Source organism: Alligator mississippiensis, chromosome 3 (genome assembly GCF_030867095.1).
Source record: "Alligator mississippiensis isolate rAllMis1 chromosome 3, rAllMis1, whole genome shotgun sequence".
NCBI lineage: Eukaryota > Metazoa > Chordata > Crocodylia > Alligatoridae > Alligator > Alligator mississippiensis.
The window spans coordinates 153594183-153838130 of record NC_081826.1 but is presented as its reverse complement, the minus strand read 5'-3'; the positions used below and the strand labels follow the sequence as shown (position 1 = coordinate 153838130).

The window sequence follows — 243948 nt, the reverse complement described above, 5'->3', positions numbered from 1 at the left end:
GGAGGCATGTCAGGGGAGCACCTTTTCCTGTAGAAAAAGCTGAGGCCAAAATCCTCTTCATTCTGGGAGAAAATGACAGGAACTACACCACCAAAGCATTCACCAAAGACACAATGGACAGGACGTGGAGGCATAGGAAGAACTACAGCATGCTTTGCTATCCAAGTACTGGAAACCCCCCAGAGTTGCCATTCTGCCACCACTGATGGACCCCCTTTTTTGCCTGAGCTGTGGTATAGATAAGCCCAGTCCCATATAGTAGTACAGGAGCATTCTTGGAAGGAGATTCAGAAACTCTTCTGGCAGCTATAAGAAGCAAGCTCTGAAAACAGGGAGGGAAGAGCTGTGGCAGAAGGCCACCTCTGTTTCTCTCCATAAACTCTGCTCTGTGATAATATGGTTAGGATGGGCCCAGCCGAGGAATCACACCTTACCCTATCTCTTTAGGTAACCTGAGCTGGATACATTCCTGAGGGAGTGGGGAAACCTGCTCCCTCTGCCTACGTGACTGCTGTCACATACCTGGGTGAGGGGCTTGCTCCCTGAGGAGCTAGGAACTGCCAGTCTGCCCAGCAACTAGTGATGCATTTCAAATTGGTTGGCTGACAGCCAACAGGTGCTGGCCTCCATTGGACCAGATAAATGAGGTTACAAGGGCTATATAAGTTAAGGACTGCACAGGAGGAGGGGCAGCAGCCATGAGGAAGACTCAGGGAGAGAGAAGAGCTGAACCATCTGAAACTTTCTCTCTCTCTCAAAACTCATGATCAGGGAACTGCCTGCCTTCAGAGGAAATCTTCACCTGCATCTGGATGATACTTGTGAGTATTCTACCCAAGATCTAGCTAGATATATAGCTTGCAGTAACTCAGATGCGTGATCAAAGGCTACCCAGCCAGGGGAGTTTGCTCTATGGGATTTCTCTGATATTGCTCTACCCTGTACCCTATTCTAACCCTACCCTTGTAACCAACAAAGTTCTCCTTTCTACCTAGTATGGGAGACTTATTGGGAGTGGGTCTAGATTATGCCTTGGGGTCCCCTTGGTTTGGCCGACTAAGGGAGACCACTATTTATGCTTCTGACTGAGGGAAGCATCTTAAGTTCTTGAAGTGAATCAAGTACCTTTGAGGGCTACTAGGCCTGTGTTTCCCAGGGTGCACAGAGCCAGAATCAAGCCCAGCCCTGGGTGGTGGTAGTGGAACTCCCAGGCTAGTGGGTGTGCTCCAGGAAGGGGGTCAGCCAGACGTGGAGTGGCCCCAGGGAGGCACTCGGAGCCTGGAAGGTGGTCGGGCACAGTGAGGTGGGTGGCTCAATGCAGGAGTGCCCCCTACTGGCCCGCCACAAGGGCCAAAGAATGTTTGGGCCCCTGCCTCCCACTCACCTAATCAATAAATAGGAGCAATGAGCTGCCACCGGGGCACTCTAGGTCTTCATTGAAACAGAGATTTATTACACCATGAAGAAGGTATTTCCAGCCACTTTACACTTGTACCTTGTTTTGCAGGGTGGTAGCTAATAGTAGATGGGAGCTGCAAATGCCATGACCAGGCTGACAGAGGCAGAAATGTGTATGGCTCCATGGGTGGATCCAGGATTCAGTGAAGTTGGGTGCCGCAACTGGTGCTGAAAGGATGACTCCCAGCTTCCCTCTGCAACCAGAGGCAGGTAGACATGTTACAGGAACAGCAGTCAGGGACTTCTTTACATCCCACAACCAGGTAACAACCCCTTCCCCGACCCTGATCCTGTCCTTTTCCTTTCATGCTCAGAAGCACGTCCCTCCCATTTCCTCACTCAAACACCTACCACTGTTGCTGCTCCACTGGATATAGGTGGAGCTCCAGAACTGCTCATTCCCACTCTAACCAGTCTGCATGAAAAGCTGGACTCAGCAGGGGGCAGCAAGCAGCAGGCAGGCCTCCTTGGCTAAGTACAGAGTCAAAAAGTCTGAGGCTGAATCGATTCAGTCTTTGAAGGTTATTTTAAGATGCAAAGATTAAACTGAGAAGCAAGTGAACAGACATTCACTTTTGATTCAGGAAATGCAGCCACAGGCCTGCAGTGGCTCAGGCCAGAAGCTGTGTGTGTGTGTGTGTGTGTGGGGGGGGGGGGGGGGGGGGGGGGGGAGGTGCGGTGCTAAAACACATCTTCCAGCCACTGCCAAAGGGAAGGGATTGAAGCTCCAAGGCTTTCCATACCCCCTCTCACCCCCACCCTGCTCAAATGGGGGAAGGGGTGGCCAGGCCCTAGCCCAGGGGGAGGGACACTTTAAACCCCCCCACCATGGCCCACATGAGATCCAACCCAGGTCCTTCCTGGGCAGGGGTCCAGCACCTCCCAGGCTTCTGCCCACCCCCAACTCTGTTCCAGTGGCAAGTGGAAAATAGCCAGCAAGAGCTGCAGCACCTCTGCTAAGCAGACCCCAGCTAGGGTCCCATGCCTGTGGGAGAGGGGTTTTAAACACCCCTCCCTCCCCTCTGCCAGCCCATGCCCCCTCTGCTCCAGTGGGGAAGTCTGGCAGGGGCTGCCTACCCCTCCCTCCCCAAGCAGACCCAGATGTAGTCCCCAGCTGGGTTTCCCACCCACATAGGTGGCTGAAGGCCAGGGCCAATGGGGCTTAGCACCCACAAATGTGGGGCAGCGCTGCAACACAGCCTGGCCACTAGATCCGGGCAGCTGCAGTAGGGATTGGGAGGGGTGTGCATGCAGCGGTGAGGAAAGGAGTGGGGATGTGGTTGAGGTTGGGATTGGGGCTGGGACCGCACAGCTGGGCCATAGTACAGAATGGAGCCATGGAGTGGCTTGTCTAGAGGGCATGGCTCCCACCACTACATGCACCCTGGGAAGCATTGGGGGGGGGGCGGCATGTGCCCCCAGATCTGTGTACACAGCAAGGGCGGGATGCTGCTGTAGGCTGGGGCCAGAGGCAGTGCTGGACCCTTTCTGACAGAGGACTTGGCCAGGCCAGGCTGTGCTCAGGACGCACAGTGGCACTGGGAGAGAGAATGGGGGGGGGCTGCTGCCACCCCAAAATTCACCATAGCCCCCCTCACAATGCTACCACTGCCCACCCCAAGTGCAGCCTGGCCCAGCTCCCCACTGGAAAGAGCCTGGCGCTGCCCCCAGTGGCAGCCTGCCCTCACCCTCTCCCTGTGCACAGATCCGGGACACGCACCCCCCACTCCCTCCTGGGGTACACGCATCAGGAGCTTCTACCCTCTCCCCATGCCAGGCACCCCCCGAATAAGCTGCTCACAGCTCTGTCCTGTGCCACACCCCAGCTGTGCAGTGCCTGCCCCAGCCCCTCCATCCTTCACTGCCGTGGGGGCAGATTGAGGCCCTAGCAGCAAGGAAGGAAGCAGGCCACAGGGAGGAGCAGGGGCTGGGGTGAGTGGGGCCCCAGCTAGGCCAGGTGGTGGGACAAGCAGTGGCTCCGGGGCATGTGCCCCACTCAATCTGTGCACAGGGTGGACGTGGCTGCCACTTTGTGCTGTGCTTTGCTCCCTGTTGCAGCTGCCCCAGGGGTGGCCAACACCATGTGTCTGCCACTATTGGGCTGCATCGTGGCCCCTGCCCACCCAGTGGTGGGATGCATGTGGTGTCATGCTGCTCTCTGGGCAGCAGCACTCATATCCCAGTGCAGCAGCCGCCTCTGCCCCCCACGCATATTGGGAAGGCATGTGCTCCCTGGACCTCCACTTGTCCCACCACCCAGCCTGACCAGGGCTCCACTCACCTCAGCCCCTGCTCCTGCCTGTGCCTCGTTCCCTACCTCACCTCTGAGGCCTCGATCTGCTTCCCCCCTTCAGCCCTTTCCCCTCCCCCACAAACTTACCTGCTGGTGGGGGGGGCGTGCACACATGTGCTCAGCCCCCCCCCCCACCCCACCAAGTAGTTTTTTTCTTCCTCTATGCCCATTCCCTGCTCCGTTGTCAACCAGCCCTCGCTACTTTGGCTAGGGAGCAGAAGGGTGGGACCAGCCCTGCTCTCTGAAGCAGATATTACACAGCCCAGCCCAGGGCTGCAAAGCATGCTTGGATGTTGGGGGACTGCAATTTAACTTGAACCAGGAAGGGGTCTGGAACAGAAGTTTCATAAACTGGTTTGACCTAAATCAGTTAAATCTGATGATACATTCAACTAGGTTAGTCTTAAACCAGTTTTAGTTATTTTGAAACTGGTTTATGTGTACTAAGCTTCTGTTCTGTTGCAGGTTTAAACCAGTTTCTGATCACTTAAACCAGTTTGTGTGTAACTTTTTTGTTCCTTGCCCTTGAGGCTGCTCCTGGACTGACAGGGAACAGAGCAGAGAGGAAGAACCTGCCCCCTGCTTTTGTCTGAAGTGGAGCCAAAGCACCTCTGCTGGATCTGCCCCTGTATATGTCCTGTTCCAGCTCCCACCCAGATCAACAGAAGTTGGAGCAAGTCCATGCATACCACGAATAATTTCAGTAACCGTCACAGATCTGTGTAACATCAGTCTGATGTATTCTGTTTGTAGAGTTCCATGCAATATTTACCAGGATTGTTGCATATGATGAAAAAACCCAAGTTGTTTTCCTACAGGAAACTCACATTTTTAGAAGGGGAAGGGCTAGAGTTGTACAAGACCAAAGCGTAGACCAGTTTTGCCACACACCGAAAGTTTTGCATGGCCCTAGTCCCATCAGAGAAAGGGTGTTACGTATACCAAACATTGCTATTAGTGATATTCAGTTTTTGTATGTCCTACTTTTCCATGAATAAAAATCCTTAGTATTGATCTTATTTCTCTGCTCTGGAACTTTAACAACTGTAGTAAAAACACCATATATCTATTATAATTAAATACCTGCAGGTTCTCTCCCCATTGTCACATTAACTGGACCTGCATTCAAGAGCAGTTTGTTGCCTTCTTACATCAGTCAAACACTTTGGGAATGAATGCTATACAAGCTGAAAGCCAAAATCTAAAAAATCTTGCTAGAAAGGTGCTAGATGAGAAGGCAGAGATGACCTTATAAGTACTCGGCAGATGAATCCTCTCAGCTGTCACTGGGAAGAGTGCCATGAAAGTTAACGGATGTGCTCCCATTTACATTAGCAGTGAATGAGACCCAAGTGCTGTAGAAGAATGGCATGATGACTGGTGTTTGTAAAGTTCTTTGCAAATGAAGAGAGCTCCATGGCACTACGTACCAAACAAATGAAACAGTCCTTGGTAACCAACCCAACTGTATTTTTGAGTAATATTACTGCATCTATGATGGTCCAGGAAATGTGTGAGAAGCAAGGGTTCTGTGGTGGTATCTTTGACGGGACCAGTTTGCATCACTGTTGCAGTCAGCACTGGAAGTGTATTTGTCTTTAAAAATACACTGTTCCACTGAAGTGCCTAAAACTGAGAAGCCCCATTTTTCATGTGATGCAGATCCCTTTTTTAAACTACCCCAGCTTCCACTCCTTAGGCCTGGCCTAAACTACAAAGGTTTGCTAATCACTGTATGCTTTCATTCATACACAAAGGGCCCCTAACCTGACAACCCCAGGTTTGTGTCAGCTGAATGATACCGTAAGTCAGGGGTGGCCAGCCTGCAGCATGAGTGCTTCAAGTGGCTTGGGCAGCCTTGGCTTGTGGCATGCAGCACTGTCACAGAAAGCAGAACAGCAGATCAGGCAAAGGAAAGGGATTGGAGTGGCACTCAGAGAAGGTGCAGAGCCAATTTGTGGAAAACCTGCCAAAAAAGCTTGGCCCTCCATGCCCTAATTTACAAAACCACTGCATGGCAACTGATAAATAAAACAAGTGTAGATGCTTTTTTTTTTTTTTTTTTTAAACACATTTTGACCATAGCAGTTCTCCAGCAGTAGTTTCACAGTTCCTTGTCCTTGGCCAGTTTTGTACTCTGTTGGTCAAAGTGATGAGATGCCCACACCCCACTTTAAATCCCCCTTTGCTTTGTACCCCTCCCAGCCTCACCCTGTTCTTGCCAGTCCACCTGTGCAAGCAGGCAGATGAGGCTTGCTGATGCTTCAGAGTCCTGCCAGGAATACAAAGGGAGGCTCTCCCAGCCTGTGGCAAAAAAGTGCTGTGCAGCACCAGCTCCATGAGTACCTCAGGTACAGATGTTCACAAAGGGATAATGGAGGGTGTGGAAACTGAGGGGTACAAGCAGGATGAGAAGCAGCACCACTCTGATCAAGGGCAAAACTTCAAAAGTCACCTGTTAAGAGAAATTTTCCAGATGGCTGGTATCTGGAAATCATGGACCACTCCCTATCAACCCCAAGGGGACCCTCAGCCAGAGAGGTTTAACCGGACTCTCCTTAATATGTTGGGTACACTAAGGAACGAACAGAAGGATTGTTGGAGCCAACACCTAGCTTTTTTGGTGCCTGCATACAACACTACCAGAAATGATGCCACCGGAGCCAGCCCCTACTCACTCATGTTTGGAAGGGAACTTTGACTACCGATAGATTTCTGCTTTGGGGTTGCCAAGGACCAGGATGAGTCTGAATCATATGGGCAGTATGCTCAAAAGCTGAGAAACTGCAGCGAGCATACCGGCTGGCAATGGAGGCTGCCCATCAAAACACAGGCCAGCACAAGCAGAGGTATGACCTTTGAGTGCGTCCGCAAGGCCTACAGGTCAGAGATAGGGTGCTGCTGAGGAACCTTGGGGTGATAGGAAAACACAAAATTGCTGATCAGTGGTGGCCCTCTCCTTACGTTATTGAAAGACAATTTGGGAGTCTACCAGTCTACAAAATACACCCTAAAAGTGGAAGGAGCCCAGAAGAGACTGTGCATAGGAACTTGCTCCTTCCCGTAGGGGAGTTTATGGGACCCCCGTTGACAAGAGAAGGGGTTCATGAATCCCCACGGAAAAGTACCACACGGCGGCAGATCCGTTGTGCAAAGCAGGAAGGGCGTGAGCTCACTGGACGCTGGCACAAGTCCCATAGTGAGTCTGAAGAGGACTATTCTGAAGGGTTAGACCTAGGTACTGGGGTTGCCTGGCATCATTTGGAGCCTGAGGACCCTGTGGACCCCAGTGTGGGGCCCATCCCAGGGGGTTCCCCTCAGCCCAGGGAAAGTAGCAGCCTGGTTCAGAATACGACAGGAGTCTCATCAAATCCTGCTGCAGGCAGCCCCGGTGCGGAACAGGAGGGCGATATTAACTGGGACCAGGAGTTGGAGTCCCCACACAACCAGGGTTGGAGTCCTGATGGCACTGAAGAAGTTAGCTCCAAGGAGATAGTGCTCGATACACCCCGGCCCATTCGAATAAGGAAAGGAGTATCCCCGCTAACATATAATGCCCCGGGAGTCAGCAGCGAGGTCTCCATCTCTTTGCCGTGGAAGTACAAAGGGACAGACTGCATCCAGCCCGGTTCCCTGGGACAGCAAACCTTGACACAGGGGAGGATGTAGCAGCATTTAAAAAAATGGACCCACCTGAAAAGAATGGGAAGGGCTGCCTGGCACAGACAGTTTGTCCCCGAGGGGACACTGTAGGCTCTGAGGGCAAGTGAAACTGTTTTGGGAGCAGCCCTGTTGGAAGTGGGAAGGGTGACCTAACCCCAGCACAGTTTTGAAATAGAGCCCTTAGGAAAAGCCTGGGAAGGGCCCTGAGCTGGGACTGGCTGAGAGGCTTGGATAAAAGAGGGGAGCAGTTTTCCCACAGGAGAGAACGAGAGAGATGGGCTGAAGGACAGGCTAGAGACCCGATCCAAAGTCTCAACACAGTGGTCCCTCGCAGAGTCCCTGGGAGCCCCCTACTGAAGCTGCAGTAGAGACTGTAATGGGAGTGATACAGTATCCAGTTCCTCTCTCCAGCCTGGGAGGTTGCAGGGGCAGGATCAGGCAGGGACTGCTTGTGTGGAGACTGCAAGCCTGCGAAGACCTGACTGCAGCAGGGTGTGGCTGGGTGAGCACAGCAGAGCCAGGGATGGAGGGGGGAGGGGGGAACTGCAGAAGTCTGCCCTAGTTTCCCTGATGGGTGAGGGGCCCCAGGGGCAGTCCAAGCCCAGGGACGGGCTGCGAGACTGTGCGGGACAGGAGGGTTGCTACAGCCTGTAGCCCAGACACTGCTCCCAGCAGAGCCAGGAAAAGGGGTCGAAGGCAGGGGAAGGCTATCTTGCAGGGATTGCAGAGGAGTTGCTGCTTGCTGCCCAGAGACCCCAGGAGCACGGAGATAGACACCAGCGCCAGGGAGCGGGACTGTCTGTGTCCCTGCACGTGGTCTGTGGATGCTCCCTGGCACTGGTGTCCATCTGCGTGCTCCTGGGGTCAAAGCCTCTCATCCTCCCACTGAAGGTGGTATCTGGGTGAGGGGGCTCATGTCCATAGGGGGCCCTAGCCAGCTTCAGCTTCCTTGCCCCTCTGGTGCAGCAGGATTGTGTGGAGCTTGTGGATGCCACCCCTGGGCTGCCCACAGGTATCCTTGGCTGGGTGTTGGGGAAGTCCTAGTGGAAGGAGACAAGAGGAGAGTCCATTCACATCCTACTTTGTCTCAGCCCAGGCTCTCCTGGCACTGACATAGTCACATCTCCCTCCTCTCAGCCCCTGTAAGAGCACTAAGACCCTCTGCCTACAAGGGAGGTGGGAACCAAGGCTCTAGGGCAGGGGTTCGCGAAGTTTTTATGCCGTGGCCTGGCAAACCGCGGCCAGAATTTCTACTGGAAGACAGGTAAGGATACTCCCACCGCCTAGGCAAGAGGGTGGGCCAAACCCTGTACTGCCATGGGCCCTGCGAAAGGAGCCACGGCCTCTCTGCCTGGCTCTGGGGGGCCATGGTTTGCCAGTGCATGGCCACTTCTGGTCCAGCAGCTGACCCGGGGATTGAGAACCCCTGCTCTAGGGCAAGACCTGCATAAGGACTCACTGCACTTACTGCTGTAGTATGAGAAGAGGGTCCCTAAGTCTAGGTGTGAAACACTGGAGTTGTGAATGAAGCACAGGACCCTACACACCTGGGGACTCCATTCAGCCAAGACCAGAGGTCTGTAACTCAAAGATGAGAGCAACAGGGGGATACGTTGCAACCACTGGGCAACTCCCTCCTATCCTAGAGCCCCCATATCTGCAGGCCCCACAGCCTGTTGGAACCAGCCCTAACTCCTCCTGAGGTCAGGAGCCTGGGGGTGTTGGGTCACCTACCTCAAACTGTGGGAGGAGCTGGCTGGCACAGCGGAGAAGGGGAGTGCTGCTCCTCATGGCCCTTGCTCTCTCTGTGATGTTGTCCAGATTAATACAAATCTTAAAGTGCTGCGGGAGGCACAGGACATTGTCAGGAGGCACCAGAGCCCCATCATCCTCACGCTTCCCCTTCTCCTGAGCCAAGACATTTTCTCAGGCTGGAGCCTCTGCTTCTCTGGTCAGAGTCAAGAGTTATTACAACCTGTCCTTGCCTCTGTGGGCTGAGACCATCTGCCCCAAGACCAGGCTCATCCTCTTCTCAGGTCTATCACGAACAACATATCCAGAAAGCAACAGATATCTGCCCCTTCCCACCCCTGACGGGGTGGAGGGTCCTGAGCCATGAGGCCAGTCTCTCAGGAATCAGTTTTGACCAGGGAAAAAGGCCGATTCCTCTTCCCTGTGAACTCTCTCCTGTATAACACAAGGGTTTAAGGCGGTCTTTCCCAAACCCAGCCCATCCATACTATGCTCACCTCCAACAGGTACTGGAGCCTCCCTAAGCTAGGGGCCAACTCCAGCAGGCACTGCAAGCTCCTGTCCAGGTACAACATGTGTCACTGGCAGGCTTCCTGCATGGGCACAGTGCCCAGGGTCCCTGTCATGGAGCCATCCTGGGGCTTTACCCATGGCAAGGTGACTGGAGTGCTCTACAGGGAATCCTGGTGAGACCCTAGACACTTCCTGGCCTCTCCCATTTATACCCCCTGCAGCTATCCTTGCTTTGCATTTCTCCTTGGAGGGCCTGGGGCACAGCAGGCCACAGGAGGGCCACACTGTAGTAGACAGCAGCTAAGCCTCAGGACAGAGTTCAGGCACAGGAATGCAAAGGATACAAGAAAGGGGAAAAGCTCCCTGCACCTTTATTCTCCCTGGGCAGCTCCCACCTCCAGCTGTCCCACCTCTCTCTCTGCTCCTTCAGCTCCTCAAGGGAGCAGGGCTAGAGTCACTCCTGCTCCTGTGACTGAAGTTGGGAGGGGGGAAAAGGAGAGGGAGGAAGAGGATTTACATCCATCTGGCAGCTCCTGTGGGGCTCAGTGTCACCCTAAGGTGCTCTGGAGGGTGGTTTTCAGGAGACAAGACTCCAATTCAGGCTCCACCTCCAGTTTGCTGTCAGGAGAGAAGAGGCTCGATTGGCACCAATGTGGGCAGGAAAGCTAGAAACTTAGCACTAAGCATAAGAAATGGAAAGGGAGGCCCCCAGGATGGGAAGGAACCAGCTGAGGTCACCAGGCTGGTTGGTATTAGGGCTAAAATAGGAACTTATCTCCATGGGGCCCTGCTCCTCGTCTCGCTTCCCTCCAACACCAACATCAAGTCCCTGGAAACAGACACCCATGCACTGGGAAAAGTGGCATGTGCAGCCCCTGAACAGCACCGAGATTGAGGGAGCCAGGCAGGGGTCGCAGTACCTGAAGTTGCAGACAGCAGTCAAGCTGCAGGCAAAGATGTTGCTGGGCTTCAAGGTGAATCTCCATGAGCAGCTGAGAGGCCCAGCCAGCAAGATCTCTTACATGGCTGGGTTTCCCCTCACAATTCCCCCTTGCTCACTCAGCTTGCCCTCCCTCTCCCTGCTTTCTCTCCTCCTTCCTAATTTCCTCTCAGACACCATTAGGACAATCTATTCCTTCCTGCCCCCACCCTCACTTGCTCTCTAGCCCCATTTTCACTGTCCTGGAGTGATTCAACCCAGGATTTCTCCCTGCTCTGCACCCCTTCCTTAGACCCAGGCAGGCACCTTCTTCTGCCCCTCCTGCCTCACCATCCCTTCCCAACTGGCTCATCTTCCTTTCATTCCCTCCATGCCCACAGTGGCTAACACCAGCTCTCACTCTCTGTGATCCTCTCCACCAAGGCTGCTTTGACATACTTAAGCTACAGGGCTTCCTCTCCCCTCTCCTGCACAGCCCAGCACAGCATGGGGTTGGCACACAGGAAGTACGTATGATTGATCAGTCTCTGTCTGCACCCACCAGGAGGAAGGTTGTGGGGAAAGATGGTGAATTATTACAGGACTTCCCCTCTTCCCACAAACTGACAAGGGACTCAAGCTGTCCTGAACTCCCCCTTTTCCAGTCTATTTCTCCTCCTACACAAGTGTGAACATCAGGGCCAGTGGGACATTTGGACCAGTCTTGGAGGTCCCAGGAGTCAACGATGCCAACCAAAGGGTTGTGGGTCACTCAGTATAACCTGCTCCTCTCTCATAGGCTGGGTTGCAAGGGAAGGGGGGGGGAGGGGCAGGACAGTCTGGGTGTTGCTCAGCTTGCGGGTACTTGCATCTTATCGCGTCTTGTGGGTGCCCTATGATGGCCCCAAGGACAGGTTCTTGCAGGACCATCTTGTTCAACTCCTTGTCTTTGCCCACCCTTGTGGGCTAGTTTGTTGGGAGTCACTGCAACAGAAAAGGGGCTACTGGGAGGAAGGAGGAGGTACAGAGGGTTTTCATGTAGTGTTCTCCCATGACAGGGTTCCTGGGATGGAGCCCTGCACTATCCCTTCCCACCACATCCCACTCTCATCCATCTCAGGGCCCCTGAGGCTGACAGCAGAAAGGACTGTCCCAGCCTCCCTAAGAGGTGCCTACTCACCAGGAGGGTGCACAGCTCAAATGACCATGGCGTCTCCTTCCACAAGACCCTGGCTGTCGGGTGCTGCTGTGCCATAACATGGGGATCACAGAGATCATGTCTCAGGCTGATTGCCTTAGCAGGGATCCCCTTCCCAATAATACTGAGAGTGACTGGATTCAGTGGATTCACAGCCCCTGCTTGTTCCCAGCAGCCTGGGTGTCTCCTTCCATGTGCTAGGGGTTGCTATCAGCCTAGGAGTCCACAGGCTCCAGAGTTATCAGTGTGCTCGCTGGAGGAGCTGCAGCTGCTTGGTTTGAAGAAAAAAGCCCAGAACTGAATCTTCTTAGCATTGCTCAACTCCAGAACTAGCTGAACCAGAATTTCCAACTTGTGGAACTGCTTTGCTTCAAAATTTAAGTTTGTCCTGAAGCAGAATCAGAGACATTTGAATTTTCATGTGGAATTGGGAAATTAAAATCCCCCCAAAATTCTTTAAAACTGGTAAAGGAGAGGAAGAAGGAAAATCTCTCTCCACGTTCTTCTTTTCCCTTTTCTATTTTCATTACTTTATGACATGGGAGCCATTATAGCACAAGCCATGGGATTCTTATGACCTAAATATTTTACTGTTTTTGCAAAACAAAACATCTCCCTTTGTGTTGTAATACATAATTTGTCTGTCTGCAAGGTTGGCCAGGGTAAGTATTGTGCACAGAAACTGGAAGAAACAGTTTTGGACAATCTTCTCCCTAGTCGGGAATTAATTTCTGGATTGGAGAAAACTCTCCTCTCAAAGTTTCCTGCATTCTCATCCAACTTCCTTGTGGAGAGGGATTAAGAGTCAAATTAGTTCATTAACACCCAAACAGGAGACGGTTGGATCTAGAAAAGAGGATCAACTGTTTTTATCTCTCTAAACTACCAGCTTCTCTTCCTAGCTTTAAGAAGAAAAAGTACAAGACATACAACAAACCCATAACACAGTCAGAATATCCTATGTCATTGCCCACAAATAGCTTCATTTCCTTTCTCCAGGAGAGAAGGAAGCAGGTAGAAGTCAGAACAGTTGGAATGGTGGAATAGAAAGGAGAGGAAAGAGGGAAACGTGACCTTAGAATCACCGCTCACATCTAATCCCGCTGTCACAGTGCTCCTTAGAAGGATGGTGGGAAGCATATCCCTGTCTTCCTGCTCCCACTCTGCAAATGCCAAACCCAAAATGTGAAGCAGTGATGCTGCCGTGAGGGCTCCCCACCATGACTTGAGACCTGCATGTTCACTTGATTACCACAGATGATCAGACTGAGCAAATTCCTAATCTGCAGTGAAGCTCTTATCTTCCAGACAAGGGTACCTGTTGGTAACCAAACTGCTGTGCTCTTAAAGAGCAACCAGATCTTGATGCAGCACTTGTCGACCTCTAGTTATCCTGAAACACGGAGATCACATGACTCAAGTGTTTTGGAACATGGCATTTTGGCCCGATACATAACACACCCTTTCTTTGCCATTTACAGCTATTTTCCCTTCACCCATCCTCTCTGCCATTTTGGCACTGCCTGCCTTTTTCTAGTTGGCCCTTTTAGGAAGAAACAGGGAAATGCCTGCAGCTTTCACACGGACATATGGCCCCTCTTTGCTATTATCTCTCTGCTGTCTCAGGTCTTCATTTCTGTTATTTCCTCTTTGCTTGTCATCAAAACATTCTGTGTTAATACTCAAGAAGATAAATAAATATCTCCCATAAGTATTCAAGTTTCTACCTGCTTGAGTGCTGGCATACCCCATTCCATCCAGTCGGGCTGGCAAGGGGAACCTGAAATCAGGAAGCAAGTTGGCAGCTAGGATTCACCCAATGGGAAGGGTCATTTCAAGGCCAGGTGATCTAAATTAAAAATAGAAGAAGAAACAAGGTTAGACCAGAAGTATTTCTTAGTCTCCTAATCAGCATGCTTCCCCTGGCACATGCCCAGCTTGTGTCCTGCAGACACTGCTAGAAGGAACCTGTTTCCTCCTAGCTCAAGATTTCTACAGGGCCAAAATTGCTCCTTTGAATGTTGGGAATCATCAGCCAGAAGGTTAAAATAAGGCGGCCTTCCCCAGCTTGATGAAGCACCCTGCCCGCCTCCGCAACAATCCTGCCCACCTGACCCTAGTGTGCTTCTCCTAATTACCCTGTTAGGTAGAGACTTCCACTGATGTTGATGGCAGCTCCTTGTCCTTGGGAGACAAGTCAGTCACACCTGGGAAAAAGGTGCCTCTTTCCTTCCTTAACTTTGAGGCAAGCAAAGTCCATCGAGAAGAGGTTCATTACCGGAGCTGATGTTTCAAGTCAGACTTCAGAGAGAGACTGGGCACAGAGGCCCCTGCTTCAGGGTTACACAAAGGATGCAATCTGTTCTAAAAACAGCCTTGTAGTTTTGCCTCCTTTTCCTTTCACAGCTTCACATGTAAGTGTCAATCAAGAGTATTTCTAACATCTTGCTCCTCAGATCTGATCCTGCCTCTCAGATTAAGATGAAGCAGGGGTGCTCAACCTGCTTTATGCAGGGAGTACTGCAGGCCATGGTCTGCGTGCTAGGGCAGCGCAGGACCCAATCTGGCCCATGGACTGGATCTGTGCCATTCATCTGGCCTGCAGGGCCAAAACCTCAAGCATCAGGGGTAAAAGTTTTACTTCCTTCAGAGGTATAACTGGTGAGAGTCCTAGGCAATAGCAGACCATGGTGCATGAGCCTTACCCATCTACAGAACACTAAGTAGATGGCCATTTGCAAATGCATAATGAGCCATACATCAAAGTGCCTGTGGGAATAAGGTTTTAATGTTCAGTTGGTTTAATTCATTGCTCCTTTATTAAAGAAAGAAACAGACAGAAATTGTTTGATTTGTTTTAATTGATCACTGATTAAACTGATACATTTCAAAGCAAAATCTTGTTTGTTTGAGGACACTGTGCCAAATATTAATCTATTAATTTGTTTACAAGGTTTAAAATTTTAAACTATGCTTCCTTTATATACATACATGTAAAGATTTTCATTTCACTAGTAGCAAAATTCTTCAGTACATTGCATTTCCTGATGAACTATGCCAAAAATAAGGCTCAAATTTCCCTTCTGTCCTTCCACTCTCTGAAGGAAGTCACAAATATAGAAAGTACAACAGAGCAACTACATGAAATTACAGGAAGTATCTCATTGTGCTAGATCTTCACCACTTAGACATTCACTTCCAGAACACTAAATTGCAAATATACAGTACATACAACTAACAAAGTTTCTAGAAGTGCTTACAATGCCTCTCGATCCTGCTTTTGTAATACTATCAAAAAGCTGTTCTCAAAATGCATCCTTCATAAAACAGTTTCTTTTTTATTTCTGGAGTGTTGGTTTTAACATCCAGAGCAGTATAACCACCGGCCTGGCAATAAGCTTAGCCACAGCAAGGGATAAGCAAATTTAACAAGATCCACAAAGATGAGAACCATAGCTCACTTACGTTCTGCTGATTTCAGTATACTATTTTCAGTACCTTATGACCATAAACTAAACATCCTCCAAATACTGTATCTCTGGTAATTAAAAGAATTCTGCACTGGAGAAGGCTGAAACTGTGGAAACTTGTCTGCTCTTGTATTCTGGCAGATTACTACTTGCACAATGTTGACAGAAAAGGATTGGTCAACCCTTTAAAAAGATGCAGGGCAGAATTTTATGGATTCAACTATTTACAATATTAAAGTATTCATGATGCAGCTATATCTGGAAAATTAAGTACGGTGCTAAAAAGATGAATAAGTAACCACTCATAAGAACCCTGAAATACTTTTCAGGAGCAGCAAATGAAGTGATGGTTACTGATAACATAGACCTATATTGCCATAGGCTGGGGAGGGTGGGGGGAGAAAGCAAAAGCTTGATCTTGAGACACTGAGCATTCAGTCATCCCAACAACTTTAAATGGAGTGGGGATTTCAGCATCTCAGTGAGTCAGGCCCTACTTATTTGTGCAAAACATTAATCCTTAGCACAGAGCAGTAAGCAAGCACATTCTGCATTTGGAAAAGAACTCACATTCTGCTTGTGGTAAGAATTTTAAAACACACACTACCTAGACAGGGAATGACTGAGGTAACCAAGACATCTAGCTAGTAAGCATTAAAACAATGGCAGTTCATTCTTTTTTCTTAAATAAGGTGCAAAGGAAAATCTGCCAGTCCTGCAGATGAATAAAACAGGCTTGAAAGTGTTCCTGGCTACTCCTCAGGCTGATCAGTTTGAATTACGATGAGTCTAGGTCTTGCCTACCTCCTTTTTGCTGGAAGAATCTATCTCTGAGGTGTCAATTTAACTTGTTGTCAACGTGGGAAAACAGATGGAACTTTTTTATGCAACTGTTCCTTGGTTCACCTACTTAAGTCTGTATCTAAATACCTGCTTGGAAGAAGAGATTTGTTAACAATTTAATATGGTTACCAGGGGGTGAAAATGTAAATATACTGTATTCTACAAAAACCATGCAAGGTCAAACTTGACATATCTGACATACTTGAAAGTTAAAGAAAGGCAGATTACTTCTTCCCTCCCTTCACCACACAAGCAGCCTGTCAAGTGGTACTACTTCATTTTTCCTTTTGCAGATGATGCTCAACATGCACTGAATCATTTTGAACTCCACACCCTTGGGGACACACCTGTGTGTGCATAGGTTCAATATTTTACTCTTGACCCCTGTTTTCTTATGGTAGCATAAGGCAAGTTTAATTCCGACTTTTCTCCTATGGATCTCTCACTTCCAAGGCAACAGTTATTTGTTTCAAATCCCAAAAGCCATTGCTCCCTTCAAATTTGCTGGGGGGGGGGGGGGGGGGGGGAGGGAGGGGGTTTGTGTGTGGGTTCGTTTTTTTTGTTGTTTTTGTTGTTGTTTTTAAGTCTGCAGATTTTGATAGCAGTGCACTACAGACACTTCTATGAACAGAGAACTTAAAATCTATGGATTTTTGATTGACAACCATTTTATTTACCTGAAAGACTAAAAGGCATTAGCATGAAATGCTAAGAGGGGAAAAAAGGGAGAGAAACAGTGGAATCAATAAGGGAAGGTCTAGCTACTCCAGCAACCTATGCTGGAGGTCACTTTAAATAGGCAGTTAGTTAACAGGCAAAAAGATAAAATGCACTTGTTCAGTGTGCTTCAAAACCCACACAGCCGATGTGATGAGTTGGTTAATCAAGCAGCACTGCATCTCCCAATCAATTTAACTACAGCCCTTGCAATTAATACTTCCCAGATTTGGAACCTGCTCTTATGCAAACCAAGAATTAAAAAGAAAAAGGGGATGGAGTGCACTAAGGTACAACACAGCTAAGACCTGGGAATGACATCTTGCATTTACTCCTCCCCAAGCTGTGCAGAGAACAAGATGTTCCTTCTGCCGCTTGATCTCATTAGTAGTCAGAAGCTCATAGATCTGCCGTGGGCTACATCTTCTCACTTACTTGCTTTTTTCCATTTGGCACAGTCCATCCACTCCATTTAAACTTTCAAGCCTTTGCAGAAGAGCTGTTTTCCTTTTATTTGTAAAGATGCTCAACTCTCACATGATATTAATTCATCTCAATTCAAGAGGCTGTGGATCAGGGTTCAAAGGCTGAAGGGAACAGGTTTACATAGTGCTATCCTAAGGGTAAACACTGCTTCTCGTACAAGTCTGAGTGTCCATATTTTACTTGAAAATAAATAGTCCATAAAACATGTGGCCATGGATAAATGATAAAACCTAGTAAATGCTGCTCCCAGGTTCCCTACTGCCACTGCCCATGGGCCATTTTTTCATCATTTAAATCTCACACTCCTGAATTTAGTAAGAGTTGAATCCCTGACCACTTTATTCTGCTACAGCCACTCTGCATATGACAGAGGACTCAGCAGGCCCTCCAGTACAGTCAGAAGAAGCCACTTGCAGTATGAATGGAGAGCATAGCTGAGGAGGATGACACGACATTGCTGGAGGGTGGGTATGTTGCATTCTTAATGCCTGAATGGACCACAGCATTCAGTGAGCTTGCCTACCAAGATGGGAAAACTGCAGATCTAATTATTTCCCTGTTGCCTCTCTCTGTTGGGTTATTTAAGTGAACATAGCCTGATATTAAAGACATCACCTAACCAAACCCTGCTAGCCTCCTTCAGAACCACAGGCCTCCATTCCTTTGAAGATGAAGGCCACTTACTGAATTGCTTCACTTTAAAAGTGTATAGGCCAAGAGCACAGCTGGACCACACTAATGTAAGGTTACTCTATGAACCTGTATCCACCAGATGCTCTTCCTGACCCTGCTGCCATGGATCTCCTGGGCAACTGCATTTCCATGTGGATTATAGATGGGTAAAGTTTATTTAAAAATATAAAATCAGACTAAAGTGCAAAACTTGACCCCCTACCCCACTTCTTCCTCCCCCTCACACTTCACATCCAGTAAATCTTAGCTCATGAACCAATTTGCACCCTGCCCTATACTAAACTTCTTTCAGCTTCTTGTTATGGATAGGGAGGTGCTGAGACAAGGGTGATGGTTTGGATGACATGAAAAACCAGTCAGACAGGCATTGCTACATATCATGCTCAACAGCCAACTGCCTTTCATTACATCTTAAGAAACTCTCACTGGATTTGCTAGGCCATGCTGGTCCTTTTCATTAAAAGTAGCTGAAATGTTCCCCTTCTATTAAGATGTCTACCTGTAATTTGCTAATGAGTTTCATATAAGCATTTAACCTTTCCAGATAAGTAACTGCACATGAAATCTGAGCCTTTACCATTATGTAGGCATCACTGCACTCTTCCTTACGTGGTTTTAATCACCGTGTTCTCTTCTGAAGCAAACAACTTCAATAAGTGTTTCAGGTCAGTGGTCAGAGCAATTGTCATCTGAAATGTTCTTCCTTGAGACCCTAAGAGATACAGCTTAGAAGGTTTTTAAGGCGGTTTTAAGTGAAATTTAAAAACTTCTGTACATATCTTGTATCCAATAATAATTAAAAAGCAAGTTTCCCTGGTAAGAATCACTAATTCATTTTTATCTGTTCTGTACCTTATTTTGCTAGATCATTCCCTACCCCAGAATCATTTCATCCAATGCTTGTGGTGATTAATTCTCTGCAATACAATATAACAATTGAAGGTGGAAAAACTAATACGATTTATTTCCCACCTCTGCCTCAACACTCCCTTGCTTTACCAGATCTTCAGTTTCAGAATTGCTCATTCATAAAAATCCACAACTATACTCCCTAATTCTCTGTAACTTTACGGGAACACTAGACTTGAAATCTAGGTACATTTTAAAATGATGTGTGCTTCTGTTCCTGTATGTGTTCAAGTTACTGTATCAATTCTTCTGAAAGGGAAGAAAACCTGACGGCTAACTCTCAATGCCATAAACACCTATCCAAAATGCTGTGTGAGCAAAGCAGGTGAAACCAACTGCACATAAAGTGCTATCAAACACTCAAAGATAATTTAAAACAAACAAAAAGATTAGTGAAATTAGTGAAAGTTTGTTTTCCAGTTGTCACAATTTGAGTTTTCACTTCTATCAACATCTTTAAATACCCCACATTTTATTGTGTCCCTTTAAAAAGATACATAGGTCCTCAAATGCCCTGGAATGCATGCTGAGCATAAGGATTCCTTCCTTCTCTTAAGAAAGCAGCACTGTTTGGTACTGCATTGTTTATTTCATATCAATCCTATGATCGATGTCTCCTTATTTCATATCAAAGTGCAACCCAGATATCAATCATCGCAGAGCCTTGCATCTGCCTACCTTTTGTCCTGCACTTTACAAACCTGCAATTAGGTGGTGTAAGAGTCCTTCTATTGTTAACATTTCTGCCCTATGTAGAGGCCCGTCATGAAAGCAGGCCTCCCATTTAAAACTATGATGTACCCAAATGCTAGCTTGTATCAGACCACAGGGGAGGCAGATATACTTTCATAAGCTAGCAATTCAATTAAATGAAGTCTGCTTTCGAGTTGTGCTACAGGTAAGAATCCAATAACCTCGGACCTTTCCTCTAGTTAAAAACTTAACAGTAGTTGAGTATACACATACACAAAGGTGACAACTAACTGAGCTATATCTGAGTTGAAAAAAGTGTCCATAAATCATCTCTATCCCCTTGCTGCGATGTGGATTTGGCAGTGGAAAAGCTCATTTTATGTAATGTCATTCACTTTGGGGGGTTTGACTAGCTTTTTTTGTTTGGACACTACTCAGTGAAAGAGTACAACTTTTGACTTTGCCACAGCTTCTCTCAGTTAACCACCAAAAAGGAAGACCATGGCAAAGTGATAAAAAATACCTTTATAGTTACTTTGATGGTAAAAGCAACAGTGTTAGTTTCAAGAACTGCCACCAAACCTAAATATTACATTCAGAAAACCTTTTGCAAACGTGTCAGAGGTGAGATTTGCTGTCTGGAGTTGTACAATGCTGTATAATAGGTGTTAATAATTTGTAATCGATTATCCCAACATTACTGAAGAATTAACATTTAACTGAGTTTCATAAAAGGGATGATAAATAATGCAGCAAGTTTTGTTCCCAAGCTAGGTTCTCTACAAGTCTTGTACTAGCCAGTGTACAGTGTACATCAGGCATGAGATACACTATACACCAGGGGTGTTTGTTTTTTTGTACACACAGATATCCATGCACTTAAAAAAAAAAAAAAAAAAGAAATCAATGAACTACTCAACATGCCACAAAAGGAATCTGGAAGCACAGTAAATGCTTTCCAAGGACAGCTAATGATGTAACATTTACTCAGTTAAAACAGACAAAATCAGAGTAAACTGTTTTGTGCTCACAATTCAAGTTTCAGAATAAATGACACTATTTTTCTATTACAGTATTTATAAAACCAATGGAAGGCACATTCCACTGAAAAAAAAAAAAAAAGACAAGCAAACCATACAATTCATAGGATTAGGAAAATAAGCACTAAATCACACAGTATTACCTTCCAAAAATTCATAATAAATAACAAAAAAACAGAACATGCAGTCCTTATATTAAAGCCAAGATATATTTCCAAATTCATGATATGAAAAAAAAAAGTCAAGAACCACCCTGGCAGGCTTTCCCACAACTGGGAACTTTTTGGCTAAGTAACTGTCAATTCATTGTAAGGAACACAGGTATTATCAGAAAATATTTTAATTATTTACAGAATGATCATCAGATTGAGTACACAAAATACAGATGAAAATGTACACCTCACATAGATTCAAGAAAAGATATGCTGAGCAAATTCACTGTGATAGAGCTAAAGCACTTGGAGTAAGGCGACAGGCAAGCATCAAACTCAAATCACAAGAACTACTGAAAGTAACAGAACCATAAATTGAGGTCGTCTCTTATTTTCTAAGAAAACAAAAAAATCACTGGGTTTGGAATGTCTTATTCTTGGATACCAACATCAAATCTCAGTGGGCATCATTAAAATTTGTTTTACCATATTTAAAACTGAATGAAAATCTCGACTTCCAGGCTATGATTTTGAAGAACTGAACAGCTGGGGTTTTTTAGTGCATATATGTAATGCTTTAAACTCTACATTTTATAAAATGCATCTTCATATTTAAAGTGTATGATTTCACACACTGCTGACATCATACAGAACAAAATCTTTCCTAAATCCCAGAGACGGTAAGGTCAGACTACCAGCGCTGGACTCCATTCTGTAGCAAATACGTTTTGAAAATCACAGCAAGGTGAACTTTTAGAAAAGGGATTTTGATCCTTGGTTTTCAAACTCTGACCATGCATCACTCAACTCCATGAAGATCATTTTGGCATACTGTTCATAAGGCTGTCCTGTGGCCTGTGAACAAGAAAATGTATGAGAGGCTGACTGAAAACAAAGGCACTAAGAACTAAAGTAGGGCTTGAAAGAAAGTTGTTGCTGTACCAATTAAAAAAAAAAAAAAAACTCACCCTCCTGTCTGGTTTAGGACCAGTGCATTGGATACACACTTTATATAACAGAAACGTTATGTTTACCTTTGTTAGTGTGCTATAAATGTGTAGCTTTTTGCAACCAAACAGAAAAGCGTCTCCCTTCCTCCCCCTCCCATGAAAGTCTTCGTATGTTCAAAAGTCATATTCTAAACATTATCAACAGTTTATGAGTTTGCTTGTATCGTTTCAAATCTTTAATCTAATCTACTCACTGTAATTGATGTTGTACTTAAACAAGTCTCTCATTTTAGAGGAACTGCCAGACAACATAATTTTCATTTTCAGTTGGGAGCTCCTAAAAATTCAAAATTTAATCTCCGTAGAACAGGGGCGTCAAACAATGGCCTTCAGCTCTGCACTACTGCATACTCCCGACACTGCCACTGGCTCTGTACCACTGCACATCCATGGCTCCATGCCACTGTCTGGCTAGAGCTCTGTGCCTCCCCACGCCCCAACTCCTTTTTTTACACATGCCTATGGCTCTACACTGCACAAGCACAACTCCATGCAGCAGCATACCCCTGGACTCAGTTGCCACCAGGGCCAGACAACAGGGCCCTACAAATCTGGCCTGGGAGAAGCCCCTACAGTCTGGATTCAGTCTGGATTGAGTTTGAAACACCTGCTCTAGAAGCTACTGTATGGCAGCTCTTGCATTAGCACAACAGGAAAAAAGAGTTAAGGGTTATTTCCAAGAATGGCATTAAATCCTTCTGCACTAGAGCCAAGTTTTTCTGATGGAACATCCATTTGCAACTAAGAAAGCCCCTAAACTTCAGTATTAATTGCACAAAAATAGACAGCTCTGTCTCAATAAGGAGTTCAGTCTAAAATAGGTCTGAGGAATCTTCTGCACAATAATGATACAATGCAGACAGAGCACCCTCCCAATTAACTCATTTGCCTCAGATGTGCCTAAAAAAAAAATAGGGCCCTATATATCCAACAGCAAAACGTGCTACAGGATTGTGCCAACATCTGAAGTTTCATTTAAAAGGAACCTCCTTAATCCTAACCTCTGTGGATGTTAAAAAAATGCCTGAAAATCTGAGTGAACAATGAGAGCTGCATTCACCCTTCTGTATATGTATACAGCCTAGAACCGAGGCCCTGAGAGGTGCAAACTGCCTAGTGTCATCAGTACATACTCTTGCCGACAGCTGAAATGAGATACTTCGCCTGTCTTGAAGGTGCAAACTGAAAGTAAATTTGAGAGACTGTGTACTGTCCAAGGATAGCAGTGTGCCAAATTCAGAAGACAAGACCCAGAATATGGAGAAAAGAGTGAAAGCAGTTCATCAGGATAACAGTCCAACAACAAATAACGTGAAGCAATGGTCAAAGTAGTTCTTAGTCCTCCTTTGTGAAGGGAAGAGGCTATTCCAATCCTGATTGGCCACAGAAAGGGTGGTATGTAGATACTGCAGCCACCACTGTTCAGATCACCTACTGGGGACCTTTTCCTTTCATCTAACCTCCATGGTTGGATGCTGTCATCTGAAAGATCCCCAGAATTCAGCACAAATAATTGTTTAGTGGAAAAGTACTTCTCCAAAACAAAGTGACATGAAGTTAAAACTTGGTTTTACTACACGTAGCCTATTGGTCTCAGACCATATAAAAACCTTCCCCCATTAAGAGTTTGCAGTGTTTGAATGGGTTTGTCAGTGATCAGTATGCTTTGCTGATTTTCCTTTTAACACCGTAGATTTCCAATTGTCAATAACTATTTCAGAAATAGCCTTGAACATAACCAATATTACTTACCTTATCTGGATGAACTACAAGTACTGCTCTCCTGTAGTACTTCTTTACTTGTTCAGGGGTAACTAGATCAGCTATGCTCACTGGCTTCCACCTATTCTCACCTTCCCAAAGAACTGTGTGAAGAGTGGATATCAGAGCCCTTATATTTCTCTCCTTTCCCTCAATCCATTCTAGAATCTAGAAAGAAATTAGAAAAAAAAATGTTAACTGAATACCACTTGGGGGTAAAGGGCACTTTAAATCTGCTTGTAGATAATATTCCTCTCCCATTACTTTGTGCAAGGATATAAAGTTTGGCCTAACTGCATTGGTTTGAAAAAAATTTCCAGAGAACTTTTCAAATGTGCTCTTAAATCAGCTGACCATGTAGCTAGCAATCCTTGTTGTTGGGTTGTCATCTCTGGCTTTCATAACTGCCACTGGAAAGCTAGCTGGCTTGTAAGTAGTTCTTAATTTAGATATTACAGGAATTGCAAACCATTCAAAAACTGAAGTTCCTAAAAATTATGTGCAAAAGATCTCTCATTTTGCACTAGATTTGAATCAATTTGAGTAATTCACTGACTTGATTTCAGTCAGTATACCATCTTGAGCTATAGCCAAGTAGTGTGGTAATCTTCATGTTACAAAATTATCATCCATTTTTTCTACTAATACTAGTGCTGGTAACTTAAAATTAGTAGCTGGCATTTGTAAAGAAATAAAAACAAACCCCTCCAAGTTTGCAGAGAGGGAAGAATCACTGACAGCTGGAACCCATGATGGGGAGCAAGAGGGGACCAGCCCAGTTCATGAGCAGCTGCTGGATCAAGTGCTGCCTTGCCCAAGGCAGCATGGGGGTTTGCTGGCCCGCTGCCAGTGCTGAGGGAGAGAGAGACAAATGCTTGCTGGACAGCTCCAGAGGGAGTGGGGCTGAGAAAGTTAAGTCCCAGGAGCCCAGAGGGGCTCCAACAGTTTAAAGGAAGCTGGGGCAACGGGAAGGCAGTAAACACCAACAGGAAGATGGGCCAGAGGAATTGGCCATCAGAACTGCCAGCACCACACTGCACAATTGTTTACTTTTGGTTTTTTTCTTTTATTGCTTTAAAGCCCCAGAAACCAGAGGGAAGGGGGAGCTGAGGGCTCGCTACCAGCAACAGATAACTGGCAAGAGAGTCAGGCTTCAGGATCGCTAGAAGCATGGTAGTGGAGGGTGGGAGGACTACCCTGATGCACCAGGGAAGGTGGCAGGTGCTGCTAAGATCGTTCCTGAACAGACATAGAAGTGCCCAGCTGCAGGTGGTAGCAGGCCTGGAGGGCCTGCCTGTTTTCTTCTTTATTCCAACTAACTTCTTCACGGAGGCTTGGGCAGTGAAGTAAGACCCACAAGCCCAGTACTGAGCCACTTCCTGACTGGCAGGCTCAATGTGTAGGAGCAAGGATTCTACTTGACAAGACTTGCCTGGGTCCTGCTCCATCTTTAAGTTAGACACCATTTTTCTTTGCAAATTGGACTGAAGACTACCACCCATAGAGAACAAGGGTGGCAATGACATGTTACCAACAGAGTGGTGCTAGGATGGGGTGTAAGGAAGGTTGGAGCCCCAAAGAAGATCCGGACCCACTTCTTAAGAGTTTACTTCGGCTATATATATGTCAACAATAACTAGTTTGACATCAAGATGTGGCAGGCAAGAATTGAGGAACTACAGCTGTGTGTAAAGACTGGGTAAGCTCATGTCCGTATGATACAGTCCTGTGGGCCCCATCACCCTATCCTATACTGTGCCAACAACATTCATGCTCATAGGGAACTGGAGAGATACTTTTTGGCTTGTGAATTTTTATTCAGAAGCCAAAAGATCTTTTCCTACTACTTAGTGAAGAAAAAAAACAACAAAACAAGTTTACATCTAATGTAAGTCTAAGTAAGAGTCTAGCATGTTGGAACTGGTTATTGCTTCTATTTAGTTGGTTTTTGGTTGTTACATTGGTAATTCTGTTCCTCAGAACCTTTTTATCCTCAGTCTTCTTGCTCTATATTCCATGTTTGACTCTGTTCATGCATTTCTGCTCACTGCTTTCTTTTTTTCATCCATCTATCAATTGGACTTTTTGGAATCCTTTTACAGCCATTTCTTATGAATCCTTTCTAGGAGTGCTGACCACCTCTTTTGGTGGAGATGGCCTGTGCAGTAACATCCACTGCACAACATTCTTCTTTGTTCCTTTAAAATTTTCACCCACACTTGATGATTTTACCAGCCCTGGCATCTGAAACCCTCTGTCCTCAACAAGTTTCTCTCCCCTACATAGGATTTCACTCAAGCATACTTGCTCAGGCTAATCAAATCAGCATATACAATGATGTGATGAAAAGTTAAATTCCTTTTAAGTTCTTTCCCACCACTGAAAGATATATATGTAAATTTTCCTTAGTTTTTCCCACTATTCTGCTACTCAAGGTTTCATCCTTCAGTGTATTCCTCCTTGCTCCACTATCAACATTGCTAAGAGACAACAGGGTAGAAGTACATTTGAAAAATCACAGTTACTCTATTAAATATCAAACCTTTAATTTTAGGGGATCCATATCTTTGGACATTTCTTGCTTTCTCATTTCAGCAATGGTCTTTGGTCCTTTTCTATCTGATTTAGATGAAAATCCTTGATTGGACAACAGATCCTCAAAATCATTTTCTGAAACTTTTGGCTTTTGTCCTATACAACAGAAGGGGAAAAAAGTGATAAAGACATTTACTGGGCATCCTGCTGTGGCAAAGGTGGTAAGCATACTGCCCTGAGATGGAAGTCATGGCTGAAAATGAAGTGCATCTGAAAGTAAAGTTTCAAACATGATCATAATCCTCAGCTACAATTTGAGGAATGCAGTAGTACAGCAGTGTTCATGGGTAGGGAAAACTCTGACCAATTTGGGAGGCGGGGGTGAAGAGATTAGGTGATGGAATTAGATTTCCCTAAATTTTGTTCCTTTTTTACAGGACATCCAAGACCCTCACAGGCTTTCTAGAAGGGCAAATCAGCGTGCTGTAAGCTTCACACATTAGCTCCATACAGCCACAGCTAGACCCCAAACTAGGAGGGTAATCTAGGATATATCACTATACCATAAAATTTGTTACCAAAGGGAAGACATCCTTCTGAAAGAGCCATTGAACCTAGCAATTAATACTACACAAAAAAATAGGACAAAAGGTGTATTGCAGGCTGCCTTCAGGACAAGTGAGCTAAAAATCACCTCATTGCCTCTCTCCCCCCCAAAGAGATATTTTGGATTTACAGATTCAGTCTAAACCAGGGGTGGGCAATTATTTTGGGTGGAGAGCCGCTTACCAAATTCTGGCAAGCCATCAAGGGCCACAAGGGTAACCCCACCCCTTAACAGGTGCCCCACCCCCTGGTCACCATCTTGGGACTGGAAGTCCTGTCCCACCCCCCAGCCCCTGACCTTTGTCACTAAAAGTCCCTCCCTTTGCACTCAGAAGTACTCCTTTCAGCAAGGGGGTTTGCCATCTCAGAACCAGAAAGATACCAAATTATATTCTAAAAACCAATCGTGTACTACAACATTAATTTCATTTCAAAAAATATTTTGTCCTGATTTAGGTGTTTGTGTAGTGTACACAGAAGCAATTGTATAATAGCTTAAAAGTATGTCTTACTCTTGTATTGGGGGGGGGAATATAGGGTGTAGGTAGGTATGGGGTGGGGGGGGGGGGGGAAGTGTGGCTGGGGGGGTTGTGGCATGTGTGGAGGGGAAGGGTTTGCCTACAGATCTCCCCCTGTGGCAGGCAGAGGCCCTGCCAGCGCTCCTCTAAGCCTGGGCTCTGTGCTCCCGCCACTCCTGGCACTGGCACAGGCCCTGTGCTCCCGCTTGCTACCACTTCCCCCTCCCGTCTGCCATCATTGCCCTTCTCCTGCCGCTTCCCCTTCCCCATCTCCCCCAGCTTGCCACTCCAGCACCACGTCCCAGCAGTATGCCTGAGACAGCAGGATGCAGCAGGAGCTAGCCCAGGCCAGCCAGTGCAGCAAAACCAGCCAAGAATCACAGGGGCCAGGCTAGCGCCTTCCAAGTCCTGTGGCCAGTGTTGCAGCCAGGAATCACATGGTGCCAGAACAGTGGGCAGAGGGTAGGGAGAATGGTGGCAGGCTGGGAAGTAGGGAAATGGCAGCAGCAGGTGGGGGACTGGCAGCGAGCAGGTGCACAGGCAGGAGAACAAGGTCCATGCCAGTGGCCTGGGGCCAGCACCGGCAGGGCCTAGAGTGGAGTGGCAGAAGCGTGAAGCCCAAGTCCACAGGGGCTCTAGAGCCAGGCCAGCTCCCCCCTTTCCCTGCTGGCACAACCTGGCCCAGCTCCAGAGCTCCTGCCAGTGCAAGCCCTGTGCTCCTGCCGCCCCACTCTGGGCCCCTGCTGGCACTGGCCCCAGGATACTGGCACGGATCCCACACGCCTGCTTGTTGCCACTTGTCTGCCGCCTGCTATTGCCATTCCCCTCTTCCCTGCCTGCCGCCATTCTCCTCACCCCCTCCATGTGCTCTGGCACCATGTGGCTCCCCAGCTGCAGTGCCAGGACCAAGGGAGCTGGCCCAGCCATGAGGACTGGGTTGATTGCCTGTGGTACTCCCCTCCCTCTGTTCTTCTCCAAGTTTCCCTCTCCAGTGGAGTGAAGCAGGAACAGCCCCAGGGTTTCAGGCCAGAAACCTGTGCTAAGCAGAAGCTTCTAGCTGGGGGTGGGGGGCAGGGCTGGCCTTGCTATGGCTGCTGGATCCTGCCACCAGCTTTCCCTGGATCCTACTGCCCCTGGTGCCTTGTCATCTTTGATAGGCAGCCCGGGCAGATGGATATTAATTTTGTAAAATTTGTAGGGGCCCCACAGACTGTATAGAATGGCCTGGCAGGCTAGATGCAGCCTTCAGGCCATATTTTTCCCGCCCCTGGTCTAAACATTTAGGACAGCACTTTCAAGCCATCCAAACCACAATGATGTGAAGAAACATCTAATAAATCCAAGTACAAGGATTCAGGTCGCTTGAGAGCAAGCAATGTTGTCAGTGGTTTAAGAATAAAGCTGCCTCACTAGGTGAGCCAGAGTATTTCCCACTCTTACTTACTGAACACATTCTGACAAGCTGGCTTCCTTGTTGTGTTAATGTCTGCTAGCAAGTTTGGAGAGACTACAAGGAACAATCGAAAAATGGATTTTAAACTACTGCTTATTTAATTCATGTTACTATTAGAGGTAATTCAATACATACAACTATAAAGTCTTTAACAGCACTAAAAGTAATCTTTCAGAGATTTTCTTTTCAGTTTTCATAAAAACATAAGGGCAAGCTGGTAGGTAGGAGATAGCCCAAGAATTTCATACATAATGAATGATAGCTATAATTTCAGGAAACAGCACTTACCAAAACAAGGAGTTCTAATACCTCTTTCTTCACGCCCTCCAATAACACTGAAGTTCACTGTATAGTTGGGCTTAGCCTGGGCACTGGGTTTAGCCTGGGGCTGCCATGAAGTACCAGTAGTTTGTGGCTTGTTCTTTTGCCACTGACCACTGCCTGGTTTCTGAGAAGGAGCAGACTTCTGAGCAAATCCACCAGGTGAGAAACTGCCACTGGAAGAACCTAAAAACGGTTGACATGAATCTTATATACATCCCTAATAGAAATGTTTTATACATTTTAAAAATTACCCATTTAACTTCTTCTATCAGTTAAATAGTTCCACAGCAGAAGGGCAGGATGACACAGGGAGCCAGGACTGAGGGTGATTTGCAGGAGAGCTGCCACCAGCTGGGACTGAAGCCCCTGGCCACAGCAGGCTTCACACTGAGTGTGCAGGAGTGGGCAGGCAGTGATGCCAGCAGCAGGAGAAACACAGGATATAGGGTCTGGCAGGATCACCAGCTTGGTGCTGCCCAGTGTCAGGGCAGTGGCAATGCAGTCCCTTCCCTTCCTTGCCCAGATGCAGGCAGGTTGTGCCCCTTCCACTCAGCTGAGGCCTTGCCTTGGTGCCACAGCTCCTAGCAGAGGGTGCTCAGCCCACAGGTGGATGTCTTGGGTGCAATCTTGTACAGCATGTCCATCCACTAAGTGCCCCCAGGCTCAGAGAGTCGCCACAGGTGCTTTCCGAATGTTAGCTGCCAGAGTCCTGGGGACAGGTGAGCAGGAGCGAGGTACTACCTTGGGCTCCAGGTACTCGCAGGCTAGAGGCATCACCTGGGTGCAGCATAGCTGTCCAGGCAGGCAGAGGCCCCTGTGAAGCCCCTGCTATGGAGTGGGGAAGAGGAGGGCCTGGCTGCATGCAGCCCACCCCTATGGCACCTGATGGCAGCCTGCCACTGCACTTGCTCCTATTTAAGTCCTGCCAGTTCTGCTGCACAACTCTACCTGGGGGGAGCGGAGCCAGGCAACCTCTAGTTACCTCCCTGTCACAGCAGCTGTGCAATGCTATAGCCCAGATCTATGCTGCCACCTGGTCAACCCATGCCAGAGCTGTTCCCCAGACAGCAGGCTGGGAGGTAAACAGTAAACATTAAATAGTATAAATTACCATGTCACACCTCTTACATCCCTAATTTCTACTAACAGATTCAACTCATTTCTATTCTAGATATCCTCCCCACTTGTTTTAGGCTAGTAGGGCAGGGTGGCACCTTAAAGATTAACTGGTTCCACCCTGCCCTACCTTCTGTGTGTTCTCAGACTAATAAGGGTAACCACATCTGCCCTCTTGGGTTTAGTGAGCAGCTCTGCAATCTGAAGAATGTGTAAAACAAGTCTGAAAATAAATCTCTTGACAAGAGTTTCAAAGAACCACAGATAACTTGGATGTGGAAGTCTAGAAATTAATTACTGTTTCAAAAATTCTTCAGCTTCCCTAACCTTGCCACTCATTCAGTTCTATGACCAATGCTAAATCCTTGTCTGATCCACTGAATGCACATGCTGTCTAGAAAACCTATTCAGAGATGCAATAGATTTCACTACCAACTTATTACACTAATAATTATAAGATGGGTGCTGAGAAACCACTCATGTTGAAGAAAAGGTGTGCTTTGAAGTCAGTCACATTAAAAAGTATTCTCTCCAGCCTTCTTTCATTTCTCAGTTTTTATATTAAAAAAAGTTTTCAGAGAAGAATAAATGGCTTTGAAGACTAATATTAGTAAGGGTCAATCAGAGGTTCTCACCCACACTAGACTGAAGGCATCCCTTGGAAAATACCAGCTCTTAGTTTTCACTTGATTTTTGACTGGAAAAGTAACAGAGCAATTCTTCTGTTGCAAAGAAATCAAAAAGATCATAATGGGAAAGATTGTTTTGACACTACTGACTTCTATCTGAAATCTCTGGGATTATCTTATCAATTAAGTTTGCACACGTAACAGTACTAATATTGTGTGGCACCCCCACAGCACCCTTAAAAGCATCTCAAAGCAGCCCAGGGTACCCAGGCACCCTGGTTAAGAAATACTGGTCTACATAGGAGGAAAAATATATTGAACCAGGCCTGGGAGAGAAATTGTGGTAAAAACAGCTAGCTCTTAGCACAGGTGACTGGTTGGGGGGGGGGGGGGGATGTGATACCCCCCCCCTCCCCCTGAGATTGACCCCCAACACAGCACCACTCAGGTCAGTGCAGTTTTTTTGTTGTGCGGGCTAGCAGTGTGTTGAGGTGGGGAAGAGCACTAAGCCATGGCACAGAAGTATAGGAGCAGATATGGGGCTTTTGGCCCACCCCTGGGCCTGCCCACAAGTTGTGCCCCCCTAGACTCAGGAGATACCAGTCACCCATGGCCCTTAGATTCATCTATTTTTTACTCCCTTGTAGAGAAAGGGAAAGCCCTCTTCCCTGCTCTTTTGTCAGTGCAAACCATGCATATTGGTGAGAGGCTGAACCTGCACATTAAGCACCTGGTCCTTTGTTTCAGTCAGGATGACAAGCAAGGGATTTATACTTGAAGCCAATCCTCCCCTGCACTGCCTCCATGGACTCAATCTTCAAGAAGATTTCTAGAAAGCAAGTTGCTTCAGCAACTGGCATATTACCAGTGTAACAGGCACTGGAGCAGTGATTTCCAAAGGGTGTGCACCACAGCATATTAATATGCCGCAAAAAAACCAGGCTGGATTGGCACTCCTGCTGCGCCGGCCCTGTGCACAGGTATGGGGGTCCAGCCAGGCCAGTGCCATGCATAGTGACTGAGCACCATACAGCAAGATCAGGCCCTTGATCCAGCCTCTGGACCAGTGAGTCTATTTTAATCCAGGAGGGAGAGGGGGAAAAAGTGTGCTCCAATGTGCTCGTGCCCATTTTGTTGAAAAGCAGTTTCCTATCTGAATTTAAATGCAGCATGATACTTTAATATTTTGAAAGGAGGAGACAACATCCCTATGAGAAGGAAATTACCAGTAACTGGAGTTCTTCAGAAGGTGTTGTCCACATGAGCACTCACTTGGGCTTTTGATCACAACTAATCAGCGAAAGGCCCTAGGGCTAAGCTCATCTACAAATAAGAATGTGTACGGGGCCATCTACTCTGAGGAGAACCCCATTTACACATATGCAAAAAAGAAAAACTACTTCCTCCTGAAAGTTTTGAGCCAACTGTAGGTAAAAACATGGGCTTGCCCCATTTTCCTCCACATTTGCCTTGCATATTGCCTCTACAGAAAAGTTAAAAATTTGGACATTCAAGTACAAGAGGAGGGAGAAAGAAAATCAGATGAAAGAGGGCTCTGCATTTATTCATGGCCAATTTATACTCATTTGTTCTTGTGCCAACCTTTTCCTTTAGTTTAAATACTTATTCCTCCTCCCCGGTGCTAAGCCCTTTACAAGTATTTATAGTCAACAATCCTGTCTCAGCCTTCTTTTACTAGGGTGAACAAGCCAAGGTCTTCTAGCCTCTCCTCATTTAATAGGCTCTGTTATGCTTCCTAGCAACTTTCCTCTGTACCTGTTTTAGTTGTGTAAGAGTGATGGTATAGCCATAGCGGTCCAGAAATTATGAGACATCACACTGGACCAACTATGTAGTTGGGCTAAAGTTAGACAAGCTTTCACATTTAAGGCATTCTTCCTCAGATTTTATATTCAAAAGCTTATCTAACTTTAGCCCAACTCACAGATGGTTCAGTAAAAAAGTTATCACCCTAAGAAATCCTTGCCCCTCACTTGTTTTAGTTTGAATTCATCTTTCTTGAACACAGATGACCAAAAGAGAATACAGTATTTCAGTTGAGGTCTCACCAGTGCTTCATACATGGCATTAATGCTTCTTCACATCAACTGGAAATACCTTTCCTGATACACCCAAGGGTTGCATTTACTCTTTTTATGACCCAGTGCATGGGTGACAGTCATCCTGCAATCAACTAAAATCTCACCTCCTCAGTTTTCCCCCCAACTGATGAGTTCTTAATTTATAGTAAAAAAATAATAATAATTAAAAAAAAAAAGTATAAATTTCACTCTATTTCTATTCCTCCAAACCTCAAGATCAGATAACTGGATGCTCCTCTGTATTTATGGCCTCCCCCATGTGTAGTCTGCACTCTCCTATTTTTTATGCCAAGACAAAATATGAAATAAGATCACTGTTAAGATTGAACCTTAAGGGACTCCACTAATAACTTCTTCCTATATTTCCCCTTTTCAACCAAAACTGTCATTTCTTTGTCACTAGTACTAAATGCTACCATTATGCTAGTGTTAGTCCATTAGTTACAAAATTAAGGAAAGTTTTCAGTCTAATAAAAACCAAACAAATTACTACTATATATTTCTGGACATTTATTACTGTGAACAAAGGGTATCAAGTGTCTGAAACAGTGAGATAAGACTTGAAGCCCTGTACTTTCTTTCCTATCATCAATTCTAAGCCTGAAAATGCCAAGAAGTTTAAACATTATGGTGACAACTGGCCATTGCCTAATGAATCACAGAGTTTAAGACTGTCCAAAGGAGACACTAAGGACTACATCCAAATCCCAATGAAGTCAGTGAAAGACCTCTAGTGGATGGGTTCAACTGGTGTTGGATCAGGACTTGAGGGTACAAAGAATCATTATCCTAACACCAAACCCTAACTGCATTGGGTCCTTTTATTAGGAGTGTGAAACCTCAGATTCATGTTGCATCTACACCATCCAGATAAAGAGTTAGTGAGCAAATATTTTGCTGGACAGGTGAACTGTAGAGTTTTCTAAGGATGCCCTGCATTAAGCAATTCATCTGAAATACCTTAGTGCTTGACATGTGCATACACCAAGAGGTTTTCAAAATTAAAGATTTAAGACATTACAAAAGGAAGAGAAGGCACTGTTTTTTATTATTGGTTTAAACAAGGCTAATTTTTCTCACAGTGTATTCAATCACTTGACAAATATTCATAGTGAAGGCAACAAAGGGAGAAAAAAGAGGCAAATAGTCTAATGAGACACAAACATCCAGAGACCTTCTAGTGACAACCATGCAAATCAGTTGTAGATGCCAAACTAGTCTGTATCAATTTTTTTTCTATACAACTAATTAGTAGGGCTGTGCGAAATTTTGCCAGCTGTTTCGTTTCTACACTGCGTCAACTCATTTCAAGCTTGAAACAGCGAAATCAAAACAAAATGAAGGGCTTCGAAACAGTCTCAAAACAAACCGAGGGCAGTTGAAATGTTTCAAGAGTTTCAAAGCAGCCCAGCTGAGTTGCCCTCACCAGAACTAGGATCAGGCTGGGGAAGGGAACTCAGCCCAATCACTCCATTCCCCTCCCTGGTGCTGTGATCCATTGGGCTGATAGATGATATTGGGGCAAAGAATCTGTTTGGGGTGCTCTATTGTAACAAGGCAGCCATAAACCTGAGCTGTGAATTTCCCCAACATATTGATAATTCTCAGGTGAGAGAACTTTGTGTTGCCACCTCTTCAGGCTCCATGGTACAAAGTATGCCCAAAGCACGTGTGCGCTCAAGCAATCCCCAGGTGTTTCAGCTTCTTCTTTGAACTTCTGGCAATTGACAAAATTGAAACAGCTCTGAAGCAGCTGACAGTTGTGCACCTACCAAAAAGGCAAAGCACAACCAGTTCTCCTGCCTTTAAGTCTTGTACTGAGTGCAAAGTAACCCAATCTCAGAATTGGGTGCATATATAGATTAGCATCTCACACACCAGTGCAAAACAGAAGCATCCGTATTAAAACTGCTAAAATTATACTGGTGCAGAAGCGGGGGGGGGGGGGGGGGGGGGGGGGCAGGCATAATCTGAACCACTAAAACCGATTAAGTGACAAAGCAACTAAAAGAGAAGGTGTGTAAGAATCTAATTCAGTCAGTTTTTTGGCACACGGGTAGTTTAATGAGAATGGTTTAAGGGAATAAAACAAAAAAGTGTTAACTGAATGATATTAACCTGGCAAGGTAATGAAGCAAGGTAAAGGTTAAAATAGTGTAAACCCAATTCCAAATTAGTCTGTTCCCCCACTCCAGGTATTTTCTGCCTCATCTGCATTATCTAGTGGTTAATCAGCAATATTTTCTCAACTTTCCAGCGCACACGTGCATCCAATCCTTTTGCTCCAGTGAACATAGGAGCTGTCTAAAGCAAAGCTGATGAAGTACCAGACATGGTAGATTTGTACAACAGCTTGTTTCCCCAATAGAAACAAAATAAGAGCAGAAGCATCTCCAGTTTACAGAGGTAAGGGGCTCTGGGCACATCAGCTGCAACACAGACTGACTTTCAAACTCCTCCAGGGGAGAGGAAAACTTGCAGTTCCTGACATTGTGCCTCTGCATATCGCCTCTTAGCAATTAGTCCTGCATTTGCAGTAGAACAGGATGAACTGAACCCTACTCTGACTGCTACAACTACAGATTATATTCAAGTTATAGCTGCACAAATAAGTTGCTGCAAGTTCATAGCCTAGCTTACTTACCTTGTAGTTAAGTCATCCGTTCTGCAGTAACTGCCTATATGCATAGTTTTATCTCGCAGCAAATGCAGTACAATGTGTTCTACTTTCACTGAGGGGCAAAACTTCTTCATACTTACTGTGGGATAAGAGCGTACCTGGGTAGTTACTATAGAGTAGCTGACACAGCAAGTTCACAACCAAATTGCCCTAGAGTATTCTGATCTTGTAACCAAACCTTTATTTTCACTCTATGGCAGGAATACTATTATGCAACAGAAGAGGGGGGGGGGAGGGGTGTCACATCTTCAGTGAAAGCTGAGGACAAACAAAATACCAGAACAAGCTATACTTCAAGCTCCATCAATTTCTGAGACAAATAAAGCTTGCTTGCATCTCTTCTTGAAAAGACAGCGTTCTGAAAATAAGCTGTGCTGCCAGCAGACAAGTCTCTGTTTTCTTACAGGAGTTTGAGTTGGCTCCCTAATCTTGTTGGGAAGATTTGAAGGGAACTGCACATGAGAGTAATCTAGAGCTACTGAGACTTCAGCAAAAAAACAAATCAGCAAAAACAAAAAAAAACAAAAAAACCACCAAGAGTCCACACTGGAGGCTGAGATAACCCAGCAGGATGGAAACCCTTGATAACTGGATGCTGATTCAGTACAAGATGGGAAAGGAACACTGGAGTTTTCTTTAGAGGAAAGTGAGTTAGCAAACATTTTACCAAGGGATAAGGGTTATGGAACATACAGACAATACAGGAGAAAAAAAGGAGGAGGAGGTCACCCCATGAATTAAAGTACTGATCCTAACACAGATTTCTTACCTCTCAACTTCCAGCCTTGCACCCTTCAGTTGTTCTCCTCTCTCCAGCAGCACATAAGGCTGCAGTATGATTCTCAGGTCTCAAAGATCAACCCTTTAACTCGCCCACTACCATCTATCTTACTTTTTCACTACACCTCTTGAAACAGAAGAATGCATTTACTGGCTTGACCTTTCCTCCTGTTTTTAGCCTGCACCCTTCGTCTTCCACCAGCTCTCACTTGCCCTCCATTGATTCCACTTAATTGAGTTGGAGAACAGTCTTGGTCCTGCCTGACCCTCCTGATCAGAATCATTCTCCCCATCCTGAGTTCTTACAGCTCTCAACTTCCTCCTTTTCTTACACATACATGACGATTCAGGAATATGAAGGCTTTCTTCCATGCATTCTTCCAAAACAGCTGGTATTTCATATGGCCAGATCCAATTGATTTCTCCCTGAACAACAGACACCTCTATTTCTAAGACACCTCTATTCTCCCTGCGCCACTTAGACTTAAGCTCTAGACCATTAAATTTTAAACCCCTTCAGAGACTGAAGCATTACAAACTTACATTACTTTCAAACTGTTTTAAAACCATACTTCTTTATAAAAGTAATTGTGGAAGTTCATGTTATCCATGCAAATATTTCCTCCAATCCTGTTATTTAAAGTCATGGTGGGGCATGAAGAGTGTGGGGGGGAAAAATATGAGTTACATTCTTATTATACCTTTGAAAAAAAAAATTTGAAAGTTACCTGGAAGACCAGATCTAAGGTTAGCCAGGTCAGCAAAAGGGTCAAAATTTTGAGATTGTGCTTGGGTGAGAGATAGACCTGAAGACACACTTGACTGGCTTCCTGTAGTAAGAGCTTGGCCTGTGTAATAAAAACAGAGAGGAAGTTTTATACAGGGTAGAGATGACAGGTTTAAAAGGATGACAGAAAAGTACTATTTCCATGACCAAGCACATCAACCCAAAAATCATCTTCAAAATCTCTGATGTTGCATTGTTTCTTATTTATCATATCTATGGCTAATCAAGTGTTGTAAAAAAATCTGCATTACCTTATTCTTTTGTTTTTCATTAAGTTAAAAAAATGTAGCACACCTTCCAAAGTAGTTGAAGTTGTGAGTCCCTGAATATCATTATTTAATAAGCAAGAGGCTTACAGTGACCCCACAGTTTCAAGAGGCTAGAATGATAGGCAAGCAAGTAAACATTCAGTCTCCAGGGTACTAAAAATGCACTGTATGTTTTATTTCAGAATACCTTCAAATGCAGACTTCTTTGGTTGTTGTGAAGCCACACTGGCAGCAGCTGAGGAATCAGCCCAGGAGTCCCATCCACCCAAAAGGTCTGGGTGACTTGCAGAGGAAGTTATCTTAGCTGGCTCTGGTGTCAGATTTCCTAGAAAATAATTCATAATGGAAAATTAAACAACACAGTGATGATTATATTTTATGGTAAGAGCACTAACAGGACTGCTATTTGGATTTTCAGTTGGGGAATTCTTAATCTACTTAAGAATCGCTGCATAGTTTCGATTACTGACAATTACTTCCCGGAAGGGTTTTGCTCAATGAAGACATTAAACTGCAACTCTGAGTTTAATTTAAAACACTTTGCTGGAGGTGGTTACTTTCCTGAAGTATTGCTGTTTTGGAGCCACATGCTATACTATAAAACTCAGCGGAGCGCATGGAAGCAATTACCTCATGTCCTTTTGTCTGGAAGAGATGTATTTATTTTCATAGTCTGCAGTCTAGCACATTGGAGTGCAAACACTTCAAAACATGATTTTCTTCTATCTTTTATAAAGATAGGCCCAAGACAAAACCCCAGCTATAAACACCCTGCATCCACTCTCTGCTGCTGAATTTCAGGACAGTTTGAATTGTACGACCATGGCCCATTACAGCATCCTTGCATCTTTTGACCCTGAAAGTAATCACTCAATACAAGTCAGTGCCTCATACCCATTGTTACACATGAGCTTGGAGGTCAGATTACAAATTGGCAGCAAACAGATTATACCATGCAACTGCCTAAAATGAGACTAATTTATTAAGGCCTAGGCACAATGTCTCACAATATAGGTTTACTTAAAATTGTGTCATCCACTTAAGAAGTCTTTAACCACAGAGGACAACAACATTTTCCTGTGAATCAAGAGATTTGTTTAGGATGATGCGAGAAGTTGTCTGGGACCTTCCTCATCGCTGTATGAAGTTGTTCTCTCTCACTCAGGTTCTCCTGGCTCACCATTTCTGCTGATGTCCCATGGCCACTCCAATGGTGGAATTCATTCATCTCAAAACTGTGGGTAATTTTAATGAATACCGACCCTGCTATCAACTCAATAAGCTTAAAATTGCTTCTCAGTTCAGAAACACTTACTAGACTTGCATCATGCCCTGCACGGTGACAGTACCTTGACCATGATTTCCCCATGCCCTTTGCTAAGAAAGATTCTCTTCCCTTACACTTCCGTCTTAGATCACTTGTATGCCACTCTATGTTTTCTTAGCACAGTGGGCTTTGCTTGTTACATTAATCACACCTCTCACTTCACCTAGAAGAACAGCACTATAATAATTTTAGTATTCCTATATTTTTTATTAACATTAATGCATAACTAGGACCAGAAATGCATGCTTCAGGTAATGCTGGCTTCACTTCAGATAAATGTTTTAAAAAATCTTTTTCTTAGAAGACAAATCTAAAGAAGGACAAGCTACAACCCTTCATCCTACTAGTGCTGGATATTCAATGCTTGCATAGTACTGATTTGCTGCCAAAAACAGCAGGAGTCCCAAAGAATAATTTCATTATTTTAATCATTGAAGAGGAGAATATAAGTTAACAAAAAGGGAAAACCCTCTTTTTTTGGCTTGCAAGGGTGATAAAGAAACCAAACATGTCTAAAATTATACTGAATCAGTAGTGCTTTATATGCATGCTAAATAGGATTTTTCCCCCTCACATGGATAGAAACCTTTTAAAATGATGTTAAAATAACAGGTTAAAACATTTACCAGGATTCAAGTAATTCTCAAGCTGACAACTTGAAGCTAACGTCAAAGCTACTGTTTTTCAATTCAGTTCGACAGTGTTTGCAAAACACAACTCCTTAACACATGTATTACATGACTTTCAAAACCATGACTCAGCTGTGTTTAAACATGGCTAGCTTCACAGCACAAGCTAAAATCTGTAGTTTTCGATACTAAACTGAATGTCATCTCTTAGTTCTAGAAAAAAATCTGAAATGTTTTCTTTTTAATAAGTAAAAAAGTGAAGGAAGACAGTTGATATAGGATAGAAACTTGAAAATACTTTCAAGTATTTTAAGTAAAATCGTAACAGTTGTAATTGTTTGGATAGGTAACATGCCAAGTGATCCAATGCAGACCTTGTTATGGGGTCAGTGACTGCAACTAGTAAAGACAGGTGCAGTAGTCCCACAAGATAGTTTAATCACCACACAGCTTTGTGTTATCCAGCAATAAATAGCTCAGCTGGGCATTTACTACTGGGCATTATATTTTTGTGAAGAAATACGCTGTTGTGCAACTTCCTATTAAACAGAAAAAATAATCTTCATTGCTCAGTACTGACCAAGCTGTGTGTGTCTGTACTAATTCATGAACTCTACTTTCAGATGTGATTATTGTATTTACTTGCATACTATTCACCTTTTCCCCAAATTTAGCCACCCAAAAATCAGGGTGCATGTTTAAGTAAGGAGGCTGATTTCCACACCAGAAGAGGCATGGGGTGCTGGAATGGCTGCCAGGGCTGGACTGCTTTCTCAGCACAGGCAGGGAACTTGGTAACACTCACCTCTTTCCAGCTCAAGCTTTACTTTGACATCAGCTTTTGGCTGCTCTGTAGCAGCTGTGACAATTTAGCAGTGGCTGTGACAGGGTTAAATCCCCAGCTTTGGAGCTGGAAGGAGAGGATGAATGATGCATGCAGTCATGAGCATTCAGCCCTGGAGAGCCCATGGTATGGCAGGGAAGACAGAGGGGAAAAAAGTTGTTTCTTCAGTCTATTTCCTGATACAAGTTACATGTCGGGGGGGGGGGGGGGGGGGGATGAAAGAAAAACATAAAAATTACATCCCATTTTAGGTCCTCAAATACAGACTCTCAAAATTACTTGGTTCACCCTGAGCCAGTTCGATTCCCCAATGCCCAGATCAATTCAGCTGGGAGCTGGGGCGGCTCCATGAATCAACGCAGGCCCGGTTCACTCTGGGCGGCAGCAGGGCATAGTTCCCACTCCCAGCGCTGCCATGCCCACATCAGCGCTAGGAACAGCCCTACTGCCAGTTGCCCCCTTCCACCCGGAGCGAGCCGTGCCCACATCCCACCCCGCTCAGGCAAGCGGCAGCAGGCCAGAGCCCCACTCCTAGCTCCTGCACCCCCTCCCCAAGTAACGTGCCCCCCTGCCCTGGCGGGCAGCTTGTCCCAGCCCCAATCCCTCCCTCCCCCATGCCCCTTCCCCCCCCCCCACTCCTAACCCCAGACTTACCAGCTAGAGGCAGCTGTAGCAGCTGCCTGTTTAGTCTATGGCTGAATCTGTGAATCAGCTGAATTTCTCTCTGAAGTTTTTCCAAATTGATTCAGAGCTTTTACTTGGTCTTCCAATTCGATTTGCATTCAGACATTCTGTCCCCAAAATAGGCCAAATCTACTCCGAATCAAATCAGCTACCAAAGCTTTGCACAGCCCTACTGTCTAGTATGATCTTTGAGGAAGTAAAAGCTACTGAGTGCAAGAAAACTGATAACTGCATGTTTGCAACACCTTTGCACACAAACATTTTCTGATGTGTATTTATTAAGCTCCTGTTTAATCAACATGATAAAATTGAGAGCCAAGAAGGACTTAAAAAGATTCTAGGTATCTCTATTATTGACAGTGACCCAATTTAGGAGTAGGACCCTGCTATGCTGAGCACTGTACAAACATTCATAGCTATAAGTTGGTTCCTATCCCAAATGACTTATACATTTATTTGGAAAGAAGATGCATTAAGTGAAAAAGAAAAAAAAGAGGTACAAAGTAAAAACAATAGGTGGGGGAAGGGGGTAGAAATCAATTTGGTTACAAAGACTAATCTCCTGTCCAACTTGATGAACCTGAGGCACTGCCATTTCCTACCTTTCCCAGGAGAGAATGACCCCTGGTAAACTATCCATCTATTGTTTTATTCATTATCCCCACCCTCTACAGATACCACTAGTTACTATACTTAGCTCCTGTTCTGAAAAATGCAAGCTGTCCCCACAAATCCCTAAAACAAAGTGACACTTTCAGAAAGTAGCATCTTTGAAAACTCCATTAAGGGTAAAGACGGATGTAAATTTCACCATGGCATCTTAATGGTGTTTGTGTACAGATGCAAGTTATACCAGAATAAAGGAATGGATAGGTGTCAGCTATCTCTACCTAGGAGGCACACTTAAAAGAAGGGAATACCTAAGCTGTTAGGAACTGCTGCCTAGGAATAGAAGCAGATGGATGAAACAACTTGGGAAAAACTCCACCCAGGTTTCTTTTGGAGGTAATTTACCTCTAAACTGGGCCAAGTTACTTAAGATTACAGCTTTACACAGTGCCTTTTTCTTCCTACTGATTGATTACACCAATGTGACCATTACATGTGTAAATATAAATAAATCAACAGGCAAAACGTTGGGGTAATCAACATACCCTTAAATGAAACTTTAAGGGAAAAAACAAAACTGTGTGTGGCCTTTCTTTGTATTTGATATTGCCCAAGGGATGTGGCATAATATTGGTTTTATGTCAGAGCAGATTCAAGTTGCTTCAGTCTTGTCAATTATAAAATTTAAAACAGGAGTAGCCAAGTTCTTTATACAGCTCATCATGCACAAGAATCAAACTACTTTACAAAAGGTGGCCAAGTACATTAGCCTCATGGCTACAGAAACTGGGACAGAGCTTGAAGTCATTAAATCAAATCAGCCCTAGACCCAGAAACAAAAAACTGAGGTCTTCTGAATTCTGCTCCTTGGACTGGCACCACCTTTAACAGAGATGTTCACATATTTAAAATAGAGTTCACAGTATTTTATATAGGTTTGAACATGATACAGGTATTTACATATTTCAATAACACAGTTTAGTTCAGGATATTGTGCCCAGAGGGGGAGCAAAAGGTTCCTGAGTGGGAGCAGATCAGTGGCAAATCAACAACACTGCCCTATTTCACCCACTCTTGCACCACATCCTATATCAGTCATCACCACTGCTTCCCTCACTACGAATTATCATCATGCGGGCCCCCTACTTCAGCCAGTACCATCACTTCTCCTGACACCAATTCCCCTTGCCAAGGAAAATCTGTGGCAATCATCAACAAGGGAAGTGGGGTGGGGGAGAAGGACCATGAAACTGACCAACTTCCCTATAATAGGGCAGAAACCTACAAGATTTGGGAAACACTGATTTAGTTTATCTGAAGGTGTAACTGCCAGAACATTTTGCAGGGTGGTTAACACAGAATATCATTCAAAAGACTTATTCCCCTCAACCTTCCACACCCCCCCCCTTTTTTTTTTTAAGCAAAAAATATTTCTATACTATGGGTAAATATTTCTCATCCTATTCTCTGAAATTATATCTGCATCAAGATTCCAAGAATGTGGGTGCCATCCGTAACAACCAGACCAAAGATTCTTTTTAGCTTTATTTAGCCCATGGGTATTGCGTTCACCTTGTGCCGCAGGCCAGATCTGATCTGGGGGGCTCCCTGTGGGGTACAAAGAAGTGGCAGCAGCAGTGGCAGCAGCTCCAGCTCAGGCCAGAAGCATGTAGCAGTGGCTCTGGCCTCCACCTCATGCCCCATGCTGGAGCTATTGCTGCATGTCCCATGCCACAGCAGCAGCTCCAGTTCCAGAACAGGGTATGCAACAGAGACCAGAGGCCAGGGAAATAGGGCTATGAAAACAGGAAAAGTAAATGGAAGCGACTGGGGCTGTGTCAGTTCTTGCTCACCTTGCTGCTGATCACTCTCTCTACCAAGGGCCCAAAGGTCCCAGATTCTGCAACCCGTTACTCCCCGCCCAGTCATGTCCCCTCATTACCAGTGGCCTGCCAGTAATTCAGCAAGCTGGATAGAGAGGCTATGCAGGCCATGTTTGACACCCAGCGAATTTCAAGGGTATGGTGGTCTTATTTCTGCAGTCTGAGTTGATTCAGATCTTAAAAATTTAAAAAATGACTTTTTGCATTAAGTAAAGAACCTAAATTCACTAGAGAGAAAAATCTAAATTTGTTACCAAATGTAAGGATCTAAAATTGAGAAATGCTATTAAATTAGTTTCCGGAAGACAAATTACTTTTAACACTAGTTGAAGAGCCATTAATAGTTAGTATTATAATTCCCCCTTTCCCCCTTACTTGCAATTAATATTATTATGTATTTGTCTTTTGACTATAATTTCAGAAGACAAGGATTTCTTGGGGTGTTATCTTTTATTATTCCAACTACACAGTTGGTTCAGAGCTAGACAAAATTTTGACTCTTATAATTTCATAGCAACTCTAAATCTTACAGGTCTTGTTTGTCGTATTTACCTACAGCACTTAGATTAAAAAAAATCAGATGGACAAGATGATCTCTAAAGTATTATATAATACATTCTATAACTATTCTTTTGGGACAAAAGCATTGACTCTGAAAGGTTTAAGTATACATTCAGCAAATCAATTGTTTCCTAAATCACTCCTACTTCTTCTCTTATGGTCTTTCAAAGATGCCAAGAACCTCATTAAAATATAAATATAAAATCACATTTACCTTTAGCAATCTAAGCAATTTAATGAAATAGAAAAACACAAAGCTTTGTTTATTCTCTGTCCCATCTCCCACAGAAAAATTAAAATCACAGGATTAGCAGAAGGTTACCAGCGCAAGCAAAACTCCGATACCAAGGCTTAATGAAGTGACATTATATAGGAATCCTCACTACTTGGACATGTGTATTTATACACCAGGAACATGCATCTTATTAAAATTAGCAACCAGATAAGAAGATCTGTTAGTGTCTAATCCACCTCGACTGAGCTGGGAAACAAATACCCCAAACACAGTGAAGTCACAGAAACAGTTACAGAAAATGTCAAGAGTGCACTTACCTAAATTTAAGAAGTCTGAACTAGAAGAAGGAGGTGGTGCGCTGTGTGTGGAGGGAAATGTACGGGATGAGGATGCTGCATTTGGATTAAGGAAGTCGCCAAAGAGATCGGGGCCAGTCAGGGTTGGATTTTCAGAACCTGATGACATTTTGAATGGGTCAAACGGATCAGCTAAAGGAAAAAGGCAGAAAACAAATTATCCTGACGTCCAATGCTATTACAAATAACTCGCACAGGATAAAAATTAACACCCTTTTAGACAAAGGCAATAAGGTGAGGCCATGGGTGTCAGTTGAAGCTGCCTTTGAGTATTTATTTTCTGGCAACGTTTCAAGTCTGTCCCTGAACCCACGCGCTGGTACTTACATGCTACGGTACTTACATGCTATTACACAGGCAGCTGATTGTATCCAATCACAACCCAAAGAAACTATTATCCCTTTAAATATAAATCCTTACTGACACTGAATGAAGTCAAACACACTGCTACTTCTCTCCACATAAACCAGTCCCTCAAATTTATATCACTTATTTCAGAACAGCATTATTTAAGACTAAAACTTCACATTAGGAGGACATTCTAAAAAGAAATCAGTGACAAGACAGCAGCTCCTGATCCTTGAAGACAGAAAATTTGATAGATTGATGCAAAAACTGGAGCAAAAAAAACCCAGTTTCTAGTAGGAAGCTCTTTTACTGGTCACTATCAAGAACTAATCGGAACAATATTTATACTCAACACAGGGTTACATGTGGCGGTCTGCAGAAACCGTGGCTCAGGCTTTGCCCCATTACTCCTGCCCTCATGGGTCAAAGCCTCAAGAGCTAAGAGACGCAGGTAGAGCGATAATCCTGCCCTGATGTCTCTTTATGTAACATGATTATAAACCACACAGGATACTAAAACACTTTACAACACCATAAACCTGGAATCAATGTGCCCATGCATGTGTGTCTACATGTGCATGCATACCAGCCTCCCAGCTACCATTTACTTCAGCACAGACATAGAATTCCCTATATTAAAACAGGTTTAAGAGGACAACATGCAAGTTAGTCAATAGAAGCGTTCCTGGAACTGATCAGAGACACCACGCTACTCTTTCCTTCTTTTTCTGAAGCTATAAACTCAAGTCCATCAGCATAAGAATTTATTAGCATTTTTCACTTTTATCCTTAGCAGACACAATCAAAGGGTGAGTTGCACTGATTATATTTTTATAGATGCACAGCAATGCAAGAAAATGCTAAAGCTAAATTTGATTTTTTTTTTCCAGTGACCACAGTAAAATAAACGAACGATAAAGAAAAAGAAGTTACACACATTTCAGCAATTGCTTAAGTTACCCTGACTGTAGCATATACTTAAATAGATCAGCATCAAAGGATTCAGCTTTTCATCTACATTTTCTGGCTTTTGGGTATTTAAACCAAATGCTTTAATTAATGTCCCATCATCAACATACAACAACACTGACTAACTGACTACTGAAACTGAAAGAATACAGAAATGATGACTTAACATTACAATAAGGTTGGAGAAATTCTACTCTTCACATCAGGAACTTTTCAGTACAGAGGTGCTCAAACCCCAGCCTGCAGGCCAGAACCAGCTTGTGAAGGCATGCCAGATCTGGCCCACAGGGGTCCCCATGGATCTGAAAAGTAGGTGACAGGGGAACAGTAGCAGCAATTGCCACTCCCCTGCTGCTAAACTGTGGCAGGAGCTGTGGGGATCCCTACAGGCTAGATACCATGCTAGATCAGCCCATAGAGGAAACCCAGGATCTGACCCAGGCACACAAGGGCTGGCTGGAGGCAACACAGGGCCCAGATCCAGTGGTAGAGGGCTGAGAGAGAGAGTGCAAGGTCCCAATCCAGCAGCACAGGGACAATCCTGGTGTGTGGCATCCCCCAATCTGGCCCATGGCACTAAAAGGTCACTACTGATCTAGTAAATCCTAGTCCTCTTGCTCCTCTTGAAAAAGATGAATGGAACATCTACTACAATAAAGCTGGTTACGAAACTCACCAGCTGGCAACGTTTAGCACAGTCTGATAGTATAGTGTCTGTTCAGCTTGATTTTAATAGATGCTGAATGGCAAAGATCAAGATGTGACAACTAGCCAAAGTCGCATCCAGATACACAGTCAACGCATTTCAGATGAATAACATCTAGCATCTTTTTAATGCTGTGTTCGTCCTGTGCTAGCGACACTTCCAGGGGATCTTGGTCAGAAGGGAGAATGACTAAGCAAGTGCAAGACGCACAGTAAGAAGTCAGCTGTTTTTAACCAAAACTCCTCCATACTCTGGAAGAAAGCATCTCTTCTGGCAACATACAAGTTTTAGATGCATAGATCAAGAGAAGAGTAATATTTTTTTAAAAACTTTTGATTCTTGTATACGAGACAGCAAGATTTCATTTTTGGTATTAATATTTTAAGCACAGTAAATTTTGCGAACTAAAGCTGTATTTCCAAATTCTAACTGTGTGGAAAAAAAGCATTGCCAGTGTCATATTTTTAATAGCTTAAAAAAATAAATAAAGCTCCCTTCCCTGTAAAACTTGAACCGTGTTATAAAGCTATTAAATGGTACAAAGCAACTAATCCAGTCACAGGAAACAGACAACATGTAGTAAAATGTTTTTTACACTGGTAAAAAAAAAAAAAACCAATGCAAGGAAGGGGGGGGTACCAAGGGCACCCATTGGGGGGCTTAGGTGTCTCCATACTAATGCTAGGAGCATGGGGAACAAGCAGGAGGAACTCACTCCTGCTTGCAAACAGACTTCAACCTGGTTGGGTTAACAGAAACCTTGTGGGTAGGGTCCCACCGTAGGGTTATAGGCTGTGCAGATGAGACAGAGTGGGGAAAAAGTGCCAAGGGGCATCGCTCTCCATGTTAAGGAGCAATACGCATCTTCAATAATCAAGATGGAATCGGAAGAGGGGCAAACTGAGATACTGTGGGTCAGAATACAAAGGGGGTCAGGGGGGAAAGGGACTTGGTAGTAGGGGTATTAGACAACCACACCAGGAGGATGAGTTAGACCCGGAATTCTCAAGGCAGCTCTCAGAGGCTGTACACTCAAGAGACATGGTTGTCATGGGTGACCTAAACTACCCTGACATCTCCTGGGAGGAGCAATCAGCTAGATCTGCCTGTTCACATAGGTGAAGGTCCTGTATGCTGGGTAGGAACCTAATGGAGGAGGTATACGGTCCCACTAGGGGAAATGCCCTACTGGACTTAGTGCTTACTACAGGGGATGACCTGGTGGGTGATCTGCAGATACAGGGTAACCTAGGGGATAGCGACCACTAATTGTTAGAATTCACCATATGGTGAAAGGTGAGAAATAACTAGTAGGACAGAAGTGCTAGACTTCAGAAAGACTAACTGCAATGAGCTCAGGAGATTAGTAAGCGAGGCACTGCAGGGCAAGGGTATTGGCGAAATGAGAGTCCAGGCAAGGTGGACATACTTCAAAGGAACGATACTTTAGGCACAAAAGGGGACCATCCCTGTGCGCAAAAAGGCAGGCAAGAGCCAATAAACCCTCTTGGCTGACCAGGGAAATCCCAAAGAGCTGGGGAGGAAGAGAGGCATACAGGCTGTGAAAACAGGGGGTAGCCACCAAGGAAGAGTATACCTGCTTGGCTTACACTTGCAGAGGATCAGGAAGACCAAAGCAGAAATGGAACTCAGGCTGGCAACAAAAATTAAAGACAACAAAAAGTCCTTCTTTAGGTATATAGGGAGCAAAAACAAGGTGCATGGCAACATAAGACCCCTACAGAACAGACTAGGGCAATTAGTAACAGACAGGAGGGACAAATCTGAGCTCCTAAATGAGTTCTTTGCATCTGTATTCCTGAACACAGATAAAGATCTCTCTCCTATAGGGGCTACAGACAGGTACAGGAGGGACTCCAACCCACCAATAGTTAGCACTGACCTAGTGAAGGGGCATTTGGAGGGGCTGGACATGTTTAAGTCAGCAGGCCCAGATGATCTTCATCCAAAGGGTGCTGAAGGAATTAGCCAGTGTCATAGCAGAACCACTGGCGAGTCCAGAGGACTGGAAAAGGGCCAGTGTGGTCCCTATTTTCAAGGGGAGAAAGGATGATCCAGGCAACTATAGGCCAGTTAACCTCACTTCTATCCTTGGGAAACCCTTTGAAAAAATTAAGGATCACATCTGTGGGAGTCCAGTAGGAAAAACAATGCTGAAGGGCAACCTGCATGGCTTCAGATCAGGTAGATCCTGCCTGACTAACCTTTTTTCTTCTTATGACCAGGTCACAAAATGCTTAGATGCAGGAGTTGAGGTAGATGTCATCTACTTTTATTTATTACTTAGATTTTAAAAAGGCCTTTGATACAGTGTTGCATCCCATTCTTATAAATAAATTAAGTGGTTGTGACGCAGATTACTACACGGTCAGGTGGTTGGAGCACGCACAGAGGGTGGTGGTGGACAAGTCGTTTTTGACCTGGAACAACGTTGGCAGTGGAGATCCCCAGGGTTCAGTCCTTGGACCAGTGCTGTTCAATCTCTTAATCAGTGACTTGGATGAAGGCGTGGAAAGCACTCTGTCCAAATTTGCAGATGACGCCAAATTATGGGGCAAAGTAAATGCACTGGAGGGCAGGGAGCAGATTCAGGCAGATTTGGACAGGTTGGGAATGTGAGCAGAACAGAATAGGTTGCAGTTTAACAAAGGTAAGTGCAGAGTGCTACATCCAGGGACAAAGAATCACCAAGACACCTAACAGGCTGGGAGGTGACTTTTTAAGCAGCTCAGCAGCAGAAAGGGATCTCGGTGTCATAGTAGACTCCAAAATGAACATGAGTCAATGTGACGAGTGAGAAGCCAACTGCACTCTTATGCATTAGAAGGTGTGTCATGAACAAGTCTAAGGAGGTACTTCCCCTCTGCGGTATTGGTAAGACCACAGCTGGAATAGTGTGTCCAGTTCTGGGCACCGCACTTCAAGAAGGATGTGGATAACCTTGAGAGGGTCCAAAAGAGGGCTACTCATATGGTTATGGGCCTACAGGTAAGATCCTACAAGGAGAGACTGAGGGACCTGAATCACTTCAGCCTCCACAAAAAGGTGGAGGGGATCTTGTGGCCTTCTACAAATTCTTGGGTGGGGACGGGGTGGGGGCAGCAGCAAGGAATAGGGGATACTCTGTCTACCAGGGCACCCCTTGGGGTTACTAGAACCAAATCACCATAAACTGACGGACACCAGATTTAGATTAGACATGAGGAAAAATTTCTTTACAGTGAGGGTTGCCAAAGTCTGAAATCGGCTTCCAACAGAAGAGGTGCTCTCCCCTACCTAGGAGATCTTTAAAAGGAGACTAGACAAGCACCTAGCTTGGGTCATCTGACCCCAGTGCTCTTTTCTGCCCAGGACAGGGGCTCGGACTCGATCTACTGAGGTCTCTTCTGATATCTATGAACAGGCTAAACAAATTCCACTTATAGATTCTGGTGCCAGACTGCCATACATCTATGAGGTAATAAAAAAAAAAAGTGTGTTACATTACATACCTGCAGAAGACACCACTGCTGTTGAAGATGTACTCTGGGCACTGACAGAGGGATGAGACTGACTGCTGAAAAAGAAGTCTTCCCCTTGTCCCAGAAGGTCCCCAGTAGGTTCTTCTGAAGCCTGAGGTGTGCCATCCACCAACAAATTGTTCAGTAGGTCTGCATTGCTAGATGAAGAGCTCATCTCTGAGGCAGGAGGATTCTGTTCTTGGGGAACATCAGAGTCTAGCCCCAGTAAATCCACTTTCTCTTCTGGAAGAGATTCTTGAGGTTGGGTAGCGGGAGATTCAAAACTGGCTTCAAAAAGTAAATCTTCTGTCGAAGTGGGTTTTTCTTCAGTTAACACCACCATCCCTTCATTAGGAACTGTAGCAAACTCATCATCCGAAGGCTCACTCTCAACCCTGTCATCAGTTAGTTCCAGATGACTGTCTTTGGATAAGTGGTCCATGATTCCAGTCTCTGGACCTTTTCCTTCTGATGAAGAAAAAAAAAAAAAAAAAAAAGATGATATTTTTAAAAATCATTTTAAGTGAGCAGAACTCTCCTGCTTGGCCAAGAAATAACTAGGCTCAAATGTGAGAGTTAGGGCTTCAAACAAAATTCCTTGCACAAAAGACCAGAAGAGACATAGATAGAAAGGGAACAAACACTAGATAGCCTTGCCTACAAGACACTGGGGGAGAAGGGGAAGGACAGACGGGACACCAGCTTTTCAATTTTGCCCTATGACTGCTGTTCCTCGACACCTGCCACAAATGCCACCTGAACCATCCACCTCCTTCAGCTGTCAGAGGCATAGACTCCTTTTGCCATAAGCAAACCTAAGGTAGCAGCAAAACTGACTGCCAAGAACAGATGGATCAGAAGCATGGCTATAAAGGATAGTCCCCCATCATCTACAACATGTATAACCAATAGCACCACAAAAAAGTTAAACTTTTCTGTTGGATAAAAGAATGGAGGTGAGATGCTGCAGCCTTGTCTACACTACTGCCAGGTGGCAAACAAGACAGGGCTGCCCAGAAGCTGTCCCTACATGGCTTTCTGACAGATCCCAACTGGGTAGGCTGTCAGGTAGCCAGCTGCCAGGGAGGAAGTCTGGCAGGCAAACCAAGAACTCTGGGATAGTGGGGGGGGTCTCTACACCTGATCACATGCTATTTATCCCAGAAAGAAAATGAAGTTGCTGTTCAAAATAGCAATTTGTCATGCATCCAACATGCATGTCAAAACAGTCAGTTAAGCACAAAAAAGCAAAGCATGAACATATGACCAGTTCCTTTTTATGGCATTAGAACAGCTGGTATGGTGGGACAAATATAACACCTGCCAGGGCCCTATGAATGCAACATTTCAGTCCCAGAGTTTTAGACATTGTCTGCTTGCTCCACTCTTAAGACAGCTCCAAAAAAGACTGACGAAGAATGACAGACAGACTCTTAGAATCAACATCCATACAGGAAAGAGGAGAGTGCCTTGAATGTCTTATCTGTCACACAGCAGACCACCATTGCTTTATTTAGTGATCTCAAATGAAGCTGAGCAATCGATTTTTACAGACCTGGAAAGCTCACTTATTTTAAAATGATTATTTTATGATCAAATCTTAAGTAATTAAGATCTATCCTTCGTAAGGGACCTGGGAACAATCTTTGGACAGCAGTTGATGTGTTGTACAGGGAATAAAGAGGTAGCTTTAACTACCTTGCCAGTCCAAAGTGTGGAAGAAGTTATTTGTCTCAGTGCTGCTGCTGTGTGAAGAGTCTGGCTCCGTAGATATGTTTTCTGAAGATTGTTCCAATTTGGATACTTCTGCTTCATACTGTGCTGTTGAACCTGGTTGTCTAGGTAGCTCAGGTTTACCTATTAGGTGGAATTTCAAGCCAAGAATCTCAGACAGACCGCCAACATCAAATTAGCTTAGACTGTGACAAACTTTGCATGCAATATTTGGCAATGGACTCAAGCATCTATGAAGTAACTGTTTGCCTCTAAAGAACAATTCCTCACAGGAATAGCCTCCATAGCAATCAAGAAATAAAATTTAAGTAAGAGATCAAACTTATTCCCATAGAGTTGTGTCTCGGTTTATATTTAAAATTGACTTTAAACTGGCTTGAATCAATTTCCTTTTCGTTTTAAGTTATTAGTTAGTTATTAAAGGCATACTGGTACTATGCTGAATAGATTAAAAACAGTAAGGAAATTTAACTTACTCAGGGTACAGAGCACAATTCATTCACTCAGTGTTCCTCCTTCCATAATACAACAGCCAAAAAAAATACATCGCAGAATAAAGATTTGTTAGTTGCCTGTTAGTTTGTTAGAGCATAAAGAAGGTACTACTGAGAATCACCATCCATGAAGGAGGTAAGCAACAACACTGTACTAAGACAGCTGGAGATACTGTCTTTCAAGTGTCTCACTGACTAATGGCAAACACTGAACTAAAGGGTATTTTATAAAAGTAGTTGGAATGGGCTTAACAGCAGGTACACAGCCTTACATAAAAACAAAGACTCTACACCAACTGGAGGAGTAGGAATAGAACTAAGTTTAAAGTATAGCCATTTCTTCCCTAAATCAGTAAAAAAACTGGGTTCATCCTGGGGATTAAATTAAATATTTTATGCTCCAACTGACATATATTGGGAAACAAATCTGCAAAACTCGGTTTGACCCTAAATTACATTAGTAAAAACTTAAGGCCATAACTAGAGTTCAATATAAAATGTAGGACGTAGCAACAAGGATTAAAATCTCACACAAGCATAGCAAAAATATGCCCATCTAAGAAGAGAAATGAAAAGGGCAGAAGTGACCTTCTTGATTCAGCATGAACGTGAAAAAAGAGGCAGATGTAGAATTCTTTAAAAAGAAAAAAAAAAAAAGCTTCAAAAAATGCCTACACTACAAATAAAGCCATGTTAGAGGATTTGGCTTTGTTATAACTGCAATACTGGCAAGGCTCTAGTTACAAATCATAGAAATTAAGGGCTGCAAGGGACCTCAAAAGATCATCTGATGAAAGTATGAAATAAATTAAGAAACAAAAAAAACAGCACACAAAGGAAGTATAGATAGACCATACTGGACAGAGCTCCTGCAAACGTCAGGAACAAGAAAATTAGGGAACAAAGCAAAGAATAAAAAATTAGAGAGATACCTTGGACAGCAATGGAAATTAACTGAATTAGAAGAAAGAAAAATTAAGCATGACACTCCTAAACTAAAGAAGGTCTTGATAAATATAACATAAGTAAAAAGGGGCCATTTATGTAAAATGCTAGAATCCATTAAAGTGAAGCAATAAAAAAGGAAAAAGCTCAGCCAATTAGTAGAGGGAAAGGAAGTTTTTCCTATGATTAGCAAGGGATAGCTTAGAGGTACACTTTACCAAATTTCGATAAAATTTCTTGTTGTTCCTCCCGGCTGGAGAAAAGGATCTTTGGATTGAGTCCCCTTATGTTCAAGTTATCCCATGGTGCTCGTTCACTACTAGGTCTGTCCTTAGGCTCCACCTCCACTTCCAGATTTACTTGAAATAAGTCAGGGTACTTCTCTTGAATGTCACAAGCATCCAAATCATACCTGTAAAACAAATGTAGGTTAACTGGGTTTCCTAACCCACTTTTAGCTCCTCTTTCCTTGGAGTCTCAGACCAGCAGAGACTCCTTATGCCTGAAGAAGGGCAACTGTGTCCAAAAGCTTGCCAAGAACTTTTTTTCAACTACTCAGTTGGTCTAATAAAAGATATCACATCTACCCAAAGTACCTTGCCTGCAAATGTAAGTTAAAGAACTTTCAAAGCAATTAATCAATCAGTCTGTTTAATCCCATTGCCTTCAAAAAAACATTTCAAGTAACTAGCAGTTCTGTGAGATTGATTGGTAAAGCTAAAGTCCAATTGCACTCATGTTTTTCTTCCTCCTAATTTTAAAGGGGTATTTTGTTCGAAGACATTTCACAGGTTATTAAAAAGGGAAAAACACAACATGATCAAGAAGTGTTAATTCAAACAAAGCACAAAGGTTGAACTCATTTTGTTAAAATGAATGCTATTCATTTGCTACTTTAATCAAACGTGTCCCTTCACTATCTAAATCTGGTGTTTGGCACATTAAGTAAATCTGAAAGCAAAACTTTTGCTAGTTTTGTTCAACAGAGCATCAACATACTTGGCAAATTTCACTGTGGTGGCATTTCGGGGCACAAAACCTGTATGGAACTGAATCTGGAACATCTTCATTGAAGCCATCTATAGCAGAAAAAAATACAGGAAAGTAAGTGGCTTAAAGCACAGTAAAGTATTTTACATTATTTTTAGTAGACCTTCTACATATTGAACAATGCCCATTTTACTTTCATTTTAACTTTTTCCTGGGTTGACAGGTGCAGCTGGGGGAGAATTGGACCATTTTTATATTTCAAATAAAGTATCATTGAGGATATAACAGATATGTACAAGACTTGATTCTGATCTCATTTGTGGCAGTATAAATAGGGAACAACTTGATCAAGAGCTGTTGGAGCTCTCAGACCCAATTTTAAAGGGTACAATCCCAAGATGTGTCAAAGCATTTACCAGAATATTAAACACTTGAGAAAATTGTTTCTAGTGCTGAGGAAGAACGGACTAAACAGAGCTAGACAGCTTGTTTTATCCTCATAAAAAGGTAAGACTGCCACAGCTCTAGCATTCAACAAGGATGACTGGGAAAGAAAAAACTCTCCCACATTCCAGTTTATGTGCCATGCATGTAGCACGCAAGGGGTTCTATCTGCTTCCTCTGCAATCTTTTTCTTGGTCATGTCACACTGGCCAACATAATAGTGGTTTTAAACCAATCCATCTCTGTCCAATTTTTCCAACTCTTTCTTCTGCCTTACTTTTCCATGCCCAGTTGGCATAGCATAGACTTCAGAAGTTGCTACCACAGAAATGCAGAAAAGATGTCAGTACAGCTTCTTGTAGTGTATGCTGCCAACAGCAGTGATTTGACAAGTCTGATGCACAGAGGCTTAAACTGCAGTGCATCTATGGGGAGCAGACAACTCAACCTCTGTAATGAAGAGTGATATAACAATCAGGTATGGACAAATGTACTTTTCAGCTGCTTAAAAAAAAAAAGAGGAGGGAGAACTGCTGGTTGGGAGAACAGAGAACATTACAATCTGTTACGTCTGCATGATCCTGTAGCAGCACCAGTTAGCTAAATCACCCTAAAAACCCCTGAATGAATCGGGGTTCAAGTGGGAACATTTTTACTATAGAATCATGCAGACAAGAGTGGTCAGATAGCTTATATTAGTATCCATCAATATATTTACAATCATTAAGGTCTGTCTATATCGAGGTGGGCAAAATACAATCCCACCAGGCCATTCTATCCAGCCCACAGGACCTATAAAAAGTTTAGAAAAATATTTATTTGCTCCTGGCTGCCTGTCAGAGATGACAGGAGCCAAGAGCAGTAGGACCTAGCAACAGCAAGCAGGAGCCCAGCCCTGTCGCCAGCTATTTCCCTGCCCCCACAATGCTCCAGCACCGTGTGGCTCCTGGCTGCATCCCTGGAACAGGAGCACGGGACTGCGGAGAGAGGTGTTCCCACACACACACACACACACACACACACACACACACACACACACACACACACCACCTCCCCACCTTGCACAGCCATACATGCAGACCCCCATACCCCCACATATACACCAGCCACACGCCACCCACACACGTTCCCCCCACAAACCCCATACCCACCTATACCCCACATAGCCACACACCCCCATATATTCTCTCCCCCTACACCTCTAGCACCTATCCACCCCCCCCCCCAACAGACACACCCACACCCAACATACCCACAGGCTCCCCAGAACATGCAAGAGTAAGACTTCATTGTAAGGTATTATATACAATCACTTCTATGTATGCTACAGAAACATATGTAAACTAGTACAAAAATATTTTTTTAAATCAAATTAATGAATGTTTTAAATGTTTGCTTTTTAGAGTATCTTTTGGTATTTTCTGGTTCCGAGAAGGCAAAACCCCTTGCTGAAAGGAGTACTTTTGAGGGCAAGGGGAGGGACTTCTGGTGGCAAAAGGTTGGGGTTAGGGGGCAGGACTTCCAGTCCCAAGATGGCCACCAGGGGGCAGGGCACCTGTCAAGGGGCAGAGCTACCCATGCAGCCCTGACAGCTTGCCAAAACTTGTTAAGAGGCCCTCTGCCCAAAATAAATTGCCCGCCCCTAGTCTATACCCTTAGTGCTTAGAATGGCACACTCTAGCAGCACTAAGATCTACTCCATCAAGGTGTCTAGGATCAGTCAGCAAGCTTGCTCTGTTACTATATGGAATTACACCAAAATAACTCCCTAGGCTTCAAATAGGACTAACTTGGACATTTGGACCAAGTGATAGCAATATTTACTCTGCATATAACCAGAATAGTGCCTGGGAAATGAAACAGCAATTTACCCCTTTGGATAAGAGATAAAAAAAATCATAATTTAAAAACAGGAGTACTTAACATTAACTGACAAACTTGTATTTTTTTTTCCCCTCAAAAGTATATTTTTACTACAACAGCATTTACACCCATGTTGGAGGCCTGAATAAGGGGACCTATACATATGCTTCAGGGGGGAGAAGAGGGGGAGCATTTTAATTAGAGCAGCTATCAGGAGCTGCTCTAATTAAAATGCCTGCAGCCTCTGGTGTATTCAGTGTTCTGTGTTTCAGTGGCAGTAGGGATGCTTTAACTAAAGCTTGTTCAATGAGCTTTAAAATGCCCCCACTGCCATTTTGAAATGTGGGGATGCTGAATACATGAGATGCTGCAGCATGCTGGAGCATTCCAAGTAGATTAATTGAGTCTGTTCCAATGCATACTAATCAGAATATGTAGCAGCTAGGGGTGCACCGATAGAGATTTTGGGGGGGCCAATAACAATAGCTGATTTTTAAGGAGGCATATCAGCTGATACCGATCTGATTTCTGACAGCTGCATGCAGCTGGTAAGTCAGTTGTGGTGGAAGGGGAGGGGAACGGGGTGCAGATCAATGCCACCTGCAGTGAGGGAGGGCAAAGGGACAGGCATGGGACAGAACCATGATTCCTGGGGGAACGGTTCCCACCACTGCTTGCACTCTGGAAGGGCATGGAGGGGCATGTGCCCCCAAATCTGTGCTGGGTGGGGCAGACAGCCTGCAGCTGAGGGCTGGAGCCAGGGCTGCAGCCACTCCAAAATTTTGCTGTAGCCCTGTTCCCAGGGCCAACACCACCCACCTGGCACAGTCCCGGCTCTTCTTGGTGCACGGGTGGAAGCGGGGTGTTGAGCTCGGGCTGTGCCAGGTGGGCAGCATCAACACTGGAAGCAGAGATGCAACAAGATTTGGGGTGGCTGCAGCCCCCTTGGTAGCCCCCACCCCAGCCCTCACTAAGAAGAGCTTGGCGCAGCCCTGGTTCCAGCCTGCCTGCCCAGATCTGGTGGCACATGTTCCCCCATGCCTTCCCAGGGTGCAAGCAGTGACAGAAGCCCCCCTCCCCCCCCACAAGCCATAGCTGTCCTGCACCCTGCCCCACTCCAGCTGGGCAGCACCTGCCCCTGCCCCCTCCCTCACCGTAGGGGGCATTGATCTGCTCCTCCCCACATCTTTTCTCTCCCCCCTCCCCTTCCACCACAATGGACTTACTAGCTGCATGCAGCTCTCCACACTACTGGGCTCTGTGCCTTGCTGCCTGAGCACTGCACTGCAGCAGCACATGCATGAGCATTTAATCGGCCAAATTATCAGCCGCATCAGGCTGATTTCCGATGCAGCCAATTTTCTTTATATCAGTACCGATCTGATAACGAACCAATGTATCGGTGCACCTCTAGTAGGAGTATATGTAGAAGTGCCCTAAAATTCTATATTGACATACCAACTGGATTTTTTTGGTTCATTTGGAGGTGGGGATTAGTTGCCATAATTTTTCCACTAACCAAATACAATGCAGGATTAAAAATTCAAGGAAATATATGCTGTTTTAAAGTTGTAGAAAAACTTAATAGGATTGCCAACAACTAGATGAAAAACAAAAAAGTTAGCCAAAGCTCAGTATTTCTAATTATGCAGTTTCCTCCCTAATGAGCTGAATTAAAACGCTATAGCTGTGATTTCTAGTAGTTACCAGAGAAGATCGTTAAAACAATCCACTGTCCAGGTTAACGATACTTTATTACGCATGCTAGAAAAATTAGCCTGAATTAGCCTGTACTTTAAGGAGGTCATGTTACAGGTGCAGGAAGAAGTTACTAAAGTGTAATGGAAGAATGAGAAATGCAGCAGACCAGGCTGGTCTTCAGAAAAAGAAATCCTACCAAAAAAAAAAAGAAAAAGAAAAAGAAACTCAGTAATATTATTAAGAGAGAGTAATAAAAAAAAAAAAATAATAAAAAAAATAATCACACTGGCATAGAGGGAAAAGTTAGGATGGCCAAGGCATGATTTGAGTTCTTGTGTTCTAACTTGCCAGGGACATTAAAAGGCAATAAAAAGGGATTCTGCAAGTACGTAAAGAGTAAGAGTAATACCAAACAAGCCAAGCCATAGGTTCCTTATGGAATGGAGAAGGCAATCTATTATGGATGATGCAGAAAGTGCTGAACCATTTAATGCCTTTTTTTTTTACTTCCATTTTCACGAATAAAAGTAGCTACTAAAAGATGAGTACAGTTGGCAGCAAAGACAAGGAAGGAGTCAAACAGTCTAGAATAGAGGCAGAACAGGTTAAGGACTACTTAGAGGAACTAGATATGTTCAAATTGGCAGGGCCATATGGGATGTAGCCAAGGGGACTGAAGGAATTGGCTAATGTAACTGCTGAGCCATTGGCTATCCTCTTTGAGAACTCATGGAAGTTGGGTGAAGTCCTGGATTATTGGAAAAGGCCAAATATAGTACCTATGTTTAAGAAAGGGAAGGAGGAGGGATCCTTCATGCTAGTCAGCCTGACTTCAATACCTAGAAAGATCATGAAGCAGATTCTCACCAAAAAATAATACATTTTAAAAAATTGGGAAAAGCTTAGAGGGGAACACAGTAATCAGGAACAGTCAGTATGAATTCACTGAGACCAAGTTATGCCTGACCAACCTGATATCTTTCTGTGACGGAAAGCTGATGGGATCTGTGGATGGGGCAGAGAAGTAGATGTAATACTTTGACTTTAGCAAGGCTTTTGACACCTTTTCCACAACAAATCTTATGAATAAGATAAGAAAATACAGACTAAAATACTGTAAAGTGCATACGTAATTGGTTGGAGCATTATGTTCAACAAGTAGTCATCAATGGCATCAAGGGAGAGTCCCCACGGGTCTGCCCTGAGTCCAGTATTATTCATCACCTTCATCAATTATATGGATAATGGGATTAAATGTACACTTCACTGAACTTGCTGTCTGCAAATTTTGTGGAGTTGCAGACACTGGAGGGTAGGGCTAGGATCCAAAATTACATGGATAGCCTGGAGAAGTGGTCCTCAAATCAACCAGATGAAAAGCAACAAGGACAAGTGCAAAGTCCTGCCCTTGGGACATAACTGCATACACAAATGCAGATTGAAGAATGACTGGCCAAGCTGCAGAACTGCAGAGGACCTGGGAGTTATAGTAGTCCATAAGCTGAATGAGACAACATTCCATGCTTGTTACAATAAAAGCCAATAGCATGCTGAGCTGTATTAACAGGAACATCACCTGCAAATCAAGGGAAGTGATTCTTCCACTTCATTTGTCACTGGTGAGGCCTCAGCTGGAGTAGTATGTCCAGTTCTGGTGACCACACTTCAGGAAGGAGGTGGACAGATTGGAAAGAGTCTAGCAGTGACAAAAATGAGTAGAGGCCTGAAAAACTTGACTTATGATGGGCTGAAAGAACATGAGTTTTTCAGTAGTCTGTAGAAGAGAAGACTAGGGGTGGGAGGGGGGATTTGATAGTTTTCAAATACCTGAAGGGAGGTTACAAATAAGATTTAGAGAGACTTCTCTTTGGCCATAGGTGATAGAACCAGGAGCAGTGGTCTCAAGCTGCAGCAGAGGAAATTAAGATTGGAGATTAGAAGGAACTTTCTGACTATAAAAGGGTGGTCAAGCACAAACACACTACCTAAAGAAGCTGTGAAACCTTCTACCCCTGAACATTTTCAAGAGCAGGCTAGGCAGACACTAAGCTGGGGACAATTATGCTTTGAGCAAAGGGCTGGGACTAGATGAACCTTCCAGCCCTACTTTCCTATGACTCTAAATTTTCTTGCAAAGTACATTAGGTGTTATGTAGAGGTGTCTGATTAAGTTACTGAAATAAATCTAGGTCTGTTATTTAAGACAAGGGAATCAGATTTGACATCCAAACATGCCTTGGCTTGGGGATGGATTAGGTTGGAAAAACACTTATGTTCCATGAACACATGGAAAATGTTTTGTGTAAACACAGGGAAAGGTATCAGTCATTAACCTAATATCTGATTCTCATCCCTTCCCCAGAAGGTTAACTTTTTAGTTTTCTAATGCTCAGAGACAATTTCTTGCCAATTACCAAAGTGAGGCATATAAAACCAAGCTTGGCTTATATATTTTCTCTTTCTGAAACTATCATCTAAGCAAGAATTCTATTCCACACCTAAGAAACCAGAAAGAGAAACTTCACAGGTACTGAATTAAGCATACACTAGAGTAAAACAGTAATAAAAAACTTTGGAAAGTTAACCTCTCCCAGGCTTTTATCCTCTATTCGCCTGCCAAAATAGTGGTTCAAAGCTCTTCATCATTAATTCTTGCTATCTCGTAAATAAGCATTCCAAAAGTTACACTTCATGTTAATACACTTCATTATATTTTAGAGATCTCCCTCACTCTCTGTTGTCCAGACCTTACTCTGGTTATGCAGCAGCAAAGAAAGATCTTATGAACCCGTGACAAAGTCCTAACAAACTTGGCTTTCATAGCTCACAAAAGTGTTTCTCCCTTTCAACCAAAAAAAAGAGCAAAGTACCACAGTGAGAGTCTTGGAAAAATAAATTGAGTTTCTGAAGGCATGACAATACTTTATAGACCTGTGATCTTTCTCTTAGTTAGCCAGTGTTAGACAGGCATTGTTAAAGATACTATTTTAGGGATTTATTCCTGATAATTTGATGCACTAAGAGTAGTCTAATGTATTGCAGTTTGCCTCTTAGACATGAAAAAAAATAGTGAAAAGTTGGTGAATTTATTTTGTGGGAAGGGGAGGAGGAATAAGATAAAGACCTCTGTTAAACATGTACTTCTAAAATAAAAAGTTATGATAAAACTGCATGGAAAAACTAGGTGGAAGGGCTCCCAGCAACAATATCAGGGATAATGATCTGCTGTTGAAATGCCAACTTAATGAAATTCCTTCTAAACTGTACACCCCTTGACAGGCCCCTGTCCAGGAGTTGCCTTGATGAATTGCCTTGCACAAAACCCGTGTGTGTGTGTGCGCGCGCGCTTGGGGGAGAGGGGGAAGGGAGATGAGGTCACAAGAAGGAAGGATCAAATTAATTAAACAATTTAAACTTGAAGTTTAATAATCATTAAGTGTTTAACAGTTAGGACAGACGGAGACCATAGCAACAACCTATCTGTAACATGAAAAGCTAGCACATGACATGATTAAGTTTATCATTACCTTTGCTTGGAGTCTGCCTCCTAAGGTTGACCTGGCATGATAGATCACAATGAGAACATCTCCTTGCACTGTTATCCCCAGGGGGATTACTGCTTTGCCATCTTCAGTTTTAAACTCTCTAAAGAAAAATGACAATTTATATTATTTTTGGAAACTTTTGGTTCCTTTATTTTGTTTAGTTTGGTTTCTTTAAGTGATTCTGTCTCACAAATATCACTACGTATTTTCCCACAAAAAACTGTCTTCTGAGACTACTGTTCAGTGACAAGACAGAGTTGCTTCTTCTCTTGGCCTCTTTGGAAAGCTCTCCCCATACACTGCAGCTAGGTGAGCCCCAATTTTTGTCATTATTTTTAAACTACTGGAAGCAGGCTAAAAACCCCAAAATGTCATTGGAGTCTCTCTGAATATCAGTTTGGGACTTCAGGTTATTACAGCACTTTGCTAGTGGTGGTAACTCTTCCTGCCAACATCCCAGACTCCTCCCATAAGTACATCAATGACATTTTAGCACTAAAACTGCCAAGACAAGAAATTCTAGTCAATTCAGCATGATCAAGCAATAAAGGAGTGCTCCCTAATAAGGCTGCGCAAAGCTTCGGTCCCCGATTCAATTTGGCGGAGATTCGGCCCGATTTAGTGGCTGAATCTCCAAATCTGAATAGAATCAGAACCCTCCGAATCGATTCAGAGAGATTAAGCGATTTTGATATAGACACAGCTGTAAATGTTTTTTCTACATACCTCAGGTGGCTCATGAATGCTGTGATGCTGGGATGGAGCATCCCACAGGAGTGCGGGGGGCTCCCCAGCTCGCTCAGCAACACTTTTGGTCCACTTCTGGGTCCACTGGGAAGCACGCTGGGGGCACCCCCCTGCACTCCCATGGCACAGCGACTGGTGCGTCTTAGGTCGGGGGGGGGGGGGGGGGAGGGGGTACCTGGGGTCCCCCCACAGCCAAATCGCCGAGCTGGGAGGGCATGGGGGTACCTCCACATGCTCGGCGGTAGTCCTGGAAGTGGACCGGAAGTACTTCCAGTCCACTTCTGGGTGTGCTGCCAAGCATGGGGGGGCCCCCCCTGTAGTCTGTGGGACACTCCATGCACCCCAGCATCGCACTGTTCACAAGCTGCGCTGCTACTTCTAGGTAAATAGAAAAAACACTTAAAGCTGTGTCTATGGCTGAACTGCTAGTTCTCCAAGTTCGTATCAAATCTTCAGGTTGGGATTTGGCTTCATCCAAAAATCTGGGACAGTGATCTGAATCAACTAATTGAATCACTGTCCCCGATTCAGGCCAAATCTGAATCCAATACAGCCCGTTTTGCACACTCCTACTGCCTAGTTTGTCTACAGTTGGAGCTAAGAAAAAAATTGCAGATATCCTTACACTTCCAGGAGGGTTTGGGGATAACACAGGCATTTTAAACCACGTCAGTATAACCTACTTCAAAACTTGAGATTATGCTTTTTTTGTTGAGTGGAAGCTAGAAAAGACAACTGCTATACTCCTGTGAACCAGTATTCATTTTAAAATGGCCATTTTCCAGAAGGTGTAATTTTGATTTTACATATTTGAATTTCCTTAAGCACAACCTTAAAACTCATACGATACTCCATAGGATGCAAAACATTCTGGATTTAAATAAAAAAGTCTGAATACTAACTTCCAAATACTCCACGGGTGTGCTTAGGGTTACAGCTTGCAAGCAGGATGTTGACCACCACTATGGTGATACTGTACAAGGACCACAACTTGATTTTTCCATCAACAAACTTTGAATTCAAAGACCTATGGCTACATTAGTGTAGTGAAGCAGCACAGGCAAGTAAGTCACAGACATAAAAATACTAAAAACAGCACAAAGAAAAGCTGGCTTACAGTTTAGGGAGCAAGCTGCAACCTGCACTTACTTCATTTTGTCATATTCCTGTGAGGTAGTAGTCACTCTTTCATCCCCAACGTAAACTTCACAAAAAGGCCGACAGCCATTGCGTTGCTTGCTGAATAGAGGTACTGGAGTCATGACGATTGATTTGATGAGGATCGGCTTACTGTGAGGAATAATGGGTTCTTCTGCCATCATGTCACACATGTACTCTATATATCTGCCAAAACAAGAATCATTTGTTCAGCAGAAAGCTAGAACCTAAAAATGCAGAATGCAAAAAGCTTTTGTAACCATCAGCTCAATAGCAGGCTGGATGCTGGCATGATCTTATCACAGGGGCGGGCAATTATTTTGGGCAGAGGGCCGCTTACTGAGTTTCGGCAAGCCATCGAGGGCCACAAGTATCTGCAAGAGTTGCATGTATGGCTGAGCTACTCGCAATCTTCAGTGTATTTATCCCGGTGAGGCTGGAAAGTGCCATTACTTCCTTTTTCCAGATTGGAAATGGAGGCACACAAAGAAGGGATATAGAACTTGTAAGTTATAAAGTAATTGAGCCTAGGTCTCTAAAGCTGCAGGGGACAACTCAGATTCCTGGACTATTCTTACATTCATCCTGGTCAGGATCCACTGAACATAAGCAGTGGTGGGCTGTTAGGGAGTTAAGTTAACCAAACCACATCTAAATACATTTGTAAAAACAGTAGTATATAATTTTGTTCCTCTGCTATTTGCTAATCTGTACTCCCCTCCTCCCCCTTTTTTTTTTTTTTTCTTCCTTTTCAAGATCTAGTGTCTGGACTGAGCCAAAGAAAAATAGGGCTAAAAGGAACTCTGGATGTCAACTAATCCAATTGGGGGGGAGCAGCAACTCTTTTTACAGGCATGCCACAAAATACCATCCTCCCACCCAGTCTGTTTTCTTTCTGTTTACTGTCCTATCTGCTGCTGTGCTGTTTTTTCCCATTCCCCCATCTGCCATGTGCCACACAAAGGTTGCCCATGCCACCTGTGGCACATGTGCTGCAGGTTGGCCACCCCCATCTAGTTTAGGCAGGATCATCCCTATCCAAACAAGAAACTATTGCAGTCACACAACTACAAGAGATATTGCCCAAAAATACCAAAAAGCGCACTAACTCATGACAGGTAAAGCACAGGGACAAGGGTGGTCACTGTGCTGCTCAGTGGCAATGCACAGGGGGTGCACAGAGGTGCACGTGCACCCCCCGAGAACACCGGTGCACCCCCTAACAGGCTGCACTCCCCGCTCAGGCAGCGGGCAGGGGAGCAGGTGGGAGCACCAGTACTCTACTGCAAGCACCGGCCAAGGAGTGGGAGTGCCATAGCCAGTTATCAGCCGGCACAGGGACCTCCCTGCCTTCAGCTGATTGGCCATAGGGGGAACCCCACCCAGTTGCTGACTGGTTGCTTGGGGGGGGAGGGGGAGGCGCACATGCCCCTGATTAAGACAGCATCCGTTGCAAGTATTATTAAAATGTGTTCAAGAGATCCACAGAAGAGGGCAATGCCCCCTGCTACAGAGCAAGGCAAACCCCTACCTCCACAGTCCATACCAATCTGTGGGGTAAAATTGTCTTCTGATCCCAAGTGTGGCAATCAGGCTAACCCTAAGCAGAGGCATGATCCTCTGATTAAGAACCTCAGGGATTTATTCCCAACAGGAGCACTGGCAAACCCCAGTCAAAATCTGCAGCATTGGCTGCAGCCAACACCCAACGCTTCAGAGAAGGTGGGGAAAAAAAAAACCCCTCACACGTAGCAGCTGGGAGGAGGGAAAACAAATTCCTTCTCTGCCCATGCAGCAATGAGCAAAAAACTATTAGTAGATGCTATACTGGGATCTCATTACTGAAACGTTTTTACCGTTACAAAAACTAGTACAGTGCACCAAATTTACTCTGTTACCAAACTAAATAAGGCTCATTTTAATGTACTAAGTTTGCTCTTTTCAAAGAAGTAGGACATACCTTACTACATAAGCTGAAGTTGTAGGTAAATTGTTGCATCTTACACTTTTTTCTGAGACTTTAATGAAGATGGGGGTAGGTGAAGGGTTAAAAAACTAGAACTAAAATTGTAATCTAGCCATCAAATGTGTTTACACAACACTGATTACATTTGATTTGCCTGGTAAATAAAAAAACAAGTGCAACAATTAAAACATTACACAATTCAAAGCTATGCAGCCCTACAGGTGATGCTGTTTGGTTTTGTAAGTGTTATGCAGTCCTACCAGGTCAATTCTTAAATCTACCTCCCTACAAGTACCCTGCAAAAATAGGGTTAAGCATATTCATTTCTGAAAGATTTGCTTTAACAGTGCTTTGAAAACCAATTCATACAGTACCTTTTGTGAGAAGGCCAAATGCCAGGTGGACAGCGTTTCATACTGAACATATAAACTGCAGCCTCAGCAGTAGTGAAGAGATGACAGAAGCACAGGAAAGAACAAACTACGACAGCAGAAGCTGCTCTTCCATCCTACAAAAAAAGGACAGCTTAATGTTATTAAACCTGGTTTAAATAAACAAAAAGGCAGGAGTTACTCTACGTTACTGTTTGCACAACCAAAAAAAAAAGAAGGCACGTGTGGTTATTAGATGACTACTACACTTGTTAGAATTAAAGCTGCTCACAAAAGCACAGAACAGACAGGGAAAAGAAAATTAGCTTCCTGCTTGGATGTTAGAAATTAATAGTAATTACTTTAGCTTTACACAGTATTTCATGGACAGAATTCTTAGCATTATGACCCTTGTGCTTTAATCACATTTTCTAGTTATGTGGAAGATACATTTGAGACAGTCCTTAGGCTGGCAAGTTACTATGAGTAAGCCGTAAGATGCCCAGAAGCAACTGGAAGAGCCGTAGGAGTAGACATCAGCTGCAATCCCTTCTAACAAGAACATGCTTCCTTCCTTGATACTTTTTATTCAAAAAAATCAGTGTATGAACACAACATCATATACAGGCATTTGAAAAGCACTTTGAAATTTTTATTAGTACTGTTCCAACTTTACTTCATACTTCAGTGAGGGTGTAGTAAAGTAGTACTAAAGAGACAGAGACAAGAAGTAATGTGGCACTTTCTGAATTTCAGTGCTACCTATGGGGTCCCACATGTAGCAGCTCAAGTTCATCTCATTATATGAGCATATGCTTATATGAGCATATGCATCACTTGTTAGGACTGCATCTATAACCTGTGCCTCCTTATACTTCCATGTGAAGGCAGAAGGGTACAGCAGTTGCGATTGTCCTTTGGTTCCTTTGCAATGCAGAACAGGGACTAGTAAAAACACCACAAAAATGTGACTGGAGAATAGATTATGTAATTCAGTGACTCCAATATCTCCCCAGTTCCTGTTGGGGAAGAGCAATCATACTCTCCGCCAAATACATCAGAGTACAGATCACAGGAGGTAAATGGCATGCAATAGCTTCTTTGGACAGTGGGACTGAGGAGTTTTAACTGTTTCAAGTGAGTACCACTTGAAGTACTGCTCTCTTAGGCTTGCCATCTGACCTAAATGCTAGGTCAATCTGCAACATTTAACCAAAGTCTGTGACTGGTCTGCTCCATGCTGGTTTAAAGAGTAAGAGACTGGAACGTTCCTGAGCCAGCCAGAAGACACCACCTGTACTATGACAGAATGTGCCTGGACAACTGGAGGAAGAGACTTGCAGTGATATGATGGCAGGTAGAATTTTATGTAGTTTTCCATTTGAAGCGTCTCATATGAGGTGGCTTGGCCTGTTGAAGAAGCAGATATAGAACACTCAGGATAAATCCAAAGCAGGCTGCATTTCACACTGAGAAATACAACCTTGGAAAGAAGGCTGGCAAGGCAACACCAGCATAGGGTAGAATTCTGAGATTCCTAGGGATGAGCTTTGAGTGCGTTTATAATACTGCCTAGGAAAAGGAGGGATATGACAACCCCAGCCACATAAGTTTGAGGCTCAGTGAGAGTTGCAATAATGGCTGCAGTAAGTACTGCTTTGATAGTAAGGTTAGATATTGAGAGCATCAAGTGAGTGATTCAACAAAAAAATTGAGAAAGTCAATATAGAGGTCCCACATGGCAGACCATTCTGATCACAGCATGGGTTTGAAAGAGATCCCTGTGAAATGTGTTACTGATACTGTTAGGTAAGATTTAAAAAATTAGAAGCATTGTACGCCAATAATATTTCACGATGGATCTTGAGAGAGTTAAAAACACTAGCCCAACATGTTCCAGGAGCAGCACGTTGTTGCGATTCTTTGGTACCTTGGACTCTGCTGGGTGTCTATTGTTTTGAACTGCTGGCGCAATTGTATCCATGCTGAAGAATAATGTTTTCCTGGTAGAAACATTTAATAGCATTATCTATTAAGATTGTATCTACAGCTTGTGCCTCCATATACTCCATTATGTGAACATAAGGGTAGAGCAACTGTAATTGTCCTTCAGTTCCTTTGCAATACAAGACAAGGTTGCTAAAACACTGAACAGTAAGGTCCAGGAATGCTCAGGTCTCTCAGTTTATAAGGGAATGTCTTACACTCATTAGGGAGAATCTTAGTCACTAGCCAACATCCATGTCAGCTGAAGGGGTAAATAAAATGACTTTCATTTCCAGATATACCTGAATGGATAAGGAAGTATACGATAGCACGTAGTCAATTTCAATAGGTCTAAGTGAAAAATGTGTCATCTAATAAGAGGTGACTGTGCGGGCCGGGAGCGATCCAGGGCCCTTTTTCCGCGCCGTGGGCTGTGGCCAGCAGCCCGGACATGCTGGGTCAGAGAAAGCAGGCGACACGCTAGAATTAGGCACGGACGCATAATGGTCGATTCAAGATTGTTTACTTACACCGTAGATGGTCACGGTGTAGGCTGGACAGTTTCCCAGGCAAAGCTCTGCTTAAATCCCCGTTTGAGGACTCGGACAAAACTCTCACTCACACGGAGTTGTCGAGGCTCCGTGGATCCGTTCTTTGCGCGCAGGGAAGAGGGATACGGTCAAGGATTGCACTCGGCGATGGGGAGAGGCTAGAGGCTGATCAGACCACTGTTGCCTTCTTGAAATACGCTGGGTCCAATAGGCTCCACAGCACTTAGAGATCTTCACAAGACATGAAGTCTCCTCCTCCTGGTGTTTGTGGAGTTCTCCGACTTGGGCGGAAACTACTCAAGCCTCTTATACGGCTAGCAAGCCAATCGCTAGCCGCCACATGGGACTAATTTAGAAACAGCCAATAGCGGGGCACAAATTTGAATACAAGTGGCGGGAACTCCTTGCAACGTGCATTTCTATGCTGCAAAGAAGAAATGCACCCTGCAAAGAAAGCTTCAAAACGGCAGGAAAATAATTCAGTGGTGCCAAAGCACACACAAAACAAAAATCACACCCTTGGGTTGTGACAATGACCAGAGTCATTGCTACGTTGCCCTACCCTATCATTGATGTCCTCCCTATGATCAAGGGACTCTGAACTCGGATTATCTTGGTATTGCATACCTTCCTGAAATCTACAGAAGGTTCAGATAAGCATCTCAGTCTAAAGCATCTGTAGAAAATGTCATAATTGGAAAAGGGACAAAAACTATCCCCACACACCCACTTCCCTCATACATTTAGTGGGTCTGACCACCAAGTTAGCTCTTGCAGGTCTTGAGGTCCCTTGATTATGTGATGTCTGGACAAGGAGCACAAAGACTTCAGACACATTTTTAAGAGCTCCAGGTGAGGCTGGCAATGTTGACATATGGCCTAAAAATTCCAGATACATTTGTACAGTCATGAATAATTTGATCTTAAGCAGTTTATCAGTGACTAAGAGAGACTGGAAACCACCTTCTGGCAGATGTTCTTGGCAACAGAAGGCAATCATGGCTCCTTTGTACTCTGATGCCGAGAGAATTTTCACTGCATTCTCTCAACTAGGTTGCCTTATGAATAAAGAGGTAGATGGACTGTTTCAGTCTCTGGATGGAACCCTGCCTCTGATCAGCCAGTCACCAAAATACAGGTAGGCAGAGATTTCAGTCACTTTGGCTCTGGAGTGAGATGCACAGGTGGAAGCCCACTGTGCCCCCGTGAGCCCCAGGACCCCTAACAGCAGACCCCTGACAATCCCCAGCCTAGCAGGGCTCATGGTGGCAGGGACCTAGCACAACTGCGGGGAGGCAGTTGAGAGGGGTCACCCCCCCCCCCCGGCTCCTACTTTGCCCAGCCCCCCAGGGAGCCACGTGACCTGAGCCTCATGAACAGAACATGCAAACTGGTGTGCTTCTAGGCCCAGTGCACAAGTTAGCGTGGGAGTTTGCATGAGAGTGAGAGCAGGAGAGGCACAAGGCCCTAGGCAGCGAGCCTCAAGGGAGTAGTTGGCACAATAGTAGCCAAACTACTGCTGGTGCAATGGTGGGTGGGACACGTCGCACCCGGAGTTTCCCCCCTGCAGCTGGATCCCTCCTCTCTGGTACTTCTGGGGCCTTCACCCAGATGGAACCCATGGTTCTGGCCTTCATGCAGACAGAGCCCCTGGCAAGAGTCCAGGAAGAGAACATAGTATCCTGGAAGTGAACACGTGACCTAGATGGTGGTGTCTAGGTGAAGGCTTCAGCTTCTTTGACAACAGGCGGGTGTTCTTAGGATGAGGACTGCCATCAAGAGATGGGATCCATTTGATGAGATGAGGGAAGAGCATCTTTAGGCATCATCTGGTCAACCTAGTAAGGGGGGCTTTAAACTAGATTCTGTGGGGGACAGCAATCAAAACTCTCCAGCAACAGAGTATGCAGTCCAGAGGGTAAAGGACTCAAAGAAGCAACTCAACTCTGGGAAAGGGCAAGAGAGCTACAGGACTGCACCATGTCACACAAAAGGGATGCAAGCTCAAAACACTTCCAATGTATGCATATAGATGTGAAAAGTTTGGGAAATAAACAAGAGGTGCTGGAAGCTGCAGTCTGTGAAAAGAATTATGATCTGGCTGGTACTGCCAAGACCTGGTGGAATAGTTCATGCGACTAGAATATCAACATGGAGGGCCACACTGTTTCAGAAGGACAGCGTTCAGAGAACAAGGTGGTAGTGTTGCTGCTTTGTTTATCAAAACACACACACATTTGTTCCCTAGTTCAGGATCAAGATGACATCAGAGTAGAAAGATGCACTTGGGTAAAGATGAAAGGTGAAAGATGCAACGCTAGAGGTGCACTGATATAAAAAAAAATTGGTCCATATCAAATCAGCACTGATAAAAGGAAAATTGACGCCATCAGCAATCAGCTTTTTTTGGCCAGTGTAGCCAACTATGTCACCAATAAATGCCATGTGTATGAGTGCAGCCACAGCATGCAAGCAACCAGGAATGCAGCCTGGCACCTTGGAAAGTCTGTGGGGGAAGGAAGGGGTGGGCTCAGAGCCAGGGGCTGCACCAGCCTCTTCCTGGTAGGACGGCTGGGCTGGGGCTGCACTCGAAGGTGGTGGGGGGGGCATGGCAATGCTGGGAGGGAGGGGCCATGGGATGGATACAGCCACCCCAAAATTTGCTGTAGCCCCTCTCCCAGTGCTACTGCCACCTGCCCCACCCCGAATGCAGCACCAACCCAGTCGTCCCCGTCCTGTCCCCCATTCCCACCCCCCCCCCCCCCCATGAGTGCAGTCAGTGCAGCCCCTGGCCCCAAGTCTGCACCAGGCAGCCTGCCCTCACCCTGCTCACAAATCCCAGTTGGGCAGCATCTGCCCTAATTCCCTCCCTCACTGTGGAGGCCTCAATCTGCCCCCCCCCGCAACAGACTTACCGGCCAGACGCTGGTCTCCACACTGCTGGGCTGCATATCAGCTATTGGATCAGTATTGGCTGATATAGCTGGTGGATGTCACCAACTTTTTTTTTTCTTCCCCCTTCAAATCAGTGCACCCCTACACTCAGCACTAATATAAAATGGTGGGTATTTATTATTACTATACACTACCAAATCAGGAAGAGGAGGTGGATGAAGCGCTCTTTGAGCAGGTAACAAATCTACCCAAAAGCTATGGAATAGCACTGCCAGTTTTCTGGACATCTGCTGGAAAAACAATGCGGCCAAACAAAACATCAAGCCATTTCCTAACCAGTATGGAGGACAACTTTTTGTTTCAGAAAGTGGAGGATACAACTAGGGAACTATCTATCTTGGCTCTTGTCCAGACCAACAGGGAAGAACTGGTGGAGGATATGAAGATGATGGGTAACTATGGTGGAAGCAACTGCAATGATAGAATACCAGATCCTGAGACAGAGAAAGTATGAGGTCAGCAAAATTGCGAGTCTTCAAAAAGTCAGATTTGATCGAACTCAAGTAGTTCATAGGCATGGTGTCATGAGAGGATACACTGAAAGATAAAAAGGTGTCCATGACAGCTGGGAGCTTCTGAAGGGCACAGTATTGGAAGCCCAACAAGAAATTGTTCTGACACAATGGAAGCACAAGAAGAATGGCAAGAGACCACTGTAGCTGCATTAGGAGCATCTAAAATGCCTCAAATGGAAAAAGCATACAGGCAATGGAAGAAAGGGCAGGTCATCAAGGAAGCATACCAGGAAATAGCAAGAGTTTGTGGGGACAAAAATCAGGAAGGCAAAGATAAACAACAAGCTACACCCAAGCAAAGGAAGTCACAGACAAGAAGAGGTTCTAGAAGTATGCTGGCCAAAAAAGAAGAACCAATGAAGCTGCTGTTCTCTGTTAACAAGCCACAGGGAACTCCTAAGTGAAGGCGGATCTACTCAACAGCTACTTTGTCTCAGTCTTCACAAAAAAATTAAATTTCAGTCAAACACTTAATACAGATTATCTGGCTATAGAAAGGGGGAAGCTGAGGGAGGAGATAACAAAAGAGATAATCAGAGTTTTTGCTGGGTCTGAATGAATTTAAGTCAGCAGGGCCAGGTGAACTTCATTCCAGGGTCCTGAAGGAACTGGCAGAGGAGATCTTGGAGCCTGTGGCAGTCACCTTCATGAAGTTGTAGGAAACAGGCCAGACAGATATCAGAGGACTGGAAAAGGGCCAATGTAGTGCTCCGCTGTAAAAAGAAAAGGCAAAAAGGAGGACGCAGGGATCTACAGACCAGTAAACTTCACATGAATACCTAGGATATGTTTCAGTAACTTCCTAAAGAAGGCCATTTGCAAGCATCTGGAGGAGGAAAGGTTGATCACAAACAATGAGTATGAATTTACTAGGAACAAATGTCAAACTTGATTTCTTTGACAAAGAAACTACTTGGGTGGTTGAAAGGAATGCCGTGGATATAATGCATCTGAATTTTAGTAAAGCTTTTGACAAGGTCCCACACAACCTTCTCACAAGCCAACTGCAGAAATATGGACTAGACTAAAACGACAAGGTTTTAATGAAGAGACAACTGGCTCAAGAACCACAAGCAAAGGGTAATTATTAATGGGTTCATGTTAGAAAGGAAGGTGGCTTGAAGGGAAGTCCCACAAGAGTCCATCTTGGGCCTGGTGCTGTTCAACATGTTTATTAATGATTTGGATACCGGTATAAAAAGCTTCTTGAGTAAGTTTTCAGATGACAAAACTGGAAAGGATTGCAAACATGTTGGAGGATGCAAGCACAAATTCAGAAGGATCTCAACATATTGAAAATTGGGCTAGAGCTAACCGGATGAAGTTCAATGTAGACAAGTGCAAGGTGCTACACCCCAGGAGGAATAATCAAAAACAAATAAAAATAAATGACACCTGGCTGAATGGCAGCACTATGAAAAAAGAACTTGGGAGTCTTGGTAGGCCAAAGACTTAATATACAAGTTTACAGTGTGATGTAGCTACACAAAAAGGTGAATGTCATTTTGGGATGCACCAACAAAAGCATTAGGTACAAGACATGGGAGATGATGGTACCTCTACTTGGCACTGGATAGATTCTATTTGGAGTAGTGTGTGCAGTTCTGGGATCCACATTTAAAAAAGGACATGGAGAAGTTAGAGAGGGTCCAGAGGCAGGTAACAAAGATGATAAAGGGCTTGGAGGCAAGCTATATGAGGAGAGGCTAAAGGAGCTAGCCATGTTCAGCTTGTGAAAAAGTCACTTAAGAGGAGACATGATAGCTGTCTTCAACTACTTAAAGGGCTGCCATAAAAAGAGGGAAAGCACTTTCTCTCTTGCTCCAAAGAGAAGGATGAGGACCAATGGCTTGAAGTTGCAGTAAAATAAGTTTAGACTGGATATCTGGAAAAACTTCTTCACTGTTAGAACAGAGAGGCAGTGGAATAGACTGCCTAAAGAAGCTGTGGACTAGAGTCACTTGGGGTTTTCAAGAAGAGGCTGGACAGGCATTAGTTGGGGATGATCCAGGCATAGCCTATGCCTATATTCTACTATGGGTATGCTTCTGGACTTGGCTAGTTGGGCCCCCTTCACCCCTTATCTGGTATATGCATCAGGGTGTTTTCAAGCCTTTCTTAGGAGGCATCTGGTGTTGGCTACAGCCAAGGCTGGGAACTTTGACATGGGTGTGCCAATGCTCCTGCTGGGACCAAACTGGGAAGTTCTTGACTAGAGGGTCTTGCCTTTCCACTCAAGGTCAGACCAAATCACTGTATTTGGGGTAAGGAAGGAATTTTACCTGCTGGTCAGATTGGTATGGCCTGTAGCGGTTTTTGCCTTCCTCTGTAGTGAGGGTCATGACCCTCTACCTGGGACCTCTTGAGCACATATTGACAACATTTCACAGAAGTAGGATATTGACTGCCGTGGTTCCCCTTCTTTGCCTGTGGCAGGTTATGTTAGGTCTGTGTTACGTTAGGATTGATGGTAGCCTTATGTAGAGGTTGGATTACATTTTGTATAGGAAGGTTTAGATAACAGTGATCTTGCCTCAGGCAGAGGGTTGGACTATATGACCTCTGGAGATCCCTTCCAGCCCAACTTCACTATGATTCTATGACTGAAAATTGAGCTTGCCAATATGTCTACAGGAATTTCTTATCAGGTAGATTATAATATAGTGCTGCTATCTAACACCATAAGGAAAGAAATGAATAAGCTATGTATGTTTATAGGAGTGAGTTATGTATATTTCTGGAATCATCCTCAAGCCTGATCTTGTTACCTTAAATCAAATATTTAGACACAATGATACTCAGATGTGTCGCACTGAGATAGATTTGAACATTTTATTCTCTAGTGAAGGCCTGCCAACAGTAAACAGAATAGCTGAGTTTTGGCAGGGCTTTAGGGAGACATTTACTTTTTAAGCAACTCACTGAACATTAAATGTTGGCATTACCTGACCAGCTAGGAGCTATGCAAATCAAGCCCCTTATATGCCTATAATTTGGAGCTAGATGTGTAGCAAGCGAAGAAATTAACAGAAGTGCAAGAAAGCAGTGCCTATCACACAAGTGCCAAACTACCTTGATTCCTCCTGTTACTGTTTCATCTGCTATCTGCAGAGGGAGTTAAAAGGGTTTCTAAGTTATCTTTGTGACTGACTTCATAGCAAATTGGTGCATGTTAACACCATTTGAACACGTAGTACTTTCTCTAAAGAATTTATACTACCACCAAAACTTAAATATAGAGAAGTTTGTTACTTGTATACATGTGAGCTGAACTGATATGGCTGGGCTCAGACAGATAAACTAGGTCAGGTGTAGTAGTTACTTACAAGGCAGTGCACAATGCAAACATTTTTCTGATCTTGCTTCAGCCATAAATGCATGTTCTTGCAAATGCTATAAAGGTTTTGAAGATTTGGAGCACGTCTCGCTGGCCAACCGCATTCAGAAACCTGGAGGATGGGGTAAGAGGTGAGTAGAGCGACTACAGCCACACCACATAAACAGACATGTTTATACTTTAATACTAAATTTAAGAACAAATTAAGAGAAGGAAGCTTAATAAGCAGGGTATCAAACAAGATCTCTATTTAAATATATCCTCCACAGCATCCAGCAAAATGAGTCTTCCATGCTAAGCATGGTCTCTGGACACTACTGAAATAAAAATAGCTACAACATGCAAAGCTAACAGAGTATTTATTACTACTGAAGCAGTCAACATTAGTTAATGATGCAAAATTGCTTCCCCTGATAGGCTGAAAAAAGATTGGTTTAAACAAAATTAAAAATTCCTCAGCAATTTTCACATTAACAAAGGAGAAAACCATCCACGGGTAAAAAAAAAAAAAAAAAAAAAAAAATAATAATAATTTTACACAATGCTTTTAAACAGGGTTCGAAATATGACACAAAACAGTTGGCACTGACAAATGCTTTTATAGGAATGGATGCCTTGTCAGCTTCAGGGAACAATTTAAATCAGTGACCATGCTTAGTGCCTCCTCACAGGACTTGCGCAAAGTAGGTTGAGGGTATGGACAGATGAATAAATTGCACTGAGTTAAGAGGATAACTTAAAAGGTATTAGCTATTCCACAGTATCTATTCCATGGGTCTGCTCCTATCCCAAGACAAGTGAAAGCTGGGCAGCTTTCCCAGATTAGTTTCCACTAACTGCAGAATAGGAGTAAAAATACAAAGCAGTTAGGGTGGTATAGCTGACGAAGGTAAAATAACCCCCTGTCCCCTGCTGGTATAAATCAGTATAATCTGTTCATCTAACCTCAATTTTTTCCCCAGGCTGAAATGTAAAAAAGATTGCTTCTGGGAAAAGCTAAGGTTTTTAACATCAAATTAGCTCTTCCTCAAGAAACTGTCAGAGTCAGAAAAAAAAGTGGCAGATGTAAGAGAGAATTAATAGTATTGAATCTCCTCCCCCCCCCCACGTTTTTGTTGCATTATATAGTATTCTGTCATTTCCATGCTTTCATTTTGAAAAAGTAAAATTTTCCCATTGGAAAAATGAAACCAGCAAAACTGATCAATACACTCCTAATCATGTTCCATAAGCCTAAAATAATGTTCCATATTAACCAAATGTAGCAAAGAAATGCCACCCCTTCTTTCCACTAGATTAAATAGAGCAGTGCTTCTCAGCTGGGATGCCACAGCACCCCAGCATGCCACAACATGTGCATTACCACCACAACCAGGTTAAATTGCCCCCCCCACATGCCTACTGCACAGCCACAACAGGAAGGACTGTGGCAACCATGTGCTCTTCTGCCTCATTAGGGATCTGATAAGCCTGAAGTAGGGAAGAGGGCCAGCTTGTAAAGTAGCCCTTCCCTGTCCAGACTCTCCACACTCCTGAAATATGCAGGACAGTTCCACTTATCCCACTGGCCTCTGTTTCCAGGAGATGCTGTGCAAAGTTGGACCAGGAAAAGCTACAGAATGGGCTGGCTTTCCTGCCTGCTTCAACCTTAAAGAATACTAATGAGGCAGAACAGCATTGTGTGCTGCAGCCCTTCCCAGGTTGTTTGTGCAGGAGCAGTACAAACAGTTTTACCAGGTAACAGTGGCAATGGCACCTGGTTGAGAACCACTGTGGCAAACTGAGGTACCACAACAGTGCTTCTCAACCAGGGATGCCACCAAATTCAAACAAGTTGAGGAGGGGTGCCCCAACTCTAACAACATTGAGAACCACTGAAAGATTGTAGGCAAGATATAAAAAAAAGATTGAACCATTTGAGTCTTAATGTTAAAACAGCAAAAAATTCCTAATGCTACTTCATGGACACAAACTGAAAAGCAAAAAAAAGGTCTTAGCTCCTGAACTAATGCTGACTTAACCATATAGCATCTCTCTGGTTATTTTATTCTAGCTTTCTTAAAGTAGAATGAATTTTGCCACAAAAACAAATGCTATACAAGACACGCTTTTGTTCTCTATCAGTGCATTCATTTTCTTGAAATGTACTTAACTACTAGTGAGGGATTGTTACTGGAGGAATCCACAAAACTGCTCAACAGAAGCAGCTCTGCTGCCTTAGGGAGGTTTTGGGCACCCAAAAGCTATGTAGGAGTGGAATCAAGAAAAGCCGAGAGAGAATTCCAAAAACTTTACATTTTTACCTACTATGACCAAACAAAGTTCATAGAAAATTCTATATTGGTGAAAGGAATATACAGAAAAAAAATTTAGAGCAAGTTAGAGAAAGGATAACCTGCAAGATCTAAAATATTCACAATGATGCATCCATTTAGCAAGGACTAGAAAGCAGATCAAAGTTGTAAATATTCACCTCAGATGTTGAGGGTGTCTGACCACTTTACAGGGGCTTAGATTAGCATACATTTTATGGCACAAGAGATGATGGAGAAGTCTTGAATTTTCTTCACTTGCACTCAGTAGGATACCCTACATTTACAAGTTACCCTTTTCTTGTGTCTACTATTCTAAATTAAATATGGAGTCCAAGCTGTAGAATGACTTCTATGGAGACAAACATTTTGTCTTCTTTATACCCACAGGATTAAGAAACAGCTTTTGAGCACCTGGGTTTTACAGGTGGAAAAAGGGGAAGTTTCCTAGAAAAACAAGATGAAAATAAATTCTATTTCAGTTTAACTGGGGACTCAAAAAAGCTCTAGTCCTTAAAGGCAACCTAAACAAAAAAAAAAAAAAAAAATGAAGTTGCGCAATGTTTTTTTGACAAGTTGAGATCCATTGATCCCTTCTGGCTACACAGGAAAAAAGACTTGGGCCAGGATTAAATGAATGATGCTAATTGACAAGCTAAATAAACAATAAGGCCTGAAAAACTTGAGCCTGTTGGAGGATTGGCAGTTACTCCAGTAATTTTCCCTTGTCAAGTAAGTTAGAGACATCACTGCAGGAGTGCTATATACAAGGGAAATATAGTCAATAAACTGGACATCTTCAGAGTACAGTTGAGTTTTCTGTCCAAGGAATAAGGTTTCTTAATGCGAGACAAATTTGGAGAACATGGATACAAGAGTAAATTATTTTAGAAAAAGAGCAATGCATTGGGAAAACTTCTTTAAAAATTCAGTGCATTTTTTTCTGTTCCAAATGATCTGTGGGTCTCCACTAAAATTTAGGTAAGCCTAGGGTCTTAGTTTAACTGTTTCTGGGGTCCACAGTCTCAAGGGCTGATAATCTTTAAAAGTTTAAATCAGATTTAGGCAAGTAAAACAACAGTTTATCCTACCTGAATTCCATTCCATTAGTTTGCACTTGGAGGAGGAAGAAATTTTTAGGTCCAATGTTTTCCCCACTCCTCCTGCTTGAAGGAGACTTATGAAAAGAAAGGGTAAGACTACACTGTAAACTGAACTGTGCCAAAACACAGGAATATTATTTTTAAAATTTGGTTTTGAACGGATGATAATGGAGAGCTTACACCACACAGGTTAAGAGACAAAAAAGGGACACACTGAGTCCTGGCTTTATAAAGATCTAACTGAGGTCCAATGGGGATGGTGCAAGTACATCTTCAGACACCACCAGGATGTTTCCATTAGAAAGCTGAGATTTGAAAGCCTGAGACTCCAGTGTGCTCCAGTGTCAGTCATGATTTCTGGTTGTAAGACTGCACCGAAGGAAAGGAGTCAAAGAGATATTTGTACTTAAGGACCTGCCAGATAGCCATCTTTGCTTACCTACAACAAGGATGTGTGCCATGTCCCTGCTTTTATACACTGCTCATTTCAGGCAGCAGTAAGGAGTGGACATGCCTAGGCAACTCACTAAGTGCAGCTGGCTCAGACAGGAGACAGAAAAAAAAAGTGAGATAAAAAGGGAGCAAAGAAGGCCAGTAAGTGAAGCCCTCCCAAATAATGCAAAGCAGGGAAAGACCTCTGGACACACAGAAAACATAGCTGTTCCAGTAACATGTTTCCTAGGTAGGGAGGTGCTGAATGCCTGGGTCTTTCTTCAGCAAAGCTACCACTCCAGAAAGCAATGCCATCTTTCCCTTTCATCCAAATCGGTGGCAAATTATGCTAGAATTAATATTGGTAATGGACCTTACTTTTGAAATGGCCCATTTGTGATTTGAGCTGTACATCTTAACTGAATAAAAATGTTGGCATCTAACAAAAGATGCGCTAGGTCTACTCAGTCCTACTACAGGAAAATAAATCAATAAAAAAGACAAATACATACACACCCTATTATGAAATCTTGAAGACCTGTATGTTCTTGGAGATACATTGTAAACAGCATAGTGTCCAGGGTGTTTAGAGTCTAAAAATAATCGCACATCTTCTATGTTATTTTTGATGGCAGATTCTACACCTTCTGCTGGAAAGGACATCACTGAAAACAGAACATTGCCATTTGAGGTATTAACTTTTATGAAAGTATAATTAAAATCATGATTTTAAAAAGATGCAACTAACCATACCAGCAATTCTGGAAGTGATAAACGATATATCCAAATCTCCCTTTGCATAACTGAAATAAAACACATGTCTGAGTTAATATATAAAAATGATTTTATTCAAAGGTAAATAGAAATATGTAAATAAATAGTTTATTCAAGTAACAGGCTACTATGGAGATCTTTTTCCTGCTAGGAAATCATAAGAAATACTCAGCTTATCAGAGTGGTAGCAAAATAGTTCAAGACCCTATATATTTAACTAAGAGAACGACAGATGTTGTGGAATGAGATTAGACTTTCAAAATAGCAATTCATTGCAAAAAGATCTTCCTTGTGTGCAAGTGCAAGGGCTCTGAAAAACATTAACCAAAGGAGTTAGGACATACAGCTGAACTTTCTCATCCACCTTTACTAGAATTTCCAGCTATTCAGACCTTTGAATAGCAACCTATATGAGCTGAGCTATGTCTATAGCTTTGATTACAAGCATACCATATTTATCTTCACACTTTGAGAAAGGGAAATATTTCTGTGCCTATTTTTGCAATGGGGAACTGACCCACAAAGACCAATGGCCAGATTTACTTAGGCATTGCCATGTAGGCATTTCATTCCTAAGCTTTCAGCCCACTGCCTCAGGAGGGTAACCTAAAGAGACAGGTTTACATGTCTATACTGTGAATATATACGTCCTGGTCAAGCCATAGTACATGTGTACTAAACATGGACACACCTACAGGTAGTTATCTGGAAATGCAAGGTACAAGGGTGTGTCTAAGCTTCCTGTTCCTCATCCTCAGAGCTAAAGCATCTGACAAGGCTGCATGTTAGATGAGTCAGCAGCCAGCTGGAGTCTTCTACTTGAATCAAGATGCTCAAGTGACAGCAACACTGAGTTCAGTGTGAAGCACAGGACACATCATTCACTTTGAATGACAAATGTTGCCAACCACTTTTGCCAAGTAGCCTAGGTTAGAGCTTGGACCCAGGATGCAGAAGAGCTGCATTCTGGACTTTCCTGAAGCCAGAAGGAACCCGTGCTCACATCTCCTATTTCCCAGGAAAGTGTCCTGACCATGCTGGGCTCTCCCAACTCCTGGATGGGAATTAAACACACCAAGGCTGGTAACCAACTAAACAAAAAGGTGGGCACCACCATGGGTGGCTGTAATGAACTGTTTTCATGCAATCTGAAAGGCACTGGATGCACTATGCAGTGGCCTAAGACTGTATGAATCCTTGGTTCCTTTCAGGTCTCCCAGAGCCAAATCTGGATCATAACAGAGTTCAGGCAGAAGTTTGGCTCCAAGGGGAAAGCATAAGCTGAAATGCCAATGCCTCTTTGTTGACTGAAGCTGAGGCATCTAACAAATCCAGGCATCTAATCAGTTTTCCAGCTGCTCAAGTGGCACCATCTAGGGTGCACCTAAATTCCATTTAGATCCTGTTTAGGTGTGTACAAAGCTGATTTAAATTTAAAAGCTTAAAGTCAACACTGTCCTTCCTTCTCCTGGCCTTTCCAGAGCCCCCAAATCCAGCTGCACTCAGGTCCTCTCTGCTGTTCACTCCTTTCTTGTAGGCTCTACAATGGTTCAGTCAAAGCTACTTCATTTCCTTCCACTCTTGCTCTCCTTTGGGTCACTGTAACTCCTAACATCACAAACTTGGGTTCCTCTCTCCAAACAGCTCCCTTTCTGTTCCTGCACCACTGAATGCCTCTAGACCAAATCTGAAGACTACAAACTAGCTTGGACAACTGTAACACCCACCCCTCCTATTCTGCCACTGTCCTTTCTAAACAACATTTAGTACCTTTTGGTGGGACGTCAACAAGCAACAAGCCATTACTCCACAAAAGAACCCCCCCTACTACAAAAGAGGGAGATACTTCATCATGACTTCCTCCACCTGCCCTTTGCTCACCACTTTCTCCTTTAGTATTGATTGATCAAACTTTCTACCTATCCTCCTCCTCAATCCCACTCCTTCCCAGCTGCTACCTTTTTACTACCCTCACTTTAGCAGTTTCTGATACAGTCTTCCACAACATTCTTGCAAGCAAACTACAGTAGTACAGGTTGGATGAATAGATTATAAGGTGGATAGAAAACTGGCTGGATCATCAACTCTCACCTGGAAGATAGTAAAGCACTGGAACAGGTTACCCAGAAAAGCTGTGGAATCTCTATTCTTTTAAGTTTAAGACCCAGCTAGACAAAGCTGGTGGGATGATCTAGTTGGGGATGGTCCTGCTTTGAGCAGGGGGATGGGCTAGCTGGCCTTCTGAGTTCTCTTCCAACTCTAAAATTTCTATGATTCTCACTTCTCTCCCCCTCACTCAAGCCCTTTCAGCTCCCTGTCCCTTCCCTTGCAAATGAAAGCCTGTTGTTTGGCCCTACCATCAATTTCCCAGAAATTACCAAAACCAAAACTGTTTTCTTCTTGCACCTTTTCCTTTACAGTTGTTTTGACTCCAACCCAGACTGGCAAAACCACAGTCAAGATCATAGTCACAGAACTGGGTTCAGATCTCTAACCTAATGAGATGAATCCTATAAAAACTGAGAGAATACCAAAGGAAAAGAGCTGGGATATGACATTCAAGCTCTAAAGACCATGTAAACAGAAAATATTGGCAAACTGCAAGGAGTTCAAAAAGAGTAGCATGAACGTTCAGAGGCTGAAGGAATTGATTAGGCAATACTCAAAGTCATTTTTATCTAAGCAGTCACTGAAAGAGCAACTGACACCAACCCAGAAACAAATGAAGACAATGTATATAAATACAGTTAAAAGAAGTATAATTGGAAGTAATGGCAGGCATGCACCTAAGGAAAACAAGCTGAGTATCAGGAAAGGCTTCCTAAATATCTTGTGTGAATTTGGGACATTCTCTCTCAAGGGAAAGAGAAAGGAAGCTCTATCAACATGGGTGGCTGAAAATTAGACCAGAAAAGGAACCATAAATGTAGAGTTGAGGTTGTACTAAGTTCGTGTTGTACTAAGTGCTGGCTAACTGCTGTGGTAAAAATTTGGGTGAGAAAAAGGGAAATTTTTATCTAGAACAAGCACAGTGAAAATTTAATGGTACTGATCAATCCACAGTGCTTGCTATACCTTTAAAATTTCAGCTATTGAACAATACGTACTACTTCTATATAATTGAACTTTTATTCATAAGGCAAAACTGATGAAACAGATTTTTTAGCTCCTCTGATCAAAGGAACTTATTAGGCAAGTCAGCAACCTCAAATAAATACACAAATCAGAATAGTAAAAAGGAAGGCCAAGGATTTCCTGGAGTTGGTATTTCTTGTTTCCTTCTCCAAGGAATTCGAACCCGTTCCTCACCAATAGTTTTCTAAGGCTCATACCTCGTTTAGACATATCCACTTAACTGTTATACTCAAAACTTCACTTTTGCATGCATCTGAATTAAATACCAAAATCTTTGAAGCAGAGATTCCAAATCTCAGGCATTTATAAAAGCTCCATGCATACTTGGAATTGTTTATATAATAAAATTTGCCAAGTCTCGTATACTAAAGTCAGCTGATGGGTAACAGAAGCAGGAAGGGTAGTTTTGCAGAAAAAAAAAATCTCTGAATACTCCTCGGCAAGCTACTTTACTTACCCAACCCCAAAATTGTACATGATACTCTATCAATGCGTGTGGCTGCTACAAGCTATTCCATTTTAATACACCTTCCTTAAAAAAAGATTAGAGGTTAACTTTATAATCTCTCTCCATAATTTTCCCTGAACTCCAATGTTGAAATGACAATGAAATCATCACAATAATGTAAAGCACTATTTCATTACTTGACCATACTGTGAGATTTTCATGAGCTTCCCTTTGGCACAGCTACTTAAAAAAAAAAAGAAAAAAAAAAGTCATAAATAGTATGCATGCACATTCCTCGCAATTAGCTACAATCCATTAAAAAAAAAAAAAAAGGAAGTCACACAGGCCCCAATCCTGTAATTAAGACAAAGGGCTTTCACATCTTTACAGGGATGTCTTGACTTCACAGTCTATCTACACTGGGTGGATTGCTAGATTGGGGCCTTCCTAGTCAAGCCATTAACAGAAGAAAGCATACATTTTATTTATACTGAATTAATGTTGCTAAGAAATGAGAAGCAGGGTACAATGAAGAAACAGGCAAAAAGAAAAAAAATCAGCACAAGTGACAAAGCAAGTGAGCAAATTATGTTTAGAGCTTCTGGCTTTCTGTTTTTCAGAAAAAACTGTCACACAAGAAAGAAGGGCACTTTTCATCCTACAAATAAAGGAAAGTACCCTCACCACATCAAGATTTTTTTTCTTCTCAACTTGTTAGGAAAAGCAGGAAGTTAAAAAGTGGTTTGGATTTTTATTCAGCAGTGTAAATATTTGAACTAAGCCACACGCTTTAGCTGAAATACTTGTTAAACAAGTCACCTATGTAAATAAAAGCTGGTTTATAAGCAGAGCTTGTCAAAGAATGCCTAGATATAGATTGAACTTCAAAAAAATAGCACTCAAAAGATCATTTAAAATTAGAAACTTGTTCATAAAAGCAAACTGAGTAACACTTAGTACACTTGTTACTAATAGAATTGCACATAAGTTACCTTGGGGTGCTAACAGACGTGTGTATGAAATGAAAGGCACATAAATAATAAAAGCAGTTAGCACAGATAAATTGTAAAGAAAAAAATATCACAGAAATGATCAGTATTCATATGATCTCCAATCTAAAACAAATCATGTTCCAGTACTTAAAGTAGCTTTTCTTGTTCTAGTTTACCCGTACCTCAAAAGTACTCAACATTAAGAAGTATCCATTAAAAAGTCACCATCCTTGCAACATAAATTTTAAAGGAAGTCGCTAGTGCTGAAATTCACATCAGTCTTACACCACCTAGTCTGGTTTCATACCTGGGTGTTTAATTCAATTTTATCCAGTCCCAGACAAAACATCCAAATTGAAAAGTTTCAGTAAGTCAAAGCTGACTTATGAACTGAGGCAGGAATTCTTTGTACTGTGCGGGCTGGGGGCGAGCCGGGCCCATCTTTGCACACGCGGGCTGTGGCCAGCAGCCCGGGCACGCGGGGCCAGAGGAGACCGGGGGCAAACTAGAATTAGTCACGGACGCGTAATGGTTGATTTAAAGATTGTTTACTTACACCAAAGATGGTCATGGTGTAGGCTGGACAATTTCCAGGTGCAGCTCCGCTTAAATCCTTGTTAGAGGACTACGACAAGTTCGTTCTAGCCCTGGAGTTGAAGCTCCGTGGGTTCAATAGTTTCTCTCCCACGGAGTTGCTGAAGCTCCGTGGGTTCGGTTCGGTTCTCTAGCCCCGGAGTTGTTGAAGCTCCGTGGGTTCGTATCTTTAATGTGCAGGAAGGGATATGTCTAGGAATTTATCGGCGACGGGGAGAGGCTAGAGGCTGTTTGCTCTTTTCCCCAGAGTTGCTGAAGCTCTGCGGGTTCGGTTATCAGACCTCTATTTGCCTTTTAAGAAAAGCGTTGGGTCCGAAAGGATCTGCAGTGCTTAGAGATCTTCACACTCTCCCTCTCGAACTCCAATTGCTTTCTCTCCAACTTGGGTGGAAACCACCCAAGCTCTTTATACAGCTAGCAAGCCAATTGCTAGCCGCCACTTGTGCACGTATTAGAATCGGCCAATAACGTGGCACGAATCTTCATACAAATGGCGGGAACTCCTTGCACCATGCATTTCTTGGATGCAAAAGAAATGCACCATGCAAAGAAAGCTACAAATTTGGCGGGAATGCTTAGTTGCACCGGGGTTCTCTTCTGCAGCAGAAAACTCTACCGTGCAAGGAAGCTGCAATTTAGCGGGAAAAATAATTTAGCAGTGCCGAAGCGCACACAAACAAAAAATCACAACTTTGGGTTGTGACATGTACTTGCATAGCAAACCTCTTAAGTAGGACCCTGTTCCTGACTGGGAGTGCTTAACCCAAAGCACAATTAATATGTTACAGAATTTTAAGGATGAGCAGCTAATAAAAAAATTAAGGATTTTATAGAAGTCCCACAAAATCTCATAGAAACTGATATGCTCAGGAATACGTGGGCAAGGCTGAATACTTGTTGAATGATTAAATGAACACGATCTGTACCAACATACTGTATCCAAGTGGGAAAGGCATTCAGCATAACATTCAGAGATCTTTTCTTGCTCTAGCCTTTACCAATTAATCAGAAGAGAAAGTAAAAGGAAACATTGCCACAGAGCTACTATTTGTGACAGAACTGGAAGGCATTACCTAACGTTATACATCAAATATTAATGAAGACCTTGAAGCTGTATTTTCGGACAAAAGCTGCCCAGTCTTCTTTGCAAGAACTGCAAGGCAAAATACAAGACAGTCTGTGTGCTTTACTCCTCTTCTGTATGTACCTATAACAGTACAATTTAAATACAAAAGTTCTGGGGCTTGTACACATTTCACTCATTGTGGGTGCTTCATATATTAATCATTTTTCCTACACACTGAAAGAAGGAAGTCTCCTCAATCTGAAACACGCTCTTAGGGAAAAGGTATTAGAAGTGGGGAAAAAAATCAAGTTAAAATGCAGACTTTAAGAGTTCTATTTAGGCATTCATTTTTTAAGGTTTGGTCCCAAGACTTATCCAACATGACACAGGAAGACTGGTAGAAGAACTGAACCCATCTGTCTCAATCCAGTGTCTTAAAACCAACTTCTTTCCTTATCCTCGCATCACTTTCCTGTAGCCCTTACCATCTTGCAGGGGAAGGGGGGAGGGGGGGGTGTCCAAATATAGCTTTTAGTCTACACCACTGAGAACAGTCGTCAGCATCTTATGAGAATCCAGACAATGATATTATGCAAGGCTGCAATCTGAGCTGTAGCAGTTCCCCCCCTTCTGAAAAAGGAGGGGGGGGGGGCAAAATAAACAACAGACAAACAGTCTGGCAATCTTCATATGGTGTAATTCTTGCCTTATTACCTCACTGGTACCTAAAGATTGGGAATTATGATACTCTGTACTTCACCTTTTTGTACTTTTGAGTTGGTCCCAGAGAAACCAGTCAAGTAAGCAGTTTGTTTACTTAACTCTGCATTAAAAAAGGTCTAGGACACCAACCCAGAAATTGGCAATTTTTCCTGATGGGACAGAAAATGAAAGTGATAATGATTAAGGAAGCTTTATCAGCTACAGCCATGGGTCAAATTGCAGCTAGGTATGACATCTCCACCCAGACCACCCGAAGAGGGAAAAGACCATCCAATTAGAAAAAAAAAAAACCCTCTCTCTTTAAAAAGAGGTCTATACAGAGGAAAAAGGAATTTTGCTTTGCATTTGCCCTTTCAAGTTTATGAAACAAAAACAAAAAGTAAGTTTTGCCAATCCCTACAGAAATGAAAGCCAGAAGGAATCCGGAGAAACTAAATACAAGAAAATAAAATAAAATTCTGTCTGCTTTAAGAGCCACTTAATAATATATGGTACTTGGATAAATAACCTCATATAGACATTAACAAAAGAGAGGCATTTCTGAAGCAATAGTGTTGTAACAGCTTAAAATGCGAGCATTAAACAAATGTGTGGTCTTGTCAAGAAATGTGGCCAAGAAGGTAAGGGGGTGGGGAACTCAGTGAAATACAGAGTACAGAGAAAGCAGGCAACTGTTTTTTCCTGGGTTGGGTAGACCACTATAAATGTAAACAAGCCTTAAAACATCTGAGTTTCAAAGATAAAGATGCACTGAAAAAAATGCAGAAAAGCAACAAAATAGAAATGGCTCTGAAAAAGGCGGGGGAAGGGGTAGGTGTTACAAAATGCCAAAATGAAACACTGCTCGACTGAACTACCAACAAGGAGGACTATTATCATGTATGGTAATTGTGTAAATGAGTAAACACTGGAGCAGGAGAGAATTTTCTGCAGAACACATGATTGGGTTGGATTGGGGAGAAAAGAGAGGGAGGATCTTTTCCTGATACTCAAGCTTCTCTTTTCTCTTATCAATCAGGATCAACACAGACTTGAAGAGTCTTCCAAGGAGTGTTGGGATTCCCCATCTTGAGAAAGACTTCCTCCAGCTTTTTCCTTTGTGGAATACTATTGCCTAGCAGTGCTCAACTTAAAAAAAAATTAAATAAATAAATAAAAAAAAATTTAAAAAAAAATTCCTCCCACATTGATTCCCTACCCCATTTATTCCTCTGTTCCTTTCATTCTTGTCTCTGCTTCATAACTCCCTCATTATTCATGTCATTCCTCAGGGAGGGTGGGGGGGGAAAAAAAAAAAAAGAGTGGGAGAGAAACAGGAAAGGGAAGACAGAGCTATGGACTATCTACCCACCATGAGACTGGCTGCACTAGAAATGACAAATCCCATAAATGCAATAAAAAGCACTAACACTCTAGCACTTCCATCTCATGGATTTGTACTTGTTTATTACTAAATGCATCAAACAAGAGACTTTGTTTTCCATATTAAAACTTCATCAGCAAAGCTTTTTTTTTTGCCCACTTACTTGGCCACAGATTGGATGACTTTAGAAGAAGTATCCTTGATATTAGTGAAAAATCTTTCCGTTCCACCCTTAAGAATATCAAAGAATCCTCCATATGACTGGTCACATTCTGCAACTGTCAGGCCTGAAATTATAAAGCAAAATCATAATATTACAATTTAAAATGAAAGCCTACATTTAAGAGAACTGCGCTTCCAGATCTCTTCAAATGACAAAGCCAAAGTGAAGTGACCACACAGCTTAAGGTGAACACACCAACAGAATCCTAGCATTCATGGGGCTGGAACAAAGCCTCCATCTTCTGGAAATTAAACTGTACAATGCAATTTCTCTGTGTAGTGAACCAAGATGGTTTATAGACACTACAAGCCATCTTACTACTTAAGCATTTTGTATTCCTTTCTGAAAAGAAAGATTAAATCAAATGACTGGGCCCATGTACCTTTGTTGTATCAGTGTTTAAGTTGCAGTATGCCTCTTCATTTACTATCATCCCTCTAATATGCACCATACCATTTGAAAGCCTACTTCACCATCTTGTATAGTTTCTTGGAAATACCGGTTTGCACTCCAGAAAGCTAAACTTGTTACCTGGGATACTAAAAGTTTCTTTTCAACAAAATCTGCTGGTAAGCAGCTTAATACTATTTATAAAAAGTAACTTTAAACCTGCATGAGCCAAGTGACCACAGCATTCCACTTAGAAGCCTGGAGTCATCCCAGAAACATAAGGATGTGACGAACATCATACTAATCAAACTAGTACACTAATTTGCCTTTAAGAATTTCCCCATTACATACATTATTATTTTAAATTTTGTTCCCCATAAGCTGCCTACCAAATGGGTAAAAGTAACTCAGAAGAACCGAAATGCTGTAAGGAAGTATCTATTTCAGGGGAACTAAATTTTTAAGGATTCACGCTCATAAAATGCAGATCAATATTTAGCTGCAAAATACAGGTTGGGGGGGATGACGATGACAAACCAACATACACACACAAGGGCTGTACTCTAATGCAAAATCTGATAGCATGATTTTATCCTGAACACTCATGAAAAACATCACCCTCCAACTCAACCTGAATTTCTACCATAAATCTGTTATCCATGGATTTTGGGGGCTTTATCACAAATTTAGATTTCAAATCAACACATGGGACGAAGACTATTTACAACAACTGAAGTTCAAATAAGCTCTCTTCCTCGTCTTATAGAATACTTTTAAAATAGAAGTTTCCATTTGAGTTTGAGTAAGATTACCCTTAACACAATCTACGTTTGTGTTTACTGTATATTCCAATTGATATTTTATTACATTTTGCTGTAACGGGTATTGTTTTTTAAAAAGCTCTGATGTTCTTTGTATACATAAACAAACTGCAATTTTATGAAAATGACTTACTCAAATTGTTTTCTTCCATACATCAGCAACTGATACTCAATGGGAATGTCTACACATGCATTAACATGCTTCAGTTAATTAACATTAAATCTAGTACTTCCATTTTGAGGTACTAGGAAAACGAGCATTAGTCTGTCTGAATACACATTAACTAAAGAGCATGGTTTTTAAGAGACACTTAATGTACATTAGCCTATTTTAATGCACATCAACTAAAAAGCATGGGCTCCTACAGACATGTGGGGAGCCTGCTCCGACGCACTAGAAATCCAGTGCGTCGGAGCACACTTGATTAAATTAAGTCTGTTGAAGCATGGAAATTGATGCTCTCCAGCAACTTCTCACGTCATGTGCATCGGCGTCCACATGCATCCCTGTGCTGAAAAAGTGGCAGTAGGGCACTTTGAAATAAACACACTTGATAAGCTTTAGTTCAAAGCACCCCACCAGCATTTTCAGTATGGGGACACTGATGTGCGGGATGTGCGGACACTTTTAATTAGTGCAGCTTGGTAATTAAAGCGCCTGGCACCACGTCTCAAAGCACATGTAAAAATGCCCCATGTTTTTAGTGATGCTTTAATGTGCAGTAAAATAGACTAATGAACATTAAAGCACACATGTACATGCGCTCAAATGTCAACTACTGCATAAAAACTGACAAACTAAGTCAAGCCTTCTCTTACCCAACAAGAATTTAGGAGAAAATTCAGTCGACTTTTAAAAAAGTCTAAAAAAGGAATAAATTCAGAAAATTACACTCTTCACAAGCAATATTCAAACTTGCTAGAAACTTAGGCTAAGTTAATTCTTTTAATTTTTATGAAGCAAGATATTTAACAGCAGATCACTCAGAGGTTCACGTGTCTGCTAAAGACTATTTCAATGTTCACCAACTCAAAGTTTGTTTTCACATGCAACAAACAGTATGCATTTTAGGGCATCTGAAAGAGGCGGCCACTCCAGTACATACCTGCATTGTACACATTATTGAGTTGTCCTGCAGGTTTAGAGTTCTGCAACACTGAGTTTGTAGACAGTCGAGGTTGAGCATTGTTTCCATAGCCTCCATTTTGCTCTAAGAGCTGCAGAGATTCATATCCATTAGAATTTTTTTGAACTTTTACATACAAACTGCATTATTTAAGAACACTTTGGCAAAATGGTAGCTGAATATTGTTCATCAGAGTCCAATGTTGCCATTTAAAACTACTAAAAGAAATTGGAGATACATTCTTTGCATCACAAAGAAGAGAAGCAATATTCTATGACTTTTGAATTATGACTGTGTCTATTTGTCACTTTTCAGGTACATCCTGTTATTATTCACATAGTTCCAGGTATATCCTGTTGCTCCTTGTAGTTCTATTAGCAAGACCACTTTTTTTTTCCTGCAGAAACATATTGCCCACATTCCATATGCTACTACATTAGGCACTTGTCAAGATCTCCAAGATGTCTCCAACAATGACTTCATTTTTTTAAGCTGTCCATTACAGCTTACATAAGCTGTAAACTGTCCATTCAGAAAAATTCCTTTAACTTGTAGGTAGGCAAGCAAGTGACCCAGCCATCTAGCAAGATCCTGATGACAGCAAGAGTTCCAGCAAAAGATTTGAGAAATAAAAGGCAATGTATCAGGATACAGAAAAACATAAATTTGGGGAGGCTTTAAAATGGGGAGGAACAGTTGCTCCTCACGGCAACAGTAATAAATCAAATTTTAATCTAAATTAAGTGATTTTATGTTAGAACAGGCATGAATGAAATTCATGCAGAATATAAAAGGAAGACCAAGGTTGGAAACAGACATCATCTTTGGAGCACAAATCAACTGTGCCAGAACCGTGGGGGGAGTACACTTGCAAGTACACCCCTCCTCCCTCACCCCCTCAGTCACAGTATAGGGGTAACCCCTCCCCTTCAGAGGTTACCCCAGTGCATATTTGCAAGAACAGAGGGGTGACCTCCCATAGGGATTTCCCCTTCCGTGTTCAAAGACCATATTCCAACCTTGAGTGCAGCAGCATGATATGCATATTAGGGGATTCCATCTGCAAAGGATTGCTGGGGCACAACAACAAGAAACACTGTCAATGTAAGTTTCCACCTGCCCGTTTATAGACAAACATCCCTGGAATCAGCTGCAGGGGATTCCCATGGTGTGCATATCATGCTTATGCACCTGGGGACATTGCCCAACAGGATTGGGCTCCTGAAGCCCCAGGAGTTTCCACAATAAACACAGGTCAGCCACAAAAAGGCAGTACAAATTATGGACTAGTGTCATGGCAAGGGCCAAAACATCTGTTCACTTAAGTTTTGTGGCACAATTTTTATGGTAGCACAAAGGTGACATATGTTTGCAGCTTAAGTTGTATAAATGAGGGGTGGCTAACCTTCAGCACAGGCAGCCTTAGTGTTTGGCTCACTAGACTGGGAAAGGACAGGGACAGATAGGGCAGACAGCACAGGAGCAAAACTGGGTAGGGAGCACAGGAAAAGCAGCACAAAGAGCAGCAGATCAGGCAGTGGAGAAGGACTAGAGTGGTACATCTGCCAAAAAGACTGGCTGTAAATTATGCTTTTGCTAAATCTTACAGGCAGCAAAAAATTCAACAATCCAGGGGGTGCCAAGTCGCACCAATTTCACTTAAAGTGCAAAATTAAGGGGATTTGTTAAAACTTGCTCCTCATTCATTTATGCTGAACTGAAGTAAGATCATCCTTTTGCACCAATTTAAGACACTAAAGCAAGGTTTGCAATAGGGGTGTTAAATATTCTGTTATATACCATCAGAGGTTTGCATAGACAGAAACTCAATTCATACCCACACACTACGTTTCCCTCCTCAACTCAAAATCAGAGTCAATCGAATGTGTCGAACTGAACGTGTTGCTACTGAAAAAGTGATTTGAAATTAAGCAGCTTCTGAGAGTCTGATAACAAGGAAAAACCACTATCAGTTTACTTTTAACATATTTGAATGCTGAGGCTGAGATTTTCAAGGAGTGTCAGTGAGTTTTACATCCAAACCCTACTGAATCTCCAACTGTACTTAACACACCTAAAATTCCTAAAGTTGTTTGACAAGCGTCAGCAAACTGCTTTGAAAACTGTTTTTAAGCCTTCATTGATTTAAACAGGGAAAAAAAAAAGTGTGCGTCTCCCAATGGTACCCACTTACCTCTGTAATTGGAGATTTTGGATTTACATTCCTAGCAGCTGCTATTTCCTGCAATTGATTCACCAGCTCAGTGATTGACAACCTCTCCTCTGGATTTACCTTCAAAGCTGAACCTACACAACAACAGCAACAATTTAGACTTTCTAAGTATCAAAAAAGTATGTTGTATCAACTGCCAAGACCTGTACCATAGAGGTCTTAAGTTCAGCATGATCTATTACACAGGGAACCTGTGGGGAAATCCAGTCTATGCCCAACTGTCATTCTCCTAAGAAATTCCTGTGTACAATAGAGAACTTATTTTAAAAATCAAGGAAAACAAGAAAATAAGGTCCTTTGAACTGAACATAAAGTCTTATCAGACTTGTGACCATTAATCACATATTGAAATTTTAAACAGAAGTTTAAAAAAAAAAATTTTAAGAAACTTGAATGAAAATGCTAAGCGTTTCTAGTCAATTCATCCACATCTTAAATCATATTAATTGATGGCACTGGAAGCTGCTCTTCTCCCAAGATTCCAATGGCCAATTCCTAATATATAAAAAAAACCCACCAACAAGTTTTAGACTCAGATGAAAACAATTCAAATAGTTAAAAAATTTTCAAACACAACCATATGATTTATGAAGCCCACCTACATTGAACAGGGAAGTCCTTACTGCTTTATTTCCAGATGCCTAAGTTTTCTGAACAAGATACAAGTGCCCACAAAACCATTCAAAATGAAGTTAAAAAAATTTTAAAAGACTTACAAATGAGATCATGGAACACAGTGTATCGAGTATCAGTCTGAGGAATGGAGTATTTTCCATTGACTATGCGAAGCTTGGCTCCGTCTTCAAATGGATGCTGCCTAAAGCACAACAAGTATAGGATACAGCCCAAGGCCTACAGCAAGAAAACAAAAAATGGTTCATTCAGGCACTGAAGACTTAGCTGAATTTTAAACATGAAGCTGATTAGATGATAGGCAGAGTTGTTACAAAGCTAAAATGACTTCTTTCAACTGTAGATTGCTTTGTCTTGGAAGCTTAAAAATAACCCCAGGGCTTTAGATATAAAAGATGCATAACTCCCCGTTTTGTAAAATATTTAAATTTTCCAGGTTCTCTATAAGATGGAAGCTTATCAGCAACCAGCTGAGCTAGCATACAAACAGAAAGTGTTTAAAAGATTTTAGCAGCATACGTGTTGTGAGGTATAATGTGGGGTTCCCTAGGAGTCTGCCCTGGGTCCAGTATTGTTTAACTTCGTCATCAATGATTTAGATGAGATAAAGTGGATGACACCAAGTTGGATGGAATTGCAAACACTATGGAGGGCAAAGCTAGGATCCAGAATGACCTGGATACACTGGAGAAAGAGTCTGCAATAGGTTAGATGAAATTCAAGGACAAGTGCAAAGTCCTACACTTGGGACAGAATAATTATATGCACATGCATAAATACAGAGGAAAACTGGCTAGGCTACGGTATTACAGTGAAGGACTTCTGTGTTACAATGGACCATAAACTGAATAAGCCAACAGCATGCTCTTCTTGCACGATTTACAAGGACAGGCTGAAAGAACAAGGGATCTTCAGTAACTTCGAGAAGAGATGGCCAGGGGGAATTTACTAAGTCTTTAAATACCTGAAGGGTGATTAGAGAGACACACACCTGTGTCAATAAGGGGCAGGACTAGGGAAAATGGCCTCAAGCTGCAGGAAATGAAGTTTAGATTGGAGATTAGGAGGAAATTTCTCACAAAACATTTGGAAGAGGCTACTTGGAGAATCTACACCCCTGGATATTTTCAAGACCAGGTTGGACAGACACAAAAGACCCTGCTGGAGTGGCTCCAGGAGCAGCCGACACCAGCTGCCTGCACCAGGGCATGGCACAGCCCAGGAGCTGGGGTGAGTGGGGACAGGCAGAGCACGGTGCAGCCCAGCAGCTGCAGGCAGCCGGGGCTGAAGTGAGTGCGGCCACAGCCCTTTCCCCTCCCACCACAGACCTACTGCATAAGAGTGAAATTACCTCGCATATAACGAATTATGGATCTAAATATGCTCATTTCATAAGAGCAAATTCACATATAAAGAACTCGCATAAAATTGAGAGAAACCTGTACTTTGTGAGGTCCCTGCCAGCCCTATTTTCTTATTGTTCTGTGACTGCTTTTTCAGTTTAAGTGGTGCTAGAATTTTTCCTCCCTATTAAAGCCTTCAAGCTTTAAATTTTAGAATTTCCTAGTGGCTGAATTTCTTCACAGCAAAGCCTCAGCTATACAAGGATTTACTTTATTGCAATACTGGTACTGATGTTATGATTAAAGACACTATTTTGAAGACATCAAAAAGCAGCCCCAGCAAATTTTATCCAGGTGTTGAATATTGTCATCTATTACTTCTTGGGAAAAGTAGCTACCCAGGTAGGGGAAATGCTCAACATTCTCCAAAAGTTGCCTTCTAACTTTTGTGTGGAGAAACAGCTAGTTGGTTTGGGATAGATGGGTAAAGAATTTTAGTTTTCATGAAGTTGACAATGAGTTGAACCATTTCATACACTTCAACAAAGCAATCAAGAATGACACTGAACTCTTCAACTAAGTGGGTACATATGACAAGTGTCAGCATACTGAAGATCAGTAATGGGAGGTGTTGGTTATCTTGGTTTTGGAAGGTAACTAGTTGATGTTAAAGAGATTCCCATCCATGTGATACTGGATGCTGACTCCAGAAGTTTATCAGCAATGAGAGTTACAATAGCTCTGGCATAGATGGAAACCACTGTTGATGCAATCATACATTCTTGCTTTACTTCAGTTCTGAAAGTGAACGGGTCTATTTCCAAGGCATTGCTTAGGACTGTTGCAGTCATGTTGCTGTGAAGAAGTCTGATAACGGTAACAAATTTTGGCAGGTATCCAAATGTCATTATATACATTAGGGAAAATTAATCTAGTGTAGCTTTTAAAGCAAATTAGTCTGCATTAAATTCTTGTGCAGATATTTTGTTTTAGAATTGAAATGACCCGATTTTGGAAATGTATTAAGCCAAACTGAATTAAATCCTACTTGAATGCAGAGCATATGGACACAGTGACTCCTTTAAATTTACTTCTTTAATTCTGATCAACTCTTGAGTGTTGCCAGCCAGGCAGGCCTCCGTCTCAATTAGGATTCAAGACCAGTTCTGATAAAGCCTGTTTAGGCACTTAAGGCACAAAGGTAGTTTCATCCTTCATAGGTCAGCTACATCATGCTGACCTACAAAGGAGAAGCATCATAAAGGAGAATGTAACATGCAGAATTCTGAAATGTCATCCCACATTAGAATTGGAGTGCTGTTGTGGCCATGATGTCATGCAGTGTCCATGCAAGATACTGAACCTAGGGCAGAAGAACGTTTTCCTCACAGAGTGCTTATAGCATCACAACTCTGACTGCGTTAGCCTCAGGCAAACTTCCTGGTAGACTCCTAGAAGTTGGTTTTAGATAAACTTCAACTGTTCAGCATATATTTACTTCTGAGACCACTTTTCACCCCATCCACTAGACAGCCACAGTTGGACCAGAGGACAGTCAAGCTAAAGAGAAGCAGGTAAGGCATTGTGGTATATTCTCAACCCTCAATTCACTTCACTCCCCCCCGACCCTCCTGCATAAGTGGAGGGAGAAAATATTATTTGGGGGGGGGGGGGGGCAGGACTGAGCACATGTGCACAACCTCCCTCCTTTCCCCCCAGGCAGGTAAGTCTGTTGAGGTGGAAGGGGCGGGGGGCATGGGATGCTTGGCGCCCAAGTGGCTAAGTCCAGGGGTGTGAATACCTCCTTGATGTGAGCACAGGGTGTAGGTGGGATGCTGCTGCAGGCTGGGCTCTGTGTCTTGCTGCCTTCAGAGTGGTGCAATGCTATGTGCCTGCCACCGCTGGGCAGGAAGGGGACTTGGTGCAGTCAGCCCGTGGAAAGCACATGGCATCGCACTGTTCCTGGGACAGTGGGGCAGAGCCAGGCCCCCAGCAGCAGCCGGCCTCCACCCTGCACACAGATCCAGGGGGCACACGTTCCTCCAGGCCTCCACCTGCACAGTGGTGGGAGCCCACCCCCTCCGTGCCCCTGGATAAGCTGCCCAGACTCTGAGCATCCCACAACCCAACTTGAGGCCTCATTCACCACAGAGGCCTCAATCTGGCTGCCATGTGCTATATAAGAACCAAGAAAAGAACCACGGGAAACTGTGGGTTTCCTTTTGCAGGCTGGCAGAGTTCCAGTCCGCAAAGTGGGGGAGGGGGGGAAGAGTGCGATGCAGGGGTGCCACATGCATGTGTGTATGCACATGCCAGCCAGGCAGTATGGTGAACAGCATCTCCCTCAGGGTAAGTCTATGGGGACAGATGGGGCAGGGGGGCACAAAGGAAGGAGAGGGGTACATACCCCCCCAGATTTCTTGGCACACAGTGGAGTATGGGCCTGCAGCCTGGCAAGACCAGCTCTGGGCAGGAGCTGCCTGTGCAGCCCAGCAGGTGGGACCCAGGACAGGAGGGAGCATTGTGCCACCATGGTCAAGGTGAGGGGGGTGGAGGAAAAGGAGTGGGCCCAGGCCCGAGGGTAGAGAAAAGCCAGGCCGTGACAGTGAGGGGGGGAAGGAGTTGGCTCGGGCCCCACCTGTAGGGTGAAGGGAGCAGGACAGGGAGGGCGAGGCCAGCACTGCTGGCCTCCTCCCCCCCTCCCCAACTCCATCCCCCCCGTGTCTCTGCCATCATGGCAGCGCTCTACCACCTCCTGTCCAAATACTTCTTCACACACTGATTGGCTGACAAACAACCAACCAGAGTGCAAATAAAGCCAGGCAGCCAGACACTTCTATAATATTAGAATAATGCAACCAATTAAGTTGCAGTCTGCACTCCACATTACAACAGTGACTAACACATTCAAACAGAATATGAGACTAACTATACTAACTATGCAAACAGTCTCTAGCAGACAGTATTAAATACAAAGATAAATGAAAGTCCCTACCCATATATCCTGTTTTTCACCAATTGGAAAGTTTGAATACAAGTCGATCATTTCTGGAGTCCTGTACATCGGGGTTGTGTTCCTCGTAATCTGCAAACACAAAGTATAGCTTCTTGAGGAACAGCCTCAAATAGTGCACTAGAACTTTATAACTAAGAAAATAGCTTTCAAATTACATTTTGCTAAAATGAATGCAAAGAAAGGGAGTCCACTAACTTCTAAAGACAGTCTGGGAAATATTTACCAGCATAGGACCCTTTGCTTTGAATCTCACCATATTGGTACAAGACTTTTTATGTACCTCAGTATAAAGACTCTGGGATTCACATTTTTACTGTAAATGAAATCCTTTTTTCAGTAGTCCTTTCAAAGCAACACAGAAAGCAAATCCAGACTGCATGCTACCCAATTCTCAAGAGAGAATCATTTCTCAGCACCACTATTTTTTGGGGCTTGTCTACATGGGGAAGTTAGTAGAAACTGGATTTACTGAGTACTAGTCACTTTGTACTAACTCCAGGTGTGGACACTTAGTAGCTTATTCCAATTACAAAGCAGGGTAACCCATCTCAAAAGACACACTTTAGTATTCACTAAGTGTTTATACAGGGTATAAATGTAGAGCAAATAAGCCTATAATCATACCCTGAAAACCTTCCTGGAAAAGGGACTCTTTGTTCCTCTTGTCACTACCTTAAGCAAGAAATATTAGCCAACTGCAGGGCACAAACATTTGTTCTCAGAAAGTTGGCAAGTGGCTCCAAGTCCTGAATTCCAAAGGGGGGTGGGGGAGGAAAGGAGAAGGAATGAATATAAAGAAAGATCATTCCACTGGGCCAGATAAAGAATTTAATGCTGTCAACCTGAATGCCCACTGATAAGCCTGTGGATTTTAAACTTCATCTTGTACTTCTAATGACTCAAATGGCTCCAGTTAATTTATCCTACATCCCTCCCAAGGCAAATTGATACTACCTGTCAGCCTGGTAAGCCATGTGCTATATAAGACAAACTTACAAAAACATAGTACTTTTCCCCACTTCTGTAAAATCATTAATTATAGCTGTCCTGGGAGTACAGAAATATAGCACAGTCCCAAGTCTATGAAACAGACCTTACTGCTTTTCACAAAAAAAAAAAAAAAAAAATCACCCAAATCAATGTTAGGGACCTTACTTTAGCAGCTGATGTAATAAGATCACTCCAGTACAAAATAACTTTATGCCTTTTTGCAGAGAGTGTAAATTAACATACAAGTAGGAAATGAGTCAATACCTTATCTTTTTTAATGAGAGATCAGAACTTCAAAGTTGCATACTCTTATTTCTCTGCATTAGAACAGCAGACACTGTATAGGTGGAAGATATCTTATACAAGCTTTTGCGCACAAAGTATATTTCTCTTTAGGTAGGGGAAAAAGCAGTAGGTACAGCATAAGCTAACAAGTGAGTTGTTTTAATCAAATTTGAAATCCAAATGACCTTTGGTTGTCTTAGAGCCATTATAAAATAGATCTACTCAGGGTTAGTGACAAAAGCAAGCATGCAATAGTAAACTCAACATTTTAAAACTAATTACATGTTAAGTTTCTCACCTCTTCTTCAACTACTGCTCTCTTTTGTGCAGACCAGCTGTAGTCAGGATAATATGCTACTGTTGTAGCACTGCCAAAGTCACACAGCTTAATTGTTCCTTGGTTACTAATCAGCAAGTTTTCCACCTGCAATGGAAGTAAATTGATAAGATGTTACATTTATAAAAGTACTCAGAAGGGCACAGATTGATAAAATGATTAAATGGCAAGTCTTTAAGGAACATTTGTGCTTACAGAAACAAAGATCTCAAAGCATCTGAAAATTTAAGAATGCACGGTAGGTGACATCCTAATCTTGTGGAAGAGGAACCCTAAAAGCAGTGTAAGTATATGTGACTGACCTAAGGACCAAGTCTAAGGCACAGCAGAGAATAAAAAAAATCATGAAAACTAGCTAAGTAAATCATTGCTATATAGTTTTTCCTGAATTATATTCAATTTTGTAAAGGTTAAAAATTTTGGTATTTTTTGGAATTCAATGAAAATACCTGGGCAAAGAACTAGAAAAAGTCACACAAAACGTAACATTAGAAGAAAGTTGGACTAAACAAAATTAGAGAGCCATGAAACAGAGTTTTCACTACCTGCTCTGAAAGAAGATGCATTTAACATTTAGTCTCAGCAGCAGCACCACTTAAAAGCTAGAGAAAACCTCAAGGGCAGTCTATGCTAACTGCAAGTGCCACAAATATTTATTCAAAATATTAAATGTTGCACATCTCATCTTCCTGCACGACAATTAGCCGCAAAGCATGAGCACCTTTATCACTGTATCTTGTACCACGTGGAGTTGCATCTGTTGATGCAACGGAAGCGGGGTGATGCAAGTTGCATTCCTGAGTTACAACCCTCATCTCATTAATGGCTCTTATATTGTTGATGGACACATTTGTTAATTGACAAGCTTCCAGCAAACACTACCTACCACAGATGTCACAACTGTGCACACCAAAATTCCCCCCAGTAAGGATGAATTATAATATAAGCCTTAAAGAACATTATTCCCCATCAAGGATACAGCTTCTTTTTCCACCGCACTGTCCTGCTTAGTTGTCCAAGGACAATTTCAGATTTGAGGACTGCCTATATCCACAGAAGGCATTGCCATGAGCATACATATAGCTCCCCAACATGCCAATATATTTATGATAGACCTTGAAGCCCATTTCCTCAGCAGCTGCCCTCTCAACCCCCTGATATACCCAAGTTACACTGATGACATGGGAAAGAATCTCTAGAGAAATTTCAACAGGATTTTATCAACTCTCCCCTTACCCCCCCACCCCAAACTTTCTAGATACCATGGTGACAGTCTACAATGACCACATCACCACCACAGTGCATCAGAAACCCAAACACCACAGCTACCTTCATTCCACCAGTTTTCATCCTAAACCAACAACTAGATCCATCATCTACAGTCAAGTTCTATGTTACAACCACATCTGCTCTGATCCCACTAACTGGAATGCACACCTTAAGGATCTGGAACAAGGATTCCTACAGTTACAATATAATCCCAAAACTTTAGTACTCAAAGCCAGACACAGATCTTGCTTGCTTTAAACCTGCTACAACACCAACCCCAGGACAAGCACAATAATTCCTCTGGTTCAGCCCCCATCTTGAATACTTTAGATATATCATTAATGATCTCCAACTCCTCAAGGAAAAGGATGACCATCAAGGTAGCCCTGGTCTTCTGAAGATTTATGTAGACCAGGCAAATTCTGAGGGGATTTGTCCTATGCCTTTAAAACTAATCCAAAGGAAATTTTAAAGAACTGAAATTTAATTCCCAAGAAAACTATTTCCTAAGCCACAAGCCGACTCATTTGTCTCCATGTGACAAAAGGACAAACTAATTCAGTGCAAGGATAAGCATACAGTTGTAAAGGCTTCAAAATGGGATGGGGAGCTGCTGCTGTTGAGAGCATGCTGCAGCTGTTATATGCTGTACTGTCACACCACGTGCTTCCCCTTTATGCAGCACTGGTCAGGCTGCAGCTGAAGTACTGCATCCAATTCTGAGTGCCGCAATTCAAGGGTGGAGGGGTGGAGGGATGGATGTCGTATACTTAGACTTCAGGAAGGCCTTCGATACGGTATCCCACCCCATACTGGTGAACAAGTTAAGAGGCTGTGATGTGGATGACTACACAGTCCGGTGGGTGGCGAAATGGCTAGAAGGTCGCACCCAAAGAGTCATAGTGGATGGGTCGGTCTCGACCTGGAAGGGTGTGGGCAGTGGGGTCCCGCAGGGCTCGGTCCTTGGACCGATACTCTTTAATGTCCTCATCAGTGACTTGGACAAGGGAGTGAAATGTACTCTGTCCAAGTTTGCAGATGACACAAAGCTATGGGGAGAAGTGGACACGCCGGAGGGCAGGGAACAGCTGCAAGCAGACCTGGATAGGTTGGACAAGTGGGCAGAAAACAACAGGATGCAGTTCAACAAGGAGAAATGCAAAGTGCTGCACCTAGGGAGGAAAAAAGTCCAGCACACCTACAGCCTAGGGAATGACCTGCTGGGTGGCACAGAGGTGGAAAGGGATCTTGGAGTCCTAGCGGACTCCAAGATGAACATGAGCCGGCAGTGTGATGAAGCCATCAGAAAAGCCAATGGCACTTTATCGTGCATCAGCAGATGCATGACAAATAGGTCCAGGGAGGTGATACTTCCCCTCTATAGGGCGCTGGTTAGACCGCAGTTGGAGTACTGTGTGCAATTCTGGGCACCACACTTCAAGAAGGATGCGGATAACCTGGAGAGGGTCCAGAGAAGGGCAACTCGTATGGTCAAGGGCCTGCAGACCAAGCCCTATGAGGAGACTAGAGAAACTGGACCTTTTCAGCCTCCGCAAGAGAAGGTTGAGAGGCGACCTTGTGGCTGCCTTTAAGTTCATCACAGGGGCACAGAAGGGAGTTGATGAGTATTTATTCACCAAGGCGCCCCCGGGGGTTACAAGAAACAATGGCCACAAGCTAGCAGAGAGCAGATTTAGATTGGACATTAGGAGGAACTTCTTCACAGTTCGAGTGGCCAAGGTCTGGAACGGGCTCCCAAGGGAGGTGGTGCTCTCCCCTACCCTGGGGGTCTTCAAGAGGAGGTTAGATGAGTATCTAGCTGGGGTTATCTAGACCCAGCACTCTTTCCTGCTTATGCAGGGGGTCGGACTCGATGATCTATTGAGGTCCCTTCCAACCCTAACATCTATGAATCTATGAACCTGCAAGACTTGTAACAATACAATCCTAGCAAAATCACTCAAAATTTAACCCTGCTTCATCCAGGTTCAAAACGGGGTCATTTAGCTCCCTTGTATTGCTACGGGATCATACACATGTAAATGCAATAGCTGCTGCACACTCCTGAGCAGCAGCTCCCCTCCCCAATTTTGAAGATGTTGCAAGTATATGATGCTTGAAGCCCATCTGAAACAAAACCATAAGACTATTTACAAGGCACTCCATAATTAGTTCTTCATTAAGTTCTTTAATTCTCACATAACCATTAGCCATTGACAAAGAAAGATTCAAAGGGAAAGAAAAATGAACCTAATCATCCTGACAAGGAGAAGGAAACAACCGACAGTCACTGCACAAAGTTCAGCCTACTAAAAGCTGCAATATACTGAAGAGTTTAGGCACCCCTGTATCTTTAAAGAAAGAAAAAAAAAGTAGAAAGTCTTTGGATTATCCTTTTCTCTGAAGAAGCTACACTTAAAGGCAAAGCAACATTTAAAAAAAAAAAAAACTGTACAGTTTAGCTTGTCTAAGATTAAAAACCATTAAATCAGGAAACCTACTCAAGCCAAAAGATGTCTGTGGTCCTGGCATGGCTAACAGGGAATGAAGTGTTTTTAGCCAGTATAAACCAGAAACTAATATTAAAACAGAAAGGAAATTTGACAGGCTTCCAGCTTTTACAGGTAGCAAAATAAGAAATGTCTCCTCTAACAGTCAGCTGTAAGTGTTTTCAGCAGCACCACCCCTACTTCTTAAACAGGTTTCACTGTCCTGCAGGGCACTCTGAAAAGCTGCTCCTGCTTGCTGGACTAAGAAGCACCTCCCCAGTCTCAAAGTATTAGCATGCCAGGAAATTTAAAGGGCATGCCAGCAAGCCCAGGACCAAACAGCAGCTTTTTACTCCCAGGGCTTGCAGCACAGCCTATAAAGAGTTGCAGGCAGCAGCAGGGATTGGAAAGGCAGTCCTGTTGCCTTGTTCCTACTGCTACTCCAGTTCTGAATGGATGAGGGAGTGCTACCACTTTTCAGGGAGCCCTCTTACCCTTGCTACCCAATGGAAACCATCACCAGGCATCCTAGGAAGCAAGGGAGCAGCAAGCAGAGCCACATGTGGGGGGGGGGGTTCCTCTTTCCTGGGCTCTAGCAGTCTAGGTAGCACTATGGATGCCCTGGTCCCCAGCCAAACTAGCAAGTAGGGGGTAGCAGCACAGTCGGCAAAACTGCAGTGCCACTGGCCCTGACACCCTAACAAACATCCCTGCTCCTCTGTCCCCCCAGTCTTGCTAATCAGCCATACCAAGCAGGGGACAATGTTTCTTGAGTGCCTGCCCAGCAGAAAGGCATCATGGAGCCAGGAAAAGCAGGTGCCTCTGCTTCCCATATAAAAAAGAAGCCTGTCTAAACCAGAACTTTCTCCTGGTCCACTGCAATTTCCTCTTAGACAAGTTTCACTGTATATGGGTTTAAACTAAAGAACAATAAAATGATTTGCCTCAGAAGCTACATGCACACTGGTAAGAGTCTTCTCCTCTGATGATCTAAATAAAGCTTTGTGGAAAAGGCAGGGAGATGAGTGAAATCATCAAGGAACACACCTTCCCACATCACTATAATGAAGTCACTGTCTCTTGCAGCACAGAAGTCAGGATTTTGCCCTCTCTGGCTATGTTAAAGTCCTCTCCCCTTCTGCAGCCACAGTAACATGAAACCAGCTTTTTCCCCTCTCTGACTGAATCTGTACCAGAGACATTTCCCCCAGACTGACTTTTAATCAGATTACAGTATTCATTTCAACTTAGTCTAGAACAATTTTGTGAAAAAGGTTATTCAAAAAAGGGTAGGTGCTGAAAACGCTTTTACAGCTGATTGTTAGAGGAGACCTTTCCTATTTTGTTACCTTATGTTCCATGAGCTTCTGTATACTGAGGTTTTAGCTACTGGTGCAAAAATTACTCTAGACAATTTGCACCAGGAAAATTTACCTCAGGCTGATTAACGCATCTTTTTCTCTGTGAGGACTGAGAGGGTGGGGAAAGAGGAAGAGGGAGTGGTGCTCTGCAACAGCCTGGACACCCTCTCCCTTTAAGTCTACCATACAGCAGGATTAGTAGCCAGGAACTTTAAGTCTCAGAAACAAATAAAAAATTCCCTCCTCTGTGCTCAGCAGCCCCTTCCCTTCCTGCTAACTGCTGCTGCATTCTCCAAGTGTCCTGGGGGCATGGGCAGGGGCTCCAGAGCTGCTCTTGCCTGCTCCAGCCCAGCTCCAGGCAGAGGCAGGCTCAGACAGGGACAGCAGCAGCAGTGGGCAGGTCTCACCTCCCTGCCCAGGTTCGTTACAGCCAAGGAGCAGGTGCAGGGGAAGGAAATCCACCCACTGCCACCACTGTCTTTACCAAGCCTGGCTCCACATGCAGACTAGCTGCAGTTGGGCAGAACTGGCTCCAGAGCCTCCCCAGCCCCTGGTTCTTCTGGGGACAACAGCAGCTAGGGAAGGGGAAGAATAGGAAGGGTGGAAATGTGCCACTGAGCACAGAGGAGAAGGGAAGGGGCAGAAAAGATTCTTACCTGCTTCAGAGACTTAAAATCCCCCACTGCTGCTCCTCCACTTGTTGTGGGGAGGCTGCAAGCCTGGGTACAGCAGCTCTTCCAGCACAGGTTGCTGCTTCCACTCTCTCCCTTCCAAAATCCTGGATCTGACCATGCTCTTCTCTCAGTATGACTTAAGTTAACTAGATTGTATGGACACGCACCACTAAAAATCAAAGCCTTTGATAACCTGTTAAGACGCTCCACGTAGACTATACTGCAAACACACGCTCAGTTTGTTCCTTCCCAAGAAAAGCACATTCCATGTTCAAGTAGGAGGATGTGATATTCTCTTTCACGTGCACGTGAAAGAGAAGGAGAAAAAAAGTTATAGGAAACACTGATATAAATGCTTATGAATTTCATTTAAAGAACGAGGGATCCTGTTACCTTCACAAGATTTTTATGTTACAGATTGCCATGGTTATGAACAGTGGCCTTTCCCTGGAGAAGGGGGAAATGTAATCAGGAGTATGTGCACGTGCACACACACATACACCACACAGAGCAGTGCTGAGCTATGGGATTCACCATGACTTAAAACACTGTTGACTCTGCTGGGGCCCAGCCCAATCAACTATATAGTAAATCATAAGCTTTTTGGCTTTGGATTAATATCATGCATAGTTGGATAGTTTGTACTAGATGCAAGTAGGTACAAAACTGCTGTTTAAAAGTGTGTTTATGGAGTACCTGTGCTAAAATTTGGAGCAATTTCAAAAAAAAAAGGTAAAATTAATCAGTTGTGGATGAACTAGCACATTACTACAGGAATGTTTATTTCCAACTCAGTGTTTTCAGATTTGCCTTACTTCCATGTGCCCAGGGAGAGCAGGGTCTTACAATAAGGTGTGGAAAGGGGTTGCAGCAGAAGTTGGCAGGGGAGCAAAGGGACCACCTGATCTCTCCCAGATTTGTCTTCTCTGCTATAGTAATGGGAGGGGGACAAATTCAAAGCAAACCTCCAATAATTAGATTTTACACCTGGAATATGATAACAAATTTACAAATGTTCCATATACAGAATCTAATTATTGGGGAGTTGCCCAATATTTGAGTGAATATGGTACATACCAATGCCTCTCTCTGCTTACCACCAGAACTAAGCTGAATTAATTTCAGGAACATGTACTAACTCCTTAAAAAAAAAAGCTCCGATTAACTTCAGAGGAGAAAAGCAAAGCACAAGGTTTCAACTGCCTTTTAGTAGTCTAGCAGGAATGTCAACAAGTATTTTAGCACAAAATATTAATAATAGATGCTGCCTAAATAGTAAGCTATATAAAGCAAGACTTCATTCTCAAACAGTATTCTTGACAAAATAGCTTGTGCTGCATTTCAAGATGTTTCATATTATGCATAAATCCAAGCTAGCATGCTCCTACTATACTTGAAAAAATTATTTTTTAAAATTCTATACTGTACCTTTAAATCCCTATGAATAATAGGAGGTTTCTGTTTATGCATATGCTGCACTGCTCTGCAGGTCTGATAAAATATCTTCAGAACAGTATCACATGAAATAAGCCCTTTGCATTCTGCTTTCTTTAAGAAGTCTACCAGCTGCCCTGTAGAAGAGAAAAACCAATTCATATTAGCATATAGATATTTCAAGTTCTGAAAAGTTACCATATAGAATATTAGGCGAGTAAATGTGACAAATGTTTATTAAGTAACATTTTAAACCCTACATTTTAACAGATTTTATATAGACAAATTCCAGGCTGATTTTTATCACTTACCCCTACAGGAAAAAGACACAAGATGGTCTTCAGTGCTCTTACAGGTCAAAAAGCTATGAATGCCTTCAAAAGTAAAAAGTTTGTAAGAGCTGCTCCTTCATTAACTGCAGTCCGTTCTACACCACCATGTTCTGAGCAGAGTTTGCAGGCAAAATTAAGTGTTGTTTTTCTGTTCCTTGAAAATTAAAGCTTCACACTTTTTTTTGTTCAGTACTTGTTACATACAAAATAAATGAACAAGTGCTTAGGATAATCCATAGTACTCAAAGACAGAAGTTTTACCTTTACATAGCTCAGTGAGCAGAAGAAATTCAGCCTGCCCAGTATCCGATTCTTCTTTTCCTATAGATGCAGCAGAACAGAACTGGACAACGTTGGGATGACCTGAAAGCTTTTTCTGAGGAAAATTTGTTGAAGGAAAAAACTTGTTAGAGAGCTCCTTCATGCAATCAGGCACAAGCAACTTGCAGCTTTCATGGTTTTGAAATGTTATTTCATACATGAAGACAAAAGTAATTTGTATGTGATGTATCAAAGAGATGAATCAGCATCTCATTCGAACAGGAGTTGAGATGAAGGCAAGTTACCAAGAATAAAAATAAATAAAAATTATAACTATTTGGGGGGGGAGGGAGTAGAAATCGGATCCAAATCTGAACTTAGATACAGCTTCTCTCTTGACAAGTATAGCATATTAGATGAAGCATTTGAAGTTAAAGTTAATCAACTAACTTTTTTTAGGGCATGCTTGTACATGTGACAAAAAGCTGGCCATTTTTGCAGTTTAACTGCATCCCACTGTACACGTGCAGGTTTTTTTTTTCCATTTAAATGAGTTTGCTACCATGCAAACTAAACCACATCCACATGTAGTTTAGTTTGCAAATGTAGCTATTTGTAATATTGCAGCTTCTGATAGCTTGCCCCTCCCCACCCCCCTGCTGTGGGAGAAGCAGGTAGAAGGCAGAAGCAGTGAGGGGCCTGATCTCCCCCCACCCCGCAAGCTTGCCCATGTCTCCCATGGCTGAGGGGCAGGCTGCCCCGGAGGTGTGGAGGGCCCTAGTCCCTCCTTTAATGGTGGTGGTGTCCCCTGGGGCCACCCAGGAAGGTTGCTAGTGGGCAGGTGCTGCCCCAGCTTGGGCTCGGGGAACAGTTGGATCAGACTGAATCCTGCCTGCGAGCTGGGGCAGCACCCACCTGCTAGCCACCTGCCTGGATGGCCCCAGGGGGCGCTGCCATGGAGGGGAAGTCCAGGGCCCCTCCACAGCTCAGAGCCCACTAACAGCTTCCCCCCCCACCCCGATGCAGGAAAGGTGGGCAGGCTCTGCAGGGGAAAAAAACAAAAAGGTATCAGGCCCCTTCCCAACCCCCCATTCCCCCAGCAGAGCCTGCCTGCAGGAGCTACCACTGGGCTGCACAGCCCCCGAGCTGCAAGGGTGGGGTGGGATAGTCCCTTCCCTTCATGGTGGCAGCACCTCTTGGGGAAGACTGCTAGCTGTGCGGGTGCTGCCCCAGCTCACAGGCAGGACCCACCAGATCCAACTCTTCCCCAAGCCCATGGCAAGGGGCCCAATCCTCCCCCCCGCCTGACCTTGTGGAGCCCACCCACCTATCCCGTGGCCAGGGAGTAAGCCGCCAGTAAGCCCTGAGCTGCAGGGGGCCCCAGACCTTCCATCCACAGCAGCAGCACCCCCTGGGCAGCAATGGTGACAGAAGCCCCTAAACTGAAGGGGTGGATTTCCTTCTTTCTTTCCTTCTTTATCATCGCAATTAAAAACCCACCATTTCTATTTAAGGGACTAAACCCCCATCACATGTACAAGTGGCCTTACCAGGTAATTAAGAGGATCATTCTGCCCAACTGTCTTACAATCAGTGTATACACTATTGTTAGGGTCCCACCTCCACAACTTCCTTTACCTGGTAGAAAAAAGGCTCACAACCAAAGTTATGGGCTGTTTTGGTTATTTATTTATTTGCATCACAAGTGAAGCACCAAACAAATGCTTAATGAGATAGCAGTTTAAATTTAAAAAACAAGCTTAAGGTTCAGGTAGAGGACAAGGTCAAAAGCAAGCATATTATTTAGCCCCATTGTGGAGTTTGCAATCTGCCTTTTTGTGCTTGTACAGTAACTAGTACAGTGCAGATGTGGTCTAAGACTAGTCCATAGGTGTTAGGAGCCGTAAGTGCCAGACAGCAAGTAGCTTACAAGTATTGGCCAAGGGATGAGAATGGGGGAAGGAAGTAGTTTGAGATGCCAAAATCAATTATGAAACTCAAGAAGGACAAGATGGGTATTATGGAATTTCAGTGGAGTAATTTAAGAAACCACTGTTTTTCATTCCATACATCATAGCATTTTAGTTCAGTCACTGTTACTGTTCAGGCAAGAAGCAACTTTCAATCTATAATCTGTTCTTTAATGCATGTGCCTGAATGCACATCGGCCACAGAAGGCTAACCGCGAGACTATTCTGCCACTCTTGGCAAAAGTCCTTCCAGTATATCATAGAGAGAAGTAGTAAACAGAGGCAAGTAGCATTTTAAAAATCAGTTTGAAACTTGCATCTTTTCTTTTTTACTCCAACTTAAACTGATGCCAAGATAAATTTGCTGCTAAGAGGTTAACCTATACTTTAATAATTATAAAATTAAAGAAGGAGCAAAGTAGCTGAGATATCAGAGACAAGAACCTTTTTTATCTTGTCGCTCACAGCTCAGATTTAAGCTCTGGATTGGTAGAGTAAAAAGCACTAGCATTTATCAGCTGTTTAGCCATTTGCAAAAAGTTAGCTGGAGTCTGCTTGTACTCTGGAATCTATACCACTCCAGTCCAAGAGCCCAGAGCAGAATTGGCATGGAGACTGAGCTACAAACCTCACTGCCACAGGGGGCTGCTAAGGAGATCAAAGGGCTGGAAAGAGTACTGAAAGGAACTGCACTGCTGCTGGCTTATGCTTGACTTGTTCTGTGGACTTCTGTCTCCAGGCATTTCTAGAACTATTGCTTCTTTCAAGGCTATTAGAGAGGGAAGTGAAAAATTTTAAAAGATGCACCTTCAGAAAGATATTCAGCATTACAGATTGTCCTTGTAAACCAAGAACAATGTAAACTGTTCCTGATAGACGTAATTGTCACCCAGATAGTCAGGGCAATTTCCAGAAGTCTTTTGCAAATAAAAGAAAAGGCAGGGGGACAGGAAATCACACAATAAAATAAGAATTGAATTTCTCAGCATAAGAACCAGAGTTGTCATTCTTGTCAGGCATGGCAAACAGAAAAGAAGCCATGTAAATACTAAAATGACTTTTAAAGAGGCAAACTGGCACTCACCCTACAGCAAATTCTACTTCCTTGGAACAAAATTAAATAGCAGGAATCTTCTAAAGAAAAAGCCAGAAATTGAGATTTTCCAAGTCTTTTCAACCTTTTAGAAAAGGTTCATAAAGACCTAAAATTATAGTGCAGTCATTTAAATCCTTGAAGATGTTTTAATATTAACCATGTTTTAAATTACTGACATTTATCCCATTAAAAAGGATACCATAAAACAAACTTCTTGGATGATGGCTTTGTTCTTTTCTTCTTCATTGGACAACAATCTCTGACAAGACAAAAAAAAGAACACTGTAAATGGGTTTGACAAGTAACATAAGTGATACTTGCAATATTGCAGGGATAGTGCACTGCATAAACTACTACTAAAAGAGCCTGAAGACTAGAGATCAGTGCACAATGGTCAAGGCTGGCTTGGGTCAGCAGACTGGACACATTACCACTAACACAAGAGGCAGCATTTTTGTCACCTGTCTTTAGCTTCATCCATACCCTTTCTTCAGAAGCATAACTTTTGAACACTGCAAGATCATACTTGGTCTACTGCAGAGGTTCCCAAACTTTTTCTTATGGTGTACCGCCTTCCAGATTTACCAGCATATGTTTTATATTTTAACCCCTTAAATGCCAATCATAACGAAAAGTAAATCCTCCATTGCACAATTTCTCCTGCATACCCCACAGAAATGTCTTGTGTACCCCCAGGAGTAGATGTACCAGTTTGGGAACACCTGGTCTACTTGCAAGGGTGCTCAGGATCTGGCCCATGGGTCAAGTGCAGCCTGTGGAGCCTTTGAATCTGGTCCACAGGGCTCCCCAGACACCAGGAAATTTGGTGGCAGGGAACAATGGCCATCCCCTCCCTGCTGCCAAAATCCCAAGCCCCATGGGGCAGTTTGGAGCCAGGCCACAACCGTCTTCCAGCACAGCCAGATCTGGGCCGAGCCATGTCCCCACCCCTTAGACAGCTGGTTTGGAGTTGAGCATACACCCCCTTTCCGGGACCACCCGCTCCCCCCACCAGGTCAGGGCTATGGCATGCCCCCTTAGTGGCCTTCCCCCAGCCAGGTCAAAACCAGGGCATGTCTCCTAGACTGCCTGCCCAGCCAGAGCACTGCTTATCCAGCCCACTGAACCAGACTTCTTTCTGTCCATAAACAAATACAGGTAGCAGCATAGTTTGCTTCCTTACCTTGAAGTGCTTATTACATTATTGTTTGAGTTAGAACCTTGTTGCATCTTATGTTGTAAGCTGCAGTAATGTTGATGGGTAGGGAACTCAATGCAGCTACTGGCCAATTTTGTAGGCAGACAGCAGGGCTGGCAGCCCTTTTCGTGGGCTGAGCACGGAGAGCCCCCTACACCTGATTGACAGAGGGGCCCCAGTAGTTCCACTCCTGACCACCAATTTGGCTGAGAGCCATCATATAGCCCTGGCCCTTGCTGCTGATTGGCTGTGAGGGCTGTCCATCATACAGCTGTGCCATATGACAGACAGCCTTTGCAGCCAATCAGCAGAGAGGGGTAGGGGCAGCACCCATTTTGCCATGCTAGCAGCTCCATTAACCTCCAGGGCAGTAGCCATGAGGACTCCCAAAGGGAGCCAAAACTTTATTTTTGGAAATCCACCCCCACCCCAGGAACCTGCCAAAAGTACAGAGTCCACCCAAAACCATGGTTTCCGTGAAAAAAAAAAAAAAATCACAAAATCATACATTTCACTAGGTCCCTATTGATGGGTGTTAGTGCCAGCTCAACCTTGGAGCAATCACTTTAGGCCAACAGGGGCCTAGAGGACTGAAAGTTAAGAATCCCAATCCATATTCCAGGCTTCTCCCCTGCCCTCCTGGCCTAAGCCTAGCATAGCTGCACCTTAGTGTAACACAAGCTGAATGAATCAGAATGGAGTGGCTTAAAAACTCTGAGCTGCATAATGTGTGCTTAAAACCAGTTTCAGGTGTTAAAGTACAGGGAATCCTAGTATTAGGAGTTCCAGGAGCTGCCCAAACTTACTGGATATCAAGGCCCCAACATAAGTTACTCCTAAGCACTTAGTCTTACCCTTGATATAGAGCAACTTGGCCCTAATCACTACATTACATTTGCCAGATCTAGCTCCAAGTCCAAACAGTTTCTCTTGGAGAGCTTCCAGGTCTTGTGCAGGTTGCAAAGTAAGGGAAATGCATATAATTTCAAGCTGTGCTTCATCATTTTCCTCAGGTATAGTATCAGTCTCAATTTTTTTTTCTTTCTGAAGGATACCCAAGTAGATAACAGGGATAGCATCAAGAGTCATCTAGAAAATCCTTACATGGCCTTTTTCTAATTTAGTCACCATATTTACAAACTGAAATGGGCTGCCATACAGCATTAACCACCGTGAAGGAAAGGTGACTCTTTTAGAAGCATCATGATGTGCTATCATAGCCCACTATATACAGACAAGTGATATGTCATCATGCGTTTTTGCTATCAAGTTACCAGGACTATTTCACAGCATTCAGCTCAGGAAACTATCACTAGGCAAACTGCCATAAAGTGCCAACACACTTGTTAACCAGCTTCGTCATAATATTCAAATAATCATTTGCATGGCAGAGAAAGTCAATAAAAATCAACTGGGCCAATGAGCAATGGATAAAGTCATTCAAGTTTTTGATTTCCAACAACTGTGACATTTTGCTGCATACCAACATATTAGGTGATAAAGCAAATATTTCTATCATTAGAATGATATAAACCAAATGTTACCTTCAAAGCATAATCTTTGCCGCTCCCAAGATCTTGAGCTTCATAAACAAAAGCAAACCCACCTGCAAGAACAGACATGAATGCTAGTTAAAATGTACTATTTCAACCACGTAAATGAGTGCATGATTATTTTTTTACTTCCCTGTTAGCAATAAATATAAAACAATAGCATTACTGTAATTTGAGATGCTAATTCCACCCTTCCCAGGATCCCTACAGATGGATTAGAGAAGATTTTAATTCTCTCCAACTGCTTGTTGCATTAGCAGCTCCTCCCTGTACAGCAAAAATATGGATGGGTTTGCTGCTAGGGCTGTGCAAAGCTTCAAATGAAATTGGCTACCGGAGAATATCTGGCCTGATTTGGGGACCAAATCTCCAAATCAAAATCAAATCGGGAGACCAAGTAAAAGCTCCGAATCCATTCAAAGCATCCAAATCAATTCAGAAAAGAGCTCCAAATCGGCCAAATTCAGCCATAGACTAAACAGGCAGCTGTCAGAGGCCTCCAGCTGGTAAATCTGTTGGGACTGGGGGAGGGACGGATTGGTGGGATGCAGGCAAGGCTCACTCCAGGCGGAAGGGGGCAAGCAGTGGCAGAGCATACCTCCTGCTCCCAGTACTATCATGCCTGCATCCCATGCCCATTGCACCTGGAATGGCTGGCAAGAAACAGCAGAGCATAGGCCCTGCTCCCAGCCCTGATGCAGGCACAGCAGCACTGGGAGCAGGGGCTGTGCCCTGCTGCTGCTGCCGCCACCCAGAGTGAGAGGCAGAGGCAGGCACAGCTGGAGGAACCACAGGAGAAGCCCTCATGGCTGCACTGCCCATCCCCAGCCTCCTGGCACTTGAAACAAAAACACCACCAAAAACAAAAATGCCCCACACTCACAGGCTGCAGGAACGGCAATTAGGGCCTCTGGGCCCTCATGGCAGAGCTCTCCCGCGCAGTGTAGGGCTGTGGGGAGCAGCAGGGAACACCACACCCCCAGCACTTGCGCAGCAGATGCCCCATGGCATGGGTGCAGCATGGCTCAGCAGGGCACGACACACTGTCCCGGAGCTCCCGATTTGATCCCCAGCTCTCTGATCATTCCCCCAGCTCTTTCAGGGGAGAGTGGGGAGGGCACAGCCCCTGGATCTGCACATGGGGTTTCAGCACAGCTGGCAGCAACAGTTGCTGTCATCCCACATCAACCGGGGGCACACACCCCCAGGAAGAGCTGGGGGAAAGATCGGGGAGCTGGGGAAATGTTCTGGGACCTGAACATTCCCCCAGCCCCCCGTTCAATTCACCTGGGAGCTGGGGCAGCTCCATGTGTCAGCTGGAGCCTGGCAGCACTCAGTCCCAGCAGCCCCATCTCCCAGACAGTGCACAGTACCCTGCCCTGCCAAGCCACGCAGCACCCACACCATGGGGCAGCTGCTGCGTGGGTTCCAAATGGGTGGGGGGACACAATTGCCACTGCTTCCCACTGGGGGGGGCTCTGCCACAAGCACCCAGAGGCCCCAATCGTCACCGCTACAGCAGGTGAGTGCAGGGCTTTTAAGAGCCGGGAGGCTGGGGCCAGGCAGGGGAGCCATGGGGGCTTCTCCCATGGCTCCCCCAACCTGGGGAAACACACAGCTGGAAGAGCCACAGGAGAATCCGCAGCTGCCTGGCTGATCTGAATCACTGAATCAGCGCCGAATCTTCTGAAGCCGATTCCACCGAATCAATTCAAGACAGCGATCTGAACAGAATCACTGTCCTCTGAATCAGCCAAACCTGAATTGAATACTTCCCTATTTGCACAGGCCTATTGGCTACCATACCAAAGTCTGAGAAGCTACAGCATTGGCAGGCTGTCCTTTTCAATGGAGATACAAAGTGAACACTTCCTAGAATTGTAAGTTTCAGGAAGCTGAAATTGACAGAACTAAGATACTCCAAGGAAGTTCACAGAAAATTACTGTGTTCATTGGAATGTCCATTTTAAAAAATAGCTTTTAGCAAAAATAGCTTCAAATAAAAATAGTCTACAAAATGAGACTGCTGTCTTTTGAAAATATTTTGATCAGTACTGTTGTAGAGTGACCTAATAACCATTTCCTATCTTTCCATCAGAATAATTCCTTTAGGATACACAATGAGAAGGAATGCCTGGGGGCTGAAATCTGAAGTGTTAACAGGACTGCAATGAACTCTTGAAACAAAGCATTTATTTACTTTTATAAACAGCACAACTTAAGAAGGCAGTGCTGACTGCTCCCCCCGCCCCAATCAAGCCATTTTGTCATTTACGTGTGTATCTTTCATATCTGTAATATAGACTTTAAGCCTAGATTTCAGCACTGCAGACACAATATTTATTACTATTTTCAAGGTTACTGCAACTAATTCAACTCATGACTAAGTGCTTTTACATTGTGTATTTGCTTCTAAGGAAATAATGATATTTAGATATATAGGACAGACTGAACATACATTAAGAAAACCCAAATAAGAATTTTGTTAACATTTAATAAATAAAACTCCTAATGACTTGGCATATTAAGAGCTTTTAAAACAAGTTTTCTAGCATCAGTTCCCATGTTAAAATACTAATTTTCTGAAGCAATGAAACATTTATAAACTTGCACAAGCAATAATAGTTGGTTATCAGGATGCCATATGTCATTACCGATAAACGTAGAAATTTGAGGTTAAAAGCCAGTTGCAGTTATGAAAGTGCTTCAGAGCTCTGAACAGAAACAGTTTTTAAATTAAATTAAATTAAATTAAATTACGTAAGTGAGATTCATGAGCCTGCCTAGTTTCCTTATTTGTTACTTGACACTTATGTACACATGCACCAATACCAAATTATCTGTACTCATCTAATTTACTTTGGGAGAATTTATACAGTGTCTGTGCCTTCCGTGGATACACCTAGCAGCCAAAAAAATATAGATCAGAGGTCAGCAACCCCCGGCACGTGTGCCAAGCATGGTACGCCAGGTCATTTTACTTGGCACGCCACCGCCAGCCTGGGCTCTAGGCAGCTGCTGCCAGCTACGAAGCCTGGGCTGCTCCCAGCAGGCAGCTGGGAAGCTGTAAGCCCTACTGCAAGCAGCCCTAGGCTCCGTGGTTGGCAGCAGCTACCCAGAGCCTGGGCCAGTTGCAGCCATGAGGCTGCAAACAGCTGCTCTGGGCTCTAGCATCAGCTCTGTACTGGCAGGTGCATGCACACCTCAGAGCAGACAGTGGGGGAGAGCCCTGAGGCAGCGCAACCCTGGCCTCTCCCCTGCTGCCAGCACAGAGCTGATGACTGGGCTCCAGAGCCCAACACAGCTGTTTATAGCCAGACTGGACTCTGGGCAGCTGCAGCAGTGGGCAGGCTGCAAACAGCTGTGCTGGGCTCCACAGCCCCAGCATCAGCTCCATGCTGGTGGCAACTGCACCAGCACCTCAGAGCAGATAGTGGGAAGGCTGTGTTGCCTCAGGCCCCATTCCCAGCATCTGCTCTGAGATGCGCGCACACCCACCAGCATGGAGCTGATGCCAGAGCCAGGAGCAGCTGTTTGCAACCTCCTGCCTGCAGCCAGCCCAGGCTCTGGTAGCTGCTGGCAACCAGAGCCCAGGCCGCCTGCAGCAGGGCTTCCAGCTGAGCTTGCCTGACTCCCAACCGCTCTGAGCCCAGCCCTGGCCCCCACACCGGGATAAGGCTGGTGTTGTCCCTTGCCAAGAGCACCACACTTTTTGCAGACTTAGCTGTGCGGGGTGGGTAGGTGGTTGGCCTGATGGGCAGGCTCCGGCTGGGGCCTTGGCCAGCTGCGCTGCAGCCCAGGGCCTGGCTCCCTGGGGAAACACAGGGGCTCTGGCGGGACCACGGCATTGTTGGGTCAAGCTTTGTCCAGTGACCCAGGAGTCTGGCTCCGTGTCCCTGCACATCTGGTTCTGTACATTTGTCTGCCTCCGCCTGGTTCTGTATGTCTGTGTGCGCACACATGTCTGGTTCCGGATGTGTGCACGCATCTTTTCTGGGTGTGTTCTGGCTCTCTGTATTTGTGTACATGGTTCTCTCTCTCCTCTCACTGAAACATGCTCAACAAAAAAGAGCTGCGCGTTGGGAGCAAGGGGCACCAGCATGGACAGGGCACCAGCATATCAGGGCTGCATAGCACCACAAAAAGGCATGGAGGGAAACAGCTGCAGCTGGACCCACATCCTGGTGAACAAAGGGGCAGGGGGAGCTCTGATTTTCCACAATAAAAAAGCCAAAATGAAACGCACAAAAATATATAGGTATTGAAAACATATTTTATTATAATGATTGATTGAGGCATTGGTAGGCTTCCAAAGAGGTTTAAAATTGTAAACATATAAATAAAATATTGTGTTCAACTGATACCTATATATAGTGGCATTTCATTTTAATCATGGAAAGATGCAGATTTTGGTTTCTTAATTCAGATATTTCTTAAGTCAGAAAATTTTGGATTTATCAGAGAAAACCAGGATCCCTGCAGATAAGGAACACTGTGAAAGTATTTCATTCTTTCTACCATACAATTTGCTGTGCAAACAATCTATAGCTAGCACTATGCTCCCTCTTATCCTGCTTGCTTTGTCTGCAGTGCCAACAATAGAAATCAAGTGAGATGTGAACTGCTTAATTCTCCCTCTGCAAGAGATACCTCTAAACCCAAGGGTGGACAATTATTTCAGTCAGAGGGCCACTTACTGAATTATGACAAGCCATTGAGGGCCACATGACAGGTAGCCAGGGGCAGATAAATATTCATTTTCTACATTTTTTAGGGGCCCCGCAGGGTGGATAGAGTGACCTGGCAGGCTGCATCTGGCCTGTGGGCTGCATTTTGCCCACCCCTGCACCATAGGCGGAAGGATAAAAAAAGTTGAGGGCAGGGGGGCTAAGTGCTTGTGCCTCCTCAGGTAGGAAAGTCTGTTGGGGAAGGGAGTGGGGATGGGCAGGGCCGCAGTTGGAGTACTGCATCCAGTACCGGGCACCGCACTTCAAAAGGGATGTGGCCAGCCTGGAGAGAGTTCAGAGGAGGGCCAAGCGCTTGGTGAGAGGGCAGCAGGACAGGCCCTACGAGGAGAGACTGAAGGACCTGAACCTGTTCAGCCTCAGCAAGAGGAGGTTGAGGGGGGACCTGGTGGCTGCCTACAAACTCATCAGGGGAGATCAACAACAAATAGGGAAAGCCCTTTTCTCCCCAGCACCACTTGGGGTGACGAGGAACAATGGTCATAAGCTGATGGAGACTAGGTTTAGGTTAGAGATCAGAAGGCAATATTTTACAGTTAGTGTGGCCAACATCTGGAACCAACTTCCCAGGGAAGTGGTCCTCGCCCCTACCTTGGGCAACTTCAAGAGGAGGTTGGACGATCACCTGTCTGGGGTCTTGTGAACCCAGCATTCATTCCTGCCTGTGGCAGGAGGTCAGGCTAGATGATCTGTTCAGGTCCCTCCTGACCCTAGCTACTATGAAACCAGGAGAGAGGGGAGCCAAGCCAGGCCCAGGATTGGGGCTGGGGCCTGCTGCACCCATACAGCAGCCCCTTGCCCTGTGCCTGAGGTCATTGCCTGGCACCCTCCGCACCAGCAAATCTGCTGCCCCCCAGCCCTGTACCAGCCCCAGCTGCCTCCTCGCACCAGCCAGGGGGGCCAAAGCAGAGCCAGCCTCAACTGCACTGCCAAGCCAGAGGGGAAGGAACCCCGAGGCCCCCCCACACCCACTCCAAGTCAGGGCAAGACGCAGGATAAAGCCACAGCTCATCCAGAGGGCACAGGGAGGGGGTGGCAGCTCCCGCCACTGCACGCATCCCAGGAAGCATATGGGACGCGTGCCCCCAGATCTGCGTGGGGCAGGGCAAGCTGCTGCTGTGGGCTGGGGGGCAGCACCAGGTTCTTCCCAGCAGGGAGGGAGTTTCCCCAAACCTGGGTCATGGCACCCCAGCTTTTAAAATCTGGATGTACTGCCCTGGTTCTCAGCCCCCAGGGCTGGGAAATGGGGGCAGCATTTAAAGCCCAGGGGCCAGGAACCAAACCTGGGACAGTCTCCCCAAGCCCAATTCCCAATCCCAAGGAATCTCTCATGGCTACAAGGCTGCCTGAGACATTTTTCTTGTGATCTGCTATAACTACCAGATCCTTTTTTGGCAGTACTGCAGCCTTGCCAGTTATTCCCCAATTTGTATCTGCATATTTGATTGCTTCTTCCTAAACACAATACTTTGCACTTGTCCTTACTGAATTCCACTCTGTTTATTGGGCCAAAGAGATTCTTATAGACAACTTATTTTCTACCTTGTCACTTTCAATTACAGGGATCGTGCATCTTCAGTCTGACCAGATGATATGCATGCAGTGAACAAAGCTATTTTTTCAGTGTCTAATATTCTTTCAGCAACCTTTAATGCAACTAAACAGCCCAAGAACAAATGAAGGACTGACTGAAAGACTGGTCAACACTTGTTTCTGGACCACATACAGAACTACTTGGGACTCAAGCTCTACAGAAAAATGGCATAAGGCTAGCCAGCTGGCTGAGCATGGTAGTGAGATCTCCTTATGGTCCCTGGTTCCCCTAGGCAGCTGTCTTTCTATTCTAGGCTCTAGGCCTCGCATGTAGCTTTGCCTCAGAGGGTTTTTTTTTGTTGTTGTTGTTTTTTGTTTTTTTGTTTTTTTAGGGGTCCAAGGAAGTACAGAAAACCTTAAACTTGCAGCACAAGACCAGACAGTTTTTCCAGCTAATGGAGGCTATGCACCAGAGCCCAAAGATTTCATAATAAATAAATACATACATACATACATACATACATACATAAATATTCCAGTTCTTACATTTGTTAATGTTTCAGAGGGCTAACAATTTAAGTTTTGCAATGATTGCTGACCACATGAAAAGGCATTGGGCTACAGAAGAGAGCTCTGAGTCCACTACCCAGGAAGATGCACATGTTAAAGGATTGGGAGCAGGGAGGGCTTCCTAGATTTAAAATACAGTTCCAGAACAGCAGCTATTTAAATCAGAGTCAGACTCCCTTCTGACTTGTGACAGTACCACAACAAGTCTGACAGAATCTCTCTGGTCATTATCTACAGCTTTAAGCTTGAACACCTTTTTACACATCATTACAGATCTCCACCTCCTACAAAAAAATGATAACCATCTCAAGTTAGCTTTAGCAGACAAGCAAGCCTGCCCTAACTTTCAGGAAACCTCACAACCGAATGTTATCTCTCTAGCAACAGACTCCCTAGTTTGTATTCTCATCAAACCACCAAGCTTTGTCACAGACTTAAGCCGCAGCTATACCCCCTCATCAAGAACGAACACATCACAGGACCAAATAACACTGATTAGAACATAGAAGGTTCATTCGCCTGCTCCTCTGCCAACATAATAAATATCACCCGCTTACTGGGCTCCTCTGCTGTCTACATAGGACAGATGGAGCAATTCCTATATGAAAGGATGAATAAACGTTGATCTGACAACAGCTCCAGAAAGATGCACAAGCCTGTGGCAGAACACTTTAACTTCCCTGACCATTCTACTGCTGACCTCAGAGTAGCTGTTCTTAAACAATAAAACTTTAAAAAACTTGAACAGAAATTATCTACAGACTGAATAGCGTTAAGCATGGTCTCAACAACAGCATACCCCATTACCTGGATCAGCTTTTAACCCCTAGCCTAGGTCCCTCAGTGTGTTGTGTTGTTTATGACTACTGACCTAATCAACCCACTTCTACCTCTCCCAGGGGTACGTCCTCCACCTATTTTTCTCCATTTAAAATAAGGCTTCTATTTAGAACCCATTTTCTGCTATTCAGTTCATAGCATCTGACAAAGTAGGCTGCCACCTACATCAAGTCTATGCCTGTCTGAACCAGTTGGTCTCTAAGGAGAGGCACTGCCACCACAAAGGGGAGCCCAAGATGGCCAACATCCCCGCCCCCCCCCCCAGCCTTCACTGCTGATTGGCTGAGAGGGCTGCCCATCATGTGGCCCTGCCACTCTCCAATTGGACAGCCCTCACAACCAACCATCAGGGCACCTCAGCCAGAAGTCTGGGGGAGAGCGCGGGGCTGCCATGATCAGTCCGCAAAAAAGGTGGCCCATTCAGCAATCTGCCTGTGAAAAATCGGCCAGACACCTCCTCGAGTTGGGTAGACCCCTAACGATGGGGCTCCATACACCTGGCTCTGGGGGATGGGCACCATTTCTGTTTGCCTACCCCCAAATTCCCAGTTCTTCCACAAGCCGTATGAGCTGGATCCAGCTTACAAGCCGTATCTTTGACACTCATGCCTTAGAGTAACACCAAAGGAATTTAGATACTCATGCAGGATGTAGAAAGACTTCCACAGATTCATAAGATTTTTGGCCTTTTAAAGTACAGTCTAACCCTTAATCCTGGTTTGGGTTATAATTAGAATTATGTTCCATGCTTGAAAATGGACAGATGTTTCACTCATGTGCCGTTAATAGTCATTCAGACTTCAATTGGTGCAGAGTCCTGTTTGAAAACCAGCATTTCCATTTAGAGGTCTCATTTAGAACTTAATTTGTATTCCATTATGTATCTGGAATCCTTCATGTCCCCTCCGTAAGCAAAAGCACACAGGGAAGGACAGGAAGGTCACCAAGGAAGTGTAGCAGAAAATAGCAAAAACTTGCAAAAACAAAATCAGGGAGCCAAAGGTTTAAAAAAGAGCTATACCCAGTGAGGGAAGTTAAGGACAACAAAAAGAAGTTCTATCAGTATGCTGGTCAGAAAAGAAAAACAAAATAAATTTGTACCTTACAGGCTAAGTCAGAGATGTATCGCATAAGCTTTCTTAAGTAAGCCCTCTGCTTACAAAAATGTATGCTATACATCTGAGTTAGTCTATAAGGTGCAAGTCTACCCTGCTTTCTGCCTGGCTGCAAATAACACGGCTAACTACTACCCTTGGAAAAGAAAAACTAAGGAAGCTGTAGGTCCACTACTTGACCTTGGTCCTCACAAAAAACAAAAAACAAACAACCCAGTAATAATAGTAAAAAGTGGCAACTGGGCAGCTAATAAGGATAAGTCTGCATAAGGAAGGAGACAAGTTGAAGGCGGACAGAGAGCTTTTAATTGGTTTGAATGAATTTAAGTCAGCAGCACCTGATGAATTTCATCCCAAAGTACTGCAGGAATTTGGCAGAGAGCCGAGCCAGGGTTTCAGAAAGCAGGGAACAGGAGCAGTGACTTGCACACTAACTTCCAGGACTGGCTGCATACCAGCTTCTAGCCTTCCCCACCCACAAAAACCAGGCCAGAGGTGCAGGGACTTTTTTTAAGTCCCTCAAGCAGGTAAGAAAGACTCTTCCTTGTCCCATCCCATCACCTCAATGCTCAGCAACACATTTCCTCCTCTCCCCTCCCATGTTACCTGCTTTATGCTTGTGTCTGCCACTGTCCCCAAATAACCCAGGGGCAAGGGTAGGCTTCTAGAGCCATTTCTGCCCAGCTGCAACCAGGCTGCATGCGGAGCCAAGTCAGTAAGAGACAGCAGCAGGAAGGGGGTTCCCTTCTCCCACATCTGCTCGTGGCCTGGCAGAGAACATCACTGGACTGGGAAGAAGAGGGATCCCACCCATTGCTTCTGTCCCTGGCTGAGCCAAGCTGAAGCAGGCAACAGCAACTCTGGAGCTCCCCCCTTGCCCCTGGCCCCAGGGCAGCCAGAAAGAGTAGGGTAGAAAAGGAATGGGGAATAAATGCTTGCTGTGGGGACTGAAAGTCCTTAGTTCCTGCTCCCATAGCATGATCAACTGAAAGGGGGGGGGGGGGGGCAGGAGTGCATCTGTGCCACTGCAGTTCCCCTGGATCTGCCCCTGGCAATAATAATAAAGAGCCCTTGCCAATAATATTTACCAAGTAATAGGAAACAAGTGAGGTACCAGGGGACTGGAAAAGGGCCAACATAGTGCCACCCTTTAAAATAGGAGAACCTGGATAATTATAAAATAGTTAGCCTAACCCTCAGTGCTCAGGAAGATGGAGGGACATATAAGGAAGTCCACTTGCAAGCACCTGTAGGAGTAGAGGCTGATCCCAAGTAGCCAGCATAAACAAATTGTGCCAAGCAAACTTGATCTTCTTTGACAAAGTAACTACCTACTTGGGTGTATGAAGGGAATGCAGTAAATAGTATCTGTCAAAACTTGGCTAAAGCTCAAAGTCCCACATGACAGTCTCTTAAACTGGAGAAATGTGGCCTAGACAAAACTACTATAGGGTGGATAAACAACTGGATCAATAGCCACAAGCAAAGAATAATTATAAATGGATCCACATGAGAATGGCAGGAAGTTCTGAGCAGAGTCCCATAGGGGTCTATCCTGGGCCCAATGCTATTTCGCATGTTACTAATCATTTGAATGCTGGAACAGATAGCATACTGAGCAAAATTTGCAGACTACATATACACTGGAAACCAGTAGCACAATTCAGAAGGATGTTGATAGACTGGAAAGTTGGAATAGAGCCAACAGGATGAAGTTCAGTGCCGATAAAAGCAAGATACTACACTTTGAATCATAGTATCACAGTAAATTAGGTTTGGGAGGGACCTCATCTTGTCCAACCGCTTGCTCAAAACAGAACCATTCACAACTAGATTATCCCACCCAAGGCTTTGTTTAGCCAGGTCTTAAACCTCCAAGGATGGAGACTCCACAACATCTCTGGGTAACTTGTTCCAATGTTTTCCTACCCTCCTGGTAAGAAAGTTTGTCCTAATATCTAACCTAACTTCCTTCGCTGCAACTTGAGACCACTGCTCCTTGTTCTGTCATCTGCCACCACTGAGAAGAGTCTAGCTGCATGATCTTTCAAACCACCCTTCAGGTAGCTGAAGGCTGCTATTAAATAAACCTCTCCCCGAGTCTTCTCTTTTCCAGATTAAATAAGCCCTCAGCCTCTGCTCATAAATCACGCAATCCAGACCCCTAACCATTTTCATTGCCTTCCACTGAACTCTTCAACTTGTCCACATCCTTTCTACAGTGGGGGGCCCAAAAGTGGACACTACTCCACATGTGGCCTCACCAGTGTCAAACAGAGGAGAATCATCACTTCCTTCAATCTGCTGGCAAAGCTCCTACTAAATTTAGCCCAGTATGCTGCTAGCTTTCTTGGCAACAAGAGCGCAATTGGCTCATATTCAGTTTGAGCCTGTGACCCACAAAGATTCCAAGTTCATTCTTCATAGTGCTGCCACCCATTCAGTTCTCACCCATCTTGTATTTGGTGTTTTGGTTACTCTTCCAAGAATATACCTTAACTTTAATAAGGCTTTTGATGCGATTTACCACAACATTCTCATAAGCAAGCTAAAGTAGTACAGTTGGATGAATGGAATGTAAAGTGCATAAGTGTTACATATTACAATTGTATCCTGTTCGTGTTGCTTCTGAAAGCTTTTGATCAGTTGATCAAGCTTTTGATTCATCCTCCCTCCACCATGGCCACTCAAGTGCCACATAATAAACAAGTGTGGTAGCAACTGGATCACAGAGAACGTTGTGGATCTTATCACCATCTGAAGATGAGATGGAGAACCCACTGCTTCTCTAATCAAACCAGTGAAACAAGGTAGGTCTATAAAAGAATGGTAAAGCAAAAGGTGGCCTGGGGACACCTCCCCCTCCCCCTTTCGACCCCACCCCTAGTCCAGGCCTGCTCCCCCTTTACCTCCTGCTGCTTGGGGTCCAGCCTACCTGCTGGCTGGGTGGCTTCACCAGTTGCAACTTTTGTTGGGGAATTCTTCATGCCATCAGGGCAACAGTGAGGAAAAGAATGAACTCCTCTTGTTGATCCCTCCTCTACTTTCAGGCCTGATGCATGTTAAAGGCAGTGATGGCACCACAGGACTAAGTAACAGGCCAAGGACATAGTCAGAAACCTGTACTCAAAACTTCCAAGCAAAGGAATTCCCACGCCTACAAAGATAGACCTGCTCGTCTCTCTGGTGGGGGCCAGCAGCTCCTGGGCTGCAGGCAAGGCAACAAAGAGAGGAAGAGTGGATGTACCACTGCCAATTCTCGGCCCCGAACAAGTGCAGGATCAAGGATTTAAGGAACACAGCTATGTGGCTTACTAAGCAGCATGCAGAGACTGAGGAACACTACACTGCCATTGCCAAGCATACAAATGAGATTGTTGGAGTCTGCAAGGCTCAAGCACGTATCCCTGGATCACCTCGTAACCATCTTGAAGCTGCAGACAGAAGGCAACCATGGTGCTCTCTCTGTCACCCTGCAGATCAGGGGTGGGAAAATGCAGCCCGCCAGGCCATTCTATCTGGCCTGCGGGGCCCCTAAAAGATTAGAAAATTTATATTTATCTGCCCTGGGCTGCCTGTCATGCGGCCCTCGATGGCTTGCCAAAACTCAGTAAGTGGCCCTCTGCCCAAAATAGTTGCCCGCCCCTGCTGTAGATTAACACACAAATAGGACCACTCACTAGCCCCTGGAACACATGCCGCCACCAAGCTTTACCATCCCACAGGGTCCCCCATAGCAGGAGTGGAAGCAAGTACCCCACAGCTATCAGGCAGACGTACCCTGTGCCAGGGTAGATAAAAATCAGTGATTTTTTAAATCAGATTTTTTTATTTGATCAAAAAAAATTAAGATTTAAAAAAATAAAATAAACCTATATAAAGATAGCTTTAATTTAAAGTATGTTAAAGCTCAAAGATATCATCATGGAATAGGAATTATAAACTTTTACTTGTATACCATTTGAGACTATTTTCATGCAACCTTTTTAGAAAAAGTTATTTATAAATGTCAGACCATGGACTGTATTAGGGGCCCAATCTTCTGGGGCTCCCAGAGGCTCTTCTATAGATTAGTAAAGATTAAAGAAAACCACTCTACCCAATGGGACACAGTGCTTAGTCTACAAGATACCATTGAGCAACTCTATGATGCTTAGTTTCAGTTCTTAAACTGTGAATTTGTCTCTCTAGAGATAACATCCTTGTTAACAGCAGTCTCTCTCATTTCCATATAACAGACCTGATTATCTACCCATCAGCCCTATTGTCTCCCTGCAAGTTTGTGTACACAGAGGCAAGCCCTTTCCTCTCTCTAAAAGTGCAGTTTCAAGAAATTAAATGAATGGAGGATTGTTGGTGGTGGAGTAGATCTGGGCAAGGAGGAGGAGTCTGGAGGGTAGGGCAGTAGAACGCAAGGAGGGAGGGGCAGTAGAAACAAGATAGAAACATTTTGAGCAGAATATTCCAGAAGTCTTGAGGGATAAGTTTGAGTACAGCCACTCTGATTTGAGATCTAGTGAGGGAATGAATGAAATGGTAGAAGTGAAAGCCTATCATGGCAGCAGGCTTGCCAGGCCATAAGAGAAATGAAATCAAAGATGAGAAGAAATCTAAAAGAAAGCAAAGAAATCCCCAAGCTAATAACATATGGCTGCAGCACTTATTTGATGTCTTAGTACAGCGTGGCAAAAATATCCTCTAAATATCCCCGATTAATCTAGTGAATTGGAGATAGTTCACCTGTACCTGCTTCAATTGGCTTTGGTAAATAAAATAAAATAAAATAAATAAACAAACCTAAATCATAATTTAGTTTTCTGATGTAGCTAAAAAAATTAATCTGAACAAATATCAAAATAAATCACTGCTTTAAAATGTATAGTGTACCTTATAAAAATGAAACCTACATCTGAGTTGTGAATAATATGCATTAAGAATGCACTTTTTGTAGAAAAAATGATTAAGTCAAGCTTTCCTGATCAGTGATTTAAATCATGATTTAAAAATCAATTTAATTTAAATAAAATCCACCCTGCCCTCTGCCCTGAACAGCTATCCAGCAGTGACTGCCACATCCTGGAGACATACCACATGCTGTAGGTCTGGGATGCCTTCAGCATGTGGATGCTCACATTCACAGGAAAGTGATGGATATATAGGTTTGTTGTTTCTGGAGGATTTTTCCACAACCCACTGTTGCATCTACTTAATTGCTCCATGGACCTCCCTTTTTCTCATTTATTAAGAAGCACAACAGAAAGTTCTGCCCGTTGTCAAAAGGATGGCTGTGGTGTATGTATGGGGCAAGAACATTCAGAGGTATCATAAGCAATCCCTTGCAGGATAGGATGATGGTCTTCCACAACTGCTTTATCTGTGGGTCTGAAAATAGCTGATAAAGGATGATCCGGGAATAGACTCTGCTGTAAAATCAGGCATGTGTTTCCATGTGGCGTGGGTGGCTCTGAATTCTTGGTCTGCAACACACGGTTTCTGCTGCTCCTGCTTTTCTGATTCCTGTTGTCATTATAAGGTTTCAAAGTACTTCTGTTGTCATCAGGGGCATGGAAAGCACCAAAAGTGTGTCAGCTTGGTGCCTGCCTATCCCAGCACCAGTCTCCCTCATTCCCTCCTGCAGGGACCTGACTTCAGCAGCCCAGCACTGATCAAAAACAGTGCGAGGAGGAGCCATGCACATCCATCATTAAGCTGTTCCTCCTCCCCCGTCTATTCTAACCTCTGCCTGTCCCAGGTCCAAAGAAGCCCAGTCTCAGACCACCCTAATTTTCACCACCTGCTTTTGCTCCCCACCTTCCACATCTCAAGGAGCACAGCTCAGTACTCAGCAGACACCCATGCCTTCACAGAGCTCATACAGAGCCTATAACCTTGCGCAACACAAGTTTTCACCATTTCCCTTCCACATCCTTGGAAGCATAACTCAGCACCCAGTTGAACATTTCCCCTCACCTAACTTGCTTACCCTGCACACTTCCTGCTTCCCAAGAGTATGAGTCCAGTTGACAGTTTAATCATTTACATGAGTTCATTTTATGATTAACCATTCCAACCCTCAGCTCAGAGTCTGGCAAAGTGGTCAACCAGTGCACCTCACATGCACAGTGCCAGGCACCGGTGTCCATTTAAAAATTCACAGGAATGGCACCCATAGGAGCTGGCAGACACTTGGTCTCAAACAGCCATTCCCCCTTCCGCCTCACAGATGTTGTGCACCACTCATGCAGAGACCACAAACAAGGGCAGGTTACATGCACTGGCATCCTTGTGGGTCCCCGAGCACTTTGAGACACTCAAAACCACACTTCACAGCTGCTGTTAAGCAGTAGTTAAACTGTTCTTTCCAGGCATCCAGTGAAAGGCTTAAAATTGGCCACGGGTACCGTGTGTAGGCAGGTTCCTCAAATCAGTCTTCTTTCGTATGAATGATGTAGATACAGAAAAGCAACTGTTTTACATTTAGGTAATTGAGTCAAACAATTGTGTCAGGAGCAGCAGAATGTATTGCTATATTAACTCAATACCTGATCCACAAATATGAAGGAGGTATGGTCCATGGTCTGTTCTGGGTGACCACAGTTGGAGAGTTTTTAATTTTCCATTTGTACATCAAGTATCCACATCTCCCATGATTTGTGCAGATATGGTTTAAGAGTTGCCCATGAACATCATGGGAGATCAAACCAGGGACCTTCTGAATTGGATCTATCACAAGATAGATATTTGGGATTTCTTGTGAACTCCATTTGGTTTTCCAAGCTTCATAAGGGTTGAAGTCACATTGTTGATCCAGAAGAGCTTGCATAACTTTAGGTGATGGTGAGGGGCACTGTTGAAGTCCTGGTGGATAGGGAGATGTTTGTTTTCTGTCATTCACTGGACTTTCCATAGTTACTGCCTCACGATGAATGTGTGGATGTGCAATGTGTGACAGCACAAGCAGCCCAGGTGTTGGGGCCGACTTGTGGGTTCTAGTCATGTACCATATTGTAGAGTTCAGTTGGATCTCAACAACTGCCACTGCTTCTGATCCATACCAATGCATAGTACTCAGCTACAGAGTAAGCAAGGGCCAGCACTGAAGTCTGTAATACTGATGCTCCCCAGATTGTGCTTACCAATTTCTGAACCAAATTGACCCTTGTCTTAGTCTTGGCAGCTACCTTCTTTGGGTGGTCATGGAAGGTTGATGTGCAGTCCAGTGCCACTCCAAGATAAGACTGAGTGGGTACTGCCACACAGTGTTGCCACAAAAAGTTACCTTCAGGGTATGCTTAGCCTTCCTGTTATCAAGACGGAGTGCAGGGACTGTTGTGGGGATTTGGCTCAAGTCTTCATTTCTAAAAATATTCCTCCATGGTATTTAGGTCTTCATTCAAGATGGACTCAATGACTCAATGTCATTGAAGGCATCTGCTTGCACTGCCAAAGCAGGTCATCTGCATATACAATTCGGCATGACTTTGTTGACAGCATGTCACTTGTATACACATTAAAGAGGGTTAGTGCAAGTACTGAGCCTTGTAGCAGTTCATTGCTGAGGAACCAGGGCATGCTGATTCTGTCACCCAGGTAGACACATACCTACCTATTACTCAGCATTGTCCATATCAGGTGTAGTGTTTGGTGGCAAGGTATAATCTTTGTGAGCTTCAGAATCAGACCTTTAATCTAGACTGTGTCGTAGGTTGATGACAGGTCTACAAAAGCTACAGTCTTGGATTTTTTCTGAAAACCAGTCTCAATGTGTATCATAAGGGTCAAAACTTAGACACAGCAACTTTCCTTGGGCCAGAATCCCATTTGATCATCATGGATCACTGGCTTGATAAAAGGCCCCGAAAAGAACTGTTGAGTTGCAGCTCTGAAAAACCAGGAGATTGTTCATCAACGTTTGGTAGCTGAGTTGATGGCATTAGTCATGACTTCTCACTTAAGTGAGTGGGCCATGTGAAGGCTGTTATCTTCTACTCCCCACGTCAGTAGCCAGGGTACAGTCACTCCCAACCTGGAAGTCAAGAAAGCTCTCAGCTCCATCAGTTCAGAGGAAGAAGTACCTAAGTATCCTGGAGTCATGCACCCTGCTCAACCAGCTAACATTTACATGCTGAAAATGGCCCTTGCTGGTTCATAACTGCCTGCAGCATGATCAAGAAGTAGCCCATCCAGTTGACCGATTCACAACAATGGTGTGAAGAGGAAAGGATGACAATGAGTATACCCCTGATGGCCCAAACAGCTGGTTAACCACAAGATGACAAACCTATCCATGACTTCCTGTTGGTCAGCAAGGCATATGACATATGGGGCCATCATCCACTGGATTGCCAGATACTTCCCACATTGCCTCCCAGACATCAACCTGCCAATGCCAAAAGTTTGCTAGGGACCAGAGACTGCCCAGGGTCATGAGCTTTCACATGGAGATGGTAACATGTTTCTCCATAGATAATGGTGTCTGCATTGCCACTGTACATATGGGGACAAGCTTGGTATAGATTTCCATTAAGGTACCCCAGGACACACAGAAGCATGTGTGCCACTGCTTGTCATCCCAGGTGGCAAAGACCATCTGTTCTCACCAGTTGCTGTTCATCTTGCTGGCCTAGAAATGCTGCTGCATAGCTTGGAGTTGCCCCTACATCAGCTCAGCTACATGTCAAAACATCTGCTGCTGCAGATTGGGAGCCTAAGGTAGACACAAAGCTGCCTGTTTGGCAGCAAGCACATACATAAGTACCAATCCTGCAAGTACTCTTCTACACGTATGGATCTCTTGATCTTGGCCCAAATGGAAATAATCATGATACCCAGAGCCCACCAATCTCACTTACAAGTTCACAACACTGGACCAAAAAGGTCAACAAGGCAACAACTACATACTAGGGATATAAATATCATTTAAAAATATTTTTGTTTAACCTCTTCTAATTATATCAATTAAATGATTAATCAATAAGACGGCAGCTCCAACAGCTGCTGCTGGGAGCCACTCCAGACTCCCAGTGCCCTTTGACTGGGGAGAGAAGGCAAGCCCAGACAGACAACACAGCCCAGGCAAAGCCCTACTTTGGGAGGTAGGGAGCACCTATGAACCAGCAACTAATTGACAAGTCATTACATTGCTTGCTGTTTTCCTCTTAAGCTATGGGTACTATAGCCCTCACCCCTCCCTTCTTCCTTGCTCCTCCCTCCCTCCTGCATGCCCTGTTATCTTCCGATTCCTGCTGGGACAAGATACAGCTCCCCCCCCTTCCCTGCCAGACTGCACCCTCCTGGAGCTAAAGCATAACCAGTAAGCTAACCAGTTATCACTGCATGTATTGGTTAAACAATTCCTTTCACATCCCTGCCACATATGGATGCATAGCAGTCAATGGTACTGGAAACTCTGGGTCAGGCAGTGGTTGCAGCACAAATGCACTGAAAATCTAGGTAGGTGGTCAGAGGTACAAGCTGTGCAATGAATTTCACCAAAATCCCTCCCACAAATTTTGCCCCCCACAATTTAAATGTCCGACAGGCGCTTTGCTCAGAACTGACAGTTAGGGGAATTTACTGACACCTGACCAACACAAGGCATGCTGGGATGTACACACATCTCTCTGGCCACCTGCTAGCAGAACAGTGGCAGTGCATTCAACTACTCTATAAAGCCAACTGGAAGAGAGATGTGTGGACAAGCCAATTCTGCAACTTATCCATTCCGGGACAAACTGCAGCACAACAAGTCACGGGAAAAAAGACATCTGTTGATGGCCTGAGCTGAAATGCTAAATGAAAAAATTTACTTGATATTTCTTAAATGACAGCATGCAAGACTGTCCTCTTGAACAACAGAAACTGTCACCTCTTCATGCCACACACACACACACACACACACACACACACACACACACACACACACACAGTTAAGAGCCTTATGTTAGGCTTGTAAGTCTAATTATAAACCTGCTTGATTGTCCAGAGTGATAAAAACCCAGTGCATCACAATGATGTCAAAAGAACTTAGGTTTTCATTTTTTTAATCCAATGCTGGACCAACCACACCAAATACAGTAAATTTACCTCTCCCCGCCCCCATCTGAAAAGGCATATTTGCAAACCTGCACAAGAAAAGTATTCAGTAAGTAGAGAAACGTTATTTTATCAGCATCTCAATATACCCTGTCCCATGCTAGAAAGTGACAATCTAGTTATGACAAGGTTCTTCGGGTAATTCTGATATCTTTAATTAGACCAACTCACATAGTTGGGAAAAAACCTTCTTTGCAGACTTTTGGGTATAAAAACCCTTTGTCAGGCTAAGAAAGCATCTGCAGTTGGTCTGTGGTCTTCCTGGATGGAATGAAGAGTAAAGAAACCTGGTCTGCATGCAAGAAACCCAGTCAGTGAACATGTAAATTGAGGAGTCAGTGGGAGAGACACAGGTTGGGGTTGGTGGGGGTTGAGGAAACTAATGTAGCTGATAAATTTACCAGAGAAGAGAGAGATGCAGCCCAGCCCACCTCCTCCCCATGGTGAACAGCAACAATTGTAGCCAGGCAGAAGCTGCTACTGGGCACCAAGAAAAAGCGGAATCTGTCAGCAGATGCAGCTGCCTCCCCTTGGCCTCTGCTGGAGCCCTTCTTCCTGCAGCTGCCCAGAGCCCACACAAGGGTTGCCCTGTGGCTCTTTTCCACCACCACCAGTGCTGCCTCCAGGATGGCCCAGGCCCCCATGCCTAGCGAGACAGTGCCAAGGAGGAGCGGCAGGGCAGTCCCAGCACAGGCTCCAGGGAGCTGCAGCAAGAGGGGACCTGGCACTAGCAAGGGCAAGGCAGCCACACTCACCACCAAGTCCTGCTTTTTCCCCAGCACCCAGCAGGAGCTTCTGCCCAGCCACTGATGCCTCTGTGCCTCGGCTGCCAACATTGAAGCTCGGCAGCCTCTCAACCCTTCCTCAAAGGTAGAACAGCAGCCCAGAGGCAGCGCTGGTGATAGCAGGGGCTCTGGCTGAGCTGCCCCTGCTAAAGCTACCCCCTGCCCATGCCCCTGCCAGCACCCCACCTACCCATGGTCCCATCCAACACAAGGATAAGGTAGTCTGGTGGGGGGAAGGAGGGGGTATGTTGACCCAGTCCACAACAGCTCCCCAAAACTCCCCATGTGGCCTATGGGCCCAAATAATTGCCCATCCCAGATACAGACTAACTAAATTTAGTCTATGAAAGTACATCGTTATCCTGCTTCTCTACCTTGCCTTCCGCCTGGCTTCAAACAAAACACTGATAATTACTGCTCTCTTCATTGCTTATCATCAGTTAATTACATACTCTTTTCACCAACTTATAAGATAATAATCTGTACTGGTTCAAGTAATTTATTAGTCTCACTTACCCGCAATGAAATAAGTATGTGCAAGAGGCATACCCTAATAGTTTCCTTACTGTATCTCGATATATAAACCTGCCAACTGATCCCTCATCTAATGGCTTTAAAGAATATCTTACTTAATTCAACAAAATTAACATTCAGAAAACTGACAAAAGAGCATCTTGTCCTATATCACGTACTCTATAAAAACAAAACAGAAAAACTATCAGTTTTTAAAACACAAAAACCATCTTAACCTTCTATTTACTACCTTCATTAGCATGGGGCAAGTTTCTTTTCTTTTTTTCTTTTTTTTTGGGGGGGGGGGGAAGGGGGGAAGAAGAGTCCATAAAAAGACCCAAAATTGCTGATAAAAGATGCAATTGCTACTACTGCTTCGACAGGGAGGCAAACCAGCCTCTGCCATGGAAAACTTAATGAACTAATTCAAAAGAAGAATGTGTTAATATTTAACAATAGCATAATTATTATCCTAAATTCTTAGGATATAATTTAACAGACAAACATAAACATCACATTAGTACCTGATTTTTTAATGTAATAGTAGGTCTCATTTACTACATCTTACAACAGTTAACAAATGAAAATTATTCTGTCAAGACTTCTGGCCTCTAATCAACAGCCACAAATCATATTTTGTTATCATCTTTAATACTACTAGCACCAAGAAAGAGCATGAAAAGTAGCTAATTTGGGGGGGCATATGACCATGCTCTATTACTTAATTCCCTCCCCCATTCCTAGTTATTTTTGAACCTGTACATCAAAAAAGATTAAACGGGGACAAGAATTCTTCAAAACCTGAAAAGAGGTCCCAATACGACAAATAATTCGCACACAGTACAGCTGGCCCCACAAAGTACACAATGCTGGGTTCTAATCTAGCTGTTACAACGCAAGGAAGACTTTGGCATCACTATAGACAGTTATCTAAAAGCCATCAGACCGATATGCAGTGGCAACCAAAAAAGCTGATAAAGTTTTAGGAAATCATTAAAAAGGAAATTAAAAATAAAACCAAAAACATCACACCACTATACAAACCCGTGGCATGCTCACATCTCAAATACTGAAGACCAGAATTGCACACGACCTCAAAGAAGATGTAGCAGAATTGGAAAAAGTACATAAAAGGGCAACCAAAAGTGATCAGGCATAGAGTAACTGCCAAACCAAGAGAGACTACAAAGGCTAGGACTCTTCAGCTTGGAAAACAGAAGGTTATAATGGGGGGGAGGGGTATGACAGAGGTAGGGGGTGCACCAATAAAGATTTTTTGGGCCAATATCAATGGCTGGTTATTAACCAGCCATATTAGCCAATACCGATCTAATTGCCAATATGCAGTCCAGCAGCTTAGAGAATAGCTTCTGGCTGGTAAGTCTGTAGTGGAGGAAGAGGGAATGTGGTGGCAGATAGAGGCTCCTGCGGTGAGCAAGTGAGTGGGGCTGGGGCTAGAGCAGGCACTGCCTAGCCGAGGCAGGGTAAGGTGCAGAATGGAGCTGAGTGGTTCATCCAGAGAATGCGGGGGTGGGAGGGTGCAGCGGATCCTGTCACTGCATGCACCCCTGGGGGAGGCATGGGGGGGCGGTGCTCCCCAGATCTGTGCACAGGGCAAGGGCAGGCTGCCACTGCTGGCTGGGGCTGTGCTCAGGGTGGGCAATGGCACTGGGAAGGGGGGCTATAACATGGCCCATGGCCACTCCAGAATTCACCATAGCCCACCCTGTAGCCCCGCCTCCTAGCGCCAATCGCTGCCCACCCCAAGCACAGCCCTGACCCAGCCCCACACACTGGGAAGAGCCAAGCACCGCCCTCAGCCCCAGCCCACAGAGGTAGCCCACCCTCTGCTTATACACAGTTTCAGGGGGCACATGCCTCAGAGGCTGGATCCATACCCCTCCCTCCCCCCACCCCCTGGACAAGCCACTCATGCCTCCATCTCATGCCTCACCCCACCAGAGCAGCTCCAGCCCCTCCCTCACCACAGGTGCCTTAATCTACCCCCCCCCATGCCCCTTCCCTCCCCACCAACACACTTACCAGCTGGATGCCGCTCTCCAAGCTGCCAGGCTGGCTGTGTTCATATGGATCCGTATATGGTTTCACATGCATGCAGCATTTATCAGAGACATTATCAGCCACATCAGCCAAAAAAAGCCAACTGCCAATAATATCTGTTTTCCTTGTACTGCTGCTGATACAATATGGATCAATGTATCGGTGCACCTCTAGATAGAGGTCTATAAAATCATGAAGGGTGTGAACAAAGTCAATCAAGAACAGTTATTCATTAAGTCCCAGAATACTAGAACTAGGGAGCACCTACTGAAAATAGGGACTAGACAAATACATGGCCAACAGATCTATTAATAGCTATTAAACAGAACAATTAGAAATATTTCCTCTGGCATCTCCAAACCAATGATGGTGGATGCCAGGGAGGTAACAAACAGGGATGGATTACTCTAAATATACTTGGTTCAATACTGTCCCTGCAAAGCATTCACTCCTGCCACTGTCAGATACAAGCCTATTTGTTACACACAGGGGGACTGTGGGCCTGGGCCCGCACAGACAGTGTGATTGGGCCCCTTCTGTTGTTAGAGGGGACAATTAAGTGTATACTAACAGAATTCTTGGGACAACTAAAGAGGAAAACAGGAATGAGAGTGGTGGTCATAGATTAATAACAAGGGTTCCAAGGGGAAACACTTAGCAAATCACACCAGCTAGTGCCCACCAGCCCTTGGATAAGTCCAAAGAGCCAGAGGACACCATCCAGTGCAACTCTGGCTGAAGACGTGCAGAGTCAGAGGCCCTCCTAACCAGAACCTCCCTCCCGATTAGACAGAAAGCAAGTTTAGACAGAGCCAGGAGGAGATGGGTCAGGAGGTCCCAGGACTTGGTGGGACCACAGATGGAGAGTACATAAACAAAAAAGGTACAGGGAGAAATGTAACCAGACCTCCTGAAGAAGCCATAGAGGGACTGCAGCCTGGCATATGGTTGGCATGTGCCAAGGTCTCCTTCTAAATGGCAAAAGGGGCAAGTATGGGAAGTGCTTGTGAAAAGTGAGAGATACGCCCATGGTGATGGCTCTGTGGAGGAGCCACCAGCTGAGGTCCCCAGTAGCTCACAGGATGAGGGTAGAATACAGATTGATCCACTAGGGACCAAGGGTGTCTTGCCACTTGGTGTCTGGGTAGGACACAAGGATGAAATGGTAGAGCATGCAGACCAAAAGCAGGCAGAGCTGGCAGCAATCGATTTGGACCCCAACCTCCTGAGGTGATAGTGGGGAGTGACATGGGGCTTGCCAAGATAAGGGCCCACACCAAAGGTATTGGAAGGCGGGAAGGAAAGAGGCAGTGCCCTCGCACAGGACTTACTGGGTGTAGGTAAGAGCAGTGTCCAACAGGGAAGCCTTAACTTCTTGGAATAAGAGGGTTGGACTAGATGATCTCCTGAGGTCTCTTCCAACCCTAATTTTCTATGATTCTAAGTGGCATGTCACATACAGCATGGGTAGCTCCATGATCCAGACCAACAAGACAGAGGGATCTACCCACTATCAGAGACAGGATACTGAACTAGATGGACCACCAGTCTGATACAGTATGGCACACGTTCTTATGAGTACCGCTGATATTCCTGGGAGCCTGAGTGGGGCATTCAGTTCTCAAAGCACGAAGTTGCAGGTTTGAAGCACAAGTTGGTGATCGTAAAATACTTTCTGCCTCTGGGTGCTGTAATAGGAAGCTGTTTTTGTAACTGACAAGCTTTTAAATTTGGATGCCTCTCTTTAGGAAAAATTCAACAGTACAGTGACTGGGTTCTACCCCTCACCTCCATGGCCTTGTACATGTTAAGGATTTGTTAGATTCTCCTACATGTCAATTTTTCCCTACTGCCACCATCAATAGAAGAAGTTACTAAAGTTATCAACGTAAACACAACCTATCAGGAAAAATGCTTTAACAGTTGTTCCTGGTCTGGACAATTACATCTGTCTTTGTTTTTTTGGGGGGGGTTTTTAAAGACTTAATTCACAGAATTGTTCACTTGCACAGAAGGGTGCCAACTTCCCTCCAACAAAAAAGCAAGGGATAAAGCTATCACATACAGTAACTGTTGTCAGTACAAATATGGCCAAAGAGGTGAGCTAAGAAATAGCTACACAATCCAAGTGCTCTACCTGAATGTCACCTGCAATTTCTTTTATTTGCCATTAAAATAGCTGATTGTAAAAAGGAAAATACTGAGCATGATTTTCATAAATGCTCACCCTTTCCCACAAGGCACTGAGTCATCTCAATTCCCAATGAATACAAACAGAACATACCGAAAGCTGTGGCAAAATGATACCTGATCTCGCTGCCATTGAAGAAAGCTAGTCAGGTGACCTGGAACTTCAAATACAGTCAATGGTCACTTGGATTTCAGTGTCTCAATAGGAAGGGCAGTATAAAATAGGATAGGTTTAAAAGAAAAAACATAAAGATCAGATTCTGTATTTTTTTAGTATTTAAAATAAGGCTCACTGATCATAGTTATTTCAGCACTCACGAAAAGGCTTCTTAAAAATGGTTTCAGAGCTGAGAGATCAATTCGTCTCTTAGTAACAAAACAGGAAAGATGTTCAAAGGTCAGAAAATAATTCCTAACTTAAAGTCTGGCAGGAGCAGGAGGAAGAAACTATTTACAATCCTCAGTGCATCTACAAAAAGGATATTCCAGCATGAATATTTTACCCAGGAGAAATTTGCACGCTCATCAGAAAAATGCCAAACATCTTCTGGTGTCAGGGATGTATTTGATGCTTTTGCAGGCAAATGGCTTTTGGACAAGTTTAGAAAGATTAGAGTAAGAGCTTTCAAAAGACAGCTTTCAGCAAGGTTGCTTTATGCCTTGTTACTTGCACAGAGGTCAGATGCAAAGGACACATTCGTGTAAAACTTGACTCTGGCAAGTTGTTTTTTTTTTTCCCTTTCCGAAAGGAAAAAAAAAAGCTGGAATGAGAACCATCTGAGGGGCAAGCCTATGTTTTATTCATGCTGTTTTTTTCTAGTTGCAGCAATGCAAATACTGCATAAATCAGGGTCAGCATTAATTTAGTTACATTGTTAGCAGAAATAAACCACAGGTAAGTCCCTAGGCCCCAAGTTTAATTAAGATACCATAATATATGGTGATTGCCAAGTCATTGACCTGAATACACTGAATTTTAAGCTGCAGTTACAAAAAGCTAAACCTCTAAGAAAAGCTAGCACAAATAGGAAAGTGCTCAAAGTGATCTAATTAGTATTTTGTCCCCAATACAAGAAAAAAGGCCAGTACCAGAACTGTTTAAGTATGAAAACTTTCTTCCTGAACTAGAACTAAACACCAAAGATTTATTTTTCAAGTAGCTTCCTGCCCTTTCTTCTTCCTTATTGTTCCCTAGATGTTAGTACAATAACCCCTTGACTGGAACTTTACAGAATAAGCCGTAACAGCTATATAAAAAACTTGCCATTCAACTAGCCCTTTGAAAATATTTTACAAGTGTTATACTCTGTGACAAAACGATGGCAGTATTGTTTGAAATGGAGTAGCAAATACTGACGCAAGACAAAATTGGAACTTACATTTTAGCTGTTTTCAGTTACTGATCACAACCTGAAAAATTATCCTTTTTGGCTGAATTTTCCATGCTTGGACCAAAGCCAACAGTAATTAAAAGTTATAAGAAGATCTAATTTGCCTTTGAATAATAAGTCAGCAACAAAAAACACTTTCCACTTTATTTTTTGTTTTGGGGTAGGGAATTAGAAACCCCTTCGCCCACATGATCAAAACAATCCAGTTTGGAGAACTGAAACTTTCTTTAGTGGCTAGCCACCAAAAGTTATAAAGGAAAAAAAGAGAGAGAGAGAAAATTACATATGAATGGCTAAGTATCTGAGGCACTAGAAAACTATAGAACAGAGTAAATGAAAAAACAGCTACAGCTTGGGAACTTCTTCTCTGTGAAAAAAAGGAGACCTAACACTAAATAAGGCAGCAAGGTACTACTGAAACCCCACTTAGCAGCAGCAACAATGTGCATAAACTCACCCTGCAGCTATAGAAATATAATCACAAAAGTGTTCAGATTAGCATTTTAACCTTCTCTTCAAAAGAGAAAAAAAAGAAACATGGATGTTAATACAAGACTACAAGAGTTAAAGCTCCATGAGCTCTATTAACTCCTGCACATTAAATATAGGCAACCTTACTACTGTTGCAAAAAGTGCAGTATTTTGTATCAAACAAGTGCATTTCAAAGCAGATACACGTGTGACTCAAAAGGAAACTGCAGACAATAGCAGTGCTAATCTTCACCGGGCATTCCAGGCAAATTAGTTCCTAGAGTCAAGTTATTGTACAGTCAAATCAAGAAGGTATTTCTGCATCTGACCTCTGGCAAGTAACAAGGCACGAAGCAGCCTTGCTGACAGTCGTCTTAGGATATATATTGCCCTGGTTGTTAGATCAGCAGATAACCAAGCGTCTCTTCTCAGTCCTCCCCATTATACCAGACTTTTAAGATTAATTTGATAGCGTTCCTACTTGATAGGACAGACATCAAGGCACAGACTTGGTGAACAGCTGAAACAGTTGGCACAAAAAGCAGTGTATTTTGTTGCCAGGCCAGGACCTTGGATGTTTTCATAGCGAGCTACATTTTTATGCATCTCTCGTACCCAACTCCATCCCCACAACTCTGCAGCTGCCCCTAGGCAGGGTCGGACTGTGAAATAAACTCCCTCCAGAGGTGGTGGTGCAGTCACCTACCCTGAAGGTTTTCATGACAGTCACCTTGCTAGGGTCACCTAACCCTAGTTGTCTTACTGGGTGGGGAGGGGGGGGGTCTGGGCTGGATGATCTGCGAGGTCCCTAACAGGCTATGTATGAATCCAGCCCTCCCTGGAGCCGGAACAGAAAAGCTGGGGTAGAAATAAAGCGTTTCAGTCGTATTTTAACTCTTCACAGGAGCAGGGAGAGCCAGGCTCTCGCTGGCCGCCGGCAGCAGATGGCAGACCGCTCCGGCCCAGCCAACGAGCCCCTCCACCAGCGCCGGCAGGAGCCCACCCGGCCCGGCCCCCGCCCCGGCCCAACGGACGCGGGGCGATCGCTCCCTGGCCGGTCACCCCCCGGCCCAGCCCAGCCCGAGGCGGGCCGTGACCCCGAGGTGGGGCAGGGCGGGGCAGCCCCCCGCGCGCACACAAGCCGGGGCGGGGGCGGGCCGGGCGCGGCCGCTCTCACCCTCGGCGATGACTCGCTTGATCCGCAGCTTCATGTCCCCCAGCTCCACCGTCTGCCCCACGAAGTCGTTCTGGTCGCGGCTGGCGGCGCCCAGGGAGCCGGGCCCCGTCAGAAAGTCCAAGGCAGACTGCAGCAGCGACATGGTCGCGCCGCGCCGCGCCGCGCCGGGGAGCGGGGCTAGCGCCGGGCTGCTGCCGCCGCCTCTTCCGCGAACCTCCAACCGCACTGATCCCTGCCGGCCACCGTAGCTAGTCAGCCACTTCCGGGAGGCTGACGTCATTTATGACCTCACTGCACCTCCCGGCAGCTATGCCCCACCCTGGGCACGAGGGGCTGGAGCGCGGGTTGGGCCGAGGCCGGCGCCGCTGCTGCCCCGGGGTCCCGCCCGCGCATTGGGGGCGGGGCGCCTGCATCTCCTGCCCGCCCCCGGGAGGTCTGGCCTTGCCGGTGCCCGCGCTCCCACCCGCAGCCATGGCCGAACCCACCCAGGGAAGGGGCTATAGGCTGGAGCTGCCCCTGACGCTCCTGCCCGCCTCCTTGGCCGCAGTAGGAATTTGCTCCGAAGAATGAGTTCAGAAATCAGTCCCCGCCGCAGACCGCACCCGGGAGATCCTGTCACGCTGCGGGGGCCCAGGTGGCAGGTTTCCAGCCTCGTTACGTGCAGGCAGAGCCCGCGCGTGCCAGCCGCGACAGTAAGTGCAGCGGGATACAAAACTGGGTCTCGGAGCGAGGTGAGCTCAAGGGCTCGATCGTGGGGGGCCGGAGACTGCAGCGCTGGGCCCCCAGGCCCAATCCTCCAGCACACGGTTCAGTCCTACCTGCAGGTGGGCCCTGCGAGGCTCAGCTGGCCCGTGGGGCCAAAAGCTGAGCACCACTGCTCTAGACGCTTGAGCGAGCTGGACTTGCCAAAGCCCCACAGCAGCATCTCGTTTATTTGATTTATTTTCTGACAACTGAGCCAACGTACCTTTCGTTGCAGAAAGCACTTCTCTTTCTTCCTCTGTACACACTTTTGTTACGTTGGGTAACATCCACACAAATGTGGATTTTTCCATTAGGTTTCAGTACTGGTCTGCAAGTTGATGAGTTTGGGAAATGACTCCCATCTTCTCAATCCTCTTTAATTCTTCCTTGACTTCTTTTTTGCAAACAAATGGGGATGCGTGCAGGAGCTGTCAGAATAAACAGAGTCAGTGATGGTGCCAGTGTCTGTTTGCCTGACTGCCTCACACAAACCTATGAAAATACAGATATTGTATGGTTTGTCTGTTGCTGTTAATCAAGGTCAAATTTCTGGAGTAGGCAGAGACCTTGTATTTCTGGCAACTCCAGTAGGTGAAGTGTTAAGCCTCGTATCACATCGTAGGTTGTGGCAGTTTTCTCTCATTTTTCCAATATCCCTTTCAACTAGCCAGAAACTTCTAATGTAGCATTATTTACCCCAGCTCCTCTGTGGGGGCTTCTTGTACTAGCATCCATCTAGTGTTATTACTGCTAGTCCTCTGTAGTAGTGGGAGCAGAGGACCACAACTCTATGACTAGGGGCCTAATGAACTTGAGGCAGGTGTTGGCCAATTTTGTGTGCAGATCGCGGCAGCCATTTTGGCCAAGCACAGCAAGCCCCTGATGGAACAACAGCCACAGTGGCCCTAGCCCTCACTGTTGATTGTCTGTGAGGGTGGTCCATCATGTGGCCCCTCCCCTTGCCATTGAACAGCTGCGAGGCCTGTCCATCATGCCACCCTTCCCCCTTGTGGATTGCTGGCGGTGGTGAGGCTGAATGATGCACAGCCCTGGCAGCCAATCAGCGGTGAAGGGCGGGGATGACAGCCATCTTGCCCTGCAGCTGTCCTTCTTCCCTTCCCTCCCCACAGTGGGCTGCACAGCCCAACCACAGCAGCCATGAGGACGGCTGGCTCCCCAGAAAGAGACAGCATTTTATTCTTGGTAAGTTTTTTGTTTTTGGGGAGCCTGCCAAAAGCCCAGAGCCTGGCTGAAATCATAGTTTCCAGGAGAATTGCAAAACTGTGATTTCAGTAGGTCACTACCTATGATCACTCCACATGGCTCAGTGAGATGGCTGCCCTCTGAAAGGGAGTGGGCACTGACTTCTAACCTGAGCCTTTATTCACAACTAGCCAATTGCCCATCAAGAATGATGGGCGGGGGTGTGGGTGGGGACAGTGGCCTGCATCTGGCTACCCCCCTGCACCTTCAGGGCCGGGCCTGCTCCCCCTTTCCCCCACTCCGCCATGGGGCCAGGCCTGCCCCACCCACCCTTCCCGCCACCATTGCGGGGCTGGGCCTGCTCCCACCACCCAACCTCCCTGCCACTGTTTCAGCGCCGGGCCTGACCCCCCACCAGCCCTTTGTCCATATTCCCCTCCGTACCACGTGCCCCTTCCCCCATGTGGGGGGAAATGGTGCACAGTCCAGGGAGAAACACGGAGAAGGGGCACACTGTGTGGGCGGAACATCGGTGAAAGGACCTGTGGTGTGGGGGGAACACAGGTGGAGAGGCATGCTGTGCATTGGAGAGGCGTGCACCATGTGTGGGTGAAGGGACACATGGAGTGAGGAGAGTGCAGGGAAAGGACATGGGAAAAGGAGCACTCCACATGTCCCTTCCCTGTGCCCGCCAAACTGCATCCTTTCTCCCATATTCTGCCCTCCACCCTTTCCCTGTGCTCCCCCTACACCACAAGTTCCTTCCCCATGCTTTCCCATGCACCCCCTGCTTGCCACATGAGCCACTTTGGCTCCTTCCAGCGCCATAGTAGCTGCTTGGCTAGCCTATACTTTAATATACTATGAGAGGTTATTTCCCCCATGCTGAAGAGGAGGAAAGACCTCATCTTATTTGAATAAATATGGTATCCCTATGTAGTCTATAATTAAAATTGCCCCCAACTTTTTTTTTATAAGATTTCATTGCAGTTGCTTAGAGGGTGGGCAGATAAGAACAGGATGGGTTTCAACACTGACAAGTGCAAGGTACTGCACCTAGGGAGGAAGAACCAGCAGCATACCTACAGGCTGGGGAACTCCCTTCTCATCAGTGCAGAGGCAGAAAAGAATCTTGGAGTTATTATTGATGCCAAAATGAACATGGGCCGACAGTGTGGGGATGTGGTCAGGAAGGCTAACCGTACCTTGTCATGCATCCACAGATACATCTCAAGCAGGTCCAAGGAGGTGATCCTCCCCCTCTAAGCGGCACTGGTCAGGCCGCAGTTGGAGTACTGCATCCAGTTCTGGGTGCCACACTTCAGAAGGGATGTGGACAGCATTGAGAGGGTCCAGAGGAGGACCACCCGCATGGTCAGGGGGCAGTAGGGCAGGCCCTACTAGGAGAGGCTAAGGGACCTGAACCTAGTGGCTGTTTACAAACTAGTCAGAGGGGACCAGCAGGCATTGGGGGAGTCCCTGTTCCCCCGAGCACTACCAGGAGTGACTAGAAATAACGGTCACAAGCTGCAGAGGGTAGATTCAGACGAGACATCAGGAGACGCTACTTCACAGTCAGGGCGGCTAGGATCTGGAACCAACTTCCAAGAGAAGTGGTGCTGGCTCCTACCCTGGGGGACTTTAAGAGGAGGCTAGATGAACACCTTTCTGGCGTCGTTTGACCCCAGTACTCTTTCCTGCCATGGCAGGGGGTCGGACTTGATGATCTGTCAAGGTCCCTTCCAACCCTACAACCTATGAAACCATGTATGAAAATGTGAATGCCAGATGTCTGCTTCAAGGCAGTTTTTCTTTCAGCCAGAGGTGTAATCCTTTTTAAAATAACAGGAAAATGGACTGTTTCATGCATAGTAAAAAAATGTTTTCTGGAAAAAATCTGTAATCTCTGTGCTTTGGACCAGGGATTTGAAATTTGTCAGACCAGCTTGGTAGCCTTTGCATGAGGAATTATTCATATTTGGCAAAGGAAAACGAGTTCACCCATTAGAGGTGCACCAATACTGATGTACACCCGATAGGTCCGATATCAGATCCTCACCGATATAAAGAAAACCAGAGAATTGCCCATCAAGAATGACAGATGAATTTCGATTAACGAAAACAAACAGATTTGACTTTTTATATTATATAAATTAAATATTTATAAAACTTAAATAAAGTAGGCTGAGCATTTGAAGATACCAATCCCTTCCTGCACTTGCTCTTGTCCAGCGGGCTGGAGGCAGATCTGTCCATGCTGCCATCCAGCTGCCACCTGCATGCCTCTTTGCTGGGCAAGGGCAGGCGAGCTCCGTGCCTCGCAACAGCTGCCCACGCCCCAGGGCTTCCTCTGCGCTGCCCTCAGGCACCTCCTTCCCTGCTCAGGGCTTGGGACAGGACTGTGACTGCTCACCCACTGCCTCACACCTCTGCCCAGCTCACACTTTTCCTCAACTGGCCCCTCCCTCGGCCCCTCCCACCGTGCTGGGTTCGCCCCGGGTGCCTCCTTTCCTGCTCAGGGTTCAGGATGGGGCTGCTACTGCTGGCCTACTGCCTCATGCCTCTGCCCAGTTCCCAGTTTTCTTCAGCTGCCCCTACCTCTGCCCTCCCCATCATGCTGGGCTCCCAGCACCCTTCTGGGAGGAGCTGAATAGAAACAGCCTTGGCCCCTGACTTTTTCCCCAATTCTGGAAGTTGGGATCATCCTGACATGGTTGCTAAACAAATGCTAGGATTTAGTAAAGAAACTTCTCTGAAGACACAAATGTTCTCTCTCTTACAGTTTTCAAGCTATTCACTCCTAAAGAGTGTTATGGACAGATGAACATACGAACTATCCCCCTTTACATATAGAGAATTGGCTGTATCAGAAATCGGCCTGATGAGGCCAGTAATTTGGCAGATAAATTCCCATGCACGTATGCAGCCACAGCGCAGCATGAGGGCAGTGAGGAGCAGAGCCCAGCAGCTTGGAGAACTGTGTGCAGCTGGTAAGTCTGTTGTGGTGGAAGGGAAGAGGGTGTTGGGGGGCAGATCAATGCCCCCCATGGTGAGGGAGGAAGTGGGGCTGGGGCAGGTGCTGCCCGGGTGGGGTGGGGCACGGGACAAAGCCGTGACTCATTGAGGGGGGAGGGGGGAAGTGTCCCCCGGATCTGCGCGGGGCTGGTGAGCTGCAGCTATGGGCTGTGCCAGGCTCTTCTTAGCAGTGGCTGGGCTTGGGGTGGGCAGCAGCAGAGCTGGGAGAGGGGGTGGGTGGCTTCAGCAACCCGAAATTTTGCTATAACCCCTCCAAACCCCCCTCCCAGTGCCGCCACCAGCGGCCCAGAGCACAGCCCCGGCTCAACACCCTGCCTCCACCCATGCACCAGGAAGAGCCAGGGCTGCGCCAGGCGGGTGGCAGCAGCACTGGAAGGGAGGTCTATGAGGGGGCTACAGCAAAATTTGGGGGGGCTGCAGCCCCCCCACAGCCCCTTTCCCAGTGCCACTACCACCTGCCCCAAGCCCAGCCCCTACGAAGAAGAGCCTGGTCCAGCCCCAGCCCACCTGTCTTGCCCCATGCAGACCCAGGGACCACCCCCCAGCCCACCCCTGTGTCCTCCCTATCACCCATAATTAAACAGCTCATTGGCGCTTGACAGCCAAATTGTTTAAAGACTACATAGGAACTGTGCCTGCTGCAGCCTGGGAATAAGTAAAATTCTCTTTACAACTGATGCTCAGTGTGGCTGCAGGCTTCTATGGCACAAGCGTACCAAAACTGATTTAGGGAGAATATCACGTTTGTGCCTTCAGTGCCCCTCTGCTAGCGCACAGCTAGTGAAAAGGAGAATTTGGCTTGGCTTGAAGGCAGAGTGGACAAAATGTTCTGTTGCAAAAATGTGATAGTCTTTAGTGGATGAGGCAGGGATCAGCAGGAACAGACAATATGTGACCATCTCTCTCATTTTCTACATGTTCATCTTACAGCTGTCATATCCATTTGCCAAAAATGCACTCAGAACTACAGCCAGTCAATAGAACCTGTATTATATATAAGTGCTATAATATGCAAGCCTCTGTGAACAATTAGGTTGTAGGTATCTCAGTTAGAGGTTACTGTTGACATTCATCTGTGCCTCAGTTTCCCATCAGTAAAATGAGGTTGATACTGTTTCACATCATAGAGATGTTTTGAAAATTAACTATTTTTTTCTGTAGCAGCTCTTAGTGATGAGCACCTTTTAAAATGCCCACACACCAAATGCCCTGATGGAAAATATGTAGGAGACACCAAACAACAACTGCATACCAGAACGAACGCACACCGGAAATCTATCAAAGACAGAAACACCCAATTACCGGTGGGGGCACATTTCTCACGGGAGGGCCACTCTCTCTCCAATCTCTCAGTCCTGATCCTCAAGGGAAACTTACACAACACTTCCCAGAGACGAGCCTATGAGCTCCATTTCATCAACCTCCTGGATACTAGAGATCATGGACTAAACATAGACATTGGATTTTTGCTACATTATAATCTGCCTGGCAAATGACTCCCCAGCCCAGCCCCTGGCTTGTTTACTTTTCATTCCATTCAGGAAGAGCACACACCAACTGGTGAAACTTCCTTAGCCTGATGAAGGGTTTTTGAACCCGAAAGCTTGCTTAATAACTATTCTTCAACTATTTGGGTTGGTCTAATAAAAGATATCAAATTCACCCAAGGAACCTTGTCTGCCTATGTCCTTAGACCAACACGGCTACAACCTACACCCCTGCACACATTTGAATGTTATTTATTCTACACAGGTTATTAATCATCCACATCACTAGCACTTGATCCCCTTTTAATGTGGCATTATCAAAGATACTAACTTATATCAAAGGTGGTTCCTTCTCTCATCTTCTCACCAGGAGCAAATTTGTCTGCACAGCATAGTATTTGTTTTGCCAGGAGTTGGGTTTTGAGCAGGTTTAAGTATGCCTTATTCTTGAAGCAGAAGGTGGGGATGTTTGCAATTGACCTTAATTACCATGACAGATCATTCCAGAATTTCAAATTGAGTACCAAAAAGGTTATTGTCTCCTGGACAATTAGGTTTATCTTTAGAAATTTCCACTGTGCCAGAAAAGTGGAGTTGCTACCTTCAGTCTATGTGGTAGAGCTTTAGGGAATTGTTTTAGATATGCTGAAGATGTAGATACACAATTACTACAGAGTAAGTTGATTTTACTCCATAGTAAAAGTGGGACATGCACACGATGCACAGCCTTACTCTGGAATGGAGGGGGAGCGGGTGCAGGGAGGACTTTACACTGGGGTAGTTTACCAGAGAATAGGTGCTGTGTGTCCAGTCTCATAGTCAACTGGACACTTTGCTCAGTGCAAACAGGTTATTACCTACTCCCCTGCTTCCTAGACATGAGGAACTATAACTTGCATCTGTTTACTCTTCTGGCACACACATGTCTCATTGTATAATATAGAAGAACTTAATTATTCCTTTGAGTAATCTGCATTACTATTATGGTGGATCAGCCTTGCACTTGTAGGTAGAAACTTACTACGGCATAAACAGTGACAGAAACTGAAGGTTCTCTCTAGGCAGTGCCCATGATAAGACACACATGAAGCAGATGTGCAAAGCTATTTTACTTTTACATCTGGTCAGTGAACAGGAAGAGCAGGCTGGCCAGTCATTACATGCAGTGAAGCAGTTCACCTCCAACTCATTTGAAATTGGTGACATCATGCACCAGTACTTGGCTCAGTGTCAAAGGGGATGTACTTGCTCCACAGTTTTTCCATGCCTTGGGTTGCAAAATTAATTCTCAGCCAGTTAATTCCCTTTCCACTGGTTAAAAGTGGTTTCTCTATTGTTCAGGGAAAATTTTCTGTATTAGCTTACAACATGGTGATAATTGATGAAAAGAAAAAAATGTTATTTCACATGAGTAAAACTTAATCTCTTAGTAGTTCTTGAATGAAAATTTAACTGTTGCTTTATAAATTAACATTGATTTTTGTTTTCAGCCACTTGCACTAGTATAGTGCCAAGTCCTCAGAATATTTTTTATAACAGGAAAACCTTCATGGTTTTAAGACTTGATTAGATTAAACTAATTTAGTTCAATTTTTACAGTCAACTAAAATTTACATAGGCCAAACCTGAACTGTTCCAGCCCAAAAGAGAAAAGGTTTAAGGGAGTGAAGACTAGTGTTGGAAAGTAAGTCACTTATCAGCTTGTCACAGAAGTGTATGTGTAAAACTTGCAGAAAAAGATTATTTTTTTACAATTTCTTAGTTGGGCTAATAAAAGGTATCATCTCTGAACCAGGAGTTCTAGAGTTTTGCATTTCTTTTTGTCTCAGACCAACATGGCTACCAGATACATCCCTGAAACATGGAAGATGCCGAATTTTAGCCAATTTTGTATTTAAACTTCATCACTGAACAATAAGAAAGATTTCTACACCTCCCTGTCTGCCATCTGACACCACCAAGGAAAGAATCCTGCCTTATCTGCACATCAAAGAGCAACTCAAAGACACTCTCATGGACCCAGAGGAACAGACTTCCACCTTCAGCTTCCTCTGCAAAAATGAAGTTATTTTCTACCTATGGGGACTTTTTATCATTAATTTTCCCTGAGCCTGAGGGAGAAGGGCATTCATGCCCACAAGCTTGCAGAAAAAGATAATTTTTTTGTGATTTCTTAGTTGGTCTAATAAAAGGTATCATCTCTGAACCAAGAGTTCTAGTTTTGCATTTTTTTGTATAAAACTTAGACTCATGTTACAAGCAAACTTAAGTAGATGTTGTCTCATAGTTAAGTCATATATAGGTAACAACAGGCAATATCATAGAGTAGGTATTTTTCTTAATTTCTCTGAATCACCACAAGTGATTAAATGTGTAGGGCAAAAATTCCTTTTCTGAAGGAAAAAAGTGAAGAGATGCAAAATCTAATAAGCATGTATTAAAATCCAGCAGAAAATGTCATTGTTTTTTACAATGTAAATGCAATTATGTTCAATGCATATATTCTTCAGTTACAGAATGTCATCTTATTAAAAAATGAAAAAAAATATTTCTACTTTGGCAATTTAGAAGTTGTACCTTCTCATTCTCTATTATTACAAAAGACAGATTCTGAAAAATTTAATAAATGAGTTTTTTTGGCATTTCCCATGTAAATTCTTCTCTTCCAAAGTGTCCATAACATGCAGTCTGTTGATAGATTGGCCTCTTCAAATCCAGTTCCCTTAATAAAAAGGAAAAAGAAAATTTATTTTTAAGACTAGGCCCATGTGTAATGCATTGTCTGTCTTTGTGGAGTAATATGTTTACAATTATACCCCTTAATCAAGGGGCAGATTTTAATTGACCATGCAGACCAGGGGTGGATCCAGGGGGTGCAGTTGTACGAGCCCTTCACCTTTTCTTACTCTACTCTAACTTCGAAACCAACTGCTTTTGGCAGTGACAACAGCATCCTATCCAGGAACCAGTGAGGGAATCAATTGACTTCATGGCTCATTATCGTCTCCCTGATTCCTGCTAATCTCTCTCTACTCCACACCTATTAATGATCTTCTCGCCTTTTTAATAGTCATGATGTTCCACTATTCAAACTATCCTTTCTTCTGCAATTCTGCAGTCTGTAATGTTTTAGCTCCAGCTAAAAACCTGAACTCAGGTGTGCTAGTATGAACTCAGATGTAGAAATGACTGTCAGTGAAGTATTGGAAGCATTCCCAAAGATGCTCAAAGGCTAAAATTTGTTTTACAAATCTGAATTAGACATGTACATCTAATGATAATGACTATAGGACTAATAAAACAATATATTTTGATTATTTTTGCTTTGTTTGCTGTGTTTTTTAAAGTTTTTATGGTTTAGCACATCTAGGACCAATAATATACTGGGATTTACATCTTCTCTTTGAAGGGCCTTGTTCAATTGTAAAACCTGATCCAAAGACCACATAAATAAATAGGAAAAAATCCTATTCATTTGAACAGGCTTTGGAAAAGGCCCTGATTTTTGAAGAGGATACAACATAAAGACTGAGCAACAAGGAAGAAAGATTCAAAAGACTGATTCCTCATTGATAGGAATGGATGTCAGTGCTGTTCAAGAGAGTTAAAAAGGCTTGTGAGAAAAGAAAAAAGTTAACTTGGATTTCTAGATTGACAACATTACTGCTATCACCTTTGATCCTCATCTCTCCTCCCCTTCTTTTACTTATTATGATAGTTTTGTCCAGTTCTTCAAGAAAGGGCGGTGGGGTATATTGGGTCCTTGAAAAATATAGCATTAATTCAAACTTGGAAAATGATCTGGGTATTATAACAGAAATCAGTGGTGTCATTTGCCAATAAACAACTATCCTGGAAAAATCAAATAAGAATTCTGGTTGTACTAGCAAACTGACTATTCTGTGTAATGTGCCTATGGAAGTGCAGACTAGGGATCCTTGTCACTACCGTGGGAAGGATTTTACTTTGGAGATATAACAAAAAATGCCAACCTGGATCTAAAAAAATGTCAACTGTCAGAAAATCAGGAAGGGTCCTTGTTTTAAAAGGTAGTACATAAGGGTTGATCTTGCTCAATAGATCTGCTAACTATGTGAATTCAAAGTTAAATGTTGATTGAAACAGAACAAGATTTAGACAGATTGGTTGAATGTTTCTTACCTAAATGCTTAACTTGTTATAGTTTTGCTACAGGTAGACAGAAACTTTAATCAGACTATTTACAGGGGAAAAAATTTACTACTTCTGTTATATGTTGAGTTTTTCTTCAGAGGCAGTATGCATGAAATTCCAGACACTGTTTATTTATCTTCAGACTGGAATCATGAAAAGTGCCAGATTTAAAATAAAAACAATTAAAGCAATGTTTTCAAAATTAAGGTAAGGATTGCTGAAGTTTATACTAGCACTTCAGACAGATAAGGGAATTATTTTAAGGTAGCATAAACATAAATCTAAGGGTGCTGATGGACATGCAGCTTCACGCTGTAACTCATGGCACTTTGCAGGAAGTGCCATGAGTTACAGGGCTCCCTGTCACCCAACAGATATTTGCTGTTGGGTCTGGGGGTTGTAGGATTGAGCTCCAGTTTGGAGAGGCTGCATATCTGCAGCCGCTCTCCCTTGGCCCCACCTCCCCTGCCCCCCAGCTCCCATGCTGTCTTTAGAATGGGGGGGGAAGGAAGGGGAGGGAGCTTGGTTTGGGGTTGGCCTAGCTTGTTTTGGAGAGCAGGGCAGGTAATTTGGAGCCCTCCCTCATCTTGGGGGGCAGAGGGGTGTTCCAATCTACTGGCCCACTCTCCAGCACAGGCTGGGCAAACCCCAGACAGAACTCCCCCCCCCCCCCCCCCAAAGGCAGCACTCGGGCTTGGACTGGGCTATATCAGACCAGCCCTGCTCCTGGCACGTGCTGACAGACATCAATGATGCTTCGCTTTGGAGCATCTTCATCTGAACCCTTACATAATGAGAGTTCAAATAGTGGCACGATCAGGCATTTTTCAAGCACTCTTCTGTCAGGGCACAGTTGTAGAGCACTGTCAAGGAGTCAATTATGCAACAAATGTAAGTTCTGTCTGCACCCTAATAGTTGAGATACAACAAAGAATCTGTTGAGTTGGTTACCACAGAGTGTGACTGGGGGAAAAAATATTAGGAACAGTGAACAGTTAGTCAACAGGCTTCATGGGATACAACAATGATAAGGACAGAATCTTTTGTTAGGGTTTTTGTTCTAGACTACTAATTGCATCTTTTCCTCCCTATGAAACCAGTTAATTGGAGTCTCCATTTCAGACAAGTAGCAAGCACAGAAATTCACCTCCCTAAAGTGATTATGGATGTTCTTGCCTTACCTTCCTATGACTAGCAATATCATGTATTAGATTTCTACTTTCTGAATACACAAGATATTATTCAACATGAGTGAAGACAGTCTAGTCAACAAAGAACCCTTTAGACTTCACTGAGGTTACTTGTGCAGCAGGGGTATCAGAAATGGGTCCACAGCAACAATATCATATTGGGGCAGCCACCCAAAAAAGGATAGAAGGCAGGGAACCCTGATTGGAAAGCATTCCTATCAGTGTCATGATTCTGGGATGCCCTTCAGATAAACTGGAGAGGTAAAAGCACTAGGAGCCCAGTTGCAGATGCTATCAGGCAAGCCTGATTACACCACAAAGAAATTGTGCTAAATTTGATTTACTCTTGGACAAATATGCTACAACTCAGTTCACACAATGCACTGCATGGCCATGGTTAGAAACACATGTAAGCTATGTTGTGTGGCCACATGGTGTAGCAGAACCAAACTGACACCAGCTTATAAACTGGGTAAAATATGTAGTATAGAGTATTATAGGTAAATGGAAGTTTTAGGTCAGAGGTGACAAACATCCAGCCTACAGCTTTTGCCTTGGCTCTATTTACAGTGGGTGAAACCTGCAATGCTGAAGCCCCAACAGCAGCACAGCTTCTTCCTGCAGGAGCAGCCAAGCACACAGGCATGACCTGTGGCGCTGGAGCCACAGCGGAACTACTGGAAGAAGTCTGACACCATAGTTTGTTCCTGCGGCAGCAGGCAACCACCAGTGGTGTTGGGTTTCTTCTGTAGTGTTGCTGGAGCTTCACCACTGCAGTTCTTATCAGCTTAGCTGCCAAGTACCCAGGAGACAGCAGTGGCACTGGAGCCCCAGCAGTCACAGGAAGAAGCCTGGCATGGCACCATGGTTTGTTCCCACAGCAGCAGCCAAGTGCCCAGGACGCCAGGCCTCTTCTCACCAGGTTTTGGACCAGTTGGAACAGATACCACATGCACTGGATCCAGCATGAAGGTGAGGGTCTGTGGGCCAGATCTAGACTGTGGGGCCAGATTCATGCCATTCATCCAGCCTGTGAAACAGTCCTACGCCACCCACCTGGCTAGCAGGGCCAGTTGAGTTTGACATTTCTGTTTTAAGTTACAGAGCAATATGATTTGAGGACCATTTTGTTGCACAGTCAGTATTAAGTGGAGATACAAAGACACCACTACTGGACTTTTTTAAAGGCCATTCCCTCTGGTATATTGTTTCAACAGAAGACAAACCTTATGATGATGCCAAGACGTAGATCAAAGTTTTTCTGCACAATGTCAAGCAGTTCTTCTTCTGATCTATCTGAAGTACCATAGTGGAACACTGAGATAGCTAAAGGATGGCTCAGACCAATAGCATAGGACAGCTGTAAAACATACCCATCAAGAGAAGTTAACATAGATTGGAATTTTTACACAGAGATCTATCTAGCTGTAGTCTTATTTGCAATACAGACATTTCCCCTTAAGACATTTGTTTTGATATTCCATTCCTGCATGCTCTTGCTATGTTTTGGCCTGGTTTCTGCCTCCCATCTAAAACATCTGCCACTCTTAGTAAGGTCCCTAGATACTATCATAATAAAGTGAAAATTCATTGTCCACAAAACAGGACTCTGAAGGGGATTTACAGTGAGTATAACTAGGTATATACCTTTTGTATACTTATGATGTAGAAAAAAGCAGGGAAGATTCACGCATCACGCTTATTGGCTCAACAGTGCTACGCTTACTAGCACCACAGCCGAAAGGGACTTGGGAGTCATGATTGACCACAAGATGAATATGAGCCACCAATGCGATGTCATAGCTGGTAAAGCAAGCAAAACTCTGGTTTGCATCCATAGATGCTTCTCTAACAAATCCCAGGATGTCATCCTCCCGCTGTACTCGGCCTTGGCGAGGCCGCAGCTGGAGTACTACATCCAATTCTGGGCTCCACAATTTAAAAAAGATGTGGAAAAGATTGAGAGACCCCAAAGGAGACCCATGTGCACAATCAGAGGGCAGGAGAACAGGCCCAGTGATGTGAGGCTGAGACCCAGGGACTCTTCATCCTGGAAAAGCGCAGGCTCAGGGGTGACCTAGTGGCTACCTATAAGTATATAAGGGGTGTACGTCAGGATCTTGGGGAAAGCCTGTTCACCAGAGCGCCCCAAGGGATGACAAGGTCAAATGGTCACAAACTCCTCCAAGACCGTTTCAGGCTGGACATAAGGAAAACTTCTTTACTGTCCGAACCCCCAAGGCCTGGAATAGACTACCTCCAGAGGTGGTACAAGCACCTACTCTGGACTCTTTTAAGAAACATTTGGACACTTTATCTTGCTGGGATCCTTTGACCCTAGCTGACTTCCTGCCCCTGGGACAGGGGGCTGGACTCAATGATCTTCCGAGGCCCCCTCCAGCCCTAATGTCTATGAATCTATTAATTTGTTGTTTCTGCTTTTATTTTACATAACTCTTGATTACCCCATTTTCTTTAGGTGAAATGCCATGCAAGTGAAGCCTAAATATTAAGAGAAATGCTTATGGTTCAGATTATTAGAATTCTTGCATGATTTTTTAATAAAATATATTTCTATATATATAGAGAGAGAGAAAGTTATATACATATAAATCCTCTACCATAGGCTTTCCATCACACCTCTTAAACCAATCCAAGGGTTTTTTTTTACTGGAAACATTTTACTGACAACCAAAGTATACTTCTTTACTATACTTGGTTTTAAATCCCTAAATCTGAGCCCAGCCTTTCTAACTGGGGCCTTGCAAAATAGCTACATTTGCATTATGTAAAATATATATCAATAAAAATGTGTCAGTAAAAAAAGTGGTTGTTGGTAAAAAGTTTGCAGTTTGTGAGTAAAAAAAAAATGTCTTGGGTTGGCAATCCTGTATTCAGGCTATGCTGTTGTCCTCATTACCCATAAAGGAAGGCAATGAAAATGTATATCCACAGATTTCCAAGCCAATAAGAATTACCAGCAGACCCTTCTGCCCCTACCCCACACAGCCTGCATAATATTCCCCAGAAGCTCATTTAAAATGCATTTTTTTTAAAAGATACCTAATATTTTAAAAACTTCAAGTGATGATGTGCCACCTCCCTAGACAAGCAATTCAAATCTTTAATCACCCTCCCTAATAGAAAATTGCATTTTATTTCAAGGTTGAATTTATCTAACTTCAGCTTCCAACTGCCAGATCCTTTTATTGACAGTGAAAATCTCTCCAGAATTCAATCTGCATTGTGTAAACCCAGCAGTACAAAGTGATCAAATTGCCTTTCAACCTTCTCTTTCATGAGCTGAATAAATAAGACTTATAGGATAAAGCTTGTTTTTTACAATCCCTGGATAATTTGCATGGCCTCCTACAAACAGAGGTCAGCAACCTTTCACTAATAGCAAGTTGAACTAATGCAGCTTGATTCTAATGTGGGCCAGAGGCAGCAGTTATTAGATATTCTGCTAGTAGGTGGCATATTCTCATGGAAAACTTACTAAGGGCCTCATCACAGGTTAATTTGTTATAGTTGCATGTGTTAGGTTGGTGTCACACATTCACTGGCAACAGTTATGAATCATTGGGATGTAGTGACCTATTAAAGGTAGGACGCCTTAAGGAGATAATCCTCACCTGAAAGGGAACAACACTGCAACACTAAGAGGGCACTTAGCACATGCTAAACTCCTTGAATATGTTGCTGCTTGAGTTTTAACTGCACTTTGTAAGTATTAAGTTGTATGAGTGACACCATCCAAAAAAGCAGGCCATATAAAGGTTTTTTTTGGCAAACTTGGCAGACTGGAGAAAATCTCTGTGGGCCAGATTTGGTCTGTGGGTCATAGATTGCTGAACTCTGCTCCTTAGCATTATGGGCCACTGCAATGAAATCTTATCATATAAAAATTATTTAGAAGTTAAGATCAGAAAATCAAAAATTAAGAAATGGCAGAATTATTGCTCCCTATACAACCTAAAATCAACTCCTTTGCATTACATTCCAGCTTTAAATTACATGATCACATATTATTTTTCCCTACAGGATCCCTGCTTCAGTGCACAGAAGTCATGGTGCTTGGAAAATGAATCAGAATTGTGTAGCAAATGAGGGAATTGTCTGAAGGACTTTGGTCTCATGTGCTGCAAAAGCTGGAATGTGCATAATGGCCAAGGCAGGGGCGCACACAAACAGAAAGGAAATTTCATAGCTAAGATACCCGAATTTCCCCATGGAAAACTGGATTCTATCCCTGCCTCTTAAAACTGAACTGCTGTGATGCTAGGCAAGTCACTTCAGACAAACTCCTGGTAGTCAGCTGCCAACTTAGTTCCTCATTTTTCAGGTTGCACCACTTGTGGTCAGATTTACAGTACTAAGCACATACTGATGTCAGCAGGAACATGGTGCTAAACAAACTGCTACAATGATGCTAGTTACTTTGAAAAACTAAACCTTGGACACTTCTAATTAGACATGCAAAAAGTCATTACTTTTGAGAAGGCTGACCTTAATCTTCTCAGTTACCTAGCTTTAAAACGGGGATAGCCTTACCTCATTTCTGAGTGGTGTTGTGAAAATAATTTATTAATGTTGGTGAAGTCCTCCCATACTATATGAGGGTGTGGGCAAATGAACTGTTAAAGCACTTTAAAATGATAATGCTTTAAAGCAGATTTGCTGCAACTGTTTCATCTGTTCACTGTAAGTAGAAGTTAAACCACTGTAATGTAAAACCTGTTTCCTTCAGGCTTAAAATAATATCAGTTTAGTAAGGTGTGTACAGCAGTGCTCTATGCATGTTTTACAACACTAATTTAGAGCACTTTTTATAGAACTATAAAGTTACAGTGCTCTTAAACATAACAGAAGTGCAGTGTTGGGAGTGGGGTGGTCTCTGAGCCTCTCTGCACTTTCCAGGCTAAGAGGTACTCTGCAGTCTCCTAGGGCTTCTCCACTGGTCAGAAATTTGACCAGTGTACATAAGTTATTTAAAACACTGTAGTTGCTGAAGTGCACTCCAAATGTAATAATACCTCATTTAATTTAAAGCACTGTACCCATTTTTAAAGTGCTGTAAAGCCGTGCACTTCTGATGTCACAGCAATAAAGCATTTTAAATAGTGAAAAAAGGAACTGATGTACACACCTCAAGAAGAGAAATGAAACAGTTACATCAGTTCAGCTGATGCATGCTCCCAAATAGAAAAATGGTTTTTAAATGATTTAGTGTTACATTTGTCCACAGTTTCAGTGTCACAATATAGCTCATGAGGACACTAATGATTCTGTAATTACTGCAGGATTTGTATGGTGTGTAAGAGATACGGTCTTGGACCACACACCAAAAAATGAGGCAAAAGAAATATCCACTAAGTGAACATTATCCAGACTCACCAATGAATGAGGTTGGGATCCTGTGGGGGAAAATAGAACAAAATCATATAATTAAAAACTGTGATGAATGAATTTGCACAATGGAGCTGAATCAAGGTTGTAGGGACAATCTTAATTCTGGCATTTCCTATTTTCTTAATGCTTGACTTTGCTCTCCTAATATCCTTCTAATGTGACAGGTTATTTTTTTTTAATCTCAAAAACAGATTTTATCATATGGCAACATATTGATTCTTAGAGACCCCCAGGATATTTAGATAAACAGACTTACTACTGAACGTAACAAATTACTAGTAGGATTCAAAGGATTTCTTCTGTGTGGACCAATCATTACTGACAGCAAGAGACCTTGTGCTATTGGGGTTTACAGTATTTGCTAGACAGCAGAGAATCAGGAAATCCATGTTCAATTAGAGCAATTGTTCTCAACCTTTTCAGACTCAAGGCACCCCTCAGAAAAGGAGTTCAAACTAAGATCTGGCATTTTTTTGGTTACAGAAAAAAGAATAGAGTAATTCTTCTGTTGCAAAGAATTTGGAAAGACCACAACAGATCAGAAAGGTATTAACACTATGGATTCCTGTTTGAAATGTCTGGGTTTATCTTGTGAATCATGTTTTCACACTTAACAGTGCTAACATCTTGTGATGCCCTGTGGCATGCTTGAAAGTATCTGAAGGCACTGTCATGTCACACTGGTTGAGAATCAGTGAATTAGAGGTATTACAGGAAGGTATTCTCTAGAGCAGGAGTTCTTAATCCCCTGGCTGCGGCCCACTACCCGGCCATGGCAGGTTGGCTGCCAGTCTACAGCCAAGTCAGCTGCTGGACCGGAGCAAACCACGGCCCATCAGAGCTGGGCACAGAGACTGTGGCTTCTTCCGCAGGGCCCACGGTAGCGCAGGGTTTGGCCTGCCCCCGCCCAGAGGCAGCGGGTATCCTTACCTATCTTCCAGCCAGAAATTCCAGCCACAGTTGGCTGTGACTGCTGGGCCATGGTTTGCCAGGCCGCGGCCACTTCCAGGCTGCAGTTTGCCGGGCCATAGTATAAAAACTTTGGGAACCCCTGCTCTAGGAGGTCACATCATCTATCCCTGAATACCCAACATGTTGCTTGTCCCTCTGTTTTGCAGCACCTTTCTACATATTGCCTTACTGCACACTTGTAGCCCTACACTAGCTCTTTATGAAGAGGGTTATTCACAAAAGTGCTACTACTAGCTTTCAAGAACAACAGATCAAGTTTCTGGCACTTCTCTCAATCTCCCCTCTCCAAGTTCCAAGCAGGTTTCTACAAGCTCTTGTCCCAGGTCCATTTTTCTATAATAATCTCTCAGCTTCAGAGATGTTGATTTCAATCTACCCATCCTTTCTCTGCTCCTACTACTTTCTCATTCCAATCAGGCTGCCTTCTCGTCCTCTGAATTGCCTGGGTAACAGCTGGAAACAACAGAGCACTGGAAAGGTTATTCCTACCTTAAGCACTTGTTCTTCCTGTAGTGGCCTTTACCAGCCAATGCAAGTCATGCTTAGCTACTACAGCCTTCAAATAAAGCATGCTCAATCATTGGGGACAGCAAGAACCATGTGCCTGGTGCAGCATGCTCACTGCAAACGGAATCTTTAGTATTTAGCTGAGAGCCACAAACACTTCTACTGAGCATGCGCACAGTGGTATTTTTCAAAGTTGTTTTCAAAGGTGTGTAACTTGTCTAAATTTGTGTGGGCTTTCATGAGAGCCAAGAGTCATTGACAGTAAGATGTGATAACCTGGTGTCAAATTTCCAATTTCTACCTCAAAATATTGCTGAACCAAAATGTGAAAAAACCTAGGAATTTCAAATGGACAAAAACAATCTCTTTTTCTTCAAGCATTGTCAAAAAGGAGCCTAAAACATTTTTGCTGAAGCTTAAAAAAGAAAAAAAGAAAAGAAAAGAAAAACAGCTTTAGGCAGATACTTAGCACAAAAAAAGGCCAACCAAGTAGTTTACATGACATGACAAAGACATGCATGACCTGCATGACAAAGCCACAAGCAATTGAAGGCATGGTCTTGTAAGGCAAAGTGTTAAGCAACTTGGAGTATACCTATTGGTAATAGAAACCATGTATCACGTTTCATACAGGTTGCTAATTTTGCTCTTATTCTCTTACCTGGACTAATACTCTTTTACAGAGACCAGCTTTCACTAGGGATTTTGCAACCCAGCGAGCTGCATATGCTGCCGAGCGATCAACTTTGGAAGGATCCTTCCCTGAGAATGCACCTCCTCCATGGGCTCCCCAGCCTCCATAAGTATCAACAATGATTTTCCTGCCAGTCAGTCCAGCATCGCTCTGTAGGACAAACCATTATACACTAACTTGACAGAAAAAGGCTCTATATTTAAACTAATTCCATTACCCTGGTAAGGTACTGACTTGGGTCTATTCTGTCTTTGTCACAAATGCAATTGATGTGTTACCGTGCACCTCTTCATGGGCAATTCCTTGATGCAATCCACGTGGGATCTTATATGGACTGAGATGTACCTAGAAGCTTGTGCTTCAATAACTTTTAAAATACAGTATTGATGTGATCATGGCCCAGTTCTTTTGAAGGTTGCAATATAACCTGTTTTCTTTGTAAGTCATCTTGCACCATCCAAGAGTGATCCTAATTTTCAAACTGCTGGTCACTGACCATGTCTAGTACTGATTTTTGGAAATTATGAGATTACTTAACCTCTTGAAGGCAGAGAGCAGTGGGAAATCACAACCTTCCTAAGGAAATTAACAGACTCATTGATTATATATAGCATAACATGTATCTGATGGACAAGATTATACATTGCAGAGAAATGGAGACTACACTGCTTAAGGGAACAGAGGCCTTCTTGCTCTGAGACAGAACAGGGACATTGCTCACTACTCAGCCCCAATAAGGAACTGTGATCTCCCTGAATAGAATCTGTAGCACCGCTGTGTGTTCCAGGACACAGGGCCTGCTATTCTGACCATTCCTTACATCACTTGTATGCCCAGTCAGGAGGATGTGTTTATTCATTTCTTTTTGCCTAATTGTCCTCATGTAAGGGCCTGTCACAACCTTGCACTGTGTTGATAACTGGAACACTGATGCATGGTACATTCATATTAATCTCAAATTGTAGATCGTTAAAGCTATCTGGATAGCTTTAACTTGGCAAGCTAGTTACTTGTAAATCTTTGTGCTTAAGTTACAAGTATTTTAAAACAAATGTAAGGGCTTCAAGTTTAGAATTCTGGTAAATAATTTAGGAGCCTGTTTGTTTAATATTTTGACTATTTTGTAATTATTAAAGTATATTTTGTCATAGGTAAAATAATCCAATAGTCCCCTCCATCGCAACTGCTGATTGGCCAAACTGTTATGGGATGCTAACCTCTTCACATCTTCTTAATGACAAATCATAAGCAAAAGTAAGCAAAGCCTCCTTGTAGTTCATACTTGTACTGTTTTATGGAAAAAAAGTTCATTAAATTTTTGAAGGAGAGCAGTTGGAAAGACAGTATATCATCTCAGTTCATTTAAATTATAAACTTTTCAATAAAAATGTACCTTGGGACCACCTTCTATAAACTTTTCACTTGGAAGAAGATGGTAGATTGTGTTTTCATCAAGATACTTTGCTGGAATAACTTCTTTGATAACTTTTTCCATTAGCTCATTCCGTATTTGTTGCAAAGACACATCTGGAGCATGATGTACAGAAATCACTACTGTGTGGACACGGACTGGCTCCACTGCTCCATTGGTTTCCTTATATTCCATTGTGACCTGAAAAAATCCACAAAATGGAAAAGCAAATCCAGCAGCCCCTCATCAAATCCAAATGTCCAGCTTCATATTTTCTTTGTGTGGCAGAAGTAGTAGGTAAGATTAAATTAATTAGAAAAGGTACAGGGTACCAGATTATCACAAATATCATGCAGATATAACTGAGACACCAAAATTACCATTATGAAATGGTTTTACAGAAGGGTCACTGCAAATACTTATCTGTAATTGGCTACTGAGGAGCAAAATAGCTTTAATGAAAAAGCAAGCACTTGAGATTTCAACTGGCAAGTATTAAGATCATTCACAGGTAAATTAGTGAGGTAAGAGAGTTTAAAATACTGAAGTTTCAGATAGAGCTAAATTAATCTTTGAAAGAAGTTCATTATGAACAAGGGTAGGGGGAAGGGGAAGGGGAGCATCTACACATGCTATTAATGTGCCTTAGGGATACTATGCAATAAAATAAGTCGCAGCAAGCTTTCCCAGGGAATGTGTTTACACATGTGCCATCAGGTGCAGATTTGCTCCTAATGTGAGTAGGTAGGTCCAGGCCTACTCCTGCCCTGCTCTGTCCCCCTGCAATCCTGGCTGAAGCTGCCTGGGTGGTAGGTGCACTCTTTAAAAGGCTGCCCTATGCCTTGTTTCCTGGCCACATACTTTTCTGACCTAGAGCAGTCTGCAGCCTGCTGGCACAATGCTCTAGGACGCTGTCCCCAGACCTTGTGCCCAGCACACCATGGCTGCTCCACATCCCGGCCCTGGCTATGACAGCCAGCACCACAGGCTTCTGCTTGCCACTGTGGTGCAGTGCTTGCTATGCTCTGCAGCTGCAGTGACCAATAACTGCCATCTGGCTCAGGTGGGCCTCAACCGTATCTACTCCCTTGTGCTGATGGCCCTGCCTGTGGGCTACCACCCCTGAGCCTCAAATACCAGCCCCTAGGCCACCTCCCAGACCCTGGCAGGGACACCAACCCCTATACGGATGTTACCATAAGCGCTGTCCATGAGCTCCTGGGGCTCTGGCCCCACCAAATGGGCCTGCCCTGCCAGCCAGGACTTATGGCTCCACATCATCCAGTGTACCTGGGATTACAACCAGTGGCTGGACTCCTTCTGGATGACCCAAGCCATGTTTTAGGAGCTATTCCACCAGCTTGGCCCATACCTGAAGCGCCAGTCCACCCATGCACCTCCCCCCCACCGCCCACAGAGACCCCAGTGACCTTCATCATCCTCAGACTCACCACACCTGCCAGCCTGCAGTATATTGGCCACCTATTCAGGGTGGGCAAGGCACCTGCTGGGGAAGCCATCCTGGAAGTCTGCAGTGCCCTCCATGATGTGCTGGGCCACACTGCTCTGGGTCACCAACCCCCTGAAGGTGGTGGTGGGCTTCTGAGCCCTGGGCTTTCTGCAGTGCATCAGGGCCCCAGATGAGAGAGACATCCTCATCACCTGCCTGCCCCAGGGAGACTGCCCATACTACAGCTAGCAGGGCTTCCACTCGGTCATGATTCAGGCTGTGATGGACCACTGAGGCACCTTCACAAGCATTGCCACCGACTGGGCTGGCAGGGCCCATAATGCCTGGATCTTCCAGAATTCTGCCTTGCTAGCCCTGGTAGGGAGCAGGTGCATTGTGCCAGGTGTCCCAGACCTGCATCTGGGCAATGAGCATCCCACCACCCCTCATCAGGGACCCTGCCTACCTGCTGCTGCCATGGCTCATGTGGCCTTACACTGGCCAGCTTGACCCACATCTGGCACACTTCAACAGGTGTCTGGGCCAGAGCCGTGCATTGGTGAAGTGCATCTTTGGCCGCCGGAAGGGGACGCTCCACACCCTTACCACCCACCTTGAGTTTGCCAAGGCCAATATCCCCCAAGTCATTGCTGTAGTCTGTGTGTCGCATAACATCTGCAAGGCCTGATGGGGAGCTCTTCCATGTGTGGATGTGGAAGGCATGGCAGGTGGAGGATGGCAGTGGGAGTGCCAGCTGTGGCAGCAGCAACAACACCCCGTGCCCCCCACCACCATCCGAGGTCTTGAGTAAGCCACGCACCCGGCAGTGGGGGCCAGGGCATCATGTGCATGCAGTGCTGGCAATCTCCTACTGCACCCCCTGCAGTAGGGCACCCGAGTGGCCAGCCACAGAGCCCAGGCCCACAGTGCACCCCCAACACCACGCATGCTGAGGACAGTTTCAAGCAACAGACTCCCAACTACAGACTCCCTCTCACCCTCTCTCCCCAGCACCCGACCCCACCCGTAACCCCAGCACCCACCACCATTAAAGCACCTTTCCTATGCAACTATGTACAATGTGGTGTATGACCTCTCGAGGGGGCAGGCAGGAACAGTAGGAGGTGCCTATGGGGCGGATCCCAGGGAGAGGTGACCAGCACCCCGGCCTCTCCCCACACTACCACAGGTGCAGATCCCATGGTGAGACCAGTGGGTTGGGGGCTTGGCCAGGGGTGTGGGAGGCCACTGTCCAGGCTGCTCAGCCTGTTCCTCCTCCACCAAAGGACTAGGGCTAGGAAGGCCCTTGTACAGAGCTGGCCCCACTGCAGGCAGCTTTCGCTCAGGGGCTGCATGGTGCCCAAAAGAGTGGCAGGGAGTGGCCAGGTGGGGGCCCAAGTTGCTGGGGGACCCAGCTCAGGACTAGAGGCAGGAAGCCCTGGCTGCTGCATATGGTGCTGGACCTTGTCCCAGGCCCACTGGGGGGCTTGAGCTGGGCCATGGGCAGGTGCTAGGTGGAGCCAGGGGCTGGGCTGCACCTGGCACAAAGGTGACCAACAGGTCCAGGATGGTGTCCAGCACCCAGTGGTCCCCCTCCGTTGCCTCCATTGCCCAGGCCACCATGGCAGCCTGCCACTCCTGGGCCTCAAGCATCCTCTCAAGGAGGGCGATGTGCCTGTTCTTGAGGGTGAAGAGCCTGTCCCAGGAGGCACAGTCCTCAGTTCCTCTCCACCTCTGTTCTAAGGCTGGGGTTCACCAGGCCTGTGAGTCTGCCAGCTGCTCCTCTATCACTGTGACCAACCAGTCCAGCAGGAGGGTGTGGTCCTGTGTGCACTGTTGGTGGAGGCAGCGCATGCAGAGGTTGCTGGCAGATGGTGATGGCATCCTTGCAGGCACCTCCTCACCAGCAGCTAGTGCTCTTCCCTGAGTGCAGCTGCTGGACCTACAGAGCAAGTACAGAGAGGCTCTTTGTGAGAGTTTGCAATATTTCATAGAAAACATGAACTGCACTGTGGAGCTGTGTGCTAGCAGCCCAGCCTCATATCAGGGGTTGTGCGTGCACAGGTACCTAGGAACCATGGTAAGTTGGCTGCGTGGGCCCTGCCACATATGGCTGTTGGCTGAGCCCTCTGTCCCCACTCCCTCTGCAGGGGCAGGTGGCCTATTTGGCACTTGCTACAGGCCACCTGTCTTCCTGATCCTCTACCCAGGCCAGGGCTGGCTCCAGCCAGCACTTGTCACAGCAGCTCCGGGCCAACTTCCCTTCTTCTCCTCCTATGGGCCAGGCAGTTTAGTCCCATGGCACCAGACCCACACTGCCCAGGATCAGGAAGTGAGGGGCTCCTGCCCAGCTGGGACATAGAGCTGGTAAGGCTTACCATATTCCCAGGTCCAAAAAAGAGGACACCTGGGGGCGGGGCAGAGGGAATATGATGGTCGGGGGGGCAGTGACATGCCAGTGCCCTGCCCATTCTGTTGCCCCTCACTGACAAGCCCCAGCCCCGCCCCAGCTCTGCTGTCCCTTACTCCTGATCCACTGACCCCAGCCCTGTCAGTGGTCCTCACATTCAAAAAGCAGTACCCTTCCCCCCACCTACCTGCTGGTGCCCCTCACTCCCAACCTGCAGCTCTCTGGTGCTGCCAGTGCCCCGCACACCCAACCCAGTTACCTGCCCCTACCCCCATGCCCCTCAATCCTGATCTGCAGCCCCATACCCCCTCCCAGCCCTGCCGATGCCCCTCACTCCTGACCCGCAGCCTCCTACACCCCCAGCCCTGCCAGTGCCACTCATTCCGACCTGCAGCCCCCTGCCTCCTCAGCCCTGCCAGTACCCCTCACTCCCAACCCTCTGTGCTCCGCTCCCTGCTGCCTCAGATCGACCTCCCGCTGCTCCCACAAGTGGAGCAAAGCAAAATTGCAAACTCAGCTCTCAATTGCACACATGCCACACTAGGCATTCTGGAAATTGTAGTTCTACCTAGCGGCAACTATACTGAAACAGACCCAGGGAGGAAATCCCAGACATTTTGCCTGTGTTTAAAAAACCCACCCAGACAAAGCACAGGGGGCCAAAAAAGAAGGCATGTCCAGGAAAGCCTGGACGTATGGTAACCCTAATGCCCCTGCCTTCCTCCAGCGGCTTTCTCCAGAGAGGCAACCTGGGCCAAGGCCCCTGCCTTGTGTGGCCTGTATCCCAGGTGTGCTCTGGCTGAGAGTACCCTGGGTGTGCTGCAATGAGTTGTTTGAGTGGATTAAGGGGTGCCCAACCCACTATGCCCTACTGCTGCTGACCACCATGGTGTCTAGCTTGGGGTCCTGAGCTCTGACACTGTCCCAGGCCATCTCACACTTCCCCTCAACATGCACTGCTGCTTGGAGGGGTATCTCTGCCTATGCTACAGGTGCCTGACCCCTGTGGCCGGGGACATTTCTGCTGTCATTGATGAGCTTCTCTGTATGTGACAAGTCCCTGGCTGCCTAGCTAGTGGGAGGGGGAGGGGGCGCTGGTCATTCAAAGTTCTGCTCTGCTTCCCACCTCCCTGCATGTTGTGGGGGGAACTGCAGTGGGGAGCTTGCCCAGGCAGGGGAAGGGAGGGCCCCTGGCTTCAGGCATGCAGCTTGGAGTGGGGTGGCATGCAGGTGAACTGGTGCAGGCACAGGTGGCTTCAGCACCCCCTTCCCCCACAGCCTGTATCCCAGTGCAAGGCTTACCGAATGGCTGTGGCAGGCAGCCCTCATGGTCCCACTCTGTCCCTGCCAGCAGCGAGGTGATACAGCTGCTTGCAGTGTCCTGGGGTATAAAAGCACAGCGTCTTGCTGCCCATACAGTGGGCCTCTCCGGGGAGGAGCTGGAGCTGCTCAGTGCTGGCGTCATCCCCAATTTGTCCTCCATGCTGGGGGTGCAAGTCCAGAGTTGGTGGGGCATGTGTTGGCCTGGACTCCCTAAGCTGCCAGATGAGGCCTGGGGCAGGGAGCATACCAGGACCTGCAGCTGGTGCCCCAAGGGGCCCTCCCATGGAGACTGCTCATCACTGCTGGGCCCTGGCAGAGGCTCCAGCAAGCCACCTGTACTCGAGTAGACATTGCAGTCAGGATACAATCCAGCTGCCACATGAAGGGTATAGTCCTGCGGGCAGCCCTGGACCACTGGTTGCGGTCTGTGATGCAGGTCCACTGGGCCCACAGGACTTTGACCTAAATGTGGCATTGCCGCCCAGATCGCTGGTGGCCGCATTCCTGCACACGAGCTGCCACATCCTCATAGATGTGGGCATTTGACTGATGGCTGTGGGCAAACAGCCTCTGCATCTTGGTGTTGTCCAGACTATGAGGTCAGTTGTCTCTCCCTCAGACCAGCTGTGGCCCCAGGACACTTCCTGAGGCATCAGGGAGGCTTCCATCACAGCTGCTTCCAAAGGCCTTGGGGCAGGGCCATCCTGGCGGGGTGTAAATCAAAGTGACAGCCCAGGTCCCTGTGCTTTGGCAGGGCCCTGCAGAGCCGGGCAAATCAGCTGCGGCCTCTCCTGCAGGGCCCGCCTAGTGCTGCTGACTCTGCACTGCCGCTGACAGCTTCGTGTCCAGCCGCTTGCCCCCGCCCGCCTCCCCCTGCCCCCCTTAACTGGCTTCTTCATGTCTGGGCCCCGCACAGGCTGATTTGCCCCAGGCCCCGCACCCTGCTAGAACCGTCTCTGCCTTGGGGGCACAGGCAGAGATTCCAGGTGCCAGCAGGGCTTGGCAGAGGTGCCAACTTTGTTTTTTGCTGGTGAGTCCCAATGGGTCTTGAGGTGCAGATCTCTTCTCTGCCTAGCCCCTGGCCTGACTACCTGGCCCTTAGGATCCCAGCCACCTGCTTCACTTAACTTTCCCTTTCCCCAGGTCAGCGTGGTCCTCGCTGGGTCTTGTCCCGGCTCCTCCAAGGCTCCTTCATTCAGCCGTCTTAGTTCCATGTCTTCACACATATTGCATAGTTCCCTGCTGTTGGTGCTCTCCCCTTTTCTAGGGGAAGATGAATGCCAGTCTGTCTTCTGGATTGTTCTTAAATTTCCCGACTGGCCCCAGGCCAATGAGAGCAGGCTCCTCCTGGAATGTCATCCCAGGCCTCCAGAGGAATGCTCCTCTCCCAGACTGCCTCTGGACTCATTTCTTGGGGCAACAGTGGCCATGGGTAACTGGTGCCTCTTGAGTCAATGGGGGCACATACCCCCTCAGCAACCAGTCAGCAACTGTGGGGGGTGCCCCACGACCAATCTCACTCACCAAAAAGCAGCTGCGGTGTTTCCAGAAGAGCCCACAGCTGCTTCTGATGGTGGCCCCACTCCCTGGCCAGCGCTCGTGCACCCCCTGGGAGCACGACCACTTCACCGGGTGGCCCTGCTCCCCAGCTGGCACTCGCAGGGGGGGCACCAGTGCTCCTACCTGCCCCCCCTGCCAGTCACCTAAGCAGCAAGTGCGGCTGTCAGGGGATGCACCAGCACTCTCAGGGGGTGTACATGCACCCCCGTGCACCCCTTATGCATTGCCACTGACAGTGGCTACGTGGCTAGTGGGTGCTGAACACCTGTTAATTTGTTCAGTGGGTGCTTGAGCCCTGGAGGACCCATGGAGTCAGCACCTATGGGGCTTGGCATGTGCCCGCAGCAGAGAAGCACAGTGCCAAGGAGGCAGGCAGCTGGTGGAACAGATCCTGGAGCCAGAGCTTGAGTCTGTGGGCCTGCTGTGGCCGGCATGTACCCACACTTCTTGGGCCCGATGCCCAAGGGCAGGCAGCAGCTGGCACAGGCTCTGTGGATCAGGCCAGGGGTCTAAAGGCCAGGCTGGGACAGCCAAGGAGTCCCAGTCACGTGGCTTTGCCCCAAGCAGGAGACTAGCCCATTGCTGGTCTGGCTGACCAGAAGCAGATTTGTGCCCAAGTCACCATCTACATGTGTACAGTTAATCTACTACCTGCATCTACAGGTACTAGCAAACTGCACAGTAGACTAATTTACTGCACAGTAAATGTCATGCACAAGTAGACAGTGACACTTTACTGTACATTAGATTAGTCTAATGTGCAATAAAGCATCTCATGTAGGCATGCCCAGGATGATACATCAAACTCCAAAAGGTGCTTTGCACTAGCATTTCACACATCTGTAATATGAAAATTTGCAGATGCCTGATGCCTTTTGGGATTCAATCCAGGAGCTGTCTTATTTCTTTACTGTCTTATTTCAAGTGCTTTCCCCCAGCTGAAGTTCACACATTATAATTACCGCTAATTCATGATAGGGAACAGTATGATCCAATCTGAATTCAACTGTAGCTACTGCTGTCTATGGTGACTGACTACTACTTCTGACAGTGGAATAAGGCATTGCAATAAGCCTGACTTCTGTTGTATTACTTTGATCAGAAAATAACAGACAGGTTCCAAGCATCATTTCTTTGTCAACTACTACATGTGCCCTTCCCTTACCAGTTATATATATATGCACAAGGATGCTTAAAGCCTAGCATTTCCTTCCACCACAACAGTATGTGTTCTCATAAAGACAAATTGCTCCCCAAAACAGTTTCTTAATTTGTTCTATACACCCTTGACTAAAATTACACGCATACCCCAATGGAAGACTAGTTCAGCAAGACAATTTGGTACAATCTGTCATCTGTAAAACACAGGAATTAAGCTTAAAATGCCCTTCTTTCCAGCAGTACCTGCAACAGTTTTGACTCCCACTACTATCTGATTCTCTTCCAACTTGTAAAAACAAGCGGACATTAATTGTCTTATTAGAGGGAATCAAACGTAACTCTCTGTCTCCATCTCAAATCCATTCTTGACTGCTCTGGAAGGTTTGATTGGAATGATTAACTGGGTAAAGTTTGTTACTTGTAGGTCACCATCTCAAAAGCAGCCAATGTTGCCACTAAGACATGTCACTGTTTGGTGACCTATGACTGGTTTGTCTCAGTCCAGGTTTTTGGGATGTAGGCATATCTTCCAAAAAACTATAAAAGTTGGTAAAAACTAGACTCATTAGTTTCTAGAAAAGCTAATGCATCTCTCCCACTCCTGCTATTTGTCCCAACAGTCGTGTCTGAGGCACAGGTAGGACAGGCTGGGCTGACTGTTTCTAGCAGATAAGAGAATATGGTCTCCTAGCCTGTAAAATCCACACCTTTCATGACACAATCAACCCAGTTGTTTCTTCATTATTTGAAAAATTTGAGCCTAAAAATCAATAATTTGGCTATTTCTTACCCTTAATATTCATAAGGTATCTGACATATTATGTATATTATTTACTAACCTGTGTTTTCCCATCTGGCCTAACCCAGGGCCATGTTCCACTCCGTTCCATGGCTTTTATCTTTGCATTAAGTTTGTGTGCAAGTAGGATCGTTAGGGGCATGCATTCCTCAGTTTCATCAGTGGCATAACCAAACATCAAACCCTGCATTAAAGCAAAAATGAAAAAGAGGCACATATTTCCATTTTCTGTGCAGAGGAAGAAATATTAGTGCCATGGCATGTGGATATATTCTAAGGGCAAATTGCTTAGTTACACACATATCAGTCTTGAAGTGAAACTATCAGACAGCATTCAAGGTATTCCTTTCTTCTAAGAATTTCAGCAATGCCAGTGCCTGATCCTCAAAGAGCAATTCTGCCTTAAGAATCCAGACTAATTAGAGACAATGACAGAGAGCAAGCTCCTGGTGTCTGCAGAGCTTGCATTCCCCAAATGACCTCTATGCCTTGCATAATTCAAAATACCACAGCAAATCTTAAGAGCTCATACTTGCTTGTGCTGACAACTTGATGTGCATCCAAGTCTCACTGAAATCAGTGCATGTGACATTATTCCTTGACCTTTTTGGCAGACAGTAGGGGCAATGTTTAGTTGTTCAAACTCACATGCTTATTCAAACTCATTTGCTCTATGAGACCAAATGGAACTGATTGTAACATACACTGGATTCAACTAACTGTTTAGAATTAAGCCACATTACCTGATCCCCAGCTCCAATGTCATCCTCATTCTTGCCATGGTAAACAGCATGTTTAATTTCTTTACACTGTTGTTCTAGAGCTACCAACACTGTACAAGTCTTGTAGTCTAGTCCTGGTGAAGAAAAGTTGAGTAAAATAAGGATGTGCTTTTTTGTTTTCTGAAACTGTTATAAAAGCTTCTCTGTATGTTGGTACAGATTCTCAGAATATACTAGCAAAGATGCCAGCTTTTGAGAAACAAGAATGAAGTTTAAAACAGTGATTCTCAACCTTTTGAGACTCAAGACATCCCTTGGAAAATGCCAACTCTTAACTTTCACTCATTTCTTGACTATAGAAAACTAACAGAGCAATTCCTCTGGTGCAAAAAACTCAGGGAGACCACAACAGGTCAGCAGTGGCAGTTTAAGATTTATTGGGGGCCTGGGCAAATAGAAAATTGGAGGCCCAGCAGGGACTCCAATGTGAGGGGCCTTTCCCTCCTGGTGCTGCCGCTGTCATGGGCGGGGCAGGCCTTCATGCCTCATGGGGGAGGCTGGGTGGACCGGGCCAACCTGGGGGTGGGGTGGCACATGCTCACCTCTCCTCCTTGCTTGCTGCACCCCTCCCTCCACCCGCCATGGCTGGAACAGGGCAGAGCCAAGCAGGGCAAGGGCAGATGTAGGCTGCTCACTGTGGGCTCAGGGCTGTCCATCCTGCTGCCTTAGCCCCAGGAGGCCCCCACTAGCTGTGTACCTCCTGCCTGCCTGGCAGCGGGAGGCACAACTCGCTGCCCCCGTTGCTGTGGGGGGCCTGCAGGGGAGATCATGCTCAGGGGCAATCAGGATTGGTTCATCAAAGGCAGGTCCTGCCAGACCAACCTGATTGCCTTTTATGACCAAGTAACTAAATCCTTGGATGATGGTGTTGCCATGGACGTAGTCTTTCTAGACTTTAAGAAGGCCTTTGACACTGTCTCTCACCCCATCCTCATCAATAAATTAAGTGACTGTGGCATTGATGCCTGCACAGTTGGATGGGTAAAAATTGGCTGATGGGGCACACCCAGAGAGTAGTGGTGGATGGGTTGTACTCAATCTGGCAAGATGTGAGCAGTGGGGTATCCCAGGGCTCGGTCCTTGGGCCTGCACTGTTTAACATCATCAACGACTTGGACGAGGGGGCGGAAAGCACATTGTCCAAGTTTGCTGATAACACTAAGATGTGGGGCGTGGTGGACACACTTGAAGGAAGAGAGAGGCTGCAACTAGATTTAGACAGACTACAAAAGTGGGCAGACGAGAATAGGATGGGGTTCAACATAGACAAATGTAGGGTGCTGCACCTTGGAAGAAGGAATCCACAGCATACATACAGGCTGGGGAGTTCCCTTCTTGAAAGCACAGAGGCGGAAAGGGATCTTGGAGTCACTATTGACTCCAAGATGAACATAAGCTGCCAATGCCTGGTGACCAGGGACCTGCTGGGGACCTGGTGACCGTCTATAAACCCACTAGGGGGGACCAGAAGGGTTTGGGGGAGACCTTGTTTCCCCTAGCGCCCCCCAGGATAACAAGGAATAACAGCCACAAGTTGTTGGAGAGTAGGTTTAGATTAGACAGCCATAGGAACTACTTCACAGTGAGGGCGGCTAGGATCTGGAACCAACTTCCAAGGGAAGTGGTGCTGGCTCCTACCCTGGGGATCTATAAGAAGCAGCTTGATGCCTACGTGGCTGGGGTCATTTGAGCCCAGTTTTCTTCCTGCCCAGGCAGGGGGTCAGACCTGAAGATCTACAAGGTCCCTTCCGACCCTATGATTCTATGATTCTATGCCAGACCACACCCAGCAAGGCCAGCCATACTTTCTCATGCATCCAAAGATGCATCTCAAGCTGATCCAGAGAGGTGATACTCCCCCTCTATGATACTTTGGTCAGGCTACAGTTGGAGTACTCTGTCCAGTACTGAGCGCCACACTTCAAAAGGGATGTGGCCACCCTGGAGAGGGTTCAGAGGAGGGCCACCTGCTTGGTGAGAGGGCAGCAGGACAGGCCCTATGAGGAGAGACTGAGGGACCTGAACCTGTTCAGCCTCAGCAAGAGGCAGATCAACAGCAAATAGGCAGAGCCCTTTTCTCCCCAGCACCACCTGGGGTGACAAGGAACAATGGTAATAAGCTGATGGAGATTAGGTTTAGGTTAGAGATCAGAAGGCAATATTTTACAGTTAGGGTGGCCAGAATCTGGAACCAGCTTCCCAGGGAAGTGGTCCTCACCCCTACCTTAGGCAAATTCAAGAGGAGGTTGGATGATCACCTGTCTGGGGTCTTGTGAACCCAGCATTCATTCCTGCCTGTGGCAGGAGGTCAGGCTAGATGATCTGTTCAGGTCCCTCCTGACCCTAGCTACTATGAAACTATGAAACCATGAGTGCCCCGAGCCCACAGCAAGCAGCCCACACTTGCTCCACACACAAATATGGGGGGCATATGCCCCCCCATGCCTCCCAAGAGTGGGGTGTGGGGCAAGCCGCATGCTCCACAGAAATGCCTCAGCTGCACACACACCCCACTGCCCACCGCTGTCCCAGGTGGGGGCAGCTCAGGGCCAGAGCTAATGTCCCAGAGGTAAGAGGGAGGACAGGGATGCCTGCTTGCTACAGACCAGCTCCCAGGTCCCGGTGCAGCCGGTTCCTCGAGCCCTCGCCTCCCCAACATGGCACCAAAGGATGGGATGTTGGAGCAAGGGGAGGCAAAAGTACCTGCCAGATGCCTGCCACAGACAGAAGTGGGTTGCTCGTGTGGCCTGAGCCACTTGCCCCGCACCTGCCCACAGTGCAGCCAGGACACAGAGCTCTGCCCCTCAACTTGATCCACAACCTCCTGCAGGCAAAAGCCGCTGTTCACTGGGATGGGGGCAAGGCAGGGTGGTAGGTCAGGGAAAGTCTGGAGAAGTCTGGACTGAGGAAGGGGACAAGGTGGCCCCAGGGGATGAAGCCAGGCTCTGCAGGCTGGGACGACCCGGGAGCGGGGGTCAGCTCCCTTCCACACAGTCGTGACCAGCAGCAGAGACAGCTGCACTGAGCCAGGCTGGGCTGCTCCACCCAGCCTCTGCTGCCAGAGCTGCTACCCTCAGGCTGGTACCGCTCTTCACTCCCTTCTCCTGAGCCGGGTGGTGGTGTGCAGTGCAGATGGGTCCGGCCCGGGGCAAAGAACAGGAGCCAGGAAGTACAACCAAGAACAGTAATCAGGAAGCTGAAGGCACACTTTGTCAGGTAGGGCATACCCAATACCTTGTATTCAGACAATGGGCCACAATATACAGCAGAGGAATTAAATATTTAGCATGTCATTTTGGCAAGCACACCATGTCTGTTGCAGGTCTCCCCAGTTCAGCTCCAATGTGTCTCCTGAAAATGGAGATGCGTGGGGTAAAGTTCTATCTCAGGCTGCCGTTGCCATGGGGTGGAACTGCACCACATATCTCCAGGTGCAAGAGGCATGTCAGAGCTGATTAGGGAAAATCTGCAGCAGAAACAGTACAACTGCCTATACAATGTAATGCAGGCAGAACGCATTTCTGTTGCAGCTGCTTCTCAGTTTGGTTCGGACTTTGACCATGCTGGCTATGCAATCTAATCAATTAATGACATAGATAATTATAGCATAACATAATATTATTAGCTATATAATTATGTTTGTGCTGTAATAATAATCTTAATATAGTCATATTAATTTCTAAAACAGGGTTTCCCATAAATTTTGAAAAGTTCTGGAGGGGTTCCTTGAGTCTAAAAGAGGTTGAAATCACTACTCTAACCGTTCAGGGAAACAGAAAAATCTCACGTTTTTCAACTGCCGTGTCAGATTTAATTCCATAGTTCATCCAACCACAGGCATTTTTAAGTTATTTACAGACACACCCCATTGTCTAAAACCATTTAAGTATGAAAGTTGGAAGAGAATATATGAAGACAATGGCTCTTATTCATTTTCCCCTGGAATGCAGATAGAAAGGCCATTTGGTAACAGCAAGGAAAACATACTTGTGCTGTATACATGGAAGGCTAAAGTAGGATAGTGGCATTTAAGAAAATATTGTGGCTACTGCATTATATAAATTTTGCATACATATGGGGTATTGTGGCTGTTACATTAGGAACACAAAATAATTCGTTCGCTTATGAACTTCAGGATTAGTCAAACCCAAGTACAAACAAAATCAGTTCTCATGCTGTTATAATATTAGTCATTTGCTTGCAGACTTCCAGAACTTCCTCATTATGTCATTTTCAATGCTCCAGTTCCACTGCTTTCACTTGGAAAAGTGTTCAGCACTTCCAAAAATCAGCCTCTTGTGTTATGCCATCTTAAAAGGCCCAGCCTGTACACAGCTGTGACCTATCCATGTCTATATTATCATTTTTTTTAATTTTTATAAGGCAAGATTTATCTATGGTGCTATTTTCCTGAAGATTACTACTGCAATGAATTTGTCTGTATGTGATTGGAAATGTTGATGCATGCCATGCCCACAATGCAGGAGTCTAATCTCACCTTTGGAAGAGTCATCATAGCCTATTCTCTTAAGAGTCTCTCGCACAATTTGCTGATAGTCTACTACAGCTTTGGAAGTGATCTCTCCACATAGCAAGATCATTCCAGTTTTTGCCACGCACTCTGTAAAAAAAGTGTCAATGAAGTAAAATGAAAATTACGGATATATTCATTTTGAAAGTGTATTTGGTCCTACAAATAATATGAAACAGAAATTGAGACTGACTAGACAAAGCACACTATGGAGTTGCGTCAATTATTAAGTCTGATGTTTAGACTAATTCTAAACCTGTCTTCTTAATAACCACAGATTCTTGTACACTGTGACACTTTGAGATGGATCTCCTGTCTTCTCCACCTACTTGAGACCATTCTGGCTGCCTGAGAGTCCCTGTGTAGAACTGGAATTACTGAAGGTACAGAGCAAGCACAACTGCTCTGCCTGACCTCTGGCATAAATTGCCAGCCAAGAGGGGGCACATCAGAATGGACCTACATTTTAGCTATCACCAGTTGCTATAACACCCTTTGGGCTCCTGGGGAGCCAAATAGATTATAGTCTTTTCAAACATGACTGTGTGTGGCATCATTCCCATCCAGCTGCCTGTTACAGTCATGTTGGGTATCTTAATTTGGTTTAGGGACACTGTAAAGGCTGGTTTATACTACAGACTAAAGTGTTGCATAGACATCCCCAAGTTAATGTTAAACGAGATAGCTTGGGTATCAAAAGCAGCTTACCCTCAACAGGCCTGAGTCCAGCTGAGGCTAATTTATCCCATCTCTTGGCTCATACCAGGTTCCTTGCTGCTGCAGCTAGACCAATTTAGATACATAAGCTAGTTTGGGTCTCAGTCCACAACACTGACTTCTACAGTACTGATGAAGTGCCAAGGTAAGGGTGCTCACCTTTTGACCAAGAGCTTAGGGGCTAGTGCAGGGGTGGGCAAAATATGGCCTGCAGCCTGGATCTGGCTTAACAACAGATTTGATCCGGCCTACGGGTAGATGGCCACCAACTCACTGGCTCTGTCCCGCAGGCAGCTGGAGGCTACAGCCACCATGTGGTGCCAGGCAGGTGGGCAGGACTTCTGCCCAGCAGCATCAGCCCTTGATGCAGCAGCAGCATCTGTGGACCTTCGCGAGGCTTCCACTGCAGCAGGTGAGCAGGCAGCAGCGTCAACTGTAGACACAACCAGCAGGTTCAGGAGCCCCAACATAGAATTTGCCAGTGGCATCTGCAGCTGACGCTGCTGTCCTCCCAGCATGGTGGAAGCTCCCACCTGGAGCCCTTACCTGGAGCCTGCTGGCAGAATCAGTTCTGGACCCAGACTGAGCTTCTGCCTCACTGAACAGGCATCAGTGTTAGCTGTGGCCAGCAGAGGCAGATTCCACATCAGGGCTCTAGAATCAGCTGGCTCTGCCCACAGCTCACACTGCTGCCTGTCCACCACAGTGGAAGTCCCCATCTGGGTCCACAGCTGAGCTCTGGGGCTCCTGGTGAACTACAGCTCTAGCTGGGTTCTGGAGGGAAGGAAGTGGAGAGACAGACAGAGACAGAGACAGAGCATACTGGGGAAATATAGGTTCCATTTTTGGCCTGGCCACTAGTCTGTTAGATGACCTTGAATGAGCCACTTCCTTCTTTGTGCCTCAGTTTTCCCATCTGTAAGACAGGGACAAGTATACTGATCTCCTCTGAAAAGCACTTTGAGATCAGCTGGGGAAATGCTACATAAGAGCTGCATATATTGTATCAATACATTTACCTTTCTGATGAATAGCTTGATGAATAAATAATTAAATCACGTTTGTTTGACCAGTCCTGTTTTCCATGAAGCCATTTGATTTACATGAAGTATACTCCTGTCCTATTATTGATTCCTGTATCAGAATGTGCCATTATATCACCTGCTGGGCAGTCACCATGTAAGGATGTATACCCCGATGTCCTGCTGACATTCACTGGTCCCTCGGGGTGGTTGCGCCCCTACGGTTGAGCTGGGTGAGATCTGGTGCCCTTTCTTTTCCCGCCTGCCACAACTTTGATGATATAGGAGATCCATAAAAGGGAGGTGATGACTGCACATCTCATGCCCAGATCAATCACAGGGGCTGCCTAGCACCTGAAGTCCGAGCCCAGAAGCGAAGGAAGGACCAGCCTGGAGCCAACTTTCCGATTCCGCTTTTTTTTTTTTTTTTTAAGTCCTTTGACCTTTGCCCTTTTCTTCTCCCGGGCGTCTTCAAGGTCTGGTGCCCTGGTGCCTGGGGCCATTACCCCAGGATCTTCAGCGATCCACCTTCCCGCCCTGGTCTCTTCTCCGGGACTTTAAAAGACGAACCGCAGAGGGCTTAATTGCTGGCAAAGCCACTTAAGTAGCTGGGGATTCCCTCCGGAGCAATCAGCTGGGGACAGGGCACGGTCCTCGCTGCTCGTGGTTTCTGCCTGCCCCCTGTCTCAGCCGTGGAGCCTCTTTGGGGACCCGCTTCCCTTCTTTTCCTGGGTAGATGCCTGGCCTTGGTCTGGACTCTTCGACCGGCCAAGGGATGTCCCCAGAAGAGAGCGAAGAAAAAGTATGGAAAAAAAAATAAATGCCGCGGCGAGGGGTTTGGACTGATCCCTCGCCTCCACCGTTCCCAGGGTCTTTCCCAGATCCCTTTCTGGTACCCGGCCTCTTCCACCCTCCTCTTCACTCCTGCAGTGAGGGTGCCACCACCTCTTCCAAATCGGACCAAGGGCTTATCCACACTTCTGGCTCCTGGCCTCTGCTCCTTCGGCGTCCCTCCTCCTCTGGGTCCACCCCCGGCCTCCAGATATAGCCTGCACTGTGGATTGGCTCCAATTCGCTTCACTGGGTGTGGAGGTAAAGCCGAGCTGGTGCAGATTGGGAGCTCTCATTGTACCATGGACTTCGCAGCGTGAGGTGGTCCATGTCCCTAGCTGGGGATACACCCTCGGTGAGTGCCCTCCGGGCTCTCACGTTGCCAAAGACTGATGTTAGGCTGATACTTTCCAGAGTCATTCCACTTGCCCATTTTGAAAACTGTCCCAGCATTAACATTCATCTAATGTTTTGGGTTTTCCCTGCATTTTTTGAGATTTATTAAGAAATAACACCAAAACCTCAGATATCTCCACAGTGAACTCTCTTAGAACTCTTGGGGACAAGTTTTCAAGCCTGCTGATTTAAAATATTCTATCTTTAGTAGATGATGTCCAACATGTTCCTCAGGATACCATGGGGTTGATCACTTTCGCTATCCATCACATAGCTGGTAAGTCAGCCAGCAATGCAGTAGTCCTCAACTTTAGGAAAGCTGACTTTTATAAGCTCAGGAGGTTTGTTCTTGAGGCCCTGAGAGACCAGGATTTCACAGGGAGGGGAATTCATGATGAGTGGTTGCTCCTTAAGGAATTGATCCTAGAAGCACAAAGGGAATCCATCTCAACCCATAGAAAAGGTGGTAAAAGGGCTCAACAACCCCCTTGGCTCAACAGGGAACTCATGGATCTCCTACATCTAAAAAGAGAGGCTTATAAAGGATGGAAAACAGGAAACACCACTAGGGAGGAGTATTTTGCATTGGTCCATACCTGCAGGGAGCAAACTAGGAAATCCAAGGCTGCAACTAAACTCCAACTGGCTACATTAATCAAGGACAATAAAAAGTCCTTCTTCAGATATGTGGGGAGTTGAAAGAAAATAAGGGCAACATTGGACCCCTGCTAAACCAGCTGGGGCAGTTGACTACCAACACCCAGAAAAAAGCCAATCTGCTTAATGATTACTTTGCATCAGTTTTTCACTAGCCCAAAGGGATCACCCACCCTAACATGATGCGGGATGACCATGGTAAGGGTGAATATATGCCCACCATTGGCATGGATCTTGTGAGGGAGCATCTTGAGGGGCTGGACCACCACAAATCAGCTGGTCCAGATAGATTGCACCCAAGAGTGCTAGGCAGACACCATAGCGCAGGCACTGGCAAGGGTATTCAAGAACTCATGGTGCTCAGGCAAAGTACCTGAAGATTGGAAGAGGGCCAGTGTGGTGACCATCTTCAAGAAAGGGAGGAAAGAAGACCCAGGAAACTATAGGTCAATCAGTTTGACATCAATCCCTGGGAAGATTTTGGAAAAAAAAAAAATAATAAATCAAAGAAACCATTCTTGACAGGCTAACAGAAGGCAACATTCCGAGGGATAGCCAGCACGGGTTTGTTGCAGGTAGGTCTTGCCTGACCAATCTCATTTCCTACTATGACCAGGTGACATATCACCTGCACGAAAGGGAAGAGATTGATATCATATATTTGGACTTTAAAAAAGCCTTTGATCTGGTGTCCCATGATGTCCCTCATGGAAAAATTGGGCAACTGTGGCCTCAACTACTCCACAGTCTGATGGCTGGGGAACTGGCTCTGAGGCTGGATCCAGAGAGTGGTAGTTCACGGAACTGAATCAACATGGCACTCAATGACTAGTGGTGTCCCCCAAGGCTCTGTTCTTGGACCTGTACTCTTTAAGGTCTTCATAAACGATCTGTACACTCATTTTTCTGGACACTGGTGTCAGAAGCGGACTGGCTAAGTTTGCTGATGACACCATACTTTGGGGAAAAGTGTCCACACTTGAGGAAAGGCTGGTGATCCAGGCCGACCTTGATAGGCTTGCAAGCTGAGCGGATGAAAACCTAATGGCATTCAATATGGAGCAATGGAAGGTGCTCCACCTCAGGGGGAAAAAAACCCCACATCACACTTATAGGCTCAGCAATGCTACACTCACTAGCACCGTGACTGAAAGAGACTTGGGTGTCATGATTGAGCACAAGATGAACATAAGCCACCAATGTGATACCATAGCTCGTAAAGCGAACAAAACTCTGACTTGTATCTACCGATGCATCTCAAGCAAGAGCCAGGATGTCATCCTCCTGCTATACTCAGCCTTGGTGAGGCCACAGCTGGAGTAGTGCATCCAATTCTGGGCTCCACAATTTAGGAAGGATGTGGAAAAGCTTGAAAGAGTCCAGAGGAGAGCAACGTGCATGATCAGAGGGCAAGAGAACAGGACTTATGATGAGAGGCTGAGAGCCATGGGACTCTTCAGCCTGGAGAAGCACAGGCTCCGGGGTGACTTGGTGGAAGCCTATAAGTACATAAGGCCTGAGCATCAGGATCTGGGGGAACATCTGTTCACCAGAGCACCCCAAGGGATGATAAGGTACAACAGTCACAAACTCCTGCAAGACCGTTTTATGCAGGACATAAGGAAAAACTTCTTTACTGTCCAAGCCCCCAAGGCCTGGAACAGACTCCCCGCAAAGCTGGTGCAAGCAGCTACTCTGGACACATTTAAGAAACATTTGGATGCTTATCTTGCTGGGACACTTTGACCCTAGCTGACTTCCTGCCCCTTGTGCAGGGGGCTGGAACCAATGATCTTACGAGATCCCTTCCAGCCCTAATGTCTATGAAAACTATGACATCCGTGAAATGGTCTTGAAAGTACATCAAGATCCTAATATGATACAAATACATCATCCTGCTTTTCTTCAAATGCAAAACAGAAATAGTTATTGAAAACTTTTGCCTTTTGTTTCTTGCTAAGAGTTTTACTATTTCTATCTAGAAATTAGTCAGTATCATGAATAGGATCCTCTTTTTTACTTAAGTGTTTGTAAATTCATCATCAACCTTAGTTTTTCCAGCCATGATTTCTCTCTTATGTCATTAGATTATCTTTTCTATTTTTTACATTTCAGAACTTCTAATTTGTATTGATTGCTACCAGTTTTCCTTTCTGTGATGGGCAAACTGAGTTATGCTCAGGCTCTTAGCATAACTTTAGGCCTTCCTAGAACTAAGCAATTAAATTGTACAGAGTGCCTTATAAAGCACTAGGAAAAGTGAGTGCTGTGATTGGTATGGTGGGCTACCAGCTACTGTAGTTTCCCTAGAAGGAAAGGAAACCAAAAACGGAACAGGATTGGAATACCTTATCTAAAAAGATGAGGTAAGAAACTTGAGGATTGGATGATTTGAGATGAGAAAGTTACAAAAGTAGTGGACAAACAAAGAGACAGCGTGTGGTCTGTTTTGCCACCCTGGGGAGACAGAAGCAATCTTGGACTTCTTGTTTTCAGTAACAAGGAATCCAAAAACTAACATCCCACACACCCAGCAGAGGATCTGAGGCCAGTACCACCAAAGGTCGCTGCTGCAACACCTGATGGAACTGCTTGCCAGGTTGTATTACCTGGATAATACAACCTGGCAAGGATAATAAACTTGTAATAAGCCATGGGGTTACTAATAAAGTTCACTTGATACCAAATCAGATGAGGGGCCATGTCAGTCCTTGGGGGTCTCTAGTAAAAGGAATCCAGGGGGCAACACTTTCCCTATATATTTTGCTTTCTTCTTATTGCTATCTTCACTTGAATACTATTCCAGAATGTGCTTTTAGCTTTGGCTGTCTAATAAACAAATCCTTGAATGCAGGATGCTATTTTACACATGCAGAATATTTTTTCTCTTTGGTTAATTGATATAAGCGGTACTTACCACAAGCAACCTTCGCATCTGGATCAATACTGATATGAGCATCAAGAACAGCATCACTGATCTGATCACATATTTTATCTAGGGAAAAAGTAGAATGGTATTACAAAGTTTCTCCCTGTAACAGTCATTTCTGATAGCATAAATATGATCAACAGGAGCGGACAGTGCAATATGCCATCAGGCTGGAACCCTAGATGCAAGTTTGACAACTAAAATGCTGGAAGGGATCCATGACCAGGGCTGTCCCTAGGGGGGTGCGAATCAGGGCAACCGCCCCAAACCCCTCGCTTTGGGGGTCCCCATGGAGCCGGGTGAAGCAGTGGCAGTGCGAAGCTAGGCGAAGCAGCAGCTCTGCATCCATCTGCTCTCTATTTCCACTTCCTCCTCCCCACCTCCACTGGCAACACTGCTGCCACTGATGGCAGCGACAGCTTCTTCGGGTCCTGGGCCCATGGGGTCAGAGGGGGGGCAGGACCCCGCATGGGCTGATTTGCCCCGGGCTCCACACCCTGCTTGGGTCACCTCTGTCCTTGACTGCTTCCATCTCCCACCTCAAATGCAAAACAGCAGACAAATCAGATCACAGAATCCTAGAAATTAAGGGCTGAAAGGGACCTTGAAAGATCATCAAGTCCACCCCCCTGCTCTGGGCAGGAATACTGCTGAGATCAAATGATCCCAGCAAGGTGTCTTGAAGACTTCCAAGGTTGGGGACTGCACCACCTTCTTGGTGTATCAAAGTCATTTCCAAATACCTGATGTCTCCCAAGTTATGATGCAGTCATCAAAAAGGAAAAAAAATCTCTTCAAATGGCTTGGAGAATTAGTTTCAGTGAAAGGCAAGCTACAAAATTTTGTACCTGTGGCAGCGCACCTTTGGTACTGGCCACTTCAAGGACTGGAGCAGGCAGCCACCAGGTGGCTGATTGCAGCGGCTGTTTTTAAATGCAGGCCAACTATATAGAGAGGGCAGTTGGCTGCTAGCAAGGGAGGCAGCAACATCAGCTGACTGAGCTCTTGCTCGGGGACCTGGAGGTAAGGGAAGGGGCTGTGGGGAGGTGCAGGCTCCTATGGTCCTGGGCATGATGTGAAACTGCACCCTGCCAGGGAAGGGTGGCCTGGTGGAGATCCTAGCAGCATGGGAGCCCCCAGAAAATGCCAGGCCAGTTACCTCCCCTGTGAAAGGTGGGAAGGGGCACCTTATAACCCCAGTCCCACATCCCTGGTGGTGTTCCAGCAGAACAGGGGGAGCCCAGGCTCATTAGGAGCCCTGAGGCAGAGTCCAGGCCAGAGGAGGGACCTGGAGCCATGCCCAGGCAGCAGGGTAAAGCCTGGGGGCACAAGTAGAGACCCTGAGAGAGAGGGATAACAGAGAGACCCTGTGAATGGGTGAGTGAGTAGAGGCCTTGAGAGAGGGGCATAGTGAATAGGGAAGAGGCCCAGTGGGCAACATGGAGGCCTGGCAAGGGGCCTGGAGTGAAGTAGGCTAACAGTTGTAGAGTCACTCAGCAAATGTTCAGGTGAGGGCAGTGGGAGATCCGCAACAGACTGTGCTGGGGCTGACTGAGGTGTGGAGACAAGCCCGAAGCCAGAGAGTGGGTGGTATGAATGTGGCCCAGGAGAGCAGGCAGCATGAAAGAGGGCGGCTGAGAGCTGGCGGAGTGAATGGGACCCCAGTGAGAGAGGGGTAGAGTGAGAGTGGCCCTCCGGGGTAGTATGGTAGAGCTACAACTGTGTACCCAGTTTGCTCTGGACCTAGGCTAGAGAGATAACACACAGTGGGGCATGTACAGGGCTGGTTGGAGCGTGCACTTACGGCCCTAGCCATCCGGGAGTACAAAATGTAGTCTCCTGCTCAAGTAACAGCTGAACTTTATTTTCATCAAGGCATCACAGAAGAGTGGAGCAGGCAGACTGTCCAGAGACAGGGGAAGACTGGAGGTGGAGACCTGGCCGGGGAGGAAACCCTGTTACAGTGCCCAATGAAAAATGTTATTTAATGTATTGGTAATGAAACTGCTAAATTCTCTGGGGCAGTAATTGTTTTTAATTGGCTGCAGAACTTGGTACACTGGGGCTGCTTGTACACACCACAGGGGTTTACTTCAGTTTAATTCTCCCTAAATTGAAGTGGTAGGTTTTTAAAAACACCACTTCAGTTTAGGGAGAATTAAACCAAAGTAAACCTCCATGGCATGTACACAAGGGTTGGGCCCAATCCTTGCCTGCCTCTCCGGCAGTGGGATGAGTGGGGAGGACAAGCTGCCAACGGGTCAAGCTTTCCCTGAGCTGTGGGGAGCTTTCCCTGAGCTGGCAGCACCCCCAGGCAGCACCCACTCGCAGGCTCCCATCCCAGGCTGTCCCAGGGGATACCACAGCTGCAGAGGGAAGAAGCACTGCACCCCTGTGCAGCTCAGGCAGGCTCTGGTGGGGGGAGGGGAAGGGGGTGGAAATCAGGTATGCCTTTTTTTTTTCCTTCAGTGGAGCCTGCCTGTACAGCCCCTGAACTGCATGGGGCCCAGTGCTTCCCTCCATGGCTGTTGCACTTCATTAGGTAGCAAACTACAACACCTTGGATGTGTTTTTTATTTTGCTACATCCCAAAGCCATTTAATGCACAATATGCCACTGACAGGTAAATAGCAGCACCATTAAAGCACAATACACCCCTGACAGTGTAAACAGCAGCACCATTAAAGCAGTGCAAAAGGGCACTTAATCCACTTTAAAAGCCAATTTTGTGGAGTGTACAAAGGCCCTGGGATACTAACCCACCCAGAGCTTCTACTTACCACAGGTCTAGGATTAACTACATCTCCAACCCTTTTGTGGCCTTTACAAGGGATCACTCCCAGGCATAGGCAACTGTGGCAGGGGGCATGTGCCCCCTGAGATTTCTGCACCAACAGCAGGGTGTAGGGCATAGGGCCGCAGCCTGGCCAGAGCCAGGGTCAGGTAGCAGTGTGGGTGGTAGTGGTGCAAGTTCTGCACTGATAGTGGGATGTGGGGCTGCAGCCTGGCTGGAGACAGTGACCAGCAGCAGTGGGGGTGGCGGCAGCGGCACAGAAGCTGTACTCTCTCACTGTCAATGTTTTCATGTCTCTGTCCTCTACCAACTACCTTTCTCAGGATGGAAAATTGTGTTCTTCTAAATCCAGAATGCTGTTTTAGACTGAAGTACCTTTGCAATTAACTGATTATCCCAGCACGTCTGACTGTAAATCAACAGCTAAGTATAGCACTGTTTATTTTGTACAAAATATGACAGAGAAAATAAAACTATAAACACTGTTTCATATATGCTAATCTGACACTGTAACGGACAAACTGAGTTATGCTGAGGCTCTTAACATAATTGCTTAGCTCTGGGAAGGCCTAAAGTTAAATTTATACAGAATGCCTTATAAGGCACTGGGAAAACTGAGTGCTGTGATTGGTACGGTGGGCTAACCAGGTACAGTAGCTTCCCTAAAAGGAAAGAAAACTAGAAACGTAGTAAGATTGGAGTACCTTATCTAAAAAGATGAGGTAAGAAACTTGAGGATTGGACAGTTTGAGATGAGAAAGTTACAAAAGTAGTGGACAAACAAAGAGACAGTGTGTGTTTGTGTTGCCACCCTGGGGAGACAGGAGCAACCTTGTAATTCCTGTTCGAACAACAAGGAATCCAGAAACTAACATCCCACACACCCAGCAGAGGATCTGAGGCCAGTACCACCAAAGGTCGCTGCTGTAACGTCTAAGGAACTGCTTGCCAGGTCCTATTACAAGGAAGAATACTTGTAATGACCTTAGGGGTTACTAAATAAAGTTCACTTGATACCAAATCAGACAAGGGGCCATGTCAATCCTTGGGGGTCTCTGATAAAAGGAATCCTTGGGGTAACAGACACAGTATTACCTATCTTCCATGTGGGACTCCAGCAGGTCTCCATTTCACAGATGGTCCCTGTTGTCCCTCAGATCAGGATCATTACTTTTTTAGTTCAAGGTCTTTTATCTTACCAGGCCTAATGAACTAAGTAATATCAGTCAGTAATATTAGTAATAGGTAATATCAGCCAGTAAAATTATTCCCCAGTAAGGGGAAATGTCAAAGTGCTGGGCATCTCCATAATCCTGGGCAGGAGTGTGAGGGGCAGTATACAGCCCCTGAGCCAGATCTGGCCTGCTAACAGATTCGATCCAGCCCATGGGCAGATGGTTGCCAACTCACTGGATCTGGCCTGCAGGCAGCTGGCAACACCGGCTACCATGTGGTACTGGGCAGGTGGGCAAGAATGCTTCCACCCAACAGCATCAGCCCTTAATATGGCAGCATCAGCTGTGGACCTGGGCGAGGCTTCCACTGCAGCTGGCTGGCAGGTGGGTGGCAGCATCAGCTGTGAACAGAAGCCCCAACACAGAACCTGCTGGTGGCATCCACAGCTGAGCTGCCACCCTTCTAGCGCAATGGAAGCTCCTGGAGCCTTGACTCAGAACCTGCTGGCAGTGTCAGCTGTAGAACCAGGCAGGAGCTTCTGCCACATGGGGTGGGTGGCAGTGTCAGCTGTGGACACTGCCATCAGGTTCCACATCGGGGCTCCAGAACTGCTGGCTGCGCCCACCACTGACACCACTGTCTGGGTCCACGGCTAAGCTTTGGGGCCCCTGGCCAGCTACAGTCCGGACAGGTTCTAAAGAGAAAGGGGTTAAGACAGGCAGAGGAAAGGAAGTGAGGGGTGGGAAGAGAAAGGAGCAGACAGGGAGGGGAGGGGAGGGAAGAAAGCTTCAAAAGCTTTCTTGAAGTCTTTGAAGTTATGATGAAGTTCTTTTTGGTGATCAATGATCATGGTATTTTTCACATAGTACTTGGTGTAGTGATAAGGGTTAGATGTTAGAGACAGTCCCTTGCAAGGGAATGTTTTATCACAGGAGGACTTTGAACATGATCCCTGAAGAGTAAAGAGAAATCAAATGGAGGCAGCCACATGGCCTGTGGTAAAGGAACCCCACGCTCTGGTATCATTAAAGGTCTGTTCTCTTTCTTGTTCATAGTTGTGGTTATTCACTGTGGGACCTAAATCATTACATGGTGTTGGAAGTGGTGAATGGGGAAGACTGGATGGATCTGCAGCACACTCAGCAAGGAACAAAGACATCTGCAAGTACAGTACCTTCCCTGCAAGGCAGAAGTGTAACCAGATCATAGAGACAGTTAACCATGGATGCATTACAAGCCCCTTCTTGCCTTTTGTTGTCAGGCAATATAGCTGAGAATTGGAAAAAATTTAGACAAAGTTTTGAGTTGTATTTAGCTGCTATAGGAGCAGAAGAGAAAACTGATAAGGTTAAATCATCCATTTTCCTGCATGTGGTAGGGGAAGAAGCGCTTGAGGTGAACAACTTTACATTTGCTTCAGGCCAAAACATGAAATTAAATAAGATATTGAATAAATTTGAAGAATATTGTGTGCCAAAATGCAATGAGACTTTTGAAAGACATAATTTGTTATGTGCATGCAAAAACCAGATGAAAGCATAGAGCATTATATCACAGAGTTAAAAAGGCTGAGCAAGACCTGTGTTTTTGGGGACGTAACTGATTCTCTGATCAAGGATAGAATCATTTGTGGCATTATAGACAGTGGATTAAGAGAGAAGCTGCTACAGGAAGGAGACCTATCCCTAGAAAACGACTATACAGATTTGTAGAGCAGCTGAAACTGTGAAGGCTCAGGCCAAAAAACTGAATGCAGCTGCAGGCGTCGTCCATGCAATATGTCGTAAAGACAGAAAAGGCCACTTCAAATGGAGGTCGCCCCTACTACTCAGGGGCAGATGGAGTACAGGCAAGCATGCAGCTGGTGTGGAATGCAGCATGGCTCCAAACAATGTGCTGCATTAGGAAAACTCTGTTTTAATTGTGGGAAGAATAATCATTTTGCCAAATGTTGCAAAGTTCAAGCCCCTAAAGTCCAGGTACATATGGCTGAAGATACTCCAGAGGAGAATATTATATAGATAGAGTAGAATCAAGCAGAGCTACTGAGGACTGGATCCTGCCACTGGAAGTGCATGAGATAAAGATTCCATTCAAACTGGATACAGCGGCTCAGGTGAACATTTTACTGGAGCAAGATTATAAAAGGCTGAAAAGTAAACCAAAACAGGCCTACAAAAGTAAACATAACTGCCTAATTCAGGAGCAAAGATACCAGTCAAGAGAAAGTGCCTAGCCTGCCTCAGACATAAAAATGTGGTGTACAATTTTGCATTCATTGTAGTACCTAAGGAGGTGACACCTATTTTGGGCCTAGCAGCTTGTGAAGAGCTCAATTTGGTTAAACAGGTGCTTGCAGAGAACACTCTGGCTTGGGTTATGAGGACCTAATCTTGGAATATAAAGATTTGTTTCAAGATTTGTTTCAACATTTGTTTGAAGAGTCAAGAGTGGGTGAACTCCCTAGTTATTGTGGAGAAGAATAATGGACAGCTTGGATCCAAGGGATCTCAATAAGGCCATAAAGAGAGAACATTTTAAGTTGCGCACCAAAGAGATTATGGCTCAGTTTGCAAATTCAAAGTTCTTCAGTAAATTAGATTCTTCTTCGGGATCCTGGCAGCTGAAGTTAAGAGAAGAAAATTCTAAATTATGTACATTCAATACTCCATATGGAAGGTATCAATTTCTGCGTTTACCTTTCGGTATAGTTTCAGCTCCAGAGGTGTGTCACAAAACTATACCTATGATTTATAAGCATATTCTATGCGTAAACACCTCTATGGATGATATCATCATCTGGGGCTCCACCAAGGAAGAGCATGACATAGGCTCTGAGAGGTGTTGGACACAACTAGGGCTGTAAATTTGAAATTCAATAGGCAGAAATGTGTTTTTGGAGCTACAGAATTGACATTTGTGGGAGACGTTATTTCTAGAGAAGGGGTGAAATCAGACAAGAAAAAAATTCAGGCTATTGAAACGATGCCACACTCCCAGGCAAAAGAAGACTTGCAACGTTTTTTGGGAATGGTAAATTATGTTGGAAGGTTCATACCAAACCTGTCTACAACAGCAGCACCTCTAAGGATACTTCTTGAGAGCAAAAATGAGTGGTGCTGGAATCCAGAACAGGAGGAAGCATGGAAGGTGTTGAAGCAACAATTAATAGAAGAACCTGTATTAAAATTCTATACCCCTGGGAAACCAATACAGATATCAACAGATGCTTTACAGTTGGGATTAGGTTCTGTGCTACTGCAAAATTTTGACAACCGATGGCAACCTGTTGCTTATGCGTCTAAATCACTGAGACAGAAAGCAGGTATACAGATTGAGAAAGAGTTGTTAGGAATTTTGTTTGCATGCAAGAGATTCACAATCAATATATTTATGGCCAGAAAGTGAATGTAGAAACAGACCAGAAGCCCTTGATAGCACTGTTTAGCAACACCTCTGAACAACTGCACCTTAAGTATTCAAAGAATGATGATTAAGCTACAGAAGTATGACCTAGTTGTGAACTACACACCTGGCAAGTTTCTGTTTGCAGCAGTTGCACTGTCCAGGGCAATAGCCTCTACTGGACAAGCAGACAAGACCTCCAAGACAGAGATGCAAGCCTGTATTGGCTTGATTGTTAGTTCACTTCCAATTGTGGACAGGAGGCTACAACAAATAAAAGAAGAAACTGAAAAGAATCACTCATTGGGGATCCTGAAAGAAATAATAATTTTGGGTTGGCCAGAGGACAGGAGTACCTGTGACTTGCGTGTGTGGGACTACTGGAATTGCCAACATGAACTTTCAGTCATTGAAGGAGTAATTTTCAAGGGCAGCAAAGTCATAATACCACAGACCTTTCAAAGAGGAATGCTACAGAAGATCCATGAGGGACACTTAGGTATTGAGAAATGCAAAAAGCAAACAAGAGAGGTGATATATTGGCCAAGGATCAATCAGGACACTGCTAATACAGTTGAAAACTGTTCCACCTTCTTGAAATTCAGACCGTCAGCAGGCAGAACCACTAAAGCCTCACCCTGTTCCACACAGGGCCTCTGAAAAGGTGGGTACTGATCTCTTTACGTGGAACTCCAAGGTGTATTTAATAGTTACTGGTTATTACTCTTTGTATCCAGAAATCTGTACATTGCAATGTACCAGCAGTCACTCAGTGATAGCTTGCTTAAAGGCCATATTTGCAAGGCATGAAATACCAGATGAAATATTCAGTGATAATGGGCCATAGTTCTCCAGTGCAGAGTTTAAGCAATTTGCCATGGACTGGGATTTTTGTCACCATGTCAAGTCCCAATTTTCCCCAATTGAATGGGCTTGCAGAGCAATCTCTTCAGACAGTAAGAAACCTAATGAAAAACGCATTGGACAGTGGAGGGGATTTATATAAAGCACTACTGGCTTGTCGCAGCACACCTCTGGACAATGGCTGGTCTCCAGCACAGTTGTTAATGGGCTGGCGGATACAGTCGAATCTGTCCATTACTAACACCTTATTGGAAAGTCCTAACAAGGGAGCCATAAGGAGAATGAAAGAAGATCAGAAGAAGAAACAGAAATACTACTTTGGTACAAGAGCTTGTGAGCTCTCACTACTAAAGCTAAGTGATAGAGTTTGTCTGAGGAATTACTTGTCGAGAACATGGGACCAGCAGGGTATGGTGAAACAGCTAGAGCACCCATGGTCCTATCTAGTTCAGACAGACCAAGGGGGCATGCTTCGACGTAAGTGATGAGACCTACTAGCGCTTCCACTTAGCTCTCGGACATCGGCAGGAGATAAAGGCTTGCATCAGCCTCAGTTAACTGTTCCTAATTCTTACTCCTCCTCATCATCCTCAGAAGGTGAAGATACTAATGATGCAACAGAGAGCCCTCAAACCTCCAATGAGGGGCTGATAATACAGAGATCCAGGAGGCAGGTGAAATGGCCAGAAAGGCTCATACAGTTCTGTGAATAAGTTAAAGGGACCTGAAGAATAGGAAAGTGAGTGGTAAAGACTCACTCCAGAGTGAAGTGCTGGTAACCTCTCCTCTGTAGGTTATGGATTGTTTGGTGTGGTGGTGGTTTTGTCTTGTCTTGTTGTTGTGGAGTTTTTGTTGTTATATTTTGATGGTTATTTATTTATTTATTTTTAAAGAGAAGATGTAGTGATAAGGGTTAGACTTTGGAGATAGTCCCTTATAAGGGAATGTCTTATCACATGAAGAATTTGAATATGATCCCTGATGAGTAAGGAGAAATTAAGATGGAGGCAAACACATGGTCTGTGCTAGAGGAACCCTGTGCTGTGGTATCATTAAAAGTCTGTTCTCTTCCTCATTCATAGCTGTGGTCATTCACTGCAGGACATAAATTACACTCGGATGTTGAAGATTTGCTCTGCGGTATTTCTCCCTGCTTTGAACCCAGCTTGCTCTTCTGCCAGCATGACCTCTACGTGAGGCTTGAGTCTGTTCAATATCAGCAACAGGTTTTGTACAGCAACAGTGGATTTTTTTTTCAAGGGAGCAAAGCTGGGATTTATGATTCAACAGGTGAACAAAATCTATATCAGGAACTTTATGTAAAAAAAACAAACAAACCTCCCCTACCCCACCTGGGGCAATTTGTATGCAGGGGTTTTCCCCAGGGACAACAAGGAGCAGCACAAATGTGTAGCTGCTGTTTGTCCCTGAGAAAAACACACGTGGCACACTCGTCTGGATGCACCCAGTAAGACCACTTTTTAAAAGTGAAGAGAGCCAAAAAAAAGAAGCCTGCAGGGAGCAGTTTTACACTTGTACACTCCCATTAGAGATCCTGCCCCCCCTTAGCTACATGTGTGTTCAGCTGTGCCCTTTGCATTCTGGACAGTTTTGCATTCTATCATAAAAGTGGACAGAATACATTCAGTTATTACCTTGGAATGTCTTTAAGCTGCTTTGCTATAAATTTTAAGGGTCTAAAACTCTTTTCAGACTCAAACTTCCCTAGAAAGCCCAAGAAACATTTCTTCTACTAGTGATCTAGTTTTTAGCAGTTAGTTACAACGCTTCAAAATAAATGTTTCATAAATCCCTGTGAAAAGAGTTGAACTTTAATGAACACGAAATACTATGTTAATACTTTGCTTTTCAATTCCAGATTGTGTAAGAGGTTCTGATTACACTCTTAATCTCAAGGCAAGTCCAGACTTGTTTTAAAAAAAAAAGAATCAACATTACAGGCATGTGAAAATGTTGCAGAAGTGCCTGGAATATAGCTCTGATGGGAATCGCAGATCAACAGAGCACTAAATGTTTAAAAAAAATCACATGCATTGAAGACCTACTGTGAGTATTTTCAGTATAGGATGAAACATATACTCAGTACCATCAGTAACTTCCCATCTTTAGAGAAGACCCCAAAATGCCATTTTTTTCTTGCAAAAGTCTAAAGTTAGCTTCTGTCCTGTTTTGATCCAACATATTTTCTAATTTAAACTGAATATTAAACTAAAAGTGACACTTTCAAATGAGAAACCAATTAATCTGGAGCCCATCCAAAATATTACACACTGCAAAGACAAGAGTTTTTATCAAACTGTAGTAGACATTCTTCTTTAAAACTAGCTGTTAAAAGGAAAGATTCAATCAATGTTTTTACTTACCAGAATGTCCTTCTGCAACAGACTCTGAAGTAAACAAAAATCTTTTTTCTTTTTTAAAAATACTGTTTGACATATTTTAGTAGTTTTAGAAAGCCAACAGACAAGCAGAAACGCCAGCAGCTAGATTTCAGAGCAAGCGCAGAGAGAAAAGAGAGGTCAAAGGTTAATTTATCTATGCAAGTTGCTGATGTAACCATTCTGCAAGTTTATTACTCAGAAGTTCAACGGATTAAGATTGCTTTCACTAAAATATATGCTGCACTGCATCCGATAACACAAGTGGATTTCTAAGTCTTTTGTACTCATACTTTGTTCCCACTAAAGTGAAAGGGAACAAGGCTAAACCAATCAATGCTTGGAGCTTTTACAAACCTCTTTGCCAAGTTCCATTCTTGTCTTGGACTAGGTGACCTCCTGAGGTCCCTTCCACCACTTCCTATGATAGTTTTACTGGATTTAAGACAGATTCATTTGGGAATTTTCACAAAACATCATGCAGACTTTTATCATGAAAGCATGTGGGGGAAACATCACATTTTCTTTAAGCAATATAATATCCGAATGCTCTATTTTGCTTCAATGATGCAACTTGCAGAAACATATTCTGACATGAATAAATATATACAGATGGTAGGAGACATCCCTCTTCTGAAATACTGTAATTGAGTCTATAACTGAATGAGAACTTTATAGTTAACAGCTGACACTATAATGAGTTCTTTACTGTCCCTGGAAAAGACATCTAGCTGGTTCTAAGCTATCCCTCAAAATGACTAAAGACAGCATCCTGAAAGTTTAGGCTATCTCTGAAAATTTAGACTTGTAGACCATCGTTTTTCCCCACTCCTGATCAATACAGAGTACTCCTCTTCCTGTTTACAATTATACAACAATTTGGCATTTGCTTACTGTAGCAGGGCCCCCAAGCCCTTTACTTACAAGAGGGTGCGTACAAATTGCAAGGCTGTAAGCTGCAGGGGTACAGACTGCTGGAAGGCTGTAAGTTCCAGACAGCAAAGCAGCAAGGTTAATTATGTAATATAATAGAAAACCCCTGGCACAAAGGCCAAGAAGGATGTAGCCAGAAGGGGAGGAGCCAAGAGAACAAATTGGGCTGCAGGCAATCTGTTTCAGGATGTACTAGTGGAAAGAACTCCCTTGAATGGGAACTGAGTAAGCCCAGAAGGGCTGTAGCTGGGGTAGTTAGTAGGGAAAAGCCTTCAGGAAAAAGTACCTTGCTATGTTGCTAACCTAGGGTGAATATGCTGCAAGACAAGGGATGGCTGCTGGGGAGAAGGGAAGGCATTCAGGGAAGAGTGAGCAGAGATTTTTTTTGTTTGCAATAGTTGTGAGTAGCCCAGCCCTGGAGGGGAGGAGACTTCAGTATGAGTTATTATCAGGCCCTGGAGAGAGTGATTATAAGCAGGTTGGTAAGCCTGCTGTCTGGTCGGCTGGTTTTATTCCTTAAAGAGCTCCTCAGTCAGACCTTTAAATACAAAAACACAGTCCTTTCACCAAATGAACAAATAAACCAGCAAACAGAAGCCTTTAGCTCTTTTTCTGGGTAGCAAGAGGGGGCCCTTTTGGCCCTGTACAATAGTGTGGCCCCTGTCTGGCAGCAAACTTATCAGGGCTCTAGTTTCCCTCCTGCCTGCAAACTATTCCTTCATCCAGTTTGCTTTCACCTGTTCTCCCATCTGGGGTTTTAACCTACTAGTGGGATATTCCCTTTATTACCTAAATGCCCACAGTTAGGCTTCTTCAACAAAGCTGCCTGCTCCCTCTTAAAAAGCTAGACTGCCCTGTTGCACTGATTTTAGCCCAGTGAGCCAGACCAAGGTGGCCCTGAGATGAGCAGAGCAGAGAAAGGAACCTGAGGTATCACTGGTGATCTGAGGGCCACCTCCCAAAATTGATAGCTAAGAACAAGATGTAGCTGGTGAGATGGGAAGCTTGACTGTACACTTAGATGTGAAGCGAGTCAAGGTGAGGCCCCAGGAATGGCAAACCTGGCCTGTTACACTTGTATAGAAAGATATTGTTAGGAAAGGAAAAATGACTGGATAAGCTCTGTTCTTTTTGAAAGTATTACACTGCCCTGGCTCTCTTTGTATTACTGTAGCCTTTTTATTACATCTGAACAGCACTTAACAGAAGAATGTGTCTGTGCCCAGAGACCCCAAAGCTAAATAAAAGATTCTTAAAGGGGCCTGCTTCAGAAAGCAGGTGTTCAGTCTAACAAAACAAGCTTATAAAGCATGTTAGTTCAGAATCCAGAATTTAAGGCACCCAAAATCATGAATAACTTCTGAGAATCTACAATTTTGGTGCACAATACAGATAACAGGTGGGTACAAACAAATAGGGAAGGACACACAATACTGTAATGGCTGCTCCTTACACTACTGAACCATGACAACATATCTGTTCCCAAGCCACTGTCAAATGCTTCATATACATCAGTTCAGAGTAGACTTGAAGAATTTTCACCTCCCTAGCCCTCATCAGTAGTTCTGGCTCAGGTCCCGTCTTCCTTGCTGAGAAAGATGTGTTTTCTGTCTCAGACTAATGAAATGTACCCAAGGTGAGCATCTGGTGAGGACAAAGCATTTCAGTGTTACCATAAGGTGAAACAGGGAAGGTCAGCCCTCTACTGGACTTGAGACTGAACTCCCCTAGTTTACCCTGTAGTAAATCTGAAGAGCCTTATCTTCCCTCATTACCTCAGGATACCTCATGTGCATTAGCTACCAAGAGATGATGATAATAATACCCCTTTTTCAGCAGTGAAGACAAAGACTGAAGACAAGACAAAACTACTGTAGTGTCAACCACATTTACACTTGAGTATAGCCTGGCTGCCCTGCTGAAGCAAGAGCAGCCAGTGTGGGATTACAGCTGAGCTGTAAGCATGGGTGACTGGTGCCACCTTAGTCAGGCAGGCACATGACCCCTCCGCAACTGGGGGGCGTCCCCCCATGACCAATCTCGCCGACCGGGGAGGGTCTCCCCACTCATGCTGGTTAACAGGGATTTGGAAAGAAAAATGGGTGGTGTTGGTAAGCTAAAAGTGCCACTGTGCTGGTTACCTGAGGCACAGGTTTCTGGCTGGAGGGGAAGGGGGGGAAGCATGTGGAGCAGGGGGGTGATGGTAGTGGCTGAATGGGGGCTGGGGGAGGGTGGCCGGAGCCACTGCCTGGGGGTGCAGGGGTCTCAGCTCTGATCCCAGGTGGGGCAGGCCGGGCTGTGGGAATTGCTCCTGGGTCAGGCAGATCCGAGCTGCACCCTGGTAGCTCTGGCTTCAGCCCTGCCCCGGGCACTGGGACCTGAGCGCCCTGCCAAGGGGGAGGGGAGGAGGCGGGAGAGCCTGGCCCCACTCCTTGTGGCAGCCGCTCCACATGGGTCCATGGGGCTGCAGCCACTGCCTGGGGGCACAGGGCTCCTGGCTCTGACCCCAGACAAGGCACGAGGTGCCAGTGCCGGGTCCCCCACACCACATCTGTCTGAGTGCTACTCCCTCCTCCCCCCAAATGCCAGGGCAGCCCAACAGCAGGCTGCTGCAGCAGGGGGGAGAGGCACGAATGCAGCCAGGGAAGAAAGGCAGGGTGCAGTGCCATGTGCTTTCTGCCACTGATCCAGGGGCACATGCCCCCCAAGAAGAGCCCAGCACAGGCCCCCCAGTCTGCAGCCCTCTAATGGTGCGTGTAGCAGCAAGAGCCACACCCCCACCGCCCTGCACCCACTGACAGCTCTCCCCGCTTTGCTCCCTGCAGCCTCCGAAACAGCCAACAGGCTGCGCTGTGCCCCTCCCCACCCGCCCCTTCCCTAGTCCCAGCCTTACTCCCTCCCTCCCTCACCACCAATTTTTCCCTGATTTCAGCTGATTTTTTTAGTTTTCTTCCCTTTATCCTGATTTCATCCCGGTGTTTATGTTTGGAAGATAAGCCCTGAAAAATTCCTGGATTTATTTATTTTTTAAATAAAAACTGAGAATGTGGAATATGATATATGGGCTGCAGCTCCAGTTACCTCACAGCCCAGCCAATTCAAGTTAAAAATATCTTCATACTTGTGGATGCATAGGATTTGTTTTAGGGGCATCAGTCAAGTCATAATTCAAGAGAGCTTTGCAGTGAAGACAACCTCTGAGCTGGACCCTAGAAAAAGAACCAGTTCCATGAGACCAGTCAGCTCTCATAAAAACACCACGCTCATGCTACCGGTATCAGTTTGGTGATTTCTGCCTGCTCCTTTTTAACTCGGAGGAGTAAAAACTTTCAAGGCCCAGCATTGAAAAAGCCCACTTAAGAAACATTTGTAGGGCAGTGATTATTCAAGTGTACGTGAATCAGAGCAATAAAAGGAGGACTTTAAACAAAAATTAGTAAGTATGAGAGCAGTGTTCTAAAATTCATTAGCTCATTTAAATTTGCTGGGTTCAGTATTGTAAAGTATAAAGTAAAAGAAGGGACAAGCATTGACTTCAAGTGAAATTACCAAGGCACTATTCTGTGAACAACTGATGTGAGACAATAGGAAAACTTCAAAGCAGCATGAACTGAGACGTGAATGACCCTTCACACCCTACCCAGGGATGTCCCTGAAAGTATAGAGTGTGAAAGGAATTGAGGATCAGCCACAAAATACAATTTTAAGATGATGAGAAATTGGAACATGGGGAGGGGGGTGATAAGGCACCTCCCCATCTGCACCCCTCAAAACCCCAGATCCTGACCATGCAGCTAGTCCAGTAAAAAAGAGGTCACCCACAAAAACCCTTAAGTGCTACTGACACGCTTCCTTCCCCAAAGCAGAGAGCACAGCAGCTAGCAAGGCAGCAAAGGCAGGGAAGGGCCTGCAGGAGCTGGTGGGGGATGCTCACGCTGTGACAAAGCAGAGGATGGCTAACAGACATACAGGTTCCTGCTCTAACTTACGGCACTTTACAGGAAGGGAGAGAACAGGAGCTGCCCGCTGCAGTTTGTCCAAGTGAAGCTGGGGGACCACAAGGCAGAGCGGGTGCTTAAATCCATCTGCTCCCTCTCCAGCTCAGGCCTGCAAACTCTAACTGGGGCTCCCGCTCCCCTCTCTCTTCCTGCAGACAGCACCAGGGCAGGGGAGGCCGGGCAGCTTGACCCTGGGGAACAAAAGTTGCTTAAGGCAGCGGTTCCCAAACTCGGACTGATTTGTGCACCGCCAGTTTAAAAATGACACAACTTTATGTACCACCAGCAAAATTTTCAGTTCAGCCTTAAGTACCACTAGCAAATTTTTGGCATATAAAGTAATTATAATAAATCTGCGCATGTGCACCACTGACAGGGTGTCTGCGTACCACTGGTGCTACCCGTACCCAGAGCCGACCCGAGCGGGGTGCAGAGCCTGGGGCAAATCAGCTCATGCAGGGCCCCATTGCCACTCCAATCTCACACGCCCTGGATGTGAAGAAGCCACTGTCGCCATTGGCGGGGGTGGCAGGGAGCGAGCGGCCGGACGTGAAGCCAGCAGTTGGTGGTGCCAAGTAGCCAGAGCCACTCCGCCTGGATCCACCAGGCCCCCCAAAGCGCAATGGCCCTGCCCCTACTGCAGACTGGGAACCACCGGCTTAAGACGGTCCAAAGTGGAATGAATACCTTCATCTGACCCCTCCTCAAACAAGGGTTCATTTGTTGCGCCACGGGCCACTTTGAATGCGCTCTACAGCCGCACAGGTGCGTGCGGGTAGACTGCTGGACAACTCTCCCTTCTGCCAGCGCCCGAGGGGCTCAGCGCTAAGTTAGGGTTTGGCGCCGCGGGGCGGGGCGGAGCGGGGCCTTCTCTGGGGCCCAAGCGGCCGGTGCCCCTGCAGACCTGTTCCGCAGGCCGGGGCTTTAGCACCGTTTCCCGAGACCCCGCGGGGGCCGCTCAGAAGCTGGGAGGAAGGCTGTGCTGCCGGTCGCGGCGGGGCGGGCCGACATCACCGAGTCCGCGGGGGGCCGGGCCGGGCCGGGCCGGGTCAGGAGGAGGCGCCGCCGCCACCAGGGACTGGGCTCTTGCGGCTCGCCTCGGCGGCCGCAGGAAAGAGGTGCCCGCGCCGCCTCCCTCATGGCTGCGCCGCGGTCCCCGGAGGAGGCGGCGGCCCCGGCCCCGGGACCCGCGCGACCCGGCAGCACCCAGGCCTCGCACCGGCTCCTGGCCTACAGCGACGCACTGCTCTCCATCATCGCCACCGTCATGGTGAGTGCGGCCCGGCCCCGCGCCCCCGGCTGCCTGCTGGTGGCCGCGGCTGCCCCGCTGCGATTTGTCTTCCCCTCCCTCCGGCCCGTCCCAGGTTCCTCCTGGGTTTGCTCCCCAGGCCTCCAGTGCTCCTGCACCCACGCTCACCCCCCGCCATCCGGGCCCCGGAGCTGCACCACACGGAGGGGTCCTTGCGCCCCTCCCCAGGCAGGCAGGGGCAGTCACTCTCCAAGTTGTTCACAAGCTTGCTCCTTATTATCTCGCTAGCACCCCCAAAGCCCCAGTTTGGACCTCCCCATTGGCAACGCATAGTGGGTGCATGTGCACCCCCTGAGCATGGTGGTGCACCCCCTGCGTAAAGGCACGACCCGACACTGCCGGTGGTGCCCACGGTTGGTCACCGCTTGCAATCCCCCCCGCCACTGGTGGCATCTGCAGGTGATCCGCAATCTCCACTGGCTGCCACCACTGCTGCAGGTGGTGCACAACCGCTGGTCAGCGCTTGCCAGCCCCTCACCACCAACAGCGCCGCGCTGCCTGCAGGAGCTCCCCTCTTACCACACGCCCACCGCCCCTGCCTGCAGGAGCCAGGCAGCCTTTAAGGATGCCTATACACGTGCTCTGAGGTGTTCTGATTAGAACACTTGGAGCAGTCTCAATTAATTGATTAATTAGACCGTTCTAGCATGCCTCAGTGTGCCATGGGTGCAGCATCCCAAGTTTCAAAATGGTGGTGGGGGCACTTTAGTTTAATTAAAGCTTGTACTAAAGCTTGTTCAGGGAGCTTTAATTAAAGTGCCTCCACCACCATTTTGAAAAGTGGGACAATATATGTGCACATTTTGAAAAGTGCACGTATATGGTACATGGGGTGGGGGGTGCTGAGGGGGTTGCAGGGACACCAGAACACATGAGAAAGATACTAGTTAAAGCCGTGAAACGTGAAGTGGTGCAACAGATGGAGTCTTGGAAGTTTAGGATAAGGAGGAAAAAGACAAAAACACCGCAAGCTGCTGAAGAAATAGAGAGCCAGGAGAGAACAGTGTTGCCAAAGCTGCCCAGTTGTGCCTGTTAGGTATACTGTAGTGTTGTGCTAAGTGATGACAGAACTAAGCCTGCAACTTGATTAAGAGTGAGCTTATCGAATCAGGTAGAATGTGTTAGAAGCCATATCAGAGACCAATGAAGATGGATTTGAAAGAATAAAGTTGCAAATTGTACAGCACATTGAAGAATGGAAACCACATTCATTTTTATTGAAAAATTGTTCTTTCCTTTACAGCAGTGATTCTCAACTGGGGGTTGAAGCACCCTGGGGTCCTGTGAGACCCTGTCAGGAGTACTGTGATATCTGGCCCTTGGGCAAAGCAATAAGTGCACTGCTTGCTCTTCCCCAGCCCACCCCATAGTCCCAGGGATAAGGGACACCCATGGCTGTTCCCTTCCACCCTTTGTCAGCCCCTGTGCTGGCTGCTCTGAGCAGAATGCTTTGCCATGGACAGGCAGGTGGATGCGGAGCTGGATTTTCAACCAGGCTCATCCTCCAAGTTCCTTGCAGGGCTGGTGGAAGGGACTGCAGGAGTAGGTGGCTTTGTACCCTGGTGTGGGAGTCCCTGGAGGAACAGCAGTGGCTGCAGGGCTGTGCTTTCCTCCTAGGTACAGACTCCATTTATTGCACCACTTCATGTTTCACATAGCTTTAACTAATACCAATACATAGATTAGCCATGAGTATGTCTTCTTTCCCATATGTACACTGGTTTTCTTTCATCTAATATAACACCCATGGTCAACTCTTTGGAGCAGGAGTTGCTTTTATTAAGGGTTAGTATGGTTCCCATCCTTTAGGCATTTTGCATTATTGATCTTCTGCTAGAGATGGAAAATGATGTAATGTGTTAGTTCAGAGTGCTATAATATTAATACTAATAGTGGAAGTACCAGCTGTCCAAATAGCATATGTACATGCATTTATGGAGCTGTTGCATTTATTTTTGCAATGTGTAAGCAATAAGTTTGTATTAAACCAAAATGTTTCCCGTTTCATTGCAAGTAGGATTGGTTAAAATAATAATATATTGTATTAGATCAAATTTTATTGGACCGCTTTACAGTTGGTCCAATACCTAGGTCTGCCTAGATATCACTAAAAATCCTTGCCTCCCTTACAACATCTAGGCAGTAATTTAATTAAATTTGTAATAGCACTTAAAATATCTTTGGCATCTCATCTTTTTCAAACTTTATTGCTTTAAGTGACATAAAAGTTCTTTTAAGTATCTGAAATGTTGGCACTAATGTTACTATTTGAAAGTTGGGCTTGTTACCCTCTCTCAAATCCAAGTAATACATTGACTTTCCATCAAGTCTCAGGGAGTGTTTGTAGATTGGTAAGCATTATTCCCATTTTACAAGAAAGGACTGTTGTAGTGTGATTCACTAGTGGTTAATGAATACGTAATCATAGTATCATAATATATGAACACTGTCTATTGTTTCTTTTCTGTATGATAAATCTCAGGGGCTAGTAGGGGAGAAGGTTTATACTCCATTCCAGTAATGGGACTTTCCTATTTCAGATTTTGCCTGTGGCTCACACGAAGATACATCCAGATCAGGTATTCTGTTTGGCATTTTGTATGCATTACTCCTGTTTCTGTTTCACTCAGAATTAAACATCAGTTTTACTTTCAGTTTCAAATTTATCCTTTGTGGTCAATGTTGCAAGACCTTGGATCAGGGGTGTCAAATTCACTCCATGCCCTGGTCTGGATCCTAACTGCAGAACTCTTTGGCGGGCCAGATCTGGGGCTGGCAGCAACAGTGGTGGCAACCACAGTAGTAACAATGATGACAGTAGCAATCACAGAGCTTGTGGCAGTGATGGCAACTGCAGTCGTGGGGCAAGTGGCTGTGTGCCAGAAAGTTGTTTGCTGTGGCAGAGCAGAGGGGCAAGTGGTGGTAGGCCAAGTGGCCACAGGGTGATCAGGATTGTGTTAGCACAGCCCTTGCTCAAACCCTGCTGCCAAGATCCGTACCTACCAGGGCCGCAGAGCGTCCTGGGCACTTTACACGGGGCTGGTCCAGTGCAGCATGTGTGTCGATGGGGCAGCACTGGGGGCTGGATTCTAGGGCTCCATGGGCTAGGTCCAGCCCACAGGCTATATGTTCTTTACAAGGAACGAAGTAGAGGCAAGGAAACACGGTGCGTCTAACTTTGGGTTAAGGTAAGAAACTGAGGGACTGGACCCATGCCTTTCTACCAAGCACCATTGATTTCAAGGTGAACATGAGAAATGTGTCAGTTGACAGGTTTTTGGTCTGCAGAGCAAAGGGCTGTGGTATCAGGGAACTTTTTTTTTTTAACATCAGAGTACTGGGGTGCCAACTGTTAGGTGTGTATCATATTAGCTAATCTGGGGATAGGGGTAAAAAAAAGTTTGTTTCTATATTTTAATTCAGGGCTGTCCAACTTCTAAGCCCCTGGGGCAGTATACCATGTGGGATGCATCGGGCGAGGTACAGGCCACCAGGTTGCATGCTCTGTGGGATACCCTCATTGCCCCCCACTGTACCACACACCCATGAGGGCACTCCCTGCCCCCCACTGCACCATGCGGGTGTCCCCCTTACTCCCCCGTCCCCACCCTCCCCTCCAGCTCTCAGCCCTTGACTCACCCTTGGTTCCTCATGCTGCATTGCCCTGCCCTGCCCTCTGGAGGCAGGAAGTGTCAGCCAAAGGAAGAAGCCAGAGACTCCAGCTATTGTAGCAGCCAGACCAATGTAGGAAGCAGTGGCTGGGCAGGAGCTTGGTCTCTGCAACATGCAGCCCACAAGTCTCTGGTTAGATAGCACTGTTCAAATTTATGACGGCCAGTCCAGAATGACAGTTGGAACGGACATCTGATACAGACTGCTCATGTAGGACTATGCATTTTCTAGAGGTGCACTGATACATTGGTCCCATATCAGACTGGCACCAACATAAAGAAAATCGACTGTATTAGCAGTCGGCTTTTTTTTGGCTGATGTGGCTGATAATGTCACCAATAAATGCCCCCCTCCCAGTGCCACTATCACCCACCCCCAGCACTGCCCAGTGCAGCCCCAGCCCGCAGTGGCAGCCCACCCTCACCCCGTGTGCGGATCCAGGAGCACACGGCCCCCATGTGCTCCTGGTGTGCATACAGCAGTGGGAACCTCCCGCACCCTCCAGACAAGCCGCTCGCGGCTCCATCCTGTGCCCTGACCCAGCTCCAACCCCACTCCCACTCCCTCCCTCACTGGAGGGGCCTCAATCTGCCCCTGCCCCCATACCTGTTCCCTCCCTTCATCCCTCCCCCCACAGCAGACTTACCAGCCAGACACTGCCGGGCTGTGCTCCTGCCCGCAAATTGGCAATCGGATCGGTATCAGCTGATATCCATTAAAAGCTCCTTAAAAATCAGTCATTGGTATTGGCCCAAAAAATCTCTATCAGTGCACTCCTGGTATTTTCTGTATACTATGAAGTCATTACTTAAATAATCTGGAATGTCCTTATGAAATACTTTTGTTTGTTAAACTTAAGATGTCTTTAGTTTCCTTGGGACACTTAACAGGGTTGCATCTGTGGAGTTAATATTGTAGCGCTTGTCATCCTAGGTTGCAGAGAATTTAAAAAATACATTTGTCCTCATTTAACAGCATAGAATTGAAGGCACAAAATCATTGATTTGCCTGTGGTCTTGAACATGCCAACCTAATTTGTAGCTGTGCTTTTATATTTGAAGACAAATGATCTCTCTTGCTCTTAAAAAATAGCAGTACAAATAGCTTACATACTTGTTTCATAATGGTTCATCCTAATTTGGCATAGCATATTGTGTCATGTTTTATGCAATCACTTAGATAATTAATGTAGACAATCCAGAATGCTTGCAAACTATTTATTTGGTTATCTGATAATGTCTAGCTAATACCTTTGGGGGGGGAAAAGGGATTGCTGGAAGAAATGTTTATTTTCATGTACAAGGTATCATTCCAAAAAATATATTCTGTAGCTACCACCTATTTACAGTTATTGCTAGTAATTTCGGAAAATAATGTGTCTTATTTCAATATTTGAAATGACATGCTTTGGGGGTTTTTTTCCTATGAATGTTGTTATATTTTATTTCAGGAACTGGGTGAAAGTGTTCAGCAGCAGCTTCTAACAAAAATTGCAGTATACCTGATGACGTTTTTAATAGTAACTGTGGCCTGGACAGCACATGTGAGGTATGAAAACCTGTAGCACTGCATTCTGTCACAAAAATAGTTATTTTATTTTCAGAAGTTAAAGTGAGAGTTAGATTTTACTAGTAATGACAAGAGAGCCTTAGTCTAGTTTTTTCTAAACAATTACATGAAGAGATTCAGTATGAAGAACATCTTTATTACAGCCAAAGAAAATTAAAATTTAACAATAACCCATCTCTTTTGAAGGTTTTAAAGTTACTGCAAACTTTGCACCCCAAAGTCTTGAAAGCAAAACTTTTGTCACGTGTATGTGTTAAGCCACGGTGGGGTCAAACCTGCAGGCATGCTAGCCCCTGTGGAGGCCATGAAGCCTGCCAAGTTTCAAGGAGATAGGTGCAGGGGTTTGGGGGAAACTACCTCAAGCTGTGGACAAGCAAAACTCGTGACATGGGTGACACTGTGTGTGTTAAGGAGCAACAGGGTGAAAGCTGCAGGGATGCTAGCCCCTGCTGTGGCCACGAAACCTGCCAGCTGTCAAAGAGATAGGTGCAGGGGTTCTGGGGCCCTGCACTTGTAGCTGCTGACAGGCAACATTTGTGTCAAGTTTCATGCAAGTTTCATCCAAATCAGGCCAGAAATGACAAAGTTATAGGCTGTTTTGACCTTCCCCATTATATCCTATAGGTGAAACGTTGAAACAGTTTCCCCATTTTGACCCTGTTTTGACAGAACAGCTGTTTCAAATCAAAACAAAATTCAAAACAAAATGCTGTTCTGTCAAAACACTGGTCAAAACAGAACACTGCTGTTTTGCACAACCCTACTGCTCAGCACATAGGATCAATGAAATAAATAAAAACAAGTATTGTACACATAGGTAAAATCCCACTGTTAGTGATATACTGAAAGATGCACATGCTTGTCACTTGCAATACTTAATGTAATTCCTAAAATTCTACCACATGCACTTACAGAGTTTACATAGCAAAACTGATTCCAAGCTTGCCTTTCCTGATTACTAACACTTCCTTCTCCGATTGTATTTCCCCTAAAGTAAGCATGTGATTGTAGAGACTGCATTTTATAGAGCCATGGATTTTACTATGCACACACCTCCCTTCACAACATGCTTTGTTAAAAGGAAACGAACAAGCAGACTTCTGTTGAATATTTGTATCGCCTTACTTACTGAGGGCTATTTGGGCTATTTCCAAGTCTGTTATATCAAAACCTGTTTGTTTTGGTTGAGTACTACTGAGGACAGAGCCATAATTGACTTATTGCTGTGCGATGAAAGTAGCTCTGTTATTTTTTTCTGCTGAGGTATTTTTCTAATTCTCAATGACATACTATACATACATACAGTAACTAAACAGCAGTTTTATAGAGAATTTAATTCAACTTCTTGTTTTTCTTAATTCTCTTTATCTAGTACATGGGTTGGCAGCCTTTTGCCAGCATGGGCTGGAGTTTGTGACCTGCTGTAGCTTCAGGACAAAGGTCTTCCCCCTTCTCCCCCCCATCAGGCACCTGCCTGCATTCACTCTGTTCCACTGTACTTCCCTTGCTGCAGCTCCTTGGCCCCTCTGCAGCAAGTTTAAATTCAGATACTCCATGCCACCCTTGTGCTGCACTGGATCTCTTTGGGGCTGGATCCAGTTTGTGGGCCATAGGTTGTGTGTCAAGCAATCAAAAAAATACTGGTTTTAAGCAACAAAAAAGGGTGGCATTTCTCCCAGCATCAGCAAAACTCTTTCCCTCCCTACTGCCAGAGCTAGAGCCATTTCAGAGAAGGACAAGGACCAGAGTGAGGCATGCTTGTAGTTCTATTTCAGTGCGTCCCCACCTTCTTTTAGAAAGTGCCTGAGGCTTGTGCTTCACTTGCTCATTCATCCTTACACTACTGGTATAAATTGCTAAGCAGGGGAAATACATTTGCTATACAGTATTAGAAGTTCATGTTTTTGGGTGTTAGTTTGCCTTTCTGTCTTGTTTTTGCAGACTTTTTCAGGTGATTGAACTTATAGATGATGTCGTGGCTCTTCTAAATTTGGTGAGTCCATCATGCAGAGTTGGTATTGATTTAACAAAGATTGCTGATACTATGGGTGACTGGTGCCAGCTGAGTCAGAGGGAGCATGTGTCTTCCCCCCCCCCCCCCCCCCCCCATGCAACCAATCTTGCTGACTGGGGGAGAAGGGGGACCCCCACGGCCGATCACGCCAACCAGGGGGGAGGGGGGTCGGTGTCAGTGGTGCTTCACCTGGCACCCCCACTCCCTGGCCGGTGCTTGCAGGGGGGACGCTGGCATGCCTGTCTGCCGCCCCTCCCCGCCCATCGCCTAAGCGGGGAGCGCAGCCTGTCAGGGGGTGCACCAGTGCTCTCAGGGGTACCCTCTGTGTACCCCCTACACATCACCACTGGCTGACGCAACTACAACTCTTGTTATGTTTTTATCCACACAGTGAGAATAGAGTCTTTAACTCTTAATTTGAGTGGTCTAACTTGATTAAGCAGGGCAACAAAGAATCTTACAGCTTGATTTTTTTCACTTGTGCCAAGTGAAAGAAATGAGTCCAAGATACAAATTTGGGATTTCATTTTGTCCCAAGCCTGGAGGGTCACTTTGGATTGCAGTTTAGAGCTGAAGCCATATTCATAATTAGTATTTTCAAAATCAAGTATTATAATATACTTGAAACATAAAATTAATTGTATAATGTTTTAAAAACTACCAGTGACATAACCTGTCCCAGAATCATTTTCAGGAGCTTTACGTTTATCATCCTAAGCCTTAATTTCAATTTTAAAAATACTTTAAAAAATATTGGTTCATGTTGTAGCATGTTCGAAGAGTTTTATTTTTAAAATGTTACTCTAATAAGTATATTACCATGGTAAATATGTATGATAATTTGGCCCTGTAATGGCAGAAGTGGTAAATTCTTCACTGTTAGAGCAGTTAGACAGTAGGATAGAGTCCAGGGAACTTGTGAAATCTCTTCATTGGAGGTTTTCAAGACAAGGTTGGATAAGTGTTGGTTGGGGATCGTGGGATCATAGGAAAGTAGGGCTAGAAATAACCTCATTAGGTCATCCAGTCAGTCTAGCCCTCTACTCAAGGCAGGAACATCCCTGACCAAACCTATCTGGCCAAATGTCTTTCTCACATTCTCTTGAAAATTTTTAGGAAAGGACATTCTGCAGCTTCTCTAGGTGGCCTGTTCCAGTGCTTCACTGCCCTCATAGTCAGAAAGTTCCTTCTAATCTCCAACCTAAATTTCCTCTGCTACAGTTTGAAGCCATGATCAAGAGGGACTATGCCTAGAGTGTGTTGTAAAGCATCATTTCTCAACCAGAGGGCCACAACCCCCTGGTGGGGCACCAGCAGGTTTCAGGGGTTCTGCCCAGCGCAGCCCAGAGTGGGGAGGAGCTGCCTCATTTCCCCAGGGCTGAGGCAAGTCCTGAGGAAGGATGGGGGAAGGCCTGCCCCATGCAGCCCCACAGCCCCTGTCTTGCAGGCAGCTCTGCAGGCAGACAGGTGAGGCTCCTTGCTGCTGCTGCTGCTCAGGTGAGTGGAGCCCTGCAGCTCCCCACCCCCAAGCCCCACCCACTGCTCCCCGGGCCATGCAGGCAGGCTGGGGAGCCTGGCAGTTGCTGTCAGGCATCCAGGTTTTAGCTGTATTGATCTAGAAGCAAAAGGAATCAGAATTTGTGGTAGAGATGGTATCTTTTATTAGATGAACTAGATTTTTGCAAAAAAAAATTATTTAATTGCAAGCTTTGGGGCACAAGCATCCTTCTTCAGGCATAGGAGAAAAGATTGTAGAAGTTCTCCTAGGTAGAAATGAAAGTTCATATTTCATAGGAGAGTTAAAGGTGTGGTAAAATCTCCTGTTTGGAACAGTTCATTTTATGCAGGCTCAGGTAAACAGATTATTCCAACTTTTCTCTGAGCCTAACCTCAGTGTGAATTTGGGATTTTAACAGAGAAATCATAGTTTTTAAATAAGGAGCACCAGGATTTCTGCTAGTGAGGCAAGTGGCAGGACCCAGGAAGAGGAGCCAGCTTAAGATTGGCACCCGGGACCCAGATGGTGGGCAAATGAGGTGGCTGACCTCCTGGCTATTTGGGGCAGTACACACACATACATCACCTCTCTTGATCACTTGGGTAATGTTTTTTTGATATATTTACAATTTTAAAGCAATTTGGAAGCCTACCAGTGCCTCTATCATCATCATAAATTCTAAATATCTGTATGCTTTGATGCTTTTGATGTTTGCTTTAGGTTTTCTTGTAGAAAAATTAGATCTCCCCCTGACCCCTTCACTAACTAGGATGTGGGGACAGCTGCCCCTGCAACCACAGCTCCTGCCAGCAGGCCTCATCCTGTTTGGCATTTGGGCACGCTGCATATATGATGGGAGGATGTGGGGTTTGAGTGGGGGGCCATCACACGTATTTTGCTGTATTTGCAAAAGGGGAACATGCCAATCTTTTAGCGTTATTCCTTTTAAAAGTGGCTAAGAAGGGAAGTAAAAGACATAAATAAAATGTGTCTCTGTGATAAAGTTAAAAATGTATGTGTCAAAACTAATAATGGGAAGCATGCTAACACTTCTAAAAGCAAACTATATGATCAGATGTGGAAGTGTCAAGGCTGAAAGGTCAGTAGTGTGGCTTTGTAAACTCTTATGAGAGTACATTTGCAATTAGCTCTTATTAAGATTGCTTAAAATTTGAAAGATTCCGTGTTCAGGCTCATTAACTAGTGCTAAGCACCCTTCCGGCATTTTAAAGTTATACCACTTCAGGGGAGGATTAGGATTGTTTGGTGTTAACTAGCTAGTTTTAAGCAAAGTTCTGAGCATTCCACTGACATAAAATGACCATTTTGGAGTCATCCAGCATTGAAATACAAGAAATAAAAAAAGATGGATGGACCCTTCCCAGCCTTCTATGTATTCTTCTGCTCCAAGAACAAATAGTCCATCTTCCTGAACTGTACAGCAGCTAGCGAGCCCCATCAGAGAACTGTGGAGGCTGTGGGGCTCCTCAGCAACCCGCCCCCAGCAGCCTGTACTGCATGCCCCCACTTGCCTGAGAAACTGCAGCCACCCACTTGCTGAGGGAAGACAGTGTCCATTTAAACCTGAAGCAGCATCTGGAAATATGACAGGAAGGGAGGTGCTACTGGACTTGGCCAAGGCTTGAGCCCTATTCCCTGGGTTGGCCTGGGGGTTGTCAGCCAGCAACTGGTGAAGTTTCTGTTTGCCAGCCCTAGTTCCCCCCTTCTTAGCCCTCTCCTTGGAGCCTGCTAGCCAGAGTTCTCCCCAGTTTCCCCAGAGGCAACAGGGTGCTCAGCAGCTGGCTGGAACGGCTCCCACCACCCACAATTTATTGGAACAAGTGAGAGTCTAGTCTTTCTTTATTTCTTGTATTTAAATTCAATCAAGTAAAATGCTTTTAAACAACTAACCTTTACATAAAAACATCTATGCCCCACGTCCATGTTTTTCCATCTCCTGGCACAGTGCTCCAGTTCTAGGAACACTGCTCCCCCAAGACCCAGAGCACAGAGAGCCCAAGTGACAGGGCTCAGATGCATCCCTACTCACCAGCCTTGTAATGACAAGTCTGAGCAGTGCACGTTACAGTTTGCACTTGCAAACTCAAAAATGTAACCTCACCCTTAACACTATAATCTGCTCCATAGTTGACAATTGTCTGCTGGGAACAATCAGCAGTTTTTCAAACACAAGTTTTTGGAGCAGTAGAAATGCTTGCTGTATTTACATGGATCCAAGATGACCGAATTTAAGATGACCCCCAGTAAATAGGTTCTGTATGTGGAAAATGTATAAATTTATAAAATTTATAAATGTTCCATGTTTAGATTCTAATTACTGCAGGTCATCTCGAATTTCTAGTCCCACTCTTCCCCTCCCCCACACTATTATGTTGGGGAAAGCATCAGCGAGGGGGGAGGGGCTAGACCGGGGCAGGCAATTATTTTGGCCAGAGGGCCACTTACTGAGTTTTGGCAAGCCATCGAGGGCCGTGTCGCAGGGCACCTTGGTGCTCTGCTCCTGGAGAGTGGAAACTGCCAGGGAGAGAGCCCTGGCAGGACCTAAGGAGCACAGCTGCGGGTTGCCCGGGGCAACCAGGAAGTCAGCTGGCCGGAAGGGGCAAGGCCTGGCCCTTATAAAGCCCAGGGCTGAGGCCAGGCTGGCAGTTCCCTGCCAGCAGCCAGAGGGGTAGGAGCTCCTGGAGTTAGGATGCGAGGAAAAGCCTAACAGCAAGTACCGCTCAATCAGAGTTGAACAATGTTGTTATAGCCATAGGGCGTGTGTTTGAGTTATAGCCAGGAGGCTCGAGTTTGTGTTGTTATGATATTACACTGGTGGTTTGGGTGAGGCTATTAGGGGTTGGAGGAGGCCTCATAGGGGGCTCATGGTAAAGTGGGGACCCCGGTGCCAGTGCGGGCGCAACCTACTCATAGGGACCCACAGGGGTATGGGGCCCCAGTGCCAGTGAGGGCGCAGTATTCTCAGCGGGAACCCCCGGCGGTGTGAGAACCCTGGCGCCAGGGAGGGTGCAGTGTACTCACTGGGGACTCGCAATGAAGTGTGAGGACCCCGGCGCTAGTGAGGGCGCAGCATACTCATAGGGACCCACAGCGGCGTGGGGGCCCCAGCACCAGTTAGGGCGCCGCTTACGGGGTGCTTAGACCCCAGGCCCAGAGAGGGGCATTTGAGGAAGCCCAGCGTGGGCACAGCGAGCCCCAGAGAGGGGCAGTATTATTAGGAAGCCCCAGTGTGGGCCCAGCGAGCCCCAGAGAAAGGGGTACTACTGAGAAGCCCCAGGGTGGGCGCGGCGAGCCCTGAGGAAGGCCTAGAGCTGCAGTAAACCCCAGAGAAGGGCGGATTACTGTGGTGAACCCCGACGAGAGGGGGTAGTAGCGCGGTGAGCCCTGGGAAAAGGGGGTAGCAGTGCGGTGGGCCCGAGAGTCGGGGGGCATAGCCGAGAAGTCCCCAGAGGGGGTGCAGAAAGCCCCAGACAGGGGGCAACATTTAGAAGCCCGAGGGTGGGCACAGGGAGGGCCCCAGAAAGGGGGCATTATCAGGAAGGCCCAGCGCGGGCGTAGCAGGCCCAGGCGGGGGCGCTATTAGGAAGGGTCCCAGAGAGGGGCGACATTACAGGGAGGCCCTGAGTGGGCTCAGAGAGCCCAAGAGGGGGCAGCACAACACAGGAGGTCCCAGAGAGTGGGCGAGTGTACACAGGAGGTCCCAGAGAGTGGGCGAGTGTACACAGGAGGCCCCAGAGAGTGGGCGAGTGTACATATAGAGACCGAACAACGTCCATCCCATCTGCGAGGCTTGGGGCATAGTATCAGGGGTGGTTGGAGCCACACGTAGCCCATAAAGTTAGGGTGCCTGGGAAGCACCCATCATACAGGGAGACCCCTGGTGGGTCCGGGAAAACACGGGGACAGAGGTCCCAACTAACCGTGCCCAAGGAGACGTGAGGTAGCCTCCCAACCTTATCTAACCATCAAAGACGTGGCGGGTGAGAATTAGAGGGTGCCCTTGGGCCAACTTGGCGCGGAGAGGGGCCTTAAGGAGATCGTGGCCCTCCTGGAAGACCCCGCTGTGACAGGCTGCATGACAGGCAGCCCAGGGCAGATAAATATTAATTTTCTAAATTTTTTAGGGGCCCTGTGGGCCAGATAGAATGGCCTGGCAGGCCACATCCGGCCCCTGGGCTGCATTTTGCCCCTCCCTGGGCTAGACCTTACCCCTTGTCCACCTTCCCCTGCTCCATGCTTGTCCCTTTGCCTATCTTCTTATCCCCTCCCATGCCCACTGTGCCTGTTCTCCTGCTGCCTGCGCTCTGCTGCTGCTTAGCTTCTGCGGCAGCTCTGACTCTGGCTCTAGGGCAGTTAGCAACAGGAGCCCTGGCTCCAGCCAGGCACAAGCAATAGCAGCTTTGGGCCCAGCTGGGGTTGGGACCAGAGCTGGAGCTAAAGTTAAGTGGCAGGGGGATAGGTGGCTAGGGGAGCATACTGCATTATCTGCCCCTGCACTCCCCTCAAGCTGCACCCTGTTTCCTCTACTGTAGGCCTCCTCTCCAAACTCACAAGCTACCCCAGACCAGGGCAGGCGGTAAAGCTGGAGCTGAACCACCTCTTGCTCCAGGTTCACACTCATATCTAAGCCAAGGGTTGTTTTTTTCCCTACCATGTTGACTGGGGTGGGGAGAGCAGGGTGGAAACCTTATCTCGTGTTCAATTAAATACAGTATTCGTTAATGTAGTATCTAGGAAGATGTGCAGTGATGGACTGGTACGATGCTGCTTAGTTTGTTTCAGTTTTATTTTTTCCTTTTTCTAGGCATGTATGATGCTTATAACTTTCTTGCCATACACAGTAAGTAAACTTTGCATTTCTTTTCATGTTTAACAAGACTGTTTTAATTTAAAACAAATATTATTTAACCAAAGTATTCAGAACACCCAGAGAACATTGTAATATCATGAAGCCTGACCCTATTGCCATGTATAAGCATTACATTTCTGATACTCTTTGAAGGTCAACATATGAAAAGTGAATTTTCTTCAGGAGAAAAAGGCAATCTGAGAAAGTAACATCATATGTATTTTTAAACAAAGATAGCTGTCTTACAAGTGCTTAAGTTGTCTTACCACAACTTGGCATAAGTGAAATAGGGCTTTTAAAACTCAAGTCTATAATGCTCAAGAAACACCAGTGCTGATGTTTTTCAATTATTGAATATCTGAAACTTCTGTTTTAATGTTAACAACCTTTCTTGTAAAACTATAGGCAGATCTGGTACTAGTGCCCCTAGCTGATGAGATCTAACATTTTTTGGGGTTATAAGAACCTGTATTTTGTTGTTTAAAACTCTGCCAGCCTATAACATTTTGAACCAAAATCTTCACGTGCTGGGTGTCTGTCTCAAGCTGATTGATTGATTGAACATTTAATTGAGGTCAGAGGAGGGGAAAAAGAGAATGACAGATATAGGTAGGCAGAAGGGCTTGTAACAACTGGATCATGCTTCCCTTCAAGTCACTGAGATGAATTTAGGATCCAGAGTATCAACAATCCTGCATATAAGGGATTGGTGCAGCTGTGTGTGACCTAAGAGGCTATGTGGGCCGCGTCCTAGCCTGTAGTTCTTGTGGGGAACACTTTGGGGAACTCAGTGTGAGGGTGTTTTGCTGTAAACAGTTTCGTAAGTAGGACATCTAGATGCCGTTTTCACCACAGGTGGGAGATGACAGTGTGAGTCTCACAGCAGCCTGTAAAGACTGTTCCCTGATAGACTCCCCATGACATGTTAAATGTTAATGGAAGATTGTTATTCCCTCTGTTGACTACTCTAGTACTGCCACAGTTGTTGCAAGTGTGGCTGACTGTCTGATGAGCAGAGATCTGGGTTTTCCATGTACCATGGAGAAACGCAAATTTTCTCCTTTTAAAGGAGAAAAACGTGGGAAACTGCATGTTTTCCCTTGCAGGCTGGCAGAGTTCCACTGTGTAATTTGAAGTTTGTTTTGTTAGCATTATAATAATTTGCTACAATAAAAAAATTAAAAAGTGTGTTTGCAGAGGCTAGGACTCAAGTTAGAAAATGCCATGGTTAAAGTGGAATCTTAATTTGGTCCTAGGTACTTTTCACATAACATGTAATTTAGCCTGTTAAACCAGCTGCCATAAGAAGTCACTGAGGCCAAGAACATAGTTAACTTATTAAGAGTTAGAACTGTGGGGGGGATGTGGGCACGCTAGAAGGGAGGAATAGGCTGCAGTCAGACCTAGACAGGTCCGGGGTGGGCGGATAAGAACAGGATGGGTTTCAACACTGACAAGTGCAGGGTAATGCACCTGGGGGAAAGAACCAGCAGCATACCTACAGGCTGGAGAATTTCCTTCTTGTCAGTGCAGAGGCAGAAGAGGATCTTGGAGTCATTATTGATGCCAAAATGAACATGGGCCGACAGTGTGGGGACATGCTCAGGAAAGCAAACCGTACCTTGTCATGCATCCACAGATGCATCTTGAGCAGGTCCAAGGAGGTGATCCTTCCTGTCTATGCGACACTGGTCAGGCCACAGTTGGAGTACTGCATCCAGTTCTGGACTCCGCACTTTAGGAGGGATGTGGACAACATGGAGAGGGCCCAGAGGAGGGCCACCCGCATGATCGGGGGCAGCAGGGCAGGCCCTACAAGGAGAGCCTAAGGGACCTGAACCTGTTCAGCCTCCACAAGAGAAGGCTATGGGGGGGATCTAGTGGCCATTTACAAACTAATCAGGCGGGACCAGCAGGCATTGGGGGAGTCCCTGTTCCCCTGAGCACTACCAGGAGTGACTAGAAATAACGGTCACAAGCTGGCAGAGGGTAGATTCAGACTAGACATCAGGAGGCATTACTTCACAGTCAGGGCGGCTAGGATGTGGAACCAACTTCCAAGAGAAGTGGTGCTGGCTCCTATCCTGGGGGTCTTTAAGAGGAGGCTAGATGAACACCTTGCCGGGGTCGTTTGACCCCAGTACTCTTTCCTGCCACGGCAGGGGGTCGGACTCTGATCTGCTCAGGTCCCTTCCAACCCTACCAACTATGAAACTCGGTTAATTGTTGCGGAAGGGATATTATGCATTGGGCTTCAGGGTTCAAGCAAGTTTCTTAGAGCAGAATGGTACCTAATGTAAGTATATTATTTGATCTCTGAAGCATCTGATATGGGCCACTGTCAGATTCACAATACTGGATAAATGAGTCTTTGGTGCGCTGAAGTATGGCAATTCTTATGTTTCAGTTGTTGAGAAATACTGATAAGGAAATTAATTATTCCGTTTTCAGGGCAGGGTTTGAATGCTAGACAGAAAACAAAAATTTTTGAACACAGACTAGGTCATATTGATGAGAAAAAAAGAAGTGAGCATCACCTCTCCTATACGATGGCTAGAACCATGGTATTTAGAGGATTGGTTTTCGGAATTGGCTTGTAGGTAAAATATATATGGATTGGAATAATGGTTCAGGGCAGTGGAAAGAGTTAATTGATTTCTAAAGGCCTGGTTGTCACCCAATTTCAGAGCCTTCAAGGCAGACAGGATGTCAAACCCAAGGAAGCAACAAGGCCAACAGATATACTGTACACATAGCCTGGAAAGTTTTGGACATTTACCACACTCTGTTCTATAACATGAGATAAGGTGGCACCAGGGCGGGGGGCCTGAGAGTTCCAGTTTTGGGGGAACAGACCAAATTAGGAAAAGACCTGGGAAGCTCAAATTAGGATGCGGGCTTGTGAAACAAAGGAATATGCTGACTTAAACGGTCAGTCTAAGGGTTTGGGTCTGCCCAGAAGATATCTGGGTCATAATTCCAATGCCAACACTGTACATAGAATAAGATCAGCTTTTCATAGAAATACTTTATCATAATGTATACACATGAGGAAGTAAAGTTGCAGAGGCAACCTTATTGCTGGTATTTCTTAACACTTTTTCAGTTTCTCTAATGTATTTTTCTCATCGTATATGCCTACCTAGCCCAACATGATAGAACTGACACGGCAGTCATAGTGAGAACTCTAGGAACTGTGGTGTCTGTCCTAGCAGTGAGTGCTGTGCAGGTGCTGGGGTCTGTTGGCATCAAATACATTTCAGGATTGTGGCTCAACGCCAGTCTGAATGATCCTTAGCACTGGGCCACCTTTATGACATCAACTCCAAAAACACCCCAAATTTGTGAAAGCCATGATTATGTGATTTGTATTTACTTGCTGCTATAAGGTAATGTCAGTAGAATTGTCTTTTTTGGATATTCAAGGTTTGAGATAAATGGGGAACCTACTAATTTTACCTTTCATTTCTGTTTTCCTTCTGAAACTGTATTTTGATAAAGTATTTAACCCACTTGTATTTTTCTTCTAGTTTTCCTTAATGGCCTCCTTTCCTGGTGTACCTTTTGGTATTTTCATGTTTAGCACTTGTGCTGTTATCATTGGTCTTATCCAGGTATGGGAGTCATTTTTTACTCTTTTCTTTTAGCATTAGAGACATGATTTTCTTATCTGAAGCTAAAATTAAGTGTATTAATATTGGATTTTAGAATGCTAGGTAAACTTAATGTCAGATTATCACATTGCCATTTTAAAGATTGGTATCTCAGGCAACTGTTAGGGCGCATGATTATTGTATTGCTAATACCCAAGTTATCCTTGTTATTTTGTAGCATAGAAAACCTAATGCACTTGATAAACTAATAGAGATCAACCAAATCAGAAAGCTTAAAATCCTTGAATTGAATCATGATTATTTAGACTGTAGCTCTCTCTATAAATGGACTCAAAGGTAGATAGTTAGTAAGTAATGGACAACATTGTGATTTTTTTTTTTTTTTGTTTATTTACTTTACTTTTCTTCTGGGTTTTCAGTAGCTGTTCAGTATTTGGTTGAGTAGATGTAATATTGGCAAAGGGATTCATTTAATGTTTAGCTATTTAAATACAAGAGAATAGCAGTTTTTAATGACAGCATTGTGGCTGGACTTCAACATTATACCAGTGGGAAACCCATGATTTGATAAATCAAATACAGGGTTAGAAAAAACTGGACTGAAGTACTGCTATTAAAGTACAAGTCAAAACAGTTTATGAACCACCAGGGATTGGGGTTTCTGATGTTTAGGTCCCATTTTAGACTTTCAGCTTTGATTTACTTAGCGATCCACACATCGGCATCAATATTTTTTTCATCCCTACAGGCAGTTATAGTAGCATATGGATTTTATCATCCATACTTATTGAACCACCAGATACAGGTGTCTGAAAACCAAACCTTCTACAAACATCATATCTTAAAGATTATTCTAAGAGGACCAGCCTTGTGCTGCTTAGCTGCCATCTTCTCCTTCTTCTTTATTCCTCTGGTAAGTTCCTTCAATAAACATTTTTCCAATAAACTTGTTATGTCTGAAGATATGACCTGACAGTCTTCAATAGTCACATTTAATATTGTTTCCAGTACGTCTCCCTTTTAATTTATTTTTATGAAGCCTGTAACTTCATTGTATAATATAGCAGCTTCTGTCTTATCAGTAAGGATATTTTAAAATACTCTGCACAAAATACCAGATGTCTTTAAAACAGGGAATGCTTCTAAGCAGCAGAAGTCCTGTAGTTCTCATCCCTGCCCAAACTGTAGCCCTACGTTACACCCGAAAAGCATTAAATTCCCCACTTCCATCAACCCACTAAATCTGTTTGGAATTCTTCAGTTAGGAACCCAGATAATAGATTATCTGAAATCTTTTCTCTGTCAGATGTCCATAGTTCCATGTCAAAGGATTTCCAGGCTATTAATTTAATTTTTTTTGGTTGCCAGCTGGAACGTAGCTAAATCAGCACCACCATTTTGCAGTAAAAGCTGCACGGAATAGCATGGACATCACCCACAAGCGCCATTAGGTGATGGAAAAAATGTTATTCCACTACCTGCATCTGTTCACTTTAGCGCCTCAGTCTGGGACAGACTCTTATAAAGTTTAGTAGAGCTTTATAAGAGTCCCTTCATAATGTCCCTTCAAAAGCAGATCTTTTCATAACTATACACTCTAAATTGGAAGCTTGCTGATTGTAAACAAGTGAAACAAAAATAATGAATGAGGCTGGGTGAAATAAATTACTGATTATATAAACAGGCTAAAAAGCCTACAAATAGTTTACAAATGGGACACAAGAAGTTTGTAGTAAGTAGATCAGTCAGCAGCTAATTAACAGATTTGCATATAAATCTCAGTCACTTATACTTAGCTCCTACTACATTCTCACTAAATGGAAAAGAATTAATTAAATTGAGTTCCTCCAGCTCTCAAGTTCCATAGAAACAGCCCTCAGTCACTGTATGGAGGTGATTTGGATCCTGAAATTCTTTACAAGTAATGAGGGGCATTTGTACATGTTTGCGCCACAGCACCAGGTGCTTTTAAAGCACATCGAAGGTGCTTTAGGTCAAAAGCGCACCACTGCTGTTTTGTCAGCGCTGATGCATATTTTGCCATTTATACAAATGTATGCAACACAGCACTGGGTGCATCAGCTTGCATGTGGAGCAGACTTGATTAATCAAGTCTGCTCCAACACCCTGGATCTTCAGTGCAGCAGAGCAGGCAAATGTATGTGTATAAATGCCCAAGCCCCAAGGATTCCCTAGACTCCTGCCTGAGAGCCACCACAAAACTTATACACTACTTGGGACATTTTTATACACTACTCAGAGTTCTGATTTGATACATAGATCTTACAGTAACCTTTTACATGCATGAGTTTGACCCTGTGGGTCAGAAATGGTAGGACTTTGAAGCATTTCAGTTTTTTTAAAAACAATTGTTCATAGGTATTCCATGTTAGGAATCTGTTAAATTTAGTAAGCCTGTTTTTTAAACATAATTTTACCCCATGTTCAGATTGGTATGGACTGTGGGAGTTTTTGCCTTGCTCTGTAGCACAGGCTGTGGCCCTCTTCCTGGGATCTCTTGAACGCATATTAACAGCGTTACATTAACAGCTTTTGCAGCAGCAGGACATTGGGCGGCATGGTCTCTCTGCTTTACCTGTGGCAGGTTAGGATATCATGTCAGGGTTGACTGTGTAGTTTTGCTACACACAATAGATTTGTATGGGAAGGCTTGGAAGGGATGATCCTGCCTCTGGCAAGGGGTGGGACTAAATGATCTCTGAAGTTCCCTTTTAGCCCTACTTCTCTGAGATTCTATTTAGAAATATTTCAGTTTATATTTAAATGATAAAATCCAGAGTAGTGAATCTAAAAGACTTTTTTATAACCCATTTTCTTTGATGTGATTGACTCGTCTGAGAGAGACGATACAGTTCTATCTAGGTCTATGAACTTTGTTGACCTAATTGAATAGTAAAGGACATGTCAAAAGGAGAATTTCCTTTGACATGGTACCCATATCATTGCAGGTAGCACTAGGAAGCACATGACTTCCTAATAACTTCATCAGTTCCATAAAAATGGGGTTTAAACTTTTGGGCCACAGTCCTAAGAGAATGATAAGTTTTCTTCCAATCTCAGAAATTCCTATTTACAAATATTAAATTATAGGAAGGCAGCATTAGAGTGTGTTCATAATGCAGATTAGTCTTGAGTATTTGTATTCCTTGAGTTGTAGTGGATGTGTATTTGGCTAACTACTTTTTTTTTTCTTGCTTTAATCAATCAGTTTGTCTGAATTTTGTTACTGTCCTAAAATATATAGTTTTCTATTTTAATCTGATCTATTCAGTGTTGTAAATTCCTGGTTACAGCTTCTGATCTGTAATACTTCATCCATGAAAGATAACAAACTGTGCAATTTTAACTTTGGTTCAAAAATTTACCTCACAGTTAATTAAAAGTTAAAATTGTTTTCATTTCTTTCTGTAGTCTTATGTGCTGCTTGGACTAGTTATCTTTTTTCCACACCTCACTCGATTAATTATATGGTGTAAAAGTAAGGCTGTTGGTAAGTAAATGCATTCCTTTTGGCTTCTTTTAATTCCAGATGCTCCATTTATATTGTCAAGGTGACAAAATTATCTGATTCATAAGGTCCTTTACTGTTAAAAATTTAATGAACCCAAGTTAAAAAGAACCAAGGCGCAGGAAAGAGATTTTGTTCCTATTCCCAATTCCATTTTTACTAATAGAGGCATCAGTAAACGTTTCCTACTCTCCTTCTGTTCTTGTAACCTTTTCCTTGGTTTTCCCTTATTTAGTCTTATATCTGTAGAAGACATCCCAAGCTTGCCTCTGAGGGTGGCCTCCCCCAAGAGTTCTTCTGTACACAAGGGTGAAATTTCACAAGTGGAGAAAGATTTGCCTTCCCCCCTACCCCCTTTGAAAAGCTGAATTGTCCAGGAATTGATATGCATGTCTGATCTCTGGTTCTGGCTCCAGCAACAGTCTTTGCCCCTAAACCCCAAAATGACATTTAATAGCTGCTGCAAATACAGTGGCTACAAGCAAAACCTTCTGGGAGCCAATATCAACTACTCGGAGAAAAATAACAGTGATGACAAACAAATACTGAATATCCCCATTGGAAACAAGGGGTACCATGTACAGTAAGATCTCTGTTACCTGAAGGCTTTTGTCCTGCTTCTACCCCACTGAATTCTTCCATGGGGGGGAGCTGACACCAGCTGCTTTTTCCTGAGGTGAGGCCCAGGAGTTGGGGTGAGTGGGGACAGGCAAAGCCCAGGCACAGGAGGACAGGCAGAGCACAGTGCGGTGCTGGCAGCTCCCAGGGCTTCTGTAGCAGGGACTGGGGTGAGTGCTGCTCTGTTCCCTTTGCTTTGCTGCTTTGTGCAGCCCTGGGAGCAGCACCCCTTCCCTAGTCCCAGCCTCATTGCCTCTCTCCCTCACTATCATAGGAACTTATCCCTATTTCTTACATTATAAAGTGGGTTTGCTTTATGCATATTTGAGTTATGTGCTGTTCTCCGGGAACGCATGTACCACATAAATCAAGGGAAACTTGTATAAGGGTGTAAACAGACATTGCATTTGTGCACCATAAAAATACTTAACGCTTGTATAAGGCCAAGTAGACCACATATCCATGTCCCTTGTCATGCTACAAATGCCCAAAATTTGTGGTTGCAACATAGGTGGTGTGATTATGTGCTGCTATTTTGCAGCTGATGTCTCTTTTCTTTAAGGAGGGAGAGTGTGGGCAGCCCAGAGCTACCCATGCTCTCCAGCCACCTCAGACAGGCAGTCCCAGGGCTTCAGGGGGCCTAATCCTGCATGCCCCAGGAATTTGTATTCAAGGGATACATGGAATAAGGCCCCTGAAGCCTTGGGAACATCTGCCTGAATCCCCCATTTGGGATTCTGAGAGAGCATATTGACACCCTGGTGTGGTCTTGGGATTGGCTGGTTTGGCGATCTCAACCCCAGAACCTCACCAGAGCTGGCTTTCAATACGTTGTCTCTTGTCCCTCAGGATTAACAGGCAGGACAACAGTTGACTTGCTTCTTGCCAAATGAAGCAGATAAACTGTGCAGGGGCACATCTTGGCACAGCTGATTTGCTTTATTTGGTGACATCTATTTATATATAAGCACTGGAAAGAGCTGACAAAGATTGGAGCGCAGTGTCCAACCTTCTTTATTGCAGAGCCCAACTACTGGAGGTCTGCCAGTAAAACCTTGTAGTGTAGGTTAGTCTAAGAAAAGAGAAGACAATGTTTCATACAAACTTTTACATTATAGCAAGTTGCTATATGGGTAATGTGTTACTTTGACAATATTTATTACAGTAGAAGCTGTGTCTGGCTTAGCCATGGGTTATAATAAAGCAGGGGCTTTCACCCCTGACCTGTAGACCAGATCCAGCTGCTGGAGTGGTGTCAACTGGCCTATGGGCTTCCCCACAGGTACAGAAATTTGGCAAATTTCAAATCTTCCAAATAGTGCATGGTTATTAAAATTACAAATAGAAATCTTTCATGCAGATATAACTTAGATCGTAACAGCTCATATTCTCATACTGGTGTAATTCTTATATCTGTCTATACCCTGAATTGTGAAAGATGTGTGTCACGGCGGGGTCCTACAGGAGGGCCGTGATCTCCTTAAGGCCCCCCTCTCCGTGTCAAGTTGGCCCAAGGGCACCCTCTATTTCTCACCTGCCACGTCTTTGATGGTCTAAATTGGTTGGGAGGCTGCCTTACGCCCTCTCGGACACGTCTGTATGTTTATTCGGACCCCTCATGGGTCTTGTCCTGTAAACGGGTGCTTCGGGGCACCCTAGCCTTATGGGCTATGCGTGGCTCCAACCACCCCTGATACCACGCCCCAAGCCTTGCAGATGGGATAGACGTTGGTCTGTCTATATTCATGCCCGTCTCTCAGGCCTTCTCTGTTGTGCTGCCCCCTCCTGGGCTCTCAGAGTCCTCTCTGGGGCCTTCCCTGTAATGTTGCCCCTCTCTGGGGCCTTCTGCGCCCACTCTGGGACTTCCTGGTTGAGCCACCTGTCTCTTGGGCCCACTGCACTGCTACCCCCTTTCTCCAGGGCTCACCGCACCACTACCCCCTCTCGCCGGGGTTTACCACAGTACTCTGCCCTTTCCGGGGTTTACCACAGTACTCAGCCTTCCACAGGGGCTCGCCACATCTGCCCTGGGGCTTCTCAGTAGTACCCCTTCTCTGGGGCTTGCCACACCCGCACTGGGGCTTCTCAGAAGTGCGACCCCCACCCCCTTCTGGGGCTCGCCGTGCCCAACTTGGGCTACTCAATATGGTCCCCTCTCTGGGGCTTGCCACGCCCACGCCTGGGCTTCTCAAAAGTGCCCCTCTCTAGGGCTGCGGTCTATACACCCTGTATACTGCGCCCTCCTGGGCGCCGGGGTCCTCACGCTCTGCTGTGAGGCCCCTTTAAGGATACTGCGCCCTCACTGGCGCCGGGGTCCCCACACCGCTGTGGGTTCCCCCCTGAGAACGCTGCGCCCGCACTGGCGCTGGGGCCCCCACACCACTGTGGGTCCCTCCTGAGTATGCTGCGCCCTCACTGGCGCCGGGGTCCTCACACTCCGTTGAGAGTCCCTGATGAGGCCTCCTCCAACCCCTAATAGCCTCACCCTAGCCACCGGTGTAATAAACAAAACAAAACACAAGCCCCTAGGCTACAACATAACTATAAGCCGCCTGACTATAACCACATTGCTCCGACATCTTAGAGCTGCCTTCTGTTATCTGGCTTAGGCAGTACCTGTGGTTGTCACTGCTTCTCGTATCATGGCTGAAGGAGCTCCTGCCTCTCTAGCTGCTGGCAGGGAACTGCCAGCCTGGCCTCAGCCCTGGGCTTTGTAGGAGCCAGGCCCTGCCTCCTACAGGCAGCTGACCGCTGGCAGGTGTGGGTCATTTGCTCCTTCCAGTTGCCCTGGCAACCCACAGGTGGACTCCTATTCCCTGCTAGGGCTCTTTTCCCCAACAGTTTCTGCCCTTTAGGAGCAGGGCACCTCAGTGCTCTGCGACAATGAGCGATGGCATGTGTTTTACAAGTTTTTGTAGAGAGATTGTGTGCAGGGAGGGACAGGATCCCAGAGTAGACTTTCAGCAATCTAATCTAACACTGTTAAATTAATTTCTTTCATTCGTAGTTAATATAAAAATTGTGGTTTGCAGGTGTGAAAGAGGATGAGGAGGAGCCTCATAGCTTAGAGTCCTTCTCTTTCTACCTTAGTGAACCTTTGAGTAAAGAACGAGTAGAGGCATTCAGTGATGGTGTTTATGCTATTGTAGCAACCCTGCTCATTTTGGACATATGGTAAGACTTTGGACCAATTGATATACCTTATATTGTTTGTGTGGGTGTGGACACATGTAACAATTGAATCATTCCTAAATGTCACTGGAAGCTAATTCAAAATAGTCCCAGGTCAGGGTGTGGGCACATGTAACAAATAAGTCATTCCCAGAGTAGCCAATTGCAGCAATGGGAGGGTTTAAAGAGGTGGTGAGGAGTGATGAAGTGTGGGATGTCTAGAGAATCCACCATACCCGTGTCATGAAACACTTAGCGCCCACATGTTATATTGACCCAGTTTGCAGTGAATGGGTTCAAAAGAATACTTGATTTTCCAGGTACCCTTTTGAACAATTTTAGGCAGTTTTGCAGCAGTTTACCAGGCTTGGAATCTGGACACTACAGATTTAAACTTCATTTAAGTTAAGTGGTACATGTGTTGTACCCTCTGCTTGAGTGCACATGCACGTAAGTTTTTCAGATATCAAAAGAGAATGGAATTATATTAATATGATTTCTATAAACAATTGCCCTTGTTACCTGAAAGGGAAAAGACATTATGGATTATTAGCAGAAAAACTCCATGCAACCAAAATTCTGGATTAATAGACACCACCCTTCTTTAATATGGTTATATTACACCTAATGTTTTCCCATTCTCAGAAGTTTTGGGGGAAAAAGTGCCTTATCAGTCACATGCTTAGAGAGTCAGACAGGTTCTCTCAGGCAAAGGGTTAAATTGGCTTCTAGATTCTAATTTTCATATCAAAAGAAATAACTTAAGTCCCACTTGAGAACTTTATTGCTGACTAGCGAGTTGCCCATCAAGAATGGTGCGGGGAGCAGGGACGGAACACTGCCGCCCACCACCCGACTTTGCCACTGCCTCCCAGGAGCGGGGGGGGGGGGAGATTACCCCACTGTCCGCCCCTTCCCCCTCTGTCAGCACCCTGCACTGCCACTGCCTCCAAGTGGTGGCCTCACCCCACCCCCAGCCCTGCTTCTTGGAGGTGGTGTGGGGTGGTGACAGTGCAGTGCTGGCCTTTCCCTCCTGCTCCATCTCCATCAACATTCTTGATGCACAGTTTGCTAGATAACGGAATGTGGGGGGAGGCGAGGCCAGCGCTGCACCGCCACCATCCCACACTGCCTCCACCTCCAAGGAGCAGGACTGTGGTGGGGCGGCGAGGCCAGCAGCATTGGCCTTGGCCCCCCACCCCCAATCCATCCCCTCTATCCTCACCGTCATAGTAGCTCTCTGCCATCCCACTCTGTCCCCACCATCCCCCTGTCTGTCTGTGCAGAACATTCTGATTGGTTGTTTCAGTAAGCATTGTGATTGGCTGCCAAGACAATGCTCCAAGAGCATTACAGACAGAGAGACAGACACACAGACAGACGGACTAAGCCATATATATATATATATATATATATATATATATATATATGAGAGAGAGAGAATACCCTTATTTTTAGATGACCCAAAAAGAATCCCATTTTGCTTTTAGATCCTAAGATGAATTTGTGGGGCTTTTATTGAGAAGACTTACTTTTTAACTTGCAAACTGGATGCCATTGAAAGACCTAGAAGCCCATCCTGTCATTCAGAGTAGAACCTTGCACAATTACCTGTTCTTTGAGTTATAACATCATACCATTATTATGCAAACAAAAATAATAATTTTTCTCTCAACAGTGAGGATAATGTTCCTGATGCCAGAGAAGTTCAAGACAAATTCCATAATAGTCTTATTGAAGCTTTAAGCAAATATGGACCAAATTTTCTTGCCTACTTTGGCTCATTTGTAACAATTGGGCTTCTTTGGTTTGTGCACCACTCACTTTTCCTTTACATAACAAAAGCAACTAGACTAATGGGACTGCTTAACACACTGTCATTGGCTTTCATTGGTGGGCTTCCTCTTGCTTATCAGTTGACCAGTGAATTTGCAGAAAAGTCTCGCAATGAAATAGAAACTATTCAGGTCAGCTGCGTTATCACTTTCTTTGCCAGCATCTTTCAGTTCGCAATTTGGATCACAGCTCTCTTCTATGAAAGGGAAACGTTGCATCCTTTTGCTAGATATGGTGGCAAAGAACATGCCTTCATGTTTGCCAAGCTTGCCCTCTACCCTTGTGTCAGCCTTGGTGCCTTCTTTCTAACGTGCTTGTTAAGTAAATTCAGCACAGAGATTTTTCACCTCATGCAGATCGTAGTGCCCTTTGCTTTCCTTGCCCTGCGTATCTTTGTCAGAATCTCTTTGGTTGTCATAAGGTCTATAATAAATCTTTCCCAACGGAAGGATGTGTCCTTGGAAGAAGAGGAAGCTTGTTTGTCTCCTGCAGAAACACTATCGTAGATTTCCGTGCTGTGCATGTGAAACTGTAGCGTATTTTAATTCTAACTTGCATTATTTTGGTGTACTGGAAGGCCTTGGTGTATAATAGATACTGGTTATAACTGGGGCCTCTTTAATTTTCACTCAACTTCTTCAGAAATGAAAGATGCTAAAACTTGGTTGAGTGCAGGAGCTAAAAAACAGCCTGCTTTCTATTCTTCATGGACTAGTGGTGTAGCAAAATTGCTGCCTGAAGCATCGCTGCAGTGACAATTGCTTTAGAAACACATTTAAAAGGTAAGCAGCATTATTGCCTTGTTCTAACAAAGCTTACAGAAATCAGTGGCCCCAACAGCAGACTGGTTGAAAGCAATTTGCTGCAGTTAGGTAGGGAGGTAGAGGGCATCCTGGGGGAGGACCCAAAAAAACTTTTTTCTTTTTCTTTTTTTTCTTTTTATCCTATTTAGGTAAATACCCATCCCTTCCTCCCCACTTCCCCCCATCTCCCGTTGCCTCCCCCAGTTTCCAAAGTTTAAACCTTCAACCTTCCATAAGGTGTGTACAGAAGTGCTCTGTGCACATTTTACAGCACTATAATTTAGAGTAATTTTTATAGCACTATGAAGTTACAGTGCTCTTAAACAGAAGTTCAGTGTTTGGTAGTGGGGAGGGGAGGGCTCGAGCATCCCTGCACTTTCCAGGCTATGAGGCAGGTGGTGCTCCACAGCTTCCTGGGGCTTCTCCACTGGTCAAAAATGTGACTAGTGTACAGAAGTTATTTAAAGCACTGTAGGTTGCTAAAGTGCTGTAAAACGCCGTACTTCAAATTTAATACCTCATTTAACAAGGGTTGATTTAAAGTGCTATGCCCATTTTTAAAATGCTGTAAAGCCATGCACTTTTGTTAAGTCAGCAATAAAGTGCTTTAAAAGGTGAAAAAGCAATTTCTGTACACACCTACAAAGCCCATCTGTTCTTTGGCTGCACTTCAAAACCTTCTTTCTTTGGGCTTGCTCTGCTGAACATGTGCTTAAATTATACAGAGGCCACACATTCGCCTCCGATCTCCCCAGACTGCCTTAACAAAAATGAAAGTCCATTGTCAGTTCCATTGTTGTTGGTTTTTTTTAATATATTAAATGCAATCGTTTCAAGGGGGTTGAAACGAAGAAATTTTTCAGGGAAGAAACAAAGAATATTCAGGGAAGAAATTTTAAGATCTGTGGCACCATCAGTAGCTTTGACTCTTGTTTCTGAAAGAAATCTGCCAGACAGGGTAATGCAAGAGGGGTCCATGAAGTTTTGATTCCTCTTTTCTGTCTCTGCAAAACCTGTGGGGACCAAAACAAAGAGGGAACTTATCCATCAGGCCCCATAGGGAGGTCCAGTATACGTGTCAGCATCTGAGAGGCATGGTGTAGGGAACACAAGATTTTTCTACTATCTATCCCAGGTCCTGTGTGAAGGAGTTGACGCTTTCTTTACCTAGCTAGCAGCTACCTATGGAGTTAGTTCAGTATCTATAGGCCAGACAGTCCTAGTAAGAGGATGAAAGGAAATGATGCAACAGGAGAAGATGAAGTTGCTGAATTTTTGCTTTTAGGCTATGTGCCTTTCCCCTGAAGACGTCTGCAGAGTTGGGAGCCATTACTTTGCGTTATGAAATATATGAGTGCCTGATACCTCTGCTACTGTTTAAAACTACCCAATAGGCTCTTACTAAAAATATCATAGCAAAAAACAAATACACTACTTGTAATAGAAAAAACATTTATACAATTTTGTCCAGTCCAGGAAACACTTGTGATTTGTTTGTTTTAGTTCAATGCACTTTAGTGTCAAAAAGTAGTAATTGGTGTTATGCACCTATTCCAGGCACTGTCTGAAGTTATGAAGATTTATTTTTTGTACCTGGTTATTCAGTGGTTTACAGTGGGGTTGTGCATTATATTGTATGTTGCTGTTCACTGTGAAATATGATTAAAGTCATTTTTTAAATCTGTTTTGTTTCTTCCTTTTTCATGCTGCTCTACAACTGATATGTGTTCGCAATTAATTCAGATCAACTAAAAATAAAATCATTTCACATTCTATTTCTGTTCTTCATTGAAATTAAAAACTTATGTTTAAAATTAAAAGTGTATTGGGAATACTCCCCTCCCCCTTGCTTAAAGTTAAAGATTGAAACAATTGTTGTTCTTCTTTGGACTGGAAAGATGAATGTATTTAACTGGACATAAATGTTAGAATGGTGATATGTTCTGGCAATAGAATGAATTTATATGGTCCTCCATTAAAAGTCCTTTAATTATACATTTCCCCTCTCATTCTTTAGTTATCAACAATGTTTAAATAAATGAGGGTCATGTCCTCCTAAAATATGCCTGTGAATTCATATACTTAAGTGGGAGTTCTATATGTGTATCCGAAAGTAAATTTTGTGTAAGAGGTGAGAGAACAATATACTTACTAGGTGTGATCCACGGGCAGATCTAGGATTTTGAAAAGGAGGGTGCAGATGGTGTGGTGCCGTACCACATATCACATAATGCACATTTTTCACCAGTTAAAAATATCATTAGTAAGTAGAGGCATAGACCTGTTATTCAGTTTAAAACTGTAGCAAAAAAAATGGACTGGAATGTACATTAATTTGCTAAACCATATAATCTACAGAAACACTAGGCAAAAATAACTAAAAGATACTGTTTCATTAGTCCTGGAGTCATCATAGTTAAAGGTATGACTGTTTTTCCAGATTCATAAGACAAAATCAAACCTTGAGCATCTGGACAATGCCTCCAATGCGAAAGTAATTTCCACACCTGAGCCAATGTTCACCTGAAGTAAAATGTCCACACCTGAGCTAATGTTTTTAGCTACAGGTACAAAACTTTGTACCTGTAGCTAAAACTGTAAGCAGGCTACAAGCAGCTGTGTAGGGCTGTGAAATGGGAGCTACATTGCTAGGAGCAGCTAGCAGACAGCAGTATTGAGGAAACAAGGATAGCTGGAGTAGTGGAATTAAAGACAATTTAAAAGGAAAGAGGGTTGTTAACACCTGTGGAATGAAGAGTTTCAAAAGGATCAAGCAAATTTATGATGAGCCATTAAGTCAGGTGACTCGGCACTGCTGCCTGAATAGAAGTGCTGTTGTCACTGCTGGGCAGCTGGTTTTAAATTTTGGATGGACCAGGAATCAAGGTGGGGGGAGTGCAAATGCACTACCCTGGATCCACCCCTAGTCTGATCCATACAATAGCTATGCTCATAAATGCCAGTGCCATTGAGAGTTTGCAGATTACTTTGAATTAGCCAAGGTTACAGATTCCCTGATTTTTTTTTTTTGATTTTTTTTTTTCTTGTGAGGCTATATTTTATTATTTTAAAAACACAGTTGTTTAATGTATAACCTAAAAAAACTATTTTAATGCAGCAAATCCAAGAATGTTTTGAAAATAAAGTGACTCAACATGCTGTAGATGATCCTGCTGAGTGCATAAATTTATGTTTTAAATCCCAATTATATTGCAAGCGAAGATTTGAGAGAGCCCTTTCTGGAGGTTATTTTTCTGCATAAATTATAACTCAGTTTGTAGTACTCAGTTCAAATGAGTATGGCTCATCATCATTTCCAGAACTTAAATTTGGTGACAAGCTTGACCTGAAAGGTCTTTTAAGAAGGGAGTTGGTTTTAGATTGTTTCACAGGAATTTATTTTTAAATGAGTAATAAACTGTTTTAGAATGAACAACTATTATGGAGTGCCTGTTTCACAAGCATTTTAAACTCTTGCCTTTTACAGTGTATTCTACACACAATCAGGAAGGTCTGTGGTTCTCCATATCACCAATACTTTAATTCCCATACGAAGTTATTTCTTGGATCTCAGGAAGTGAAAATGCTTACAGTTGGGTCTGTGAAGTCAAAATTTGCATCTAATGACAATGACTCCTACAGCTAAGATAACTTGCCTCTGAGGTTGAATATTGAGGCTAGATGGCTGCAATGGGTTTTATGTGGGGCTACCCTTGAAGACTGTCCAGAAGCTGCAGCTGGTGCAGAACGCAAACACATGTAAGTCACTAGGAATGTGTATCTCCAGTACTCCAGGGTCTACACTGGCTCCCACTTGTTTTCTGGGTTTTGACTTATAAGACCCAAAGTGGTCTGGGCTCTACGTACCTAAAGGACTGACTTCTCTCTTATTGCCCCATTGTGATCCCTAAGGTTAGTCAAGAGCAACCTCCTACAAGTACCATGCACATGTCAAGATGACCTGGGAGAAATGCATGGGAGGTCATGTTTGAGAGTCACTCTTTATTCCTGGAACTCTCTTCCTCTTGAGTGTATGGTGCAGTGGTGGAGCAGCATGGGTGTGCAATGAAGCCATGAGGGGAATGGGGAGGACCTACAAAGTGGAGCGTGAGTGTGCCGTGCAGTGGCAGGAAGGCCACAGGGACATGGTGCAGTAGTTGCAGGGGGGATACCGGTGCATCGTACAATGGTGCAGTGCAGCAGTGTGGGGGATGGGGCCATCCATATGGCATGCAGGTTGCGGTTCACCCAGGTGCATCCCACAGGCATGCAGTTCCTGCAGATGCAGCCTGCAGTATGTTTGGTGCCCAGCTGCTTAGAACTTGGACAGCACTGGTGTGTGTGTGTGTATAGTAAATACAGTGTGTGTGTGTGTGTGTGTGTGTGTGTACATACACACATACACGTTTATTTTAAATTAAGTTCTGCAGCTTTCATCCAGTACAAATAAACCACAAGACTATTAAATGGATAAGCTCACAAGGTAAAATGCTGTTCCAATAGGCCATGATTTTTTTGGCTGTGAGAAAAGACCATTCAGACTCCAAATTTTATTTATTGACTTATTGCTAGATTTTACTGAAGCTAATAAAATTCATGCTCTTCATTCTTCCTTTTCATCTCCATGTGTGATGGTGTAGCAGAAAGACTTGTAATCTAAGTTGCCTGCAGCATCAATAGGGGAAGATTGGAACATCTGATCAATCTACATATCAGTGAGAGAGAGAGAATAGTAATGAAGTTTTTTTTCCCCCAAAGCTATGTTTTAGTGCTTCCAAATTAAAATCCATCATGAAAATTAAAAATCTGCAGGCACATTCTCATTCTTGCATCTAAATTAGTCCAAAAAGTTAATAGGGGCCATTTAACAGGCTTAGTGGGCTTGTAAGCATTAGGTCTTTGTAGTGTAGGGGTGGGCAAAATACAGCCCGTGGGCTGCATCCAGCCTGCCAGGCCATTCTATCTGGCCTGTGGGGGCTCCTAAAAAATGTAGGGGCTCCGCATAATGACCGGGGGGGGCGCAGCAACTGCCAAGGGGCAGGGCTACCCATGCGGCCCTCAACAGCTCACCAAAACTCGTTAAGAGGCCCTCCACCCAAAATAACTGCCCACCCCTGCTGTAGTGTGAATGTTTTGAAAAATGAGTGGCAATTCATATAAGTATTAAGTAAACCAGTTAAAAGTTCCCTAAATCCCAAGGGTATGTCAGATTTTCTTCCTGTAAAATTGATTAATGATTTCAGAACACTCTTTTCTCTCTCCAAAAGAAGTATACTTTAAACCTGTATAACAATAGTTTTGCTACTTTCCTACAAAATAATTATTGTTACACACTAACATGCAAGTGGGTACATGCATAAGCATACAAACCTCTTCAGCCGTGAACTTGTCAGCCTGTGACATCATTAGGCGTTTCAGGCTAGTTAACAGACATGGAGAGAAAGTTAGTTGGACAATTGATGACTTTCCTACAGAGTAATGATAGCAAAGATACCATGTTGCCTTGCATACAACACACCCCAAAATTTAACATGCACTTTGTATTTGAAAGGCAAAATTAAGAAAAAAAACCCTTTCCTTGGGTAACAAAGTGACTGAACAGCAGCGGTTGGGGAACCAAGTATGCTCATTGTTTTACTTCCTGTGGATCAGTTTAGATTTCACTTTTAGTTTCACTCAGTAAGCAGCAGATACTGCTTTTACCATGTTTCTCTCATATAATGTACACTCCAAAAAGGTGTGTTGTATTCAAGGAAATGTGGTACTTCTAAACCATCATACTTTTTAACATTTCCTATGCATAACTTTTAAGTTAACAACAGGGGAAATATTATGAGCATTTCTGTTTACTCAGTAATTTGTTTGTCCTTGTAGCTGGCTATTTCCCACTGGACAACACCTGCAAACTGTTTAGTTGTGTGTTTTAGCTCTGCAAGATTCCCTTTGAGAGGTCAGTGATTTTCCTTCAGAAAAAGTTCAGGACACGATGCTTACTACATGGATATTGTGGCTTCACCAAAATGTGATTTACTACTGAATCAATTAAGATATTGCAGTTTTGTAAAGTGATTTAAACCAGGTTTGTATTGGTTTAACTATGTGCCTGTAAATTTACAGGAATAAGTGCTTTGGTAAAACACTTTCATATTCTTATAGCTTCCATAGCAAGATACTACACAAATTAAATTAGATTTGGTTTTTAATTCAATATAATTGGTGCAAAATAGTGGGCAGGGGCAAGACATGATCAACTGGCAATATGCCATGTGGAGAAGGAATGGTGCTACTACATCTGGTTAAAAACCAAAAGGGGAAAGCAACCCTGAGGAAGCCAAGTGATTACACCTTCCAGAAGTGAGGAGGACAGTGGGGGAAAGCCTGGATCAGGGAGAGGGTTGGAATGTGTTGTTCAGGGTGTGGAAAGGAAGACAGACTGAATTACTTGTCTCTGCTTTACACTATTAACCCCACTATCAATACAAAACATTACAGGGAAGAATAATTTAAAATACAGACAACAAGCAGATAAAAATAGTTAAAAATCCAGTTCAAGACCAGGAATACATTGGGCTATATTCTAAATTGGGGTAGGCAACTTTTTTTGGCCAAAGTGCCGAAAAACACCACAGTGCCTACCTTGGAAGGTGCCAGAGTGCCGGCATGCCAGAAAAAATAAGGGCAGGGGGTACATGGCAGGATGCCTTGCTTGTGCTCCTTGCCCTCCACCCAAAGCCCCTATCCCCCAGGCCTACTGCCCCTTGCCCATAACCCAAAGCCCCTGCCCCCCAGCCTGGGCTCTGTGGCTGTCAACAGCTACCCCACCTCTGGGTAGCTGCTGGAGCCCGGGCTGCTCCCAGCGGGGTTTGCAACATCCCAGCTGCCTGCTGGGAGCAGCCTGGGCTCCCAGCTGGCAGCAGCTACCTAGAGCTGGGGCTGGCTGCAGCTGGGAGGCTCCAAACAGCTGCGCTGGGGTCCGGCGCCCTGGCATCAGCTCTGTACCAGCGCATGCACCCGCACCTTACAGCAGGCAGTGGGGGAGGGGCCTGAGGCAGCATAACCCTGGTCTCTCCCCAGCTCCCAGGACAGAGCTCATAACTGGGCTTCAGAGCCCGGTGCTGCTGTTTGTAGCCAGCCTGGGCTCTGGGCAGCTGCAGCAAGCAGGCTGCAAACAGCTGCACCGGGCTCCACAGCTCAAGCATCAGCTCCATGCTGGCAGCGACTGTGTGTGCACCTTGGGGCAGGCGTCACTGCCCTGCTGTCTGCCCTGAGGTGCGCATGCAGTCGCTGCCAGCATGGAGCTGGTGCCAGAGCTGTGGAGCCCAGTGCATCTGTTTGCAGCCTGCCTGGTGCTTGCTGCAGCTGCCCAGAGCCCAGGCAGGCTACAAGCAGCAGCACTGGGCTCTGGAGCCCAGTAACCAACTCTGTGCCAGGAGCGGGGGAGAGACCAGGGTTGCGCTGCCTCAGGCCCCTCTCCCACTGCCCGCTCCAAGGTGCAGGTGCACACACTGATACAGAGCTGATCCCGGAGCCCGGTGCAGCTGTTTGCAGCCTCCTGGCTGCAGACAGCCCTGGCTCTGGGGAGCTGCTGCCATCCGGGAGCTCAGGCTGCTCCCAGCAGGCAGCTGGGACACTGCAAGCCCTGCTGGGAGCAGCCCAGACTCCATCACTAGCAGCAGCTACCCAGAGCTAGGTCTGGCCGTGGTGTGCCAAGCAAAATGGCCTCCCATTCCATGCTCGGGGGTTGCTGACCCCTGTTCTAAATAATAGGTTTTAGTGCCTACTGGGAAATCATGAAGAAGTAAGGATGCCCCAGAAAATTCATTAATATGGTTCAACAGTTCCACGACAGCGTGATGGCATGCGTCCTTGTGAATGGTGAATGCTCTGACCCCTTTCCAGTCACAAATGATGTCAAGCAGGGCTGTGTGCTGTGTGCTCACACCTACCCTCTTCAGCATGTTATTCTCTGTTATGCTGCTGGATGCCCTCCAAGATGATGACTTTGCATGGCAGGGCACCTTTGGGAGCATGGGAGCTCCCAAGAAATGCAAGGCCAGTTACCTCCCCAATGAAAGGCAGGTCAGGGTGCCTTACCAACCCCCAACCCCACATCCCTGGTGGTGTTCTAGCAAACAGGGGGAACCCACTGCTTGGTTAAGGAGCCCTGAGGCAGAGCTTAGGCTAGAGGAGAGACCTGGGGGTCACACCCAGGTTACAGAGGAAGGCCTGGTACCGTGAGTCAGACCCTGAGTGAGAGGGGTGATGAACAGAGCGGCTCTGTGAGTGTGGGTAAGTAAGGAGGCCCACTGGGGGCATAGTGGCTCGAGGAGGGGCTAGGCATGAAATAGACCTACAGTCATGCAATCGCTCAGTCAATGCTCAGGTGAGGGTAGCTGAAGATACCCAACAGACTGCACTAGGGCTGACCAAGGTGAGGAGAGCTAAGCCAGATGAGACCAAGCAGCATGAGTGTGGCCCCTGAGAGACGGCAGTATGAAAGAGGCTGGGTGAGAGCCAGCGGAGTGAGTGGGACCCCAGTGAGAGAGGGGTGGTATGTGAGTGGCCCTCCAGGGCTGTAGAAAAGAGCTACAACTGTGTGCCCAGTTTGATCCAGCCATAGGCCAGAGAAGTAATGCCAAAGTAACATCTGTGAGGCATGGGACCCATGCAGGGGAGGTCGGAGCAGGGATTAGACCTTTGTCAGCAGGGCAAGTAATGGGTAGCCTCCTGCCTTAGTAACAACTCTCATATTTTTCCATCAAGGCGTGGCAGAAAAGCAAAGTGGGTGGTTACCCCAGAAGCAGGGTGGCCAGCGAAGACCTGATGAGGAGGCCACCCTGTTACACCTTGGTATGGATATCAGGTACCATTTTGATGGAGACATCTTCAATCTGTGCAGGCTTGAGCAAGCCAGACAGTCACACAAGTTTTATCAGCTGCATCTAAGCACAGGCCATTAGCTTCCAGAGAGTTAGTTATACAACAATCCTTGCACTCAGTAAATTTATCAAAATATAGTAATTTGGAAAAAATATAAACTTAATGAGCTTGGACATAAAAAATATGTTGATTAATTCATCAGCTGTCTACCATCAAATGACAAACATTATTCTGTTAAAGATTTGATAATTAAAGACAGAAATAAACTTACTAGTCTTTGTTAATGTGTCCTTTGCCATCTGGATCAAACATTTTGAATGCATTTAATATAACCTCTTCAGCATCAGTACCTGCAGAAAAATTGTATATCACTAGATGCATTTATATGCGCCATGATAAACTCTGGTGCAGTCTGTGCCAGAGTCAGCTGCTCCTGGGTACAGTGTCTACATGTGCACTCAAAACCTCAGCAGTTTAAGCCAGGGTGGAGCAGCCCCAGGCTGGTAGAGGGCCAGGGGGGAGTCAGCCCCGAGCTCTGGGTGGCAGTGTCAGGTGGTGGAGGGGTTGGCTGAGGCACAAGAGTGCTAAAGTGCAGGGCTAGATACACCGTGTGTGGTTGGTGAAGTTAAGTACTCCACTGTAAGATAGTACTGTTCCCAACAGTGCTATCTTATGTCAGAGTTAGTTAATTTATTGCGCCCTAATACCGGCACACATGTAGACTGTGATACTTTAGGAGCTAATTAGTCAAATCCACAGTAAAGTGTACATGTAGATGCATGCAGTGTGACTCAGCTGATAACACTTTCACATGATCCAGAAATCCACTGGTTGAAGTCTTTCACAAGAATATTATTCGTGCTCAAAACTAAGGCAGATCTTTGATGTTCAAAATACTATCTTTGTATGTTACTGCATTTGAAAACAATAAAAAGGAGTATTATGGGGGGGAAATGAAGGAACAGGTTCTGATTCTATTAAATTAGTGTTTGGAGTGGAAATCTTTTTCTTAAAAAATGTGGGAACAGTTCTTCCTAAACAGTAGGTGTGTATACATTGCCAGATATTAAATGGAGATCACTTTTCTATTGCTTTTTTTGGCTGTTACAGGATAAATTCATGTGTGATCTCTCCAGAAAAAAAGAAGGGAAATTCTGTGTACTGGTCAATATGACTTCAGGCAATTATAGCAAGCTTTGAAGATCTTACTTATCTGAACCCCATGGGACCATCCCTTACTTATATATGCTAAATGTTCATATATATGAAACATCCAGAACATAATATAGTATCAAAAAGAGAGAGCAAGATAAACAAAAAACCTGATGATGATGTGTTTTCAAAACCTGGTACAAAAGGACTTGTATCTGTGTATGCACATGCACATTCATTTCCTTGTACGTCTAGTGACCAGGTCAGGAAACTGTATAATCTGGGTGTTCATAGAGAGGTGTTCATATACAGACAAGTTTAAACTTACCACTTAACTTTTCACCAAACAGGTTCAAAAACATTGTGAAATTAATAGGTCCAGTAGCTTCTTTAAGCATGGATTCTAGCTCATCATCTTTTACATTTATTTTACCTAAAATAAAAGTAAAGCTTTTTTACTGCACATAAATATGTATTGTTGGGATTCATAATAGATAAATCACCTAAATCCAGTTCTAGACATCTGTACCAACATGAAGTAATAGAATTTTTAGTTCTTTCCAGACTGCTTCCCATTTGTTTTGTTTTGTAACGGTCTGTGGTTCTTAAACAAAAATCCTATCTTTAAGTGAGTTTTATTACTATAGCACTTCTAATATTAAATCATACACGGACAAATTTAAGAATACACATGAGTTTGGCTTCTAAATTGGCTTCTGGGGAAAAAATCCAGAAAGATCTGTCACAAAAGGGATATACATCTATGGCTGCCCAAAGGAATGGTCTGTGCTCTGTTATATTTGCTTACCCAGAGAAGCGTAGGTGTCTTTCAAGTCTTCTTTATCTATGAATCCATCTCTGTTCTGGTCAATTAATGTGAAAGCCTGGGGGGAAAAAAGAGTAAATGCATACAGAACATATTGCAGAGTCATAGAAAAATAGGGATGGAAGGGATCTCAGGAGGGCATCTAATCCCAACCTCTCATCAAAGCAGGATCATTACTCTCTCTAAACTAGTGATTCTCAGCCATGGTGCTGTGGTACCCTGGGGTACCACCAGATCCAAGAAAAGGGTGCCTTGAGGTGGGAGGAGACCAGTAGATAAGTGCAGACTCAGGCTTGTCCCTGCTTGGCTGATCACCAACCCTGACTGCATGGCCTCTCTGGAGGAGGTAAGCAATGTAATATATAAATTGGTTTTTTGACATTTGGTGCCACTCGATTCACAAATGTTATGGAGGGGTGCCTTGTGTCCAAAAAGAAAACCACTGCTGTCAACCACACCAGCCAACTGTTTAACTTGCTCTTAAAGACTTTCAGTGACAGACTTCCACAAACTTATTTAGCTTCTCCTCAGGCCATATATAATTTTTGAGTGCCCACACCCACATCAGGGTCTGGAATGGTCCTGGGATCGATAATCAGCTGACTGCCAGACCTGGCCTGAAGTTGGCAGGGAGCTGCCAAAGGGTTTCCATCTCTGAGATTTTAAACCAGGACTGCTGAAAATGGGGATTTTAAGTGCCCAGCAAGGGAAGCCCTTCGGTTCACCCCACCAGAAGCCCTCTCACCCCTCGTGCCTGGTTAGAACTGCTGGGTGTGGGGTTTTGACATTCAGCCAACTCAAGTCCCCAGTGCAGCCCCAGGGCAATCAGCTGATTGCCAGCCCTGGCTCAACTTGCTGTGCAGAGAGCAACCAGGATTATGCTCCCAGGATCCCTCCGCAATGGCAAGTAGTAATTGCATTATTTGGATCTGATCCCCAATCTCAAAATTGTGCCTACTGCCATGCATGTGTGGGGATCAGGAATCAGATCCCATTGTGCCATTACATCAACATGTCCCAGGGGCCTAAGGCATAATAACTAGGGCTGTGCGAAGCTTTGGGTGCTAATTCAATTCAGAGGAGATTTGGCACGATTTGGCGGCCGAATCTCCAAATCCAAATCAAATCAGGGGACTGATTACAAGGTCCAAATCAATTCAAAGGTCTTGGAATAGATTTGGAAAAGATTCAGAGAGCTTCAGCAGTTTGGCCAGTACCTTCTGGCTGCAGCAGGGAGCTGGACCTGGACTCCATGCTGGTAAGTAGGGGGTGGGGGAGGAGGGGGAATAGAAGAGGGAGGAGGGGACCATGAGGGGACCCCTGCCAGGCCCCATCCCCTGCCTGCTCTTCTAGTCCCCTGAGCCCCCCCTGACCTCTGCCCGCTCACCCAGCCCCTGTCCATAGCTGCCCTGCCCGGCCCCAGCTCCCAGTTCTTTAAAAAAAAGCCCCCACATGCTTGGTGCTGCCAGGTGGGGGGTGGCAATCCCCACTGCCGCACGCTGCATGGGGGGCTCTGCCACAAACCCCCCAACTCCTGCCCACTCTCCCAGCCTGCCCCCACCTTTGGCTGCCCTGCCCGCCCCAGCTCCTGGCCCTTTAAAAAAAAAAGCCCCTGGCTCACCGGCTGCTGCAGTGGCCTCGGGGCTTCTGGGGGCTCATGGAAGAGCCCTCCACACAGTACGGGGCAGTGGGGGGCAGCAGGGATCACCTTCCTGCCAGGCAGAAGCTGGTGAGACCAGAGTTTTTGGTTTTTTAAAGGACCAGGAGCTGGGGCAGGCAGAGCAACCATGGTGGGGGGGGGCGGGGTGGAGGTCAGGGGACTCATGGCAGAGTCCCTGCACGTGGCCTGGGGCAATGGGGGGCAGTGGGGGGGCAGTGGGGATTGCCCCCCACTAGGCAGGAGCCAGTTAGTGGGGGCTTTTTTTTTCTCAAAAAGCCAGAAACTGGGCCAGGTTGGGCAGCCATTGAGAGTGGGCAGGGGATGGGGCCTGCATGATTCAGAGATTTGGCTGATTTGGCAGCAGCTGACTGTCCAAATCAGATTCAGCCGAATTGATTCAGGACAGTGATTCGAATCACCAAATCGAATCACTGTCCCCCAAATCAGCCGAATCTAAATCAGAAGCAAATACTAGCCGCTTTGCACAGGCCTAATAATAACAGAACAATTTCAGAGAATTTCTGTCCTCTGGTTTTCTAGTGGAGAAGGCAAAATAATTCCTGACCAAAACATACATATAGTGCAGAAGTCAAATTAAATATCACATCATAATACATGAACACTTAATTTGGCAGAAACAGACAAAGAACATTCAACCATTATGTAGAGAAATTAATCTCATACAGCTTCATCTTCTGAAACCAAAACTCTAAGGCAGCTTATGAATGTACTTTATCTAATGAGCTGGAACAGAAATCCATTTCTGAACATGTACAAGGTTTGAGAAGTTAAGTCCAAGCTGTGCCCATCCCAATTTCTATGTAAACAGCCATTTTGTTCTGGCTTTATTTATTGTCTTACTTCCTTGAATTCTTGGATCTGGGTCTGTTCAAAGTTTGAGAAAACATTGGAAGAAGCTCTCTGGGCACGTTTGGCACCACCTTCCTTCTTCTTTGTTTTTCTGCTAGCCTGAAGAAGAGAGAAAAGATGTTAACCTACTCTCTGAAAGCACAATAACATTGTCCACTCCATTCTTTACCTTGACTTTCTCAAATGCACTACGCCTCCCAGAAATCAGCAAGAGGAATAGTAAATTTGGCAGGGGGGGGTTCTAGTTTCAACCTCTTGGTTATGGATGCATGACTCTTAAACATTCAGACTTCTGATCTACTTCAAAATCCCTGCAAACTTAGGGTGATATTCTGTTACTATTTGGTGGTCTAGACTCTATTTCCATTCAGTCAGTTAGGGCATTAGACCTTGTAGCTATTTGGATGACCAAATGGAAACCAAATGTCATCCTTAGATGACCAAATGTCACCCCCTAAAGGCCTTCCTAAGACTGTCAACTAATAAATGCCTTGGTGCAGTGTGGACCAATCTTTCCGGCAGGCATGAAACAAGTTAACCCACACCCTCCCCAAGTACCCCTCGGATCCCTTTCTCTGACCTGATCTGCTGCTCAGCTTTCAGCTCCCTATCCTGTGCTCCCTGCCTGATCTGATGCTCTGGTTTCTCCTAACTGCCACTGTGCTGCCTGTGCGACACACAAAGGCTGCTGTGGCACTTGTGGCACCCATGCTACAAGGTTAACCACCCCACCTTGATGGAAACTTGGTTTCCCACCAAGGTTAACTTACCATCTTCACTGGAGAACGTGGCTATAGCTGGCTGTCTTGAAGAATCTTACCTTATAAAGTGCCTCTCATGGGGAGGGCAGGGCTCATCTTTGCAATTTGAATGTCTCAGAGGACATATCAAACTTCTTAAGCACTTCTGACTCTCAAATTATGCCCCATAAATGGACAGGCTTTTGAGATACTCACTGATCTCTAGAGACTAAACAACTGTTATTTATATTTAAAACCTCCTAGAGTAATTTGCTGTCTAGATTTCTTTTGATGAGCAAAGATCGTGACAGCAGCACATTGGGATGTTACCATAAATGGCATAGAATAGCAGCTGCAGCCAGTAATTTCTCTGGATTTTCAGTATTGTACATGCCTCTTTACTGCAGACGTATGAAATTTAAAAATCATTATCTCGGAAAAATGTTAACTTTTTGTCACTTTCCTTAGCTTTTGAATAGTTTCTTTACAGGCCACCTGTTTTAGTATCTGTGGGTGCTGCCAGAAACATAATCATGTCATATATAATTCTTTTAGCTACTACTTATTTTTAAAGAAGGATTTGAATATTTTTTATATTACCACAGGATGATGGGTAAAGCTAAGTTTTCAGTTTAACAGTGCATACACACACCATTTTTACTATGGAGGAAATGTACTTTACTGCTCTGGGTAAAATTACCCCTTAGAAACTGAAGAGTAACTGTCCCCCAGTATAAGTAACATCAGCAAACTGATTGTGGGTCTGTTCCCCTAGTCCAGGGGTTGGCAACCTATGGACAGTGGGCTGGATCCAGCCCACAGTGCAACAGGATCTGGCTTGCAGAACTGGGGCTTCGGCTGCATTTGGTGGCAAGGGCTTTGCTGCTCACACCACACCATAATACATTGTAGGGTTGCCAATCCTCCATGGTTGGTTGGGAGTCTACTGGAATTTGCATCAATTTCCCAGTGACTATTGAAAGCAACCTAGGAGACTGATATTGTGAACAGGTTGAACAGTATATGATTAGAGGTGCACTAATACATTGGTCCTGTATTGGATTAGCACCAATATAAGGAAAATTGATAGTATCGGCAATTGGTTTTCTTTGGCTGATGTGGCCAATAAATGCCCTGTGCAAACACACAGCTGCAGCACAACAGGTAGGCAGCCAGGAGTGCAGCCTGGCAGCTTGGAGAGTGGTAAGTCTGTTGCGAGGAAAGGGGCAAGGGGCAAGGATCAAGGCCTCAGCAGTGAGGGAGGGAGTGGGGCTAGGGCTGGGGCAGAGGCAGGTGCTGCACAGCCGGGATGGGGCAGGGGACAGAGCTGCGAGCAGCTCTTCTGGGGAGCGTGGGGAGGGGGTGGTGGCTTCCGCTGCTGCATGCACCCTGAGAAAGCATGGTGACTGCCCCAGGCCCTGTGCTTTGGGGGACCTGCAGAGCTGGGAGAACCAGTGGCAGTGCAGAGCTGGGCGGAGCTGGGTGGAGTGGCAGTTCTGCGTCTAGCCGCTTGCTACCCCCCTGCCCCCGACACTGCTGCCAATGGTGGCAGTAGCTTCTTCGGGTCCAGAGCCTGTGCGATCAGAGTGGGGGCAGGGCCCCACCTTGACTGATTTGCCCTGGGTCCCACATGCTGCTTGAGTCAGTTCTAGGCATGGGGGGCATGTACCCTGAGATGTGTGCAGGGCGAAGGCGGGCTGCCGCTGTGGGCTGGGGCTGGGGGCAATGCCAGGTTCTTCCCAGCGGGGGCGATGGGCTGGGGCTGCACTCAGGGTAGGCAGAGGCAGTGGTGCTTAGAGGGGGGCTATGGGAAATTTTGGGGTGTCTGCATTTTGGAAAAAAAAATCTCCCAGAATAGCTTCAGTCAGAGTTGGCTACCCTAGCTGGGTAGCAGGGAGCTTTCCCATTATTTCACAGGGAAAAGCAGTGGCAGGGAAAGGCTGTGCTGCTGACTCATGTCCTTAGTCAGTTTCATCCGTGGGCAGCCCCTTGCTCAGTGTAAAATGGCTCCCCCATCAACCAGCAGCCAGGGACTCTAATAACACATACTGCAGGTAACCAGCTTGGGAGAGATGTCTGGCTTGGAAAACCAGCAGTTTCATAGATTTCATAGACATTAGGTCTGGAAGGGACCTCCTAAGATCACTGGGTCCAGCACCCTGCCCAAGGGGCAGGAAGTCAGCTAGGGTCAAAAGATCCCAGCAAGATAAGCATCCAACTGTTTCTTAAAAGTGTCGAGAGTAGGTGCTTGCACCACAGTAAAGTTTTTCCTTATGTCCAACTTAAAACGGCCTTGCAGGAGTTTGTGACCATTGGTCCTTGTCATTCCATGGGGTTATTCCAGATGTTTACATAAGAGTTTTTACCCAAGTTTTTGTTCCTTCTGCTACTTAGCTCTGCTGCTTCTACTTCTCTCACATAGACCTGAGGAAGGCTACTTTGATACCAGAAAGCTTGCCTATGTCTATCCCAACCATGCAGTTAGTCCAATAAAAGATATCACCCACAAGTATTCTTGTCTCTAATGTTAACTATTTGATTCCTGAGCATTTTAGCTGATGGTGTGGCCAAGGGGTAGGAATTTTATGATTTGAAAGTGAGAAATAAAAGTGTCATAACTGACTGAATTAGATATTTCAGAACTGATTAATACACTTTTTCTGTTTTAATTAACTCAACCCAGTATGAAATTCCCTATAGATAAGGACCTACTCAAATCACGATTTTGCGATTTTCATGGAAAACAGCGGTTTCTGCAATTTTACAGAATTGCTGGGAAAAAAACTTACTAAAAATAAAATGCTAGCTCCACAGTGGAAGTCAGTGGCCACTGTGGCCAAGCCTCACAGCCCACTTGAGGGGGAAAGCCACTGGCATGAAGGGGAGCAGACAGGGTGGTGGCCACTTCCTCTGCCACTGATTGGCTGAGAGGGCTGCCTTTCATGCAGCCCCACCCCTTTCTGTTAATCAGCAGCAAGGGGCAGGGTTGCACAAAGGAAAGCCCTCTCTTCTAATCAGTGACAAGGGGCAGAGCTACATGGAAAGGCAGCCCTCTTGGCCAATCAGCAGTGAGGGGTGGGATGACTGGGGCCCCTTGGTCAATCAGCAGTGGGGGAGGGAAAGGAGCACCACAATAAGCCTGTGAAAATGGTGGCCTGCACCGTGATCTGCTCACAAAATTGCATGTCTACCACAACAATTTGGGTAGATCCCTACCTATAGATTATCAGTTAGTAGAATTAATTTTTACATGATATTATTATAAAATATTTTTCCAAGTAACCTCTGGAAAGCAAGACAGCACATGCATGCAAAGATCAAAAAAGTGAGGTGAATAATTAAACGACTGGATTGAAAGTTATCAACATTATGATGTTCTAGAGAAAATGTAGGAATGCCTGCTGAATCCAGACCTGCAGGGGATTAAAGGTAAAGGGACATTTGGGCCACTGGCATACAATTAACATTATCACATGATGAGATCTGCTCCTCAGTCCTAACAACTGCATGTCTTGTCATGTCTTGCTACATGTGCATGGCAGGAT

General features: G+C 45.1%; 4 protein-coding genes and 2 long non-coding RNA genes across 12 annotated transcripts; 3 read left to right on the top strand and 3 right to left on the bottom strand.

Moving 5' to 3' along the window:
- The first annotated feature begins 670 nt into the window (after nucleotides 1-670).
- On the top strand, nucleotides 671-4770 carry LOC132249113 (uncharacterized). Its single transcript, XR_009460511.1, has 3 exons — nucleotides 671-821; nucleotides 1508-1721; nucleotides 4282-4770. It is a non-coding gene; the product is annotated as an uncharacterized LOC132249113 (long non-coding RNA).
- Nucleotides 4771-14639: 9869 nt separating this feature from the next.
- On the bottom strand, nucleotides 14640-141101 carry GAK (cyclin G associated kinase). 3 transcript variants are annotated; one of them, XM_006259256.4, is made up of 28 exons: nucleotides 140807-141101; nucleotides 113312-113373; nucleotides 110769-110828; nucleotides 107504-107618; nucleotides 106905-107047; nucleotides 99645-99770; nucleotides 98051-98140; nucleotides 93796-93931; nucleotides 93041-93153; nucleotides 90826-90937; nucleotides 88449-88572; nucleotides 79944-79993; nucleotides 79707-79855; nucleotides 75333-75455; nucleotides 66003-66136; nucleotides 63654-63848; nucleotides 61740-61857; nucleotides 54214-54293; nucleotides 53433-53626; nucleotides 51740-51898; nucleotides 50033-50509; nucleotides 44459-44629; nucleotides 37557-37694; nucleotides 37042-37161; nucleotides 28971-29189; nucleotides 26113-26261; nucleotides 23562-23738; nucleotides 14640-21654 (listed from the first exon to the last, which is right to left on the bottom strand). In XM_006259256.4, exons 1-28 carry the CDS (start codon nucleotides 141084-141086, stop codon nucleotides 21553-21555), a joined length of 4116 nt encoding a protein of 1371 aa, XP_006259318.2. In that variant the 5' UTR covers nucleotides 141087-141101; the 3' UTR covers nucleotides 14640-21552. The 3 variants fall into 3 exon arrangements, with proteins under 3 accessions (XP_006259318.2, XP_019346266.2, XP_059580532.1); XM_019490721.2 differs by lacking the exon at nucleotides 51740-51898; XM_059724549.1 differs by lacking the exons at nucleotides 110769-110828; nucleotides 113312-113373; nucleotides 140807-141101 and adding an exon at nucleotides 109054-109071.
- Nucleotides 141102-141186: 85 nt separating this feature from the next.
- Nucleotides 141187-149488, top strand: LOC106738720 (uncharacterized). Its single transcript, XR_002091293.2, has 3 exons — nucleotides 141187-141498; nucleotides 145536-145743; nucleotides 149106-149488. It is a non-coding gene; the product is annotated as an uncharacterized LOC106738720 (long non-coding RNA).
- Nucleotides 149489-149693: 205 nt separating this feature from the next.
- Nucleotides 149694-199214, bottom strand: LOC102565716 (S-adenosylmethionine synthase). Of its 3 annotated transcripts, XM_014596164.3 has the most exons (10): nucleotides 193766-193834; nucleotides 192827-192946; nucleotides 182192-182269; nucleotides 175619-175741; nucleotides 171082-171194; nucleotides 170379-170522; nucleotides 161618-161836; nucleotides 160192-160374; nucleotides 153866-153999; nucleotides 149694-149998 (listed from the first exon to the last, which is right to left on the bottom strand). In XM_014596164.3, the coding sequence occupies exons 2-10, from the start codon at nucleotides 192897-192899 to the stop codon at nucleotides 149896-149898; spliced, it is 1170 nt and encodes a 389-aa protein (XP_014451650.1). In that variant the 5' UTR covers nucleotides 192900-192946; nucleotides 193766-193834; the 3' UTR covers nucleotides 149694-149895. The 3 variants fall into 3 exon arrangements, with proteins under 3 accessions (XP_014451650.1, XP_014451651.1, XP_019346273.1); XM_014596165.3 differs by lacking the exons at nucleotides 192827-192946; nucleotides 193766-193834 and adding an exon at nucleotides 199190-199214; XM_019490728.2 differs by lacking the exons at nucleotides 192827-192946; nucleotides 193766-193834 and adding an exon at nucleotides 198460-198548.
- Nucleotides 198668-227959, top strand: TMEM175 (transmembrane protein 175). Of its 3 annotated transcripts, XM_006259260.4 has the most exons (10): nucleotides 198668-199042; nucleotides 201622-201660; nucleotides 204204-204301; nucleotides 206264-206315; nucleotides 212660-212695; nucleotides 216235-216318; nucleotides 217067-217231; nucleotides 219751-219829; nucleotides 223498-223639; nucleotides 225315-227959. In XM_006259260.4, exons 1-10 carry the CDS (start codon nucleotides 198911-198913, stop codon nucleotides 225976-225978), a joined length of 1491 nt encoding a protein of 496 aa, XP_006259322.3. In that variant the 5' UTR covers nucleotides 198668-198910; the 3' UTR covers nucleotides 225979-227959. The 3 variants fall into 3 exon arrangements, with proteins under 3 accessions (XP_006259322.3, XP_059580533.1, XP_059580534.1); XM_059724550.1 differs by lacking the exons at nucleotides 198668-199042; nucleotides 201622-201660; nucleotides 204204-204301; nucleotides 206264-206315 and adding an exon at nucleotides 206477-210564; XM_059724551.1 differs by lacking the exons at nucleotides 198668-199042; nucleotides 201622-201660; nucleotides 204204-204301; nucleotides 206264-206315 and adding an exon at nucleotides 206477-210568.
- A 2805-nt stretch (nucleotides 227960-230764) lies between these two features.
- MYL5 (myosin light chain 5) lies at nucleotides 230765-240507 on the bottom strand. The gene is made up of 7 exons (XM_006259255.3): nucleotides 240434-240507; nucleotides 239655-239762; nucleotides 237116-237191; nucleotides 236636-236740; nucleotides 235427-235505; nucleotides 231646-231694; nucleotides 230765-230980 (listed from the first exon to the last, which is right to left on the bottom strand). Exons 1-7 carry the CDS (start codon nucleotides 240434-240436, stop codon nucleotides 230879-230881), a joined length of 522 nt encoding a protein of 173 aa, XP_006259317.1. The 5' UTR covers nucleotides 240437-240507; the 3' UTR covers nucleotides 230765-230878.
- Nucleotides 240508-243948: the final 3441 nt, after the last annotated feature.

Excerpts from the sequence above, each read along its gene's own strand:
- MYL5 (XM_006259255.3), bottom strand. Across the intron at positions 236,741-237,115 it reads AGACACCTACGCTTCTCTGG|GTAAAATAAATGTAAAAGAT; the intron begins GTAAGCAAATAT and ends CTTTTATTTTAG. Across the intron at positions 235,506-236,635 it reads GTTTGGTGAAAAGTTAAGTG|GTACTGATGCTGAAGAGGTT; the intron begins GTAAGTTTAAAC and ends ATTTTTCTGCAG.
- TMEM175 (XM_006259260.4), top strand. The coding sequence starts at position 198,911 with ATGGCTGCGCCGCGGTCCCCGGAGGAGGCGGCGGCCCCGGCCCCGGGA. Across the intron at positions 217,232-219,750 it reads CCTTCTTCTTTATTCCTCTG|TCTTATGTGCTGCTTGGACT; the intron begins GTAAGTTCCTTC and ends TTCTTTCTGTAG. Across the intron at positions 219,830-223,497 it reads GTGTAAAAGTAAGGCTGTTG|GTGTGAAAGAGGATGAGGAG; the intron begins GTAAGTAAATGC and ends TGTGGTTTGCAG.
- GAK (XM_006259256.4), bottom strand. The coding sequence starts at position 141,086 with ATGACGTCAGCCTCCCGGAAGTGGCTGACTAGCTACGGTGGCCGGCAG. Across the intron at positions 113,374-140,806 it reads CAAGCGAGTCATCGCCGAGG|GTGGGTTTGCTTTTGTTTAT; the intron begins GTGAGAGCGGCC and ends CTGTTCTTGCAG. Across the intron at positions 26,262-28,970 it reads TATTAGAACTCCTTGTTTTG|GACAAAAGCCAAAAGTTTCA; the intron begins GTAAGTGCTGTT and ends TCTGTTGTATAG.
- LOC102565716 (XM_014596164.3), bottom strand. The coding sequence starts at position 192,899 with ATGTCAAACAGTATTTTTAAAAAAGAAAAAAGATTTTTGTTTACTTCA. Across the intron at positions 175,742-182,191 it reads AGATGCGAAGGTTGCTTGTG|AGTGCGTGGCAAAAACTGGA; the intron begins GTAAGTACCGCT and ends CTTTTTTTACAG. Across the intron at positions 160,375-161,617 it reads TTATAGAAGGTGGTCCCAAG|AGCGATGCTGGACTGACTGG; the intron begins GTACATTTTTAT and ends TTTGTCCTACAG.